A 253,161-nucleotide genomic window follows, 5' to 3' on the forward strand; every position below is an offset into this window, starting at 1 on the left:
CACATAAAGCTCAAAGTAACTGGGTCTGAGCTGTAACTGACCCAATTTGAGGAAGATGTTTGACAAGAGAGCTCTTGAGGTCCCTTTCAACCTGGATTATCCCATAACCCAATGGTCCCTTATGAATTCCTACAAAAAGACACTCAGTGCCCGTGCTGTAATTGTCATCAAGAACATCAGAGCACTTTTTTCTTCTTTTTTATCTCATTGTGAGATGGTCTTGCAGCATTTCTACTACAAAAGCTCACTGCCCCTGCCTGCCCTGGTGGGATGGCATCATACCCACATCCTATCACTGCCTTTCTCTGAACCTCTTTCCTGGCTTAGAGAGTCTCCTAAGATAGTCAGCAGCACAAGGGATCTTACTATATCTCCTCACTGGGGAGTTGAAAACGCTACTTTATGTTGTTTCAAATTTAAAAAAACCCCTAGTTTACTATTGTTTTCCTACTTTGTTTTGTAGAGGTATGTTTTAAGGAATTCATTCATTATGCACAAAATTGGCAATATTTAATATTTATGTCTCTGATAGAAGCAACTGATCTGAAGAGTAAAAAATTATTGGTTTCTATACAGAGTTTAATTCTCTCAGACTGCCCCCTATCACTGTGTGGTCATCGTCCTGAAGGGTGGTGAGGCAGTTTAACATTGCCATGGGGGCCAACAAATGAAAATAGCACCAACTTTGCTCAATAAAGCTCAAATGGGTTGCCATCCTTTCTGATGCTCTGTGTGGCTGGTGCTTGCTGGTCTGAGATCAGGTTTCCCAAGCTCTGCCTCCCTGATCATTGCAGGTTAATTGGAACCTGGAGCCTGGTGCTTCATCACACCCAAAGACACCACGACAGCCAGAGGAGTGTGTTTAATAAACTGCACTGGAAGTTTATACACATTTATTTCTATCAGCTGCTGCTTGCAGTAAAGAATAACACAATTTAATTCCATCTAACCTAGCTGGGGTGAGGATTTATCTGATGCCAGTGTTATAACCAATTAGCAAGGCTGAAAATTACTATTCCATTGATTACAGATTTGGATTTTTTTTTTCTCCTTAATCAAACATCAACCAGGTTCCATGTTGCCCTTGACTGGGCATGACATAAATCACTTGGTGCATGTAGCAGCTCACTTTGCTGCTGGCCTTTCTGGTTCACTGGGGAACATTTGAATGTGCAGATAGAGGAAGTCAGCTCAGAGGCTGTCTTCCACTACAAATCTCTTAAATTCAGAAAACCATGCTTGCATAAATGGGCAGTTAATAAATCCCAGCCCTTGACACTTATTGACTAAAGCTCCAGAATAGGTAGATCCAATGCTGGTGGCTTATTAAAATAATAAGGTGATAGGAAATCCCTGTCTCAGTGCTGAAGATTTGTGATCTGTCAGCTCTGAGATTTGGCAAGGAACTAACAACAGGTTAGGCTAATATTTCCCTTCAGAATGTATTTTATTTTAAGAGGAATACATGTGATCAAAATCAAGTACTATTTAAAAAATGTCCTGTGTACTGGGGGAATAGCTCTGTTCTTCAAAAACTATTCTATCAAAACTTTTTTTTTTTCCTTCTGGTTTTATTGGTAGGAATAAAATCATATTCCAGGTGCTGGTCAGGACTCAGGAAAACAGCTCACATTTCTGAACTATACCACCTATTCATAGGATGATGTTGGAAAATTAATTTTCCTTTCAAATCCTATCCAAATAAAACCAGGAATGTTGATCTTCATTGCTTATGAGCTGTTGAATGATAGAAAACACTGCAACAGTGATTGCTGTAAAACAGGGGAATGTGAAAACTGGACAGTTAAAACTCTTACCAGACATCTTGGATTTGAAGGACAGTATTTGGTTTTGCTTGCAGTTCTGCTAAGAGAAAAAATCCCCCCAAAAATGTGAACTAGGGTGCCTAGACCAGCACTTCACAGGCTGCTAGGATCTCCTGGCATCTCAGTTTTCATGTTTACAGTTCTGTGAGAGCAGCTAAAGCTCAGACTTAATACTCCTGCTATTTTATTTCTCTTTTTCCAAAGGAAGAGAGATAAAGTCCAGCTGCCCTTTGGAAAGACTTCTCTCAAAGAGGACAGGGATTTGCTTTACAGGGAGAGGAAGAGACAATCATGGCCATGCTGGGCATTGACTTGTTCTAGAATAGGAAGGATGCCTTCCTTTGTGTTAAAGAACATTAAAAAAAAATTATCTTGAAATGGAAGAAGAGATAAAATGAGTGACTACAGCAGGAGCCTTTCCAGCTTCAGAATCATCAGAAAAGTCCATCTGTCTCTGATTTTAAGAATTTTCTTGGGTTGGGTAGTGCAGCTCACTTGCAGACAGCAATACAGAAAGGAGGGACAGGAGTTCTTTTCCATTCCCCACATTTCTAAAGACACTATTTTGTTGTAACCACCCTTTCTGCAACTTTTCTTAACATCTTATCTCCCTGCCTCTTCATTTACAAAACATCAGTATAGGGGTTTTGACCTTTTCTATTTTTTTTGAAAAAGGATTATTTGCATTTTGTTCAAATAAGCATCTTTGTTTAAAAATAACTTTCACTAAAAAAAAGGAGAAAATAAGTAAATATGTTCTTAAGGTGCTTTTACAAGCCCAAATTAAAGTGAAAGATTTGATTTAGGGTCAAACAAAATTTCCTCATCTTTGAAATTTATAGAAAATGTATATATATAAATATACATATCTTTAATTAGACCTTTTTTTCGGTGGTATTTTTCTATGCCCCTGGTTGACTGGAGGGAATAATACTCTTCCTGTGAGGAATTACAGAGCTTGAAAATAGGGAATCACCTGGCATATGTCTCCTTTCCACTCACACAGATGGGACCTGCTGCTCACAAGTCCCTTTTGCCTTTCAGTCACATATTGCTATGAAAAAATGATCCATGTTTAAAGCATAATGCAGCTGATGGACATTTTATGAAAGGCTTTTTTTAAAGCTTTGACAAACTGCTTTTGAAGCCAGTTGACTGAAATGTCAGAAGTTCCCCTCATTAAAACTCCCACTTCAGCTACCTCCCTCATGTTTCAGAAAAGCTTTTTTCACCACTTCCACTCAGCTACCAAGAATCTGAAAAAGGTTATTTTCCCTCATGAAGATGTGGCTTGTGATTTACTCCACTGTGACAGAGAGTATTTCACATTTATGTTTATTTTTTTTCAAAGCAGTAATACTTATTTGCAAACCATGAGTCACTGTGTGCTGTTCTTTCTTTTTTTCATTTCACAGCTGAAAATTAATTCATGTAGTAAAAGTTTTGGTTTTTTTATCTCCAGCTGCATTTGTCCAACTTCAAGCCCATTCTACTCATGAATTGAAGACAAGGGCTGGTCAAATGTTTTGTCATCTGCTGGCTTTTTCTGCTGGAGATGGCTGCTGGGTGTTGAAGCCCATTGTGCCCATGGTAGATCTAATTCTGCTCTACTAGGGGTTGCAGGATGCTGCCAGCAGCTTCTGGGAAGATCCTCTACATGGTTAAAGCTAAGCTGGTTTTCACCAAAAACTCCTTCAAAAAGTTCCATTGCCACTGAGATTTAGGGATGATGCCTCCTAAATCTCTGCCCCTCTCTTACTCAGAAATCAGCAATTCCAGCAAGCCTTTGCTAATACAGAGTTGACACAGAAGGAAATTCCATAAACTTTTATAAAGTGTATATGGACTGCATGTGAGACAGCTGCTGTGCTACACCTTTGGAGTTGCTGTTCCCTTTGATCCTCCATCAAATTTGGGATAAAAATGTTCCATCACTGCTTTTTTCCCTTCTCATTCATCAGTTGACTTGTAAGTTCATTTTGAAATGCAAACTCATTGGTGGGGACTCAAATCTCAAAGTTATCAGGTCTTGTATTTTAATTAAGATTCCAGTCAATGACAGGTGAGCCAAAACAAAGCCATTTCCAGCTCCCATGGTGGAACACTGCAGGAATAACAGCTCTTTTTTTGGCATTATGCAAACGGGACTCTGCATATTCACAGGGTTAAAACATGCTGAGTAAGAAAGCCTTGCTGCTACCAGCTCACTCTCTCAAGCAGAATTTCCCTCTTAAGTCAGAACAAAAAATTATTGAAAATACTTCAGAAATAAAAATAATTACAATGTATTTCTTCAGTTGAGTGTTTTAAAAGAAATTTACTCTTCCTGTGTTAAAAGACACTGTTAACTCTTTATCATATAAAGTTTCTTCTTTTTTTTGCTATAGAGAAAAAATATTTATGAGGAGGCAAAGACAAAAGTCCCCTGTTTCTTTAGGATTTTGTTTCCCAAACCTTTCTAGAGCAAACTTGTTTAGTTTGTCCATTTATCAGCCTTTCAACACATCCTTTGTGTTCTAATTTTGCCATCTGTAGTTTAGGATTTTTACAGTTGTCAGTATTCCAAAGACTTCATTTTGCAATTAATTTGGAGAAGGCAAGCATGCTGCAATACATAAACTTTGGACTAGAACAGCTAACGAGGGAATAAATTATATTCAGGAATTTATTTCATAAGAAAAAATATCTTACAAGTTCTTTTGTTTTCTAAACACCATGTTAACAGGCAGTGTTTGGATTTAACTCTGCCAAGATAAAATCAGCACAGTGATTGAAGCTGTGAACCATTCTCTGAATGATCCTTTCCACTGTGTACATTCAAATTTTAGTGCTGCTATAGATTTTGAACGACATGCAAACAGTGAATCTAGTGCTGTATACCTGTGAGCCCCAGTGTACTCCTCACACAGGCTGTGCTGTAGGCATTTTATACCTTTACCTTTGGAAAATATACCTGGAACCCCTTGGGAATAATGAAGACACCATTTGGCTTTTCAAATCTTACACCACCTGTATGAGATGCCAACAAACGAAGATGCAGCTTGTCAAGCTGAGGATCAATGTACCACCATGCCAAAGCTTGGTGCATCTGATTATTTCCTTTTCTCCTGGTTCCTTGGATTAACTATCCAAGATAGGTGGTTTGGGTTCCTTTCCTACCCCAAATCCAGTAACAGAATTAGGGAGGGTTTGGAAACCTGCCCTGAGATCAGAGGAGGGACTTCTGTGCTGGCAGAGCCAATTTAGGCACATCCCTAATGTGGACCACAGACTTAATGTGATGGAAATTGGTCATTTGTTCTCACTGTCTGAATCTCATGTTTTGCAAACACTACACCTGTTTTTGCACGAGGGACACTGTTCCATGTAAGTTTGCCATGTGCTCCTGTTATTTTTCAATGTTTCTAGTACTTAGGGTTTTTTTACTCCAATTGCTAGTGATAAATAAAAGATTGCTTGCATGCAGGATATTTCACTCCCCCTTTTCAGTCTCAAATCTAGACACTGGCAAACATCCAGGAAGGAGAAATAAGGAACACCTATTCCCCAGCCATTTCACCTCACACTGACTTTGTCTGCTTCAAGAAAGAAACTAAGATGAAACCTCACTCCTGTTATTTGTGTGTTTAAAAAGGCAACAAGGTGCTATGGACTGTCCCGTCTAGAAGATAGGGGCTGATATCACCTGTGCTTCTAATTGGGAATTCTTGTCAAATATACTAGTTTGCTAAACTTATAAAACTGCATTCACCCTGTGGGGGAGGTGGGTTTTTGTGGATGTTTTTCCATATTTGACCCTGGAGCCTCCAATAAAGACCAGCTTTTATATTACCTCCTATTTTAATATTATCTCAAAAGTGTGGGTATTTATTTCTAGGGTCTTCAAGGCATCAGGGTTTTCTCCTGTATCTGGAATTCTGTTCACTCTGGTTGTAGTAACTAGAGCTGTGAATTTAAAAGCTCCAACTCTTTTAATGATCTAGCTAAGGCACACTGATATTGAACTATACATGCTGTGATTTTTTCCATATATGAAATGATTTTTGAAAGCTACTCTGGGGCTAAGAAGCGAAGATCTCAAAATAAAAAACATGTTGAAATTAACATTTCATCTTCAGCACTAAAATCAGGTAATTGGGTATTTTTCCTGTAACGCAGTTCTTTCATAGTATTTAGATGTGCCTAGAAATCTGGGACTGGTTTTTGGATGAAGGCAACTGTTGGCAGAGTGCTGATATTGAACCACTGTGGCCTGAGATGGAAAAAACTGCTTTGGTCATCTGTTCCTTCTCATTGCCATGCCAGGATTAGTCTTCATTATTGCACATTTGACTGATGTTTTGTTCTGTTTTTCTTCTTGCCAGATGAAGAGTTTTGAATTTTTTTCCTGGGAGATGATTATTCAGGCTAATAAAGCTACAAAATTAAATTAAAACTGAAGCTGTTCAGTTGTGAAACACTGTGTTTCCCACAGATGTTTATGTGCCTACTGGCTTAAGCTGGGAGTGCTTAGGTTTGCTTGTTTTCATTTTCCAAGTGCATTTAAGTTTTAAGGATAGCAAGTAACCAGATGTCCCTCAGTGTGGGTGCTGCAGATCCTGCCTCATCAATATGGGCATGGCTTTGTGAGCCAGGATGCCACAGGCTGGTGCTGATCTCACAGAATTGTATCTGCCTGGAAGAACAAACCAATGGTCCAGAGCCAGCTCACCAGGTCACCATTTCAGGCTCAGCCAGGAATTACCACCTGACAGCTTTTTGGCAAGCAGGCCCTCTGCAAAATGAGCTGATGAACTCAGACCACTCCAAAGAGGTGCTCCTATATTAGAAATTGTCCCCAGATAGCCTGAACCAGCATGAAAAACATACACCAACCTAACACAGTGCATCTGGCCAGGTATGCATGCCCAGAAAACCCAGATTCTTTACTGACAACTGCAGCCTAAAACATGCTGAAGTCCTCTTTCTTATAGACCAGCGAGCCTGGGGCAAGATAATATATGTGAAGACAGGACATCATCCAGCGTTAAGAGGATGAGCTTGGGAGATCTGACTCAATGCAGGAGGAGCCAGAAAGAACTGATATCACTGTCCAGCCCAGTTGTCTCAGAATCCCAGTTTCTCCTAGTAACTGGAATAGAGCAGCCAAGAGTAAATCCTGCAGATGGAGAGAAACCAAGCAAAAATGGTTTTACTGGAATTTTTCTGGTCTTTATTTCTGTCAGGGACTAAGGGACAGGTAAGAGCCTTCAGTTCTCCACTTCCATTTATGTCCATGTTACAGTCTTGGGAAGAACATTTCAGGTTTTCTCCAATTCCTTAGGGGATGCAGAGAACTGAGAAAAGCTGTGACACAGTAGGAAGGGAAAGCTCATGGTTGTCCCACTGAAGTCCTCTGCCACTGGCCTATGGGATCCCAAGGAACTCTTGTGTGGATGTCCCAGCTCTGTTTCAGCTCAGTGGCTGCATTAGATGCATAAATCCACAGCAGGAGTTTTGCAACCCCACTCACTGCTTCCTCTCAGGACAGAGATTAATCTGTGAGCGATTTGTGCACTAAAACTTTTAGCGACAAGAGTCTCACTCAGTTCTCTAGCTTTGGGCACAGCCCACACAGCTTTGAGACAACATCCCAGGAGAAAGTGGTCGCTGTGCCTGCTGCCAAGCCTGCAGCCTTTGGGGGAAATTAGGCAGGAGATTTAATTCAGTCACAGTTCCTAATAAAGCAGCCTCTTATCTTTGTCCTTTGATTAAAATGTAGAAGCATCTTCCAAGAAGGGTCTGTCCTGCTCTTCTACTAACAGATCCTGGCAGATGGGAGTTGGGCCACCCGTGCTAAGCTGAGGATGAACTTTCTAGCACCTACCTTGACAAAAAATAACATCAGATGCCATTTCTTGAAAGCCTTGATGGGGAAGATAAAATTCATGAAAGGAGGGTTATTTGAAGCAGTGTTATCTAAGCTAAAATAATCCAGCTATTTAATAGAAGGACCAAAGCATCAGAGCAAAGAAACTGGATGTTCTGTTACTGTGCCAAGCATGATCCAAAAATCCACAAAATGTCTCCAGGCTCACCAAACCAAGGGCACTCAGGGCTGAAGTAGAGCACTCAGCACATTGAAGGAGAAAGCTCTAAATGTGCTCTTTGTTTGGATGATAAACTCCAAAGAAGGTACAGAAGGGAGCATATTTTTTAAAATGCAGAATTCTGAAAAGGTGTGAATAGCTTCATCAACCAAACACATGAATATTAATATTCATATACTCATTTCTAAAGCAATTGCTGGTGAATCAAGTTGGTATTTTCAGAGCAGGATGTAAGGACATTTTGTTTAATCAAGTTTTTTAACTGCTTTACTAATTAGGTTCCACCAAAGCAAAGAAGCTCAAATAGTGGCATTGAGATCTGAGTCAGTTCTGAAAAGATCAAATCTGTGCTCAAGTTTTTTGTCTTTTACCTGATGATTGTGCTTTTTATGCTTGGCTGTTTTCTCCCTATAACTATTGAAAAGGAGTGAATAACTTCAGGGTATAGAGAATAAACTGCAGATCTTCGGATGAAACTTTCTAGGTTTGTTGATATGCCAAAAAATATGCCAAAATAAATATTAGTGCACTAGCTGCATTTTCAGTGCAAAAAAGATCAAGTGAATAATAAATCAAATAGCCCAGGTGCAAAGGAGAATAGTACATGAAGATGCTGCCTTTGGTATAAATATCACAGGTACATACAGGAAGGAATCTCCACGTCTGTTTCAAGTATATATATATGTATATATATATATATATATATCTAAAGCAAATTCCTGTGCCGATATTTATGCTTCACAGTATCATGACAGCAGGAACAATTCTGCTTTAAGCAAATTTCCATGCTTTTTTCCATCTTTTTAAAATCACTGAAGTGGAAGCTATTTAGCCATGTAAGCTTTAAAATAAAGTTTTCAAAACTGGAGATTTAAAGAAAGATTCATGTATTTTTGCAGAGGTATTTAAAGAGATTTGCAGTTGTAAAAGTACATGCTGAGTACATCTGGGAGGAATTTGCCCAAAGAAAGGTGTTGGAATCTCATATTTGGCTATTTACAAGAGGGAATTAAATGCCCAGAGGCAGATTCTGGACATGTGAACATCACATATGCCTCAAACCAAACGGAATTTGGGACTGTTTAGCCTTGACAATTACAACTGAGATGGGACCTTATCAGTATTTAAAAGTAACATAAAACACTTCTCAAAATATTAGCTTGACGCATTCAACTCCCCAAACTCTAAGCCTGTTCAATTTTAAGTTACTCAAAAATTCCAAGAAGAGGGAATTAGGAGAAGAAGAAAAAGACAGAAAATATATAGAAAAGAATCCACCAACTGCCACTCCTGGTTCCAGTGGTGTGCAGCTGCTAGAAATTCCAACAGGAGGTAGAGTCAAGACATGTTCCTGCTTTGTGTTTGGCCTTAAATACCCCTTGGTTGTCCTGGGCTCCTCCCCCAGGTGGGACTTGTGGTCATTTGTCCACTCAAGAGCTGGGTTAGGGGCTCCAGGGGACAGTGTGGGACATTGCCTTGGCCATTCCAGGGATTGGCAGCCCCTGGCCAGGGATGTGGGGTGTGCAGAGAAGGGCATCACCTTACCAAAGCCAAGGCCCAACCTGCCCCTTCCCTTCACCCAAAATGTTCCAAGCCAGCAGTGCTTCCAGTCTCTCACACTAGGTTATTTTGCTTTACTCTCTCTCCTGTAATAGATTTGTCTTTGATTCCTGACACAGGGACTAGGGAGCATTGCAAGGTGTAAATCACAGTAGAAACTCCACTGAGGATTTCTAAAAGGTCAAAGACTTTAAGCCTTACCTTAAAACATCATATTGGCTAAGGTTAAGCACAGCACATGGAGCCCTGTGACTCCTGTTCCCAGACATCTAACAATACCCAAGCCTTCTGTGAATTCTGAATGCCAGGACATGCACTAAGAATTGAAGTGTCTCATATAGATACCTAAAAATTCAGCAATGTGATAATCTAGTTCCCCTTTCTAAACCAGCCAATTTTTCCATAATCTTAGCCAGAGCAAGGAGCTATCAGTGGTTCCTTCAGTTAATAAAATAACAGTTGTGACTGGAAGAGGCCCCTAAGAAATGATTCTGTTCTTTTTCCAGACAGCAATCTGCAATTAAATTCAGGCTGTGATGGTGGGTAGAAAGCTGTATTCATTTAACCACTTTCGTTTGTAATAGGTAAAGGTAGAATAATTGCTTTTGATTACAGACTGTGTCTCAAGTGGTGGGATGTGTGTGCATTTGCCTCTCAAGAGGGTGGGAAGATCTTTCTTTCACCTGAATGATTTAATGATATCCAGGAAGAGGATATGAGCAAAGCCAGCTTTTGTTTCTCAGCTCAGGAGAGATTTGAGGGTGTGAGCTCCATGGTAAGGGGGAGATTGGATTTTCAGTAGCAGATAATAAGAGTCTTCAGGCCTTTATCTCTGACCTGTACAGTTTTGAGTTTCTCTTCCTCTTTTCTGCCTCATTGAGAGATCTGTATTCTGTAGCAGTCATGTAAAGAGCCTAAATTTCTTTTGGCCCTTGTCCATGCTTAAGCTATTGAAGAGGAGAAGAAAGAGGAGATTTGGATCTCAAAGGTTTGAGAACAACCAAGTTGAATGCATCAGGTGTAATCAAAAGGTTTAATCAAAAATTGTGAGGCTTCATTCTATTGAGTTCACTGGGCATGGGATCAGACATCTTCTGAAACAGTGAACTAGGACTCCCAGAATAAATTGTCCTACTATTCTTTCCAGAATTTATGCAGTATTTATTTATTCCAGTATTTTAAGAGCACAAAGGGAAGCTGACCCAGAAAGACTAGTAAAGAGAAGAATATAACTGCACAAGGAAAGATAAAACTGAAGTACATCCTCAGCTGAGTATGGTTTAAATAGATGAAATCCAAGATGTATTGGCAATCATTCAAAAGACAGTCTGCACACTGGGGGATGAGAAGGTAATTTGCAAACCATTGTTTGCAAATGCAAATGTAAGAAAAAGAAAGGTATGTAAGCGAAGCTTTGTGCTGCATTAGAAAATTTAAACAGGGCAAGTAATGTAAATTTGGCTTAAAAATTATGATACTGAGGTAATCCTTATATTTGAAAAGTGTGATACCCTTGGAAGAGGCTAGAATTTAAAGGTCTGTTATTTACTAATAGGAATGTAAGAGCTCTTGAATATTAAAGTGCTGAGAGAAGTTTGGGAATGAAACAGGTCTTACTTGTAGTAGAGGAGAAATATCTGTAAAAATAAATTATTATTATACTTTTTATATCTTGTGATATGATTCAGGAACTGGGAAAATTATTTCCCTAAAGGAAGTAGCATATAATTAGTAGGATGTAGTAGGAAGTTTAATTACATAGGGCTGCAGTGAGTTTCTTCCGTGGAAGGTGAAATTACTGGAGTGTTTTGTGAAAGGAGTGTAGAAACTTTTCTTAATTTCCTGAACTTCCTGAACTTTCTAACAAAAAGGGTTGGGAAATTATTAAAAAAAGTAGTCTTCTCAGGAATTCACATTGAAGTTTTAGGATCTGAAATAGAAGAGAAAGATGTTCAGAAAAAAGCAAGGGAGAGTTATTAAATAGGATTAAAGTTTATTTTTGAAACTGAGTTTATTAATGAAAGGTCACGGTATCAGTATGAATAATTCACTCCTCAGAGATCTGCCATTTCATCTGGCATGAAAAGCCCCATTGCACAGCCAAGCCTCTCCCAAGTGTGCTCAACATATGGGACAGCAGTTGAAAGTGTTCATAAAAATAATTCCACTGAAGAGATGTCCTTTGGTAGAGTGATCTACCATCACAGCTGTGATAGTGGGGTTTCATCACTCATCTTGCAGAGATCAAATACCCAGAACTTGTTAAGAAAAAGAATGTTCTTCCAGGCTCACATATCTCAGTGCAATTAACATCTGAGCTTCTATTTTAATTACAGAGGAATTTTACAGAGTGTGATATGGAGAGTTCCTAACCACATTCTGGAGTGCTGGAAAGTCAGGACTATATGACTAAAACAAAAGTACCACAAAAATTATTAAGGTTGCAGCCAAAGACAGCTGAAATGGAGGTGTGAGGACACCCTCGGGCCATCTCCCTCAGCTTTCCCTTTTACAATGAAGAGCGATTTTTCATCCTTGGGTTTTCAGAGAAGAAAGATCTCTGTCAGAGGCAGAAAAGAACTGAATGAAAACAATCGAAGCAGGGTGAACTGGAGCTCTGCAGGAGGACAGTTCAGCTGAAGGAATTTTCTATTGACAGAGATCCTTAGGCTCCCTGCCTTTGTGGCAAGGCGAGGGCACAGTGCAGTGCTTCCCTTCCTCCTGCTGCACTTCAACACCATGCTGCCAGCAGAAATCTGCCCTTCTTGACAGAAAATGTTTTGCTCTGGCTGGTTTTTGTGACTGGTAGCCTGCAAACACAGCGGATGCTCATGTTCACAGTGCTGTTATGAGCTTCCTGCTTCCAATCCATTAAGCATGGTCTGTAACAATGTGTGCACCACGGCTTCTTATACAAATATGTGTAATCCATCAAACAATTCAGAAAAGTAGAACTCTTCAAAGTTTGTAGAACTGACTTATAAATGGTGTTTGCTTTGTGGAATATGCACAGAAGGCAAGTTAACTAAGCAGTTGAAAGCACACCATAAATTACACATGGATCAAAGCACACGTGGATGTACAAAAGCAAACAAGGCCTCTCTTTACCCAAAACAGAGATGGGGATAATACCTGAAAGCAGTACAAAATCCAACAGTATGTCACAGGTTATGGAGTTGGATTTAAAGTTCTGGAATGTATGTTCTTTGGGGAAAAGGAGATTCCACAATTTTTCATTATCATTAATCACCCAAAAGCAAGTCTAAGAGAAAAACAGCAGCCAGTCGCTAATTGGACATCTACTTTGAAAAAACAGCATTCATGTTGGGTTTTTTTGCTGTAGTATTAATAAATATGAAATGTGTCAGACAGCAGGGGCTGGAGATGGAAGCTCTCTATTTACAGAGCAAATGCAGTGTGTCTATGCCAGGCTAGACAGTTGTTTAGCCTTCCTCCAGAATGGCCCTTGCCAAAGAAAAAGAAAGCAGTAATTTTGCAGACATCTCCTACACTGTGGTCTTAAAACCTTTTTCAGAAGAGCAGCCACAGTTGAGATAGCACATATGTGCCATGTGTGTACTACCACCTTTATCTGGAAAGGTAGAAGTAAACTGGCAGTAACACTCTAGACTGTGCTGTTTCCCAGCCCTGCTAATTCACAAGCACACTATTTTATAAAACACTGCTCTTTTTAAAGAAACTAGCTCTCCTGCCTCCCAGATGAATGATCTAATTCCATAGGTTTGTGGTCCCAAAGGTTTCAGACCAAGACATCTGAAATCTCAACACGTCTGGCAGATCAATGTCCACATCAAGAAGGCTTTACCCAGAGATGCTGTGAAGTCGATGTTGTTTCAAGGAGCAGTTTGTGGAGATCTCACTTATCACAGACAGCACTGCTGGGAACACTCACTGGAAGTCCAAATCCTCCATGGACAATTCCCAGCACTCTGCATTCACAAGCAACCACTTTAAACCTGTGGCTAGCACAGGTCTTTCCCATGAGAAATCCTTTTGTGTTTTATAAATAAAGATAAGGTTTGGATGTTATTAAAAACAGTGTCCCAAGACTTGGATGGTGCAGGCCTGGCCAATCAGGCCTAGGGGGAGGTTTTTGACTGACCAATCTGGGTAACTTTTGAAAACTCTATATATATGATGAAATCAAAACTATAAAAGCCTTTTCCTTCTTGCCACTGAGAACTGATTTCTTTACTCTGCTAGCTGCTCAACAGCGCCATCAACCCACCACATTCCTTGAGAATGGGACACCCCACCTCATCTCTTGCCTATCCTAGATTTTGGAACCCTATATCTCTCCATTCAACCAATCACATGTAAGTGCTGCTAGGAAAGACAAAAAGCCTTTCTTCTACTTCTCGTTCATACACACATATGCACAAAACTACACAACACAGATTTTAAAGTTTTGTTTTTTTTTTTAATACATAGCAAGAGTCTGGCAGTTCCTTGCCCACAGAGTTCATTGACTAAGGATCATAGCTGGGATCTGAGGGTGACACCTCTGATGTAGGGGTGAGAGATACACATCTCAGTAACATGTACTACAGCAGCAGAAGAATTATGCCTGCATTTGTGTACATAATGTATTTATATCTAAGCAAACTGGGAAATGTATCTGAAAATCAGGTTTCTTTTATTAGTTTGAGCCTGAATAATGTAAAAGAATCATTGGGTTAATTAATATGCCTCAAAATTCATTAGTGTCTTCTCCAATAAATTGTGAGGTATTCATGAATCTACATGCCAAAATTACCTTAGTACCTTATTGCAAGAAACTGCAATGAGAAAAAGTTAGAGAAACTAATGAGATCAAAACTTGAAATAAAAGCTTCATACCCAGGAGATAACGCTAATCAGAGCCTGATAATTATCAGTTTGATACTGCAAAGTCTTAATTGCACCCAAGTCCATGTCAGTTCCACAGGATCTGCTGAACATCTTGCAGAACTGAAATCCTCTTTAAAAGCATCAGAGACTGAATTTACCATCCTTGTTGCTGATTTCAGTGGCTCTGTTTGTGAAGTGAGGTAGTGGTGTGAATGAGCTATTTATGCTGCTTGTTTTAGATAAAGGAACATCTGAAAGAGACTTGGGCATAATTTTGCATTAAGGTTGTTTGAATGTTCCATGGAAACTGCTCTAAAGATCATCTCTAGTAGGCAATCTCATCTTTACAGAAACTGCTTAAAGGAATCTTTCTGCAATTCACATTGCAATTTGCTTTGATCTTTTCTTTTTCCCCTGGAGTAGATTGCTAAAGACAGTTATACCTGTTAAAATCGTATGCTAAGAAAAATGCAAATTGAATGAGGACTTACCTCTTTGAATGAAGAGCTGGTAGGACAACCCATTGGAACCACAAACTTCCTTATTTTCCCAGCTCTTCAAAATGGCTAAAAACATTTTCACTGAAAAATTACTGAGCTTGACCTTAAGATATATTAGATGAAAATAAGAAAATCTCTTACAAACCTTGTTCCACAATTTTTCAAGCAATGGGAGGCAGTTTTGCCACAAGTAGCATAAATATGATAGGGCAATTTGCTGGGCTTATACATAATATGAAGTTTGCTTTTAAAAGGTTGGCACGAATTATCTTTAGCTATTAACCTTGAAATAAAAAAAAAAGTAAATCCAGTATTGCATCACAAATTCAGATGCTGCAATACCTTTTTGCACCAATGACTCAGATCGTCACAGATGAGGACTGTTTGATCAGTTTAGTTTGACCTTTTCCTACTATCAGACATATTTCACCCTTCCACTCCTGTGCTGAGTTCAGCAAGTTACCTAACAAGTAACTTCCAGGAAGGTTCACATTCTTGATTTGAAGACTTCACAACAGGAACATTCAGCTGGCCTTGATGATCAAAGTTTGTTTTCACTATGGATTTCCTTGTCATCAGTACCCACCTATTAGGCTACCTGTGGGAAACCAACCTAATTATCGTGTGTAGATGACGGAAGCAGAAATGTTACCATCATCCCCTACTCCGTCTTGTTCAAAATGGGGCCTGAAACCAATATTCCTACTGTGTAGCAAAATGGATTAGCCAGAAGGCAATATCCAGGGAAGGTGATGTAATGATCCCTACTCAGGCTGTTGTTACAGGTTTATCCATCTAAAGAAGGCATAAAAATTGCTTCAATAGCATAATTTAGACCAAGCCTGCTATTTTCTAGCTTTGGCTGATGCTATGCAGACACAACAACCTTTTGTGGTAAATATCACTGCAAAATCCTCCCCAAGGTAGCACTGTGGTCACTTCAACAGACACCATGGAAAAACAACCCAAGGTGGAAGCAGAGAGTCCCAGAAAACATCTCTCCCAGTCAACACAAAATGAAAGCAAACCTCTCTCAGCTCCCTGAGATTCACTGGGCATCACTTTAAGTCCACTGATTTCAATTAGTACCCTGGAACTAATTTTTCCTCTGATCTTCAGCGTACCTCAGCTGCCTTCTGGGTTTATTGGCCCTTTCTCCTTTGACTGTAATTTTTTCTGGCTGTGGACCAGAGGGAACATTAAGCACCTGAATTTCCAAATTTAATTACAGTGTTTAAATAATGATACAGAGCATCGATTCCATTTACTCACAATGGCACAAAACAGCTTTAAGTATTTAACACCTGGGGCACTTCCTGTCTCACTGCTCTCTGTTTAATCACCTTCTGCCAATTAGAAAAATCCCTAAGAGGCTGGTCTGCTTTCTACCATTAGAGAAACTGAACACCTCAGGCACTACAGCAGCTTTTATTTAATGTTTTTTTCCTGGAGAGAATGATTTGCTTCAAATTAAGTGGATGGCATATTTGAATCTATATATTGCACACCTACAACTCACTCTGAATTGCTGGGGCTCTGGCAGTCTGACCTGAGTTTATAGGTGGTGCATTTACAAACTCTTTTTCTTGGTCTGGCTGCACAAGAGGACTCTGAGGTGGGGATACATGGGTCTTAGCAGAGAAAATAATATCCACAGGGCTCAGAGCATGTCTGACAGCACAGTCATACGTTTCATCACCCATGAGTGCCATTTCCCAAGCACATTGCACCCTCTCAGGCCCAGGGTGCTGCCTGCTAGTGTCTGCTGTGGGCAGCTGGTGAGGTGCTCTCAGTCCCCATGTCCTGTGGGGTCACTCATGTCCTGCATCCTGGGCAGCTGCTGGGGAACCTGAACTGGCCTGAGATGAGCTGAAAGCTGTCTATGTTCTGTTCTCTGAGTATTTCCACACAACTCCAGGAAAAAGCCATCCCAGAGCTGTACACAACTGCAATGCCTCAGCACAACTATTCCACAGAGCTTGAAGCTTTCTGGTTTAATGAGACCAGCAGGATGTTTGTTACTGTGCTCACGCTTTCCCCAAGGCTCAGGCGAGCTGAAAATCCTTGTCATGTTTCTTTACAATATCTGCAAATCCTTCCCTCCCTCTCTGCTCTGGTCCTCCACTCATTCTTCCTCCTCATCTCTCCCTGATGTTTATACACAGACACTTCCCAAGATCATGCATGTAGAGAGACTTTCTCTGCTGTGCTTTTCCCCTCACTGGCATCTTGCTTTCTGTGTTTGTTGCTGCTCATGCACCCAGGGAAGTGGAAGGACCCTGACTCAGGTCTGGTTGTGTGGGGAGCACAGGGGGAAGTTTGGCTTGACCTTTCTGTCCTAGACATCCATGGAAGAGGTCTCTTTGATATGACACAGCAAGGTTGTCCTTGTATTTTCTCCATGTGCCACTGCAGCCAGTGAGGAGCCGGGAGGAGAAGAAAGCATGGGAATTAAGGGGGAAAGGCAGATACAAATGTATTGACATTTATGGCTTTCCCATGTTGGAACTAAAATCACAGGGTTTCTTGTCCAAGTTTCCCATACTGATTTAACCAAACAATCCTATTTTTGTTCTCTGTGTCACATTCATTCAGCCACTCTCCTAAGGGAGGATAATTTTGCAGCTTCCTTGAATTGATTAACAGAAGCTTTACATTAATACCAGTGTCCTCTTGACAGCTCTTAATGCTGATTTGTTATGCTGCTGCAGCTGTGGTCCCAGCACTGTATCCAGTCTAGGAACATCCCACCCCTGGTGCCCTGGCTGGTCCCACCAGCCCAGCAGAAGACAGATCTCTTCCCGCACCCTTTCAGGTGTAATAATGTCCCAGCCAGGCTGACACTGCCCTGAGAGCCCAGCTCACAGCTCATTGCAACCTCCTGGGAGATGGTTTTCCTCCTGCTCACTATTCCATGCACCATCTGTGAGTTTTTGCTGCCACAGAGCCTCACAGTGGGTCTGATTTGCTCATCTGCACCCCAGGAACAGATTTACTCCCTGCAGACACCTCTTCTGTCTGTCTTTACTTTCTCCAAGATCCATTATTGCCTCATGTCGCTCAGGGAATGTGCAGACTGCTTAAAATCTCGTTTGGCTTTCCTTGCCACCATCTCCATGCTTCTGTTTAATCCTTTGGAACATCTGTGAATTTGCTTTTAGCCTTAATGGTTCCTAATGGTTTCTTGTGCCGAGTGAGTGCCCTGAGCTCCCTTGGACTCAGCAGCAGAAGCAGAGGGGGCTGAAGAATTACTTGGGTGTGCTCACGTTCCCTTGATTGGAAGTTTTGCTCCCCAAATGATTGCAAAGAAATTCCTATCGGGTCCAGCTTCTCGTTTTTCCACTGAAAATACCTTAACAGGCCCTCTCTGAAATAGGTTCAGTTTTACAAATCTGCTGTAGGTTATTCAACTGATCCTATCCTTTTTCCCGAGTTTCTCTGTTGTTCCTGGAATTACAGTGTTGTCCTTAAGATGACATGGATCTGCAATCTGCCTTTTTTTCTCTTTCTTTTTTCTCCCTTTTTTCTTCTTGCTTTGGCCATCTCATCTTCATCACAAGTCTGGAAGAAGCCGTGGAGCTTCCGTGCTAAAACCATGTTTAAATTCCTCATACCACATTATATCTTAGTCACCCAGAACACCTTCTTGCTGATTTTGTGTTTGCCTCCTCTGAAGCTAAATTCTCATCTTGCCTTCTACTAGCTTTTTCAGTTTTTTAGGTTTTTCAGTTTGCTGGTTTTCACACTGGAAAGATCTGGAGGCAGTAAAGTGGCTTATGAGGTGATTTTTTTCTATGTAATTACTGCATCTGCAATAAGATTTTTAGTTCCCAAATATAAATATTAGCAGAAAGGTGGTGAGGAGAGCCATAATCTGAGTTTGCTTTGTAGCCTTAATCAACTCCTTAGGCACCGTCTTATGAAGAATAACATTTATTTATTTTTTAATCTTTTCTAAATTTTTTATATTGATGCTGTCATTCTTTTTGTGCAAAAACCAGCAGAAAAAAAAAAAAGTGTAAAATGTTTCCATTTCAGTTGAGAGCCTTTTATACCCACTTTACCACTCAGATGTGAATGGCCATACCAGGAGCACCATCTGGAGAATTGTGGGCGAATGTCCACTCCTCCTGCTTCCCAGGGCAGCTCTCCAACCAGAATTGATGGAGGGCTGTCACAAGGAGCCTGAGGTGTGAACAAGCCCTTCATCTCAAAGGAGTCTTGAATCTTTAGATTAATGAAGGTGGAGAAAGAAACCTTTTCCCAAAAGGCTTTGGCACACTCCCATCATTTGTAAATGCAATTACTGTAAGGCTGTGCTTCACTCGGCATATTTGCATGAACAAGTGGTCTATATTTAGTTTAAAGAGAGGCTGTTTATTGAGTGGAATATGAGGCTCAAATTTTACAGATGAAGACTACAGACCATGTCTAGAAGTTATAATCGTCTTTTATCTCTGAGCACATTTGCCATCTCTGCCGTACATGGAGCACCTGAAGAAAGTCACAGGGCTCCAGTTCCATGGGGCAGTGAGTGAGCTACAGCTGCAAACTGCAATTTTTCACAAGATTGTTGCTGGAAAACTTCTCCAGAATATAAAATAGCATAAAACATCACATTCATCTATTAGCTTTGAAAAACAGAAGGCACAGACACAGCAAACAAAAACTGGAATATGTGCACACATTCAAGGCCTCCAGAGAAACAGGCATGGAGAACTACTGGGAATCAAATTAGGTTCAGGAAAGATCTGATAGAAATTTGTGCTCTTGGGAGGAGGGAAGGGACACTTATGTTGAAGAAACTTGCATTTTATTCAGAGAAAACTATATTTTTCTCCTACATCTCTCTTCTCCCAATGCCATGGGCATTCATTCCCCCTGCTCTGTGAGATTTTATGTTGAACAGGAATTGGCACAAGGCGTCAGTTCCCCAGTTTTTTCTCCTGCAGTGTTCGCCTTACATTGAAGGTCTGGTCTTGGTTGGAGCAGCAGTTTGTAACTTGGTCTCTGTATGGATTTTATCTGCTGGAGAAATTTTCTCTTTGGCTGGTTACAGCAAGGGCTTGCCACTAAAACAAAGCTGGGATTTTATCCTCTCATTTTTAGGATTTCTTTTTTTTACTGTACAAAAAGGACAAACTTAGTTGTTTCCAAGTGCATGGAGCTTTTTCTTATTGTCCATATTTCAAATCCATTTTGTGTAGGTTCCTACATTTCATATGAGGATAGATCCCCTGGGTTTTATAGTGTAAGTGATGGCACAACTAGCCAAAGTAGCAGTCACAGCAACATGGAAAGCCAGAAAACAAACAGGCTCCAGAGGCTGAATTCATAAAACAAAATGAGGCAATAAACAAAAAAAAAAAAATTCTCGGAAGTTGGTTATTTCATTTCTGATGGCATCAGCTCTCACACAGCCAAAATATATATAAAAATGCAATATTTTGCTACATAGGGTTTTTCAGACAATAAATGTAAGCACTGCTATTCTCTCTGGAATTTTTTGCTTTATTTGAGGGACCTGGGAAAAATGTGTCCTTTCTGGAAAGTATTTAAAACAGAAGCAATTTTCTTTTGTAGAGAAACTAGTAATAATCACTTTGTTTCTGACTTTCTCAGGGTGCTCTAGTGACTAGTGAATTTGGCTTTAACTCAGTAACAAAAAGAAATCCCTCATGTGGGCGGAGAAAAGACCTGAGGCTAGAGACGAAAGGTGTTCTACTGCATGGGTTTGACATGGACCACTGCAGTTTGTCCAAACACAGAGTTGAAAATTAGATGCCCATTTTCAACTGTTCATTTACTTAGATCACAATCTGTCGTTACAGGTGCAATGCTTTTCAAATTCTAAACTGCTCAAAACATTAGTTAAACAATAACCCAAATTTGGAATGTCTGTCAGACTGAAAAGATTGGAGACAGACATTTGCAATGAGCTCACAGTATTCTGTTGTGGTTTAGGCTTTCCTGGATGCCTACCTGGGTTTTCCACTCTGCAAGGTGCAATGTGCTCCTTCAGACAGGGGTAGCTTCCTTCTGCTGATGTTTTTTATTTTCATATAAAGTACTCATATAAAGTACAGATTGTCACACTCTAGAAGGTTGCATTCATGTATATATATGTATATATATATATATATATATGTGAAAAGAACATCTAAGGCATTCTCTGACTAATTGGAGAGAAAGGATTTGACTGCAAATGTTTTGTAAAGGACAACTTGCCAAGTGTTTATTTAATCTGTGTAAGTCGCTGTGTTAGACTGGAAAAGCTGTCATTTCTTCCAGGGGAAAACTTGTTTTGTTTGGCATTAAGAGGAAAAAAAATAAAATAAAAATGCCTCATAGGTCACTGAAGTTCATGATTGCTGAGCTGAGAGTTCAGATGTCATCTGTGATTGAAACACCTTTTCTCTTCATTCTGATTATGGGAAGTATCTTCTAATTACCTGGTTCCAGAGAAGTTATTATGATAAGAAGTACACTACTATCTAGTATGTCTTCATGCACCTCTTCTATAACCACAAGCCATCCAGACTTGCATTTCAGCAGATCAAGCCGCAGAAGGCAGCAGGGCTATCCTTCTCCCCAGACAACACTAAACAGCTAATTAGTGGGGTAAAATTTATGCATTCCACATTTAATCCATAAACAGATATGGTATATAAGCTAACATGGCATTCTAATCAGAGGAAGAGTGCAATGGAAGGTGTCTGCACTATTCCAGTCGTGTCTTTATCTTGCAGCCTCTCTGACACAATTAAAATTTGTTGGACTGTTTATAGGTAATGTTAGGTCTGGATGAACACAAGCCCATTAATTAGTTTTTCCCAACAGATAAGCTGTCCTCAGGGCTTTGTGCTGTGTTTACATCACAACGTTGTTTCCAGGATAAGCTGCAGGATGCTGACATTCAACCACTACCCTTATCCAAAACAATTATTTCACACACCAAACACTAACGAAGGGATCATGAAGTGTTTTCCCCCTTGGCTGTAACCAACAATATCAAGAGAGATCAAAGGAAAGCTTTTCCCCAGATGTCACACTCCATTTCCACTTCATTTCCCCTTGCTTGGTTTGAGTGATGCTCCAAGCTAAGGAAAAGAGCCTTATTTTTTTTTTCCTGAGCAGATTTTCTTTATTAAGTGTAAACAAGCAGAGATGTGTAGGCTGGGTAGCACAGGAAGACCACAAGCTAAATTCAAATTAAGGCTATCAGAACTGAGTAAACCCCAGAGTCCTGTGGGAGCAAGAAAAGCATCAACATCTCCAAGGCTGGCCACCCACACTGGTGGTCTGATTAAAGCCCAAAGAGATGGGCTATGTGTGACAACTCTATAAATAATACATTGAAAGTGTAAACAGCATATTGTGTGCTCTCTCCTGGTCAGGATTTGGAGCACAGCAGTGCTCAAGCCCAGTCCTAGTCCTGATGCTGCCCTGAAAGCAGGATGAGAGGGAGATGCCTTTCAGCAGAGCACAAAAGTGGAGGAGACTGTGCAGTCACCAAGTACTGACATTTCTCTCTGACCTGGGAATTTGAGGTATCCAAGTCCATGTGTGCTATTCCTTTGCACAGGACATCATGTAAAATATAATGACATTTGAGTTTTTGAGGGGACACATTCCTTCCTCCTTGATGTTCAGCTGCAATTCCTTTTTACCCTTATAATTCTCTCCCCATTCCACTGGCTGGGAGTCAGTCAGCCAGTGTCTGTGTGGTGTTACATCACATTTGGGGTCTTGGGCTCATTAGTGGCTGCTTTTTGGTTTTGCTGCTTGTCAAGGTTTTTTCTGCTCCTCACCCCACCAGCGGGGAGGCTGGGAGTGCACAAGAGCTGGGAGGGGACACAGCCAGGACAGCTGAACCCAAGTGACCCAAGGGATATTCTACACCACATGACACCATGATCAGTATATAAAGCTGGGGGAAGAGGGAGGAATGAGGGGATATTTCGAGTAATGATATTTGTCTCCCAAGTCAGTTATGTGTGATGGAGCCTGGATTTTCTGGAGATGACCAAACACCTGTCTACCCATGAGAAGGGGTGAATGAATTCCTTGTTTGGTTTGGCTTGCATGCACAAAGTTTCGTCTACTTATTAAACTGTCTCTATCTCAAATCTCAAGCCTCAACCTTCACTGTTACCCCTCTGATTCTCTCTCCCATCCCACCAGGAGGGAGTGAGTGAGTGGCTGTGTGGGGCTTTGTTGCCATCTGGGGTTGAACCACAACACTATTTTTGTCAAATAGCCTATTCCATGCTTACAGATTACAGCTGGAGGAAGCAGAGAGCCTCCTGCTAGCCCAGGGATTAGTGCACACCTCCAGGGACTGCAAATTCAGGTTCACAGTTCCCTCCAGCTGAGATGATTCTGCCCTGCTCCTCACAGCCCTGTCCTTATTCCACAGAGCACTCTTGCCACTCCTGCTTGGCTCCAGCTCAGGACACCAAGGCTGATGCTGCTCAGAGGAAGAACAGGCAGAGCTCAATCCATGTCCCATTGCATGAGACTCTTGTTGAGGCAACAGGGCAGGACACCAATAACTCTCAAGAAAAGTAATTCCTGCCTTATTGAAAGCACCAAGTGCAGCTGCAAGAGTAACCACTAAATAATGTAGAATCTAATATTAATATCAGTTAACTAGGAAAAAAACATTAATATGCAGGAATTCAATTTAACTGATGTGATACCTGGTGACTGAAGGACAAGAAAAGGGTAAATGTGCATTAGATCATAACAATTATGATCGTTTCCCCTAATAAAATGCATTACTGTCATCAGAACCACTTGATATATTTACAACCAAGTCTCCATTGTCTCTTTGCATCTGCTGTGACTTAATTATGATGGTAGCACCAGCCTGTTAATATTGTTTGGAGCTGGCTTAATTTGCCTTCCATAATTTAGGCAAATTACAGGACGTGAGAAGGGCTGAATGAGTGACCTTATTAGCAGAGAGACTTTCTCCAGGATGCAGGCTGGATGAAGGTTAAAGGAAAAAGATTACAGCAAAACCAAAAGAAAGCTAAATAGTTCAGGCTGAAACTTTCCCTTTCACATGACTGCTCTTACAACAAAAAGTCAATTTACGTGATCCCATGTTATAAGCAATATTTTTATAATTTTTTAATTATTATTTCTGGTTTTGGTCTTCAGGTCAGTACTTTGTTGACAGCATAATATGGGAACCTTGCTCAATGGTCATTATTTGTATTTATGGTATTGCAGATCATCCTTCCACAGAGGAAAATATCATGTTTCTGAAAATTACTATGTCCACATTATAGCTTTTCCCCCTCTCAAAAAAAAAAAAAAAAAGGAAAAAGGAAAAAAAAGAAATGGTTTTTGTGGAAGCTTTTAAGCTTTTTCTTGTGTCTCTCTCATGGGTGTAAATACAAAGTCATCTCATTAAAATGTATGAAATTACCCTGGCATAAAATTAATATAGGAGGAGATTTGGTCCCATGCTTTTTTGTATGGATTCTGAAGTATCAAAACAGCTTTTGCTACATCAGGAGCTGAATTCATGTAATTCAGGAGAGGATGGGGTCTAATGCACTCTGATTATCCCTGTATCAAATTTCACTGGCAGCACTAGTCTATACTATTGAATAAGTTATTATGCTTTGATTGATTTTTCTTTCTTCAGACATGAATTTTATATTTGAGGCAATTTCAGAAAGAAAACCGATGCCACAAAACAGGAACCCCAACTTTTCATCCCAAAAAGTTTTTTTTTATAATTCCCATGGAAGATAAATTGGTAGTAAAGTATTGTTCTATATTTGACACCTAAGAAAAATGTGGGGATTTTTCTCCTGCAGGATTGGATTTTTGTTCCAATTGCTTTGTTTGTTTTTCTGTGCCCTCCTCACAGCTGGGATGGGTTGTGGCTGCTCTCAGGAGAACTGACTCAAAACACATTGACTGTGACACTGATCTCCGTGAGCTTTGGATCAGGCCAAGCTGAAGTTTGATTGGCTTTTAAGACTGCTGGTTCCAGTTTTTCCAGATTTCAGCATGAGGTAGGTAAATGTGCTTAAACCCTCCTCTCTTGGATGTATATTTAATTTGAGGCAGGCAAGGGAATATGGGCATTGCAACTGACAACCAACACCAGAACCTTTTAAAACTGCATGTTTCAGTTTGCGTTTGATAGTTTCCCAATACTGTCCCAGAATTCCTCAGACTGTTCACAACTTTCTCTCTACCTCTGTCTTATCTCTGATTTTACTACATGTGAGCAATATTTAACCCTACCACTTGTATGGAAAATTGATTTATTAGCTTAGCAAAATGAAGGCTTGGAAGACAAAAGGCAGCTCATCCACAAGGAGGCAATTACTATGGAAGGAATGGAGATGGAGAGCAATATGGTCCTGAGAATTAATGAATCAAAGGAGGAAAAAAGATGGTCATGGCTACCCTGAACTTGGCAATCATGACAGTTATCAGTAGTGGGGGAAATAATAAATAAAGTTTCAAGTCTATCAAAACCACAGTGTTATGAAGAAGTTAATTATTACACATAAAGATGTAAATAGATGGATAGGGATAAACCATAATTGTCCCCATCATGCAACCAGCATAAAAATCCTTGACACTGTAGGAGTAGAATTGACTACATAGAATTATTTTGCTAATTCTGACCTTGTGTCATGGTACTTTTATCAATTTTTATATTGTGGAAATAAGAGAATAAGTTCCCTTTGGTTTTATTTTTCAAGTCTTTATTCTTTTTCAGAGAGCTATTTCACCATCAGACTTTAGTCTCTTTTGGGAGGGCTGCATATACTAATAATGGACACATGTAATTTACTTTATATCAGAGAGACAAAGATAGATATGCTGTGTTTATTCAGAAATAAGACCTTTTTTTAATGATTCATTGCCTGTCCTGAATAAATAATCTTGCATATATAATTTGTTTCAAGATGGATGAGCTGTTGCACCAATATTAAAGATAGTTAAGAATACCCTCCACAATATAAATCACCCAGTTGCTGTGAGGGATGTCACCTTGTATGACAAAATGAGAGCTTAGGAAATTAAAAAGGAGATTAATGTCATGTTCTGATGCTCTTGCATAGAAGTTATATATAGTTTGAATCTCTACTGCTTGATCTTTCCATAGCTGAGGTAAATTGGTTTATGGAACATCCAGATGCACACAAGGAATGATTAGAGGCAGTAAACATTTCAATTAATCTGTCTACTAAGTGTGTCCAGAATCAATGCCAGGATGTAGATTTTTAATGTTTTGAGCTTAATTCCTCACTAATGAGAGGTCATTTTTCACTTAATGGGGTTCTTCTGGGAGGCAAGTGTCTGCCATCTCATCTGATCCCAGCAAATGTCCTTCCTCTTTGAAGATAACCTGATCTAATTTGATTTAAATTCAAAATTATCTCCTAACAAGGATCACTGATAAGCACCGAAGCTCTCTGGAAAGGGAGACCCCAGTGAGGCAGAGAATCCATTCAGTGTGTGGCTGCACTGGATGCTGTGTGAGGATGTTCATCCTGCTCTGCTTTGAGCTGGCCAGAACCCTTGACTGGCTGAGGCACAAAGCAGGAGATCAGGCTAGCTTTGTGCTGATGGATTCACTCAGCTTTTGCTGTCCCCTGGGCTGGATCTGGAGGCTCAGAGCACGAGTTCATTGCTCTGGGGTAGTTACCACCATGTAAACGTGGTCACTTTCTGGGTCCATTGTAAAACTGTGGGGAAGGCATCTGTGGTTCCTTTTCTGAAGTCTTAAAGCCAAGGAGGGCTAAGAAACCTGACTGGTGTTGAAAGCTAAAAGTTAAAATGCTGTGTCTAAAGATATCGTCCTCTAAGCTTTGCCTTTGAAATTACAGTCTGCTTCTTAAATACATCTGAGCTGCTTTCCAGCACAACATACTGTATTATCTGCCAGATGCTGCCCCTGGGAGACAGAACAATCTCTAACATAAGGGAAAGAGTTCAATTTCCGTAACAGTTTTGAATTTCAGTCCTTAGATAGTTTTAAATTAAAATAAATTCATCAAATTCCCATAAAGAACATATTGAGTCAAAAGCTTGCAACTTGAATTTCTTCATGATGAACTGGGCTGGTCTGCTGAGTAAGTCCAATTGTACTGGGACATAGTTCAGCGTGGCAGCCAAAGCCTAGAAGGCTGCTTTAAATTAGGAATTATTTTAGAATTAGGAAACTGCAGGCTTATCAGATCTGCTAGAATCTGTAGTTTAAAAAAAATTGGATCATTACAATGTGTAGTGTGGTTAATGCTAATGAGCTGGTTGGTTTAATTACATAAGAAAAACAGCTCTAATCATTGTAGGGTAGGGGTTTTTGTTAGTTTGGGGGTTTTTGTTGGTTTGGTTGGTTGCTTTGGTTTTTTAATTTGCTTTTTAACTAATATCAGTGATGATACTAACATTCTCTGTGCTAAATGTCTTTTCACAGTACATTTACTAGTTATCACATCTGGTGATACAACCTTAGAAGCGTTAAGGAAAAAATTAAAACCACACTGAAAAGCTGTGACTGATGCTGATTTTCTGATACCTGTTCTCCCACCTCTCTTCCTTGTCAGATGGAAAATAATACACGAAGAATTTCCAAGCTCAGAAAAACAAGAAAATCCATAGAGATATGAAGTAACACCCTGATCTATTTTTAAATTGAAAGAGTATTAAATGTCATCTGGGAGGGTCAAGGAAATTTACAACAGTGAGCCTAAACTCTTCACTGTTCACCTTTTTTCCTGCATACCCTGCGTAGTGAAGGTCCTTCAGGTTATAACTTACTGCCATATGATTATTAGAGAAATAAATGAATAGAAATTATGAACATAAGTAAAAACTTTAATAATGGGCTACCTGATGCCCAGAAGACATCTTTGGCGGCCAGCTAGTATCTTTCTGATAAGGCTCATCAATAACTGCATCTTTACTAGACTCTGATAAAGGCTGTAAACCAAACTCAGGCCTGTGGATTATCAGATATTGATAAACTGGATCAGTCACACAGAGTCCCCTGCTCCACTTGATAAATCAGGCCCAGGTAAGAAAATACATGGCAGCACCTAGGATAAGCCATACTTTGGGAGGGGATTGGGAAAAGATAACTCACCATGAACCCTCCTGTGTCAAATTATCCAGTGAGCTCTTTGAAGATGACTAGTGAATGTGAGCAGGGAGGTGACCTCACAAGAAAACAGGTAACCAGCGCTTGATAGTTTCATGCAACACTGGAGTTCACTTCAGAAGTTAAACTATTTTACCTGATAGTTTAATTTTCCTTTAAAAAATGTATGACTCTATTAAATATAATCACATAGGCAATCCTCTAAAATATCTCAGTAAAACCTGCTCTGGTTTGCATTTAGTCCACCTGGTCTCTTCCTGTGAGTACAAGCTCTGTCTTGCAGTTCCTACCCCAAGACATGTGGGCCAATGCACGGCATTGAACCCACGGAGCCCTGGCTGGGGTCACAGTCAGTCTTGATACAGACAGTGATACCTGAGATTCCCAAAAAACCCCAAATTTGCAAAACTTGTGGCAAGCTCAGCCTCAGCCACTTCTATATCCACAGAATCACAAAATCACAGAATCACAGACTGGTTTGGGCTGGAAAAGACCTTAAAGATCATCATCCATGGGACACCTTGCACTAGACCAGTTTGTTCAAAACCCTGTCCAGCCTGGCCTTGAACACTTCCAGGGATGGAGCAGCCACAAATTCTCTGGGCAACCTGTTCCAGTGCATCACCACCCCTCACAGTAATTTCCTTCTAATATCAAATCTAAACCTACCCCCTTTCAGTCTGAACCTTTCCCCCTTATTCTGTCATTTTAGACTCTTGTAAAAAGTCCCTCTCCATCTTTCCTGTAGGCTCCTTGAGGCACTGGAGGGCTGCAATTAGTCCTTGGGGACTTCTCTTCTCCAGGCTGAACAACCCAAATTCTCTCAGCTTTTCCTCATAGGAGAGATTCTCCAATCTTCTAATAATCTTGGTGGACTCCTCTAGAGTTTCTCCAACAGGTTGAGGTCCTCCCTGTGCTGGGGACCCCAGAGCTGATGCAGCACTGCAGGTGGGGCCTCACCAGAGCACAGCAGAGCAAAGGGGCAGAAACCCCTCCTCACCTGCTGCCCACAGGGCTTTGGATGCAGCCCAGGACACCTTTGGCTTTTTGGGCTGCAAGTGCACATTGCTGGATCATGTTCAGTCTCTCATCCACTGTTATGGTCTCATCGCTAAATGTGGCATCATAAAACTGTTAAAATCTGCATATTTCACATACTAAAAAAATGAAGCATAAACAGTGTGTGCCAAGTAGAATACGAATGGTTGTATTTTTATGTATTTTGGCCTCATGTCCCATAAGGCTTTCTGTCAGAAGGACATTAGGTGAAGACTAAATGTCCCAAGAGCACAGAGTTAAGTGTTGACCCTATTCATATTTATTAGACCATATGCTTTGCTGCCAGAGGGAATGAACCTCTCATGCTCCAGAGCTGAGAGCAGCAGACCCATCTGTTAATGCAGCTCCACAACTACTGTTGTATAGACAGACAAACACAGTCTGGTTTTGATATGGACCCACTACTGAATGCCAGCAAAATCTCTAAGACCTTATCCATTTAACAACTGAACCACCAGTGAGAGTCTCATTGTATTCCAGATCATAGGCTTTGATTCAGAGTAGTTTTTATAGCTATATAAAATGTATTTAAAGCATTTCAACTCTTTAGTAGATGAAGGTACATAACAGAATGGATGCAATATTTTATGTAGCGTTTTGGTTTTAATACTTTGGACTGAAGAGTGAGGGTTAGGAACTGATCACCACAGGTACTATGTGTTTTGAAGAATGTTTTCTATACATCACATTTCCTGCAGGCAGGATAGATGTATGCATACTTTCACTGAAACAGAATGTGCAGTGATATATTTCTTCATTTCAGTCAAATTTAGATGTCTAGCCTGCCATTATAGATGATTAGATAGCTGTATTTACTGCTCTGAAATTATTCTTAATAACACCATTGCTCTTAACCTGCTTCTTAAGCTCCAGAAGGGAAATTGATATTGTGGGTAATTATTTTCAGCAGTTCTGAATACAATAAAACTGCCCACACTGGAATCACATGTATGTCTGTTCATAAAAACACACTCCCCACTCCCTCAGAACAACAGACATTTTCTAAAAGTGTAAATCCCTCCTGGTTTATCCATATATCATAGATAATATGTATAACTGCAATGGATAATATATGAATATAATACTTTTCTCAGCAATTGTTTCGCTCACTTCTCTTTAGAGTCCAACTCTTGCTAACACCAAAGGAAGGGACTCCTACTTCCCTCCATGGCCATTTAAAAGTAATACCCTCACACTATCTGTCACCTTCATTGCAATGTGGTTGATAAAGGAACAGACACTGAAGGTTTATTTCTGGCTTGGCATTTGACCATGGAACTCTGAAATTGCAGGGGGAACGTTTGAAGTTTACAGCAGAATAGGCTCCCTCTGCAAAGGGGCCCAGACTGCTCTATCCAGGGGGTTACTCCCAAAGAGGGATGAATCAGCAGAGTCAGACTTTATCACCTTATTCATTGTTTGGGTCTTGATTGGGAAATCTCCAGTTTAGATTGTCCTAAGCTTGTTGCAGGTGTCCCAGAGATGAGACTCAAAACCAGCTTGCGGAAGAGGACAGAGCATTTTTCTTTCCTTAACATCACACATGAGAGCCACCCACACTGACCACTCATTATCCTGTCAGAGAGATGCCTAAAGGGACATGGTAAAGCATAACCCACACTCTTCCATTTACTCTGCACTGTTCTCAGCCAAGAGGATGATGACAGGGAGTGCTAAAGTCCCCATTTGTTACTCTGAAAAGAAAAAACAGAAACTAGGAAGTACAGCCTGAAAAACAGAAGAAAATAAAATCACTAAAATAAACCCCAACAAAATAACTACAATAATATAATATTATTTTATCTGAATTTGACATTCTTCTGTTGAACAAGTAAATCTTATTAATGGATGGGTTAAAACAAAAAGGCGTCTTTGCCCTGAATTGACCCTTTCTGACATTAGTCCCTCACATTTGGCTCATTTGTTCAAGGTGGTTTGGGAGCTCTTGATATTTAAAGGTACTTCCTCTCCTAAGCCAGACTTCCCTGAAGGGCATTTTGTTCCCCTAATTATTTTACACAGAATGTAGACGACAGTCTTTCAGAGAGAAAGATGAGATAAATCCCATCTCTGGGGCCCTGACCCACTGCAAATGAATCAACAATGAATAAATCAATGCTATTAAAATAATTTGAATTTCCAGTCTTAACAACTCCTGAAGGTGATAGAGAAGAATTGCACAAACTTAGGCCATTTCTACTTGAAATTATGAAGTTGCATAAATGACATCTATCATGGCACCTGTTTTCATGGAGACATTTATTTCCTGCACTTTCTTAAGAAAAATATTTCAAGCTCCTACCACTCCTCAGTACTAAATCAAAGTTTGACAACAGATATATTGTTATTTTGCATGAGTAGGTGATGCATTAATTTATAAGTCTTTAGAATAATGCTGTTTAGCAGCTTGGTAAAAGATGAAAGAATATGACCCTTACTTAGTCCCAGTAAACAAACACCAGGTATACAATTTACACAAAGAAAGCACTATCTGGCACAATCCTTGTTGCTGGGAATAGGAGGAATTGCACGAGGTATCCCCATTATCCTATCAGCCTAATTTGGCTAAGCTCACTTTAATGAAGCGCGGAAATGCCGTTGCCTGTTCAGCCTCTCATCCCGGGAACATATTGTAATTAACTGCCTGAACAGCTGCACGGCGGCAGGAGAAGGCTCTAAATGATGTGACTCTGTTGATATTACCTGTGCTAAAATGATTTTGGAGATTGGTAGGGAAGAGCTGATTGCCTTTTACGGCAGTGTCTAAAGCCTAAATGAGTTCTGACACCTGAAGGAAGGAGAAATAACCTGCAGACTTCACATCAGCACTCTGTAAAGTACATTTGGAAGCTTGATCACCATGACCTCACCCTTGCAATTATTTCAGCCCCTCTAGTTATTGTCACATATTTGATCCTCAATTTTGGTTTAATTGATACTGTGAATGTTAACATAAACTTGATGATAAAGGAACAGCTATTCACTGTGGAAGCCAATTTCTTCATTATCACAAGGAACAAAGATACCACCAATGACCCTGCTCATGAGTAAACAGCAATAGTACATTGAAAATCTGCCAAAAATAGGTGCTTGAGGAAACTATTACAACACTTTATTAAATGGGAGAAAATGCTGTTAGTCTGGCAGACTGCTATAAGGCAAGGATGGGGCAAGCTCTGAATAATACATTTTAGGTATTAATAGCAATGGTTAAAATAATGTCTTTTCTAGGATGACGTAAAAGTACTGCAAAGCTGAGTGCTATCTTTGCTTCTAAAGAAACTGAGATTAAGAAAAATGGTGGCCATCGTGGTGAATTATCATGAAATGCAGCTGTGAGTCAAAAGGCTACTTAAAAACTTCTGCATCTTCTCCAAGCTGAACACCCTCAGCTGTCTCAGCCTGTTTCCAAAACTCTGTGTCAAGTTCAAGTCACTTATGCCACCAAAACAATCAGCAGCCTGGTCTAGTGGAAGGTGTTCCTGTCCATGGCAGGGGGTTGGACTTAAATGATCTTCAGGGTCCTTTCCAACCCAACCCATCCTATAATTTTTACCAGAGGCAGGTGCTTCACTTGCCCTTTTGGCTGCTAGAAGCAAGGAAAGTCAGCTAAGGGTGTCAAGGATGTTGATATTACCAACAATGTTGATATTACTTTGATTTATGCTTCCAAGTGCATAATCAAGGGAAGGCTGTGGGAGCTCTGAGACAGAGTATGGAAGAGAACTAGTTAAACATCTCATCCATCTTTAAGAACCTCTGCAAATGTCACCCTGCAGCTGTTTGGGGAGCTAATCCAATGCAGAGGCTGTCAATAGGACATGGAACTCTGAGTGATCCTGGAGCAGGAGCATGGAGGCTGCAGGTTTAGTAAGGCTTGTGATCTCATGAACATTTTTTGGCTTCTTTCTGTCTGTAAAAACGTGATATGTTTTCAACTCACATTTCTAGACAGACTTCATAACCTCATCTCAGTTCACTACAACTTCCCTCTGTAACCGCCTGTTGGCAAAAATCATGTGATGAGTCTTGTTTAAGAACATAAAGTTCCCTGTGAAGAAAACATTTCTCATGAGCTAGCTGCTTATTGTTCCATACAGAAGCTTCTGGGCCTTATTAGTGTTGTTATTTGTATTTCAGAGAGCACCACAGAGATTTGAGAAAAGTTGTTTTCTTGGCTGGAAGAAGGGGTTTCCCCATGAAGAGTTGCTTCAGGGACATTAAAATCACAAGTGAAAATGGCACAACACAAGGCACAGAATGGCATTCTGACATGATTATGGGGGAATATAAATTACAGCCACAGCAGTACTAAGTATTAAATATCAGCATAAATATTTGTCTATTCCATCTGTATATTCTAAAAGAGATTTAGACACAGAAGCTCCTAACATTACCAAAGCATTTGTTCTAATAGTATGGATTTTTCTATTTCTACGGTTATGAGCAGTATTAATTCTTCATTTGAAGTACATTTGTCTTCATCATTCACAGTATGCCTTTCATTTACACTCAAAACTCTGTCAGAAACATGCTGTATTCATTCCACTGATTCTGATCTGAACTACCCTCTTGGGTGAGAAATGCAAAATACATTTATTCTGCTTTAATTAGACCTCTAGCAAATCCTTGGCAAATGGCAATTTTGAGCAGAAGACAAGAGAGCTATTTCCTTTAGATTCTCCCTACCATGATAGCAGGATGACAGAAGGAGCTAGGAGTTAATAGGAAACATTAACCAAAATTTGCCCTTGCAGCAGCCAGCAGTTCAGCTGCCGTTTCATATTTCTTCCGTGACATCACACGCACTTCCAGAGTTTAACATTTGTCCCTGGCCTTCAGGGAGTGCACAGCTCAGTAATAAGATGAACTGCTTTTAAAAGATTGTTCTAATACCATCAGGGCTGACACAGCACTGATGTCAGTGGAGGTAAGGGAGAGTGCTGAACTCCTCACCTCTGTTTCTATCACAGGGAGGATGAAAAACGAACACCCTGATGCTGCCAGCATTGCAAGCTCTCTGCAGCTGCCACAACCAGCAGTCAGGATCAAGGGTGGGAGATGCCAGGGCCCCACAGTGCTCAGGTTTGAGTGCTGTCATGGGGCAATAGCAATGGGGTCTGTTGAGGTGGGGAGAAGAAATGGCACAGAAATTTCAGCCTTGCTTTTTGCCAGGAAACCTGGATCTGACCATCAGTTTAAAAATGGTCTCAAGGGGTACAGATACACTGAGACATTATTAAGCCGCACTGGATTGCCCCAGTGGTCTTTTATGTACTGGCTGGCCTTTGACAGGTCAAAGAAACACCCAATATCTCAGTCACAACATTCTTTGTCCTTAAAAAAGGACACTAGAGCATGGGAAAAACAGTGACTAAGGCATCAGTGAGATAAAACTTCCTTCCCAGACCTGCCCTCTGACTGCCCACTAGCTTGGGGTGAGTCCCTATGGTTTATCATCTTTCTCTTAGAAGCTTTGTCTATTCAGTGCAAATCTTTTAGGGCAGGAGCACCTTCTGAAATGGGTTTGTCTAACATCAAAGTTGACTGATGTCCCCAAGTTTAGCTGCAGTGTATAAATAGTAAGAAGGAGGCCAGCGGGCTGCAGAGAGCAAAAGCTTCGTGCTTTGCATTTTTTGACCTTTCCAAACTGTAAACTTACAAATACCAAAAGGAAAAGATCCAAATGTGCAAAGGAGGAGGAGGAGAAAGGGAGGGAACCGTGTACTAACGGCGTATGAAAAATCACTCAGCAATTCGTCATCTGCCTTCTTTGAGATAAAAAGCCAGTATAAAAAAATCGAGAGCAATTATGTCCCAGACTATGAAATATCTTAGGCTATGCCCAAGCCTTCATTTTTTCAGCTTATGAAATGTCTTGGGCTCTGCTCAAACCTTCACTTTTGAATCTATAATTTGTACTTCGTGTGTTTCATCTCTTTAGAGAATAATGGATTTTATCATCATTATCAGGTATTACTTTCATTGTGGTACTAATACTCTTGAAGGTTCAGGATATGGTTGAAAAGTGACCTGACTGTAGTTGTAGAATATACTGGGTTTTAAGGAGTTCTTTCATGTGCCTAATGAAGACATAATTGGGATAAGAGGGCCAAAAGCTGAAACTTAAAAAATCCACCCTGGAAAGTTTTGGTTTTTTTTTTTAACACAACAGCTGCAGAAATTTCTGCTGGAGCCAAGAGAAATAGTTGATAACTCTCTCTCTCTCTCTCTCTCTTTGGGCTTTTCAAATCAATCTGAGTGTGTTTCCCAACAGCCCAGTGGCATTGCACCATAGCAGGGTGGAATATTGCTATCTTGGCAAGCAACATGGAGAAGCATGGAAAAAAATGGATCCTGCCTTAATAAAAACACCAAACAGCTGCCTGTAGGGTATTAATTTAGTTGGACAGTAGCTCTGTCCCATCCTCCTCCTTCATTTAAACACTGTGAACATGACAAAGTTGAACTCTCTCCCTTGCACAACTCACAGGGTAAACGTGAGATGAGATACAACAGAGCAGGCAAGGAAACAAATTGCTGGTGAAAGTGATAAATCCAGCATTTTCAGGAGAGGAAAACACAAGCCCTGATCACAGCAAACAGGTGTTTGAGGGAGGGATTTCAAGGACAATCATAACAGTCATTTCAGAATTGTCTGGGGGATTTTCCTGACTAATGCGAGGGAAAGCACAGAGGAGTTCACTTGAAGGCACAAAGCAAGCAACTGAGATGATGCCAAGAACCAACTGAGGATAAGAAAGATGAGGAAGGCAAGAGGAAAAAAATGTAAGCTGTGAAAAATTTTCAACATGTTTCTCCTGGCTGTACTGTAAGTGAACAGCAAAAGCTGAAGGAAAGGTGGATGACGTGAGCAGCAGTGTTTTGAAAGGGCAGGAAAGGGGAAGGGAAGATACACTGTGATGAAGGGGCCAAATGATGGTGTCACCACACTAACGAAGCCAAGAGATGGGGCAGGCAAGAAGGCAGAATGAGGGCCAGATTCAGGGTCCTGATGAGATTACAAATGCCCAAAAGAGATACAGGAGACAGGCTGAGATGTTGGGTAGGAGATTGATTGTAGTGCAGTCTTTGTGTACTGCCCAGCACAGGATTTATTCTCAAAATGCCTGACAAAACAGGTTTGCTCTTTCTGATGTTTTTATAATATATTCCTCATAAGTCTTGCAGCCAGCCAGCTGATCCAGCACATCCATAGGTGGGCTGTGGGCTCATCACAGCAAGCAAATGCAACTCTATTGATTTAAAGATGTATGAGTCTCCTGCTAGCAAATCATTGTATTCAATGGTTTCTTCATTGCATTTAATCATGGGAGTAGGTGTTCCATTATATTCAAAAGATTTTTTTTTCTTTTTTAGGTGACTTATGAAATAGCACACAACAAACCCATGGAGAGAGGCATCTTTCAGCAGGTCTGCACGATGGAAACAGACTTTATTGACAAGAAAGGTCAGTCTGGCAGGTACTTTTCATGCACAAGCACACAGTGCACTTTCTAAATACTAAATTGTTGCTCTAGTGGTGCTCAAAACCAAACAAAACCTATCTTTTCTCTCTCATACAACAAGGTTTATTAGCCCAGTCAGACCCTCAGCTACTTTTGTCAGAGTAGAGTCGGGTTGTTGTTTTTCTGTTCTTCTGTTCTCACAAATCTTGAGCTCTGAGGTGTGCATCCAGAGGGATGGAGTGCTTGTCCTTGGAGCATGATAGCTGAGGACAGGAGTGACAGAGACTCGAAACCCCTCACATTAGAGAAGATTCAATTCCTGCTTTTTAAATACTGACTTCTTCCCTATCATAGGTTTGAACATCTATGATCTGCCAACCCTATGGATCTGTGTTCCTGCAAACATAGCACCACAAGCCAAATTCTCCAGGTTCTTGGGTGGAATTAGACTTTAGTGCCCAAATCTGAATGTGAAGAGATCTTGAGGGTATGAGCACCAGCCTGATCTAAATGGGTGACAGCAGAGATGTGCAATGTTTGTGTTTCTGTGGAACTCTGGGGCTGACCAAAGGCACACACAGACAATGGGCAATAAGGAGAGTATCAAGAGAATGGCTGCTTTGAAGCAGTGATCTGAGCTGTTGGCACCCAAATTTTGCAGAACATTAGTCTAAATTCAGTCTTAATTTAGGTGACTCCAATCCTGCCTTCACTGCAATTACATGAAACTGAATTTTGTCCTGCACTTATCTCTGCAGTAAGGTCTTCAGGGACACCTCAGTCTTAGGTTGGTATCAAAACACATTTATCATTCCTTTATATTTTCATTAGTTTTGTGACTGTGCCGTGCCTTTCTAACCTGATACACTGCTTCCATTAGTCCAGACACAGAAACAGCTGGTTGGACAGAAAGGCCCTTGCCTATTTTATTTATCTTTTTCAATACTCTTTTTTATAATTTCTAAATCATGTACTTAGAATAAGTTTGGAAGATAACAATTTGAATCAGTTCTTTCTTAGCCTATTGTTATTTTTAGTTAGGTCTCAGAGTAATCGTGACAAAACCCCTCAATCTTGATCAAATCTGTTTGCTCTTCTCCCTCTGTTTCTCCAAAACAGTAATTGAATTGTTGTATAAGTCTAGTGAAAATGGCATTTTCCATTTTCAAGCATCAAAGGTCTTCGCAAGTATTTATTGATTGCTGTCTCTTGTGAATCCTCTTTGAAGCAGGTATGGTCTGTTAGAGCTGTTTAACCAATGGATGAACAAGCTGTGGCACCCTTCACAGAGCTTGAATGACATACAAGCATAGATATTTTTATTAAATTCCTTCTTTCATGCCAAACTCTTATAGGAAACTTCATCTTTCCCCTGCAAGCCTGGATATAGACTCAACAGCTCAAGAGTTTTAGTTCAGCACACTGGAGCTGAGTGCAGAGCACTGGGCTCTTCCTCTGACCTGCCCACGCTGCTGTGGGATTGACAGAAGATGCTCCTGGGAAGATTTCCTGGAGGCTGCTGGCACTCAGCCTATGCCTGGGACAATCTCAGAACACGGCACAGCCTAGAGGATGTGCAAGAAAGCTTTCAGCCCAAGTAAGTGAGGGCAGACACATCCCATCACATTCCCATGCTGTGAGAGACCAAGGAGCTGAGGTCCCACTTTCCACTTGATCTCCCTCACTTCCTCCAATGGAAAAATTTCTATGTCATGTACTTGTTCAGGAGCTTTCAAAGGGCAAGGAAATAGTATGGCTTTTACACAACTGAAATATTTTTTTCCAGAATGGCTTGCAGTGCTTTCTTTTGAACCTTTTTGACATCAAACTGTATCACCCTACCAGGAATGCACCACAGAAGGGGACCTGCCAGTCTTCTCCACCAGGATTCACATTCCCTGGATGGAGACACACTATCATGGATGCATTCTGGAATCATTTATTCATGGGAAATAAATTAGGTTATTTTCATTTCTCCAGTAAAATAAATTTCTAGCTTGTCCTTTGCTCTGCCTGTTTCATTTTGTATTTCTTTTTCTCAGGCACAGAAAACCAGAATTTCCATTCTATTTCACATAAAGTCTCATGACAGTCTTGTATTTCCTTATCTTCAGTTGTCTCTCAGCTCTACTGATATCCAGTTTAGTTATCTTAAGTAAGAATTTTTTACATGTCAAGAGAAAAATGCACTGACTAATTTAGAAAATCTCTTATCAAAGAAGATTTCAGATTATTCTGAATTCTGTTTTTGACAAAGACTTGCTACATATTCATTCATTTCTCTGTATTTCTATATTTTCCTTAATAATTGCTTGCTAAAGTCTTAGCTATAACTGCCATCAACCTAATTGGGTTTTAATTATCCATGAGGGTTTTTACCTGCTTTGAAAAGCCTTCTCCAACAAATTCTTCTGGCAAGATCTCTGATGAGATCAAGAGATATAGATAAAGAAACTGTGCCAAGGAAAGATACTTTTCACAATACCACAGGTCATCTATTTTGCCTTAGTCCACTGAAATGTAAAGGGCTGATGAACAAGAGCTTGTGAAGCCAGAGACAGCTGTAAGGGTCTTGTCCTTAAAACCACCCTTTTTACAAGATTTGGGACTTCAGGGCAGGGTGATTTAAAAGCCTGCCATCCCCAAATGTCCCTGCCAGATTACTGATTAGGTGAGGTGTTGATTTTGTTATTGCCAGTAAATGCAAACCACTATCAATCTCAGTTTACATTAAAACATCAGGTTGCAAACTGTGCAGGCTGACAACTCAGATTCACAATCATCTCTGATTTAGCTGCAGCAGCTGAAGAGTTTATCGTCCAGGCAGGTAGCATCTTCAGCCAGCAAAGGTAAATCCAGTGTGAATCAGTCTGAATTGCCCTTGTTTCCTCAATTACCCAGCTATCAATGCACAAAGAATCATGAGAGACATGCTGCAGAGCTCTGCTTTTTGCTCCAGAGGTCTAAGACTTATCAGAAAAGACATGATTCAAAATACCATGGGTACATATCAGCTATTCCACTTGTCTCCTCAAGCAGTGACCATATATTATTATTAATATTAATATTGATAAGAATTTTATCAGAATGTTGTATTCCAAAGCCTAGGAAATAAATGCACCAGAAAATAGATCCCTACTTTTCTTATTGTGGGGGAAATGCTGACTCTTTGTTGCTGCAGTTCATGTCCTGGTTGGCAGCAACATCAGTGACAGGCAGGGAGAGGAGAGAGCTGCTGTTCTACAATTAGTGGGAGCCTTGTGGAATGAACCTCTCAGAGCAGAGAGCTTTGTGGCTGCCACTGAGTGATGGGATTAGCTCACATCTCAGCACAGATGTGATCTCGTCCTGCAGGAGGCTTTTGAAAATGGCTTGGGCTGAGAGGGAATAAGGGTCACTGCAGTAGCTGAGATTTGAAACAGCAGGTGCCATCAGGGAGGTGACAGGCAAAGAGGAAGGGACATGGTGAGACATGCTGGCTGCCTGCGTGGAAATAAATGTTCCTGGACCTTGAAGTCAGGTGGTACACATCACTGCATCCACACTGGTAAATCATGATAGCCCCCAGGACAAAGTGGCTGCACAAAAAACACTTCGGGGAATGATCCCTGGACTGTGCAACCTGTTGAGCTGCATCCAGGGACTGCTGGGGAGTTCAAATGCTGGAACAGGACAAATTCTTGACAGGGAACAGTCTAGGGATTTACTGTCACATGGAACTATGTTCCTGTGCCCAGAATCCTGTGCTATTTATCCACTAAGTTCCCTCACTTTCCTATTACCTTGGTCAGTTTAATAAATTTCTCCAGAGAAAAATGACAGGCAATTTTTCATCATTCATGTGTCATATGTGACTTTCACAAACAACCTTGTGGGCAGAGATTTTTAATTTCACCTGGTTAAAGAAGCCTTTAAATAGGAATCAGCAGGATCTCTGCCAGGCACTGTCCTTGTATACCCAAGACAAACACCTATGAAAGGTAATAGAAGTAGAATCATCTACATGGTTCCCCAGTGCATGTGAATTTTTTCAAAAGGCCAAAATTGGTACATTTACAGATGCAAAGAACATATGCATGCAGATATATGGCAATTTTTTTTTTTTGGCTGGCAGTGAAAGTAAACAATTTCATCTTTCAAGTGACAATTGAGTTCTTATTTGGCAGAGTTGATTAAATTTGTTTTGTGGATAGAAAAAAATTGTTCTGCAGTTCACTGATACAGAAACAATTAAAATAGATTGTTTTACCTGATGCAATTCCAGACATGAACTAATTATCCTTTTATGAAATCACATCTGTAAAAGGATAATTGATTTGAATGAGCACAATATTTCACAGAGACAGGAGTGAGTACAGAAGTTATTTACCTACACAGCAAATTCTTATAGTCTTTAAAAATTTAGTTCTTAAGTGTGGCTGTTTTAATATTTGCCTGTTTTTACTTCTTACAGAGGTTTTCATTAATGTATATCCTTCCCTCTTGGATATATATTTAAATATAAAAATATTTGGCTTCAGAAAAACAACAAATTAGCTTGGAGCACTGCAGAGGAGCCACAATTTACTTAACTGACACAATGGTTTCTCAGCCTTCTGTTAAATCTTGTCACTTCCACAGGCTATCTCAATGAGTTCATATAACATGATGAAGCTCTTTTTTTGTTGTTGTAATTTGGATATTAAGTAAAATAGTAGAAATTTCTCCTGTTTCTTTTGCTGAATGGATGTATTGCCTAGAGAAGAGGATTCTGTGCAGCAGCACATTTCCTGCTGGCCCTTGCAAATGCTGTGACCTGCAGAAATAGGATCTACATTGGCATCCAAAAGTCTGAGATACATTGGAAAAATGCCAGGGAAGGGCTGAAAGCCCAATAGAATAATTTAAAGGTGTGACACAGGAAGAACAGCTAAAGGGATTTATGGTGTACAGTGTAAAGGACAACTACCTTAGACAGAGTGAGGTAAACAATATTTAGAAAATGTGTGAAATAATGACAGGAAGAGTGAAAATTTAAGTATGCTATTTGGAAATGATCAGTGACATTTAATTGTCAGGTCCATTATCTGGTGGAATAATATATACAGGGCAATAATAACTTGGAAAAACTGAGAAGGAAGGCTGCTTTGTCCTTGCCCATCACAGGCAACTGAGAGTCACCCCTGCTGCCTCTGTGAGAAAAGCATAGGGCTTTCTACGACAGATAAGACCTTTTCAGAATATGCAATGAAATACAAATGTCACTGAATCTCGCAGCACCTCGGTGTCCTTATTCCTGGAGAACCCTCACCTGCAGAACTTTGAGACAGTGAGGTCCTACATTCAAGAACCCAAACTGGGCATGGTGAAGAAATCAACAGTAAAGTGGTTGGGCTGCTGTGGAAAAGGAATCTGGGGAAAACAAGCTGGCTCAAGCCATAATGTCAAAAGGAGGAAAATTTTTCTTAAAAAGTACTTCCTTTTGTCCATTTTTTCAATTCCAGAAGGGGTGAACCAGGTTAATGCAGGACAAATAAAGTGGGCATGAACACATTTAGATAGAAACCAGGAGAAACTTTCCAACTCTCTGGATCACAACCACTGAACATCAGTAACAAGAACAAAGTTTTGAGACAGATGCTGATCAGCAGTTCATGTGTATAAGAAACTGTTACCTATAACAGCAGCAAGCAGAGTCTGATAACACTTCTGGTCTAACATTCCTGGTAAAGAAAACTGAACAGCCTGATTACTTCTGGCTCAGGAAATGGTCCTTATTTGTGACTGGCTTGAAAAACACATGGAAATTTAGCATCTATTTAATTATTGGACTGAAGTAGAGATTTACCAAGCACTGCAGGCTAATGTATTTTGATTACAAGAACTAAATTTCTTGATGCAATATTGTGTTGTTAGTAGAAAAAAAATGCATCATAAAGCAAACAGAAAACACAGCACAAAATAAACTGCACTTAAGGTTAAAATAATTGCATAAGCACTGTAGTACTCATTTTATTTGTTCATAGCAGAGAGTTGGTGATAATTTCTCTTAAGTAACAGAAAACCAGGTTTTGTGTCATCCAAATATGTAAATTAAAAATGGGCAAAGTATATCATGTTCCATGTGTTTATCCTGGTTGAGAGTTGCATTGATTTTGTGTTACCCTCTGCTTTAAGTGCATGCTATTAAAGCTGTGTGCCATTTCCATACTGTCTAAAAGCTGTGTTTTAACACAGAGAAAGATGTCTTTTTAAAGATCCATGAATATTTACTGGACAAGGATTTTGGTGGGACTGGAATCATCATTACCTTCTATCAGAAGGTACCAAAACAGCACCGAAATGTGAAAAGTTTGGATGCAATTAAAGAGGAAGGTCATTGATTCCATTCTCAAAGCATGGATTCCAGTAACCTAAAGAGTTATTAATGGAGCCAGCATGACGATGATCAAAAGAGAAGCTTGCAAGAAATAAAGATTTTCAATACCGTGCTGTTTTCACGGCTGCAGGCTTAAAGCCAATAAAGTTATGAGTAACTGCAAAGCCAGGTTAAAGTAATAAATTTTTTATGGAGAATAAGGCTTCAGCTTTGGAAATATAACAAAAACTGGTTTGCATTTGGCATTACTTAACAAGCTGGAGCAGAGAACATGGTTCAGTTTAATTGTTGGAACTACTAAAATATTCTTTTGTGATGAAGTCATTTAACTAAGCAGCTGCATGCCGATAATCTTCAACATTCCATTTCCATGATTTATTTAAAAAAATTGATTTATAACTGCCCCACAGCACTGTGTTGTCTACTAGAAGCACTGGATTGAATATGTAAATTTTTGTAATGCTGACATTTTTCTTAAAAGAACCTGTAGAAGAAGTAGAGATGGAAAGAATTGGCAGAAACTTTGGGTTTGGACAGCAAATGGGGCAAAGGAAAGGAGAAAAATGAAAGAAGCAAATGAAAACTCAGTCAAGTAGCTCCAGTGCCAGCAGGAGCAACAGTGGAGCACTCCAGAGAATTCCTCAGCTGGGGAATCTCAGGGAAACACAGAGACATGGCAGAAGCCCACAGCACATGTCACAGCTGAGGGGAGCTGGGCAGGACAAGGGCCAAGCCCTGCCATGGATTAAAGAAACTCGGGGAACATACAAACAGTACAACTGACCAGGGGCAGCAGTTTTTGTGGGAGTTTGCATGGAATGGTGTGCAGGGAGAGAGTGTAACTCAGCCAGCTTGACCAGGAAGCAATATTATCAACTGTTGAGTTACCACAGCTCATGTAAAGAGCTTTAAATTAGGTTTGAAAGGGGAAATAGATAAAACCAGGCTCGTTAGAAGTAGGCCTGGGGGTGCCACACCAGTGTTTGAGAAGGTGCATTAGTGAAGTCCCTCAGGCTGCTCCAGGCTGTGCTGAGCACACTGGAGCAGATCTGAAACGTCCCCGTATGAATATGAGCAGCCCCTCAGCCATCTCTGTGGGGCAGGGGATGGAGATCCACATGGCAGCAAACATGTAAAGGCTGTTAATATGCTAGAAACCATGGAAGCACCTAAGAACAGTCCCATAGGAATCATGGCTTCCCCCCAGCAAAGGTGGCAGGAACAGGAGCCCAACTGAAGTGCATCTTCAGCAATGCATGTAGCATGGGCAAAGAACAGCTCCTCTTGGAAGCTGGAAGCAATTGTGCAGCTGGAAAACTACAATACAGCTGCAACCACAGAAATATGGTAGGAACAGTCACAGAGCTGGAATGTTGCAGTGGATGGGTGTAAGGTCTCTTCAGAAGGAATAGAAAAGGAATGAGAGACACTGGGAAAAAAACTCCCTGTGTGGGAGTGTTTTGACTACCTAGAGCTTGATGGTGATGAAAGGGTAGAGTGTTTATGGGTAAGAATCTGGGGGAAGTCCAAGAAGGCAGAAATCCTGGTGGGAGTCTTTTACAGACTGTCCAGCCAGGCCAAAGAGGTACATGAAACATTCTATAAGCATCTGAGAGAAATCTCACAATTGTTAACCAGCTCCTACACTTGTGTCCCAAAAAGGCCCTGTAGTGCTCCAGGCTGGGGGCAGAGTGGCTGTAAAGCTGCCCAGCAGGAAAGGCCCTGGAGATGCTGGCCGACAGCAGCCAAAAGCGAGCTGGCATGTGCCCAGGTAGACAAGAAGGCTGGTGGCCTCCTGGCCTTGTGTGTCAGCAATAGTGTGGTCAGCAGGACCATGGCAGTGATTGTCCCTCTGTGCTGGGCAGTGGGGAGGCCACACGTCAAATCCTGAATTCAGCTTTGGACCCCTCATGGCAAGAAAAATGGAGGTGCTGAAGCGAGTCCAGAGCAGGACAATGGAGCTGGGGAAGTGTGTGGAGCACAGGTCTGACAAGGAGAGACTGAGGGAGCTGAGGGTGTTTTACCTGGAGAAAAAGAGGGCCCATGGGGACTTCATTGCTCTCTGCAACTCCCTGAAAGGAGGGGGTAGTCATGTGGGTGTTGGTTTCCTTTCCCAACTAACAAGCGATGGCAAAAGAGGAAATGTCCTCAAGCTGCACTGGGGGAGGTTTAGACTGGATACTAGGAAAAGTCTCTTCATGCAAAGAGTCAACTTCCATCTTTGAGCACTGGAAAAGGCTGCCCAAGGAAGTGGTTGAGTCACCATCCCTGGAGGTATTTAAAGGACCCATGATGTGGTTCTTAGGAACGTGGTGAACTTAGCGGTGGACATGGTTTGCAGTTGGATTCAATGATCTTAATGATCCTTTCCAACCTAAATGATTTTGTGATTGTGTGTGTGGTGGAAGTCCTATGACTCCCAATATCTGTTCTCCAAAGAGCAGCTCCTGATAAAATTCAGCGCAATTTCAGATCTAGAATTTTCACTTACTCCACAGACACATTTCACCTTCAGTCTTGAAATAATGTCAGGGACATAGCCAGTAGTATCTCACAGAAGGTGAAACTGAAGGAGAGAACAGCAAAAGATGGTTTTCAGTTCCTCGGAGAAAATACACTTAAAGCAAAAGTGTAAACTATATCCATGCAAAAGTAGAAAGAGGTCTCCACACAGAAGAATAGTAAGAGGAAACCACATTTACATTGTCAGTACAACAAATATCATGGATATTGTTGATCAGCTTCTCAGTAGAGAGGGGACACTGCTGACAAATGAGAATGAGAAACTCAAAACAGGACTTGCTTTTTTTGCTGAAGAGAGGGAGCATTTTTCGCCAATGACAGTTAAAAGAAGACAATGGGTATATTCAGCTTGCTTTTGGCTGCACTGCTTGGTCAGAGCAAGAACTTGATAATCCTTGTGGGTCACTTGAAACTCAGGATATTCTGTGATCCTAGTGTTACTTGAGATGTTCACCAGCCTCCAGCTGCTGGTACAGAAAGATGCAGGACACTCCACTGACAATGGAGATGCTCAGATGTGCTCTGGCATCCCAAATGCCATTCTATGTTCAAAAAATTCATTTGAGCCTTTGATCTTCTCAGTACAGTTTGGCCTGTGAGGTTAGCCTTGTTGACTGTTGGTTAGAGACTGTGAGAATTTGTTAAGAGTGGATGAACTACCAACAGACTGTGAGGGTCAAAAACGTTCTCAGTCTGATAAGAGGAAATCATCAGACCAGCCATGAGTAAAAATCTGGAAAATAAGGAGTCAGATAAGAAAAAATACCACTGTGCCAAGAATTAAATCATGACAGAACCTACCAAATTTATGTCCAAAACTAGATAGAAGTTCACATGTAAGCAAAGAAGTTTTGGATTTCATACCAGTTTAATTAGCACAACTATATTATAAATACGAACAACTGCAGTCCAAACAAAATCATATGTAGCAGGTGCAGAAATAGTGGGACTCCTGCACTTTACCCTGTAGTGTTCATAGCTCAAGTCTTTTTTCAAGAGTTCTTTGCCAATTTGAGAAAAATGCATTGGGTGTGGTCTTGTGGTCTAATCCTTCTGCTCAGTGTTTAACAGTGAGATTTAATGAATTTTCAAGTGGTGTGAAGGCACTGCTGAGAGTCTTTGAGAGCTCTTATGATCCCATTATTGAGAGATGCCTCTAGCAGAATTAAGGTGCAAAGAAGCCCATATGTCAAAGTCAATAGTACAGTTTTTATTTAACAGTAAATGTTAGAGATGGTAGAGAAAGATTGAAAGAAATTGAAAAGGGGTGGAAGGAGAGAAAGAGAGTCATAAAGAGAGTAAGAAAGAAACAGATTAAGGTGAAGTGCTGATCAGGGAGGCGAAAAAGAAGGAATGGGTAGTGTTTCAGGAGCCGCGCTTGAGAGATACCAACAAGGAGCTGTACAAACCCGATTTAGTATTCGTGAAGGATGACCGTGCATTAGTTGTGGACGTGACAGTGCGATACGAATCAGCCGAAACATCACTGGAAGAGGCCGCCGCCAAGAAAATGAACAAGTACAAGCACCTGGAACACCGGAAATATGAGAACTTACTAACGTGAAGGACGTTATGTTTGCGGGCTTTCCCCTAGGAGCGCGGGGGAAATGGCTCCACGAGAAATTTGGAGTTTTGGGGGCTCTCGGCCTGTCCAAAACAAGGCAAGAGAAGGTTGCCCGGTCTCTGACCACCATTGCACTCACCTCCTCTGTGGACATTGTGCACATATTTGCCAGTAGGGCTAAGAATTCGGAGTAGTTATGACTTGTTTTTGAATTTGTTGCATGTTTTTGAACCTGTTACTTGTTCTTAACCTGTTGTAACTTTTTTCTTTTCTGTAACCAATTTACATTATTTCTCAATAAAGTTTCGGCGGGTGCTAGGGACGCAGGGCAGCCACAAGCCAGAAGGTCGCACATAGTAAGTAGGGACAGGACAAAAGTTTTTCATAACGCGTCAATTACCACCTAACTTGGACGAATCTACCGGATTTGGCCAAGGTAGGCGGGCCACCTCTACTTAACCCAGAAAAGGAGCATATAGAAATATATGTACTCAAAAAATAGACAGACATCACCACCCGTGGATCCAGCAGTATCCTGTTGGTCCTTCACCCTGGGTTTGTTGGCAGTGGGGAGGTCCTGTGGTTGTTCAAAAATTTTCAAAAATTATACATTTTAGCAAAAAAAAAAAGCTCATTGGCTACACAGTTCTATTGGTTAAATGATTCCCTCATCCTGATGTTAATTAGCCCCATGCTCAGTCTTTCTCTTCTCCTGAGTCAGTGAGTTTCTTTGACTTGGAGGCTTGTGAGCAGTCCCCTCCTGCTGGAATTACCTTTTACCTCCTCAGGGCTGATTTCAGCACAGTTGCTGAGCTCGCTTCCCCTGTGGATTCTTTGTGCCTCTTCTCAGTGCTCCTCCTAGGCCTGAGGTAACTCTGGGACAACAGCACCACCTTTATCTTTGTTCCCATCGGCTGTCTGAACTTACAGCCCAGGTTCCAGGACTCCATGGAGGCATCTTTGAGGGGACACACAGGAGACACACGTATTTGCGGGAAAACACACAGTTTTCCATAGTGAGAACCCTTGCCTGGATGCATTGCCCAGGATATGCCAGCCAGGCCTCACCAGGCCCAGAGCCAGCACCACCCTTCCCCTCCTTTCTGCAAATTCCTTCTGTGGCCTTAACAGTGCTTGAGACTGTGGGCAACTGTGGGGGTTTTTTTAAGTCCTTACAGGAAAAAAAGGTCAAATTTGCAGATGATCTTGACATCTGAAATATGCAGGGTGTAATTCAATACGAACGCAGGCGAGGCAGAAAGAATCGACTGAACAAACACACCATACGGACTGAGGCCCCAGGCAGCAGCTATTCAGAACAGGGATGAGGATATGGTGAGTCACAAGCTGGAGAAGAGTCAAAAACGTCCTGGTGTGTGAAAAAGCAAAAATGATCCCAGGCTTTGTGAAAAGCAGCACACAGTCTACAGAGGATGTGAGGCTGCAGACCCTGATGAAGATATTGATTAGTATTTGTAATCATATAAGGGTTTGCTGACAGGTAGTGAGAGCTGGGCTTGCAGAGGATGGGATCATAGATTAAATGTTTGCCTAAGATAATGCCAAAAAGGTCAGGAGGATGTTACAGGGCAAACAGTCCTGCAAAACCAGGGTGAGGGAGACAAATTTATTAAACACAGGGTTTGTAGCATCCTTTACCAGGAATGGAATGTGTAATTTTCTAGATTATACAAAATAACACAGGATTGTTTTGACTGGTGTATAATATCAGGCTATATGATAAAAGGCTTTTTCTGCACATGCAGAGAGGAGCCCAGGGGCACAAGGGCAGCAGGAGAGCCCCAGTACTGCAGTCAGAAAAACGAGCTGCACAACATTTGATGAACTGACCACAGCCTCCATTCCCTGTCCCCCTGTACCACTGCAGGGGAGGAGATAGAGAATTTGGGAGTGAAGTCAAAACTGTGAAGAAAGAAGAAGCTGGGGCAGGAGGTGGTTTAAAATGTAGCTTTTATTTCTCATTATCCTACTTTGACTTCATTGGTAAAAAATTAATTTTTCCAAGTCACACATGTTTTGCCCATGATGGTATTTGGAGAGTGTTCCTCACTCCCCGCCCTTATCTCAGCCCTGGAGCCTTTTGTTATATTTTCTCCCCCATCCAGCTGAGGGCAGTGTCAGAGAAGATTTGGTGGGTACCTGGAGCTCAGCCAGAGTTAACCCACCAGACCCATAGACCATTAATTTTTACACCAAACCAAGCCTGTGGCCATGCTGTGAAAAGTCAATGGACACACCACGCTGACAGCAGATGACAACAGCCACAAGAGGACATCTTTCCTCATGCAGCCCTTGTAGGACCTCAGCTGTTGACTGCTTTGGGTAATTTAGGAAATAAATAGGTCAAATGGAGGAAAGAAAAACAATGCTGGACTTTTAATTTCAGCATGAGCAGTTCTGGCAATAACACTGCCTGTGAGAATTGTCAGGCCCATATTGCTGAGAGATGTCTACAAGCAGGTTAGATCATCACCTGCCAGGATGGCTTAGCTAAAGCTGATCTTGTCTTTGGTGAGTCAAAACATGCTAAAAAGTTGATAAGATTCCCAGTCACTGACAGACTGCAGTGAAGACAGACACCAATTCCCTGCAACAGCTTTCACAGAGAATGATGATACAAAAACAGTCATGCAAAGAGCCAGGACAGACTCATCCTGATGGGAAACATTCCTAATTACATCTGGTTTCAGACCTACAGGAGGCAGGCTGCTTCCTTTGCCAAAAGCATTTGAGAGCTGCAGTAAATTAAAGCAGAAGTCTCCAAAGTTTAAACCCCACAGTCTAGAAAATCATATTTCATATACATCAAGCACTTTTCAAAATCAATGACAAGCATCTAAAGCAGGCAGGAGATCATGCTAAAACTCACTATCAACTGAAATGGATTTATTGGCTCAAAAGCACACTGATATGGAAATGATGTTTCATATCACATACTATATTCTATCAATTTCATTTCTGAAGAAATACATTATTTATCTCAAATTCCCAAATACAGTGGAACAAAATAGGTGATAATGGATGTTGGCCAGCAAAAATTGTATATAAGTAAATTTGCCTTTAAGTCCTTTTTACCTAGGACTGGAGAGGACTGTCAGAAGATGCAGTAAATTCTAGGACAGCAGATGATAAATCCAATAAAGAGTGCAAAATATTTATTGCAGAGTATTTTACACATTTAAAAAACAGAGACTACTTCTGTCTATTTTTTTAGTTCAGTACCAGCCTCACATGAAGATACAGACCCAGCTTGAGAAAGAGAAGCAGCAAACTAGCAGTAGTGAGGCAGACAACACATAGACTGTTCTAGACAGCCTGAGTTCGTGATTTCCTTACAAGGTGCTCAGGCTCCAACTTGTGCAAAAGGATGCTCTACTCTTTATGAAAACCAAAAGGTTGCAAAAGGTCAGACAGACCATTAAACATTGTCAAGGAGTGCCTGTAAAATTGTCTGAAGTATCCTGTCTGATACCAGACACTGGAAAGGTCTCTGTGGCAGGGACCAGGACACTGTTCTGCCCACTCCAAACAGCAAGGCCTCACATGGCTTGATCTCCCGTGGGACTTTTACAGAAAATGTCCCATCCAGGTGATGGGGAGGCAAGTTTGAGTCCTCTCACCCTGGGGAAGGAATGGACTGGAGCTCTCCCAGATTCTCGACATGCTGTGGAAGAGGTAATCAATGTCCAATGTTGACTTATCTCAATGCAGATGAGACAACATAGGTATTGTCTCTGCAAGACTAATTGCTCTGACAACACAGCTACCAACAAACATAATATGCAACACTTCACCAGCACTTTTATTTCTTTGTTTGCATCCAGGCTGCCCCCTTGTCAGCATGAGGAACATCCCTTATCTCCTACCAGAACAACTTCACCTCCCAGAGAGGAAACCTGCTTCAAGAGATGGTATTTTGTGGAGGCATCAGAGCTAGCTTTGTCCCCTGGCCATACAGATCTTAATAGATCTCAAACAAACTATTCTAAGAGAGGTTAATCACTGCAGATACAGAAAAAACTAATAGGATATAAACTATTTTAGCAATGCCTGGCAGCAACTTAGGATAAATCAAAGTTCCTCATCTCTGCTCACCTTCCCAGCAGAGATGAACAGTGGAAATACCAAACAAGACACATGAACATTAAAAAGTGAGATTTTTAAAGCATCACTACACTTTTAGTAATCCCAGGTGTTATTAATAGCATCACTATAGGCATTTATTTTCCCCACACTGAAAGTAGAAGTTTAATCCCCTATTGATTGAAGCTAAAGTGCAAGACATGCTGCCATTTACATGATTGATTCACGTACCTTGAGGGAATCAAGTCATCTGTAAACCAAATTTTTTCTTCCTCTACAGGTCCCTGTTAGATAAATGTCTCTGTAAGCAAAATATCTTTAAATTAAGGGCAAGAGGTGAAATACATTGCTAGCAAAAACAGGCAGGGCTTCAGTGAACACCAAGTGGAAAATTTGACCTGATAAACACATTTTCTTAAGTTGTAAGAAGGTAATTTGGACTCAAGAAAAATTACATTAACACCGAGAAATTACATGATTCCATACAGAAGGAACACTTTGCATAAAGTGATATTCACCTATGTGTATATATATATATATATACAAAGAATGTAATTTTTTTCCCCAAAACAACAGGTTATTGCAAAAGCCCAATCCAGTGTTTAATTCAAACAGCTGGGATGCTCTGGTTTTCAGAAGGTGACAAACATTTTCCCTACTAAAACTACTGTCTTCACTCAGGCATAAAATGAGAAGCTTGAATATCCTGGTCACTTCTTAAAAGCAAGACTGGAAACCTGTTCAGAAACCACAGATAAATCACCTAAGGAATAAAGCCAGGAGGAGGAGAAAGCCCTAGGGGCCTCTGGTGTGCTCATGATAGACATCTCCTTAAGTGCTCTCTTTGAAACCTTCATGTCAAAGTTTCTCCAGTCTCTTGACAGAGTTTTTACTACATTCAGCTCAGCAGGGAAAGTGTGATAACTCAGAAGGATGAAATTCAAAAGCATTTCTGGTTCATTTGAAATAGCAGCAGCCATGACTAGGTAATAGAAAACAAAGTTCTTTTCATTGCTGTGAATCTCAATGATGCCATCTCAGGCAGGAACCATAATGTTTGATTTTTCTTTCTCTTTTTTCATGCAGGGACTGAGTGCCTTGAAGGAGAAAATAAAACAATATCTCCTAGTATTCATAGACGTATATATTTATTTATATGCTCAAGAACAAAGCTAAGGAGTTGGGGATGTTATACAGGTGGGCTTTCAATCTGTAGCTCTCAAAGTCAAGAACAAAATAATTCAATAATGTAAAGTTTTGATGTGGTTTGTTTTTTTTATATTTATTTTCTCATTGAAGCGCAAATGGGTGACCACTGCCCACCCCAAGAGGGGATGGCAGCCTGTCCAGTCCCAAGGCTGGTCTGTGTCTGTCTTACCACCAATGTATCACCTCAAAGTGGTGAAGAATGGTGTCATGCTATAGAGACATCTTTTTGTAAGCTGCACATGCAAGTTGGTGTGAGGAAGAGATTCATCATTACAGAATTTGTGTGTGTCCTCCCCTCCTTTATTTATGTATTAGTGATGGCAGAGGTAAAGAGATTCCAGACTCCCCTGTGCACAGCATCTTCCCAACAGGGTAAGTTGCAAAGAAATTATTATTGGAAGACACCTGTATAAAACAAGGTGAACAAATCACATCTTCATCTTCCTTAAGAGAATGACTTTCACTTATTAGACCACTCTTGTTAAATTTAGCTACAGAGGAGGTGATTTCTCTTCCTAGTCACACCAATGTCTTGGCCCCTGGGCCAGGGGATAGAGGTGGGTGAAGCAGATTGTAGGAAACTACCTGTGTTTCCAAAGCCATGCTGGAATGAGCCTGTTTTTTAGTTTAATTCCCTTCTTCCTAAGAAAGCGTTCATTTTCATGCATTCCTGTACAGCCATGTCTCAGCTGGATATTACAGTGCCAACATTTTGAAAGGAAAATTGCTTTCTGTTTCTCACAGTATTTCATGCATAAAGCATCCCTTACAGTCCAAAAATGCAACTCAGGTCTTCTCTGCTTTTCCAGATCTGTGATCCTTATTGTCATGTCCAAGGGACCAAGAATTACACTGGCACAGGGCTGGACTGAGAAAACAAGGATGGCACTTCTGTCTACCTTCTGCATGCTGAGGAGGAACTTATTTAATTTTAAAATTATTTGGAAAAAAGCAATGCTTGTATCTGAAAATTTAGTGCAATGAAACTAAACTGAACAAATGAAAAAGTGTCAGGTTTTTCCTGGAGCTGGCTGCAGTGTATGTTCATTTCTGCTTGTTTGTCACTCAGAATAATGCAAAGGAGGGTTTATTATCCACTACCAAGAATGGTTTATCATGTCTATTTAAATGGCTGTAAAAGAGCTTTTGGAGAAGCGTGAAGCTCTATTTATGTTCTAGGCAGCATTGCAGTAGCAAAAGACACAGTTCTACTTCTTCTTGCAGGAGCTGAGGATTTTATTTTTCCTTTTAAAACACATCTGTACTTAACGTTGTCAGAAGGCACCAGACAATGCCATAACATCAATCCCATGTTTATCTGTCCATGAAACAGCCCCAGGCTTGGGGAGTGATCTTCCTTGTCTTGTGGTGGGAGGGCTGCAGGCACCATCTCCTCACAGAGTGCCCATGCTGGTGCAGGGCTGTGTGTGCCTCTCTCTGTGTGCCTCCCCCATGAGACACAGCCACTGCCAGCTGCTCTTTGGTCAGCACAGGTATTTACAGCAAATTTAACCTCACTCTGATTTACCACAGCCTTTCCTTAAACCCCTGTGAAGTTTATCCTGGCTGCTGCTAAGGGAGATTATCCAGAGCCCAGTAAAACAAGTCCTGAGAATGAGTGTCAAATATAAACTTAATAACAAAACATCCCACCCAGGGATCCTCTGTGAGCTCCAACAGTGCTGCTGATGCCATTTTCTGCTTTCCCCACTGTGTTATACCACAGATGTGCTCAGCTGCCCTTCTGCAGCTGTACAGCACAGGAGTGAGGAGGAGATGGAATGTGCAGGTTATTTTGTACACTGAGGGTTAGAGAGGACCAGGAACAAACAAATTCTTGACAGGAAACCAACACGAACTGGAAGACAGACACACAGAACATCTCCCTTGAGGCACCAAGCACAAAACATTCACACCCCAAAAGGGTCGTCACAGTGACCCATAAATGGCACTTTTGGGAAAGATGAATCAGAATTTCTATTTCCCCAGTGTTTCACTGGAAGCAGTTACAAACCATCTCCAGCATTACAAGTGCACCTCAGACACAAAGGAGGTGGAAAAGGGACTAATTTTAACCCATTAAGAGTTTTCAGGCTGCCAGACTCAAGTTGTGTGTCTTTGTGAGGGTGAAATAGAAGGAAGGCACCTAAGAGTACTTCAGAAAAATTAAAGGCTAGCACAAGCACATCACTAATTCAAAGAAATCCTGCAGCTGTGATTTACAAGAGCACTGGTACTAAGTAATAGCTTATAAATCCTTGATTCCCTGAAAAATACTAATGCCAATCATCTCAAACTTGTTACTTATTTCCAGCCTACACAGCTGCCTTTCAGTTTGAGCATTGGAGGAGAAACTTCTCTGGACAACAGACTGTGATTAAACTATAAAATCCAATTCATGACACAATCTTCTATACTTTTTGAAGAGAAAAATGTGAATTCCACTTAGAATTTAAGCACAGAGCAGACCCTATCTTGCCACTTTGCACAACATGACAAACTTTTGGGGGAGAAAAAAAAACTGAGAGAACTTACATTATTGGAAGGGGCTGGCAGGGTGGGGGAGAGAGAAATTTTGCTGATTGTGTTTAGGGTTTTATACAGAGGATTTTGTAAAGAGAGAAAGATGCAAAACATATTTTGGGGAGAACTGTGCAGAATCTGCTCAGAACCCAGGCTGTGTCACTCCAGCCCTGCTCACTTACTAACAAAAGTAGAAACAACCAGACCAGAATGCTCCATTTTCTGATTAAAAAAAGAAGAAGGAATCGTTATCACTGTATTTGCAGCACAGCAGGCTGACTTTTTGCTTTTCCTTTCCTCCTAACTTACTTGTACAAGTGCTCCATTAATAATTCATGCTGCTTCTAAACGGCAGGGCAGCCGCTGCTGCTTTGTCACATCTCACAATGGCTGAGTGACAACGTGGCTCTGACTCCAGGCCACTATCTTTGACTATCTGCCGGGAGAGACACATCACTGTCCTTCCTTTGTCATTCAGCCCCTGACACGGCTGTGACAAGTGCTGGCCCAGCCTGTCATTCCCTTCACCCTCTGATAACAGAAGCTGCCACTTTTCAGTGCGGGGTCTGCACTCCTGTGCCCCAAAGAAAGAGCTGTATGTTAATGTTGCTGCTGCTGGGCTAGTCTGCTGCTGCTGGTTGTTTTTCCTCTGGATACAAATTTGGATTGACCATGCTTCGAAAAGCACAGACTTTAAATGCTGCTCTGGGACTAGCTAAAGCCCACAGGATAATGGTGACCCAGGGTGGTGAGCAGCAGAAAAAAGGCTCCTTTTTTAGGAAAAGTCCTAGGTGAAAATGCCAGATTTTAGGGCAAACAAGAAGAGATCACACATGGAAAGAATTATATCTTTCCTATCTGTTTCAAGGAGCTTTTGGCCTGAGCTGGCAGGGCACAGTGCTGCCCTTGCAGAGCCCTCCCAAAATCTGTGCAGGATGGTGCAGGACAGTGCAGGCAGGACATACCACATTCCTTCCCGCAGAGCTGCAGCAACACAGGCTGCTTTGCAGATGTTCCTAAAGAAAACAACTCTGCTCCGTTTTTCAGATGCTTGGCAGTGGTTGGGGGTGTTTTTGATGGACACCAGAAAACATCTTGGGGCTCCCCCTGACACTGCCAGCAACAGAGCAGCACATGCTCGACGTGTTCAGCCAAAATCACTCAATTCACCTGATGTGCAGTATCGATCACAGAGCAGCCAAGCACCCGTGCAGGTAGCAGATTCCAGGAAAGGGCTGCAAGCCTTAAGGAGTTTCCTAATTTCCAGCACTTTGATCTTCCCGGATGCAGGGATGTAGGCAAGTGCAAAACAAGGATTAAGCCGTGGGCAGAGATGCCAACACCAGTCCTTTTTCTCTACCTTTGTGCCCTCGGAAGAAGCTGCAGCATCCTTGTGGGGCATTTCCAGCATTCAGCCAACACCCTCGGCTAAAGTTCACCACACACTGCTGTTATAAACACAGGGTAAAGATGTTACCCAGGCATCCTTTTCCCCATGGAGACACTGAGTGCTGCTTCCTTTATCCTTCCCTGCTGCAGCGCTGTTACCAATTACAGTCATTAAAGAAGAACAGCTGGCACTTGTTCCAGCAGAGAGCTCTCTCCAAAGCCCACAGAAGCTGATGAAAAAAAGATCTTTCTTTCACTGGATTTTGGATCAGAGAGACCTGACGGTTTAGAAAGCAGGGGGTTGTTTTGTTGGCTTTTTTTTCTCCCCATTCCTTTGTCACATCTCCAACTCATGTTTGTGACTAGGGAGCAGTTCTTTTTCCAATCTATATAGTCAGGGACAGGAGGTTGGGGCTGCATGACCCCCCCCTGTTTTTAGAGGGGATGTTAATTAAAAAAACTGCACAGCAGGGCTGAAACTACTGGAAACTAGAAAGGGAGAAAGAATGAGGCAGAAAAGCAAATAGTAGCAGACTTTCAGTGTCCTTTGCTCATGATGTTTTTTCCCATTTAAGTACTTTCACGGCTGTTCCATGCACTGCTCAAAGCACAATTTGTCTTGCACACAGATCTTACTGAAAGGTAATAAGCAAGTCCTAGCTAGAGAGTCAATTAACATGTAATCTTTGACATTTTGTATCAGCAGCAGCTGCCAAATGAGGTTTTTTCTTTATACAGAATGAAATCTATTCCTTGAGTGTTTGAAAATTTGATTTTATGTTACATTTTTCCATATTCATCTAGGATGCTCTCTTCCAGTCCCACCGTGGGGAAGTGCACTGAGTTTTGCCTCTGAAATTATCAACAAAACTCTCCTTGAACTCAAGGAGTAGCAAACTAATCCAACAACATCTGTGTTGGGGGATGAAAATTTCCTTTCCTTTCACCTTGTCCATTTGGGGCCAAATTTACACTTTCACACCTGTAAGGCTCTGACCAGGGAAGAGTTGATGTTTAGAAGACCACAGCAGCTCCTGACACTGCCTTCCATTAAGGAGTCCCTCTTCTGCTGATGAACAGCTCAGCTGCTCCTGAAACAAGTCCTGAACCCAACACACATATTGAGATCATAATCTCAATATGATCTGAGATTACCTGGGGTTATCAGAATGCACATCAGCAGAGGTTCAGCTGCTGTTGCTTCACAAGGCAAACAACACCAGAGGAGTGTGAAGGCTGGGCAGCTGAGGGTTATCCTCTCTCTCCTTCCCAAGTTGAGACACCAGGCCCTTTATTGCAGTGCATTAACCCCTTGAGCAGCTCTGGCAGAAAACATGACAGGTGAGGTGCTTTATTGGACAATGCAGATACCTCAGAATCAAACTTGCAGACTGGTTGGGCAGGGACTGTAATTTCTCAGATAACTGAAAGATTCTACCTGAGGTTTCAATTGGTACAGCTACAGAAGTATTTAATAATGGTAATTAAATTATTTTCACTGCTCTGTAATTTCATAATGTGTAATAAAATGGTGTCTGTTCATTTAAAATATGCTAGTAACTAAATATAGCAGCTGCAATAAGCTCTATCTTTCTCACCTGTCTGTATCACTGTTGAATCCCCACCAGTCACAACATGTCTGAGATTCCACATCAGCTCAAAAAACTGTAATTATCTGTCTTTGAAAGACTAACAAGTAAGCAGAATTATATAAAAGGATTAAGCACACATGTAAAAATAATGTGCTAAAATCTGTAGGTGGACTAAATCTCTGAATCAGCCAAGAAGGCTCAAATTTCCCTGTTCTATAGAGCTACGTATTTTCTACATCTTGTTTAGCTTTGTAGAATAATTGAAACAAACTGCCACCTGTGCCCAGCAGAAAGGCTACACAAATGTTGCCATGAGAGCTCCAGTTCTGGGCTGCTTGCTGGAAACAGTCACAGCTCTGCAAGTGGCCCTGTCCCTCTCAATGTCATGCAAACACAGGTAAGTTTCACATCAAGAGATGTCTTTGCTGTTTTCTCTGAACACTTGTGAGAACCAGGCAAGGTAATAGCAGCAGTCATGAAAGAATGATTGTCATAATTGTGTTGATGATGGTCACGGAAGAATGGCTTCGGCTCAATGAGCTCTGACGTGGAAACAAATTTTGCAAAAATAAAGGAAAGAATAAATAGAGGAATCTGAACCCCAAATCCACAAGGAAGTGATTTACTGCAGTGCTGTGTGGACTGTGTAATCCTGAAGCAGAGTGGAGTTCAAGATCTCTCTGTTAAGAGAGGTCTCTGCCACATGAACGTTTGGTGCATCACCAGCACGAAGCAGCTGTGCCCACCATCCCCACTGCCCTCCAGCAGAACAGCTCCACCTCAGCTTCACTCCTCGAGATGGTCAATTAAATCAAGCTGATGAAGCAGACAAACCCAGCCAAAGGACAAACGAGGCTGCACAGAATGTCCCACTGCCAAAGCAGAAATGTAACACAGAGCAGATGCAGAGGGGCTGCTGGGCTCCCAGAGAGGGGCACCAATGCCAGGAAATGCTACCAGGAATTAATGGCAATATGGTCTCTCTGCTGAACAGGAAAACCATACCATGAGATGCAGGATCCAAACACTGCGGCTGATAAAAGCAAAAATTTAAGAGAGAGAGACATTATTCAAAGAATGATCCAGCAGGTAAGAGTTTACCATGTTTTATGAATAATATCAATATGAGAATGTTCCCAATGAGAGAAGAAATTAATTGCAGTCAATGTTGCTGGAGTATGAGCAGAAAGGTCACCGAGGGTCTGGAGCAGGAACTGAACAGATTGAAGTTTGTATTACACAGTGTTAGATGGAAATGCAGAATAATTGCTTTTGCAAGCTTGCAAAGGATTAAACTGATTTAAATGGGATGAATCTAGCTGCAGCCCACTGCATCAGCTGTGTGACAGTAATTAATATGCAGATTAGAAAAAATGCCCAAAAACCAGACATTGACTCTGCACTAAGGCAACATCCTTCTTGCAAAACTTCAGTGACATCTCAGGCTTTAGCAAACAGTGGGAAGATGTCTTCTAATGCACAAAGATATAAATGTACAGATGAATTAATTTTCCAGGGTTTTTTTAATGCCAAACAACTTAATTTGGGATTATAAATTGAAGTTCTAGTTTCACACTACAAATTTTAAAAGTATTTAGGAAAACACTATTCAATTTACTTACAAACATATATAATGAGGTTCATAGAATCATAGATTGGTTTGGGTTTGAAAGAGACCTTAAAGATCATCCAGATCCAGCTCTCCTGCCATGGGCAGGAACAGCTTCCACTAGATCAGGTTGCTCAAAGCCCTGTCCAGCCTGGCCTTGAACACTTCCAGAGATGGAGCATCCACAGTTTCTCTGGGCAACCTGTGCCAGGGCCTCACCTCCCTCACAGAGAAGAATTTTTTCCTAATATCTAATCTAAACCTCCCGTCTTTCAGCTCAAGGTCCTTTTCCCTTGTCCTATCATCCCATGCTCTTGTAAAAAGTCCCTCTCCAGCTTTCTTGTAGAACCTTTAGAAACTTGAATATGCTGAAAGGTTTCTACAGAGCCTTCTCTTTTACAGGCTGAACAATCCCAATTCTCTGAGCCTGACCTTATAGGAAAGGTGCTCCAGGCCACTGATCATCTTCGGGGACTTGGTCCAAAAGGTCCATGAATGACAAAGGATGGCAAGAATAACTCAGAAGATTTGTGACTCCGTTTGCAGACAACCTTATCATAGGCAGCCTCACAAGTTTTGTGTAGCCAAATGTAAGAGAGAGTTACAGGCAGGGAGAAATGCTTTATTAGCAGCTGTGCATTTCTGCTTGGATGAGCTACGTGTTCCTGGTGAAAGTTTTTAATTGGTGAAAGTTTTAAGTACCTGGATGTGCCTCTTTCTCTGGACTGACTTCTTCAGTGCTCCCCTCCTGCCTGCAGCACCACAACCTGAGGGCTCTTGGCTCAGACACCACAGCACAATGGGACTTTCACTGGGACTTTCATGGGTCATTACCTGCCTGGAGAGCTGTTGCAATGCTCTGGTTTATGGAAATAAGCCTCGACCTTTGGATGCTGAGAGACAGCAGTGCAGCTGTTCAGCAGGTCCTAAGCAACTCTTCTGCATCTGTTTTTACAGCAGCTTCCTCTCCTGTTGCAGATATTGCAGGAGTTTCCAAGGCCCCTGCATGTCAGGAGTGCAGTGATCTCCACCCAGCTCCCACCTCCATCCACAGGCAGCTGGATGCTCATTTAGTGACAATGAACTCCCAGCCACTGGCAGTGGAGAATTAGTTCTGTTGTTTGTCTGCTGATGCTTTATAATCTCCACATATGCACAGCTAATTTTGTTTTTAACCATCCTTGCTGTTCCTCTCAATCTCTAAAACCTCCAGAGAAGTGGTATAATCCCATTGGTTCCCATTTTCATGACACATGCTCCCAAGAACATTCAATTACTGCATGCATAATTGCCAGCTCACATAGGCTCAATTATTAGTTTCTAAATCAGGTATTTAACTAACCCTTCTAAATCACTAGGAGGATGATTTAAACACAAATTCATATACCCTTGTGGTGTCAGGCTCAGTGAAATTGTTTGCGTTTGCAGTAAATCATGCAGTATCCAAGTCTCAGTGCCTTTTGTTTTACAGGCAGGATCTAGAACAAGCAAAATCCTTTAATACACAGAATCTTGTTACATTTCTGAGGGTTAGGCAAACTGCCTTGAACAGCAGCAGAAAAATGGACCAACCAAAGCATTCGGCATAACAAAGGAGCACCAAGGGATCCGAAAGCAGAGCAGAGAGGGAAGGCATTCTTCTGAGTATAGAGCATGAGGGAATAAGCATGAATGTCCAATTCAGATGGATCTGGGCTCCACTGGGAAATATGCAATTAAATGACAATCTGGCTTCATGCTGAGCTGTGACGTGGGACATCCTGACATCCAGCCTAGAAACCTCACTGGTGCCTTGCAGCACTCAGTGCCCTCAAGTCTTTGTGAACCAACTTAAGCATAAAGTACAGGCTAACAGCTGGAGAACTAGGCTATGAAAAGAGAGAAGAAAGTCAAAACCACAGTTTGTAGCCTAAGACAAAACACTTTCTCTGCTTTTAGGTGTGGGCAGGAGGAAAGAAGTCCCAGTGGCTGCCCTATAGAAAATTATAAATACAGAATTTTGCTGACAAACACATTAATATTGTTAATTCAAGACAGACAGACTTCTGGTTTGCAAAACTGCCAAAACAGACTGTTCAAGAATATCCCTTCCGTGTGGTTTTGTAAGCTGTGTTTTTGCTTGCCCTGGTGTCACACTGCTCCCTTGGCATCTGCCATTAGTTACATGACAAGATACTCTGATTTTAGATATTTACAGTTCAAATCTGGTCCTGTGCAGATTCCCATGCTGAAAATACCAAGCCAAACCATAACTGCTTGAAAAACAGCACAACTGAAATCATACGGCCATCACTCAGCCAGCGCCTGTTCTTTTGTGTTTCCTCTCACCTGCCAGGGAAATACCAGTTTCTAGAATTTCTGAAACTCCCTTTTGTTTTTCAGGAGGAGAGACAACATGAGGCTACCCCTCTTCTCTTGGCCGTGCCACAGATTTACAACTTCTCCATCTACATGCACAAAAAAGCCCTGTATTTAAGGAACTCACATCAATCCCACCTGCTTGGAGGTGAGAGCAAGACTTTTGAGGCAGGGATTTTTATTGAGATTTTACAGCACTTACTGCAACCACTGACTAAATCCTGAATTCTATTACAAACTAACAGTAAAATAAAAACAGCCTATATTAACTCCAGAATATGAAATAGTAAAATATTTCCTTTATTATTAATTATTGTCAAAACTTCTGTTACACTTGGCTTTCTTCTGTAACAGTTTTTAAAGTGATGGTTAAAAAAACAAAACAAAACAAACAAAACAAGAAAAAAACAAAACAAACCAATGGAAAACCACACAAACCCCCAAAATACTAATAAACTTTACTCATAGTGCATCCTCCATTCTCCTTAGTATAAAATACCATGGAATGGATTCCATGCTGAGTGCCTGTTCTAAATAAAACTAAATAAATATTAGGTTCACTCAAAAGTAATAGCAACTTTACACGAAAGTCTAAGGTTTAGCTGCTTCCCTTGTCTTCCTCACTTCAGATGAGGCTGTGGAGAGGCTCTGTGGTTAAAAGCATCAAATAAAAAGCTGGAAGTTCTGGTGTAGCTTCAGGTAAAATAAGACAAAATAATATAAGGCTAGTCACAAAAAAGTATAACACAATCACTGTGGCAGTCCCTTTATTTTCTGCTAAATTGTACAGAAATTTAAATTTTCTGTCAGCTTGTTAGATTTTTTTTTTTTTTTTGGTCATTTTGACCAAGGAAAATTAAAGCATGAGAGTGGCTAAAGTACACCATCTACAGCTTTGTTCATGTTTTCAGTTTGAACACACCTTAAGAGACAGAGAGACAGAGAACTACAGAGGGCCACATTTTGAATGCAGATGCATTATGTTAGCAAAGACCTTTTGCCAGAAAAAAAAAATCTATTCAGGTAAGTGGGGAAAGAATTTATTCTAAATAAATATATTTAAGTAATACAAAATTAAAATATAGACTCAGGGTAGTCCCAGCATTCACCATACCAGTGTAAGGAGCTGTAACCTGTCACTATTGTGTTCTTTTCCAAAGCCATAAATTCCATATTGATTGATGTCAATGAAGTCCTCAAAATGCTCATGACTCTCCTTGAGTTTGTCCAAGAGCTCTGTGAGGACTCAGGTGAAACTCCCCAAGGTGCTTCTAGGGAAGTATAAAGGATTAAGTTAATGTTCCAGTTTCCTTGGGGTGTATGATGAAGTTCCTACATGACCTCTAGTTCTGGTTTGACCCTGGCTGGATATCAGGTGCCCCCCAAAGCTGCTCTGTCACTCCTCCTCAGCTGGACAGGGGAGGGAAAAATGTAACAAAAGGGTCATGAGTTGAAATAAGGACAGGGAGAGATCACTCACCAATTACTGTCACAAGTAAAACAGAGCAAATTCGGGGAAATTAACTGAATTTATTACTAAGGGTAGTGAGAAGTTAAACAAAATGCCTTCGCCCTCCTTGCTGGGTTCTACCTCCTCCCCCTCAGGGTGCAGGCAGCGGGGCTGAGGTCAGCTCATCACTCCTTGTTTTGTCTCTGCTGCTGCTTCCTTCTCCAGCCCAGCTCCAGCATGGGCTTCCTCCCCCAGGAAACTCTCCCACGGATTTCTACAGCCTGAGTGCTACCAAGTGCTACAGCTCTTCACCAGCTGCTCCAGCCTGGGCTCCTCTCTCCACAGGGACACAGGTGCTGCCAGAACCCTGCTCCAGCCTGGCCTTCCCATGGGGTCACAGTCTCCTTCATTCCCCTGCCCTGGATGGGGTCCTGCAGGTGGATCTCTGCTCCCCCATGGAGCTCCAAGGGCTGCAGGACACAGCTGCCTCACCATGGGCTGCACCAGGGGAATCTCAGCTCTGGAATACCTCCTGAACCCTCCTGCTGCACTGACCTTGGTGCCTGCAGAGGTTGCTCTTACATATTCTCACTCTTTCTGCCTTGCAATTAATTCTGCACAATAACATTTTTTCCCCTCCTAAATATGTTATCCCAGAGGAGTTCCCACCATCACTGATGGTCCTAGCCTTGGCCAGTGGTGGTCTGTCTTGGAGCCAGCAAACACTGACTCTGTCAGATATGGGGAGAAGTTATTGGCAGCTTCTCACAGAAACCAAACTGCAGCCCTCCTGCTACCAAAACCTGGCCCTGCCAACCCGACCCAACCCACCTGTTCTGCTGGCAAAGCTATTGAGCCAACACTGGCAAGTGAAGAGAGCAGCTCCTGGTGAACACTTCTAGGTTCAAAACTAGCACTTCAGTAAACAGTTTTTGTAGCTTCAAGTGTTCTGACCTCACAAAACAGCACAAATATGACATAGGAACTTTTAAGTGCTCCAGTTGGCGGTAAAAAGCTCTGCTGTGGCACCATCCAGGAGTTCAGGTCAACACCCAATGCATGGGAATCACCTGAACAGAAATGGAAAACATCTCTCCCTGAGAGGGACTGCACTCTAAATAGACAAGGCTTCATGTGCAATTCATTTAAGATTTGAAAATGCAACCTGAATAGCTAAACCCAAACCCTAAATAGCATGTCACTCTCTAGACAAACTCTGTGGAAAGTGAAGGGTGTTTTTTTCTGCTGGATAAACTGATTGGACTTTGCCCAAGGGGTAAGAGTTGGCACACAACAACCACATAGAGATTTTCTGATGTGGACCTTTTTTATCATATCTAGGATTTAAACTCTCTCACTCATTCAGTCACCATTAAATGAGTATTTGACTAATACTATCTAAACATAGACTTGAACAAGCTATCCATCCCCAAAAGATTCTGTACTCCGTTTTTAATACCTGAGGCCCACTCAGCTCTCAGCTCCCAGAAAGTATTTTCACTAATGGCAGTACCAAGATAAATGCTATAGAGACTAATCAAAAAGGGAAACCTTACAAAGTGTAAAAACATTGACTGTCTCTGTAATCCACCCTGATATTTTGTCCCTTATTTCACTGCTAGCCCATAAAGACTATTACCAATGCGGAGCTCCTGTCGTCTCATTCTCATATATCTTTATGTGTTCCTGTAAAATACACCTACAGTGTATTTCACTTGGGTGCAAAACACAAAATGATCTCCTATTTTCTAGAAAATAACATTCCTTGAACTGAAGAAAAAGACCAAAGCTTGCTCTATAAATTCCCATTGTTTGTTTTTGTTCCAAAACAGTGAAGACTTTTGATCCCTTTTAATTTACCTAGGCTGATAGTTATTTCCACTTTTCAGGAAAATTTGCAACATACCAAAAACCAGGAAGAGCTCTGTGCAACATATTGACTGTGATTTCTCTCTTCATGCACTTTTAGCAAACAAGCCTGTAAAAAATACTTTTATAGTGAATAAAAAGATCATTTATAGTGTTGTCATTTATTTTGTTTTTCTTCTTTACTGGCAGCCACTACTCACTTCAAGCCTCACACTGAACTTTTTATGAAGAATAAGTGACATAAAAATAAAAAAATGTAAGTAATGATTTTGCTCATGTTTAACATCCCATCAGTGCCCATCCCATCAATTCCTTCAGAGTGAGCTCTAACAAGCATCCTTGTGAAGTGTGGTTCTGAATATAAAAAAGGTCTTTTGTCACTTTGTTCCCTTTCGTTGTCACTAAATGCCCAGAAATCTGAGGTGTAAGAGAAACCTTTGAGGGCAGCTGCCCTGTTCTTCCCATCAAGCTCATCCCTAATGTCTGACTGTATTTTACTCAATGAAGTAATAGAGCAACTCAAGAGGAGTTTCTGATACTTTAGGTATTACCTTCCAAGCAAAACAGATCTCCCCAACAGGATGTTAATTCTGTTATTTGGCCTAACATTTCTTTTCTTTGATGACAATTTCATCATTCCATGGTTTTGTTTCACACCAAGCTCTGCTCCTTCCCCTTTGGTGAAATCTGGTTGATCAGGGTACATAGGGGAACTTCAGAGAATCCCAGAGTGGGTCAGGTTAGAAGAGACCACATTGGGCCACCTGGTCCAACCTCCCTGCTCCAGCAGGTCATCCCAGAGCACAGGATTGACATCAGACAGTGCCCAGGCTTGGCATCAATCACAAACAGAGCATTTGTGTCCATTAGTATTTATCATGAGAGAAACACATGATGGCTTCCTTTCTCTGCTTCAACCATTTTGAAGGTTGAAGGGATGGGGAACACAATGGACTTGACAGAATATTTCATTAGGGAGATACGAAAGATCTGTAATTTGCACTGTCCTTTGAAATGTGTAGAACTGTTTTTAATCACTTTAAGCACAATACAGGCAAGTTGAGAACAGGAACACATGAAAGATCACCTTAATCAATTACCTGGTGGAACTGTAGCAGGGATGGATATGATGCTGCATATTTATGTCCTAATGACAAGTTTGATACTCTCAGGATGAGCCAAAATACATCTCCGTGACTGAGTGAACATGAAAGTCTTCCCAGATTAAAAGTTGCCCTCATTTCAGGGAAGAAAAAAAGACAAATGGAGTAGTGCTGCTATTGATGGAAATGATGTCTGCTATGATGGGAAAGCTGGAAATGCAAACTGAGATGCTGTCAAGCCACGTGCAGAGCCACTCAGTAACCTCACTGTCATTGTATTACAAAAGGGAGAACATCTGCAGTTCAGCACGTTGTGAGCAAAGACTGCAGGATTAGCATTACCTAAACAAGCCACATTTTTGTTAATGATGCCACCTGCAAATGAGCTCATGTCACTTCCCGTTCAAACTCTCAGATACAGCTCAAACATACCTACAAAAAGCAAAAATTATAATCTGGTGCAAAAAAACCCAACCCTAAATCACAAACCCAAATATAATGATCCATAAACTATGACTTTGTGCACACCATCTGTTTCGCTCACTCAGCTCTGCTCTGTGAGTGCTAATAGCAGTCATCCCTATTAACAAATCGAAATAATTATGAAATGAAAATCAGTTTTATTTTTAATTCAATACTAGTAGCACAGTCCTCAGCTGCATCTCACTGCTCTTTCATAAATACAATTCTACTTGTAAGCGAGACAAGACAGGCTTTGCAGTCTTTCAGGGCAGAAGATGGGTTGATAATTCTACCTTCATAAAAGATCAGGTGGGACTTAGAAAAAAAGTCCCGAGTGGTCACTCTCAAACATCCAGTATGTTTTTATCCCAGGAGTTTGATCTTCACAAGGGGCAGAAAGGTACAACTTTCTCACTGGGTCAATTTTCACATTTCAATTGGTATTTCACAGAAGCTTCTGTGATCAGACTCCTCCCGAGGTAGGAGTGAAGAGTTCAAGCCAAAAATCAAGTCCTGATCATGCAAGTTGAACACAGCTCCAAAAGATTCCCACACATGCCAGATTTTCTGCTCACTTGGATCTTAAATCATTTGAACAATTGAATATCTTGCAATATGATTTCTGCTAGTTTCTTCCTTCCTCTACTAGCAGTGCTTACAGTACTGCTCATTCTTGAGATGCAGGGGGTTTTCTTATGTGTTCTGGGCTTGGCCTGATTTTTTTTTTTAAAGTTTGTAAAGCACATGTCCATGTTGTGAGCAAATTTATTGTAATGTGAAACCATTTTCCTTTTCCTTTATTAATATTGAAAGGATGCATATTCAGTGCAACAGTGCTAAGATGCTGTGTGGACTAAGAAATTTATAACTTTAAAGAATTAAAAATATTAAAATGTTTTGAAAATCTGACTTGCATCAATGTCATTTCTGTAATCTTGCTGGAAAACATGCCATTAAAAGCAACACAAATTTGTGCTGTTTAGGTCATGGCAGAGCTGGGAAAGACAGACCTGAATTGAAAAGTATTTTTAAAATAAAAATAAAAAAAGGGGAGCAGAAAATCCACATAAGTGTTTATGCTTTGTTATAGGAAAATGTGATATAACTCACCAATTATAAATTGGGCCTTAAATTACACAGGTACTTACAGCTGGGATATACTGGAATTAAAACAAACAAAACCCCAAAATTCTTTGTCCAAATACAGCTACACCAGTTTCATACAGAAGTACTCAGTCTATCTGAAACAATGTACTTAAGAATCCTTGAGTGATGCACTGAAAAATACCTTTCTGTCCCCTTTTCAGAGAGATTTTACATTAAGTTCATCACTGTTACCACATGTGATCATGATGCTCTTCCAAATGGCTTTAATAACAAATGGGCTATTTCAATAGATTGTTTTTGAAACTGCTTTCTTCTCTTCTAGGCAACAGAAAGCATTGTTCTTGTAAATCAACACTGAATTTCAACCAGTAATTAATCTGAATAGGAAACGGTGGTTTTGTAATCATACTGATACATTGGATGCACCAGTTTCTATCATGTTACAAATGTTATCAAACATTTCTTGGCTCATTGTAGTCAAGTTTACTGAAGACACAAGGAATCAACCCTGACCCTTGTGACAAGCTCCTGTCAGTGACACAAAATGGAAATAAGGTGCACTGTCAAGGTGAGACCAGAGGAAACAAAGCTGCCGCCAAAGTAAAACAATTCTCAGTTCTTTTCCATTAACAAATTTAAATTCCCTATCACCACAGTTAAGGAAGAAACTACCACTAAAGGTTTGCACTCTGATTTTGTCCAGCATCAAGAGAGCCCAGCAGACTCAGAAGAGGCAGACAACCAACACAGCACATTACATCCACTTAGCCAAAATCTTTTTTCCACTTTTTTACCCACAACACCCATAAGGAAGTTCAATCACATAGAAAGGTCTGCCTAGACTTCATGGTGGTACTTTCTAGATTAGAGGCTGCTAACTGGAGGAATAATTTGTCAGTGAGTGCACATCAGCATTTTTTACTTAGCTGTGAAAGGGAAGCCAACACTTAAGAAATTAGAGCACTAGAAGAAAACTACACTTTTGTTGTTTATTAATAACTTTTATAGCTCAAATTTAAAAATATTAAACCAGAAACAATTCAAGGTTCATGAAGAAAAATCTGGAACTATATACATGCATAATTAAGAATATCTTGATTCTTGTCAATATTTACTTAAGCTTTTTGTACAAGTTTTTTCACACAGTCATATTTACAAGCACGTCTGTTTAAAACATATGAACATACATCTCTTATAGCATTTACAAATCTTTTGAACATATTTTTTTTCTTAAAAACAAAAGAATATTTCCTTGATTTGACAGTTTTGGTTTCACCTTACAATATCAGACAGGAATTTATTCAGAAGGATGGAAACAGTTATCATTATTCAAATAGCTAAATAACAGTCATCCTACTGATACCCAGAATTATCATATATGGCTTTAAATACCTCCCAAACTCAAAGGATCATCTCACAAATATAAACTACAGTCCATCTGTGGTATGTTTCTAATTAAAGTCTCAAGCCTTTGTTTGGGTTAGATCCACAACTCGGCAGACACTGTCTGAGCAGCTACTCAGAGCTAAGAGGCCCTTTTAATTATGTAAAAAACAAATTTGCTTCCAGTCAAGTCAAGAATACAAGAAGTATGTATAAAATGGGATGTATGGACTTTTCCAGACATTCTAGCTATCTTTATACATGTTTTTTTATCTTGGGATACCACAGTTTTGAGCAGACAATGTTTGTGTGGATTTACAGGAATCAGGTGAGAGATCTTCTAAGAAGGGGAAGAATACTTTTTCCTCAAAAGCATTTTTTAGAAAAAAAAAAAGTCTGAGAAGGTTTTGCACATCATATTAATTACTAACACAATCCAACAAGCTAGATCACTTCACAAATTAACAGAAAATCCATCAGCTTGCTTGCTATGGTTGGGACAAAAAAGCCCCAAACCTCTGGCTTTGGCAAATCAAGAAGTCATCTTCTTTGAACATTGTCCTCTAGAGCTCCTGCACTGTTTCTTCCACAGTTTGCTCCTCCACAGGCTGCACAGCTTCCTGAACATAAACAATGAATTCTGAAGCCTCTCCACCCTGGGTATAGACAGTCACTGTCTCGATCCCCTCCACCTCATCTGAGGACACCACCAGGTGATGCTGCTCCGACAGCTCCACGGAGGCTTGCTGCAGAGTCTCCTGGATCATCAGGGTGTGATTGGCTGATTGCTCCTCTTCTTTCACCTGAGGAGACATTGAAGAGCTTACAGAAATTTCACCTTCCCAATAAGTGTTGTGAGTAACAAGTAACCTGGTATTGTGATGATTATTGGAAATACAGCACACAGATCAGCAATCGCACAGTTCTGAAAGAAAATGTCAGTTTTACAGAAAGGGTGAGCACTTCTGATTAGTGAGTGTGTAGCTAGGCAGAATTCTGAAAGCTCCAACACAGCATCTCAGTTGTGTGCACAGAGAGCTGCAAAGTTCCAGGAACATTGGTCTTTGGAGACAGCTTTAATCTCTCAGCAGTCACCCATTCAAAACTGCTCTTATTCAAATAAATCTGAACTCAAACAATTCCTCTAGTAGCACTGAGATGAGAACTCATCCAAAACCATGTGAAAAAGCATCTGTACCCACTTCTATCTTTTTTTCCCTAGTCAATGACTGCTCATTGAAGTGCAAATTTCATTGTAAACCTTGGGAGTTTTTATTAGAAAAATGTGAAATATAAATACAACTGAAATAGATTTCTAAGGCCTACTGTTTGTGAGGCAGAAGTGTTTACATTATTGAAAGGAGAGTGACAGAAACAAGTGAAAATAAAAGAATTTTTACTGAATATTTTGCTTCTTGTCAAAATGTTAAAAAGCAACACAATCTGGTGTTGAATTCCAAATTCATACAGGTGCCTGTCAACTATTGAAATACAGTATGTACTAGAATACAAAACCAAATCTTAATTCTCTACCAGATCCATATAAAAATCCTACGCAGAGTACTCCAGGCAAGTATAAATAAATCAGAAAATTATAAGTCATGAGGAAGAAATGCATTCTCTCAAGTGTTAGTGATAAAATAATCTACATTTGAGGGAGAATGGAACAGCAATTTTTCCGTATGCAAAACATATGCAAAAGCTTTTGTTAGTGGAAGGTGTCTCTACCCACAGCAGGAAGGTTGGAATGAGATCTTTAATCTTTAAGGTCCTTTCCAATCCAAACCTTCTACAAATCTGTGATTCAGTTTGCTGGAAATCAGTGTGGTATTGCAGCACTGAACTCTTCAGTGATCTTAAAAAGAATAGGTCAGACATGGTAGATTCTACAAAGCGTGGAATCTAAATCATAAAATTTAGAAAGGGCTAGGTTTTTTTTTTTTTTATTAGAAGCTGACTCAAAAGTAAACAGCAGTGGCACAATCAAATTCAAGTAAATATAATTAAGATCATTAATGTTGTTTAAGAGGGGAGAAGGAACAGAAGGGAAGGACTACAAGTGAAGAGTCCAAAGATGTTTGGTTCCTTAGAGACCAGCAAGGAAAAAAAGAAGCCCTATATGTTTGTTTTCCTGGTGCTCTTTTCTCATTGCCTGTTTTTCCATTAAGAAACCATTCCCTTTGTTATACAGTGACTTTGCTTTTGACTTTTCTATTTCATGTTTAAAATATCTGTCAGAAGAAGATTTCAGAGACATGCTAGCCCTTTAGGACTTTGAACTTTCACTAAATTAATTAGGCTATAGGAAGCTTTTTCTTGAACCATAACAAGTATGTCCAGGTGTTAAATTATACAGAGGGCTCCAAGTCAGTATGGCTGTAATATATTGATAAAAGACTTGTGGATTTTATTTAGTGAAAGATTTAACATCTAAAGGGAATCTGGCCATTGTCATTGATCTTAATGCCACAGCACAGCTGTACCTACCGATGCTCACTCTGGCTTTGTTGCACAGGATTCAGGTTATGGGGATAAAAATACAGGAATGGAATAAAGTCCTTTTCCCATTGTTTATTTTACCAAACATATCTGAATGTTTTATTTGAAATATAATTTAAACAGCTCCTGCTGAAGTTCAAGCTCAACACTCTCCACAGGTATGCTGGATGTGTTTCTTGAAACAGTAAAATTTGCAACCACCCTCAGGAAAACCAATTTATGTTGTGTCAAAATACAGATATCATAGAAGAGTCATTCATAGTCTTATGGAACAGTTTGGATTGACAGGGAGCTTGGAGATGATCTAGTTCCAACCCCTCTGCTCTGGGCAGGGACACTTTCCACTAGACCCACCCAGCCTGGCCTTGAACACCCCCAGGTTGGGGCATCCACAGCTTCTCTGTTCCATTGTCTCACCACTCTCTGAGTAAAGGATTTCTGCTTACATCTCTCCTCTTTGAGTTTACAAACAATCCCCCTTGTCCTTTCACCACATCAAAAATCACTCTCCCTCTTTTTATAAGCCCCCTTCACCAACATACCCCACAATAGTGGAAGCTTGAGCCTCTCTTCAAAAAGAAAGGAGCTAAATCGTGAAAAAAAACATAGCACTGTAAATTTGAGTCTCCTGCTGCTCCTAATGCACACTTTTTATTTTTTAATTATTATAAAAACCCCTATATCCTGCTGAGAGAAACAGAGCTTTAGTGAATTCATACACCAAACTCCATTTTCCTAACTGTCCTCTCCTCTTTCCTGAGGGCACCTGCTCCACTGTCAGCTCCTGTGTGAAATTTAAGGACATACACAAGATCTACTAATGAATATTGCAACAGGCCATGAAAAGTCTAATCACCATTGAATTCAGATAGGAAGCTGCAGATAAAAATGTTAGATAATTAGAATCTCACAGTTTGTTATGAATCAGCTCACAATTACAGCCCTTTATGCTAGAGATGCTCAAACAAATATAGAAATAGGGGTGTCTAAAATGTGGCCCTATAATTATGCAATATCCACTAATCTCTCTTGTTTTAGTGCACTACACATCACCCTCTGACAACATGCCTCAGGCCAGAAAAATTGCACTACATTTGCTAAGAGCTGCAAGAATGCACAACACAGTATGAGATGGATCTCACTGTTATCACTCTGTAACAAAACCATAAATAATTTTAAATATAGTTTTCTGAATGTACCTAAATAATGAAGAAAGGAAAATAAATAAGGCACAGTTGACATGAAAATGAAATGAAAGCAGAATCTCATTCAATTCAACAGCAGCAATCTAATACTTATTCAGTTTTATATGCTTTTGAAATGAAAATGGCCAATAAAGAAAGTTAATTTAACCTCCCTACCTGACTTTATCAATGTGGGTTTATTACCTTTGTCATGCAGAGTAAAGAAAACGAATGCCTTTATTTTAGGTGGTTTTAGCTGTTTTATCTTTTTTGGACAGCTATCTGTAATCCTTTTAGTTTGACAAATCACCACATTATTTGGGATATTTACATTTCAAATCAGTTCAATGTTTACATGCTTCTGCTTGGTTCCTATTAGATTGTTCCACAGGGAATAATCTCAAAATGTTAATTTACATCCCTCAAATTGATGAAACAGTGGGACAGCTGCCATCTGAATGAACGAAGTCACTACACCCAATTCTCTTTATTGGCTTCTAAAATCTTTTGAAGGGCAGCATCCAAGACCTCTTTTCTCTTTGAGAGTCAGCTGAAAAGCATCTGTCTGCTTATCCTTCGTTAGAGAAGGACAGCAAGGAGCTGAAGCCACACACAGCTGGCACATTAAATCAGTACCTGCATAAATATTCTTTATTAACTAAATCTGTCTCTCCCAAAAGCCAATGGGACTTTCACTACCAGGTTTTCATAAGTAGCTCAACATCTCTAAATTCCAAATGTTCTTAATTCACATATCTGAGGACCATCCAAATTCAGAGAAATATTCATTAAAAATGGGTCTCTCTTAGAGGAATCTCTTCCCCTCAAAACAAGAAAATCTTTCTAAATTTGAAATAAATGAATTCAAGCCATTAAGGAAAATATACTTCTTCCCCTTCCTTAAAAGAAGTGAAAAAATATTTGCAGTAAGATACTAAAGCCTTTTCCTTACTCTAGAGCTCATCCTGTGAAATACTGTAATATCTTCAATTTTGTTTGAAGTCAGCAGGAACTGCAGGTCCATTGTGCTTAAAACAGTTTAGCTGGGCCTGTCCCCAAAGCTTCAGTGAAATCTCTCCCTTGATTTCAGATTTAATGCTGCCTTTCAGTTTACTATGAAGCAGAAAAGTTAATCACAGAGATCTTTCAGATTTTCAAAACCTTACACTAGGGGTGCAGATGCTCCTATTTATATCATAAAACATCAGTAAGAAAATATACAAAATATCTGCAGAAAGGATTAAAATGAAAGCATTTTAGATCACAGAGAGCACCTGGACATGTGATGTGTCAGCTTACACTGGTGCCTGCCAGTTTTGCTCAGTATCATTTGAATAATTTCAAGTCTTTCTCAGTTCTAGTTTACATACACTTACATTGTGTGAAAAAGACTCACAGAAAACACTGTAATTTGATCATTTGAATCTCTATAATGAGCTACAAAACAAAGACAATTTGGTGCACAATGGTTTTGGAATAATAAGAGGATTGAGTATGAAAGACTTGCTTTGCATAAAATAAAAAATGCAAGGAGACGAACAAATCTTCATACTGGTAATATAGATTTTAAAAAAGTTTTAGCAATTGGCTAGTTGAATACATCCTGAAAGAGGGACTATGACTGAACATGGCACTCATCTGGCAAAATGCTGGATCACCCCACTTCCTTCTCAGGCAGAATGGCAACACTGCCATTGTTTTAGGAACTCTAAAAGGACAGTGATCTTGGCAGCAGATTTTATCTGTGCCTTACAGAGATGAGAACTCCACAAAGGCTGAGGAAACAGGGCCATCTACCCCAGTTAAAACCTTCCATTGCTATTACTGTCACAGGAAGCATCAAATTGCTCCATGTTCTAAAGCAACTACAGAATTGACACTCAACAAATATGTAACTCCACATACTGGCAAACTTTCTAGATTAACAGCAGCACACATCATCATGTCAGGACCAATCCAAGCCTCACTGAAATACAAGGTGTGTTGCTGAAGTACAATGTTCAGTAGTCTCTGATGTGACAGCCATGCTAATATTAGGTATTTACTTTTGAAGATGTGTTATGCTAGAAAATTCTTTTCTGTGATCTTCTTTGAGCTGATGTATAATCTTTGCTCTGCCTTCCTACTGCTGTCACTTTGAAGAAAGTGACTTACCATGGTAGGATTTTACTGGAGCCTGAAGAGATGACAGAATAAAAGGATGAAAGGAACTAAAATAAAGAGTAACACATGGAAATCCAGTGTTTTCTGGTTATCTTCTGATAAAGATCTGTTTAGTTATTGTAATAGCTGATAGACTTACTCTCCAGAACACATTATGTCTAGGTTGAAAATAGGTTGCTATGCTTTTCAGGAATAAATGTAACCCTTCACTTTGGTCTACAGAAGTAAGAAAAACATCAGCCCTGTCTCATCTTTCTGAGTGGAAAGAAAAGAGAGAGAATTCAGCAGCCAACTACTGCTCTTCACTGTTAATATTAACGCAGTGTTTTGGATCAGGACCCAGATTGTATCAGCTATGCTACATGAAAAGAGCAGTTCATGCCCCAAAGGCACTATAATTTCAGTATAATTTCAGTATAATTTAGCATAATTTCAGTATAAAACAAGAGACAGTAAGCAGACAGAAAAAGGGAGGTGAGGGAGTACAACATAAATGAGACAGTGGTAGTTCTGTGTGACAGGCATTAGTATCAATGTACCTACAGCCCATCCACAGATAATTACTGTCATCATATTTTTGACAAGTAATTGAGAGAAGACAATGAGGTACAAATTGCTCCTCATTAAAAATCCACATAACTGAGAGCAATATGGAAGAAGGCATTAGAAACTTGCTTGAAAAAAGTAATGAGCAATTAAATCTTCGTGGACTGAGCATAGGTAGGAGCCAAAATCTTTACAGCTAATGAGAAATGGGACTCTAAGTCAGAAAGGAGTAAAAACCTAGGACAGGAAAACAAGATTTTGTTTGATGTGGCAAAAAAAGGAACATCAAGTAAACAGGATAAGAGAGGGTGATGTCAAGAAGAGGAGAGAAGCAATCTTTCAAGTTTTTTTTAAATAATACAAAAGGGGTAAACCATAAACTGTGAATGTCAGAAAAAAGTCTAACAGAGTTAACTGTAGCATAAAATAATGATGGCTTGGACAAGCACTGTAGCTAAGTGGCTGAAATGAGAATCCATACAGGAGTGATCACTCAGAACAAATTGGCACCATTTAGCTCTTCACCTGCAGGTGAGGCCCAAAAATGCTCCCGAGGAGGACATCAGCTCTCTGGCTTGAACAATAGGAAATGACATCCCACAGAATTGAGAAATAAAGTGGACTACTGATGAAGAACTGTGCAGAAATGCTGATATAATCACCTTAGTGATTAATAATAATGACTAGTGATGAATACAAACTTCTCAGCCATAGAATGAGCTCGAAGGGATAGTTCTAGACCACACAAACCCAATGCAGTATCACAGGCCTAAAAATAAATTACCAGCAAATTTGTCCTTCACTATCTATATGAAAAAAATCCCTGAAAAACAGATAACATGCAATCAAATTTAACTGGTTACTATACCAATGTAAAACTTTGGTTTGGAATCCAAAATTCTACTGCACTGGTTCAGTAATTTGATGCAAAAATAAAACCTCATTTGGACAAAAAAAATACATCAAAGAGATCTGATATAAGTAATAAACTGCTTTTATAACAAATAAATTAATTAAACAAGAAAGTATCTTGCTACCATCACACATTCCTGCTAACAACCACTGGAAATGGAAGAGCAAAAACTCAAAGGGAAACAGACCAAGAAAGGGAAATACCTCTGATGTTCTGGTCAATGCAGTGAGGGATTCAGGAACTAAGCTTTCAAGGATGTTCTTATATTGATAAACCAAGCAAATGCACTTTGAATATTGTTTCCCCAAAGACTAACTTACAGACTACACACTGAAAGAGTTTCCTCTGCAAAAAAATAAGGTGTCAGGGGTGCTCATTTCTGAGGGTGATGTTTCCTCTCAAGAAACTCAGTATTTAAATCAAACAAAGGTTTACCTTGGAACAAACTTTTTAAGGAATATCCTTATTTGATGTACACTCTAACTGAAAGAAACAGCTGTACATCAAGGCAGTTTGCAGTGCAACTCTCTTTCTCACTCTTCTAGTTAAGATACAGATATATTGTGTGAAAAACAAGTCTTGAACACAGAGCTGCAGAGACTGTAAATCAAGGGTGTGTGTGATACTGGCCTGACTGCTCGTCCTCCAATCCTGCCTTATGTTTGGCATGTGAGCCAGGAAAATAGTCCACCCCTATAAATAATGGATTGAACAGCTTCTTCTAGCAAAATAAACAAAAAACCAAATGAATCAATCTCCACCCTAAGGCACAAGGGCAAAAGTACATCTCTAACAGGACTCAGAGAGTGGAACGTGCAGAAGGGAAAGTGTCTTGTTTTACCCTTCCAGTCCCTCTACCTTCCTGTATGCTGTTCCCACAAAAGTGCTTTCTCCCTAATCTCTTGCCTTTATTTACCATCCGCTATTAAGAGTATTTCCTGCCTTTTCTAAACATTTATAAGCCTTTTTCCTAGTTATTCTTCAAACTCAGCACTCTTTTCTCTCTCCTTTTCCCCTCCTTGTTACTTCTTTGGTCTTTAGGCAGAGCAGAACAACTCAAACAAATCTTTGAGAAAGAGACTGGACCCTAGTAACTGAACAAATCTGGACTTCTCCTGCCATGCTGTAATCAAAGCTTCAAAGTGGATTTTTGCCAGTCTCAGATCATACTGGTAAAACTTCACATTTTCTCAGGCATTTGGTGTATATTACATTCCATAGCAGCTGCATATTTTCAGAACTGGATTTTTCCCAAATTAGAAAAAAATCTAACTTTGGTAACAGATTAGTATACTGACTCACAGGCAAGATTAAGATATAATCATTTCAGGCTCTAGACACAACCTTGGAAAGGTCTCATACACATTACACTAACAGAGCCAGCAATTCCTATTAACCAAGCATAATCCAAGCTGTAGTGTAATATTTACAGCAAAAAAATATCCTTTTAAAACATTTTATAATTTAGAATGTAGAAGAAATTTCTTGTTGTAAACAGAGAAATATGATGGGAACTTGCAAGGGCTAGCTAAAAATGAGTTATGAAAGTAAGAACTGATATAAAAAATGGATAATGTATATCCTCAGAGAAAAAGAAAACAAAACAAACAGCATAAAAATCAGGACAACTACAATAAATGTTGTTAAGAAAAAAAAAATGGACCCAAGATGCTAAGCAAGGACGCGGTGAGGCTATTAAAGAACAGGAGTGGAAATTCAGTGACAGATGATGTCGATGTATTGCTGACACCCTGAATGAATTCTTTGTCTCACAATCCACAAGAGAAGCTGAAGGTCACAGAAGAAAGTGTGGAATGCATTTTCCAGCAGGAAAGTGAAATATGAACATGTCTAAAGGTCACTCCAAGGTTAACAATTAAGAACTTACCATAATTAAAACCTGACAACCTGACAAAGTCCTAGGTACAAATGAGGGATATCCCACAGAAAGCAATTCAGTACTGAAGACAGAACACCAACCATTTCTAACAGGGGAGGATTAAAGTCATGTTAATAACATTTAAAGGCTTCTTTTCCTCAGATTAAAGATGGGTGTGCCTGTAATTCTGGAGCGATTTTCTGGTGGGAAGACAAGCTGGAAAGTAACTACAGCTGTATAACGGACTAGACTATGGCAAAACACTGATTTCTACAGAAAATTAAAAGAAAAAACAAAAACAAAAGAAAAATTAAAATAAAAATTTAAGAAGGTAAAAATTCTTTTATATTAGAAGACTCTAAAGGGAGGGGGAAAGTGGCATAAAAAAGAAAAGTAACAAAGATTCTGTACTCTGAAAACTCAGTATTTCATTTTATATAGCAGCTTGTAAGAGTTTGATATCAGACCAGTGAGAGTCACTGATGTATACAAGGAAAAAGAAGTGATCAAGGCTTAGCAGTTTGCAAACTCAAAAGGCTAGAATTATGGATTTAAAAGTGAGGAAGAAAATTAACTTAGAATATAAATATTTACTCAGAAAAAGCTACCAGTAAATTCAGATTGTCCACCAAGGAAGTTAATAGATTTTATGATGACTCAGACATTGATCAGATTTAACACCGGCATATTTAAAATTTAACATTCAAATACCTAAACATTGTTTCTCCTTGGCAGCTCTACTTCAGCAGCCACTTTCTCCTATACTTTTAGTACAACAGCCTCAAAAGATGCATTTCTTTAAGGAAGACCTAATTTCAGTAATATTGACAAACACCAATTGCTAATATTACATTCAAGCCCTAAACAGGTCATATGTATAGCACAGTATGCACATTGGCAATGGCTACGCCATAAAAGTTGTTTTGAAACTTGCACATAATTGGACCACACTGTCTCTTCTCTTTAATGACTGAATTTAGTTTCCAAATTTGGATATGTTATTCTACAAGAAACACTAAACTATTACATGGTTTCTAGTCAAAATACCTGTTAGGTGTTGAAAAGGAACATCTGAAAAAGCTCTGTCTTGAAATTCTGCCTTGTCTTTGTGACATTTGGGCAGCAAGCTTAGGAATTATCCAAGCACTTCACAGACCATGAACTTCACACTTTTGTGGAGCTTTCATGAACTCAATGTTCAAACCACTACAAAAAAATGCTTAACTCAAAAGTTTTGGCACTCAGAATAATCACAATTTCGGCTCCTTTAAATAAAAAAAGTTACTTAAACTCCTTTGGAAGTTAAAATTTCTCATGTACTTTCCTTCCCTCACCTGTCAACCACACTGCCTGCAGAGACCCCAGTGAATCAATAGGAAAAGGGATAAGCAAAGAGCTGTGATGAAACAGAAGGAACAAGCAGAGACTGGAGAACACTGTGAGCAGAATGAAAAATGGCAGCAACAAAGTTAGCAGACACCTGTGAGGAGGAAATACAGAGCAAAAGTCTTGATGTTTAAACCAATAAGCACCTCAAATTGAAAATTATTTCCTTTCACTTGCTGCATCAAGGACCACCTGAATCTTTTAGGTGACAAGGGCACTAAGTGTCTGTACAAAATATAAGTTATTTTATAAAGCCTGAAAACACCTGCTAGAAAAATGTGTCTTTTCACACACATACATATGTGTCTTTATTCACTCATATTTCATATAAATACAAAAATACATGCATTTCTACATGTATAAAGATATATGTGTATATATGTATAAATATGAACATGTGTGGGCATGTAAACACACATACACACAACACCTAGTAAAAAATTCATTTAGGAAAAATTCTGTATGTGTCTTGAACGATCATTTAAAATTTGTCCCTTGCAAAGTAACCCCATGTCACAATAAATACATGAAAATTAAATACAGCTGATTTAGAGAAGAAAAGAGCTCTTACCTGCTTCACCACTGTCACTGTGCCAGGTGCCATGGTAACGACAGAAGCGACTGCAGTGGCATCGTGGGATTCTGAGCCCAACTCAATGATCTGCTGCAGGATGTTTACAGCTGTTGGATCCAGTCTTTCACCTTATCAGAGAGACAGCAGCCATAAGATCATCACAGTAAAACAGTTCTAAGGCTATGTGAACCTCAGTAGTACAGCCCTGACTCACAGTGCTGTTGGTACATTTCAAAAAGCTCAATAATATGACACTTTATAAGACATCTATGGCAGGGAAATATTCACATATTTGCCCAGGGAATGCAGGAATCACCAAGTGAAGCCATACTGATAATTTCTATGCTTGTTTGAAACAAATCTAAAAGAATACATTGAATAAAGGAACAACAGCCACAACTCAGAGCAGTAACTGCAAATTAGGAAGCTGCAAGACTTTACAAATCCAAATGCAGATTTACCAGACATTCAGCTTAAACAGAACCTACCTGTATACCTATAAGCATAACAACCATTTGGTATTTTAGAAACCTGTATTTACCATTTGTCTGGTCCTCTGTAATACCCCTCAACCTAAAAGAAGTAGTTTTATCACTAATGTGCTGAAGGGAAAAGTTAATTGCTTGGGAAAGCTCATGCTTTATCATTTTATAAACACTGGATCAGAACATGTTTGTCCTTTTGAAAAAATTTCTGATGTGTGTAGCCCTGCCAAAGGAAAGGGATGTTTACAAAAAACAAACAAAAAAGTTTATTGTTTACTTTCATTTCTCACAAAGTGTGAAAGACTTGAGTGCAGAGAAATTATTTTTGTTTTGCAGGAATACAAATTCCCAACAATGGCCCACCATCCCCACATGCTTAGTGTCAGCATGAGAGAGCTGTCAGACAGCAAAAGAAACTGTCAGTGTCATGTAAAACTGCCTTGTATTTGCATTAATCACTGTTAGAGATTGAAAAAAGACAGCAAATAAAATAAATCTGATTTCTTAACTTAAATTCTTTCAAACTGAGGTTGATACGGTGATAGTAGTCTAGGTCAGATAATCTAATTTCAAAAGAAAGTAGTTATACTTTATTTACATAAGTGTGTCTGAGTGCTGAAAAATTTTTGCTTGCTTTGGGGTTTTTTTACTATAATTCTGCCTTTAGACAAGACACTACTGTTTTCAAACTAAGAGGGGATATGCTGGAAGAGTATCTGAAGAGGGATGCTCTAAAAAGAAAATTACCCAACTCAGGAAAGTATAGCCTCATGCTTAGAATAAAAACTGCTACGTACAGTACATTCCATGACAATGTTTATTTTAATTTAGATATATGGAAGTTTAAGAAAAGTTCTCCAGAAGTTTTCATTTATTCAGAATTTCCACTCATTAAAATAATATACAGAAATTGGCAGTAATTGTAACATGCTTGGAAAAATGCATAAAAAGTGGGAGTTTTTGGCATGTATCTGTATTGAGAACTATAAAGATCACAATGGCAAACAATTGTAAAATGCTGTCTTCTGATAACCAGGGCATTTATTTATATGCATAAAACAACCCCACATGAACACCTACTCTAGTCTCTGGTGTTTTAACAGTCTCAGAAATCTGGGCAATTTTTCTTTCCTTCCAGTTTTTATTACTTCCCACTTAGCAATCATTATCTAATCCTACTCTTTTCCTCCTCAGTCTGATACAGAATAGCTCACTTGCTTTTGTGCACCATCGAAATTGAGATTGTTAGTGCTGTCTTGGGAATGTGGTAAATGAGCTATTCCACCATGTCACTCCTGCAGTATTGCTGACAAAAGCCAGAGAGGGAGAAAAATAATAGCCAGAGAATTGCCATTAGATACACACCATCTACTCTGCCAAGATAGCTAATTTCACAGTATATTTAATAATATAGGCAGGAAATTCCACACAGCTAATAATAAAGTGCAAAACAGGCAGTGATAAGTATTAATGACTTTAGGATATAGAAATTCATAATGAATTATAATTTCTCATTTATGCTCAAAGAAAATATAACCCCCCAGATGTAAGTTCTGGATGACTAATTTCATAATTTTTAATATGAGATCACAGGAGATCATATATTGCCCAGTATACTTAAAAAAATTAGATATTTATGAAAAAAAGGTGCATTTGTGTTCCAACTTAGAGGAAGGTAACTTACTATTCTCAGAAGTGTATCTAAGGTTCTGTAATGCAGCTACAGCAGCCTGAGTGCCTTGAACATCTTCTGCAGCCTCTGTGATATGGAGATACTGAGTGGATGCTTCTTCAGAAACTTCAGCAGTTAACTTGGAAACAAAACCCATCCAAAGCATGAATAATCTCATTTCAGTGATTTAAACAACAATAAGGAATGAGTTTGGACAACAAATATTGTAACAAGAGCTCTACTGGGTGAAACAGAACTCAGGAAGAAGATTACATGGAGTTGGGATATCATCAGTTTCCCTTTAGATTCTACTTCAAAAGTTGTTTTAAGGATGCTAAGTTATCCTTACCGTATTTTTGTTGCACAGTTATTTTAGAACTAACAACAGACTTTTACTGCACCAGGGTTTAGCAAAGACCCTTTGAGCAAAATGAATTTATAATGCTGACCAGCTAAAACACCTCAGAAGTTTGAAAATGGTATTTTATTTCAGAAAAATAAAACCATAGCTTATGGAAAGGCTAAAGACAAGCTTTCAATATATGTATTCCTGCTCTGATGGGACTCTTTCTTTACAGCCAGTTCAGCAACAGAAACATTCCTGCATCCAGGATGTTCTCTTATTTTTTCAGCTTCGGGCATCTACTGGGAAAGCACACAATCAGTTGGAACGTGGAGACAAGACTTTGAAGGGCTACAGTTTAAAGTGCTTGTCCTGTCTTCTTTGAACAGCTGTCCAAATAGAAGCTACTCCAGTATTTTTCAAGGACTCATCCTTCTGTGTGTGGATACTCAATAACTGTTAGACAAGACCTGCAGGTCACCTCTTCCAAATCAGACACCGGATTTGTGATGGGGGCCTGGCTGAAATTTAGCAAAGAGGTTTCAAACTGTGGGGTCAGCCAACTGCATTTGAGTCCTGGCTTTTTCCTCTCACTGGACTTCTAAATTACCCTGCCTGGGCAGTGGAAGACACTCAGCTGGCCAACCACAATTTTGTAATGAAAGTGTCTAATCTGTGGTTTTCCCAAAGATTCTGCATCTGCAGGATTGAAGCTGAAAACAGAGAAAGTATCATAGAAGACTTTCTCTTCATAACATTACCATTTTTTAAGCTGATCAATTAACAAATTCAGTTTTCTAGATGCTAGCCCTCTCTGGACCAAGACATCAGCTTTTTTCATTAATTCAATAAAAGTTTGCAGCTTTGCTCATCTTACAGTTAACACCAGTGAATATTCAGCATATTACAAAATGCAGTAATTTTTTCAATTTCTTTTTTTTTTTGCTAAAGCTTTCACGCTTTCTTGTGCAAATAGAAGACCAGAAGCCTAAAAAGCAAAAATAAGCATTTACAAGGTTGTTAACCCTACCATATATTAAAATTTAACAGACATAGCAACATATGCATTCAAATGAAGTTAAGATCCCATGACCTTCGATTTTATATAAAGTCAGAACCCCGTTTTTGTATACTTCTTATTTTTATCCTTACTTTTCTCCCCAGAATTTTAAAAAATCTTAGGGTCAAAGTCATGGTAACTTTGCTTTACCTCCCATTTGGTCTCTCCATCATTTTCCACTAACTTCATTCCATGCTTGTTTTTAAGATGTCTGTTGAACTCCCATTTTGTACCATACACAAAGCTACAAACAGGACACTTAATGCCACCTACAAGGAAACAAAAATAAACTTGAGTTATTTTCATATAAATCCTTTTTCAAGGCAGTAATGGCCTGTTTAATTTGACCACATCTCAATTAAGCCATGTAAATATAAAATGTTTTCCTTTAGCAGTTTGTCCAACATGAAATATGTTTATATTTAACATACACATCAGTGGCATACTTTAATAATTTTTTAACTATATCTTCTCTAAGACAGCTGTTCTAGTTTTCACACAAAGTTCAAACAAATCTTGAGGTTTCTTTTGTACATAAGCAAAGTAAAGAGTTAACAACATAATATCCTCTTCACCCAAATATCTTGGTTTTGACAGTTTTATGTTGACATGTAAACTGTAAAGTTTTCAGTCTACAAAATTATGCATAACATGAAGTTAGCACAGTGTTTCCTGTGTGAGTGTGCAGAATTACAGGTAAAGAACTGAGCATGACGAAATCAGGAGAATCCAATTTTCTACACTAAATTAAACAGCTTTTACTTCTTTTTCTTATGGAAGTTATTTGGTCAAATGTCAGATCTCAGCTGCTTGTAATTATGCAAAGAAGTATTTCTCTTTTTTCCCCCTCTATTGACAAAAGAGAACAAGAATAACCTGCATGTGATAAATTGTAGATTAGATGACCAGAACTCTCTCTAATGAACAAGTCTAATGGCTGGGGAAGTGTCTCATGCCACTGCAGGAACTGTGCTGCCACATGGCTGACTCCACATTATCGTGGCAAATGATGATTCTTACTCATGTTTAAATGCTTCAAACAGACTCACAGAAGCTGGTAATGAGCCAAGACCTGGTTGCATAGTCTTTTATGAACAAGGTGATTAGAAAAAAATCCCATTTTACATAATGGAAACCTATCAGATAGTATCCTACCAGGTGAAAAGAAATAAGCTTTTTATTTTGATAAAACAGAATGTAACTACACCCAGTCTCTTGGGTATTTCACTGACACCTTTTGTTACTATACTAACCCCACTCTTCGCTAAGTCTTTACCAAACTTCTTGCTAGAGCAGATGCTCAATATTCCATCTCTAAACAAAACAAATAGTTTCACTATAAAGGGAAAGTCAAAATGTTCAAATTAGAACAATGATATTATCAGTTACAGAAAATGAAATTACACATTAATTTCACACCCATCTGTAGTATTAGGAAAAACCCATTGCTGTAAAACAGTGAACACTTTTCTGCATCACTTTGAAACTATTATAAGAACACACCAGGTAAATTAAATCTGTACTTCTGTCATTATGACTTTAATTAAATAACAACAGAAGCACAGAATTAAACTGGTAACATATAACTCCGTATCAGTGACTTGATATGAAAGCTCAGAAAAATTAATTTCTAGATAATTCTTTAAAATAATGGGTAACACAGAAACTCAAGGAATTACACTCCTCTACTACTTTCAATAACAAAACTGATGTTTGTAACAAAAATACTTCAAGCAGCTCTTATGTAGCTCCACAACTTTCCTCCACTGACATGTGGAGGGATGTGCTCTCCAGGTTATTTATTGGCCTAAAGTCTCCATAAGACAACTATTATTTTTGTCCAAAGAAAGCACGTGATGACAGCTGTATAACACTGAGACCACAACTGGATCCTCACCTATGTCCTGCACAAGTCACTGCACAAATACAAATGAAAATTTGTCTCTCAGGCACATAAACAAAATGTTTATGGATGGGAAGGAGTATTAGTGAGGAGAAAAAAAAATTAGGAAAAATTTTTTGTGACTTGCCCATCAAAAAGCAAATAAAATTAAAAAATAAGCTATCAAATGAGCGCGTAAGGCAGGGCTTTGCAGAAAAACTAACGGGTAATGCATAATACTCTTGCCCCCTTTGCAGAAGATATCAAATTCTAAAGCTATTTCTTTTCCTTTATTACTTTATAATACTAAAATAAATGTCAGACCATAGACTTCTACTTAAACAAAGAAACCCACACACATGCGGCAAAATCCCAAGCATTTCTCTAATCCCGGGCGATTCCAATTTCTAACACAAGCCAAAAAATTAAATACTGCTGTCTATCCTTGGCAATGCAGTTGCTCAAATGAACACAGTCCCTCTTCTATTAATCATTCATTTATTTATAAACTCATTCTAGGAATCTTGAGTACAGTCCAGCAGTCTACATTCTTATAAATATTTCCAATTAAGATTATTTGCAGTGCCTGCAATGCAGTCAAAAACCAACTGAGAATAGAGATGAGCAAGTGTGAGGAAATCCACTCTGGGCTCAGTAGGTAACTCAGAACAAGCAGAATACAATACAAATAGATATAGACAGCTTTTATTAGATATTAATCTTCGTTGCTTTCCCCTCTCAATTTCTTTCCAAACCTTTTTTGCTTGCTGGTACTCTCTCCTTTTCCTTTTCATCTATAGTCCTTTCATTTCAAAGGATTTATTTAATATCATGTCTGAAAGGTCTTCTTCCCTTATATGAATACATGAATAGTTTTCCAAAATTGCTTTTCAGATCTATGAATACAGTAAATTGAAACTAAATAGAAGCTAGTCAGACAGCAAGGTGCAACTTCTGGCCCAAGCAACTCAGAAACACACAGAATTATCAAAAGGTTTGGGTTGGAAGGGACCTTAAAGACCATCTTGTTCCAACCCCCCTGCCAGCTGGTAGGGACACCTTCCACTAGAACAGGTTGCTCAGGGCCACATCCAACCTGGCCTTGAATGCACCCAGGGATGAAGCAGCCACAATTTCTCTGGGTAACTCATTCCAGCACCTCACAGTGAAGAATTTCTTCACAGCACCTAATGCCTTGTATGACACCCAGGTATCATAAATGACAAATATTACTTACTTGTCATACTGCATAATGTGCATTGTTAGTGCTGTGTGAACCAAATACAGAAGAAGATCTGCTGATTTCCAAATCAGGAAAACTTTTATTAACTTCAACAGGATTCATGTTTATCACCTCCAAATGCAAATGTCTCCCACAAGGAACAATTTTTTGCCCAGTGAGATATCAAAACACTGAGAAAAACTGATGTTCCTCTAGCATGATAAGAAATCTCTGGTCTTATTTGGAGCCCAGGTGCAAAAATCTATCTGATGCATCACGGAGCAGGAAATTGAGTTGGCAAAGGAAGCTGCATGTGGGAAAATTACACCTATTAATATGGCTTTCCTCACTGCAGAGCCCTGAGAAGAGATACTGACTTCATAGCTCCTACATGGATTTGATGCCCCATTAGTGCTCTAAAATGCCTGACTTTGCCACAGGTGAATGTAGAAAACAGGCACAGCACTACTGGAAACACAGGAAATATAAATGCCGTGTAGGGAAGGAAAGAGAAAGGATGCAAAGTCAGAGATGGAAAGAACAGAATAAGCTCTTTCAGCTGGAAGAGACCTGCAAGGACCATCTAGTCCAACTGCCTGACCACTTGAGGGATGAGCAGAAGTTAAAGCTGTTGTTAAGGGCATTGCCCAAATGCCTGTTAAACACTGATGGCCTTGGGGCATTGATCACCTCTGTGGGAAGCCTGTTCCAGTGTTAGATCAACTTCTCTGTTGATGAATGCTTCCCAATGCCCAGCCTAAACCTTCCAGGAAAGGTTCTGAACCATTCCAATGTGTCCTGTCACTGGATCCAGGGAGAAGAGCTCAATACCTCCCCCTCCGCCTCCTCAGGAAGCTTTTAGGGAGCAATGAGGTCACCCCTCCTCTTCTCCAAACCAGAGAAGTCCAAAGCTCTCAGGTGCTCCTCACAGGACAGGACTTCCAGCCCTGTTACCAGCTTTATTTCCCTCTGGATAGTTATGAACCTTCACATCCTCACCTGGTGGGTCCCAGCCCTGCACTCAGGGCTCCAAGGCTGAGCACAGCAGGATAATCCTTGTTTTTACTTGTGTTTAATGCACCCCAGGATAGGATTTGCCCTCTGGGCTGCCAGGGCTCACTGCTGGCTCCTGGTGAGCTGATCCCTGTCTGCAGGGCTGATCTCCAGCCACTCCTCTCCCCATTTATACCTGTGCTAGGCATTACTCCATCCTAGGGGCAGAATCTGACACCTGAACTTGTTCAATTTCATCCTGTTAATCACTGTCCAGTGTTCCAATGTGGTGGAAAAAGGGTAACCACCACAGAAAAAGTCAAAGGCCCTTCTCTCTCATCTCCCTTTAATGTCTCCATTTTAAGGCTACTCTTGCATCTCAACAACTTAACAATAATTTTGCTTCAGCGGAAAAGAATTATTTTCAGAAGTGCATTTATCTGGCTCCCAGAGGGGAAGGAAAGCCTAATCAGCATATGATTAATTTTATTTGTTCAAAACATTGCAAGTATGATCCTTAATTTATACTAAGAGAATTCATTCTCTGATATCTATTCCTAAGAGTAGCTACAGACAAATAACTCCTTGCAGTGCTCAGATATTTGGAAAGTTAAACAAAGCTCCCCATAGTGCACAGTTCTTCCTTCATCTGGGTAACTACAAAATAGAGGCTCTGAGCACTGACCAAGTAAAACAACTGCAGGTTCCCCACTGACTTGCACTGTCTGTGGAAATAATTGTAAAATTATACTTCATATACATACCTGAAATGCACAGATAGTTACTTTTTAAATTATTTGGTTCGTTTTGACACAAGGAAACAAATGTTATATAAAAATAACACAGGCTCAGATTACCTACTGCACTTACACATTTTCCCCTTATAGAGCAAGTTTAAAGGGAGGGTCTCAGATTGAGTTATCTTTCTCTGGGTCATGATTTCAGTATCTTAGCATAGATTAATGCCTTCAATAGATAAATCATATGTGTTAGATGAATAATTTCAAAATAGCATTTGGAAACAATGTAACCTTGGAAGATGTACATTTAATTCATTATCCAATTCAACAGCATTATTTTGGTCTGTATTCCTCTTCAACAAAATCAGAAACTGAAGATTCCCAAAGATATTATGAAACTGTTGGGAGTTTCTATTAAAAAACAGGGAAAACATTTTCTAAAATTATGAGTAGCAAAGAAGGAAACTTAATTTTACCACGAATTAAAATATTTGCATTACAATTTAATATTTAATCTGGCTTTCTCCTCTTCTTGCTCAATATTCCTCACACCAGGCACTAGAACTGAAGGAGCTTTACACCAAAAAATGCACCTGACTGCATAATCAGTTGTTTTGCTTTGGTTCATCTCCCCAGTATGTAACAGCAAAACTACTTATGGGAGTCAGACAAGTCTCAAATCAGACTGTTAAGATTTCTGTTATACTACTAATAAATTCTTGGCTTACTTACACAGACAAGGCTTGCTTCCTTTGCCCACAAACAAGATTCTGAGCATAACAATTCATAACCTGTTTTAACTGTACTCTCTTTTTACCTTAGATTTTTCTAGGGGGGGAATAATTTGCTGCCATTTACTCTTCAGTCTCTTTCCTTATGTTTGCTCAACCTTACCTTGAGTTCAACCTTGAAGAATTGTCACAGAAATTTATCAGAAGAATGGTAGAAATTTATCATTCATTTCAACAGACAGTGATACTTTACTTACAAAAAGAGACAAACAAGTATAAATGATAAATGTATGCAACAACCAACAGCACAGGCAAGGTCAAACAAAACTTTGGTTCACACACCCTTAAAAACCAAGAACAGAGAACACTGAATGAAGGGTAAAAGGTCGCCATTTCAGAATTACTAAAAAAAAATAAGTATTTATCATATAACACCCAATAAACTGAGGAACACATATTGCACGAAAGTTTATCTTCGCACCAAGTTTGCTTCAGCAAAAAAACCCCCAAAATACCAAATCTTATATGGTGGAGATGTACCTTGTTGGATAAGGGCTTCAGCTGCAGGCTCCCCAGACCCTACATTCACATATTCTTCATTAGGATGTTTCCTGTTGTAATGCCTCTTCAGGGAACCAGATATATTGCAGGAATAGTGGCAGTGTGCACAGCGGAAGGGCTAGGAGCAAAAAGGAAAATGTTGGACTGTGTTTCCTCACCTTTTCAGGATACAGATCTAAGCTGCAATGCTTTGATCCCAAGAAATAATGTTCATTTCTGCCTCAGGCTTCTTTCAAGGACACCCTCCAAAATTCAACATAAATGGAAGTTGTAACTTGACATTTTCTAAATTTGGTACTTTTTATTATGTGCAAGACAACAAGTATTCTCAATATTATAAGATTATTAACCAGTTTTTGTAATTCAGTAAATTGTGTGTTTTCATAACTGATGGTAACAGGTCTGACCAGTTGGAGATTTTCTATTATGAAATGACTCAGCTGCTGTGAGCTTTGGTCTGAAAAAGGGGAACAAGACAACTAAAATAACTGAAGGTACAACATAATTGTACAGCCAATCTAATTTAAGATTTCCCTTTCTGTACCTTTTTCCTTTCCTTTCACCTTTCCCTGGCATTTGCATTCCCTCTGACCATTTGGTGAGCTAATTTTGGCATCTAAATTAATTAATTTTTTAAGAACACATGTCTGTCTTCAACTGACAGGAAGAAAAAATCCTAAAGAAAAAAAAAATTAGGAAAACAAACATTTGAGCCAAAAGTTAACCTTTGAGAGTAACTTTCAGACTGAGATATATCACAGTTATAGGAAGGTTGACACAACTATTACATTCTGGAAAAGTATGCAGACATTGACCAAAGTCCTCAGGGAAAAGTCAAGTACCTCACAAGGGGATGCAAAATGTTTCATGCACAGCAGCCTCACCCAAAGCTGCTCAGCAGAAAATGGTTGGTACAGAAATGTTCATCTAGAGCTGAATTTAAGGCAGAGAAATGTCTGCAGTCAGGGTACTTTGATTAGAACACCCTTCTAAGCTCATGATCTTCCTTCAGGCTTCAAACAGCAAAAATAAGGAAGAAAAGTGATGTTCAGACTCCCTTAACCTCACACATCAGAGGGTACTGTAACACTCAGTTTCTCAGAGATGGGTACTCTCTTTTTCTATTGCTGAAACTGTTATTTTTAAAGTAAAATAATCCAGACAGACTGCTGTGTTCTTGTACCACTCTCTTGTGCAAGTTATCTATGTTACCTGCGATGGGTAGCAGGAGTGCAAATTCATGGAGCTGGGAAATAGGATGGATTAAAGGATCATTAGGTCACGTAAGCAGTGACATTTCTCTGAGTCTGATAAGCATGCAAACAACTGTCCTAGAAGGAGGCAAACAGCTTTCGAATTCCTTTAAACAAATCCTCCTTGTTGACTTAATCCAGTGTTCAGTTCTCTTGACAATGTCTTGAGCTGCCACACTTATGTACAGACAGATCCTGAGGTCAGAACCAGCTACATTTCAAGAACTACACTGTGAGGATATCCAACACTTCAGCCATCAAAGAGGAAAATTATGTATTTTCATTTACAAAAAATCCTTTAAAAATGTAGGTCTGAAGCAAAACCACATGCTTATGAAAGAAAAATTATTTGTTCAAAATGTACATCTCTTTAGATGACTTGTTTCATTCTCTTAAATATCTTGTCTTCCAAAACTAAAACCATCATTGAAAAAACTGCTTTCCTCTCTGCTTTATGGTACATTTTAAAAATGCCTGCAGTGTACTCTTTATAGAAGTAAAATGATCTGTTAGATAATGAAAGATGTTGCTTATGAAAATAGTATGATGTTTTCAATAGGAAATATGCTCATTGTCAAGATAAAGCCTCACATTAAGATGAACATTTTCATAAATACAAAATACTGTCTTTTCTGGGAAAGAAACTTGTATAATTCCTATTTACTGAATATAACATTTCACAATACATTAAGACCTATCACGCTGAGAACCAATGTGAAATTTAGAAATAAAACCATACTACCATTTATTAAAATAAACTGTATCTCTAATCTGAATACTTCATAGAAACATTAACAATTTTCAAAACTCTTTCCAATGCATGTTTCAGATAAATGCAGTGTTTTAAAATTAATTCTCTTCAATTTTCATCAAGTATATGAACTCATCTATAGTACAACAGACTGGCAAACTTTAGGGAAAATTAAGGTGGGCAATGAACAGTGATGTATGGGATTTGCTTTCATAGCTCCCTAGCGCATTTTAAGGTACATATTAGATTCACTCTCTCAAGGACTGACAATCAAACCAAATAAATTTGTTTCATATTGCAACATACAGGTAATTTTGTCAAGTAAAGATACTTATTACAGATAGGGTTATTTTGTTCATGACCAATCTTGAAAGTCTGAACATTAAGTCAAAATTTCTGAAATATTAAAATGTTAATATACTGTTAATTGTCACCAAAAAGGAAAATGTACCAGTTTAAATATTGTTGTCTAAAGTTCTGTGTATTTCTTAATATCTTTAAGCATGATTTAAATAAGCATGATTTATATTTTTTCTTACCTTGAAAGAGACATGTTGTTCCATATGACGTAGGAGCTGTGGTTTTTGGGCAGCTGTATAGTCACACACTGTGCATTTAAACTGCTTTCCTGAAATGGGAATAGGAAATGGAATATTTCTTTTCTATTTAAGTTCAGAAAACTACCCATTCTATTTCCTATAAAGGTAAATTCCCAAATGGTAAGAATGAACAATATAAGAAGTCTGGTGCTTGCTCTGCAAAATTTTGGTTAAATAGAGCTAAAAGCAGAGTAAGGGAGGGAAAAAGGCTTGAGTGTAATCTTTAAATTATAAGCATTAAATACTCTAGATTCTCCTGGGACAGTCACTTGGGAAAGAAGAATTGTTATAGTGCACCCCAAATGGAAGAAGGAAAACCATTATTTACAACTGCAGGACAGCTACTTTGCTATTTGTAAAGCACACTTAGAAATCCTTAGAACACTGATGTTTGATCATGTTCACATGGTTTTACTCATTTCTGTCCCAAGCACTGAATTGCTGTGATTCAAACACATTTTCCCTTCAAAGCAGTCTCTCTCACTAATCTATTTTTCCCCTTATGATTTAAATGAACGCAATTTTCTTCCTTTTATTCTCTGGGTTTCATACTCCCTTTCTCCTTATTTTGCCTGTAAGATTCTATCAGTCCTGCTACCTCCATCCAAATTACAAGGTATATTAAATACATAGAGACTTAATTCCTGAATTCAATGTGCATGGCTGGCAAATCGTATTTGACTGATGTGGAATAAGGATATGCTAAAAACTACTCGGAAAGCAAAAGAACCAAAAGGTAAAATGGAAGTAAAATAGAAAATATTCCATATTATCACAAAGAGATGGGGTTTCTTTAGATTCTGGATCCTGATGAAAAAAGTTACAAGCATTTTAAATTAACTGTGAAAGTTTCTATTAAACATGGCTAGGAAGAACCTTCTGGGATCTAAATAAAATAATAAAAACCAGGCTTTCTGGTTTATTTCTAATCACAAACAGTACTGACCATGGACTACAGAATTGCTTTCTATCATGTCACTCTTGAGAAGTCTGTCTTCTGGAGAAGAATAAAACAGACAGAAAACTACTTTATATTCCACTGCTTAAATTGACCTTGCAGGGCTCTGATATTTGAACAAAAATTGCTTGGATTCATAAGTCAGGAAGACAAGACTCATGAACAGTGAAACAGCTTTCAAATTCACTTATTTGTGAAATAACTGAAGAACACTAGATGTGTGCTGGTAAGAACTTTTGTAGTGCTGTCATTACAGGAAGGGACACTGGGCGCAGAGAAAATGTCACTCAGGAGGCTGAAAGTCCCCTGAGAAACCACATACCACATTCCTGGTGACAAATGTCCTCTTTTTTTCTTTTTTTTTTTTTTTAACAAGTGATTGAAATGCATGAGAAGTTTATTGGGGTGGACTTAGTGAGGAAAATTATTTAAGACTCCACAGACAGCGAGATCCTGTTTCGACTGGAGCCAATGGCACAACTCATCCTCCAAAGGTAAGGGGAATTTCCTGGAACAGTTCTGAAAGTGTGAAAAGCAAGGTAAAAGAGTCTTGCATTTATTTGTACCAGTCAAAAATGGAGGTTCATCAAAAAGGAACAGAGAGTCATGGAATGGTTTAGGTTGCAAAGGACCTTAAAGATCCTTTGTTCCAAACCCCTTGTGATGGGCTGGGACACTTTCCACTAGAAGTCACTGCAGTTATTCCAGAAGATGATGAGTGTGAAGCCAGATAAAGAAGGCTCCTAGTAATAACAATGCCTCTAGAGCCAACATTTCATCCTGACCTAGCAGAATTTTATAAGAGAACATAGCTCCTCCATGGATTTAAACGTTTAAAGCTGTTTTCACACTTTTAAGCCCAATCCAGACATGGCTAGATCCTGGCTCAACCATAGTGCTATTCTTAACAATGTCAAATTTCAAAGCAGACTCAGATAAATTGCAATAATTTATTACACATACATAGATTTTGTTCAAGAAATATAACAAACTCACAAGTGGAAACAAATTCAACTTTCATTGCTGAATTACACTATTTGATCATGCCAGATGGTGAAAACAAAACAGAAAGGTTTTGAAATGAAACCCCCATGTAGTGATTTTATTTACAGGACCATAGAAAGAGACCTTTTTGTTTTTCTTTACAGACTGATTGTGCTTGAAATTTCCTTTTCATTCAAATATAACAATCTGCCTCCTTCTCCCAGCCAGGCAACAGCTAAGGATTGCATTTGGTAAGTAAAATCTTGATTCTTGCATATGAAGTTTAGATGTATGTGCCACACCTACTTGTTATTGACTCAGTTATTTTAAAATACTGGAAAGTACTTTCTGAATAACAAGTGATTTACTAACTCATAGTAATTCTGCAATAACTTTGGTAATAAAACAGTAACTATGATCTTCCCGTAACATATATCATATTGATGTAGAAGGGATCATCTCTTTCACTTGAACACACATACACAAGCATTAATAATTATCTCTGACACAGAAACTTCAAATATATTTTAAAAATGCAAGAGCACAGTGTGCTTTCTGTGAAGATGCAATTAAAAAAAAAGAATGCTAAAGAATTGTCAATAAAAAGAAGAATGAGGTTTCACATGGTTGCATGAGTGACAAAGACCAATCTACTAAGTCATCATGAAAGTTTGTCCAACTTATCCTGCTAAATAATTTACTTCAAATTGATAATCACAGAATAATAAAGTATTGTGCTCTAAATTTTGATATAAAATAAGATACTTTTCTGGATGGGCATCTTGCTTTTTTCAGTTATCATCCCAGAAATGTTAAAACTGCAAAGCAAATGATGTCCTGCATGTGAGATTGTAGAGAGTAAGTGCCCAGGTTTGTCACTGGCTGATCAGACACCAGGACATGGCCTTGTGTCTATTGGGCTGCTGGATTTGGCATCGGGATCCTAACAATATTCTCAGAGAATAAAGCAGTAAGGGACTTAACCACAGAACTACTGGTATTCTCAAATTTCTATTGAGATCCACGATTTTCTGTAAGAACATGAAAATTTTAGAAAAATCTAGTATTTCAGAGACAACTGTCTTCCAAGAAAATCAATTTTACCAAGCTTTGAATTACTTACCAAATGGTGTCTCCTGGGAATAAACAAAATCTGTGAATCACACTTACGTGTTCAACTGAAAAACATTTGTTAAGAAGACCTATAGCACAGCCAGTATTTATTGTCCTAAAATAGATTTAATAAACATGCTCTTACCATCAGCAGTATGAAGGAGTTTATGGCTCTTCAAAGTGCCTTTTGATTTGAACTTTTTCCCACACATGTCACACAGGTGTGTTTTCTCTGTGCTGTGACGATTCATGTGGGCTTTCAAGTTGCTCTTGCTGCGAGTGGCATACTCACAGAGGGAGCATTTGAAGGGTTTGACACCTAAAAATGAAAAAAACATAACATGAAACTACCAGGTTGTGCCTTTCCATGGTGGACATTTGCTTGAAAGAAATTTCAGACCACATGAGCACCATGGACAAAGAGCAGCACTTCAAATTTTGGATCTTTACGACTCACAAATTTCATCTCTAGCTTCTGTTTAAATGATGCCAAGCTTGTGAAAGCAACTTGACTTGCTAAGAGAAAGGAGGAACTCTCTTAGAATTGAACATTGCCCTACTGAAGCCAGGTACTGAATTTAGCCAGGCAAATACTGATATTTGGGCCTTGCTATGCCTATCCTTCATTTAGAAGTCAAATCCAGACTGCCTACAGCGATGCCTAGATGGTGTACCTATTTGTCTCTAAAAGTTTTCACATAACTACCATTCTCTGCTCACTACAACCAACAATGAAGCAACCTGTGGTAAGGAGGGCTGCTTCACTAGGTAGTTAACATGAAAGCACAAGTTTAATGTGCAAAGCTGGGTTTTATTGTTAATTAGTGTCAGATTTGCTAATGGCTCAGGCAGGTTCAACAACTTAAAACTTCACTTCCCTCAAACTGTCCAAAGCACGTAGAGAGATACCCAGTGTATCATGCAACAGAAGGTCTGTAAGAACAAAGAAACTACTTAAAAGAAAAGCTGAATAAATCTGAACTGGCAGAGCAGTTCAACAGTTTCATGAGGGTCTGCATATTTTAGATTGGTACTTGTGACCTTAAAACTAGATTTACAAGCATGAGGACTTACAGCCTGCTTTAAGCAGAGCTGATTGCACACTTTGATTTGGGAATAAATTTCTGCTCACCTCTTTCTCCTGCTAGTGAGATGACATGGGTTCCCAGCTTTCTTGTCAGAATAAAAGAACTCTGCCCATGGAATACACAAGGAATTGCTCTAACCTACATTCTGCCTTACCTAAACTCCTTAGTGGAGTGAAGGCCACTGGAGATGAGCCCTGGTGTGGTACACAGGCAGGAAAGCTCACAGTTAAAGCATTCAAGCAAATATGCTTAACTACCTATATGGGAACACTTCGGAGCCAAGATACCAGTTTGAGAGCACCAAATCCATAATCCCCTTTATGCAGAGGGATGGCTAAAGAACCCAAAAGCATAGGCCAATCTGTTCCATAGATTATTAACATGACTAAAAACCATGTAAGTGGTATTCAACCTATTCTAAAAATACACAGACTGGGTACACACAAGATTTTACTGCCTAAATTTTTTAAATTCAAGGCATTTTTAACCCATGCGCTGCCATACTACTGAATTTCTCCCCTAAAAAAGTCATAAATAGGATGAGCATATCTTATGGGATTTTGATCACTGCCTGTGTTTGTGGCAGATAGCTGCCATACTCTCTGCGTGATTTAATTAAAATACTCACAGATTTTATACATAAACATCAAAGCAACTGGATTTCAATTGGTTTACTAACAGATTTCCAGACCAAGGATTTTTGGACAAATGTGAAATGAGCAGCAGAAACTCATAAGAAGATACAGAAGATTATTTGCTTTAAAATACTGAGCATGTATTTAATTCACTCCTCCTTACCCACACAGAATACTTTATAGATGTTTAGGAATGAGTCTTGGAAAAAAATTGCATCAGAATCTTATTAATTTTATAAAACATTTAAGCTATCTATTCATGTTCTGAGCATGCAGTTCCCTATGTGATCCAGAATCCATTAAACTAATTAATTAACCTCCAATGTAGCTTAAAGTTTTTCATTTGGGTACAGCAATAAACTTGAATCTGTTTTTTTAACTCAGCAGAGCTTCAGTGGAATATGAGACTCATTTTATGCCCAAAAGCTTAAAACCAGAGTTTTACCTTCATGAGCCCAAATATGACGTTGAAGGTCTGATCCATTCTTCATAAAATAAAAGTCACAGTGGGGACATTTCACAGCTCGTTTTCCAATAAGTCCTTTCAGCTGAACTCTTCTGCCAAGAATCTCAGAAATAGTAGCCATTGAAACCTCTGAGAGAAATGCAAAAGGTAGTAAGAACCAGAAGAACATGAGGGAATTCATTCTGTAAGTAATATTGAAAAACTAGATCCTCATTCAGTCCACCTTTTTAAAAGCTCTATTTCCCTTACTGACACTCAAAACTGACTTGAGCAAAGAGCACAAGGACCTTTTCTTCCTTTAGGCCTTCTAGGATGCTCTGTCCTTTCTCTCCTGATCTGTGAACTCACTGTCCTCACTGCCTGTTTATAAAAAAAAAAAAAAAAGACAAAAAATTAGATATAAGAAAAAATTTGGTTGTGCTACTGGCATAAAAGATCATTTTCTGAATATGAACCTTCCCCACAAGTTCATCTGGCACTTTTTTCTTCAATAATTTTGAAAGCTTTATTCAAGATTTCACCCCAGATTTACATATATCAAGGATCCAAATATAATTCACTTCAGCCACAGCTATAATGGTCAGAATGCTGATAATCAGGCACTTTAAAGGAAAAACCAAACTCATGGAATAAATGTGACTGGAAGGGACCTGAAAGGTCACCTACTCCAAGCAGGGTCAACTCTACAGTTTCAGCTTCTAAGTTACATCAAATTGCTTGGGGTCATATTCAGTCCTGTTCTGAACATATCCAAGGATGCAGATTCTACAGCCTCTCTTGGCCCATTCCAGTGTTTAACCCCCTTTACAGACAAAACTGTTTTCCTAATTCTGATCAGAATCTCCTTGTTGCAACTCACATCTCTTCACTGTACAACTCCAAGAAAAATCTGCCTCTGTCTTCTTTTTAATTAGATTGCTGAAGACAGCAATTAAGATTCCTCTCCTGGCCTTTTCCTATTCAAGCTAGACACACTCAATTCTGTGTATTTCCATCATATGAGATAATGTTTTGGTTGTCACAGTGAAAAAGTTCAAAATAATGAAGTTTAATTTAAAGTGGCCCAGACGCATAATGAAAACATTGCCAGATGCTTTTAAAAATACATCAAATTGCTCAATGCACATCAGATGAATGAAATGCTATCTCCTGACTTAATGAAAGTACAACACTCATGCAATCTAAACCTTAAGACATGAAAGCTAGTGACATACTATGGCCCAAGTCTTATAAATTTGAAAGTTACATTTTTACCAAAATCACCTTGTCTCCTGATGATCGATCCCAGAATGGAATCAAAAGTCCTGCCTGAACTCATAATGCACAGGGAAAACAACCTCAAAAGGGAACTATAAAAGCCTATGAACTGAGCAGAAATAAGTTCTGAAGTACCCAAAAGAGAAAAATACAGCCACAAGTCTGAGCCCTCATCTGCCTTTCATGGCTTAGATCCTTCATTCATGACTGCAGGCTAGGATGTCTGCTCAGTGGGGAGCTATGGAAGCTCCTGCCTCTCTTGTCTCAGAACTATTAAGAAATATCATATTAAATCAGACAGTGGATGAAAGGTAGATAATTCAGAGAGCTGGGACCAGAACCCAGGACTCCTCCTTCACTGCTGAGTACAAAAATCATTGGGCAATAAAGCCAAGCTCTCTTATCTCTTTGGTTTGAAATACTGCTCTGCCAAAGTCTGCGGAGATTTTTGTCTCACTGCCTTCATGGGACCAAAATTCAACTCCTCTGCAAATATAGAAGAGGAAGGAGTACTTTTCATCTACTTGATGAAACAGAAGAGACAAGGGAGGGGGGCATGCAGAATGATACTAAGAAAGGAAGGAGAGAGGGAGTTCTAGAAATAGCATTTTAATGATAAATATGATAATGATAAATATGAAAGTGTTTCAGTTTAAATTAATTTTTGATATGTCGTTTTAAAATTCAATTCCTGTTAACAGTACCCATTTTTCCTTTCATCTTTATTCATTTTCATTTACATTTTTTGAAAACAACTGCACTCATGCCACTGCAGTCATTTAATAGCTTATACTATCAGACCCCTCATATTTATTTGGCTTGTAATTAAGTATGGTGTACAAATAAAGGATTTCTTCCTTATTACAAGGAGAAAATTCACAGAAGAAAAAGGATGTGAATTAATTCTCCTCCATATATTAAAACAGAGTTGTTGCATAACTATTGCATAGGCATATCTTAGATGTAGTATTTCTTTAGCACCATAGAGATTTATCTAATAAATCTGCTATTTTGCCTTTAAGCTCTATTTCCCTGTGATACATGAATGGAAAATGAAGACACAAAATAATAGGCAGTGCAGATTTTCTTTTTAAACCTTACCTCTATAACACAGCGTTTAGAAGACCCACTTGAATAAAATAAAATTACACCATACTTTTTGTAGAGGGATTCAGATACCAAATGAATTGTTCAGAAGTATTTAAATTCATGAGTTTAGTACTTCAGGCCTCCTGAGTTAACTGGTATTTCTGCACCTCAGATGCAGCACACACTGATAATTTAGCATTCAGTGGACCAGGGCAGGCTAACGGCAACATGTGAGGGCACAGTACATAACAACCTGCCAGTTCACAGATCCCCTTGTTTAGGGAGGTCTCCTACACTCCCTGGCTGAGGCAGCACGAAGGCTTTGAGGGCACAGTTCTTGAGATTCAATTTCTATGCTTACAGGTGCTATACCTCCTGACTACAGCATAGCTCAGAAGCTTTTCTCATCTCAATTTCCTGCATCAGACATGTCCTCTGACGTAAGACAAGCCCTCCAACCACACTGCTCTGGAGTGGTCTGCAAATAAAGAGGTTTAGTAACTAAAGAGCTGAAGTGGGAGTTAAGTATGAAATTAAAGTGAAGGAGGTTGTTTAAAACACGGGTCTAGCACTATCTAGTGGCAGCAGAAAGACAAACTATTGCTTTACCTATTATGCTGTACTTCTGACAAGAAAGACAGAAAAGTTACATCATTTTAATAAGACTTTTTTTCTTCCCCAAATTCAGTCTGAGCATGGCCAGTGTTTTCTTTCTTTGTATCTAATTATGTCAGGTGATAAGTAGCACTGTGGATGAGTTAATGAAAGTGTCACATCTCCCTCCTCTGAGGAGAGGCAAATTAGGGACATATCAGTGTGGCTCTGCTGAGCTCCAATCAGCCAGGTTTAAATCAGTCCCCACACCAGCATTTTGGCATTGAATTCCCAAGATCTGAGAAAAGATTGTTTACTCAGGCACAGCACACTGACTCACCACATTCATGTTATCTCGTACTTGCACTGGTAAATCAGGGCACCAGAATGCAAAGTATAAACAGAATTTGGAGCAGTTAGCTGGGTCATGCCAGGCTTGCCAGCTCCGGGTTACTACTGGCCACACTACTTCTCAGCAGGAATCCTGCTGCAGACTCCTGCTAGCCCTGGGGCTACAGCCCAGCCCAGGGGACCTGAGCACACACAGGGCCAGCTCTGCATTCACATCAGTCACCTACAGACAGATAATGAGTGCTAAATGCATTCCTGTCAGCTCATGTGTAAAGCCAGTGGGAATTTTACACCTCCTGGGTTGCTATAGGATATTTATATGCCTGATTCCAAACTTTCCAATGCTTAATTTGAATTCACCTTTTGCCAGATGAAGACAGATTTCTTAGCACAATTACCTGACATACTCCACAACACACACGCTCTAACAGTAATATTTTTCACTCTAAATCCTAACATCTGCAAAACCAAGGCAATTCTTACTCTAAACCAGTTGAATTAGAAATAGACTTTTCTCTTTCTTAGGAATATAATCACATTATACTGCTCATTCTAAGCCCTTATCCATTTATTGCAATAGACTGAGACATTTTCCTTTATTTTTTTCTTACCAGGGTGATTTGTCTTGATGTGAGATTTTATAAGTCGATCTTCAGAAAATGACTTCTCACACACAGGACAGGAATAACTCTTTTTATCCTTAAGTGAGAAAGAAAGAGATTGCATTATCAGTCTACTGGTATAATCACTATAGTCATTATTCAGTAATACATGGTTCTCAACAAAGTTATAATTCAAGGTTCGGTTTTTAAGGAAAAAATGAAGGTATTTATAGTGAAATAAGTGAAGGAGAAATATTAAAAGACTCGAAGCACATCATTAATCCTCATGAACACAAGGCTCCAAGTTACAGCAGATGAGAATATGCACAATAAATGCAAGCATTATCTTCTGACTGGCTCTGTAGAAAATCAGGAGTTGAAAGATCAAGTCACATAACACAAGAAAATGTATTTGATGTGAGCAGTAATATTTAGGGTTATTTTTTTTTTTTCTCACAAGTCCACTCTTCTGAAACCTAAGGATCAGATCTTACCCTTCTGAAGACATCTACCACTCTGTGGATTTATAAAATGGCCTGAAATTGAGCAGCAGAGTTAACAATGACAGATGCCATTACTTATTCAGGGTCTACATTTCTAACTACTTTATAAATATTCAGCATTTTCTGTATTACTGATAAAGCCTTATTCTACTATTTTGATTTAAAGACTTAGAGACTACTGTGAATTTTGTCAGTGTCACTGATGTTAAAATAGCTTTAACACTATTAATCAAGTTCAACTAGAGAGTTCTTATACAATTTCTTCTTATATGCAATTTTAGCCTAATTGTAATTTTCATGTTTTTACAAATGCATCTTACTCCATGTAAAAATGTAGGACTTTTCTCCGTTAATTGGTACATTATCCAATTCAAATTAAATCTTGCCAGTTATGATATCAGTTGGAGAGGTTGTTCTCTCCAGAAGCACCTGCTGGCACAAAAGACTGGATGCTCAATGAAATGAGTGTGTCAGGGTCACCTCTGCACTGAGTGGATTAATTTATGAGTGGATCATCAAAACCACAGATGGAGGAAGTCTAGTTAGCCCTGACAGCTGGGCAGCTGCCCAGGTAACACATTACCTGGTTGGAGAGGTGCAGCTACCCAACTACAGAGAACTCTGAAAAGGTGAGCTGAAGCTCCAGAACAGATACTTCACTACTTATTTCAGGAAGACAGAAATACTTCTTGAAGAGTGTGGATGGAAAATTATTGAGCAAAAAGAGACAGAACCCAGTTATGAATGAGAAATTTGGAGATAACAGGAGAATGAGGGTCCTGGACTCTACCAGTTTCTGACCATAGACCAAAGAGCACCTTTGAATAGCGAGGCAGATTGTACAAGGAGGTCATTACTGTCCAGATGCCACAGTTGTAGAGCTGTAAATGGATATCTCTCTTGAAAGGAAAGCAAAAATTGATGGCTTTTCATGGCAGACAGGTTTTGAAACATGATGCAGCATTTGCAGTCAGTATCAAGTACCTCTGAGAAACAAACCCCTATGTTGATGTAGCTAGAAGTTAAAACCAGAAGCAGCCCTAGAACTTTTGGGCTGAATACTAATAAATACTCCCACAACAGTAGGATGTGGAGCTCTCACTGCCATTAATATGGGAGTAGCACAAGCAGAATTCTGCCTGAGCTGACAGTCATTTGCTCCTGTGAGAAAACCTGCACCAGGGACTGGGGCTGTCACTATTTTCAGCCTTAAGAATCTCAAGAAAAGAGTAACATCAGAGAATACTAGCTGGGTTTTGGAAAAGATTCAAGGAGCCTACCGAGCTGGCAAAACTTTGAAAATGAGCTGTTAATTTGTGGAATTACGGTCTCTCATATGATATAACCTAAATCTGCTACTGATGATTTTGGATTGCTACCTGAACACATCACTCCAATGAAGACTGTGATCATAACAGAACTCCATAGCAATGTCTGCACCTCTTCAAAGATGGAGTTGCATGATCACATCCATAATTTGGCACACATAAGAAAAACATTAGCACAGTATCATTTATGGGCTCCTCAGGTGGCAGCTGAAATTTGTTGACAGATCTCAGTCTGCTCGTCAAACTTGATACAGGTCTGATTTCAAAATATAAATACATTAAAAAAATAGTATACTTTTAATGTACAATTGGGTGTTGCTGGTCTTTGATACTCACTGTATTAAGTATGTCTCAGTGTGACCAGAACACTGAGACAAATGTTAAATAAGGAAAAAAAAAATCCAGCACTCCATTGCACACACACGCACACACTACTTTAACTGAAGTGCTGTTAACTGTAACAGCTTTACATTCTTGACAATACTTGACAATATTCCTGAGGAAGGCAAGGCTATAAGCATATGTCTTAGAGGAAAAATCAAAACAATCAGTAATGCACCAAGAGCTACAGAGGAACACGAATGGATGGGTACTGAGAACACATCTTTCCATAAGATGACAGCAACAAAACTTTTCAATAATGAAATACTCCAAACAGCTTTTTTCAAGCAGTTAGAAAGTTATCTGCACCAAGTTCTGTAGAAGTGATCTTCAAAGGCTTTATCTTTTGTAGCGTAACAAACAGTGTGCCTATGAGCACTGAGTCCCTTCAAAGTGTGTCTGCCAAGCTCCAGTTTCTCACAAAGAGCACCCAGATGAAGCCAAACTTTTCCCTGCTGTTCATCCAGGCCAGTGCCACAGAGGACTGGAGCTTATGCTGTTAGCTTGGAATGTTTAAGTGTTCTTCTGTCACTGCCCTGAGAGCTTGTGTGAGTCCTTCAGTGTAATCCCATCACTCTCAAAACAGCCTTTAAAAATCCCCTGGTGCAAAGGAAGTATTTCAGAGCGCCCAGACCACAACACAGAGCCCCAGAGAAGGTCTTCTGCACCACAGCTCCAGCTCTTCAGGTGCCCTGGCCATGGCTGATGACTGAAGCACTTTGAAGGCTGAGGTTAAAGTAATACCTTAATCATGTTCTCAACAGGAAATTTTTCCTCTGGTAACAATGAAAGTTATTTATCCTATGCCTTTTTGGAATACCTACCTTTTAAATGCCTTTGAAGGGTTTTTTTTAAGGACAAAAACAGAAGCATGCAGAGAGCTGGATCTAGCTTTGTTAGAGACCAGCTGCATAGTCCAATCAGCTATTTAAATTTCAAAGTCAATCACTTCCTGATATTTACTCAACACATCTATTAACCAGTTTGAGAAAATATAAGAAACTTAAAATAATTCCTAAATAAAGGTAGGTTTTTGACTGAAAGTGTTGTTTACATTCTGTAAAACAGGAATTTAATTAGGTACATAAGTATTCTCAAACCTAGTGAAAATAAGTTAGTCTAATGCTATCACGAATATTCTTGTCTATGCTGTTTTGTTATAAAATGAGGCCACTTACATAATAATAATGCATTTCTCTTTATATAAATGAATTAAAATTGTGCTAAGAAAGCATCAGCTATATTGCATTACCCATTTACAGTGCTCTGAAGAGAATTTTATTTCTCTGAGGCATGTGTTTCAAGATGATTCAAGGAGTAGGTGTACAAGTATACAGTCACAAAAAGAAAAATTAAAAACCTCTACGAAATATTGGCATTTCCAGAGCATTTCCAGGAAATGTTCTCACAACTCAATTAACACAACATTTGATTGCATGGTTTTGTAGAGGAAGAGAGGACCAAAACCTCCTTCTACATCTACTCAGATGAACAGAAGTTTCATTTCTAACACTTATGGGATCAGAATTAGGCCCCCAACTTACACTTCTGAGGAGTGAAGACCTCCAGAAATCTTCACCACAGTTACTATGATGTTCAAATTAGAATTTTCCCAAAGAATCTTGAATTAAACTGATGTCCCATTAAAATGCAGCTCAGCTAAAAGGGTGTGATGCACCTAGGAGACAGCTTTGAACACGAGTAAAGGAGACTACAGAGAAATGTGCAAATGCTTGGACAGACTTTTCTGAAATCTGGCAAGCAGCAGAACTCTCAACTCACAAAATGACAAGCACTGCATACAGTACCTAAGCTTTTTTAATGAAATAACCACTAATAAAAACAAATGCCATGCTGACATTCATCATGGGAGTGAGGACTAAGAGCAAAAGCTGTTTTCCAACTGAGTGCCCGATCATTAGCTCAGAGATGTTTTTGTTAATTCCCTCCCTTTGCAGTACCTTGCATTCTCGACTGCACAGCAGCATTGCTCTGGAGGCAAAGGTAACACAGCCAGAGCAGTGACCATCTGAACATTTACTCTCCTCAGGAAGGGCAAATAAGCAATCAGAGCTGGAGCATCTCACTTCCCACTGACAGCTATGCTATTACACAAAAGGTCAACAGCATAATGGAATTTCTAAGCATCCTTCCAAAGACAAGAATAATTTACATCCTCAAATGTGCATGAAAGCAGATGTAGGCACCTAATAACAAGTCATGGTTCTGGGTCTGAACTACAGTTTTATAGAGGTGCTAATGTTGCACTATCAATTATATACACAGACTTAAAATATTTTCAGAGACAAACCTCTGTGATGTTCATCTACTCAGCATAGTGAGTATGGCAAAACTCACTCGAGGTTGTAAATAAACTCTGGCAGCTACATCAGCATTGCTTAGTTCCACACCCTGTCCCTAATGTTACCACAAGCTCATTCAAAATGTAAATTATTCTAAAGCAACTGGAAACTGCCCAGCCCTTTCCTAGGTACCATGACATTGAAGTGATTGGTCATGTCATAGTTTGAACTTTTGAAGAGCTCAATAAATGCCAATAAATGTCAAAGACCATCATAAAAGCCCTGGGAGCAAAAGATGAGTACTGAAAATCAGAGAATATATACAAAGTTTTGGTTTTGAATTAAGCCAAGCCTCAATTCCCAGGCTTTAAAAAGAAAAAATCTTCCTGTAGTAACAGTGTGTAGCAAATACAGAAGGCAAGAGGAAGCACATACACACTCCCCATCATCATTTGCCAGGGAATAAACAATCCCAAACTCAATGCAAGGCTTTGGTGATGCACAGAGTAAGATGGGTGGCTATTATAGTGAGTAACAAGGGTGAAGGGAAAGCTGCTTTTCAATAGCCATAAATTATCTTCTTCACCAAATACTGCAGGGATCCAGCTGAAATGCAGCCAGCAAGGAGGTGATGAAGGATACGCATCCCTACAAGGAACTGAACTAAGATTTCAATATCTTCTGTCTCCAGGGAAGTTTTAATTTTAATATTTCTTAAGAATTGATTTTGCAAACTAAAATTATAGTAGATTTCCACACTTAACTGTGCATAAATTTATATTTGATGACGTGCTCCTTCTCAGTGAGATATGCCAAGTAAATACACCAAGCAGTGGGCACAAAGGCCAATATGAGAACTGCCAAATTCAGCTACTAAGCAAATTCTAATATATGAATTTTTCAACCAATTTAAATAAATATTTGACAGTAAGCATCAGTAAGCATGCTTCTCAAAGATTCTGCTGTCACACTGGTTTTAATTATGAAATGCATTTTCTCTCGTCTATTTAGTATTATGAAAATGATTCTCCTGGTGGCAGCTGTTGGACATTCATCACACTTGAAAAACAGGTACTTACAGAAGGATATAGGAGAGCTAATTGTAGGCTCTTTTTTCTTAAGTGTTCTTAAGCACCATTTAAACAGATTTTTGCTATCAGATGGGCATTATAAGCATCATGAACTCAAAGATATCCAAAAAGAATGTCTATTACGTGACTTTTCTGCACCTTTCAAAACAAATTCAGATTCTATTTAAAATTGTTACAGAAAGGTAGGACACAAGGGGGAAAATGTTTGTGTCATCTCTTCTGTTTGGTTTTTAAAGCTCTCCAGAAGTAACTGCTTAAGAGGAATAGGAGGTGAAGTGTTGTTCTGTTCCAAATACCTTTAAATTAACTTAAGCTGCTGAAAATACTGACCAAGAGACTAGCAAAACCTGGTTGTAACACATGATACTCTGAGATGGATGGCTTTCTGAAGAAGACAGGAGCCTTTAAATGTGATCTCTTTGTCTTTGTAAACATAACAGAACATGGTAGATGCTCGACTGCAACTAGTTGGAGATAGTATGAAAAAAAAAATCCTTTTCAACAACTTAAATATCTTTGGTCTGTGGTAATTCAGAGGAAGATATTTTCATTTTCCAAAGTCATCTATTTATGAAGGCAGGGAATTCAGCTTCACAGCATGAGGGAAAGCAACAACATTACCAACTTTATTTTACTTTATCAAAACCCAAAGGATCTGACTATAGTGGGAAAACCAGAGAGAAAAAAGATATAGATATAGATATACTCTTCTGGAAACAGCTGAGAGGGACCAAGTATCTAGTTGCTGTTAAGTCAAAGCATTCCCAGCAGTGTGCAGAGAGCACACAGGTAAGAACCCTTAGCTATGTCTTCAAATATGACCACACCATTCCAAACACTCTGAAGAAGATACTCAATTCAGACAAACACACCATTTGGTTTGTTACTCACCAGATCTGTGTGAACCTTAAGGTGTGCCTGGAGCTTGTATTTATCTGGAGTGGAGTAGTCACACTGTTCTGTGGGACATTTCAGCAAAATATTACTGTGTTTCTGAATGACATGACGCTTAAGGCAGTTCTTGGTGATGGAGGAATAATTGCACTGGGAGCAGTAATATAAATGTTCTCGAGTGTGAGTACGGACATGCATGTCATAGTGCACCTGGTACCAAAACAACTTCCCTGAAAACAAAATGAGACATGAGGAGAGAAATTCCTAAACAATTGTTGGTGAAAATTCAAAAGAAAAAAACCCATTTTCTTTCAGGGCAAAACACAGTTTGAATCCTGCCCCTTTTGTCTTTAATGAAAACTTGTCTAAAGAACCTTGGCTCCTGAAAATGTATTTACAAAAACCACTTTTGCCTAAGAAGATTCTGTTATATGTCCTGAAACAGCCTGACAAGGGCAACTTTAATACATATCAAGGATCTTTTTCCTAAAGAAAAAGTCCTTTACATCTCTTCTCCTATGCAAAGAATCTGAGTGCAACTGTACACCAAAAGAGACTGTCAAAATATTTTTCGTTACTTTCTTTCATGTTACTCCTTCTTAAAAGCCTTTCTGGCATAAAGGCATCAAAAAGTGAAGAGCAATTCACCCAAAGTACAATGTTATGGCATCTCAAAAACTTGTTTTTTCAGACTTTGATTCTTCTCCCTTTTTAAGAATGAAAACTCCAATATAAATCCCAAATTGCTTCCTTTCCAGTTGCATAAAAACAAACATTTTCAGTTAGAATAAATGGGAATGGTGTGTTATTCCCACTTCCATATATAAAAAAAAAACCCACAACAATTACAATCAGAATAGTCTTGATCTGATACTATGTAATTAAAATTTTCATCTCGAAGAACCTGGTTCAAAACAAGACACAAAATTACACCAGTATATATGTACATATTGTATAGAACGTGTTTTACCATACACACTCCTACACTATATGAAAAAAACCTCTGAATTTTATACTAAGCTGATAATGAAGCTTAAGTATTAAAGCATGGACTGAACTAATGCTGATCACATGCCTAAATCTGCTGTGCTTGGCGCCAGTGGAAGTTATGACTTGAGGAGAGGCATGTGGACAGAAATAATCTAATCCTATCACATTTCACATCAACAGAAAATTGAGCCTTGCAAAGCATTGCTTTGCTATATCCCACAAGTGGGTTTTTTGAGGAGATTTGACTCATTTCAGACTATTTGTACAGCAAAAAGCAAATCTCACTGCACCCATACTGAACTACAAAATTGATGCTGCTGCAAAGATACGCAAATAAACACTGTAAACCAGAGGAACGGAAAAAAGATGGCTGACTGCATAATATTTAAAAACAACCCCAAACATAATTCTGCTGCTCCTTACCGCAGTATTCACATTCCAAGTCTCCATAAACCTTCCTTATCCTGTCACGCAGCTCTGTGTTCATTTGTCTCTTCTGCAAGCTGTCCAAGATCTGCATGAAGGCAACAGATCCAGTTCCCCCATTGGATGTAGGTGTGTTAGAAGATGCTGCCTGTGGGCTTGGGGCTGCAGCAGCTTCTGCTGCTGGCAAAGGGTCTGTTGGTTCTGCTGGATTTTGAATGGGTGGATTGCTTGTTTCTGATTCACTAGGAGGAACAGACTGGATTCTCTCTTCAGGGACTGGAAGATTCTCAGTCACTCCATTGCTCTGACTTAGATTTAAACTTTTGTCTTCAGACAGTAAAAGATGAATTTCCTCACCCTGCTCATTTACAGAACTGCACTGATTGACTTCCTCTTCATTTGGAGGAGAAACTTTCAACTCCTCAGGACCAGCAGTACCATTTTTCAGCAGGAAGCAATCTGATGCTACACAGGGCTGAATGTCTGGGACTGCTACATCTGTGGTCTGACACAGTGTCTCTGTTACATTCTTCACCAGAGGATTTTCAAATTCTAAGGAAAGGACTGCATCGATTTTCACATCACCATTGTGTTGACCATTATGGTTTACATCTGCAGCTGCTGATTCACCTTCAGAAGCAGCTGGCTGCGGGGTGTTATCAGCATCAGTACTTGTGACAGTTGATTCACTTGCAGTTTGTGTCTGCTGTTCACAAAGGGCTTCTGGCTGGATGTCACCTCCTGGCTCAAGCAGGCAGAAGCTTTGGTTGATAGAACTGTTAAAAACAGAATCCTCCTGCAGATCTGCGTGCACATCTTTGATGTGAGCGCGGAGCCTCACAGAACTGACAAACTTCTTCAGGCACACAGAGCACACGTACACAAAAGGGTGCTTTCGAACGTGAAGCTCCAGGGCTTGGTATTTAGTGGCTCCATGACCACAGAGCTCACAAGCAAAGGGTCTTTCGTCACCATGAACAAGCATGTGACGATCCCGGTCCAGTTCATTTTTGAACTTGCGCTCACAAATGTGGCAATCATAGAGAAGTTGTCTTTTGCCCTCTCGTGTCATCAAGCGAAGCTCATCAAAAACATCTTTCACCTTTTTATCTTGAAGGTCGTGAGTTTCCTTCATATGCTTGATCAAATTTTTAACATCTGAGTATTTCTTCTTGCAGAAACTACAGTGCTGCTTAATTTTCTTATGAACCCTTTCGATATGGACCTTGAGATGGCCTTTGCTGAGACAAGTGAAGGTACAATAATCACAGCTGAACTTCTCCCCGGTGTGTTTCCGCAGGTGAACATTCAGGTTGGCTTTGATTGCACTGGCATAACTGCAGTAAGAACACTTGTAAGGTTTCTCATTTGTATGAATCCTCAGATGGGCTTGGAGGGAGTGTTTAAATTTGAACACCTTGTTACAGTATTCACATGTAAAAATCTTCAGTTGAGTTGGACCCAACCTAAAAAAAACCCAAAACAAACAAACCAGTTATATTTACAGTATTGAAACTTGGTGACATAATGTGTCAAAATTTCCCTAGATATTCATAATGGACAGAAATGCTTAGTATTTAAAAAAATGTATTCTCCAAAGGCATTTTAAATTATACAACTTACTCACAGTTTATCTTCAGCTGTTCCTTCATTTAAAGGGCTCAGAAAAATACCCCAGGTTTCATAAAAACGGACAGGGAAGCATTTCATTCATATTCTGCATGAACACATATAAGTACTTCAAAATTACCTGCTTGTTTTCATTGCCTGTTCATATGGGGTTTGCTGAATGGCATATTCTTGATATCCTTTTCGTTGTGATGGGTCTTGGACTTGTGCTGTCTCTGGAGCTGTGGGTTCACTTTCATGAGGAGAAGCCTCAAGAGGAACAATTTTTCTGGCTCCTAAAGTAGAATGAAAAAAATGCTCATTAAAAATCTCACAACAACATACATTGTAATATACAAGTGTAAACAGAACAACAAACTCTGTAATCATTTGTTTGACTATTTTAGTTTCCATTGTTAATGACAGGATACACTTCCAGAAGACATCAATACTTACACCACACTTCTGCTTAAATAACACGCCAGGACTGATGGTTTGGAGGGATATTCATGGTGCTTGATGCCTGCTACTAGGAGATCCTACATCCAAACATTTCCACCTTTAAAAGAATGTAACTGTTCTAAATAAAATTTGATTTTTTCTATTTCTGTTTCATACCACATCCTTTGAAAAATTATGCCAAGCTGTTTAATTAATTCCACAAGAAAGGCCTGGGAAAAAAGACAGTTTTGTTTTAAAGACAATTTAGTCTATATTTAAAAGTCTGCACATCTTTTCCTCAAACTCCTCATATTTTGGGCAACATTGCCACCCCTCAGAATAAAAGAACATGTTTGGAACAGCCTCCCCAGGGCAGTGGTCACAGGACCAAGCCTGACAGAGCTCAAAAAGCATTTGGACAATGCTTTCAGGCACAGGGTGGGATGCCTGGGGCTGTCCTGTGCTGGGCCAGGAGCTGGACTTGATCTTTGTGGATCCCTTCCAGCTCAGGATATTCTATGAGTCTGTGTTCCATGAGCACTTTTCAAACTCCACTGGGAGCAGAAGGGGCTCTACTGAATGCATTAAGACCAGATTTCTAAAGACATTATTTATAAAATATAGGCAGTATTAACATTAAATCTCTGAAACTACAGTGGGGGTTACCCCACAAGAGGTGTGAAAGACTTAGGGACATTACATGGAGGAGAGCAGGGCTTTAGACAGCAAGGAGAAAGATGGAGATTCTGTGGGTCTTTCGAAGTGATTTGAAGTGGGAAATGGAGATATTTTGAGAAGAGGCCATTTGGGAGTGTGTAAGGCTATTGAAGCTTTTCCTATCAGATTGGACATCAGCCAACTCTGTAACTAAACCAACTGCAACAGCTCTGTTGCTCACTAAACCACTTGCATGAAAAAATAGCTTTTTTGGACTACTGGTTTTTAATAATGCTTTCAGTTCTGTACTAAAGAGAGATTCTGCAGGCTCATCAAAACGGATCTTCCAAGTTTTCACCCTAAATGTTACCAGAACATTCTATTCTACCATCATTTCTGTTCTTCCTCCCTTTCCCACAAATGACAGGTTGTTCACAGGACTGCATCTCCCAAACTGAACTGTGAGATGGGACCTTGTCATTACAACCCAGGAGCCATAGTTCAATCTGTGGGTTCAGTATAAAGGTGATACAATAGACATTAGACACCAGACAAGTGTTCCAATACTTCAGTACTTAAAATAGAAGAAAATTCTATATTTAGAATGACTTGGTTAAAAGAAAATAGGTCTTAAACTGCTTTATATGCATGGTTGCCTCTTCTAGGCCTCCCATTTCCTGACTGTGAGACAAAGATCCTCATTAAATGCTCCACACTAACTCTCCTCTGTGCCCTTCTGCACTTCAGGATGTTTGAGCATTTCCTGAAAGGACTGCTGAACTGTTTAATAGACTTTCATACTACCACTATAAAAATTTAATCACCTAAATTGGGTGAACTAAATATATACTCACTAGATAAATACTAACTCACCAGTATTTTGCATACTTTGAGTGGGCAGAATGTTTCAAGGTTATCCTCATGTTACTGCCTCTAAATTACCTACGCAGTTCACACAGAGACAAATGCCTTGAAAAACCTAAAGAGGGAGATCCAGATTTTCACACATGCTGATGAAGTACCAGCTCATAAAAGGCAATCATGTCCCCTTGTGGGAGGTTATACTTCCTACCCTTAGAAGTTAGGGAAGCATTAGGAAACATTAGATCTCCATCCACTTGGGATGCTGCCTGTGGGCTACCAGGGACCAGCAGCCACAGCAGTCACCCCTAGATCACAAACTAATGACTACAGCACATGCCCAGAAAGTGAGAAAATTGTTTTCTAGGCTCTACCCAACCTAGTCCACATATCTAAAATCCCAAAAGAATGCCCTCAATATTCACACTAGGGAAATGTGTAAGAACAAGGCAAAGAGAGAGAAGATCTTATTTTTCATTAAAAACATCATTTGCCAGTAAGGAAGATAAAGGTTTCCTAACTGTTTTCCTAGACAGTAATTTCAAGAAGTCAGACCATATAAATACCAGGGAAAAAAGAAAAAAGACGTTCACTGTACTGATCATTTCTTCCAGAAAAATCCTTCCTCCAGCAATATCATATCTCTCTTTTAAATGCAGAATCGACTTTAGTTTACTAGACTTTATTTATGCCTTTTGCTTTCCTCTTTTCAGTCAATATCAGCTAAGTAAATCTGCCTTCAGAAGAATAAGATTTGAGTTCCTCATGACATTCTGACAGCAGCTTCTACAGATAAGCATTACCCAGTGAGCCTCATCTCTGGCTCAAACTCAGGGATGGCCTCTGATTTCTCACAGTCTGTGCCTTAGAAAAGCAGTTTGTGCCTCACTATAGAGCTCTCCAATACTTATAGACATCTAAAAGGCAATCGAATTATTAGAAATGGATCAGAAATAAACCAGGAAAGAACATCAACCAAATTCCTACTAATTCAACTAAATTCCGTGAACTTCCTAAAGCTTCAAGTAGAGATCACAAAAAAGAATAAAGAAGAAACAGGAAACAGTAACAAAGACAAAATCAGAAATATTTTGTTTGGGAAAGGTATACAGAGTTTGGTGACCTTCATCTTGTAAAAGAAATAACTGGAAATGAAATATCAAAAAACCCTCTAGCAATATCAAAAAAGCTAGCAATAATGTGAAAACAAAAGTGAGAATCATCATTACCTCACAATCCACAAAGAACAGTTCAATAAGAAGTCAGCAAACTTAAAATAAAGGAATATGCCACTTTCACCCCACATGTAATTAAATTATGGAACAATTACTGCACCACATCCCAGAGACTGAAAATATAAAGGCCTTCAAGATGGGATTTAGACAAATTAGTTGATACTTATTTAATATGATCATCCAGATGCAATCACCAGCTCAACAGCTGACAGAATCTGGGAGACTTTACACAGTAAGTGTCTTATTTCTTTCCTATAGAGATGCTGCAAGCTGCCTTTAGACCAACTTTTCTTGTTTTAAAAAAGGACTGTAGCTGAAGTCCAGGTTTTAAAAACAAATCTTCATAATGTAGGTACTCTGGTCTGTAAAGGAAAAATAATGTGCTAAGGGTATGAAGTGAATATTTGTTTCTTACAATCTCTTTTTGAAGGCCCATATTTTTCCAGCTTCTATAATACCCTGTGGAATGTGCTCCAAATGTGTATAATCATTGTCAGACAGCTCTGAAAGGCAAATCATCAGAAGCCAACCCTACCCATAATCCCCAAAGTTCTCCACGCAAATCTACCCCTAGCTCTCAAAAAAAAGCAAAAAGCAAAAGGACATTTAATATTTGTATAGTTTAGGTCACCATGAGGTTGGACACGTTTTAATTCAGACAAAGAAACAGAAACACACACCTGTGTATAGGGTGATGAAGATTCTTACCCCTTTTAACAGAGCTGGAATGACATTGGCTGACCTAAATCAATCTGTAAACCCATAATAACATAAACAGCTGCTCACATTCACAGGGGAAAGGTTTAATTAGTCTAACCTTGCTTAACTGAACATTTGCTTTAAAGTCAGCATAAGGGCAGCATCTTTTCTCTAGCCCTCCTTTCAACTAAACGTTGAAAGGATTGTACCAGCATTGTACCAGCACAGGAGCTCATGAAGATGAAGGGGATTTGAGAGGAGATCTGCCTAAAATCTACACCATGTCTCTCCTTCTGCAAATATATTAGGAGTTTTCTAGCATGTTTTACTACAAAAGGCACAATGATGCACAGGACAGGAACCTGGGGTCAGAGAGCAACACTTGCCAGTGACAGCAGTTTGTATTTACTGACCAAGATACTTTGAAAAGGGGTAGTCCCAACCCTCCTCCTTTCCCCAAGGGGCTCATTTTGTCTGATCTTAAATCCATTCAGATGTGTCATAAACCCACAATCTCCATTCCAAGAACAGAAATTGTCTTAAACAGAAAAGATTGGTACCAGTTAAAGAGAAAAGGCTGTCACCAGTCAAACAAAGCCCATAAATGGTAAGCAAAATGGCATTCTTCCACTGCTTCCCCACTGCCCAAAAATCCTGGTGGGAGAAGGAACTAAGTGCTCATAGATTACAGATAGAATCTTCTCACACAGTAGCAAGAGAACTCAGCTGGGCTTTTATGGACAGTGGCTCCTCAGTGGAAATCAGGGACAGAAAAACCTTCACAGTGCTGTATTAAGGATTTGTAGTTGGAAAAAATCCAACTCCTTTAAAAAAGAAAAAGTAATTATCTTCAAGAAATTGAATACTTCACACTATTTTTGTATTTCTTGGGGAAAAAAAAAACCCAACAAAAAATTCTACCTAACTCTCCTAGTAACAAGCTGAGTCTTTAAAATATTACAGAATTTACTTAAACAAATAATTTAAATGTTCAAATCTCTCCTGAATCAAACTAATCAAGCATGAACAATAAATTGGTTTTAGAAACCTTGGTAAAGAATTTAAGCAATGGACATAAAATACGTTAAAAATCCCAGATGGAATATTTTGCTGAATTTACTCACTTATTCTTAAAAACAGACTATGAAAAAAGGTGTCTGCCATCCAAAATACACTATTTTCAGAAGTGCATATAATTGCAGTTACTGACTCTCTTAACTGTGATGCTTACAAAAAACTGTCCTCTGTTTGATCTGATACCTTGGTGTGCTCATGAACTTCTCTTCATGGTCTCCACGTCCCTCCAGTTATAGAACCACAGAACGGTTTGGGTTGGAAGAGACCTTAAAGGTTGTCTAATTCCACCCTACCTGCTGTGAGCAGAGACACCTTCCACCAGAGCAGATTGCTCAGAGCCCCATCCAACCTGGCCTTCAACACTTCCAGGGATGGAGCATCCACAGCTTCTCTGAGCAAACTCTTCCACACCTCACCACTCTCTTAGTGAAGAAATTCTTCCTACACCCTAATCTCAACCTACCCTTTTTCAGTTTGAAGCTATCTGTCCTCCTATCACTCCATGTCCAGGTGCAGAACCCTGCACTTGGCCTTGCACTGCAAGAGCTTTGCACAGACTCACCTCTCAAGTCTACCAAGGGACTTCAATGCCCGCACAGAAAAAAAATCTACAATTTTTATTCAGATTGTGTTTACTCTATGGGTTAATGACAGCTTTCAGATGTCTAAAGCTGTAAATCTATTACCTTTCATATGCCTCCCAGGAAAACACTACAGAAGAAGAACACTGGGGAAAATCAATGTTGCCCAAATGTCCTTTCTGGAAAGTAAAAAACAAACTGATCCTGTTTGTTCAAAGGGATTTTGAAGATATCAGTCTCGTCATAATCTACTGAACACATTATATAAAGCAGTGTCTCAAAACTGATTAGTGCATAGTAAAACTACAGCAAAGTGTTAATGAAATACTTCTAAAATCTTTTATTTAAGAAGGGAAAAGAATAGTCTAGGTAGTTCCTTAATACTGGGAATAAAATACAGCTAATTCCTAAGGCCTTCTCTGTTTTTCTAATTGTCATCTCAAATCTTCTAACAGAATTTTACTGTAGTGGACACAAAAAGGGGTATTTCCATGCACCTTTAAAACTAGGTAACAGGTGGATACAGACTGTTAATGCTTGCAGAACCATGACTAAGTTTAGATAGTGCCTAAGCACATTTAAACTTTATTTTCAACTTAACTTTACAGATGGTCTAGCACACAGAAAGGGGGAAAAAAAAAGTGAGAACTGTTTTATCTATTTATATTCTTCAACATCAGTCTACAGCAGTAACTCATCTCTTCAGCACATGATAAATCTCCAGAAAAATGACTATGAAAAAGACTGTGAAAGATCTTTATTAAAAACTCCAGACATTAAAGTACTACTGAAAAGAGGATCTGCCTAAGAATTGGTAGTGACATTAAGTTATAGTTAGATCACGGAAATTAATGGGAAAAAATAGAAGGAAAATCAATGAAAAATAAATTAAACCATAATTGCATTAAATGAAGTAGTTTTCTTTTGAATCTTCAGAGTTAACCACTTACATCCTATCCTCTAGAATTTCCAAATTCTGAAAAGTTGGATGACAACTCATAAGTTTCTGAACAGCACTGACTTTTTACTACACATAATTTAGCTGGGAACTTGGATGAAATAAAGATTATGAATTGTCAGTCAAATAGATGAGAGGACCTTCAAAAACTGCTGCAGGTTCATACTTAACCATAAATCCTTTTAGTTCATTAAAGCCTTCTGAATGTTTGATGTACTATGCCCAAGCAGCTCCAAAGTTTAAGCTGTTTTACTACTTTGAGCACCTCTAACCCAAGACATGAGTTCATCCACCTTCCTCGACCATCACAATTAGAAATGCATTTCAGCAAAGTCCAAGCATATCACAGATCTCAATATCAAAAGATATTAACCACACAGAAAATCCAGCTAGCTTCCAACCCACAGCAACAAAATGAAGACCTTAAAGCTGTTTTGTTAGTTATAAGCAAAATGAATACTCAGAAATGTTAGCAATAATGAAAAGGAGAACAACAAAACTACAAAGCTGAAAATAATGCACAAAACTATTAAAAAGGGATTGACAGTCAGTCAGAATGGTCAATGGTTTATAACCACTTAATGGTTTATATAAACAGGCAAATGCAAATGTAGTTTTAAATAAATTGTTTGAAGCCTCTAATCATGGTGTAGAACTTGATTTTCAAATACAGATACACTTTTCTGTTCTCTGGTCAGCGTTTTATCATTTTCTTCTTTAAAACTATTCACCGACTAAACATAACTGATGTTAAAGCAGTAATTCATGTTAACTACAGCCTGGCCCAGCATTTCATGTACCTATGAACAATGTGGCTTAAGTTCTAAAATTAGGTAGCTGCCAGATGCAGAGGCTCTCTATCAAGATAGTCAAATAATGCTAAATATTTTTTACACAATAAATATCTTGAGCAATTTGGTCTTAGACCAACGAATATTTTACACAGTGTCAGCATAATTAAAAAAAAATATATAATTGGTGATTTTGATTACCTGGAATAGTTTCATGGGCTGTCAAAACCACACTTATAATAGGATTTTTAGCTCCTGAAACCTGTTCAGTCTCCTTAGTTGATGCTGTTTTCTCTGTTTTCTGAACTCTGGGCCTCTTTGGAGTTCTCTCTCGCTCATCTTCCTTCCTGTCAAGGTCAACGTCAGAATCATTACCTAAAGAGCAAACATCAAAAAGAAGTCAACTATGTACAAAAGCAATGCAGGTAACACGGTCACTAACACTACAAGAACAAATGGGGAGAAAATTAATGCTATTGTAGAAAGAAAGACATGTTACTAAAACAAGACATGCTGCATGATCCCCAAAGGGGAACTTTGCCCCTTCTATTTAATAAAACTAGTATGATACTTATACACACAAAATAAGAGAGAAAAAAAAAGTAATTTAAGAATGAACTCTCAGAAATGTGTTTCTCAATTCTTTCACATCATTGTGTATTTCTGGGAAAATTCTACAAACTTCGTCAAAGTTCTCATGATTTTGCAATTAATGAAGAATTTATTTCTTTTTCTCTTTTCCACATTTAATTGTTCTGACAATCTTAGGATTATTTCTTTTGGTCCTGGTTTCATTATCAATCTTATTTAATGGAAAGTCTTTCAACAGTCTCTTTGGATTAGGCCTTTTTCCTCCCCTGTTATTGTAAATCAACACCCAGAAACATAATTTTCTTTTTAAGGTTGATTCAAGAAGAATTAGGGTTCAAAACAATTCTTTGGTTCAACCTAACTCCCAACATGTAACTCCTCATTTTGAAGGCCTGAACTTCCAAATCATTCCCTATTCCTTCTTTATGCTTTGTCTTCAGCCTCTTAAATTGAGCAAGTTTTGAACCTGTCAACTAGAAAGCCACACAACAGTTGTGTATACAGAAGACTCTTCTGAAATAAAAATGAATAGCCAGTAATCAGCTGAGTTATTGCTGAAGGTATTTCTTTCTTAAAGCAAGTGAAGAATTCCTTACTGAAATTCTAAAAAATAAAATTTAAATTAAAAACAACCTCAAATGTCCTTATGCATAAATAATTAGCAGCATAGATAAAAATAGAGAACTCTTAAGTTTATACAAATAAAATTTCTTATATCAGACCAAGTGGTAGAAAATGCAGACAAGAGAAAAAGTCAGCAAATAAAGGCATTATGCATAGGTTCCAGAGGTAATGAACAAGGAAAGAAGAAACTAAGGGAAGAAAATTATAAATAAACCCAGTGAATTTTTCTCCCCCCCCAATCTGCATCTGTTGACTCCATCTCCAGAGTAAGCAATTCCATGTATATTCAAAATGCACTGTAGCTGCTCTACTGAGAAAGGGAAACAGAATATAAATAAAAAACAGTAAGAGCAAAGCTGTAGTGTGTCCAGACTTGTTTCTGACATGCAAACAGCAGAAGCAGTGCAAAGATATACAACATGGAAATGGCTGTTTTAATTCCAGTAATATTTTGTTAATACTCAGCTGTGATTGAAACAAAGTCTGTCTCTGTGGTCTTAGTGTAATGGAAGAAAGGTTTAAAGTGTGCTGGCTGTTCCTTATGAAAATGAAGGACACAAGAAGCTAAAGCAGCACAGGTAGAGCTGATAATGTAATTGATAAATCAATAAACTGCAAGCTCTTTACTAGACACAGAACCAGAAGGAAACAAGGAGTGCAGGAACAAGTTTAGCTTTCTCACGCATACTGAGAAAGAAATCTGTACACTGATAACTGGTAATAATTTAATGCTAATCTGGAAACCTGAAATTCATATTTATAATCTCCAGAATGAGGAACAACCGCAAAGGAAACTGAATTCAAACACAGTTAGCCAACCATGTTTCCATGTAGTCATGTTAGCAATGGTTCTGCCCAGCTTCCAGCTCCTCTGCCTGGAGAGTCCCCAGCTTTTCAGCACTTGCTAGTGATTTCTTCAATTTCATTACATAAAATCCTTGATCTATACCTCTTCTCCACTACCTTTTTATCTGTAGAATTCTATGATTTTGAAAAATATTGCTGTTTTATAGGTATAAAGAGTTTCATAATGTCCCCATTTAACTCCTTAATATAGTTCTAAATTATTCATTTATACTGAAAGCCTGTAATTCTTACACTGATATTTTTCCTACAATACTTGAAAGGGATATTTGAACATAAAGAAAAATCTCCTTTGAACAGGACCTGCTTGTGCAGTGGTTTCTCTTGGTGTGCTGAGCAGAGTGGGAGGAAACAGCTGTACTCTATCATCTTGCAGGTCTTTTCCAGCCTTAGCAATTCCATGAAACACATATTTTCACATTTTCATTAAACAGCCTCTGTTAGTTTATCATCAAGAAAAAAATTAATAATCTCAAATTTCTCAGAACGACCAGGCTACCAACACAAGAAAGTCTTCTCATAAAGAATGAGAATACACAGAAATCACAGAATAAGCTGAGTTGACCCACAAGGATCATGGAGTTCAGCTCCTGGCCCAGCACAGGAGCATTCCCAAGAGTCACACCATGTGCCCCAGAATATAATCTTCTTATCAAATTGTGTTTCCCTGAGGGTATTTCATATACTGGGTTAATTACTCTGCTTTTGTTCAGTGCACAGTAAGCTAGCAATAGCATTAGAAAAAAAGCCCCAGAAGATTTTATATACCTATGGACAAAACATGTCTTAGCTAAAAGAAATGCAGAACCATAGATTGGGAAGGAAAGTTCTGATGAGAAGAACAGAATTTTCTCCACTTTCCTTGGGACCATATAGCTCCTTGTAGTTACATGAACAGAATCCAAGCACCTTACTCCTAAATCCACCTTTCTAACCATTAAAAAGATTCTAACCATTAATCAGTTTAATGAGGACAAAAAGTGGCTGAAGAAAAGTAACAAAACTATTTATTACCTTGTCATGTTAACATGCAACTCTATTAAGTTTTGAGTATTAAAATTCTAACAAAAGGATGAACCACAGATTTGAGTTTGTGATCCATGTTAGTGAATAACTATGACCACAGTAACAATCCAGTAACATCAGTTTTCTTTCCAAATGTGCCTCTGTCAGGCAGATCAGTTTGCCAGTTCTTTCAGTCCAAACAAGGGTAAAAGCTGTGAAGAGATGTGCTACAATAAATATTTCTGACTGTCTCCCTGCTTTCAAAACAGAACACCAAAAGTACTATTTAAAAAGACTTAAAAACAACACTCAGAATTGCAACATAAAAATATTTCTTCACTAAAATGTTGCTGTTTCAGATGCATAGAAACCATGTGCATGTAGGCTAAGCACTAAAAATTAAGATTATGGCCAAGCAAAACTATTTTCATACAAAATCCAAAGCTGGTAAGTACTTCAAACAGAGAACTGAATCTCAACTTCCATCTTCTCAGTATGAGCTGAGAACACCCAGCCCCTGACAGGAGGACCACATCCACTGTGAGCAAAGGGGTGAGGAATCTATTGAATGCCATGCAATCTCAGTTAACACAAAAAAAAGCCCACAGGAGCAAGAAAAATCCACTGATTTGCTGATCATACATCTACTAGTGCTGAGTATCTGTAAGAACATTCGCACCCTCCTGTGATACCTGATCAAAAAAAAAAAATCATCTCTCTACAGTGATCTAGTCCTGATGCTTAAACATTAAAATTTATTCACTAATCTGATGTCTGTTGATGGCAGTAGCCCCATTCTACCCCTGTCTGAGAGGAAAAAACACCTTCCAGAAACAATTTGTTGATGAGGAGCTGGAGTGCAGACACTGCCAACACTTTTCGCTACAACCAGAACTATTTTGTAGTCTCTGTGTAACCTGAGACTTAAAAATCCTTCAATCACCAAACCAACAAACACCTTAACTCTCAATGACAGCTGCTTTGCTCCTGAACTCTACTCAAAAAAAGCCTGAAGTGGAACGTGTGCTTCAGGAAAGGATTGAAATAAAGGCATGTTTTTATGAAAAAGAGCTTCAGCTTTGATCATAGGGCTCAAACAGCTTTTCTACAGTATGGGGCCATCTCATCAGTATTTAGTTGCCTTCCTGCAAAAAAAATCCTTCAGTGTTAGCATCATGGATTAGAGTGCCAAAATAAGGGTTTTGTCCATCACAACAAGGGCAATTTTGCTATATAATACTACCATGAGTGTATAAAAGAACACCCACAGGTGATTTTAAGATGATTTACAAGAAAATGGAATATATGCCACTTGAATAGCTAAGCTGAGTTTCTCCAGGCAGTAAAGGCCTTTGCTGGCTCCTGAACAGGTTTGTTTAGACAAACTGTCTTACTCTGCACCTCCCTTGCTAAGCAGCCAGCTCAGCACTCTGTCAGCTGGGACCTGATCCAACAGATGAAGTGACCTCCCCTCCCCGCACAAGGAATTTCAAACGCCGGTTTGTGTTTGTGTGAGAAACACAACGCTGAGCTGTGCCTGCTAACATGTTAGAGAAATGGTCACGTCTGTTGATCAGCAAAGTTACTGCCAGCTCTGAATTCATCAGTGCTTCCAGAGTCCCATCAAACTCGATCCTTCATCTGTCCCATGATCCTGCTGGAGTCATTAATTGAAGGGGCTGCGCTCGACATTTGTAATTGGATGTACGACATTTCACGTCCTTAATTGGCATGTTTTTAAACTACTCTTCACTCAAATCACTATTTTTTAACCTCTAAAAAGTGATATTTCATAGCAGCAAGAGAGCAGCTTGAGGAAAAAAAAAAAGGGAACTGGCCATTTAAAGTTAACACAGGCAATTTTTTCTCCTGCAGAGAACGACATCCTACTTGCAGGAAGAATTAATTTAAATTAGAATCCAGATGACGGCAAAAGCATTCAGCTTTAAACTAAGGCCAAGAGTGACATCCTTAATAATTATGTAGTCTCCCACTTCAAAGATTGAATGGTTCACTCCAGAGTAGACACTGTAATCTGTCTTCCACCCAAATCCCATTCCCTGGCCATTAAATGTCCTCTCTTGTCTCTTGCCAGCCAGATCCAAATGATTAGCCAGAGCTGTTAACTTGGTTTAACCAAAAAAGAACAGAAAAGCAACAGAAAGGTGTACACACAGCTTGATTTACGTAACGGCAGCTGGCTTAGGCAAATAAGCCCTCTATGAAAAAATGTATTTACAAAGAATGTGCATGGGGAAACTGGAAGTACAGTGGACAGTTTTTTACTCCTATTGGAGAAAAAAGCTGTATTGGCTTTGTGTGGCCATGTTTTGGTAGCAAGGGGGCTACAGTTTGGCTTCTCTGATGAAGGTTTGGGTTTATTCCTCATTATCCTGCTCTGATTTGGTAATCAATCCCCAGGTTGTGTCTGCTTAGCCTGTGATGGTAACTGGTGAGTGATCTCTCCTCACAAGCCTTTTGTTACATTTTCTCTTCCCAGCTGAGGAGCTGCTTTCTGGGCACCCTGGAGTCCAGGCAGGGTCAACTCACCAGATTTGAAAAAAAGCCACTTTTTTTTTTTTTTTTTTTCTGTTTTAGTAAATAGGTCCACAAGGTGAAGGCAATCATTATGCATCAAAGGATCAAATTAGATACACAGAGGATGTCAGTAACCAGTAGGACCTGGTGACTCCAGAAAGAGCGGGAGAACTATCAAGGAGTCATGGATCTCAGAGATCAATGTAGATCACTAATTACAGAAGCAAAGAACAGCAGAGGCCTGTTCCATCTACCAGTTATTTCTCTGACCAATACATGTGCATTGGCAATGGAGTTTTCTAGTGATTTATTCATTTTAAATTTCTGTTATGTTAAGTATCTCAACCTTTTTTTTTTGTCAACCTATAAAAGACAGCAAAACACTTTATTACTTGGAACCTCTATGAATATTTGAGCTCCAGTTCAAAACACATATTATGTTTCTCTCAATAGAGAATATCACACAGCATATATATCTATCTCTCTCTCTCTATATATATATTTTCAATATTTACATGTTTAGCATATTTTAGCAATAGCCAAAACATTATCTTGGTCACACTTATAAAACACTTGAGCTTCTGTGAAGAAAGTTAACTCCAATGCAACCAGACACAGTGCAAAGTGAAAACATCTGATTATTAACCAGAAGTCCAGAGTGTTAAGCTTTGTAAGAAATAAAAAACATGAGAAAGTAGTAAAAAACCCCCCATAAAATAACTGAAGTATAGAAAAATCTCAGAAGCATTAGGAAAACAGATAAAAGTAGTTGCAAGTTGGAAAGACATGGATAAAAAGAAAAAACCCAACCTGTATGTAGGAGGTAAAATGTCAAAGACTAAGTGAGAAGAACATGCAGCCAAAGCTCCTTGTGAATTTTAGCCATCTATTTTGAACTGTGTATGAAATGCAGGAGCAGATATTATATTTCTGGAAGATTCAAAGACCTTCAATAAAATCTTCCACGAAGCTCTAAGAAAACTGGAAACAGCAGAATCAAGAAAAAAAATTACTCATAAAATTATGGATTCTAAATTGAATCCTATAATACAAGGAAGATCTAGCTGTATTTCTAAATACTTCCCTAAAAAAATAAGTTTAATAGCAAGCAAGAGTCAGGAAAATTAAATGTAATACAGAGGAAACATTAAGAAAAGAGCAGAACAGCAAGAAAACACCTCATGCCATGGTATGAACCAGGAGGGCTCTGCAGAGGATCTGGACAGGCTGGATCAATGGACTGAGGCCAATTGTGTGAGGTTCAATAAGGCAAAGTGCCAGATCCTGCCTTTGGGTCACAACTGCTCCATGCTGTGCTCCAGGCTGGGGAAAGAGGGACTGGAAAACTGCCTGGCAAAAAAAGAGTTGGGGGTGAGGATCAGCAGTGGCTGAAGAGGAGCCAGCGTGTGCCCAGGTGGGCAAGAAGGCAAATGGCATCTTGGCCTGTATCAAAATTAACGTAGCCAGCAGGACCAGGGCAGGGATTATGTCCCTGAACGGGGCACTGGTGAGGCTGCACCCCAAATCCTGTGCTCAGTTTTGGGCCCTGCAGTACCAGAAAGACATTGAGGTGCTGGGGCAAGCCCAGAGAAGGGCAACAGAGCTGGGGAAGGGTCTGGAGCACAAGTGTGATGAGGAGCAGCTGAGGGAGCTGGGGGTGTTTAACCTGGAGGGTCAGGAGGGACCTTACCACTCTCTACAATTCCTTGAAAGGAGGCTGTAGCCAGGTGGGAGTTGGCCTCTTCCAAGTAACAGAATGAGAGGAAATGGCTTCGAGTTGTGCCAGGGAGGTTCATATTGGACATTAGGAAGAATTTCTTCATTGAAAAGGTGGTCAGTCATCAGAAGAGGTTGTGCAGGAAGTGCTGGACTCAGTATCCCGGAAAGTGTCCACAAAGACTGTGGATGTGACACTTTGGAACATGGTTTAGTGGAGAACATGGAAGTGCTGTGTTGACAGTTGGACTTGATCTTGGATGTCTTTTCCAAACTTAAGAGATTCTGTGATTATGCAAAAGGTTATAGGGAATATTACAGACTATTACAGAGAACCCTAGGCAGAGAACATACTGTTCTTGTCCACTCACAAAGTTTTGAGATACTGACTGGATTCACACTTTCTTAGAGGATCATAATAATGCACATGCTGCTTACATCTACATACTCAGAAACTGAAAAGTTGTCTCAAAGCAGTTCATATGGTAAAGCCAGAAGTGAAAAGTTTTCCTGTAATGTGACACTAATCAGTAGACGGCTGAAGACTGAATTTCCCAGATGTATTCCAAGGAAGAATTATGTCTTCAGGATAAAACCAGCCCCCAATACCTTCACAGTTTGCAGTCGTTAGAAAGCTTCCAAAAATGGGAACCCCTTGTTCTGTGTTGCTTATCATTGATTTTGCTTGATTGTTTTGCTTTTAGCAGAGAATAAACAAAAAAAAAAGTTTCATCTGCTGAAAACTATTTTCTAAATAGTTTTAGAAATATTTTTTTTTGTAACTGTTTTAAAACCAGTTTTTTTCTTTAGTCCAAAACTGAGGCTATTTTCTTGACAAAGAAGGAAAAGGATAAGCAGTTTAGTTTGGAAAACTAGCCCGTGTGTTTTGCAGAGAAACAAATAAAGATGAGATTTAGGAGCTCTAATGAGCTAAAAGGTCAAGAACAGGTAATCTGAATTTATGTTTTGACCTGAGAGTTTCTTTTATAAGGTCATTAGAAAAGGCAATATTGCTAAAATAATGCAAATGTTAACTCTGGACCTAGCACATACAAACAGCAAAGGACAGGGACACTTGGGATGTCAGAGGGGAGACAGCTGGAAGAACTGTCACTATGTGTAGCTGCAAAATAGTACCACTGATGACATTAAAATATAACCAGCAAGAGTTTCTCTGCTCTATCAACATATCTTAAGCTTGTTTTAATTAAGCTTTGCCACAGAAGTTAAACTCTACATATCAATGAAAGTAAAATAGCCATACTAACTGTGTATAATCATGACAGTCTGGACACAAAAGGGTAACAGAAAACTAGGAAAAAACTCAATGGCAAATTTTGTCTAGAAGCAGAGACAAATCAACAATATCATACTGAGCAACTGTAGCAAAAGCAAAACCTGCGTAAAGTTAATATAATTTGGACTAAGCCATTGCTCTGTATGGATGTGATGTTCACCTTAGAGTAAAGTTAAACAGGCAACCAGATGAGATGATAATTATTCATCCCTTCAACTATTCTATTCTGAATGAATATTCACTGTTGTCTTTTTAAACAGCTTGGGGTTCAATGCCCCAGGCCTGTCAGTGTTTAAGAAATATTTGGATAATGCCCTTAACAACAGCTTTAACTGCTGGTCAGCCCTGAATTGGTCAGGCAGTTGGACAAGACGTTCATTGTGGGTTCCTTCCAACTGAAAAGAACTCCATTCTGCTCTGCTCTATACTAAAAATTTGAGAGGCTGAATATATCCAAATATATCAATCTAAAAGCTAAATTAAAACACTGGACTCCCCTGTGCCAAAGACAATCATTCACATAAAGCTTTGTTAAAAAGAAGAGGCGAGTTTGACGTTATTTTTTATACAGTAAAAGAAGCCATGCAGAAAGGCAGACTCTAAATCTGTCAAAAGAAGAGAACAGAATTCGGGTTTCCCAAGTCACAGGACAGAAACACCTGTACAGAACCATCCTTCCTCACCTATGTGTGATACTTACCTGCATGGCCTATACCATTCCTCACTGGAAAACCATAATTGACTTTGTGAGAAACAGAAGAGTTGCTAGTGCAAAACAGACATTCTGGGGAGTTGTAAGACAATCACTAGTAAAATAAACATTTTGACCACTTTGAAAAAGGTTGAAGTACCTTGTCTGACTAAGTTCAGTTTTGCCTCAACATGCTTTTTGTGTTACAAGAAACAGACAACTCCATTCAAAACCAGCACTGGGGATCCAAGTCAGGTCTCAGGGTGGGAACACACTGTCCCACAACCTGCTTCAGATATTTTTGCTGGATGTTTTCTTACCTCCATCTCCTTCTTCTTCTCCTTCATTTAGGACAATAATGCAGATGTGTTTGGTCAGCTGCCGTGTGTTGGAGAATTTGCGATTGCATTTCCTGCATTCCAAGCTGCCTGGTGAGACTTCCGATGGTTCTGAGCCTTCTTCTGTCCCAGCTGGAGTTTCTTTGTTTGGAATGGAGTTATTTTCTGACACATCTTCATCCACACAAAACTTCTTCGTGGACCCTTTTGGTCTGCCTCTTTTCCTCTTTGCTACAAGAAGCTCTGAAAAAGAAAGTTAAAAGTAAACTGTAATTAAATTCCACAGCTAATTAGCTAATATCCCTCTGATCTTTGAAAACAGGTGAATTAAATGAAGTTTGAGAGACTTTATCCCAAAAACTTAAAAAAAGGTTAGCTTCACACACACTTATTTCAAGCAGTGGTATTTGCTGGCATTTCTGGTAGCTGCAGAGCAATAAGATTTATATTACTGAGATCAGCAGATGTCAAAGTGCCACAGTTTTGCATAAATTACACTGCAAGCACACTTCTAGGCTGTTGTATAACTACCACCACATGTATTCTACAAAATTGCTCTACTGTGTTTCAGTGCTCTACAGAAAGCCTTTTAATTTAAATAATTTTCAAAGAAATTATTCAAGTATTGAGAAGTAATCAGAGAAAAACAATTTATACTTTAGAACCAAAAGCTCATTGTCCTTTTAATATAGTGAACAATTACTCCCTAATATTTTCTGTAGTTCTTTATTGCCAGGACTTTCTAGCTAAAAGGTGGCATAAAAAATTGCTGGTAACAAATAAATTCCAGAAGTCATGCAAAAAATTTTTCCTTTATTAAAATCAGAAGTCATCCACAACTCCTGATAAATACAAAATAATTTTACATTTCCACATTTCTGTAGAGAAAATATTGATGAAATCCATGAGATGCAGTGCACAGAAATGCATGACAACAAACTTCAGATTTCTCTCATCACTGTTGTAGAATTACACACACTGACAAATTGAGACTGACAACAGAGAAGTCTGAAAAAATCAAAAAAAACCAGAGAATATAAAGAAAAACCCAAACCACAAAAATTTTTCAATCACAGGTGCCAAAAGACTTTATTGAATTAGTTGATTTAGAGCATATGGAAAAATAAATTACTTAAGGAATCTTAGAGGAAGATAACACAGGAGACCTGGAGAAAAGAGCAGAATGTTATTCATAACCTATTCAGCATTTCCCTTACACATACCAGGCAAACAAAACCCCACATTCAGAGACCACAGCTTTGAGTTAGCCATGTAATTACTAACAAGTGAAAAAGAAAGTATTCTGTCTTCTTACAGGAGTGACTGCATACCTGTCTGCTTAAATAAATGTAATAAAACCACCAAAAAAGCTTACTATGAATAGGAAAAAGCAACTATTTCCCATAACTTTTTGCAATCCTCTACCAGAGTCCTGAATTTTTGTGCTACTCTAGCAAAAGTAGTTTTGTCAGCCAAAAAGGGGGATTTCAGTGCCCTCAAAACTTCTCTGTGCTACCATTCATGTTATTTTGACATCCATCAATCACAGCAACCACTACTTGATGCCTTGAGTTGAAAAAATTAGCACACAATTAAAACAAGCCCAGCAAGAACAATTATCTTCACATCAACCCATCAAAACGCCAGAGTTTGCTAAATTGTCCAACATGAGGAATACAGATGTGGATGCTGGTCAGGTTACTATAAAATAAGTAAATCTCAGGATTGGAAGAGTGAATGCAACCACCATATTCTCTGCATATTATATTCTTTTCATTCCTTTACAATTGAATCATCAGACTACCCAACAAAAAGAAATGAAGAAAAACCAGGTCAAAGAGATGCTTCTTCCTGACTGTTTTAGTGCAAACTTAATGAAACTCAGAGCAGCATTTTCACATTAAAGAGAAATTGAAACAAAATCTTGCATGCAAGTGGAAATATGAAAACTGCTCCTTCAGAAGGCTGGTGATAGAACCTCTGCCATGGTTTACAAAATTGCAGTTCTTCTCCCTGTGCCTAGCAATGGTAATACAAAGAACATGCGAATCTTAGAACTGTTTGTAAATGTGTCTACAGATAGGAGAATTCACAGCAGTTTTCAAACATTTAAAAAGGTTTGGTGGCAAGATGCAAGCAGCAACAAACACAGGAACAGGAGGGCTCATATGGGCAACTGGTACATCACCAGAACTTCTGAGGCTTATCACAGTCATTTCTTTTCCTTGCTCCTTGGCTTCTTTCTTCCAGGACAGAACTTATCTCAAGCTACTTTGAGTTAGCAATGCCAGAATTAAATTTTTAATGATGCCCATAACCATAAATTCCAGCTGTTTCTCTACCCAGCTCGCCCCCAGTGAGTTCTTCACACTGCACTATTCTAATTCCAGCTCAAAAAACCACCTAAGATCAATTACACACAGTAATTTAACAGTAGAACATTGTCATACATCTGCCAGTACATAACAAAGTTAATCAAACACTGCTTGTTAGTAAAAATAATCTGTTTAACTGTTAAAAATGAAGTAGTATATTAAATAAATAATAAGAACCCCATCACTTATTTCAAGGATGCTTACTCATAAATAGAAATTTTAAATTGATCATTAAAAAGATTTTGAATTAAGATTCTGTTCCCTGAAGAACAACTTAGTTGTTTCTGGGGATTTTACACTCATTAGAGACTAACTGAAAGCAATCTTTTTGCTGACTGCTATTGGATGAGCAATGGCAATATCCAGGGAAGACATTCTGTGCTATGCTGTATAATTATGTACTGAAAGACATAAAAAAGACACTTCAAAAAGACAATAATGAAATAAACGATATGTCTATTTTTATACTGCTCCTTCATAGGAATTGTTCACATAAGCATCTCCAAATCAATCTATTTAATACAAAAAGTTTGTCAGAAGTCACAAAACGCTTGTGCAAGTGTTCACTTAAACATCCTGACCAAATTTTAACAGGTTGATGCATTATGCAAGATGAATTCTTCCTCAAATATCACTATAAAAAGCTTACATTTCATCCATTACAACAGCACATGGCCATATTCAGAATCTTCTGCACAAGGTGTCATACAAATACATACAAATAAATCTCATCCCCAGCCTTATCTTGTTACTGTTCTGTGTTTGTATCACAGCACCTGCAACACCTCCTGTCCCTCAAGGCTCTGGCTGCATCCCTTGTTCAGGCAAGGATAAGACTGATGCACATGTCCATGTGGTTTGTGGTTTGACCTTAATGAGCTGTACTCCTTGGAGGAAATTATGATACTCAAGACTGTAACTTTCTTGAACATTTCATAATTGACAGAGCTATGTATCCCATAAACTAGATATAGCCCAAAAAAACCAACAATCCATGAGGGAATAATGGATTAGTATGGAATAGATGAAGCCAAGGCAATTGATGCTGTCCCTCAAATCTTCACCAATCTGACTAAGCAGAAGCGAAAAAAAAGCTGAGTTTTGACAAGCACTTTGAAGGAAATGGAAACCACTGTGAACAGTTATGAAAGGAAGCCCTGGACTAAACTGGAGTGTGAATAACTACAGTTACCAGGTAAATCCCTGTCCTTTCCCAAAGAAAGATGTCACACTCCACTGCCGGACAAAATGTGACCTGTGCACAGATGTGTAACAGCAACATCTCCCTGGTACTCTTGGTCCCACTTAAGAATAAAATTTTAACATTATTGTACCAAAATGTTTAGAACAAATCAACTCTAAATAAAAGTATTCACCATGGCTCAACAATAGGGAAGTAGCATGGCTAAACAAAATTCAGCAGAGAGCACTGTCAATAAAATAACATTAGAGTAATAAACACATATTATATGCCTAGCACTTTACTTGTCCCCAGTACTTATAAAATCATTAATTTATTACTCAGGCAGAACAAAGAGCTCCATTAGCAACTCAGCATTCATTCATCTATACCAACTATGGAGTAGCTACAGCATTTACCAATACTTGGAAGAGGAATTACACTTTCAAAGGACAAAAAGATGTTTATCTATTAGTCACCAAGTACTAAAAGCTGTTGTTTCTAAGACTGTCATTCACCAGTTACTTCTCCTTTCAGTGACAATACTGAATTACTACAAAGACTGGTTCACTGTCAAATAATTGTATATTATAAACTTCTTAAGTTTTATCTGCTGCAGATTTCATAGCAGGAGGGAAAAATTGATGCTTTGAAAGAACTCTTCCCAACTCCTATGTATGACTGTAGAATACCCCATTTTTTTTTTAACAGAACACAGAAAATAATAGAATAGTACTTCAGAACCATCTTCTTTAATCAATCTCTCTGATGGGAAAGGAGAAGTGCTAAAATATGCCTAGAATATCACTTGAAAACTATGCAGAAGTAATTTACCTGATATTCTTACTGACAGCAGATGGCAAAGAGTTGAACTACATAACCTGAAAAAGGTGGCACCATATAAGCATATCAGATGAATAAAAGTATTCACCAAGAATAATGAGAAAGGTAAATTATGAATATATAACTTAAGAATGTTGTGCTTTACATAAGATTTGCAGTTATTTTCTTAAAAGCTATTTATGTCTAATTTCTGTTGCTTCAGATCATAATGGTAATTACAAACTAGCCTCATAAATAAGAATATGTTACAAGGTACCAGTCTCGCTGCGCTCAGAAACATATGCAGTGAAGGGATAACAAGAAACAAAGATTTGATAAAGGAAAATGCATTCTGCACGACCAAGGAATTAATTCTGTGCAATTAAAATAAAATTAGAATGGTTATTTTGAAACCTGATTTGAAATTTATTCATCATCTTCTGATACATTGGTAATTTTGGGCATTGTGTGAAATAAATCTGGTGCAATTTTTCCTCACCACCTGAGGAGACAACAACTGTAGTGAAACACTATATGACCTGTATCAAAAATATCTCCTTGTATCGATGAAATTAAGATAACTACTAAATTACTGCTGGTGAATAAGTGAACAAACATCCTATGCGTATGTTAACGCCAAAATAATTCCTTAAAGAATGATACTAGAGTGGGTTTGATCCACAAGCACATAGTTTTTAAAATCCTGAAGTCATAATGATTGAAAAATCTTACTATTTGTGTTAAATAAGAGGTTTGCCAACCATATAGATGCATTACTCAGCATGGGCATGAAAGAAGATATAAAGTATGAATTATTTTGAACCCATTGTTGATATTCCAAAGAATGGCAATTATAATCAGTTAAAAATGGAATGGAATGAAAGTAACTTCTTGCACTGCAGAGTAAAATTTGTATGTGTAACTAATTCAACCTCTGATTGCTTTATTTACCAGTGTCAATAACAAAACACAGTTACAAATTATGAATTGTGCCACTTCATTTCTGGAATAGAACTATTAACATTACTTGAATCACAGCAAACAAGTTAAACAACTCAAAAAGGACACCTAAGCCTCAAGACACTCTCACCCACAGTGTCCTGATTGCTTTCCATTGCTGTTAGACAATCTTCCCACTGCTATTTCACAGCTCAAATTAAAGCTGTAGGAAGCAGACTTTTCTATAGTTGACATTTAAAATTAATGAACCAATGTCATCATTCCCTAAAACATGTTGAGTTTATCCATCTGTGTTGTATGATCTGTTCTGCACTGAATGAAATTCAGGGTGGCAGTTGTACAGTGATTATTATCATCAATATAAAAATATATAAAAATAAATCTATAAAAACAAACTATGTAAACCATTACGTACACAATGCAGAGACATCACACCCCAGGTTTTATTAAAAAAATAAGTAACACAGAACATTACATTCCTGTCAATTTATGAATGTACCTTCTCCATCTTTGCTTGTGTTTGTGGGTACTGTTAGAGGCTGGAGAGGAATAATGATGTCATCCACACTGGTCCCTTCTTCTGTGTGTTTCTCGGAGACATGAGACAGCAGTTCGGACTTATTTGGTGAAAATAAGTTACAAAGCTTACACATGAAGATGGAATTGATCCCTGAAAAATAAGTTCAAAAACAAGGAATTAATATCTTCAAATGCAAGCTATTTATGTTACCATGAGTTACTGGGATTTTGGTTCAGCCCACATAGTATCTCTAAGTTTACTTAATACATGTAAAAGACAATGAGGTGAAATGAAGAATGTTTCATCACTAAATGAACAAATTTTTAATACATCCCAAAATGAATTAATTTAGGCAATGGCTAAACTCCTAGCTAGATCCTCACAGGGCAAAAAATTTCTTCTGTCTGGAATCTTAGAAATTAATGACACAAAAGAAAGCACAACAGATTAAGACCTTTTTCCCCTTCCAGCCTTGAACAATATAATAATTTTAAATATTTTCAAACACATGGTAAAATTATGTGTAAGACATGATACCCTCATTAAGGTTTGTCCTATATCACATTGGTATAAATATAAATATTTTATCCTTTGTAAAGCAGTTTAAAATACAATTGGCCTCCAAATGCTAATTTATGTTCATGGACCCCACTGTTCTTTTTTATGCACTTGACCTTTCTGCTTACCTCACCTAAACAAGTCTAATTCTCTAATTACTTTAAGTGTAAAAGGAGTAAGAATTAAATACCATGAAAGATAAAGGAAAACTTTTACTTTGCTATAGTAACTTTTGCTAAAAAATAAATATATTTCTATGAAAAAAGTATGTTTCAATGTGTCATTTTTGCCTTACAACACCACTATGAGCATACACTGTGAGCTGCAAGGGTTAAGTGTGTGTTTTCAGGGGTCATTATCCTTGGGCTTGGCTCTGCCATTTAAAAAAAAAGAGATGGGAAAGAGATCAAATCATCTGCATCTGCTGATGACCACAAAGTGGTTTTTCATCTGACAGCACAGCTACACAAGCTCATCTCTGCTCCTTCTGGCCATTCACTTCACCTTTTTTCTTCTTTTATCCCAAAATGAAAAAGTATGACCACATTGAAAAAAGTACCAGGCCTCATCTTGACCCCTCTACATGGAGGAAAACAAGCAGCAATAAGGAGGAAAACAAAAGAAAAAATTTTGCTCTTAAAACAAACCACGTCTTACCAGCCTCAGAGGCAACAAGTTCCATGGAAAGTTCCTGTTGGTTTAAACCAACCAAACAAACAAAAGCCAAAACAAACTAAAAACATTCAAAGCAGCAGCAGCAAATGAAGAACATAGTTAAAACTCCCCTGGTCAATGCTTTAAACAGAAATTTGACACAACTTTTTAAGCAAAACTTTGTGGGGTTTTTTTAATTCAGGGATACTTGAAGTGTGATGTGAAAGCAAAGCCTCAAGAAAGTAAATAACAATAAAGAAGGATTAATATAATCTCAGATAAAAGAAGCTCAAAAATTTTGCCCAGAGAAATTCAGAGGACTTTGTTTTCTAACACTGCAGGCTTTTGGCTTAATGGTTTGATTTTTCAAGAGTCTCTACTCCCTTCAGGGTCCAATGAAACCTAAGAACAAACAGGAACCAATTTTAACAGCACACTTGTTCTCCAGCTGCATATATAAAGTTTTGGCCCAGAGACTGGTAAAATTAGGGACATACAGCCACCTGAAACCTAACTGGAACAAGCAGCACTTCTGAGGTACCAGTCAAACCAGAGATCACTAGATAAGTACAGAAATAAATGGATGGTGTGAACTTTGGGATGAATCTGGGGGTAAGAGAACAATGAAGATGTATTTCGGGACTGATTTTCAAAACAAACCTAAGCACCACCCTATTCAACATTATTCCACTTCCTTATGATATACTAACAATACAGTTCAATCCACAAAAAAAATCCTTCTTTAAGGTGTCCTCAAAGTTAAGAGCAGCAGAGGTGTCTCCTTTACAGGTATTTGCACTTGAAATATAACAAAAGCACAGCTCCAAACAGGCAGACTATACCTTCATCTCTTTGAAAATATCTCTGAAAAAACAACTCCCATACTGCTCCTGTTGCTTGAAATTTCTTCTGTATTGCACACAAGCAACGATGTAAATGTATGGTACAATCAGCATGCTCTTAGGAGCTCAGTTGGGTTCCTTCTCAGGCATTCTGCTGTCTTGGGCACACAGATATTTCTGTTTTGATTGCAGTATGTTGAAATGTTCCTTTGAACTAGCTCTGCTCTAGTTAGCATTTTTTTTTTTAAGGGAATGAAGCCTGTTTTTGACCTAGCAGATGACAACTGCTCTCTTTAAGTGCAAATGCACAATAAAACCTATGAACATTTACCTCAACACTTAACTAACTGAAATTCCATTATTCAGCTGACATTTCTGTTTTGAGTTCTCATTTGTCTCTATTTCTACTTCCTGACCTGCTGGCTGTTTTCCCTAGAAGTTCAGGCTCAGTGTTCTGTCTCCTTCAACAGCTGCAATCCAATCGCTACTCACACACCACTTTATCTCTCTCCTCCCAGTGAGGACTTGGGGAGGGGCAGAAGAGCAAAAAGAATCCCCAGAAGCCTCCGTGGGTGTTTAAAGTGTCTGATTACCAACACCACCCCAACCCTGAAGTGAACAGAGCAGGTGGCAGAGGACACTGAGTGTCACTGAAGCTGCAAGAAGCACCAGAACACACAGAAGTTCCACAAGTTTCACTCAGAGGTGAGACGGAAACCAAACAGAGTAAAGAAATTATTTGAGGAAGAATAACTGGAAAAGGAGGTCAGAAAGGAGAAGATCAAGTCTGCTGATCACCAGACAAAACAAGTATGGAATAAGCAAACAATAATTGATTACCTGGCTGCTAATTAGGCAGTGTAGCAATAAAGCAATGAATTATAGTCAATTAAGTGTAAAAATCAAATAAGGAGTAAGTTAATTAACTATGCAGGGAATCAATGACTAATTACTGAATAATTAATTATGTAGGAAATCAACAGAGCAATTAATTAGGCGGCAATTAAATATGCAGAGAAAGAAAGGAACAGTAATCAAGTATGCAGGGACACAAACATCAGGAAATTCAGCCAAAACCAATCTGGGACGTTCTGTTCACTAAACATGCTTTGAGGTAATTCATCATCTTCAGGTTGCCCCTATAAACTGTGCTAAATATACACTGAAATTAATAATACCAATAATTTTCTTCTTAATTGACTATGTGGAAAATTAAGCTATAATGCAAGTGAAGCCTTTTTTTTTTTTTTAATTCTTCCAAAACCCTCAGCATATTTGCTTAATTAGTAGGATTTTTTTTTCTTCACACTAAGCATAACTACTGCAAAGGAAGTTTAACAAATGGATTACTAAAAACAAACAGCAAGTTGCAGACTAGGAAGCAGATTCCCTGATTCTCAATCCCCTTCACAAAGCATACCAATATCTGTCCAGTTCTGCTTTAAAGCTGGAGTAGCAAAGAGGGAAGGGGGAAGAAAAAAGTACTTATTTTGGAAAGATCACTGAAATTAACAGCGCTTAAGGGAATCAAAGAATATATTATTGTCCTATATAATTTTAACCACTGTATGACAAAACCTAGTCCAGAGTCAATTTTAACTAACTAAAAAGTTTCATTTTGCATAAAGGGAATGCTTCACCTCTGGGACATTTGTTTGTTGGTTTCACATTTTTTGGTAGGTTTGGGGGTTTTTTGTTGCTGTTGTTATTTTACTTGAAATATACTTTCTACACACCTCATAACATCTCAATCATTATTTTAATAAAGATGCTGCCATAAAATAGTTTTATTTCTCTTCATTTCCTAAAGAAAAAGTATAGATAAATCAATATTGGTTTCCAGCTATTTTCTCTATTTGATACATCAATAAATTAACATCCAATATTACAGCACATCTCCGAATCAAAAGCATTATCCTCAGTAAACAAAAAAGAAGTCTATAAAATCTATAAAACAAATCATTTGCTACCATGAGAACAGCAGCACCACAAGAATCCCATAATCAAAACTAACAAATTTACTATACAAGAAGCTGCAGGTGCAGAATCAAAAGCTATTTTAGGGCTTCCTTCATCTGAATCTGGGCTATTCTAAACAGTAAGCAACTATTTCTTAATTCATCAGTGTTGAAAAACCTGAGACAAAACCAGCAGTGCAGAAAACACTGGATCAAAGAAAAGGAACCCCTGACCATGACAGTTCTCACTCTTAGCTGCTAACTAAAATCAGGGCAATTTAACTATCATTAATTAAGTACTACAAACTTCATTTTAACAGTAAAGAAGAATGCTACAGCAATGTTGGTACAGGATGTGTTCCTGCAAAAACTAAAAGATAATGCTAAAATCAATACCACTTAATATGGTTTTATGAAAAACCCAGTCATACACATTCCCTTTTTTTTTAGCCAGACACTAAGTGGAGTTTACTCAACAAACTGCATCTGTAGAGGCTCTCAGACATGGCAAAGAGGTACATGGCATACAAGACTAAATTACACTGCTGTTTGTTTATGTCTATGACTAAGAAATAATATATTTTAGAATTTCCACCATTCTGTGAGGGTGGTGAGGCACTAGAAAAGGTTGCTCAGAGAAGCTGTGGCTGCTCCATCCCTGGAAGTGTTCAGGGCCAGGTTGGATGTGGCCCTGAGCAACCTGGTCTAGTGGAAGGTGTCCCTGCCAGGGCAGGGAGGTTGAAACTGGATAATCTTGAAGGTCTCTTCCAACCCAAACTATTCTGTGATTCTACGATGTATCCAATACAAATATAATAAAACAGAAAAAGAAAAAAACAAACAAACAAAATAACTAGTTAAGGTGCCTGGGATATTCATTCATGACAGTGCCATTGTGAGCAGAACTAAGTTGGCAGCTCTGTATATATCTAAGAAAAAAACACAAGTTGAGAAATAAAACCAGAGGAGCATCAGGCTTTACTCAAGCAAAAATTTAAGGGGGTATGAAAATGGTTTTAAATTAAAGACTGAAGGACAGGTGGCAAGAGCAGAAGACCGCAAAGATGAAGGTGATTAACCTTACAGCAGTAAAAATCACAAAGACTACTTTCAAATGAAGGATGACATAGAAATTAGTCAAGAAAGAACAGAACAATTTTTAGGGTTTTTTTTGTAGTTGCTTTTAAAAAAAAAAACCCACACACTACTAGAATAATGCAAGAAGCCTAGTAAAGTGGCAAAATTGGAATGCCTGGCTGTAGACAAGGATTATTGACATTCATATATTCAAATAAGCTTCTGATAAACATTGTTGTTATGCCAGTGGGTTATTACCACTACCAAAATACTGAGGGCAAAGTAGGATGAATTATTTTAAAGAAATAAGGCCTGTTAGAAACAGCTTAGGGTCAAATCTGATTAACAGGCTATTTTAACAAGTAACAGAATTCCTGAGGAATTCCAATACAGTGCACAGAAAAGCAGTGTAAGGACTACACATGAGCAACAACCTGAGCACAGGGGATGAATGACTGCAGCACACTGGAGGGAATAAAAGAGGTTACAAAGACAGAAACAATACATTGCAGGCTTTAATTAGCCTTATGCAGAGTGGTTAAATGTCAGGTCAGGACAGGATGCCAAGATTAAACGTCTAGACACCACTAATGACTGTTTCACCCAGCAAGAAGTCAGGGAAACCACATGAGGAGAAACAGTTCTTGACTTTATCAGAAGTAAAACACACCCTTTTCAAAGTGACTTTACTTGAGAGTTACTCTGTAACCACGATTAAAGTGCTACTCAAAAACCCTCTTTTAAGAGTGATAAAGAGCTAAATGTTTATTTAACTTCAACAATGCAAACTATATAAAGATAAAAAGCATCTTTAACAAAACAAACCACAGAAAGGACTAAGAAAGTTCCAATACAAGTTAAATCCTTGAAAGGAGCATGAAGGCTATTTGAAAGCATCATATTTGATGCTAATCATCAAAGAAGGCTTTAGAAACAGCAAGGAAAAAAAATGTAGCACAGCTAAATAGCAGTGAAATGAACTTGCAGTAGGAGAAAACACCTTCATAAGAAGTTTTGTAAAATGAGGAAAGCAAAAGAAGATTTTTAAATCGTGCCAAATTTAATGTAAAAACATGCTGGGAAAGGTCAATAAGGGTGATTTTATCAACTTGTAAAATAAGAAGCAGAATGCAGCAACATTTTTAAAACATCTCAACAGCAATAGGCCTGCCCAAGAGACTGTGCAATGAAAAGTAATCCTGAGGAAAAAGACCCTTCAACGAAGGTGAGCCCGTAGCAAAACAAGCGTTTCAATTTGCTGTCATTTTATAATGGTTTGGAGAGGTTTCCTGTGAAAAGATCTCTCAATTATAGCAAACACTTTACAAACACCCTCAAAACAAGGCCAGGAACTGCATTCCTCAGAAACAAAACCTTACAATTAAAACAGACAGACCTATAAAACAGATGGTCCTATAATACAAAGACTTACTAACAAATAGAAAAGATTCATACTGGGGTTACATCTTTGGATATTGTTCCTCTACTGAAATAATAATAGTAATCATCATCATCCTTAAAAGATATAGAAATTAGGAAGATCAACAACACAGCACAGTGAGCAGTTTAATATATTAGAATTTTTTATTTTTTGCCTGGGAAGGATGCAACTGAGAGAAAAGGAAAAGTGTAAAATGAAGAACTACAAAACCATGTGTCATGAAGGACATTGAAGCCTCTGAAACTACTGCCTGTCTTTGCAGCTGATCTCTCCCTGCTGTTACAGCTCTAAGATAGCACATCCATTTGGTTTTCAGAATTCTTAGAAACTGACCAAGAAGCACCAAGTTGAGACTGGCTGGGGCTCAGCAAAGCCTGTAAGAAGGTCTAAGTTCAAATTCTGGACAAGTATCACTGTGCGCTTCTCCTGTTCTTACACTTCTGTATTTAAACGTCCATCGTGAGATGCTGTTAGGCACATAAAATGTCAGGAGTGAAACAAAATTAAGATCCAAATCATTCAATACTTTCTGACATTATATTTTGTACACTGCAATAAGAACACTACATAACACAGACTTTAAGGTAACTCAGTTGTTCCAGCATTCAAACAGCACCCTTTTGACATCTGAGGTCCCAGAGCTGGACACAGGGTCCAGCTGGGGTCTCTCCAAAGCAGAGCAGAGCAGAGGGGCTCTGAGAATCCTCTCCCTCAAGCTGCTCTGAATTCAGCCCAGTATACATTTGGTCTCTGGGCTGCCAGAGCACACTGCTGGGTCATGTCCAGCTTCTCATCCACCACCACCCCACGTCCTTCTCCTCAGGGCTGTTCTTGATCATTCCCTGCCCAGCCTGGTTTGTGCTTGGGATTGCCCCAAGCCAGGTGTACGGCTTTGCACTTGGCCTTGCTGAGCTCCACAAGGTTCACCCAGGCCCACCTCTCACACTCTCACCTAAACCACATTGTATTTAACCACTCTGACACTATATTTGTGAAAAGAAACTTGCATTTGAAACCACTGGAGTTTAACTCATGATGGTAAACGAGAGCACACGTATTCTTCTGTTTGACATATACCATCTCTACAAATTCTCCTGGAAAAAGTTTAGTTCCTTAAAAGAAGACAACTGTCTCCACACATTGATGTTGGCTAAAATATATAAAATTCAGGACTTGGATATAACATGGATTTAATAGGATATTCAAATAACTAAGAAATTAAATTATTTTCAGTTTAAAAAAATTTGTTTATCAAGCATAAAAACAAGGTAGCTTTTCCATCATAAGGAAAAAAAAAAGGCAGAGTAGATATGTTTATAGCAAGACATTTTTATTTTCATGTTCTAAGATCTCCCTCATGTGGCTAAACACAACACTGCTGAAGGTTCCACTGAAATACACTAACACACAAAATCAAAATGTGTAAGCTACACTACCAGACACCAAAACGACTCAGAACCCTTCAAAGAATAAGCACAAACAACGTGATCAGCCATCAACTTCAGGATGCAATGTATGAAACACTCTGAACAGGATTTTTGGAAGCACCCATAATGGAAAAGCACCTAAGGTCAGATACAGCTCAGCAGCAGCAATATCAATAATACTGAACACTCATGACAGTTCTGGGCTCAACTACACTCAGAATACTTTTTATTTAACTAAATGTGCTTGAATAAATATGAATTTATTAGTTGCACTAGTAGTAAGACAATTATTTCTCACTGAAAGTTGGATCCCAGAATACAGAGCAGTCCTGGAATGCCTTTACAATAGTTCATAAGTAACGCAGCACCTGTTAGCTATTCTGCTACTCAGTTTTTCTCCTGACAGTGCAATTATCATGGGCATAAAATCTTGTTTCACAGAATCACAGAATAGACAGGTTTGGAAGGGACCTCTGGAGATCATCTAGTTCAACCCTCCTGCCAAAGCTGGATCACCTAGTGCAGGTGACACAGGAATGCACACAGGTAAGGTTTGAATGTCTCCAGAAAAGGAGATTCCCCATGCAGCCTGTTCCAGTGCCATCAGCAACATAAAGAGGTTCTTCTTCAAGCTGCAGTTGAACTTTCTCATTTTTAGCTTATGGCTATTACCTCTTAAGGGTGGTTTAAGTTGTAAACTACCCATCGAAACTTCACAGGACAGGAAGAACTATCTTGGGATTCTTAAAATTAAAAAGTCAACTCAGGGGATGACAAACAGAAGCCAAATTTGAGTATAGAGGGTAATTAACAGGCAGTAAATTATTACGACATCACTTCACAAACTTGCACTGCAACAGCATGTAGGGATTATGAAAGGCAGAAAGCACATACACAGCATTCCTAAGGCTGCCACCTCTGTGTAACTTTGCTCACTGCTGGAATGAAAGCCAGGCCAACACAAGGCACGTGAAAGTCTGAGATGATAGTGCAGTGGGAACATCCTTAGCTTGCTGTCTGCCCTCTGCAGCTGAACTCTGGGGCCCTTGAGCTGTTTGCACTATTTACAGCGACTGGCAGAGGAGCCAATGAGTGCTTCAAACCCAGATGTGCATAGAATCACGGAATGATAGAATGGAAAGGTTGGAAGAGACCTCAAAGATCCCCCAGCCCGAACCCCTGACCTGGGTAGAGACACCTCCCACTACACCTGGTGGCTCAAGGTCTTATCCAACCTGGCCTGGAACACTGCCAGGGCTGGGGCAGCAAAAACCTTCCTGGTCAACCTGTTCTAGTGTCGCGCCACTCTCACAGTAAAGAATTTCTTCTTAATATGCAGCCTAAATTTCCCCTCTTTCTCTTTGCACCCATTACTCCCTATCACTACAACTCCTGACGAAGAATGCCTCTCCGGCTTCCCTTCACACCGTTCCCACGCTGTCAGGCTGCTGTGGGCTCTCCCCGCATCAACTCCGCACCAGCAGCAGCTCCAGCTGCTCTTCCCGGCTGTTCCCACTCGCTGCTGAGCGGCAGCCTCGGGACGGGCAGCCGGGGCACAGCACAACTCCCCGCCTCGGGCTGCCCGAGTCCTCCGGCGGCTTCCCGGAGCCCCTCCGGCCCCACAGCCCCCAGGCCGCCCGGGAGCGTAAGGCGATGCATTCCGGAGCGGAGGAGAGCGGCAGCCACTGTGGGAACTACTTGTCGTGCGGAAGGAGCGTCACCGAGCCCCTCCGGAACTACTTCCCAGCCGCCGCGCGGGATCAGTGCGCGCTCCCCCGCCCGCCCGGCCGGCCCCGCTCACCTGCAGCCGCCGCCTCCATCGCCGCGGGGGCTCCGCGGGACTGCGCGCCCGGAGCAGAGCGCAGCCCGCTTGGGAGAGACAGTGAGGGAAAAGAGGGGAAAAAAAAAATAAACAACACGGAAATAGGGTCCCCGTGCGGCGCTTTATGGCGAATCTGCCGTGGCCGACACGGCAGTGGCGGCTCGGCTCGGCGGGGAGGGGCGGGGCGGCGCCTGCGCAGTGCGGCCGCGCGGGGCCGCGTCCCCTGAGGCGCCGCCCGCGGCTGAGGGAGCGGCGGGAGGGGAGTGAGGGACTTGGGGACACCAGCGACGGGAGACACCCGGAGTGGCCGCGACACCCCATCGTGATCGCCCCGTGCCCCTTTGAGCACCCGCCGCCCGCCTCAGGATCCCGGGTGGTCGGGGCTGCACAGATGAGGCTGACACAGCCCTGTAATGCCAAAGGCGCTTTAATTCACCAGCTGTGAATTTTAACGTGTTTTAATGAACCTGGTACTTCAGCGCATACGAGGTGGTCACGGAATGGACCGGGCTGGAAGGGACCTTAAAGATCATCTCGTTCCAACTCCTCTGCCATGGCAGGGAGACTTTCTAGTAGACCATGTTGTTCCAAGCCTCATCCAGCCTGGCTTTGAACATTTCCAGGAATGAGACATCCACAGCTTCCCTGGGCAATTTGTTGCAGAGTCTTGCCACCCTCACAGCAAAGGACTTCTTCCTAATCTAAACCTACTCTCTGAGACAAGAGCTATGATCATGGGGACCCAGGGCATATGTCCCTGGTCCTCTCTGTCACCACAGGTAATTCTGGCAGGACTATCTGAACCAGCACCCTTAATGCTTATGGGCATGGAAGAAAGCAAGTACAAGGAAGCAGGGCCGTTTGTGTATAAAAGTCACCTCTCCTCATTGGTGTCACGCTGCTACCAGCCTTACGCTGAGCTTTGCTCTATCAGTCACCACAGGTACAGGAGGGCTTGGCCAGGGCCAGGCTGGGCTTCAGCCCCCTGCAGACAGACTGGGCAGTTGTACGTGACCAGTGTTCACTCCATCAGTGCTCCTCTTACTCTCAATGACTTAGATGAGACAACTCTTACAAAGAGATGTTCTTTTGAATTTATGTCCGAGACCCAAATAGAAGGCAGAAGGGAAAGACTGGACTTTCCAGAAGCTGTGGTTGCTCCTCTGCAAAATTGTCTTCTATCACCAGATGCAAATAACAGAGCAATACTATAGTGGAGTCATGAGTGGGTGTTCTGACCTCATGAAAAGCAACATTGGGAACCTGTTTTAGGCTGCTGCCTTGACCTGCCCTCTTCACCTTCTAGACTCTTAGTGCTGCTTTCTGCCCCTCTTCCCACCCACAGTCACTGCTGCACATATCCTCCGGAGAACATTTCGTACTTCTAGGAGCAATAAAGATGAAGGCACATTTATGCTCAGGCACACACACTGCCCATGAAAGGAAGGGACTGTGTGCTCTTTTGGATATGAATAATATTCATCCTTACCTTGGCATTGAAAGAACATTCTCTGGTCTTTGAGTCACTGTGCCTCACTATAGCAAGTGGGGTGGATTTTCCTGCCAAGAAAAGCACTTGTCTTCACACAGATTGGGCATCAACATGCCACATGATTTACTTTCTACATACAGAGATTGCATACAGTTCTGCTTTACACAATCACAAGCCTGTTTAAAAGACTACATTAATAAAGGCTTGTTCTTTACCTAAGACAACAAATCAGAGCTGGAATCACTGAACTATGCTGCCTGGCCCAGTCAAAATACCTGGGAGGTCTGTCTGTTGGATGTCAGAAAAGAAAGAGAAAAGCTATCACTATTGGGGTGCCAGGCCAGGTCACAGAGCCACATGCAGCAAAGTTTTTCCAACTCTAAATCAGCAATTTCACAGCTTCAATGAAAATATCCTCAAGTTCTTCCAGGAATTTCACCACATGTCATCATTAAAAGACAACTCATCACCAGCGGAGTTGAGTTGCCCTACACACAACACAGACCAAGGCACTGGGATCATCAGCATCAATTTTGAGGCTCTCTCAACACACAGCAGTGACTCCTGGGGTTCTACTGTGCAGGGCCTGGGCTTTAGTGATCCTTGTGGGTCCCTTCCAGCTCAGGACATTCTGTGATTCTATGAACAATTCTCATCTCAAGGGAGAGCCTGATCCCAGTCTGTTCATCTCATTATTTCACAGTTTCCTTATTGACAAAATTCAAGGCCCAAGCTACCCGTGCTTTCCCATTTCCTCCTGCACACCTCCTTGTCTGACCTCTTTTGTTGTCCTGGCCTGAGTTTTCATTCACAGGAATATCTTCCCTGTTTTTCTCAAGTATTCCTTGCAGATGCTTTGCACTTTCTCTCTCACCCCAGACATCTCTCTTGCCACTTGCACATAAGCTCCTGATTCCAAGAGTGCTCATCAAGTGCAGCTCCCAGTTCGCTCTCATCAGCCCACTGAATAGCTCCATCTCATAGCCTCCATGCCTGGCTGGTATCAGCTGATAATAATAACAATGACAATAATAATAATAATAATTGTTATTGTTATTATTATTATTAAAATAAATAACTATACCAAGTGCTATAGAATGCAAAGTTCAAAAATAGATCAAGTTCAGTACTACACAGGGCTTCTGGAGCTGGAATCCATGAAGGCAGTGTGGATGCCTTTATTGAGGGCACAGCAGATGCTGCCTACTCCTTTCCCCAGTTACACGGGTTGATTTTATTCACAAATAGGAGAAGCACTTCACTGAAGATGTGTATTCCCTAGTGTGAAACAAGAGTGCACCTTGCTTGACTGTTCCATAAGAGCAGCCCCATGGAAATAACATTGATGAAATCAGTCAAAAGTTAGAATTAGTACTGCTTTGTACAGCTTTAATTTCCATTTGGTTCTGCATAAGCTATTTCTGGGAATCTTTTACATCCCACAGTCATACACTGCATTTGTTCAGAATCTCTGACTCATTCCGCGTTGCTGACGTACCTGACCTAGATATGAATGAGGGCTACACAACACAGGGGCTCATCTGTAACACAAGACTGCCTCATTTGTTACAGAAGCTGGAAAATGTTGGGAAGTAAACATGAGGTTTTATGAAGGGAAATTAGGAACAAACTCTAAGAGTTCATTTAGGATATAAAACAAGCGTTCATTAATTGCGTCTTCCTCCTTTTCTGCTTGTGCACCATGACATTTGCAATGTGCTTTAAGAGCATTATGTATTTCTGTAGTTGAAAATTTTAGCATCTGTGCTTAAATGTGATAATTACTTTTAAAACCCTTTATCATAGATGTCTTACATCGAACATATCCAGTTAGGGAAACTTTACCCTAAACTTCAGTGCTTCACTTTCCCCTTTTTTCCCTATGAGCACTTAGAGATAATAAAGTCATTTCTGTTGAAATAGCAAATCAATAAATGTCCCATAAGCACCCAAAATAAAATTAAGCAAACCACAGGGAGGAGGCAAAGCTCTGTAGAGGGAAGACACAATAATTGGCTCAATGAGGCAGTTGTCCTGTGAGAGAAAACAGTAAATTATGTGATTGTGACCTAAGGATCTGCAACAAAAAAATACCAGCAGAGGATAAAAACAGACGTATGCTGACAGCCTTGATTTAGACACCTAATGACCTTTCAGTGCTTGAATTTCCAACCTGACTGATTTTTTTTTGATACCAATATTTTAAGAAAAAAATCCCTGAACAAGTAGAGTACATAAAGCATTCTAGCAGGAGAGCAGAACTCATAGATATAATAAGCTAAATATTGCAAGAAGTATTGTAAAATAAAAAATCTTCAACTTTGAGTGCACTTGCTGTAGAGTGGAAAAAAACCCAAAACATCTGTCTGGGTTTTTATTAATTATATGGTACACTTAATAAATTGGTGTCATCACAAATTTACTACTGAAGATACCTTCGATGCCCTTGTCCACATCAGCAGGATACATGATGTAGCGGTGGCCATGGCACACCTGTGTGCCCCAGGACCGTGGGTGGGAGGTGAGGCCAAATCATGGGAATGAGATGCTCCTTAAGTGAGGGTGACAAAGAATTGCACGCCCAGGCTCCCTCGCTCTCCAAGTCATGAATATGGACCAAGCCTGCCTGCTATTCACCGCTCATCTCTCCCTCCCCCTCTTCCATATATGGTTTGCTTCTAGAATGTTCCCCTGTGTTAGAGCCTGTGTTTATTGTGGATTGGTTCTCTATATATGGTTGTACCCCCTATCTGTTAAGCCCTTGGTTGAGGCTGATGTCGCTCAAAAATCCCCTTTTCCCTGTTGGTCTCCCAGAATCTCTCCTCCCCTAGTCCCTCCCCCTATAAAACCCACTGCACGAGTGCGCTCGGGGCCACTCCGTTGCTGCCTCCAAACCTACCCTATCCTCCCATCGCTCCTCTCTTTCCTCCAATAAACTCCTTTGGAGCACCAGCTGAGTGGACTGCATGTCTTGACTTCCTGTCACGACCACTGGACCGCCTTCAGGCTCCGTTGGAGCTCTGACCGCCTTCCGACACAGTCCCACCCTTCCCCGAACTCTGGGTGGTGTGGCACCCTCGGAACCACCACAACATACTGAATGGAATTGGGCCCAGGGGACACCACTGGTGACCACACACCAACTCGATGTGTCACCATTCACTGCAACTCTCTGGGCCCAGCCATCAGTTCAGTTCTTAATTGAGCCCAGCCATTCCATTCAGTTCTTAACCCAGCAAAGAGTGCACCTGCCCAAGCTCTGGGCTGATGGCTTTTCCAGGACTCTGCTGTGGGAGATGGAGTCAAAGGCTTTGCTCAAGTCCAGGGAGACTCCATCCACAGCTTTTCCCTCAGCCCTGAGGCAGGTCACCTGCTCATCGAATGACATCAGGTTGCTCAGCCAGGACTTGCCTTTCCTAAACCCTCACTGGCTGGGCCTGATCCCTCCATAATCCTGTATAAACCATGTGATCTCACTCATGATGATCTGCTCCAGAACCCTGCCAGGCCCCGAGGCCAGGCTGACAGGCCTGCAGTTCTCCCCATCCTCCCTCCGGCCCTTCTTGGGCATGAGTGTCACATTGGCACCTCCAGTCAACTGGGACCTCCCCAACTGGCCAGGCCTGACAATAAAGGATGGAGAGAGGCTTAGTAAGCTCTTCTGCCAGATCCCTGAGCACCCCTGGGGGACTCCCGGCCAGCCCCATAGACTTGTCAATGTCTAAGTGGCTCTGCAGGTCACTAACAACTTCCTCTGGGAATTCAGGGGGCCTGGTCTGCTCCCTGTCCCTGCCTGCCAGCTCAGGGGGCTGCTTGTCCTCTGCAAAACTGATCTGACTGTTGAAGGTTGAGGCAAAGAAGACATTAGGTACCTCAGCATTAGGTACCTTTTCCTTGTCCTTCGTGATCATATTCTGGCCGCACATTCAATAAAGAATGGAGATTTTCCTTGGTCCTCCTTTGTTGCTAATCTTTTTAAACAAACACTTTTTATTGCCTTTAGAGTAGTGGCCTGATTAAGTGCTAATGGAGCTTTGGCCTTCCTGATTGTCTTTCTACATGAGGAGGGGGCCAAGGGGTAGGACACATGGTGGGCTGGGTGGGAAAAGTACTTTGGCTTGGCACAAGGTTTTTTTGGGGATGTTTAGGGGAGGAACACATAAGGTGGAAAAAGGGAAAGCTGCAGGTTACTGGGAGAGGAACAAGCGTAGTCAAAGTAGAGGGCCAAAGGCCTAAGAAAGACCTTTGTGAACAGGGGCATCTCAATGGAAACCACCAGGCCTCCATGACAAGGGGTGGCTCTGCCCACAAGGCCTTTGTGACCTATGGTGGCATCGTGCCTAGAGACCATTTTGACACGGGTGTGTGTGGTGGCCTGGAGGGCTCTTGTAGGGCCAAACTCCTGGAGTGGTCACTCCCAGGAGAGCACCTATTTGAGGAGGCAACAGCTTCTCAGGAGGCAGCAGCTCCCTCGGGAGGCAGCAGCTCTCCTGGGTGCCCATGGCCAGGTGTTTGTCGGAGCACCACCAAGATGATAAAGAGGTAGGAGGAGAATGCTCACCACCAGTCCCTTGAGGGGCAGCCGCTGCTGTACAAGAGGTGACAGGTGAGGGACAGGGATGGAGGAAGAGGCTGCACTGGGACCTGGGAGAGGCCTGGGGACAGAAACAGCCAGCCAGACCAGGCATCAGGCTTTGCTCTGGGGAGGAGCTGGTGATGGGATGGCCCAGGAACAGCAATGCCCCAGAGGCAGCAAGAGCAGCTGGGAACCCAGACCAGCCTGGCTGCTGTGGCCAGCATCTGCCCTGGGGCAAGGGCTGGGCTTGCCAGCACACAGTGGGGACAGTGTGCCTGAACAGCCACCTCTATCCTGTGCCTCCTCCTGCTCCCCACAGGTGCCCCAGAAGCAGCCAAAGGCAGCACTGCAGGTCACCTGGATGACCATCACACCTCTCCACGGGGACAGACTGGTCCCCAGACTAGTCTGTAACCTCATGGACACCCACAAGATTTGGAGGACACGAGGACAACCTGGAGGGTGGGTACAGTAATGTGGCACAGTAATGTGGCCAAAATGATTGTTCGTGTCAGACTTGCCACCTCTCCACGGCCCTCCACTGACAGTGGTACATGTACACCAGCTCAGCCCTCAACGGCCAAGAGCAGCCTCAGCAAGGGTCAAGCCAAACACTCTGCCAGCAGCAACCTCTGGGTTTTCTCCCACTGTCAGAGCATGGTCTGCGGGCCCCACGGTCAGCAGCCACCGAGAGCTTGTGTCACCTGCTCTATGGGGCACTATGGCTGCTGACAGGGCCTGGGAGACACCTTTCCTGGACAGCACAGCTGAAGAGCTCTGGCGAGGGTCAGCGGCAAGGCAGGGCCATCGTCTGCCACCCCTGCGACCTGCAGCTGGCATGCTGCTCCTCACAAGGACACAGCCTGCTTGGAAGCACCTGGGGCACATCGAGACAGAGAAGCTCACTGAGGTGCAGGAAGGGCATGGTGGCCAAACATTCAGGGACCTGTTTAGAGGCCTTGCCCCGTGCCTGTGTAAAGACACATCCACCAAGTCCACCTGCACCCTGGAGTAGTCAAGTGTCTGCCAGGATGCAGAGCCCCAGGTGATGCCCAGCACTCCTGGCTTGACCCCAGGCTACACAGGAGAGACAGGAAACTCCTCTGAGCTCCTGTCTCCTGCCCGGTTGGCAGAGCTGCTCCGTGGCTCTGACAGCTCATGGCCCTAGGACACTTTTCCAAAGGAGCCAGAGGAGGAGTGGGAGGAAGAGCTCCCAGACACAGAGGCTGCAGGAGAGGGGAACAGCCACCCACAGAGCGTGTCACTTGTCCCATTGAAAGAGACAATGACAGAGGCAGCAGCTTCTGCCCTGGACAGCAATCCCTGTGACGAAGGGCACAACGAGCCTCTCCCCATGGCACTGCTCGAAGACCCAAAGATGTTAGTTTGTGTCTTTCCTACTGAATTAGGTTTAGGATTAGAATTAGGATTAGAATTCCTGACTGAATTAGGATTAGAATTAGGATTAGAATTCCTAACTGAATTAGGATTAGAATTAGGACCGCCATTTTAATATGCCTGGTGTCAGTTACTTACCAAAGTGTGACTGATATAATGGAAACCATTGAAATGTATATGCTATGTCAGTTACCCACTCTGGCCTTGGTAGTTTTCTTTTGGAACGTATTACACCCAGTTTGTTAGGGGAAAAGCAGGGGATGATAATTCCCAGACCTTCATCTCCTCCTTCCCCTTTGAATCTGGCACATCACTTTTTCAAAATGTTCAGTTTCCCCTGGATGTTAAAGATACCACCTTCTTGTTATGTTATCTGGGAGGGTTCCTCTACATAGTCTCCAACTTGTCAAAACTAAGGGCTGAGATTTCCAGAGGGGTTGCCCAGACACCTGCCCAAGTTGTGGAAAATTCTAAGTGGTGTGGGGTATGGGAGGACATAGGCCAGACCCTGAAGCAATTTTCAGACCCAGTAGCTTGGAACTTCCCTGTAGACCAAATTCAGAATCCAGCTGAGGTGGGGAAGTATTTGAAGGAAAATTGCCAAAACATCACTAATGAAAAGGAAAAGCTCATTGCAATGTGCTGGGTCCTGGCTAACGCATACCTCACGCTGCTAGATACTGTAGGGCAGAAGATACAGCCAGAGGGTCAAGAGAATAAGTCATCAGACACACCAATCACTCCAGCTGGAGCTAAAACAGGTGGGGAGCCTAAACTGATGACGAACACCCCTGTCCAGAAAAGGAAGCATAAGACCAATCCATTTGGTCAGTGGATGGTGATGGGCAGCCAGGACCTTCACAGCCAGCACAGGAATCTGAGCCAGAAATTATTACTGAGTCTTGTCCATAGAAAGCCTCTATACCCTGCAGAAAGATTTCACCCGACGACCAGATGTATCTATATTAAGTTGGAATATTAAGTTGGATGGTCCGAATCAGGGACGTGGCAGGCGATGGTACAATTCTGGATGGCACTGAAACGAGGCATTTAGGATCCCTGTCCCTTGATTTAAGTATTGATCAAGGGATGACAAGGGGGCCTGAAGCTCTCAGCCTGCGGACATGGCTCTTAAGAAGTGTAAAGGAACGATACCTGTGCCGAGAAGATCTCCAGCTGCAGCTAAGTCCCTGGAAGACCATGGAACAAGGGATTCAGTGCCTAAGAGAATTGACACTGATAGAGATCATTTTCTCAGAAGACCAAACAATTAGGAGCCCTGACATGGTAAAATGTACTCCAGTGATGTGGCTGAAACTGGCACAACATGCACCACCAGAGTTCTCCTCTGCTTTAGCAATGATGATGTGAAATTAGGGGGAAGAGACAGTGAGTACCATGGTGAGGAGGCTCTGGGCGTATGCAGACACTGTGCACGGCCCAACACACGCAAGGATCTCAGCTGTGGAAAAGAGTCAGCATACAGAAGATGGAAGATAGGATGGAGAAGACACATCAGAAACTCAGGAAGGAGCTGAAAGAAGGCCTCCTCCAAGTTACATCCGTACAGACCAGAGGCCCTGTTACCAGAAGCAGGGATAGAGGGTACACCCCAAGAGCTGAACTATGGTTTTTCCTGTGTGACCATGGGGAAGACCTGAGTAGGTGGGATGGAAAACCAGCTTTTGTCCTCACAGCATGGGTGTGTGAATTGAAGGATGGTAAGGCTCAGAGAGGGAGTTCCACCAGAAGGGAAGTAGCTCGAATTGCAAATGACAACCAGAATTAGAAGAGCCCTGCCTCTAGCCAGGTAGAGGCCAGGGAAAATCGCATCTTTTGGACAGTGTGAGTTCAATGGCCTGGCACAACAGAGCCACAAAAATGCAGAGCCTTGGTTGACACCAGCGTGCAGTGCACCTTGATCCCATCAAGACACATGGGGGCAGAACCAGTTTCTATTTCTGGAGTAACAGGGGGATCGCAGTAGTTGACCCTTCTGGAAGCCGAGATGAGCCTAACTGGAAAAGAGTGGAAGAAACATCTTATTGTGACTGGCCCAGAGGCCCCGTGTGTTCTGGGCATAGACTTCCTCCGGAGCAGGTATTTCAAAGACCCAAAGGGATTCAGGTGGGCCTTTGGAATAGCTGCTGTGAAGGCAGAGGGCATTAGACAATTGAACACCTTGCCTGGACTGTCTGAGAATCCGTCTGCAGTTAAGCTTCTGAAAGGAGAAGAGCAGCGAGTGCCAATTGCCACCTCGACAGTGCACCGCCGGCTGTACCAGACAAATAGAGATGCTGTGATTCCCATCCACAAACTGATCTGTGAGCTGGAGAGTCAAGGGGCGGTGAGCAAGACCCACTCACCCTTCAACAGCCCCATTTGGCCTGTGCACAAGTCTGAAGGGGAGTGGAGATTGACTGTGTACTATTGTGGCTTGAATGAAGTGACTCCATCGCTAAGCGCTGCCGTGCTGGACATGTTGGAGTTTCAGCACGAGCTGGAGTCCAAAGCAGCGAAAATGGTACACCACGATTTACATAGTGAATGCCTTTTTCTCCATTCCTCTTGCAGCAGAGTGCAGGCCTCAGTTTGCCTTCACCTGGAGGGGCGTGCAGTATGCCTGGAACCAACTGCCCCAGGGGTGGAAGCACAGTCCCACCATTTGTCATGGACTGATCCAGGCTGCACTGGAAAAGGGTGAGTCTGCAGAACGTCTCCAGTATGTCATCATTGTGTGGGGAAATGCAGCATTGGACTGTTTGTATACAGTTGTGTATATATATATGTTTGTTGAATGTTGCTACCATGGACTGTATATAACTGTATATATATGTATAAATGTTTGTGTTTAGAGTAGAAATGTATTAATTTGGACATTAAGCTGATGGTAAGGAATAAGGGGTGCAATGTCCTGAGGTGACATTATGAAACCACTTTATTCCTTACCTGCCTGTTTAATGCCCACAGCTGCTGTACCTTTAAGATAGACCGGGGGGGAGGGCAGAGCCGGCGGGGGGGGGGGTGGTTAACAGCTAACCCAACGGTCAGTTCCACTAGCCGCACCTGGGGTCAGTTCAGCGGCCAACCCAACGGTCAGTTCAACTAGCCGCACCTGGGGTCAGTTCAGCGGCCAACCCACGGACCCAGGGGCAGGGCTGGAGCCAGTCCGGTTAACCGAACCGACACGTGCAAGGCAGCTATAAAAGCGGCTCGGCCCAACGCCCAAAGGGGTTAACGGCTCTGAACCGGGACTTCTTGAGGGGACGGTTCTCCAACCTGCACTAGCTTTGAAAAAGGTTTTGTTTGTTTTTCCTTCCCCCTGGCCTCCCCACCTTCTTTCCCTTCTCTCCAGCGCGGGGTGGCCGTGGCGGGGTGGCGCCCGGCCGGTCCGAGCTGCGAGGAGCCTCACGCCCATGAGTGAAGGAGCAGAGTCACCAGAATCCACGAGCTCTGCCGGCTGTGCCATCGGCTCCTTGCAGGCCCCCTGTTGTAAAAAATAAAAAGAAGGCATGCGGGTAGGCTGGGGACGAGCGGCAGAAGGACGCACAGCAGGCAGTCTGCGGTTCTCCAGTGGTTTATTATGCGGCACAGTAGGGAAGGTCCGGGGAAGGAGAGGCAGGGCGGAGAAGCAGGGACGGGCGCGGGGTCTGGAGCTCCGGAGGCTGCAAGCTGTCGGCGGCAGTTGGTGTCGGGCAGCAAGGTGTCCCGGTGAGCAGGACAAAATGGCCGCTGAGCACACCGTGGAATAGGGTCTTAAGGGGAAGGAGAGAGGGAGTGGTTTGGCATGCAGGCCAACCGGGAAAGCCATAGGGAAGAGGGACAGGGGTAACAACCAATCATTACAGGGGAGGGGAGGATACATAATCCAAACCAACCAATGGGGTACAACTTAGGAGGGGAACAAAGGAGAACAGTCTGGAAACTAAGCCATATATGGGAAAGGGGCAGGGGAGGCGTCTGGGCCAATGATCTTCTTAGCTGGTGCATACATTGCCGCAGGGGCTCATGGGCTGATCTCACTGTCACCATGAGTGAGACAGCACAGGCTGTCCCTGCCCCCACGGCCGGCCCTCTAGCTGGCAACTTGGAGGTAAAAACCTCACATCTCCCCCTTTTTTACCAACTAAATGAGGGAAAGGAGAACAGTTTGAACATTTTACTCTGAAATCTATGGATGTTAAATGTAAATGCCGAATCATTAACGACTTGCACAAAATGTGCTTGGAGCAATTTACGCGATTTTAGAGTAAAAGTTCGATTTAAAGCAAATAAGGAAACACAAGTATAAATAACTTTATTGGATGGGGAAACCATTGGAGAGCTCTTTATGGGGGAAGGGGTACGTGCAAAATCTTTATTTTTCAGCTCGATGGTTTGGAGCTGCCGGCAGAGATTTTTCGTAATTTCAGCTCTGGTGTCTCTGCTTGCCGGTGGCTTTTCTTGATGTTTTCTGGTAGTGCCTCCAATAGCAGCACGCGAATGAAAAGTATGGTTTTGACCTGTGGAGACACTACTTGAGACACCGTTAGAGCAGATGGCGGTTGGCAGTGCTGTAGATGTTCACGGGTGCCCGAAGCGGCATGGGGGAGGGAGACATAACCGGCGGGAAGGAGAGCGCAAAAGGCGGGAAGGGAAAGCGGGAGGCGGGAAACGCGAAGGTTTGTGGGAAGAAGAAGCAGCTTCAGGGGACTCGAGCACGCCATTTTAGATGTTAGAAAAGAGCCCCCCACCGCTATTTTGGGGACTCACGGATTTCTTGGGGTTAAGGTCAGGGAAGAGAAAAGGGAAGGGGGTTTGCCGTTGGCCGAAACCGGACATCAAGGCAACGGTCAAGGGCTAAATTGGTCAAAAACCATTGACCGAAGCCGGACATCAAAATTCCAGACAAGGGCGAAAGGGTAAGGGAAAAGGGGGCAGCCGTTAGCTGAAACCGGAGATTAGGTCTCAGTTAAGAGCTTGGAAAGAATTTTGTGGCTGTTGACGAAGGCACAAGGCTTCCATCAAGGGCACTTTTGCGACCGTTGGCTGAGACACGAGGTCTCAGTCAAGGGCAATGGGGTGAGATTTAAGCGGGTTAGGGAAAGAGGGGTGAGGGAAAAGATTCGTTGCCGTCGGTTCTGACCATCCAAGGGCAACAAATTAGGTTTAAGGGTTATAGGGTAGCAGTTTAGGGAAGATTTTCTCTAAACAGCGGGAAGGTCTGAGGGATACGCTAAAGCAGATTTCTGATAAGGGGTTCGAGAAACCGCGTCGGCGTCTTCTCCCAGACAACCTAAGCGGAGCACCAAGACAGGCTCCCAGATAAAGGGTTCTAGGAGCACTGCATCGATGCATCATCTCAGGCTATAAGGGAACTGCCATCTGCATCAGCTGAGTTGCTCGCCTAAAACTCAGCCGAGGGGGACAGGCAGCAAGGGGGAACAAAAGGGGTCAGTGAGTGCTGCCCAATTGCATTCACTAAGTACCTTTTGTTAGAAAGGGGAAGGGTAAAGGGGAAAGGAAGGTGGGAGAATGGAACATTCACCCCTATTAAATTTTGGGATAGGTTAACTAAATAATGGGGTTAACGGAAAAGCGCGTCCTTTTGTTAGGCATGGCGCAGATGTTACGTGCCAGCCCATTTCTGCCACTCGCGAGGGGTTAGGGTTAGTAGGAAAAGGGAAAAGGAAATTTTTGCCTCACCAATGCAGTGTTCTCCGCTGCCGCTGTGAGCTGGGGAACTAGGTTGCATCGGTCCGGCGCTTGATATTGGGCAGGTCCGGACTTCATGAGCTAGCTCACCGCTCACCGGGAACACTGCACTTCGCTTGCGTCCGGTTGGCTCAGTCCCTCTGGTTAGCTCAGTCGGCCCAGGGATCTTCACTCTTCTCTTCGAAAGAGAAAGTGGGCTCGGAGGGTCACGTCGGTTCGCCACTTGTTGTAAAAAATAAAAAGAAGGCATGCGGGTAGGCTGGGGACGAGCGGAAGAAGGACGCACAGCAGGCAGTCTGCGGTTCTCCAGTGGTTTATTATGCGGCGCAGTAGGGAAGGTCCGGGGAAGGAGAGGCAGGGCGGAGAAGCAGGGACGGGCGCGGGGTCTGGAGCTCCGGAGGCTGCAAGCTGTCAGCGGCAGTTGATGTCGGGCAGCAAGGTGTCCCGGTGAGCAGGACAAAATGGCCGCTGAGCACACAGTGGAATAGGGTCTTAAGGGGAAGGAGAGAGGGAGTGGTTTGGCACGCAGGCCAACCGGGAAAGCCATAGGGAAGAGGGACAGGGGTAACAACCAATCATTACAGGGGAGGGGAGGATACATAATCCAAACCAACCAATGGGGTACAACTTAGGAGGGGAACAAAGGAGAACAGTCTGGAAACTAAGCCATATATGGGAAAGGGGCAGGGGAGGCGTCTGGGCCAATGATCTTCTTAGCTGGTGCATACATTGCCGCAGGGGCTCATGGGCTGATCTCACTGTCACCATGAGTGAGACAGCACAGGCTGTCCCTGCCCCCACGGCCGGCCCTCTAGCTGGCAACTTGGAGGCGCCGCTCATTCAGTTTCCCTGGCCAGCAGGGGAAGGAAATGGGAGGGAGGTAGGGTCACGAAGGGAAGAGGGGTTAGGGACCTGGGCGCGGGCAGGGGCAGGAGAGCGGGAGAATTTAGGGATTTCCTCCGCGGGTGTGGGGCAGTCCACGGCATAGTGCCCCCTTTTGCCGCAGTGATTGCAGGTCGCATACGGGCTGCGGAGGGCCAGCGCTTGAGAGGTGTTAACGTTAAGTGCTTTCACGGCGGCCAGCCGCCGGCAAGCGCTAACCATTTGGGCGATGGTCGGCCTGGGATCGTGGGGGAGGGATAAAATAATTTCTTTGCAGATGGTGTTTGCACGCGTGATGGCCCCGTCCACCAACAGCTGGTCCCGGATTGCATGATTGGGCACTTGATGATCAATGGCTTGCTTCAATCGATCGACGAATGTTGGGAACGCCTCATCCGGGCCCTGGAAAATCTCTAAATAAGGGACAGTGGGGGCATCCCCTGGAGGGATACCAAGAAGGACCCTTTCAGCAGCACTGGCCAAGGACACGAGAATATCCATTGGAATCTCGCTAGCCTGCTTTTGGGGTTTGAAGTATTCCCCCTCGCCCAACAATAAATCAAAGGATGGGCCGTTCGGCGTGCCATACCCAGGAAGCAGTCGCTCTAATCCCCGAATTTGTTTTTTCCATTCTTCCTCCCATTCCTGGTATTCCACGGGAGAAAGAAGGCAGGACATGACCAATTTAATATCTGAGGGGATTAGAGGGACGCCCGTTAGCGTGGCGTGAAGGACTGCTTTGAAGTAGTTAGAATCCCTGCCAAACTCTTTTTGCGTTTTGGCAAGGTCCTTAAGCACGGCGCGATCGAAGGGCTCATACTTTGGGCGACCGCTTGTCCACAAAAACTGAACCGGGGCTGCGAAAGGTGCCTGGAGGTCTCCCGGTTCCGATTCAAGAGGCTGCCCGTTCGGGACCGAGCCGGCGGACACACCCAAGATGGCCTCCTTCCGGTCAGGGACCGGTGGAGGACCATCCAAGATGGCGTCCTTCCGGCAAGGACCGGAAGAGGAGCCGTGGGAACCCGGAAGACCCGCCTCCAGGGAGGGGTTTGGAAGGGGAGGAGCACAGGGAGGGGTAACCGACAAAGGTTCCGGGGAGGAGTCTAGGAATAGGTGGGGTTTAGGTGTGGGAAAGGAAGTGGGAGGTGGTTGGGAAAAGGGGTTGGTCGCGGGGGTGGAGAAAACCGAGGAGGGGGTGTGCCCGCACGGAGATGGGAGAACCGCCCAGGGGGAGGGATCAGGGTAGGATGGCAGGAAAACTGAGGGAGAAGAAGCGGGAAAGGGAGGAATGGGGGATGGGGAAGCCACGCGGTCGGCGCCATCTTGGCACCGATCGCCGCCCTTTTGTGGCTCCCCGGGGAGGTTGAACGTAACATGGCGGGGTGCGCGGGGAACTACAGGGAAAGATTCAACCAGGAAAGCGGGGTTAGGGAAAGCATAACAGGGGGTGCTCGAGAGGGGCGCGCGCTCTTCACCCTCTCGAGCGGGGCTAGAAATGACCGGGGGAGCGCTGGGAACTTGGCGAGAATCCCGAGCCCGCGGGCTTTCTGGGCTGCCACGGTCATCTCGCGCAGGGTGGGGGCTAGGGTTAGTAGGGGACCGGAGAGAGGGGTTGGGGGAAACCGCGACGCTTTTGGAGAAGGAGGGACGGAGGGCTAAAAAGATCTGATGGAGCAAACCGAAAAATTGTGAGACCCTCGGGTCATTCCAATTGAACCCGGGTTGGAACATGAGGGCTCTCACCCGACGCCAAAAAGGATAGGAGGTTGCGTCAGTGGGGGAAATATCGGGGATTTTGGTAAAAATGAACTTAACAAAACGTTTCAGAAGCGGGCGGGAAAAAGGAAATTGGGCACTACGAAGGAGGGTCTTAACGCTAACATAAAAGTCCCGCTGGGGTTTAGTTAGTCTCATGCCCATTATGTCCCTTTAAACAAGGGGGTGAAAGAAACTAACTGCTACCCAACCACCACGAAGGAAAAAATTAATAAAAGAAGGTGAGCCCAGGGACCCCTTCCCCAGCCCAACTCACCCGAACACAAAGCGCGATGGTTGGTTTCCGAGGCACCGGTGGGGCGAGGCGACGGATTCAGTGAGGAGCACGCTCTCGAAATCGAGAGGTGCTACGACTCACGCGGAGGCGACGTCCAGATGATCTCCACTCCTCTCCGCAAAAGGGCGATGTGGGTTTGGAGGGTCACGTTGGGCGCCACTTAATATATTATGGTCAGTCCGCTTCCCGCGCCTGGTCCCTTATGGGCTTCTCGGGGCTCCGGCATGGTCAGGGAGGGACCTTGCAGGCTCCCCGGGCAGGCAGTCCTGGTCCTCCAGGCGGCGGCCGGCGGGCAGTGGGGCTTGCCTCAGGGTCGCCCAATCGGGAGAGGAGACCCCGGCGCAAAGGCCAGTGCCTACCACGCGAGCTTGGCGAATTGGGCCGGATGCCCTCGGAACGAAAGCAGTCCCAGACAGGTGAAGGCGAGCAAGGCACCAGTTTATTAATGAGAAGGCAGGCGGGGGAGGTGTGTCACTCGAGCCCTCCAGGCAACTCAGCAGGGAGTCCCGGTGCGAGGCACGAGAGGGGGTTCCCTAGCAACGGGGTTGCTGTGCTGAGCAGCCCCGAGCACAGGCGGGACACAACCTTTTAAGGGGGGCCACGGGGTTTCCCGGGGCGGAGATCAGGGGCGGGACCAACCGGGGAAGGGAATACATCATAGGGAGCAAATCAGGTATAACTGGGCGGGGAGTACAAAGAACCAATGGGCGCGGGGCAGCAAAAAACATTCTGGGGGTAGGCGGCAACAGGGGAGGAGTAGGGGAGGGGACAGCAAACTTAGAACCAATAAACTTAACACAAACTTTTGGAGGGAGGGAGAGCACAGCCTACAGCCCGGCCTCCTCCGAGTCCCATGAGATGTTATCAGGAGAGGCATCCGCTTGTACGGGATGGAGCTCTATGTTTTGGGACTCGGGATCAGCAGCCTCGGGCTGCTGTACTAGTACACCCCCCTTTTCCCTTTTTGTTCTCTTTGTTTTTCCCAGTTTCATTTTGTGTTAATAAATAGTTCAGTTTTTCCTGTGTTAATAAATAGTTCTGTTTTTTTTTCTCCACTTTCATTTGCTGTTGTTAATTTGTTTCATTGGCGGAGGGAAGAGGGGAAGCCCTTTTCCCTTGGGAGGAGGGTTTCCTTCTGAACACTTTTATCTCCCAAACCGACACAGAAGCACCTGGGGCACACCGAGACAGAGAAGCTCACTGAGGTGCAGGAAGGGCATGGTGGCCAAACATCCACAGACCTGCTTAGAGGCCTTGCCCCGTGCCTGTGTGAAGACACATCCATCAAGTGCACCTGCACGCAGGAGCAGTCAAGTGTCTGCAAGGAGGTGGATGCAGAGCCCCAGATGATGCCCAGCACTCCCAGCTTGACCCAAGGCTACACAGAGAGATGGAAAACTCCCCCGAGCTCCTGTCTTCTGCCCGGTAGGCAGAGCTGCTCCGTGGCTCTGACAGCTCATGGCCCTAGGACACTTTCCCAAAGGAGCCAGAGGAGGAGTGGGAGGAGGAAGAGCTCCCAGACACAGAGGCTGCAGGAGAGGGGGACAGCCACCCACAGAGTAACGCAGAGGGGGAGGAGGGGTGGAACTAGGCCTCTGCGTTTACCGAAAGTGTCTCTATGGCTTTTCGAGAGATCACTCCAGCCAGCACTGCCTGGTGCTGTACAGAAAAGCCCTTCTCACACCCGTGCCGGTGTAAGGCACATATTCTTACTCACCCACGGAGTTGGATAACTCGTGCGTTACTAGAGACAAAGAATTCAGAGCGCTCAGTCAGCCGGAGGTTCCAGAGGTTTATTCTGAAGGGTTCCGAGGCCAAAAAGAGAACGAGACACCCCAGCCGTCTACATTTAAAGGGGCGGCTGGAGGGTCAGGGGAGAGGAGGCGGGGAGAACACCACAACCAATGAGAGGAGGAAGGCATGGGATCAAGGGTTAGGTTACAGCTGGGGGGATTTACATAATTTGGGGAGGAACCATCGTGTTCTCCAGGGGGGAGAACTAAGAAGGCTTCCACCAGTGGGGTTCTGCTATGTTGGAACCCCTCAGCTCCTCAGCAGTTCCTGAGGTGGTATCTTCTACCCCAACAACAGAGCGTGTCACTTGTCCTGTTGAAAGAGACAAACAGGCAGCAGCTTCTGCCCTGGACAGCGATCCCTGTGACGAAGGGCACAACGAGCCTCTCCCCATGGCTCTGCCCAAAGACACAACGATGTCTCCTTGTAGGTTTGTGCCTTGCCTGCCGATCCTGCAGAGGAAGAGAACACAGCATGCATGGAGCCTGGCCATGCCCAGGCCGCCCGTCCCCAGGCAAAGCCCTGCGGCGCTGGGACACCAGCAGAGCCTTGCCCGCTGCCTGCCCAGCCCCAGCCATGCAGTGTTCCTTCCTCCCCCGCTGGCATGGCCACTGTCCCGCAGCTCCCGGCCCCACGGCCATGGCACTCCATCGTCAGGACAGCCCGGCGGGCTCTGCACTGGATTTTCTCTCCTTTAGCTGCCTCAGGGGGCAGCGGGAGGAGTGACCCCGGCTGACAGCACAAGGCGGATCCTGAGACAGCAGCTCAACCTCAGGCTGTGCAGCGCCCAGAGTTAATGGCATGGGGAGGCACATAGTGGATGCAGCGATGGATGGATGGATGGATGGTGCCAAGGCAGCCAATTGCCAAAGGTAGGTCCTGCTGCTGGCCCCATTCTGGCATACCCAAGCAAACTGGAGGGTAGCCTGGTTGGAGAGAGCTGGCTGAGGAAGGATTACTGCCTTGCCTTGTAGAATTAGTCTCAAGAAGCAGTCTCAAGCTGCTTCAAGGGAAATTTAGGTTAGATATTAGGAAAAGGTTTTTTACTGAAAGAGTAATAAAGTTTTGGAATTGTCTGCCTGGGGAGGTGGTGGAGTCACCATCCTTGGATATGTTTAAAAAAAGACTGGATGTGGCACTCAGTGCCATAGTTTAGTTGAGGTGGTGTTAAGGCATGGGTTGGACTCGGTGATCTTGTAGGTCTCTTCCAACCCTGTGATTCTGTGAATCCCACAGAAGCTGACTTTAGGCCCAGGCTGGATTGAGGTGGTGCATTCCTGCTCTGCACCCTGGCCACATTAGTAGCTGAGAAATGCTCCTTGGGCCTCAGCATTGTGGGCAAAGGAAGGCCTGTCCACCCTCCTTTCACGTGCCATTTTAGGAAAATTACTCCCTGGCTCCCCAGAACATGGACTAGAGAAAGGTGGTAACCCTGGAAGAACAACCCAGGGCCTCCACCTCCACAAGAACCACTGGGACCCCTCACCATTGAGAAGAGCAGGAAGCAAGGATGCTGCTGGAGCCAAGCATGGTATCTGTCTTCTGCTTGATCTCTCCACTCCCCCCCCTTCCCCCCATTCTTCCTCTCTCTCCTTCTCATCCTTCTCTCCTCTGTTCCTTTCTATCTCTCTACCTTGCATTTATTGTTAAATTAAATCCCTGTTGTTGACTTTGGCACATGGTCTCGTTGGCACCTTAATTCACGTAGAGCCATCTCTCCCAAATTGCATCTTATCAGGGACACAGCTATGCACACAACACTCAAGTTGTGGCCTCCCCCGTGCCCAGCACAGAGGGACAATCACTGCCCTGGTCCTGCTGCTCACACTATTGCTGACACAGAAGGTCAGGTTGCCAGCAGCGTCCTTGCCCACCTGGGCACACTTTGGCTCACGCTCGGCTGCTGTTGGCCAGCACCCCCAGGGCCTTTCCTGCTGGGCAGCTTTCCAGCCACTCTGCCCCCAGCCTGGAGCACTGCAGGCCTTGCTCTTTTTGAACCTCATCCTGCTGGCATTGCACCATCCATCCAGCCTGTCCACGTCCCTCCACAGAGCCTTCCTTCCCTCCAGCAAGTTGACACTCCCACCCAATTTGGTGTCATCACAAATTTAGTACTGAGGGTACCTCAATGCCCTTGTCCACATCAGCAGGACAGCTACTGAACAGGACTGGGGCCCAGGGGACATCGCTAGTGACCGGGTGCCCACTCAGTGTGTCACCATTTACTGCAACTCTCTGGGCTTGGCCATCCTGACAGTTCTTAACCCAGCAAAGAGTGCACCTGCGCAAACCCTGGGCTGATGGCTTTTCCAAGGCTCTGCTGTGGGATGCAGAGTGAAAGGCTTTGCTCAAGTCCAAGTAGACACATCCACAGCTTTTCCCTCACCCACTACATTGTCGCCTGTAGTGACAATGTAGGTCATGGAAGGCATTAAGGCTGCTCAAGCAGGACCTGTCTTTCATGACCCTGTGCTGGCTGGGACTGATCTCTTGGCTGTTCTGTACATGGTGACACTCACGATGATTTGCACCATGAGTTCCCTTGGCACTGGGGTCAGGCTGTAGTTCCCCACATCCTCCTTCTAGCCATTCACATAGGTGGATGTTGCATTTGCGAAGCTCCAGTCAACTGGGACCTCCCCAGTCAGCCAGGTCTGCTGATAAATGATGGAGAGGGGCAGGGTGAGCTCTTCCTCCATTCCATCACTACCCTGGGGTGGATCCCATCCGGCCCCATGGATGTGTTTCATTATTTTTAAAAGAAAAGGGACCATTGTTTAGTGAGAGCAAAGACTAAACTTTGCAAAGTAATTAAGCAGTTCTTCCTGGGTTTTGTAAACTGTTTTTCCACTGAGGGAAAACTTGAGCCATATTTACAGCTGTGGAGGTAATCAACATTATCCATTTAATATAGATTCTGGGGGAGGACACAGAAGGGAGCATTCTCAAAACCTACACAGGTTTAAGAGAATTTTTTAAAGTTAATTGGCACATATATTTTTATTGCATTTTTATTTTCTCATTGATTTCAAAGAGAAAACAATTTGATCTTATGCTCTGCACTTTTGGAAGTTCTACTTGAAAATGCAAAGATGAATGCTCAGAATTTATAGGGGGTTGGTTGGCTTAAGCTTTATGCTTAAGAAAGAAAAGTCGCCATTGCTTTATTTTAAGTGCTCCATTATTTTTTTTTCCACGGTATCTGTTTGCAGTAACTGTATCTGCTTGTTATTTTTATCTGCCATGTTTAATGTTGAGTTCTTGTTTAGGACTGCATAATTGCTGTTTTCTTGTTACAGAACATTAACTTTATGCTTCCAGTAACAACTTTATAATGAAAATGCTAATAAAAGTGGGGCAGTGCAAACTACATGGTTACAAATCTCTCCAGAGCTTAGCATGAGGCTTATCATAATTCTTGACATCTCAGGATTGTATAGTCTACCGATAGTGATTACACTGCACAGTTAATTTAAAAATTATCTCCTGCAGGCCTGAGAGAAAGGCAACAATTATAAATAACTTCAGAAAAATATATACATACTGAAAACACTTCTAATAAACAGATTCTGGTTTTCTCAGTGTAGCAACATAGTCACTGCAGGACTCAGAAATACCCTGTATTAATCACATTTCTGCTTGCAGGTTTTTACTGTTTAATCCTATTACAACTGTACAGCATGTTTTTCATTTGGTAGGTGATGTCAGACTAGCTGGAGACAGCAGCACAGCTGGAACACTGTGCAGGTTTAAATGGTGGTTTTCCTTGTTCTTTTAAGTGCTTTTGGACTGAGGGTTATTTTCTTACACAGGGACCCATAAGACAAGAAATATATCAGAGAAATGAAAGTTAAAAAATTCTATTATGCCCTGTTTCTTCAGTGTAATACAAAATGAAGACTGTGCAGCTGGACTAAGACAGAAATGCATGTGAGAAAGCAAACTTTGCCTGAAGCTTTTCCAAATGTAGCACCATCAAAATATAAGATTATTTATGGTTATGTAGAAAAAGTGCAGCACAGTATCCACACAGCACCCTGATTTCATTCTCTTCACCTTTACTGTAATTCAAGGAAAGAGGGAAAATATATATACACACACCAGATAAAAAAGCTAAATTCATAGTACAAGTAGCATACTCTCCACACCACTAAGCAGTACTGAAAAAGGCACAAAGAGAAGTGTAGAAGATAGACATCTTTGTTATCGTATTCCTGCTGGGAAAGTTGCCACTGCTCTCATGGAACAGGGAGCTATTTATAGGATAGTGGAACAGAGAGGAAAAACAGCACCAATCATGCTGGGTTTGATTTATTAACTAAAGTAGGAATTTGACAACCATGATATGCCCAAACTACACAAATCTGACAGTTCCTACATCATTTGTATGATGTTAATTTGATTAGACATTGCATCATATGTCTGACTTCAGCAGATTGCTGTACAATTCTCAATCTTCATCAATTTTCTGCAAGATTAACATGTCATTAAATACTTCATACCGTAAGTTCTCTCCCAGGAAAATGATAATGACCACCACTACCTACTGACATTGTCTACCTGGACTTTTGGAAAGCATTTGAGACTGTCCCACGCAATATCCTTGTTTCCAAATTGGAGAGACATGGAGTGGATGGATGGATGGATGGATGGATGGATGGATGGATGGATGGACGGACGGACTGGCTGGATGGTGCACTGAAGGATTTGTGGTCAACAGCTAAATGTCCATGTGGAAACCAGTGATGAGTTGGGTCCCTCAGGGAGCAGTACTGGGGCCAATGCTGTTTAACAGCTTGGTCAGTGACATGGACAGTGGGATCGAGGCACCCTCAGCAAATTCACTGACCACACCAAGCTGTGTGGTACAGTCACAGGCTGGAGAGAAGGGGTGGATCCAGAGGCACCTGGACAGGCTGGAGAAATGGGGCCAGTCGAACCTCATGAAATTCAACAAAGCAAAGTGCAAGGTCCTGCACCTGGGTCATGGCAACCCCAGACACACCGACAGGTTGGGTGGAGAAGTGACACAGAGCAGCCTTGGGAGAAGGAGTTGGGGGTGAGGGTTGATGGAAAACTCACTATGAGCTGGCAGTGAGCACTTGCAGCTCAGAAAGCCAAACAAATGCTGGGCTGCAGCAAAAGCACCGTGGGCAGCAGGTCAAGGAGGTGATTCTCCCCCTCTGCTCTGCTCTTGTGAGATCCCACCTGGAGAACTGTGTCCAGTTCTGGTGTCTCCAACACAAGAAAGACATGGAACTGTTGGTGCAAGTCCAGAGAAAGCCACAAAGTTGAGGGCTGAAGCACCTCCTCCATGAAGACAGGCTGAGAAGATTGGGGCTGTTCAGCCTGGAGAAGAGGAGGTTCCATAGAGAACTCAGAGCAACCTTCCAGTATCTGAAGGAGCCTACAGGGAAGCCAGAGAGGCACTCTTAATCAATAACTCTCGTGATAGGACAGGGAGTAATGGGTACAAACTGAAAGAGGGGAAATTTAGGTTAGATATTAGGAAGAAATTTTTTACTCTGAGGATGGTGAGACTCTGCACCAGTCTGCCCAGAGAAGTTGTGGATGTCCCAACCCTGGCAGTGTTCAAAGCCAGGCTGGATAAAGCCTAGTGGAAGGTGTCCCTGCCCATGTCAGGGAGCTGGAACTAGATGATCTTTAAAGTCTCTTCCATCCCAAACCCTTCTGGGATTCCATGATTAGGCCTACCTATGGCTTCCAGAGGGCCTCAGAAGCATCCAGAATTCTCCAGTGACTATAGAAGGAGATTGATGGGACCACTGTGACCGTATAAACAAGACTTTAAAGGAGCACATACGTACATATGGAAATAAAAGCTGAGGGATCTAAGCTGTATAATGTCAATACCCTTGATTTGCTCATTTGTCTTTGCATCCAGCATTGCAACTACCACAATTATCACAGCCCGATACTTCCCTCTTCGACATAGTAAATAGTGATGATAGAAGGAGACTCCATTAAAAAGAAAAGCTGTAAATAAGTAATTTTTCAGAGTAATATTGTTTGACTGGTAGAAAGTCCAATCACTACCTATTCATTCTTTACTCCTTACAAAGAGGAAAGCACACACACTGCAGTTTGTGGGTATTTTAACCAATCCCTCCTTCCCCCTGTTTCTTACAGAGGAATTGTGAAAGTAGTATAGAGATTATACCACAAAATGTTTTCAGGAAAATTTACAGTTTTACAATTTTTCTAAAAATCACTGCTCATCTTTTGAATACTCCAGCATCTGAAATGTGATGACAACACTGAATTGTATAGTCTACAGGCAGCCTGTGTAAGAGAAGGTGACTTCAGTTCTCTAAACGCCATTTACTAGGGCTGACAGAGGCTCCAGTTAAACTCCTTAATTGGCATAAGCTGTTTGAATTTCTTTTTTTATTACTCCTCCAGTGTAAGCTCAGATCTTCAGGTTTCACTGGGCAGTGTCTCAAACCCAAGCAACTCTGTGCTCTGTCTGGCATTGTTCTCTTGGCCATGCTGCAAGGTTTTTGCTCATCCAAGAACAATTTATTTATTCCTTTTCCCTTCCTCCTTGATAAAAATATGTTGAGTGTGCTTAATCTGTAACTTCGGTGCTCTAATGAGATAATTGCTCAAATTGGAGGGTTAAAGCAACTAAATTTTGTAGCTTGCACACCTAAATATTTTCTCTATTTTTGGAGCATTCTTCAGGTCATTTTCTGTGTTCTTTTAACAATGAGAGAAAAATTAAGCATTAAATGTTTAGCTAGACTTCTTTCTGCCTCACTTATCTTTCTCTGAAAGAACAGCACAGTTGCATAACACGTGAAGTGCAGTCCCTAAAAACCATCTGCTCAGTCTCCTTTCATTAGCACATCATGGCAAGTGTTTGGTTATTTTTGTAGCACAGACACCACTACTTAAATATCCAATAAAACTGTATGAGTTCTGGTTTTATGTTCATACAGGGAAACTCTGCTAAGAAATTACTCATCCCTGTCATACCTCAGCTGTCAATTTTGCAAAACTCATTTATGATGAAACCCACGTATGTATTGTGGACACTTCATGTGCTTTATGACTGTTTACATTTGCTCATATTTATTATCTCCTGATATATTCTGAACCATAACTGAAGCCTGATTATAATCTCATTCATATTAATGAAAGCCAGAAGAAAACACCTTAGAAATCAGTGAAGTCACTCAGATGTTATAGAATTTAATGGAGTCAGAATCTGGCCTTAAGTCACAACAATTTTAGATAGATTACATGTTCCCACATCAGCAGCACTTCTTTGCCATAATAACAACCATCAAATCTAATTAACAGATGTGAGCTGTCACTGAGATCAAGGCCTTGAAGTCATTAATTTAGTGACCTCACCCATTTTTTTAGCAGAAATGCTGCAGCTCAGACAAAAATTCAGGGAAGTTTGGTACTCTTAAGATTTCCCAGTATCCCATCTGGACACACTGAAGGACATCCATACAAGGAGCAGCAGAATCTTCACATCCCTTGTGGTTCAATGCATGCAAGCCATGTCTGCAAGAGCTCCTGAACCAGAGCTGCCAGGGAAAGGTCAGAGCCTGGCACAGCACAAACCTCCACATGGTCACTGACACACAGCAACACATATGGATGTTTAATTAAAACGCCATCGACATCAAAAAGGATGTTTTAACAAGGAAATGCAGCCTTATTTTGCATCCCACAATATGAACTACTGCCTCATCAGCTGAAGCATTAGTAAGCAAACATTCCTATCAGCATTGTCCTGTGAAAAACTTCACTAGATCTTGATTGTTCTTATCACTACTGTATATACACACATAGTTTTTATGGTGCAATACCTTAAATCTGCACTTTAAGCAGTCTAAAGAAATAGAAAAAACAGTTTTAAGATGAACATCTGTATGGAAATTATTTCTGATTGTTCAACAAGCAATTGATTTTTCTAGTATAAAAAAAAGATGAAAAACTGTATCAAAACCTTTTCTCTTACCATGAAACGCCATTCAAGATTATTTAAATATTTATTTTCTGCTACTAAGCATGTGAAATGGCTAAAGTTTCCATTTCCTGAATTAGGTGATTAAAAACAGGAAAAATTCTATATAGCAAAACCTCAAAGTTCAGAAAGGTGCAAAAAATACACGAATCTGGGAAACTTATGCTTCAAAAACCTACAAAACACCTATCAATTTAATTGACCAAGAAGCATCATAGCATAAAGAGCATAGATAGAAGAGATTCCTCACAACTAATTAACTTAATTTTCACTGTGTTTTCTAATGTGAGGAAGCCTGAGCTAAACACAGACATAAATATATTTACTAGTGGGAGTTGTAACATCACTGTTCAAATTCCTGCAGAACAGAAAGAACCAACACATGCACACTAGTGCCTCTGACCTGAAAACTCTACTAAATTATCTTTCTTCTCCTTTGCCTCTTGAAGATTCCATCTTCTGATAAGATCCAGTTTGCCTCTTGTTTTCCTGCCTCTATCCCATAACCCCAGCTTTTTTCTAAGACCAATTTAAGCAGGAAAGTGTCGGGGGTATTTCTTTGTTTAATAACAGAAGCCAGATTTCATTAACATCTCTCTGAAGGTACAAAGTTTGTGTCTCCAGCTGACAGAGCCAGACCAATGTCAACCCTTTGGCATGGGATGCATCCAAGAAGTGCCTCTGCCTGGAGAACCAGAGTAGCTGTGACAGTGGAATTTCTGGGTGTGTTATGACTCCATTACATGCAGGAAACAGCCTACAGGAACTATGGCAAACAGTTAATAGGATGAACAAGACTTCATTTGTCGTGGGACATCACAGGCAGTTAAAAAGCTTCTGTGGACTGTCAACACTGAACTGGAAACCAGGTTCGAGAGATTTGCTAGCTTATAAATTCCTTTGACTAAGCATGAAAGATCTCAAAAAAAAGCTTGTTAACAGATTACATTTTCCACTAGATGGTAGTTAGTCAATTCAACTAATTTAATAATATGTGGGGAAATGTGTTTATTTAAAAGATGCATTAAACGTTGCACTTAATGTATATGCTTCCAGCATGTTTTCCATAGCTTTAAGTAAACAGAGCTCAGTTCACAAAGCATCTTTCATCTCTGCCGCTTCCCTTCTTCCTGTCAGGCAAAGATAAGGCTTGTGTGAAGCTTGGAAAAATAATTTTTCACTTTATTAAAACGGCAGATTTTTCAGATAAAGCCGTATTGTTTACAGGAAATGATTTCCCTGCTGAGACAGTGATGTTATCAGACAACAAACAATTCTGACTGACACAAACTGCATTTCCTTCGTTCTGCTTCCAGGGCCCACGTACTGTTCCATGGATCAGGCTTTCCTTGGCTGCAAAGATGGACAAGTGAGGGATCTGCTGCTGTTCTTTAACAGAGAAAATCCAAATGCCAGAGGTAAGACCCTCATTACTCATATTCACCTACTATAAAATCACGTTTTGAGTTCAAGTTTTAAGCAGTTTTGACTTTGTCTGTACTCACCCCAGACACAGAACCTCTATAAAACATGAATTAAGCTGGTCAGAACTGATGTAGCTGGTTAAAGGAAGTGAGCTGGATTTTGGAACAGTCTTAGTGAACACAAAAGACAAGTGAAGCAGGTCGAAGTGTACTTCTACTGAAATATTTTGATTTTTAGCACAAGACAAACCCAGGAAGAATCAAAACACGAGTAAATGTGTGTCTTCAAAACTGCTGTGAAAAAATCCACACTAACTGTGACTCTGTGTTTTTCAAGAGAAATTTAACTCTTGACTAATGTTAAGTGACTTACCATTGATATCATACTATAAAAAACTTCCAGACAATCTTATAAATCATTCACACTCTATCCTTGCCCAAGATATTTATCCCATTTTGTTTTAGGCCACCACTGGCGCCATGGGATTATCACTGTTGATCTAAAAAGCACCAACAAAATGGAAGAAAGAAGTGAACTAAGCTATTTAAAACTGAGTTTCAAGTTCTGCAGGGTTATTTCATGCTTGGAATCCTCAAACACATATTCTAGAAGTTTAGTTTTAGTTTAGCACAAACCAGAATGCCAAATATTACCTCAACGAGGAGGAACAGTACCAAAATCAGTGTGTCTGATTCTCAAATGAAGATTTTCACAGAAAGGAAAACAAGTTAGCACTTTCACAATACCCAGGCAGCCAAGCACATGAAGGGTTCACACAGGCACAGTACTCATTCTCCCATCAAGTCCTCACTTAAGAAAACCCAAAACCTCAAAAAGTTTTCTTATCTTTGGAAATTTCATCTCATGATACTGGTCCTGACACTCTTCAGTGAGTGTGTTTTCTCCCTTAGGAGGAGCCAAAATATTTGAAATTATTTGACAGAGTATCATTATTATCTATTCTACTGCCTATTTAACCAAGGAGTAGCTAAACAAAACACTGAAACCTGGAACCACTAAGAATTCAAAGTCTTGCAAACCCCAGCTATTCAAATACATTAATTAAAGCTTCAACAGACTCATTGGTTTTACTATTTTTACATTTTACTCCTAGTCAGTTTTCAAGTGCTTATCAAAAGCAATCACAACTCTTCTTTCTGTAATAAAACCGAACCAAGTCTCTAGTTTGATCATACTTGAGTTTCTGCAATATGAATTCTAGATTTCAAATGCATTTAAAAAAAACCCAAACAAAACTGCTGAAACACCAAATATACCTCCACATCTGATCTGCTCAGATTGTTTACTCACTGCCTGTGCTACCAACAAAATTAGCTCCACATTGAGGCCCTGGCTGAAAAGATGAATCTTGGACTTTTCTGCTGGCAGTAAATGTTGATTTCAGGATTCCTTCTTGCTATCATTTTTTTTTTTTTTTTGTCACTGTACTTCTTGTGGCTCCATCAGCTTATGGTGCCTACAATACACCAGGGCCTTGAGGGCAATGATCCAGTCTGAGGAAGAACAGCAAGAGCATTTCTCTGCTCTCCCCGTGACACAAAAGAGCTGTGTTAGTTACACTGTGTGTTCCTTCCCACGAGCAAGGGCACAAATCACAGTGTACACAGCCAAAAGTGCACATCAGCATTCACCACCACATAACTAGTGACAGCAAAGCTGCGAGATGTTACAGCCTCACAGGGAAATCCTTCTGGCTTGGCACTTTGCTCATGCTTCAGCACAGCTGTCAAAACCTGGCATTCCCAGAGCACAGCAAAACCACGGCAGGATGGATGAAGCAAAGACAGGAGAACTGGAGAGAAGTTCTCAGGCAGAGTCAGGGATGCCACAAGACACCTGATTCTGGGAAATGGAATAGAATAGACAGACATGCAGCTGACTTCTGGGGATAAGCTTTCAATGTTTTTAATTACATCATCTCTCCTGAGGAGGAGAACTCACATCCCTCATACTTCCCTAGTTCATCCCAACTGGAGAAGTGTGTTTTGTACTAGTTAAACAGATGCACTGAATAAAAATCTGTGAGAAGTTTTGTACATGCAGACACAGCAAACACCTGGTTGCACTTCAGTGTTCACACACACATGGATTATCTTCAGTTTGATGTGTTCTCTTCCATGCAATAGCCTCCAGTGCCACATATTGCATACAAACTGCCCTCAAGGACTTCTACATATTGAAAAGACCTCCTCAGTTTGTAGCAAAAACAAAAGCATGACAAAAAGCTTAACTATAGCAAAAAGGGGCTCATGTGTGTGAATTTAAATGAGGAAAAATCCTCTTGCTAATTTTTTTAATGTATATGGCATCATATGTAAAAAATATTACATTTTAGAGTCTGAGCCTTTCAAATATTAACAAGGATACCAGATTGCAAAACTGATCCTCAAGAAGGCAGGTTATGCTTCACAAAGATGATGAATTCCACGTCCCCAGTTCTTCCATCTGAATAAAAATATTTAGGTTTTTGGTACTTAATATTGTCCAAATGCTGAAGCCACACTTCATTTAACAACACATCCATTATCAGTACAAATGTGATTCCAAGAGGTAACACATGAGAGAAGAGCTGCTAGCAAAGCAAGAGATGCTTGTCTCCTTCTTCTTCCTATCCAGATTTCCCCATCAAAGATACTTCTCATTTTGTGATATATAAAGGGCAACAGAAATGGTTAGAGCTTATTAGTTTTACTACTTTAATGATCTCTGGGTTTGGGAATTGTTTTTACCATACCCTGTAAATCTGTTCTTCCTTTGACAATGATCAAGTAGATAACAAGCAATAAATCACTGCTGCAACTGAGAACTGAACCTTCAATTTGAGGTTTTAGATTATTTCTCTGTCATCAGGGTATCAGAAGTTACTTTTCAAGCAGAGATATATTGTCACAGTTTATTTGCAATTAGAAAGATATAGATCACATCAGTTAAAGCCTGCTTCACAATGAACATGTATGTCTTTATATAGCCAGAATCATAATCTGAGTATTAAGAGACTTCTAGAAATTCATACTGCTGCCATAAAAATTAGTGCTTACAATACTTATTTGAATATTACTGAAAAATAGTATTCCCTGCTTGCCAATATGTCACTTGGTCATTGAGGAAAGCTGCCTTTCCAAGTCAGTTGAAGTAAACATCCATTCCTCAGCCCCACCACTTGTTACAGCTGAGTGTAGGATGTTTACAAGAACTAAAAATTAGCTTAACTATATAAATACAGCAGTGCCTTTCACGATACCCAAAAATAAATCTGCACAGATATACGTCAATGTGTTTGCGCAACTCACAACGTACATGCAATTCTTATTAATCTTGACTAAAATTATGAAGTCAAAATATGTATTTTAACATTTAATCTTCTCAATCTGAGAATACAGTGATATGCATGCACAGTCCCTGATGCTGTAGAGGTCCAAAAGCAAAAATAAGATGTTTTTCTCTCACAGCTTGTGTAGATGAGCATTCTGTTACACTTAGCTGCCAAGGCCCCTGATGCTCAGTACAGGCACCATCTAGAAATCTCAAACATTTTCAAAACTGAAACTCCACACTAAAATATACATGGGAGATTAATGGGGTACTACATGGGGTAGTACAAACTGGGAGTCCTCAAAGATGTCTATCTCAAATTCTACGCAAAAACAAACTTTTGTTTATATTTTGTTTCCTTAGAGTGCTAAATTTTGCAGCATGTGTTGCAACATCTGTATGTCTTATTTGTATATTCTTAAAATAATTCCCATTTCTCCATCAGAACTTTTTCAAAGCACTTCTACTATTTAAATTATTTCCATTCTTATTTCTCCTTCAGTTTTAGCTACTCAGAAATACAAGCCATTGTAATAGCACAAGAGCAGAACACTGTAACTTCAGCTTCAATATGTTATCTTGTATTTTACAGGTGTGTTTAATTTGATGTCAATTCTTGAACAAACAAGACCTCAACAGTGCAGGAAAACTTTGATGAACCCAATCAGTCAAGAGGCCAAGCCTCAGCCTTCTCCAGGCTCTTCTCTGAACAGGTGTTTGCAGCTTTACTGGTTAAAAGCAATCACAGATGCAGATTATTTCATGCACAGAGGAGGGGGGAAGCCCTCCAAATGTTTTAACAGTTGTTCTTTGTATGATGCAAAACATGAGCTCAAGCATTTCTGCTGAACACAGCTGTGAGTTCTGAGCAAGGGAAGACAGTGCTTCACCAGGCCACTCCAAAGTCACCAAGGGCTTTGAGGTGTTGCTCTGAAGTGGTCATAAAAGCACTCAGAGGAACACCACAGGCAACCCCCAGACGCTCCACTTGCTCAGCAAGAGACAACCTTTGTGTCAATCACAAGCTTCTGTCCCCAAAGGCAGCTGCACCTTGCACCTGCACATACAGCTCATGACAGTCACCCAAAAGGAGTACCTGTGTGGCCACTGTGTCACTCTGGATCCCCAGCCTCACTTTCATTCAGGTATTTCCCTCTGCTGAAAAACACCAGGAGCTGATCTATGTCACAAGCAATGAATGGTCTATGGCTTCTCATGAACAAGAGGAGGTGATTTGCTTGTTGGTCACCAGGCTGATGTGTCAAATCTGCCTCTCCTGTTCCCAAACTTCACTGCTCTGTTTGTGATCCTGTCCTGCCTCATTCTGCAACAGTTGCTTCAACTCCTCATTCCCACCAGCAGAATTGCGCAGCTGCCATGCCAAATCCCCATCACCCCTTCCCAGATATCCCAGTACCACAAGCTCACCTGGGTTCAGGCAGAAATATGCACCTGAACATCACTAAGATGCCCACCTTCTTCAGCTGCAAACAACAGCCACGTTTGAGACATGTTAAGATGTTCAGGACTTTGTATTTCATGAACAGAAATAGCCAATCCTTGCATTTCAAACACTGGGCAAAAAAAACTCAAACAAAAATAGAGTGTAGGTTTTTGAATTTATTTCCTGCAGTTACAAGCCACAAGTATTTTCATGTGCTGACATGTGACAGCTGTATTTGACTACATGGATTAGACATCAATATAAATACAATATAAAGGCATGCACAAATACAATTCCACAAAACTGGACTGACAAACTGCATGCAAAGCTTATAAAAAAAATACAGCACTTATCTGGCATGTGGAATAGCTAAGACTGTGCTAACCAAAATGTCCACTAGATTAATGATAATCTAGTTTACTTTGAACAAAGAAGTTTGTTAACAGAAAACACTTCCTTTCTTTTAAGTCTGCATACTATCTGTAACTAGGAAATGCTGAATATTTGCAGCAAAGAAAGGTTAGAAAACAACTACCGGCATCTTTTTTTTTTAAAGAATCAAGCTCTGTAGTTTCTGCATCAAAGTCCTTTTTAAAAATATACCAACATGATTTATCAAAACAAATGACAGTTATTTTTAAAAAAGCAATTTCAACTGAGGTTATGTTAGGTGTGCAATTTGCTTCATAAATCTCTGTAGAGGTGCTAGCAATGAATTAGATCAATAAATAAGTTCAGACATTCTATCACCACACATGTTCTTATGTCACCAGACAACACAGGGTAAGAAACAAAATGGTTACAGCAATGGGACCATCACAGAATAATGGCTGTCCTAGGTTCACCTTTGGTCATTCACTGACAGCTTAAAATCATTACCTTTCCAATTCTTATTAGTCCAGCTTTCCCAGGACTAAGAAATCCTCCTAGTTTTAATTCTGATAAGGAAAAAATATTTAACTTTTTAGAAGTACCTATATTTTGGACATAATTGTCCTTTGCAGAACCACTGCAGTGAAGCTGAACAAGTAATACCTAGGTTTGGTATACTACCACTTAAATTCTTTCATTTAAGTGTTAGAGAATAAAAATGTAACATTTTGGGAGGGGAAAAAATAGAAAGCTATATTATTGCAAGAATATTTGTTGTATTAGCAGCAGTTACTCACATAGGCCATCATCCCTTTAAAAATAGAAGACTAAAGTGAAACAAAGGAGGAAAGAAATCCCACACAAGATCCAGGCAACAGCATGTGCAGATTCCACTGGAGAGAAGTGGAAAGCACTAAAGCTTTTGTGGAGATACTGTTCCTGATGATATGACTGTTATATGTTGTCCAGGAACTGAATCTGTGAAGACTTCTTTCTGAAGAAATACTTTCAAAAGCTGTTATTTCCATGAAAAGCAAACCCTTGCAGTGCCGAGGTGGGGGCAGTACAAATCACACCACAGACAATGGCACACACTGCACTGGGAGAACAGCAACCACGCACACTGGGCTGTATGTTTTTAACCTTTATTTTCGCCTTGGGTTATGTCCAGCTTACAAACAATTAGGAGCACAACCCACTCACAAGGAGACTCAGAACACAGAATTCCAGAAAAAACAATAAAAAGCAAGGCACAGCAGGTAAGATGCCTGCTAAGTATTTGACAGCATTGATAATTTGTCCTCAGTGCTAAGTAACAGAAGCTGCTAAAACAGACAGTTCATAAAGCAATGGGTAATTGCAGAAGTTCACCACCACCTTTCATTCTAGGGAAGCCTAATCCTGTAGTTTGTACCACAAAGCAGCAAAGAGCTTGGCTGTGAGGGACACATGCACCAGCTTTGGATCTCCATTTCAGATTAGATTTCAGGAAATCACACCTACCAGGCCAGGTTAATTCATGGGAAGGCAATTCATCTCTGTCTGTAGAAACAGTATTTGACAAATATAAATGCAGATATGGATTCATGACAGCTTTTCCTTCTGCTGTTGTCCAAGCATAGCCAGGTGCAGCAAACATCTGACTGAAAGCTGGAGCTGGTACAGCTTCCAGTCGGGGATGTTTACAGCAACAGACTACGATACATCACTGCGAGGCCTTGGTGCAGAGCAAGTCACCTCTAGGAAAGAGGAAATAAAAAAGAAAGGATTTAAGATAAGCTTCTGTAGCATTCCAGCCCATTACTGTGCAGCTAATATTGAAGAAAACATATTTTTACATTCAGTAGCAAAAGTACAGTTTTAGATTCACAACTCACATTAATATTTCTAAATTCAACAACTAGATTACAAATTATGAATTTTAATATACATTTTAAGACCTCTTCAGGTTCAAATAGATTCATTATTTATATATTACTTTATATTTATTTATATATTATATTTATAAATACATATTTCATTTATACATTTAAAATGGACATAAATAAGACAGTTATTATTTTTAAGATACATTGACTTTACTTCCCTATAGGCTCATTCCTGGATCTCTCAAAAACAGATTTCGACTTTGAACTTGCCTATGAATTTTGCAAATGGCTATCCTCTCAAATATTTATGTTTTAAAGTACAGCTCTATGTAATATTAAAGACAGAAGCAAAAACAAACCATGTTCATAATGAAGAAAATATCAGAAACAAACTTGAAAGAACTCTGAAAATATTTACTCTCAGTGTCAGAACCCTGCCTGACTCAGCTTAAAGCTCTATTACATCTAACTGATTAAAAGAATCTCTACCCAATCCCACTTACCTTTGGGTAAGCATTAAAGGAAAAGGATGGGGTGAGAGGGAAGACACTGCCACCTCAAGATGGAACCATTTCATTTTCCAACAAGTTACTATCAAAACTCCCACAAGACTTGCATTCAGTTCTGCAGCAATGAATATTTCCTCTAAGTTAAAAGAACCTTTGAATACTAAAATTTAGTTTTTACATTGTAAAATACTCAAAAGAGGAAATAGTGTATATTACACCAAAGTAATTTACTAAGAGCATTTCACTGAGTCAGTTGTTGCATTTTCTCCTAATGCTCCAATTTCACACCATGGAATTGGGAGCATTCAGCCATTCTGGCTTGATCATATTCACATACACTGAGAAGCCTTAATTCTATAATTTACAGCAGAATGCCTTCCTTCTACTGACAGAGCTGCAAGCAGGCTGATATATTCCCCATTAAGCAGTCCTTATCACTTTCAAATGAAAATAATTTTTCAAGTCAGAAGTTTTTCAGTGCCAGATTATACATAGACTTCAGCAATTTAAGGTTGCTTGTTCTCTGTTTAGACTTTCACAGCAACTCATAAAACCAGAAATTATGACAAGGAGTTTAAAACTGAAGAAAAACTGAAGAAAATTCAAGATTTCTCAAGTTACAGAAACCCAATCACATCCAGTTTTCAAAGAAAGGTTTCCCCCTGCAACATGAAAAGTTGTTACTAGTAAGTGAATTTCATTATTACAACAGCATGCCAAGATTAACGAGGAAGCTGCATGCAGTCACTATGGATACCACGCTGACCTTCATTATTTTTGAGAATAAATAACTAAAAAGCCAGTGGTCATTTGCAACAAAGGCCTCTTCAGGCTGTTCCAAAACTGAAAATTCCTATTTTACATTGGAAAGAAATAGGCTATTTCATGCAGAGGTAGGCACATGGTATTTGACTAATTAGGCTGTTGAGCATTAAGTTGCAATGAGCCATTTCTTAGACTGCTTTCCTTTAACACTTCTTAAGGAATAATGAAGGTTACTACAATGTCACCTGCCCAAATAGAACAAACTTTCCACAACCTTGTTTTGTTTTAACATGTACATCATCACAGAATTGCCAATCTACATGACAATGAAATCTCTTGCTGCTTTATTGAATTCACTATCAACTATAAATACTTACATAACATCTTACAAAATAATTATATTTGTATAAAAGGAGTTGAAATTTTCATTTCCAAATGTGGTGTTAAAAAATGCAGAGGCATTACAGGTCACAGTACAACTACATGCCTGAAAGACAATAATTTCTAGAAAAGTTCATTCAAAACTGAAGCCATATATTCATCATTAAGTATTTGCAGCTATTTTCCCAACCACTCACTTTCTTCTTTTCAAACAAAAAAATAGAGAGCATACTCCAGTTTTCCTTAATGGCACAGCCCTCTTGTTTTTGTAAAGCCTAACACCTCTGAAAACAGCAAGGATTTATTCTAATGTCACCACAATCTGAAGAACATTGGCTGCTGGCTTTTGTTAATGCCTTAAACTGGTTTTTTTGAGAACAGTAATAAAAGATACCATTCTTTGAAGCGTGAAGTCCCCTCCTAACTCCCCATGTAGACAGTACATGGAATAAGGCAAATCTTTAATACTACATTAAGTCCTTGTGACACCTAAAATTTACCTTTCTGTCATTAATAGCAATGTAAAATCACCTGCCTAGGAACTGTTCTTCAGCTGTCAATACTCCAGAATAACAAATAAAAAAAAAATAAAAATCCATATTTAACTACCAGATAATGTGTGGATGCTGGCTGTTGACTTCCATTGTGAAGTTCTTCCTACTGTATCTAGATTTGTGGGCAGTTCAAGAATCCCCATAATACTTAGGATTTAATGCTTAATTCTCAATTCTCTGCTGGTCAATATGCATGACATTAAAAAAACCTCATGGCAACAGATTTAGAAGAGATGCCATTACAATACCTTTTGTCTTCATTCAGCATTCCCAAATCAAAGCCATGCAGATCACCAAGACTTACTGCCATTTTCCCAAGCCTCCATCATTAATTTACCAGTCACACTGAATTTCTACTGCACCATGAGCACCTTGAGCAAAATGTCCAGTAAGACAAGGAGGAGAAAAGAAAAGAAGAGGTGAGGAGCCAAAGAGCTTCTTCCTTCCCTTTCCCCACATCTTAAGATTTCCTCACTCTACAACCAGCATCACCACTGAAACTGATTGTATTTGGGGCCTCAGTTGTCTCAAAAAAATAGTTAAATATAAATGGAGCCCAAGGAGGCTGTCTCTGTGCATGCTCTTGTGTGTGTTTTGGAGCCAAGGTCTTGTCAGTCAGTCCATCTGTCAGTCAAAGCAATTTAGTCTCACATGCCTGATGCAAGCACAGTGATAAGAAATGACAGAGGCAGACAGATGCTCACTGTTGCTATGAGGTTTTCTTTACAGTCATGCATAATGACCAGAAGAGAATTGAGAATTAAACATTAAAACCTAACTACTAAAGGGATCCTTGAACTGCACACACATTTAAATACAGTAGGAAGAACTTCACAATGGAAATCAAGAGCTTTTACTGTGAACTGCAGTGAACTTCTGACACCCACAGAGAGTTTACTGCAGCACTTCAAGCTAACAATACTCATCATGAAGAATTCTGGTGAAGTAGGAAGTGTACGCAAGTAGTTTTAAGACTGCATTTCCTGTGTTTTTTTCAGAAAAACACACATTCAGCTTCTTTTGATCACTAATACTTACAAAATACAACTAGCAAATTCAGCACAAGAGGGAGAAAGACTTTTTAAACTGGGACATGAATTCTAACACAATAAAAGAGATTGAATCTAACATTACCAATTGTAAAGAAAGAAGGAAAAAAGTGTCTTTGTATTTTAAAAATGTCTGGAAAAGCATGAAAGTAGAACATTACAAGCACATCTCAGATGGAATTTCAGTGAGGGCTGGATGCATATACCATGTGTAATTATTTCAGTAAAACCAAAACTAGAAGTCTGTGTTGTAAAGTAATTATTTTTATCTGACCAAAGGAATTCTAAGGAGGACAAACTAGTGCAAAAAGGATAATGTTGCAAGCCAAAATAAAGTTCAGATCCTCATTCAAGATTGCCTCACATCTTAGTCTGAGCAAAGTTAGAAAAAGTCATAAATTCAGTGTGCTCTGCCTAAGAATGATGGCAGCAGTTAGACACTCCCTTCTTCCCCACCAGAGTCTCATATTCCTCTGGCTGAGCAACACAGCTCAGCCTAAAGAAACCATATGTTTATTTATGGAACACCGTCTTGGCTCTCCATTGGGTGGAGTACCATACCCAAGATGTTATTCAGGCAAATTAAGTCTTTATTTCAGGGAAGTTCTGCAGTAACTGGTAATCTCCACAGTCACCACAGGAGGTAGGAAGCAGCAAATTCAAGGTCATTTTGCTTTAAAAATGAGCTATAAGATTTTTTTTAAACTCATCCACCGTACTAAAAGGTTATTGTAATGAATTACCTTCATGAAGTCCCAACCAGTAGGTTAACCTGCAATCAAGAACAGAAAAAAGAAGAAAGAGCATTATCACCCTTACTTGTATTTCTCTTCCTCAGCACACAGACATTCAGCAGTTTACATTGCTATATGACATACAGCAAATTGCACTGTGATTTTCACTTTCTAGATTTTAAACATTTCTAGCAGAATAGCTACATCCCAGTGCCCATGAGAAACCCGAACAACTAGAACTACAAAATTAGGAGAAATATGAATACAGTGAATGTATTATACCAGGTTTCACACAAAGATTTGATCCTTTCCCTCATGTTTCCATTAAAGTATTCCTTCCTCAGTGTCAGCAAGAAATTTTGATTATACAGCCTCATAGGTTTAACATTATAATTCATTATTGCTGTCCATGGCAAAGTTCTGATTTCAAAGTTTCAGCTATTTACGTCTTTTTGTCCCTCTTACAGGAAAGGAATTTTTGCCTCATTCCTGGTAAAGAACTACAGCGAAACTAGATTGCTCAATGTGGGACAGATTCTTGTAGACACTTAATAATAAACTACTCAAACAAATCACTAAGTATTTCCAGCTACCTCTACATGACATATCTCCATGTTACCCTAAAGATTCTTCCAACTCCTAATTTGGGCCCATAGTCTGTCTTTTCTTACTCCAAAGTAACCAATCTCTCTGATCCAAGATAACAAAGCTGCCTGTAGAAAATGGGCTCTTTCTTTTCAAAGGCATCTTTAAAGTATAAGATTCAGAAGATCCTCCGATCTGAAAACATACAAAGAAAGTTCATACCACTGATCTGATTACTCTAAGAGAGTGTAAGACAGAAGCACAAAGGCAAAAAAAAAAACCTTAACACTTGACAAGAAACAGAAACGAAGAATACACTTAACAGATGTTCATTGCAGTGCCCTCAGAAAATAATCTAAATACTGGTAAAGACTGAATTATTTGTAACAAGTTCACTACTGAAGTCCTCTACACCTGCTGACTCAAATATGGCTGAGCATGAACAGAAAAAGCTCCCTAAAAAGATTGAGACAAAAAAAAAATCCATATAAATATGTCATTTGTTAAGTAGGTTGTTGGTTGTTTGGGGGTTCGAGTGGATATCAATTGAGTCTGCTGCCACAGACTCCAATCAATGACACATTTAGCACACTCCTTCACTAAATGACTTTTCACTCACATTTGCAATTATAATCCTCTGGTGATATCAGCTGCCAACAATAGTTCTCTGTAACACTGTGAGGGAGCAAGCAGAGAATTGCAAGCAGACATTCAAAGTCCCTTTGCTTACCTTGCTGAACATTTGGATAGTCTGCTAACAGCAGGGTCCAACAACTAAGTCTGCAGCAATTACTAAATTGCTGCAGAAGCTCATAAGGGCCAGGGCACCAAGAAGTCCACAGGGAATGTTCCCATTTTAAGGATAATCCTCTGTGAATGTATTCCAATCCTTCCAAATGAGTATAGTTGCAAATATGACAAGTCCTGGCACCATCACACTGAATTTTGAAAGCAGAGTCTGGAGGCTGCTGCTGCAGCCTGTAGTTTCTGCTGAAAGTACAGTGCCACAACCACCTATTTTCCCTGCTGTATAAAGTAGGCTCAACTGCTCCACTTCAATTAAATCCTGAAGGATAGCAGACTGAGAAGCAACGTATACACTGGTACCAATCCTAACCTTGCTCCCAGAGCACATACACTTTTAAAATTGCATCGAAGAAAATATGTTCAACCCAGCAAGCATGCAAGTCACAAACATCAGATAAGTGCACAGCACTTGAGTTTACAAAGCATCTTTGTCCTTATGCACAAGTTTTTTTTTAAAAAAGTCAATTACTTGTTTTGCAATACCCAGGAGATCCATTCTTTTAAGCACACTCGTAAGCCTGCTTCCACAGAGGAAACAGTGCAAGCCAGAACAGCACAGTCATGGCATCCACTTCAGGATCAACAATCTCAAAAACAAAACCAAAACCATACAGCATGAAATAATACAAAACTCCTTTCAACTACTTTCAGACTGATTATCTCTATTTAAAATGCAGATTTCACCAAGTCCTTCTCAGAAAATAATTTTCAGGATTTACTGACAGTAATTGGAACCAGACACAGTGTGCTGGCCAAGCAGCTCATTTTGAAAACATTAACTCCGTATTATAGAATCAATCTTACATCAGATCTGACAAATAGACTTGGAAAATTACTGCTTTCAGAGCCTCTCAAACACCATCTCCCCCAGAATCAAGCCACCTCCTTCAATAATTTATAACAAGCAAGAATTAAAATAGACTTTCCTAGTCTGCAAATATGCCAGGAGTATAACTGATAAATTTTAATCGTGTTTCCATACCGGGAGCAACATAAGAGTTAAAATTTAGTTACTGGACTACAATATGAGGCATACGACTTTTTTGAGAAGACAGAAGTAACTTTTAGAAAAAAAAATTCCTTCTAAATCATGAAAGTTATTTTTTATTTTCATACTGACTATTAAAAATTTTGCTTACCAATTACTAAATTAGTTAGGGTTTTTTCCTGTATTCCACACAGAATTACCCCAAGAATCATCAACTCATAGAACATGAGAGTTGGAAGGGCCCCATCAGGATCATGGAGTCCAACTCCTAGCCCTGCACAGGACAGCCCATGAATCAATCACACCAGGTGCCTGTGAGTGTTGTCACCTACTAAAGTGTCATGGAATTCACAGGAGATTCCCACCACACTTGTGCCTAAGAACTCAAAAGCAGAGAGTCCCATCAGCTTCTGGAAGGAACATGGAACAAATCTGGATGACATTAATGTTGATCATCTCAATGAGTTAACAAATATTTATCAAAGGCAGAGCGTACCCAACTGCTGGGGGGCTTTGATGAAAGCTGAATGGCCCAGAGAAGATTCTATGAGTTTAGGACAGCTTTCAGGACAAGTCTCCCACTGCAGTATCACCTAGGAGCTGAGGAGCTCTGAGCTCCATCAACACAAGGGAAGCTGACCTGAAAACTTGGCCAGATCCCTGCAGCTTGGCCAGGGAGCACTCCAGAGGCCATCCCAGGGCTCCAAACACTCACCAGCACCCAGGAGGACGGGGAAGAGTGCACCCTCAGCAAACTGGCAGATCGGAAAGTGCACGGGGGCAGGGAAGATAGGCTCCCACAGGGAATGGCAGCACTTCCACAAACATAAACAGACCTGGATAAACCTGAGGTTGGGAACAAAACAAACCTCATCAGGCCCAGGGCAGGAAAGCACAAAGCTGTGCCCTCAAGGCAGAAGAGCCCTGTGCCCCAGCACAGGTTGGGGAGGGCTGGCACAGCACCAGCCCTCCAGGAAAGGACACTGGAGGGAACAGGAGCCAGAGGAAAGGGGGTGATCCCTGCCCAGCTGGATGCTGGCAAGGCCACTGTGAACACAGCTGGTGCCCAGGTGGGACCCCACCTCAGCAGGAGCCTGAGGAACCAAGGAGGGTCCAGCCCTGGGCTACCCAGGTGGTCAGCAGCCTCGGGGGCATCATCCACAGGAAGAGGCTGAGGAAGAGCTCCATGCCTGTTTTCTCTGGCATGGAGCAGGCTGGGACCATCTAAGAGCTGTCTACAGCTACATCAGGATGGGAGCTGTAAGGACAGTGCAGACAAACACTCTCAGCCCTGGCAGACAGGATAAGGAAGAGCAATGGCCACAAAAGAAAAGCATGGAAAATTCAGGCTGGACACAATGACAAATCTTTTTCACTTGGAGGGTGGTGAAGCCCAGATACAGCTTTCACAGAGAGGCCATGGATTTGCTGTTCTTGGGGGTTTTCATGGCTGCATGAGTCAAAGCCACAGCTTAGCCCATCAAGTACTAGTTCTATCCCTGCCTTGAATGAGTCTTTGGACCACAGACCTCCAGAAGTTTCTTCTGACCATTACACCTGCAACTCCATAATCTCATTAATTCTTGTGATGGGCTTCTAGCAACTATAGCCTTGTTTATGTAATTGTCCTCAGACATAATGAAGTCAATATTAGAGAACTATCCATAGATAACATCAGTACAGTCTTTTCTATAAATAACCAGGTGTTATCAATAGATTCCACTGCCAGCAGGTCCAACAGTTCTGAAATTACAAATATTTGATGTTAAAACTATTTTTATCAACTGACACCAAATATTTTAAAAAGTAAATTACAGAGAAAACAGCAGTTGCACACCTAAGCCTACTGTATTTAAATATGCTGCCAAACCTTATCCCAGGGTCACCTCAGTAGATGACTCAATGTTCTTCCAGAAAAAAAAACTCTTGAAGATTGTAATTTTATGCCAGTATATTAAAGAACAAGCAATATGAAAGATATATTTACTTAGCTTGCATGCAGAGACTCCCTCAAATTTGGTAAAGGCAGCAGAATGTTTTCCGCAATAGGCAATTTTGAACATGAAAACTTTAAAATGTCACTCTGAAGTGATGCTTTACATTTAAGGACTGGCTGCTGATTCTCAGTCTCTATTTTTTGCCAGCAAGTCTCATTTTGGTTTCCTCCCAGTACTGAATATGGCTTTTCGCATCATCATAACCTAAACAGTGAAGATGGACAGTAAGACCCAAACTGTTCTTCTGTCATACTACAAGTGCAGGGCTTCAGTAATAATCAAAATTAAACCATTTACAGTAAACAGTTTAGAAGTAACGTAGGAGTAGGACTGGCTCCTACAACTCACTCCCAGGACAATGCAGATTAAGCACTGCAATTCAATGCAACAGTCAAAATAACTTGGTGAAGGGGAAACCTAGATCATTATCTGACGTTAAAATCCTGGGGTTTGGGTACTTCTGGTCCAGCAAACCTGGAATTCCCATACTGTCACCAAGTTTCAAACTAACAATGAGAGCTACTCATTTTTATCAAGACTAGTAGCTAAAATGAACTCTCTTCCTTGCGTTGACTGATGCTTTTCACACCTTTTGGTTAACTAACTAAAGTATTCATCTAAAAAAAACAAACCTCAACCCTCTGCCCACATTAGTGGGTAGTGTACAGCAATGGGAGGAGATCTGCAAAACCAAACAGTTTGAGCTGAAGACAATATTTAAATTACACATATTCCAGGAGATCTCACTTCAGAATAAGCTCTAATCCTACCTAAGGTCTAAATATCCTTAAACCAAACACAGCAGTGAAGTCTAGAATCTCATGCTTCAATTCTGTTTCTTCCAAAACACGATTTGCATGTTAGCAGGATCAGCAGCAAAGAATGCCAGTAGTCAGCCTACAGTGACAGCATTCTGGGGATAACAACACAGTTATTCTCAAGTTAATCTTGAAGCAATTTTTATTATCTCTGCAAAACACAGAGTAACACATGAACATAACAACTACTTGCAGCTGAATTCTTCGTCACACCTCAAACAGAAAACAACTGCGCAACAAGAACATCATTTAATGCAACTTAGTATTGCTTTATAATTATCTTAATGAGGGAGGCTGTTGCACAATGACTGTTCCAAAAACATGGAAAGAATACTCACACCACAGAGTCTGACTACTGGTGTACTTTCAGGATCATTTCAACTGAACGTGGTAAAAAGCACTGTGGCAGTAGTTGCGTTCTCTGTCTTCCAGCTGAGGGATTCCTACTTCCTCTTCTGCTACAGGAATTTTTGGACTTCATGATACCACTTACTTAGACAACCACTATATTAGCTGCAAAGTAATCCTGGAAAAAAAAGAAACAGAGAAAAAAGATGAGTTTTCTGCCACAGTAGGCAGATGATCTCAATCACTGGAGAGCAGTTTGATCCTTAGTAATGACAGGAAGGTACCACATAAGCCAGGACTGCCTGTTTTGGTGGCAATATAGTGCTAAACCAAGACAGGTGAATTGTTTAACCACAACAGAACCTTCCTTTCCCCCTGCCCCCTAAAAAGACAAATACTTAAGACCTTTGCTATCAACATTTTGAATGGGGAACAGTAATGTGAGTAAAATGTAGTTCTCAGAGTAAACAACAAAAAATGGATTTGGCAAAGCCACACTTCCTGAAGGGCAATATTAATTTGGAACCATTTAGATGCAGCTTCAATACTTCCCTGCCTTGCAAGAGGAACCTGACACTTGGGGAAAAAAAAAAAAAAAAATCAGCAGAGGAACATCGAGTTGCTTTTCACTCTCTGCATCAAAGTTCACCTCCACTGCAAGTCTGAACACTGTTCTTCAGCCTCTTTTGTTAACACTGCACATTAACGTGGAGCTCTTCCCACAGGCTTCGGTGCCAAACACAGTCAGGAGACTCCACCTCCACAGCAATCACTTTTCCTAAACGCTGGAAGGAGTTCCAAGTCTGTTTTGTGTTCCCAATGCTCCACTTGCCAGTACTTGGTACAGTGCAAGTTAGTCCCGAAAGCACCCAGCCCTCGGGGAGGCCAAGGCAGACCAAAATAACACAAGAATACACAAAAAGCTTTCTGAGTAGTCAGAAGCATTTAAAGCAACTCAGGCAAAATATTCCCTGAAGAACGTGCTGGTATAACACATTTCTGAATACTAATATTCCCAAAAAATATCTGTGAAAACCTCTACTCGAGGATGTGGTTCCATCCTCCTTCAGTGACTGGAAATGACACACATGCTACTGACATGAGCAACAGTTATTCATTAGGTCAAGGGTACAGCTCTGCAGAATTTGCATGAGTGATGCAAGCCAAGCCCATGAGTAGTTTTGCTCCCACACAAAAATGTCATTGAATCTCGAGTTTCTACACTAAAGATTTTATAAGAGCCCAAAATATAAGCTCGTTAAAGCCAGGCATCAACCAAAACAAATGAGCAAACAAAAAAATTAAAGCTGCCCACCTCATTTTACCACATTTGCATATGAAAAATGTGTTTACAAAAATAGAAAAATAAGCAAACATATGGCTCTTCACAGGAATCCTGCCATACTCAGTTCATGAACCAGATGATGTTCCCAGAAAGAGGTTTGAATTCCAAGGATGCTACAGTCCTTAAGACTTACTTCAGCTGTCGAAAGAGCTGAAAAGTTCACTCAACTTTCCACAACAGTTTCCATTTGCTTCAATTCCTTTTTTAAAAGCCAAACAAACTAGGACAGGTAACTGAATAAAACTCCCAAGGTGTTTGGACACTGACCAAACCCTTTTAATCAGTCATTTTCCACAGCCTCTTCCACGGTGTTTACCTGCAGGTGCAGGACAATTACTGAAAGCAATTTTCAGAGACACCTACTGCTTCTACTCTTTATCTGAGTGACTAACTGCAAATTTTCAGGCAGGATGGGGCTTTGAGCAAGCTGGTCTAGTGGAAGGTGTCCCTGCCCAGGGCAGGGGGGGTTGAACATGATGATCTTTAAGGTCCAGTCTAACTCAAACCATTCCATGATTCTGTAGCTGTAGTATCTCAAGCAGAGATCAGTGGAGACCATATTAGCTAAACAAAAACATCCAAGAAACTCCTCTGAAGAATTAATTCTACTAAAAAAAAAAAAAACCCAAACTATTTCATGTGCAGTTTCTAATCTTCTTTCAATGTGAAGAATTCAAATGTAACTCCTGCTAGAGTAAAAAGCATCAGCAATAGCATTTCTAGAACAAATATGTTCTGAGATAATTGCTAAAAGTTAACCTGTACAATGGGACAAACAAAGTCACGCTTAAGGAAATGCCGCAAACACAGACTTCCAATCATTTGGATACAATAAACTCAAGCACCAAAACTCACCACCCCTGCACAAAGCCACAGCCAGCTGTCTTAGGCTCCACTTAAATGCAAGAAACAGAGTATCAGTGTTGGCAATATTTGTCAAGCTCTGTACGCAAATGAAACCTAATATTTAATCTTGCAAATGCCAGCTTAACTACAATACTACTTAAAAGCAGAACACCTCAAACTAACTATATTTTAGAACTTAAACCAGTAGCTTAAAAGACAGGAAACATCACAGAGTTATCAATAGCCTGTTCACCACAGAGCTTCAGTCTGCAGTGATCTGCAAGTCCTACCTGTGCAAAGATTAACCAGACAGCTAAAAGAACTTTATTCTACAGAGGGGGAAGAAATGACTGAAGCAAAGAGCCACACAGTTCACGTTAATAGCAGGTTACAAACTGTCTAAACTCTTTAAGAAATAGATTTGTAGCATACCAGTAAACTGACAGAAAACTAGTAGCCACCTTCTCATTTAAAGCAGTCAAGTAAGGAAAACATTCCCTTTTCTCCCCACCAAAAAAAAAAAATTAATGGTTAACAGTCTTTGAAAATTGCAGCAGAGGATTGGTTTTACTGGGATGTCTGGTACTCTCAGGAGAAATTTAAAAGTAGTAGAACTTACTACAGCAATTCAAGCTGTGTAACTAAAAGTCTTGTTACTTAATTTCTATATAAGCAAGAAGTCAGATATCATTAACTACAGTGTTAAGTTCCTTGGTTTTGAAGTTTGTGTTGTGTAAGAAAGAGCAACAAATATACCAAACTTCTCCCCGATCTTGCACTCTGCAACTTCACATTAACATACAGAATCATAGTTTCCATCAGTTTGTTAGAAACAAGGAATGTTTAAGTACACAGACTCATTACACTTTGATGAGATTTTACTGCTTCTAGTTAATATTTGGCATAACCTGACTTTTAACTGAACCATCAGCTTAGCAGATCCTGATCTAACTAGTGTGTTTATCAAGACAAGTCATTCAGTCACCATATTCAAAGTGAAAAACTCATCATAAAATTTTAATTAGGTTTCTGAACTCAGAGCAGTCATGCAAGCTGAAATCAAATGAAGAATGCAAGACCAAACAATCATGCCTAATCACATAATATCTGAGGATATCAGCTACTACATTTATTTTGTAATTAGCAATATTAAAAGCATTTGATCAGATATGGCAATTCTTTTTTCGAGTAATTGAAAAAAAAATTCAAAGAAAGGAAGAGTCAAAATAGACAGATGTGTAGTTTAAGAAAATATCACAGATTTCCACGTTAAAGAATCTGTCTTGTATCACAGCGGAGTCAAGTTTGAACACTGCAAGTTCTGTTCAGCTAGAGATATGCACACAAATCTTCATAAAGCCCTAGAAGTCACCTTAACCTTCCTTAGCATTTCCTTGAAATACTCCCTTGATATAATCAGAACAGATGAGGGGCAGGTTGCAGAAAAACTGGCTTCCCTGATACAAGAATATTCCCAATGTTCCAGTGACCTGAAAATACCTGATCCTGTCAGCAGACAGCTTAGTTATCCCACTGCAAAGGGCTGTGTGAAATTTGTCCTTGACCTACAGGGAGATCCAACGGTTATGCTCACAGAAAAAGCACCAAGAAAAACATTCCTGAACACAGCCTTTGTTGTGCTGGGATAAAGTATACACCTGTCAAACAAATATTAAAAATTAGTTAGCTGTAGTATTTCTTATCTTAACCTAATTTGATAGGAAAAAATGTGTTTACTTATCCTTCTAGAAGTGGGTGCAATACTGATTGCTCTTAAGTTAAAGTTTTACTAGTTAAGTTTACTGAACAAAAATTTAAGATAAGCAAAACTCCAAAAGAAGCAGACTGAGGAGAAGATGAGAAAGAATATTTATTTACAAGCATGATCTGTATATAATCAGATCATTTAGTTAAAGTTTATCATCAGGGCTAAAAATACATTTCACATGAGGTCTCTATAAAATGCTCAAGATACTCTCAGAAAACATTGAGTTAACAAAACAAACTACACTAATCATATAAGCATGTTGCAAAAACGTTCATTAAAATACTGATGCATATCAAATATGGACCAGTCAGCCAGCAGAATGAATATGGATAGAATGAAAAAGCAACACTCTTTCAACACAAGGGTGCCCATCTCCACCCAAAGCCTCAGTGAGGATGAGGTAAAAGAAAGGAAGATGTGATGGGAAATTCACAGCAATTTTAACTTTAAACGCTTTAACACTAATGAGACACTATTGCTATGAGTACTGACTCTCCAGGCCCAACAGCAGAGACCTGCTTTAGAAACTCTAGGCAAGAACAGCCAGACATGTCACCATGTGTTAAACCAGAACACAACTTTCTGCCTGTTTTGATTTTACCCTTTTGTTTCCCGTTTCCATCGTACTAAATAAGTCTGCCTTCTAGTTTTACTATTCTGTTTGCCTGGTACTGAAGGTATTGGGAAAGGAAACAGTTTGGTAAAGGTTAAAAAGCTGCTCAGTGCCAGCAGGCCCAAGCAGTTCCTACCCTGGGAGAGATGTTTTGGAAGCTCACACACTGAGGAGTATTTTCTGCCAAGCTGCAGAGGGTCAGCAGGACATCTTCTGTTGCCAAATAGTGCTTTCCAGAAGGTGCAAATCTCAGCCTTTTCCGGGAGTTATCAACACTACACAACACAGTTCCCCACTCACCCAAACCTGCGAACTCATGCTGTGATTTCTGCACATAAAAAGTGCACATAAAAGTCAGAGCACATCCACTCCAAGCAGTTTGGATAATGCACAGACACCAGCTCAGTCTTCAGAACACTGGGAAACACTTTGAACATCTGCAGAATGACAGCCCTGCGTTTGGCTGAGCCCTGCTGTATCTGCAGAGAGAACAATGAAGTGCATGAATAAAGCCCTCTGAGGCTCAGCTGGCAGTTTGATTTATTATACTCACGTTAAGCCTCCAACGTTCATTCTCTGCATAGCTGGGATACAGCAAAAGATTTGGTTTGGAGTAACTTATTTTATTTCTATATTCTTTACATAAAATGCCCGTGTTCTTACAGATTTCACTAATACCACTTTGATATCTAACATGTTGATTCAGTGGGAAACATCAGAATTAAAAAGCCTTTTAGCTTCCTCATTCCCACAGGATTCATCATGCCCTCAGACATGAAACAATCTTATCTAGGGCACTTCTTGTGAATATTTTAATCTTTTTTCCTTTATCTTTCTAACCTTCACTTCTGCAGAAATATAGACCAAATTTGCTCTTCCTTCTTATGCTGTTAAACTCTTTACTCCTGTTGTTCAGACTGAGGCATGCTAAGTGTACAAAGGAGCATACTTATATCAATAAAAGATACCTTTAGGCATACAAAATTATCCATAGTAAATAAATTATAAACTGCAAGGTGTGTTGTGCTCCTTCCACTCAAATGCCACCTCAGACAAAGCAATGCCTCTTTTCTGGGAAGTAGAGCATTCTCCAGTTAGACCAGTTCACTGCTGTTTTAATCTATGGAACTCACTAAAAAAGAAAAAAACCAGGAAGATTTTGAAACAAATATAAACAGGACCAAGTTACTACTGATCAAGTGGATCTCAACACACACTCTTCAATGTGTATGCCTTACTATTGTTATAAATTGATATTATAAGCTTTTTCAAGTAAGAAGTGGTAGGGTGTGAGGATTTTCCTTTTCCATTTCTGGACTTATTTTTTCTATAATCCTTAGCATTGCACTAGGTGTTACAGGGTCAACCATTCACCAGAGCAGCCATTCCTTTGATCCTTCCATTCCACACTCCAACACTGCATCCAACCAACAATCTGGAAAAGACCACTGAGCCAGGCAATGAACAATTAGGCCAGACAGGTACATGAAGAGTTTTCAAATAAATTCTATAAAGTTATGTAAACAATCTGTCATTAGTAAGTCTTACTAACTTCTAGGTCTTTTCAAAAAAAGAAATAAATCTATCATCACACAGGTTTAGGCACTAAGACTTTGGTAGTATTCCATCTCATTCAGGCCAAAGATAGATCTGAATAAACTTGCAGATGAACTCTATAATAAACTGAACAGATTTTTCTAATGTTTTCCAGTCACGATAGTTTTGAAAGCATTGACCTTTCCCTCATCCCAGGAGTTCCCCTGACAATGGTGGGCATGCCTTCACCCTTATATATGCTTCTAGCTTGAAGATTTTTACCTCTCTGGAGTATGGAACAACAGAAAAAAATCCCCAGCACATTCACCAAACCCAAAACGCAGCAGCATGCAACCAGCATAGTCATAGTCTATTCAGCTTGTTCTCAATCTGATTATTCACGTGTTTTGTACTGACTGCCATCTGCCCACTCCTCCTCCTGTCTGTCTCTAACACAGACTTTGTGTCATCTCATAAGCCTTTTTTTTTTTTCAGCACTTTTCTGCACACTTTCTTCAGGTCACTGATACAGAGAGGGAACAAACTTCATTGTAAGATTGTTTCCTGGGGCTCCCCAAGCATTACATTTCAGATCAACTCCAATATAGAAAAGATTTTGCCATGTAACACTCATGAAAGCTTATGCTTTAAAAAATATATCTATAAAATATGTATGCAAATAAATTATACATATTAAATATCTATAGAAATGTATTTACATAGAAATTTAAGACAAGAAATACATTCAAGAAAAAGTCAGAGACTACTCACACTCTTTTTCCCCCATTTAAACTGCAATTTGAGCACTAATCACCAGGAGATACATACCAGAGTAAACACACAGGTATTTTTATTTTAGGCAAACAATTCACTGCTACATAGGACTTGACAGTTGTCTCTATTAACTCCATGGCTGTTGCAGCCAAATCTTATCATGCATTGAAAAGGATGCTGGGATTAATTATGTAGCTCCAATCTGGCCCTTTTATTAGTATCAGGAATGTTCATTCCCCAAGTTGTACATGACAGTCACTTAAAACTCCATCTGGCTTTTTTGATTTACACCAGGAACTTCCGTGCTAAGAGTTCATGAATGTATTAACAGCACTGAACGTTTTTTTTTCTCTCTCTTAAAGAAAAAAAAAGTTTGCAACAAGCAGCTTAAGTATGAACAAACCTGGAAATGCCCATCAGCACTTGGAAATTTAGGAAGTAAGAAAGAAAGATTCCGTGCTTCTTTACACAAGGTTTGTTTGAAAAATTTGGAGAAAAATAAATGCCAAAGGGCCTTTGCTTTACTCTGTCTGCTGCTGACCTTTAGACCTGACACCCACTGCATCCTGTGGGAAACTTTTTCCAAGAGCCAGCTTTCTTATAAATATTTTAGCAGATTTAAGCATCCAGACCGCATTTTATTTGCTCAGATCTACTAAAAAAGCTACTGGTTCCTGACAACATATATGTGGACTTTTATATACACCTAAGTATTCTGTAATGCAATAAAATATAATTAACAGTCTTGAATGTGCAACATGATGGTCCCTTTGAAGTTTGGGTTTCTTGGGGGGGAGTTTGCTTAGGTTTTTTTTTTTAAACGATGTTTACTCTCACAGCTGCTACAAGTCTCTAAAATGCACACCCCTTTACTGCTGTCTGTTCTCTTGTACATGGTTTCAAAACAGATTTGCATATCCTCCATAAATAACAAAAGCACTAGGAGAAGTCCATGCATCCCTAACTTTGGCCAATGAAAATAATAGTGATAATTCAATTTCTTTCTCAAAATAAAAATTCAACTTTCTTAGATGTTTTGCCAATAAACACCCTTAAACTTTACAAGAACAGCTCACTTAAAAGAATCTGTTTAGCTCTTGAGTGTCTAAGGACTGCACCTGTTCCTTTTCAGATAAGCAGCCCCCTTGTCAAGTCTTGCATTCCTCATTTCTCCCCTTCAACGAGAAACTGTTTTGTGCAGTATGAAACAGATCACTTGTTCTGTGGCTTGTGGGAAGTCACAGGAAAGATTTTGGTTACTTCCACAGGGAACATCAACATTCCTCTCCAGGTGCACTTCTCCTCCAGGTCAACCCTTCTTCCCTCTGTACGTGGTTCCCCCGCAGAGCTATAAATCTCACAGTCCCGTCCATGGCTGTGCCAGATCAGCACCCATAAGGAAACTTTCCAGCTGTTCTGAACAAGCCATGGAGTCACACAAGGACAACCACGTTCGCCAGGACAGGTTATCAGGGATTTGGCTCCCTCACACTGCCACAGCACTAACAAAAGAGACTGAAGTATGAAACATTAGACACTGTTCAAAGAAGGTGCTCCATTTACTTAGAATTAGATTATGCACATTGCGTTACTGCAGGATTTATGCCAGCAAATTTCAGCTAGATTTAGCAAGCAAGAAAAACAGAAGGAATGTTTGGGTTTGAGAGCCTACAATGGAGGGTTTGTTCCAATTTCACCCATCAAGTGGCAGTACTTTCATATGCATGAATAAATGCTACCTGCAAGGACAAGTTTGAAGGATCAGTATCTGAAGACACAATTCCTCCCAAAGACCTTGTAATGAGAAGTGTGCAGTGACAGTGTAATAAAAGCCTTTATTTTCCAGTCTTAATATTATCAAGGCTTCTGTTGAAACTTTAGTCCTTTGGGTTTTATGGCTGTTTTATCACCAGCCATCAAAACTGCATTAGTGACCCATCTACATATGATACAGATCAAGGCTTCAGTCCAGTAAACCTCTGCCACAGCCACATGACTTCACGGAGGTTACAGCTCCCATTACCAACAGGAGCAGGGGACAAGCTGTGTCTCACTCCAAGTTATTCCTCAGATGTCTCCTAGGACACTGCTATGCTCCTGGCTCGTAGGGAACTTGCATGCAGACATTTGAGACAAGCAGCAGCTCTCAAACCCTCCCGTAAGATAACGCCAGTGAATTATCATGCATGAGAACAGCAGGACAGGATGTACAGTGTGAGCTTACATAAGACACAAGGCACTGCTGGGAACCAGCACAAGTGAACAGCATAAATGGCTCAGGAAAATGCTGATGTCACTCGTGTACATTTGGGTTGCGCCGGCCAAGTTTCTCTGAACCCAACACTGGCCTTTCTGGCTGTTTGTAAAAGCTCGCAGTCTGCTCTGCTATAGCCACATCTTGAAAAGGAACTTGTTTGCAAAAACATGTGTTTCTTCCTAACGACAGCATTCTTTAAGATGAGCAAGAATCTAAAGAAAAACAGAAAATGTAATGGAGAACTGGAAAAAGCATGTAACTGTGTACACAAACACTTGCTCCTAATACTTACTGAGAAAATAGTTCAAGCACAACTTACCCGTTTTAAAATATGACCTCTGCAAACCTACCAAGGTCAATGAGACTTACAGTAGTTACTCAGTGAGCCCCGCTTGCATAAATTAAAGATGCCTAAGGGTAGCTATGAAACCAGGTATTTGATTTTTCCAGGGCACCTACATATTATGAATTAACAATGAATTGCTATTTTACCAGAGCAGCTTTCAGGTTCATTTAAAAAAAAAAAAATACAAAACCCAAACCAAACCCAACTGTGTCGTGCTTACCTCCTCCTCAACACAAAAGCTTTCCTATTTAATGTTAATCTGATTATGGAAGTTTCATATTAAATCGAGTAAGTAAGCGAGAAACTATAGATCAAATTACTTTCAAAAAATCCCCAAGATATGAGGCAAACAGTGTTTCTTCCTGGTGCATCCTTTTAAAATATGTTAAAAAAATATATTTATTTTTTTATAAAGAGACAAAAAGGTGAGTAATCTAGCTGCACAAGTTAGTATAAAGCTGAACTGTAAAGAGGGAAAACTTATTTCACTCAGGTCAGGATTTGGAGCAGAACTCCCAGCTCTGTGCTTGGCTGCTTCCATCTGTTATTGCAGTGGCTGCACTTCAGAGCAGTGTGTGAACCACGACAGTCAACTCCTTCAGCTTCAGGACTTCTGTATTTAAGTATTTCATAAGCAAAAACCTAAAGTATTCTGATTTTCCACAGACAGCTTCCTATAAGGTGAGGGGAAAAATACTGTTCCTAAAACTAAGTTTGCCTTTCATTACAGGTGTAAGGAACTTATTGTCACTCCCTTTAGTATTTTCTTGCAAAAACACCATGTAGTTCAGAGATGCCAACTATCAGAGATAATCTGCCACATTAGAAATTCACGAGGTTTCCTTAGCAGTGGAAGAGGACACCACATCAGCTTTGTTCTAGGCAACCAGAAGGAAAAAAAAAAAAATCTTTAAACTACTTGCTGTGAGGAATGGCAGCTCTTTGAAAGCATATTAGTGCACACACTGCATCAAAGTATGAAGCGCAAATGACCACAGTGCAAATCATGCAATACCACAGGTTATTAAATGTCTTTTTAAGCAAGCTCCTATTTCCATCAAAGTGTGGCTACTACAGTTCACATCCTGGCTAGAGCCTCTCTGCTTCTATAGTAGAAATACCATCACTATCTACCCATTATTACTACAGCAGATAAGCATTTCACAGTCATTAGTGTGTTTATCCACAGGACATTTTTGGAAAGCACCACCATTCCCGATTCATAAGCAAACAGAGGACTGACTGGTGCAGAAACACTGATCCAAGGTCACAGAGTAAGTCTGTGGTAAAGTAAGAAACTTCACCTGGTTTTGCCTTCCTGCAACTAATACTTTCTATTAATGAGTCATTGCTGCTCCTCTGAATTATTCTTTCAGCAGAAGAGACAACAGACTGCCTGTGGCATTCAAACTCTACATGCTAATAGCAGCTCTGCTCCAGGGTTTGCTAAAAAGAAAAAAAAAAGAAAAAAAAAATCACACCCAAAGGCCTTGTTCTGTGCTGTCACAGAATCTTGCTTGTGCACTGGGCTGCTGTGGGGGAAAAAAAAAAGGAATATACAAATATATATTATTGGGTAGCCTATCTCATTTGCGACCCTGCTCTTTCCCTAGAGAAACAAAACCCAGTCCTTGAATAGTTTTACTCCTAACACCACAGACCACCGGGCAAGGGCAAAGTGCAGCGAGGAAGGGACAGTCAGCTGGGAGACAAGTTATGCAAAGCTGGGGGCCGGGGAGGGGGGACAGAGCTCCCTAAGGCCCACAGAGAAGAAAAAAACAAAAAAAAGCCCAACTTGTGTTGGCGGGTCAGGGGGTCAGAGCGCCGGGGGCACAGCCCGGGGGCTCCGCGGGGAAGGACAGACCCGGCCGGGGGCACCGGGAGGGTGCGGAGCTCCCATCCCGCCCGCTCAGCGCAGGGAGCCCCCGCCCAGCTCCCTCAGAGCCGGGGGCGGCCGGCCGCGACCCCTCACGCGGGGTGCTCCACGGGCGCCTCCCGACCCGGCTCCGGCCCCCTCCCCGCCGCCCGTCCCCCGCCCCGAGACCGGCCCCGGAGCGCCGCTCCTCCCGTACCTGTGCGGGGAGGCGGCGGGGACCGAGGAGCAGCCTCGCTCGGCCGGCGGGTCCCCCCGGAGCGGCCGTGCCCGGCCGTGTCCCCAGCTCCCCGCCGCGGCCGCGCTCGCTGCCCTCGCCTCCAGTTTGACCTTTCCGTGTCTCCGCCGCCCGTCCCCGGCACCCTCTGACGTCACCGCCATGGCAACCAAGCCCCGCCCCATCCCGGCCCCGCCCTCCGACCCCGCGTGCGCGCACGCGCGGCCAGGGGGAGGGCGCGGAGCCACGTACGCCTCGCGCCCAATGAGCGCGCGCCGGGGGCGGCCTGGCCCCGCCCCTTCGGAGTCACCCACAGGGCACCGATAATAAAGATGTCAAATGGTAGTAAATGTAATTTATTTATCTTGTATATAATGTATGTGTGCGTATATGTGTTTGTGAACATCCACATATATATATACACGAGTGTGTGTATGTACCCGTTCCTCTTTTCCCCCCGCAGCAGCCCAGTGCTGAACAGGATTCTGTGACAGTACAGAGAGAGGCCCTTGGGGGTGATTATTTATTTTTTTTAGCAAACCCTGGGGCAGAGCTGCTGCCGGGTTATGGGTTTGAATGCCAGGAGCAGTCTGCTGTCTCTGTGTGTGCCCTGGGAGTGCGATATGTGCAGTCAGTCCTTCATGAGGTGAGCCCTTCCCTCTTCACAGGCAGAGAGGCCATGCTGAGGTCCTGGTGCTGCAAGTCGAACATGAGTGCCCTGGCAGCCAGGAGGGACAGCCCTGTCCTGGGGCACCGGGGACAGCATCGCCAGCTGGGCAGGGGAGGGGACTGTCCTGCTCTGCTCTGCACTGCCCCTCATGTCGATCCCGGGGGCAGGTGTGGGTGACACAATGTAAAGACAAGAAGCCATTAGAAAGCGTCCAAAGAAGAGCCATGAGGGTGGTGAAGGGAAGGGAAGGGAAGCCATACAAGATGTGGCTGAGGTTATTTGCTGTGTTCAGCCTCGTGGAAACCTCATTGTGGCCTGCAGCTTTCTCGCAAGGAGCAACACTGATCTCTCCTCTCTGGTGACAAGTGATGGAACCCAAAGGGATGACCTGAAGTTGTGTCAGTGAAGGTTTAGATTGGATATTAGATAAAGGTTCTTCACCCAGAGGATGGTTAGGCACCAGAACAGGCTTCCCAGGGAATGGTCACAGCCCCAAACTGAAAGAGCTCAAGGAGGGCTTAGACAATGCTCTCAGGCACATGGTGTGGTTCTTGGGGATTGTGCTGTGCAGGGCCAGGAGTTGGGCTCAGTGATCCTTGGTGGGCCCTTCCAGCTCGGGATGTTCTCTTTGATTCTATCTGTTCTGTGAATTTAAATGCTGCCTTTTCTATGTGCACATTTACACGAGCCCAGCTTGTGCTGTCACACTTTGCCTGCTCCTTTCCATCCATAGTGTTCTTCCATATCCCATGGCACTTAAGTATTCCCTGAGGATTGAGCTGCTTCTCCAGTCCCAGAACTTACAGCATGTTCCCATTGTTTAGAGAGCATATGGGTAATTGCTTTTTCTTTTCCCAAAATACTTGGCATAGATATCATATATGTAATATGTATAGCATATGGGGGGCTGCATATTTCAATGCCTCAGTGCACAATATGTGCATGAATGTTTTATGTGTAAATGCTTCCCTTCAAATACTTGTCAGCTGTGAGCACATGCAGCTTGCAACGTGTGTAAGGTCAGTGTGTTTGACTCTGGGTTTCTACCTTTTTTCATGAAAGGTGTGTGCATTATCAGCATGTTACATATTGCAGGCTTTAAGTCAAGATAAGTATGCAGACATGATATTTAAATACTCTATCAATTAGCAATTACACCGTCTTTCATCTGCCTGACATGCAGAACACGCTGCATACTTTATGTGTGCCACTTGCTGTCATTTTTGGAGCTATGACAAATTTCAAACGATTTTAATCGGAATATTCATTCAGAAATACAATCCAATATTCATCAAAAATACAGGCTGAGATGTGTTCAACAAACCTTTCCTGAAGGTGGATAAAAGGACATGCATACAGTTTTCCTGCCTTTGAAATGCACAATACCTTTCTTTCAGAGTATTAGCAAACCAGTTTAAATACTATCACGGCAAGACCAGGATCTGCAGTGTGAATTCATGCATGGGCTGGGTCTTGCTCATTTGAAGGCAGAGATTTAATAAGAAAATAATTTTAAAGAGACTCATTTAGCTACCGCTGAACTTGTGACATGGCTTATTTCTTACCAGCCCAGGTAGATTTAGTGTTGTATCACTGACTGATAATGTCATGGTTGTGGGTTTGATACCCCTACATAGGACATTCACTTAAGAGCTGGGCTCAATGATCCTTGTGGGTCCCTTCCAACTCAGAATATTCTGTAATTCTGTGAAAACACTGTAACTGGATGCTATTCAGAGCAGGAGTGTTTGGGTGGAAGGTGACTCTTGCATGTTGACCTGCTTGGTGCGGGTGACTCCAGCCTGTCCCAGGAGGCCGTGTGAGGATCTACTGGCTTTGCACAGCAGTTCTGGTAGGTGCCAGTTCTGCTGGAAGTTGCTTTTTCATGGGTTCCTTTAATTCCAGCCTTCAAGCCATGAACCTGACTGTGGCCAGCTTGCAGGGCTGGGAAGGAGATGAGTTTGGCCAGTCAGCAGCAGCCAGGAGTGACCTTATTCTAAAGTACCAGACAACCATCTGGGCTGGATGTGACCGTCAACCAGGACAAACTGCATATCAAGACACCGGGACTTGGACCTTCATATTTGTAATGCTGAAAAAGTGCAGTGTCCATGTTACCAACCCCCACGAAAACCCTATTGAGTCAAATCCGGAGGAAGACTTTGAAAAGCAAACTCTTAGGAAGGGCATAAATAAATGGGCCAGCAGGGATATATCAGTATGACCTCAGTGTGTTCACAGGGAAGTTGTTTCCTTTCTGCACATCTCCTGTTGGTCCCCACTTTAGTGAGGAGAGCCCTTTCTTTTCTCCCAGGGGGTCAAGCAGTGTAATCAGTGTTCATGGGGGACATAAATATAGTCCTCAGAATAAGTAAATTCAAACAAAATATATTTCTTTGGCATTTTCATCCATGAAATCTTGAAAAAGCCAAGATAAGCCCATAATGACTAATTGGACGTGACGAAAGGACATGGCACAATAATGTAGGTGAGGGAGGAGATGGAGAAATCAGTCCTGAGGAAAGATCTGGCACCCACAAGGCAGGAGAGAGCCAGAGCTCATCGGTTCAAATATAATCTTCCAGAAAGGGAGGCGGCAAAAAAAACAAGCCACCAACGTCTCTCCTTCTTGCACAGACAATACCACACTCCTGCACCTGATTTCCATGAGAAAGGGCACTTCTGGCATTGACATTCTGCTGCATCGAGTCCCTGCCACAGACCTCCTCTTCTATGTGAGGCTGAAAGAGGAGGAATAAACTCTGCTTTCCGAAAAGGCTGGAGCTGCCAAAGAGGCCCATGGAAAGCCAACTGTGCAATGAGGGAAAACAGGGAGGGAGGATCCCAGCCCATAGACACAGTGACACGGCTGTCGAAAATAAGTGGGAGAAGGGCTAAGAGGCATTTTGGTGCATTTATACAGATGCCGAGTGAGCTCTGGTTTAAAGCAAAGTTGTTGACTAGGACCCTGATGTGGGGTTGATTTTGAATGCTGAAGCATTGCACTCAAGTCGTCCCTTCATATGCATAACATGCATAACATCCATAAGTGCTGCTGATTTCAAGCCCTGGCTCACATGGAGGTTTTATGAGCACTTCTCATTTGTAGATCTCGGAGTGCTTTACAAAGACAGAGCTATAAATAAGATGGATGGGAAAGTGAGGAATTGAGAGGGGCTTTTAAAGGACAATTGATTGTTTCTTTAAGGGTTTCTGTGTATAAGAACTAGATAAGAACTGTCATTTTACTGAATATAAAATATTTTGCAGTGGCACACACTGTCAAATTACTTGTGCATAGATATTTATGTTATTAAGGCAAAGTTTTGTCATGCTGTGTCCAAATTGTCTCTATCTAAGCTTTTGGAAAGTGCAAAAAGAAAAGCACTTAATGTTAGATTTTAACATAGCGTATGGATGTTTTAGGCACTTTTAAATCGAACAGATCAAAGCCTTTTATTCCTAAATGCCAGAAATTCAGTTATATTTGTGTAACTATGTAATTTGACCTGTCTGTTTTACATATTCCCAAAGGTTTATTATAGGCAGCTTTCAAATTAAGTGGGCTGGAACATTTGATGCTCTCTTCCCTGTTTTCAAAGCCTGTGCAGAGCCCATACTGTGTGAGTGACACTGCTGTTGAAGGGGTAGCATTCTGGTTTTATCACAAGGTACACAGAGAGGGAAAGGAGAGCACCCTGGTCCTGCTTCTGGCTCTATGCACCAAGACAGCCATTTAATTTCCACCTTCTTCATCTTTCCCCTCCACGGAGCTGGGTGCAATAGTTCCTTATTCTCCAAAGTGGCACAAAGCTTAATTAACCTCGAGAAAAGGAGCAGGTAAATTGCAAACAACAGGGAGAGAGTGGGGAAAACCCCACCACTTTAAGCATCTCTGTGTTCCTACTCACCTGTGTGGGACCATTTTACCACTGATGTTCCACTGCACCACAAACTTGGCAATTTTGGGAAAGCTTTAAATACTTTCAGTGTATTTGAAATAACATTGTTATATAACCAGGAGGCAGCCACAAACTGATGGCTCAGCAATATTTTATGCAGCAATCCTTTCACCCAAGAGTGACCTTGAACTGAATAATCAAAGCCATATTCTACTCACAATTGCACCTGTGCTGCCACTATTTACATTGCAATAGCACCTGAAGGCCCCATTGTATAAGGTACAGCAAACCTGTCACTGTTTGGAAGAGACTGTAAGTGGGAGGGGAAGCAGTAAGAGAAACAAAATATTTGTCTCAAGGTCATGTATCAGGAAAATAGCTCTTGCAGGAGAAAAACTCAGGTGTCCCAAGTACTATGCCCCATGAACAAGATATTTATTTCTGGGAATAGAAATATAAAATGCTGGAAGATCACAATGTCTGCAGCAGGATTTGTTCTTTGTTTATTCTACTTGCTGGCTGTAGAAGTGCTTGCTTGATAATTTTGGGGTTTGGCTTTTTTTCTTAGACACTTTTATGTTTAGGCAAATATTAAATTGCAATTTAATTGTCAATGCCCTTATGGGAAGTGTGATATTATCTAAAGTACATGATGATTTTTCTAATAACAGACCCAAAAGATCAACACTTCTATTTCAGATTTTTTTTTGTTGTTGGAAAAGTTAATTGTTCCTGTAGTGATGCTGCTTTTCTACTGCTCTTTTTTAGGGCATGAAACAATGAATCTTCAAGTCATAGCACCCCACTTTCTGCCCAGTGTGTTTCTCTGTCCCTATCAGCTCTGCTTTGGTTTGATCTAACCAGATGGTATCTCATAAGATGCTAGACATGAATATTTCATATGGTTTAGAAACTGTTTTTCCTCACTCTTCAGTGGTAAAATGTGTTGATTTAAGACTTTTCACAACTTGAGATACTTTCTGGCCTGGCGCCACAACTCAGGCCAAAGACAGCTGAGCATTGTTGTCATCTCACAATGTGGGAAGCAGAGGATGTTTTGGACTGCTGGAAAAATGGATCTGAAATTTTCCATTAAAAGGAAAAAAAAAAAGCATTGTTCACACAGCAGTCTTCCAGTCAAGTTTTACTTAACTTACATTTTTTGGACATAAGTGGAAAGTCAGAGGCATTACATCAATGCAATTTTTGCAGCAGCCAAGTTAATTTCAAATCTCTGAGCCAGCAAACACTTTGTTTTCATTCAAAGTTGGTTTTATTTCAGTTTAGGCCATTTCTAACACTGCTTTGTTATTTACAGTATCAAAGTCTTCAGCCCGTGTATCCTATGATATAATTCAAGTAACAGTCACCTCCTTTTCCCTCAGACTTTGCTTTTGCTACTCTTTGGAGACATGAGTGATTCCTTTTGATTTAGGTCTGTGTTGGTTTTATTGGATAATCGATATCGAGTTGCAAGTGCTGCACTGAAGCTCTGGAGCTTGCAAAACCAGTTTTTTTGGTTTCTTCATCCACACATGAAAATTTTTATTTTAGTTTCTCAGCAGTGATTCCAGCTCCAGATTAAGACATACACAGATTGATTCAGTTGTCCACACAAAAATCTTCTCTGCCATTTGAGATGTCCTAGACAACTACAGCTCCTGCTTGAGAAGGTCACAAGTCCACTGTAGATCCTCTGTCATTTCTAACAGTCACATAAATACATCTGAGATACCCTGGGGCATCTCCAGTGACTCTTGGCACTTGCATTTTGATTGGTGAAATGTAACTGTCTGTGTGCAGGCATCTCCCTCTGAGCTGGGTGTCTATGTTCCCACCAGAGTCAACAGAGACCCAGCCAGCAGAGCCTAGACAGCGTACAGCTGACCAGACCTTAAGGGTCCACTCTGGGGTGTGGAATCATCATGCTTTTCTGCTGGACATTCAGTTGACACGTTTTCCTGAGCTGGGCATTTTGCTCTTTTGTTTGTGTGCTGCCATCCAATGTAAACAGTCTCTGCATGCCAGGCAGAGTCACACTTAGCAGGAGCCAAGTAGCAAGGGACTGAGGATCCAGAACTTTATTTTCAGCTAGAAGGCCGACACCTAAAACAGGCAGGCAAATTCCCAAGTCAAAAATCCTCCTTAACCCAGCTGTGGTGCTTCTCTATCCCCCAACACAAGCCTTGCAATATGTCTTGGAGTCATGGGTGGTCCATTCATAGAAATGAGCAGTTGCAGTCCTGCAAGCCACACTTTATGTCAATATACATCTGCTCTGGTTTAATTTATGTTCTGCATCATATGATACTCCTGTTAGGCACACACTCCACATGGAATCTGTTTGGTTTATATCCCCACGTATTTTGTTGGAAGTAAGAAATATCAACCCTTCTTCAGGAAGATGTGGGAGACAAGCAGTGGCAATGGTGGAAGAAAAGCTGGGAATTGACATCAGAGATCCACGATCGAGGATGATACAGAAGATCAAGCAGATGTAGCACAGGGCAGAAGAAAAGTAAAAAGGAAGAATCAGATGGGTTGGAGAACATGAAGATAAAGGAGAGGAGGGAATAGCATGCTGCTTGAGAGGCAGTGTCAAACAATGCTGGAAAGAAGAGAAGATAAAGCACAGAAGAAGGCGTTGGTTCTTTGGCTGGACTACAGTATCTCCCCAGGACACCAGCAGAACAAAGTGTTGAGATTAACAAGAAATCTGTGAAAGCAAAGAAAAACATTTAGGCTGTGTTTACCAAGGCAATTTAAAGAGCAGTGTAATTCTGCCCTGATGGCAGAACAGCATGGGGGTCACAACATCTCTGCCCTCTGACACACCAATCCTGCAGGGCCAGAGGCAGAACAACTCCTGAGACACTGAATCCCACTGTCTGCTATTACAAACAGCCGCTTGAGCTGGTTCAAACCTGTCAGGTTTTGTCACAAAAGTGGTTTGGAGGCTCCCCACCCTCAACACTCTGCAGCTATTAGAATTCCTGTTTGGTTGGTTACAAATCTGCGCTAATTTTTTTTCTGAGACAATTTATACCACCTGTTTCTGCCCCAGAATTGGCTTTTCACTTAAATAGTTTTCCCCAGTGTTTCCCTTCTTGCTGTATTTATAGAAAGCAGTCATGTTTCTCTTGCAGCCACTCTTCTGCCAGACTAAACAAGACTTCTTATGAAACAGGACATTATAAAATAGGCCCTCCATTCCCATGGTCCTTCAAAAAGCCCTTCCTTTTACTGAGTCCACACTGAATTTGTCTTTTCTGGACTCAGTCAGTCAGATGTGGGGGCACAGTTTTTCAGAGAGGCTGGAGTGACAGCAGTGTCTGCTTGTGACCACAGCTTACTCCATAGGTTTCTGAGTCTTGCTTTCAGCCTTGCCTGACACTCCACACATGCAGGATCCATAGCATCTCTCAGTCATGGTCCCTACAGGCCATTTCTGCCCCTCCCAATGGAGTACTTGAGGGGACATTGGTTTCTAGACTCAGCCATTTCCCCCAGCAGAGGCAGGACCCTGCAGATCCTCTGGCTGGTGGTAACTTGCCTCCAGGGAGCTGTGATTCCCCTTTCTCCTATTTCCCAGTAGTGTGGAAACCCTTTGCACAAGATGAGTTGGATCCACACCTGCATGTGGGATGGCAGCTCTCATCTTGAGCTTAATTTTGGATCCTCTGCCTGTGTCCAAGCCCAAATCCTTGTACTACATGAGGGAGAGGTTCTGCCACACAGCACTTCTGCAGCTCTGTGAGGAATCCCTGTTCCACCAGCCCTCCAACAATTGCAGGAACACAACAATAGTTGCCCAGCTTTTCCTGCAAGGAGCATTGCCTGCTATGCTTCTCTTGAAAAGACAGCACAACACATATTTTTTTCCTAAAAATCAGAACAAAGCAAAATAAGTGTTGAAAATAGAGAAAGTGTTACCTCCCAAGGTCATCTGTCTTTATGATCTCACCAACTTTCTTTATACCACCTTTATCTTTATTGCAGTTTTTCCTCATGAGTACTTAACCTTCAAACTCCTTATTCCAAGCATGGGAATTCTTTTGCAGTGACTGCAAATATTCTTCCTGCATTTTATTACTTTCCTTATTTTTCAAAACTAGTCTGACACATCTTTGTTTTACAGCTGTTATAATCACAGTCATTGAAGTGCTGGTCAGAAGGGACTTCTGGAGGTCTGTAGTCCAGCCACTCATTCAAGGCAGGGATAGAACTAGCACTTGATGGGCTAAGTTGTGGCTTTGACTCATGGAGCCATGAAAACCCCCAAGAACAGCAAATCCATGGCCTCTCTGTGAAAGCTGTATCTGGGCTTCACCACCCTCCAAGTGAAAAAGATTTGTCATTGTGTCCAGCCTGAATTTTCCATGCTTTTCTTTTGTGGCCATTGCTCTTCCTTATCCTGTCTGCCAGGGCTGAGAGTGTTTGTCTGCACTGTCCTTACAGCTCCCATCCTGGTGTAGCTGTAGACAGCTCTCAGATGGTCCCAGCCTGCTCCATGCCAGAGAAAACAGGCTCCAAGGGACGCATTGGGTGGGAATGGGGGTTATGGTCACGGAATCATGGAATGACTCAAGTTGAAAAGGACCCATAAGGATCTTGGAGTCTAACTAACTCCCTGCTTCTTTCAGGACATCCTACCATGGAACTTCATAAGTAAGATTATCATCTGGACACCCCTGCTTGGCCAAGGGGCTCTGATGTGCCCTGTGGTGGGGCCATTGGGGCCAACTGGGATCAGCAGTGTCCAGCATGGAGAGCCCTGGCCTCTCCACCCTGCAGTCCCAGGGCCTGGCCCTGGACATGGCCAAATCCTCCCAAAGCACCAGGCTGACCAGTCCAGCTCCCCTTGGAGTTTCTCTGTGGCTCACCACTGAGGCCACTGGGGCAAGATCTGCCCTTGAGAAGTTTTCATGAACTCTCAAAAGTGGAGTACATAAGGAGGAAAACTTCCTTACACAAACTTTAATACTGAAGTCTCTCACCCAGAACATCCAATTTTCTGTATTTTAGAAATTGATTGTTCTAATTTGTCTTCTAATAAAAACAAACCCTTCATCATCAACTCTCTTTTTGTGGTCTGGTGTGCTCAGTCTGAGGATCATCCACAAGCAGGTCAATATTACAGCTTTGGCTCTGCTCTGGTGCCATCACAGGGTGTCAAACCTGTCATCACATCTGATCCTTGTCACACCTTGGCTGTCCTACCAGAAAGACTTTGCTGGAGATGATTATAGTCTCCACTCACTTCTGAGTCCCCTCCACAGTACAGGGTAATCTATCTCACTGAAAACTGTGGAAAAAAAGTTCTTTCTTACTTCAGACTGTAATTAGATTATCTTTAGTTATTACTCCACTCTCTCTGCTGAATAGATATGCTTTTACCCTCTTCTCTTTTTAATTATACTGCTAGAAATCTTTTACTGTGATATATCTTTTGTCTTGCTGTGTTAACTATTCTCTCTAATGTTTCCCTAGATCAGAACAACATCTGTGTACACCACAGAGGCCACGGTTCCCATCAGGTTTTGATGAATGGACTTCTACCAACCTTCAGCGTTCCTCGCAGAACGCCATGCACTGCTATTACCTAAAAATTAATTGGAAACATTATTGGAAACCTTGCTTAATGTAGCTCCAGAGACTGGCCGGGAATTAATGACTATGGCTAGCTCTACTCATCCAAATTTTTTTTCTGAAAAACTTCAAGTGCTAAGGACAAACTGGATGGAGAGCAGGGGGAGTGATTCAGCCCCAGCAACTGAGCTGCAGTCCTGAAGGTTGATGTGTGATACTCTCTTTTACTGTGTCAGACACCTGCTGATGGGGATATTTTAAATAGACAAAAGTTTTTGGTATCAGCCATTTTACCAAAGTCCCTTTATCTTGTAGGAAATGGATCAAATTCCTTCATTTACCTACTTGGTTAATTATTTCAGATATCTGAAAATATTTTGAAAACTGGGGTTTTTTTTCTACACTGATCAGTGAGAAAAAAATTTCAAAAATAAACAAAATTGGAAAAATCTACAAAATAAGCAGCAGTGGGGCTATTATCTTGCTCTGAGCTGACTGGCATAGCTGGCTATAGCCATATTTTTTAATTTCTACCATTCAAAACAGGACGAACTCATGCAGACTGCACCAGCTTTTGCAGGGTGTGCAGGAATTCTTTGGGAAGTCACTGACTGGCTGAAATAACAACATCTTTACTCACAATATAAGATAGGGAGAATTTAGTCCCAGGGCCCAGGAACTTTCCCTGCATTTTTCCATCTGTTTGTGTGGGTGTAACCTGCATGACAGCTCTGGTAACTTATATTAAAATAAATTATGCATTTAAAAACAGGGGAAGGGAGGATCCACAGCTGTAAATCAAACATTGCAGTTCTGATACTTGTAAAGATACTGAAATGAATTATTTGTTCCATCCCTATGAGAAGCTCCTAACATGGAGTTGTTAAGAACAAAGCATATCCCATGAATCTAGTGTAGTTCATTATCCCAGTGGGTAAAAGCAAAGTAGTTTTGCCTTGGCTGTAATAAAAGTCTTGCCACAGCCTTGTGGAAATGTCCTCTCTGACAGGCAAAGAGAACTGGTCTAGGTGAGCACTGCTTAACCCAGGTGATACCCCACATCAGCAGATGTTAGGTCCCCAAAGCCACTTTCTAGGGTGGGACATGAGGAACTGAATGAAGGAAGGCAGAGCTAAAATGTCTGATAAGGAGGAATATCCTCCTTCAGAGGAAATTGCTGCAAGGCAGAGAGTGCAACTGCCTGAAAAAAACATGCTTAAGGAGAAATTATAAATTACTCATTTTATACCAGCAAGGTCATTTGGGGCTGACAGGTCTTACCCAGCTCCAGAATGGTTGGACATTCTTGTTGCCAAGTTTCCTGGTGATATAGAGCTTACTTGGATACAATTTCTGTAAGATAATGTTCTGGGAAAAGATGCAAGTGTTTAGAAGAATGTTAGAATTCAAGTAATCATGATAACTTTGAGAAATAGCCCAGAACTAATAAAGCAAAATTCAGTAAAAGCAACTGCAAAATGTTTTGCCTTTGAAAGAAAAACAAAATCAATACAAATCCAAAATGGTCAATATTAGTCTATGCCCCAGTATAATAAAAAGAAGAACACAGGGTTGTATTAGACCAGAGGCTGAATATAAGCCAGCAGATAAGATGCTGTTGAACCATTCTGGTGTATGCAACCTGTAAGAGATAAAGGCCATTAATCCACTCTATTTAGCAGGGGCAAGACCTTTCCTGGGCTATGTTTTCCATTTTGGGCACCCATAGTTTAGGAGGTGGGGGGTGTGTATGTGCACAAAGACATCTGTGTGCACAGGGGAGAGCTTGGCTAGAGCCACAGCAGAGCTCAGAGATTTGGACAGCATGACCCATCAAGAAAGGGTGACCAAAGAGGGGTGGTTGGTTTAATAAAAACAGCATTAAGTGTTGGTGAGGAAACAGGCTTCCAATGGGGAGCAGTGCTGCAAAGGGGATAATCATTGTTCGTTCCCAAGAGCAGGACCAAAGAGGCATTTGTTGCACACTAGGAGCCACACTAGGAGCAACCTTGCTTTGATATTAGGAAACAATTAGCAATTAGGAGGGTGGGGATGTGTTACTGGGAAGGCTGTAGAAGCCCAGGATGAGGGCAGCTTGTGACTTTGGAGGGTATGGGTACCTTTCACTCACCTTTGAGTGAGGCTATGGTGTGGTTTGAGTTCCCCTCTTGCACTGTGGTTCCTGAGAAAGGAGCCTGCCCATTTCCCTGCTTTCTTTTCCCTCCAGAGCAGGGCAGGAGATGTTTCCAGCAGCAACAAACAGGAGGTGGCTCTGCTTTTTCTGTTGGCAGTTTTCTGTTGCTATCCCTTAGGATATTCTTAAACTTCCCATTGGATTCACACTGATAATGTTTGTAAAGCAAGAATTGAAGAATTGCCCCTTTTTTTCACTTAGTACTATTAGAAATTACTTTTTTTTTTGAGTGAATATTCAGTCATTTCCAAGAGTTGGGATAAATTGTGACTTCATTGTTCAGGTTGCACTATGTTGCCCTTTACAATCACACACCAGCATCACAATAATGACATTACCCTCCTTGCTGGTGCCCAGTGTAACACTATATCTTTGTCTTTCAAAGCCTTTCTGATTTTCCTTATCACCACATTCACTCTCTGGAAGCTGGCCAGATCCACGTCCTCTGGCCAAGGGGATTAGATGGGTGAGAGAACAGAAAAACAGTGTTCTCTCTGTTGTCCTGCCCTCTCAGGTAGGAGCTGCCAGGTCAGCAGCAGTGTCTCTGAGGAAGGCTCACAATCACAAAGCAACTTGCCAAGCCAGAGACGGTGCTGGAGAAACAGGACAAGGCCTGAAGGACAGATGCAGCTCACACCATTTCCCCATACTAAAGAAAAGTCAGTAAAAGGTGAATGTGTGGCCTCTCTCTCACTAACTCTAGAACTCGTCTAGTAGATACATTGTATTTTCAGGGTTTGCCTATTTCTGTGTTATATTTTTGAACCCCTTTCATCAATGAGTGTGAAGAACATATGAGAATCATAGAAAAACTTGGGTTGGGAGTGACCTTTAAGATAACCTAATTCCAAGCCCCCACCTTGGGCAGGGTCACCTTTCTCTGTCCCATGTTGCTCAAAGCCTCATCCCAACCTGCCTTGAACACTTCCAGGGATGGAGCATCAACAGCTTCTCTGGGCAACCTCTTTCAGTGCCTCATCACCCTCATAGAAAACAATTTTCTTCTGACATCTAATGTAAATCTCTCCTCTTTTAGTTTAAAACCATCCCCCACTTCATCTTATCACTATCTGCCCATGTAAAATGTCGCATAACAACAAGAGAGCAATCACAACAATATACAAAAGGAAGGGCAGCAGTTTCTTCCTTCAGAACATTCTTTCTTAAGATCTCTCAGCTCCTCCACCCTCCTATTTTGATTAGCTGTTCTCCCCCACCCCTGAAACTGCATTAATTTGCTGGCACACGTTGGGCATGGTTAGTGTTGAAACTATAGTTTTAAAGCCAAGAAAAATCCTACCAACTCATGCTCAGGAAGTCAGGTGTTGTCAAAACAAACATTGCTATTTTCTGAACTGCCTCAATTTGCATCTTCCTATGTTTGTTTCCTCCTTGCTGTGCAGAAGAGTAAACCTGAGGCTGTGTTCAGCAGGCACACCACCTTTCCAACATGAGCTTTGTTTAACCCTGAAAAGAAGGGAATGTGACCTTTTCTAGTCATTTTTGGCATCTTGCAGTTGGCTTTAAGCTTTGCATTGATTGTCCCAATCCCAATCTGTCCAGTCACAGTGTGCTGTGCACTCTGGGTGTGAGTGTGAGTGGTGTGTGTGCCAGTGCTGCTCCAGGAGTGCTGAGACAGACACAAGCAGGCACACATGCACCACACTGGCAGATTGCAGAGATATATTTTCATTTTGCCAAGGAATGAAAAGCCAGTCACTATCAGCTCAACCAGTACAAAACTCTTGCTCATTGCAATGCACCCAAGATTTGTCTCATCTAAAAACCTCATGGCGATTATTTCACCTGTGTTTTCCTTCCCATATGGATGTGGACCAGCTGGATTTCATTGCATTGTACTCTTCTTTTGCAGCCAAGCTGCTTTGTACACTTTATCTTCTTAACGACTGGAGCTCATCAGGAACAGAGGGGGAAGAATTTGCACTCCTTGAGGCAATTATCCAAAACCTCTGTAAGATATCTTAAGCTTTGTGCAGTTCAGAAGCTAAGGGTGAGTCTCTGTGCATATTCCAAATCGGGAAATTTTCAACTCTAATGATTTTTCAAAATTATTTTTAAAAGTCAGTGTATCTATGTCTGAGCAAAAAAAGCTCATAAACATTCTGGGAATGCCTGCAAAGGATCAGACGGTACAGAAAGGGATACTGAAGCTTGGAGGAGCCAGGGATGCTCATGCCAAGAATGCTCACAGAAGCAATGTATGGAGGATTCAGAAGCTGGTGCTGATGAGTTTGACCACCTGGCACACAGGTTTGGATGAGGTGCCCAGCTTGCTGACAGGTGGTTTTCTTCCTGAGCATTAGCTCTGTCATCACAAACCCATTAATCAGTTTTAAATAAATGTCACTGTAAATACAGAACCTGGCCTGACTCCGACAAAGTGCTAAGTACCTCCATCCCTTTTTCCATGAAGCCAGAGTTGCAGGTGGTCTGTCCTTTCAAGAATTTGCTGCTGCTCTGTGAAGAAGTCAAAAGAAACTGTAAAAGGCTGTAAAAAGCCCATGCATTCCCTAAAGAGTATCTGACCTCATGAAAGAAAAGGTATGGTTTCTCTTCTCTTTTTTATCAGTGTTGTAAAAGTGGTATTTAAATAGTATTTTCTCCCTCACAATTCAGGGGAAATATCAAAAGTAAAATGGTGCATGTAAAAGAACCTCCATTTTCTTGTAACCTCTGCCTCTCTGAAAAATCCCCAAACAAACTAACCAGATGAAAAACACAAACTAAGAAAACCAGGGCTGGTGGCTCATTGAATTAAAAGTAAAAAAATCAGACAGACCAAGAAATTTCTTGTTATTTTCAGTGCTGCTCCATATGTCATTTTTGTGGAGCACTATGTTCTTGTGATGCCCTGCTGATGTGGTAACAGGAATGATCTATAAGTATTGCCATTACAAACCTCATGTTTATAACCTGGATGTGCACATTTGCTATTACTTGGTATCTGTTGTAAAAAAATTCAATTTTCTTTTTAATGACTTGATAATTTTTCAAGTAGAAAAATATGAAAGGTTCCAAAAAGCAAAAAAGAGAGGCAGCTTTACAAAAGAGAGAAGTATCAACAAATGATAGGTTTATTAATTATTTTTAGTAGTAATAGCTGTAAGTTGTGTTTGTAGTGCAGTGATGCCTGTGTACTCTGCAGAATTATGCTGTACAAACACTTGATTTTTTTAATGGATTGAGTGGTGGCAGAAAGCATTGGACTGAAAGTGTTATGAATTCTTTTTCTTTTTTTTTTGTCTTTGATAGTGCCCTAGTATCTGTCTGAGATGTGGCTTTTATTGTGATAGATGCTGTGCATGTACTCAATTATCTCCGTGGTGAGAAGCACTTTAATGCACGCTCACTTTTAAGAGGGAGCTGAAACACTCTCCATGGAAAAGAGCATATCTGCAGAGCAGAGAACAAGCCTCATCACCTACAGCACATAAAGCACATATTTCTTGCAAAGCCACACTGTAGAGGTGCAGCAGAGGTATCTCAGCAGGCTCTGAATGTGCTGCTCTGTTTACCTGGCACTGGAGAGCCAAGCTGTTGGTTCAGATGCTGGAATTAGCACAGCTGTGTTGGTACAAAGCCCTTTCCACAGTAATCCATAGGTATTCCCTGGAACCACCTTGCTTGATTGAACCCCCAGACTGGTGAGACCACAGAGCTGCCAGGTCCCAAATCAGTGATGCCCTGAATGTGTTTTTCTTTTGTCTCTGTCTCGCACAGGAAGGATGTACTTCTCTCCCTACACCTACCCGAGAGGAGGTCGTGGAGAGATGGAGTGTTGGTCTCTTCTCCCAGGTGACAAGTGACAGGGCTAGAGGGAGTGGCCAGGGTGGTGTGAGGACTTATAGAATGCAGTCACATGTCTCAAAATACTGTTCCCACGAGATGAAGCACCACAACAGGAACTTGAGGTAAGCACAGACAGCACAGAAGGAAGGAGTTAATTCCAGGCCTAACGGAGGTGGAGGTTTGGTTGGCATCCAGACAAGAATTCCCACCATGGCAAACTGTGGGAAAGGAAGCATGTTCTAATGGCACATGCCATCTCAAGTTATGGGAATAGCATCTATACCCTGTGAATACCCAGGACTTGGACTGTATAAAAGTGGTACCTCCAGAAGGATGACTCTGGGATCTCTACCACGGAAGACCAGGGTGAAGAAGGACCAATGGAACACTGCAGGAATCCACATGGAAGTGATGTCTTTTGCCCTCCCTTTCCTATTATTTCTATCTCTCTACTTAAAATTTACTGTTAAATAAAATCTGTACTATTGACTCGGCGCATGGTCTCATTTGCACCTTAATTCAGTCAGAGACATCTTTTATAATTGAATCATAACAGGTGGTTTAGATTAGATATTAGGAACAATTTCTTCACTGAAAGGGTGGTTCAGTCACTGAAGCAGGCTACAGAAGGAAGTGGTGGAATCACCATCCCTGGAAATGTTTGAAAGGCATGTGGATGTGGCACTAGGGGATGTGATTTAGGGTAAAGGGTTGGACTCAATCTTAGAGGTCTTTTCCAACCTTAATGATTCTATGAATTCCTACATAGTGTGGATGGGTTTGTCTGCTACACCTGTGCAAAGCCCTCATTGACTTTACCATCTCTGAACCACCTAATGAAGGAGCAGGTGCCCTACTGATCACCCAGAAAAGACAGAAGGAAAAGGTAAAGAGCACTTTGCTCTCCATTTTGTGGAGACCGTCATTTGGGTATTGGTACCCCACTGAATGACATGCCCAGGATCAGAGGGTTAAGTGGCACAGACACAGCTGGATCCCAGCATCATACACACAGCCATGTTTCTGACACAGTTAGTAGCTGAGCCCACACTCCTTCATTTGTAACCCAGTGTCTTGCACAGGATTTAATTTGCCCAGAATCCCCCTTGGACGGGTGGCTTAATGCAGCGTAATTGCTTTTTTCTGCCCTCAACTAGGCTTGTCAGCAGCGTCAGCCTAGGTTGTGGTTGAAGATAAAAGCAAACAAAAGAGTTGAGGCACTTCTAATTTTAGTAGTATACATTTTAACCCCTTCTCACTATCTAGTCTTGAGCACCCTGCTCTCAAATTTGCTTTAGTTTTTACTTCAGTTTTCTTTGATTAACCATTATGTTTCAGACCACATTTAATAAGACACATACTAACTCTTTGGTTGGGTGCAGCATGCTCAGACAAAGCATATTGCACTCCTTTTTCATGGCAAGTCACACAGACTGCTCATGAAGATTCACATTTAAGCCTTCCTGTCTCATGATACATTGTGCTGCCTCCAAAGACTAAGTGAGCAGTAACTTTCATTTAAAAAAAATCATAAATATATTTTACAGCTTGGACTTAGTGCAAATGCACAACTGACTCATTGGCTCGATAGATGTAATTGCTCTCAAGGAGCCTTTATGGTCTATTGTTTCAATTATAAGTGAATTACATAGTCCCGAAGTACTTACTCACTCTGCTTTCAAGGAGAGTGAAAAGACCAAGTCAAAGCAGGAAATTAGACAAAAAGGACATAATTTTATTGAAACTTTTCACCTTCTGAGTGAGAAAGGCAAACATATCAAGCATAGTCCAAGCCATTCCTGAATGACATATTTTATCTGTCTGAAATCATTACAAGCCCTAAATTGTATAAATTCAGATGCTGAGAGAGGACGGCAAAAATCGAAGGTAATATACGCTTGGAAAAGGCAAAGTTCATGAGCAATGAGACAAGGAGTAGAATGAAACAGTCTTCCTTCCAGTGATAAGTGATCAGGTAAAGAGAAAAAGAACAAAAAAGGAAGGATTGGAATTAGGTCTCTGAAAAGCTGAACTGTACTTTGAAGGACATCCTGCCCTTTTTCCAGAGTAGAAAACACTTCTGGGATCTGCAACTTCCAGTATCACATGCTTGCATTGGAAATCACAACATTCTGCAAGAAACTATGGAAAATGCTAAAATCAGGCAGGAGAAGCATGGAACTGGTAACACTTTGTAAAATAAGACCTTCAGGTAACAGTCCTCACAAAACAAAGGGCAACTTTGTTATGGCAATAATGCTTTAGTGACAACTTGGAATAAATTTATCGTAAATAAGGGAATGGAAATAGCCTGCAGTAACAGAACAATGCATGAGCAGTAACCAAAGATATCCTGCATATTTCCTCTATGAAGACTCTGAGAAGGGATGGCATTATAGTAGTTCCACAATATTTCTACACATAAAAAATATTGGTGTTTTATCCTATATTTCATCAAGAGCATTTATAAGTGGGAATGTGAATGCTTAGGTGAATCCCTTGGGATTTTGGATTAAAAGATCTTCTCATTTCATTTTCTAGGAGAGTGTCTTGTGCAAGACCCTCTGAGGAACATTAGATTCAGAAGGGATTAAGAAGATAATGGCAGCGAAACCAACGTTCAAATATGGCAGAGCTGTGTGCACTGCCAACATCCCACAGCCACTAAGCAGAAAAAAATATCAGGGTGATCTGTGGTGCTCATGAAAGGGCATCCATAACTCCTGGGAAGGGGAAGGAAATGTTTGTTTTCTTGTCATTTGATTGAGATTTGTGTCTGGGTGCTTGAGATGTGGACGTGATTCTTGAGGGAATTGTTGGTGGGGGTTTTCTTTGCCAAGAAGAAGGATTGAGAATGCTCATGGAGAAACATGATAGGGAAGCAAGTGGAGAAAACCCTGGGTCCAGAGATGGATTCAAGACTGTACAGACATCTCAGAGTTTATAGATTCCTTCTGAACAGGAGAGTCAGGAGTGCAGAGCTGCTGTGGAGGACCAACTACACAAGCTTGAAGTTCAGTCAGACACACCTAAGCAAGAAAACATGGATAGACAAATGGGCTTGGTCCCTGACGTGTTGGAAAGAAGAAAAATTGAATGGCAGGGAAGCACACTGTTCCCTGCCAAAAAAAAAATAATATCATCTTTAATCAGATGCTGAGACCTAGAGTGGGAAGGAAGGAAGGAAGGAAGGAAGGAAGGAAGGAAGGAAGGAAGGAAGGAAGGAAGGAAGGAAGGAAGGAAGGAAGGAAGGAAGGAAGGAAATGAGATGATCAGGGAGCCATAAAAAGTTATAATTGCTCACAGCTGGTCAACAGAATGCTTAGCACAGGACAAGGCTTGCTGGGAAGCATCTTGATGGAGGTGGGCACCACACTCGTGGACTTTCCTGGTTTTGAGGTCCCTTTGTCACCCAGAACATGCAGGGAAGATATTCTCTGGCAACACATACCAAATTGGGTTTGAGGGAAAAGAGATGAAAGAGGAATGTATCCCTTTGTAAGGATGCTCTGCTAAGCCATTCTGGGTCTGGGGACGTTTTTGGCAGTATGGTAGTGCCACTGCAGCCCCCTGAAGTTTGTTAAATTCAAGCAGCAAGGTCTACCCTCCAAGTTTAGTCATCTTTGGCACTTGGTTGTAACTGAGCAGGATCATGGGAACCACCCTATGCATTTCTCCAGCTGCTTGGTCACTGCCTGGGACTTTCTCATGCATAATGGCCAGCTGAGACTGTCTGCTAGCACCATACCACAGCCTAGAGGTGATCCTGCCAGAGTTACAGTGCAGTGTAGACTTCAGGCTACATCTTGTGAAACCAACACTGCATGCAATCATCAGCACCTAGAGCCCAGAGTGGTGCTGAGCTTGGCCTTTGGCTCTGTCTGTCGCTCCATGAATCCTTAAAACTCCGGGGGCTTTGTTAGTGAGGTGCACCTTTGTTTTGGGTGGTCAAAATGCCAGCATATTACATTTATTTATCTCTGGGGATGTACAAGCTTACAAGCACTAAATACAGCTTAGAGTTTGAGTCTCTTTATTTTTTTCTTATAGCTGTATTAGTAATTATTTTTTAATCCCATTCTTTGCTACCCATGGGACAAGCAATGGTGGAAACTTGATTTATTTAAGCCACACACAGTGCTAAAATTCAGATTCAGAGACTTTTAGTGTGCAGGACTTTGCCACATTGGCTATACCTTGTTTAACAAACTGACTCAGTGTGCAAGGTCACTTCTTATCTGTACAATCTTCAGGTAGAATTAATTTAGGGAATTATCTATGACAGGTGGATTGTTTCTTCTAGTCAATAGAGAGAAATCTGTGTTGCTGAGGACCCCTGCTTGCTACACTACCAACACAGGCTCTTTGACCTGACTCTGCTGCAAGTGGCATCCCTCAAAGCTTTTGTCTGTTGTTTTTCATTTGCCACCTCTGTGTCAGGTGTTTTTAATCTTCTTTGAGCACTGCACGGTCTTTTGTCCTTTCCAAAGTTTTCACTGACCATAGGAGTTCCCATCCCCTCCCTCCAGCTGGCATATCCATACTCCAGATCTGGCCTCTGTGCAGGTTTTGTGACAAGCTGTGTTGCCTGTGAAGGGATGGGGTCATTACTTCATCCCAGGAGGAAGAACAATGCCACAATAGAATTATAACAATAACATAATTTAGGGCATGGATTAATCTAAATGAAATTATTATTCTAAATAAAGTTTTGAGTAACAGTCTAAAAGAATTTTACATAAAATGACACGAGTGTGACAATGTGCTTTGTAGCCAGCATAGCTGAAAGCAGTTTTTCAGAATGATTTTGGATAAAGAAAAGGGATTGCTAACATGCAAGAGTCCAACAGCCCTGTTTGGACTCTTCTCTCACAGCGCAGCCAGGCAATGATTAAGGGGAATTAGAGAGCCCTTCCATGGCCTGTGTCTCAGGGCATCCTTTAACACACCCCATCTTCCTAATGGGGTGACAAATGGGCACACTACATCCTCCCAGCCTGCCACCCCTTCTGCCCTGAACAGCCGAAAATGCTGATACAAGGTCCCTCCCCAGCCCTGACATAACCCTAACCCCAGCCCAAGCCCTCAACAGCCCACTCCTTTCCTCTAGCCCAAGATTGTTTTGGGGGTGGTAGTGATGGTGGTGTATTTTTTGTCAGACATCAACTATTTCCTACAATAAATAGGTGCACATGAGCCAATGTCAATAGATTTCAGGTGATTGCTTGGATAGATGCAAATTGTATGTGAAAATAAAAGCAGATACAAGCAGTATGCAAGGGAATAATGAGACAAAGAATAATTCTTTGCCATTATAGAATTATAACAATAACATAATTTAGAGCATGGATTAATCTAAATGAAATTATTATTCTAAATAAAGTTTTGAGTAACAGTCTTAAAGAATTTTACATAAAATGACATGAGTGTGACAATGTGCTTTGTAGCCAGCATAGCTGAAAGCAGTTTTTCAGAATGATTTTGGTTAAAGAAAAGGGATTTGAATAAAGAATTCGATTCTGTCTGACCCTAGAATAATTTCCCATTTTCACATCTCCCAGACTTTTTGATAAAATAGATTAAATTTCCCAGATCTCTAAGTGGTGGTTTATTCTTTGATAAGCCACTGGGTTGTGCTATTACTCTACATTTTAAGGTTTTATTGCTCATAGACCAGCTTCCAACACATTGTTCAGAAGAATGACTACTGTGTGTGGCAGATTTAAATTGTTCACTAACTGACGAATCTGGTCAATAATTAATGCCACAATAGCAAATAATGAGCTGAATTTTAGCTCAGTCACAATTTTGGTTTCCTTTGTGTACCTGTAAATGCGTACAATAAACCAATTACTCTTGGATCAAAATAGTTTCCAGGCCCATTAAAAGTATCTAGTGATGCAGATTAGTTGTAATTGAATGCTGCAGTCCAGCTACCAGCTTCTTTGCAAGCAGATGCTCTGTACTATATTGGCAAATGGAAAATTTAATCCAAATTAAGAAAAAAAAAAAGAAAGGGAAGTCTTAGCTTCAGTCCAGATATTTGTTTATTTTTTCACAGTGCTGTCTCTTGCAGTTGATCTCAACCAGCCATCATCCAGGTTCATCTCTGTATTGCACAGCTTGGTTTTTAAAGGTGTTGCTCCAGAACAGTAAGCAGCAGTCAATATACTGAAATATTAATAATCTTATAGCCAGAGCAAAGATATCAAGCAGGTGTAAGTATCCCACTTCTCTTTGGCAGCCTGCTTGGTCCTTTTGATGTTCAAGGTTGCACAGTGTATTGCTTTTTTTTTTGTTTTGTTTATTTGTTTTGGTTTTTTAAAAAAAGTTTTGGTGATCAAGCTGCAGCTCAAGGTTCTGAAAATTCCCTGTGTGTTCTCACTGGGCTGTAACCTTTGTCAGCCACTCAGCCCTAGATTCTGTTCCAGAATAAATTCCTGGAAATTCTGTCTGTGGTTTACATGAAAGCATTCTTTATTTGCCATTATACTTTCTTCTCTTTCTCAGGTTGTCCACAATTTTAAAATACATATGAAATCTTCTTATTAGACCCTTGTAATGCATCAAATCTCCTTGACTGTGGCAGCATTAAATCAGGAAACAAACTTCACATTCCTGAAATACAGCTTTGAGGACCAGAATGCCTGTGCTGTTATTCTGTGTGTTTTATATCGTGGCAAGGCTGCTAATCATGGACTGAGATCCCATCATGCACAATCTGTAAAACACAAAACCAGACAGCAGTGGCCAAAACCTGCCAATATCAAAGTACCTTACCCAGGGAATTTCTGTTGTTGTTAGTACATCTTCTATAGGGTCTTCAGGACAAGGAATTTAAGGAATGACCCATCCTATGTAGTATATCTGTCTATTCCCTCCATGACATTCAGATAATGTTTGAAAACTTGTTTTTTGCACTGATCAAGCTGCAGAAGTTATGTAGCCGCCTGAGGTTCCAAGACTGTTAAATCTAATATCTCTTGGGAACATTACATTTGCTGTAATATCTTGCAAATGGTTTTAATTTTAATGCACATCTTGATCTATAATTAGTTAACAAGTCTCTCTTGAGCCAGCTGTGACAATGGTTACTAATTTTTAGCAGCATATTTATAGAACTGGTCACTAAGATATATGTAGTCCCTCATCCTTTTACTGCAGTCCTGGAGCATGTAATTATTTCACTGGATCTAGGGACATAGCTGAAAATAACTCTCTAAATACATTATTAATAACACAGTCACCATTAAAATAAATTTTAAAAATAACTCATTTACCTTTCTTCCATTAGGAACTTTTATTCAGTTTATATTACACAAGCTCTGCAGAGTGGAATGTGATATTTGGAGCTTTCTTTATAGTTGTTTCCATATTTGGGTTCTCCAGGAATATTACATTCAGGCTGTAAACATACTTTTCAGAGGCAAACAAATGACTGCTCTCACTATGCTTTTGACTTTTTCCTGATTCCCTTGATTTCCCCAATCTTCCCTGACATTGCTAAAGATTTTTAGGTCTGATTTTGATCCTTGGTGCCAAACGTGGCCTGATAAAATAATGATTTGGTGTCTTTTAGACACACATGTTTTGACACATCTTTGTAGTTCTGGAGGAGAGAAGCTGCCTCTGGGAGCAGGTGCAAGGCAGTTTGTGAAACATCCCTCCCTGCAGGGCCAGCTCCTGCCCTCTGAAGGAGGCTTTAGCATCCTTCATTCACAAACATTTGCCTTCACACTCTTAACAGGATTTTTAGAGGGTCAGCCACACTCGCCAAGGGTGTTGTCCCAAGGGATGTGGCTCTTGGAAGTACATCACCCTGAGCTGCCGACGGGAAAGCAGCTTATTATCAAACTGCCTCCCTCTTCCAGAAAAGTAAAAAGTCTGATTTCTTGCTTTTAATCCTTTTTTTCACCCTTTCCTGAAAATAAATTACATATTTCAGTTGCCACAGGGTCTTCCATCAAGGACTGATCCTGCCACCAAAAGGACACTAGCTACTTCTAGCCTTTGTTCCCCTTCCTTTCTGTCCCAGGACAGACCCAGATGTGGCCTTGCCCTCCAGAAGGCACCTGCTCCCTCCTTGATACCACGTGGCAAAATCCCAAATATCTCAGGTAATTGAGATTCCAGGTGATATGTTTATTTCGTAGGAATTAATCTCCTGGTCAATGGTGTAGCAGAAGGTGATGAAATAAACTTCTCTTGGATGATGATTTCATGGATGAACTGAAAGATGTTGCAGTGAGAGGCAAGAAAAGAGTTTCTAGGCACTTTTTTCTGCAGCACAGTCAGAGGTTTGCTACTTAGCCTGCAACTTCTATCCCTGGTGAGTGCTTTCCAATACCCTTGCCCAAGTGGAAACTTCTCCTCTCCTCACCTATCCACCTCCTCATAAAACACTAATTCTAACTTGGAAACAAGCTTGAGTAACTCTCATAAACAGAGCCTGTGACAGTGTATTTTGTGAAGAATACACAGTGTGAGTCAGACAAAGCTGGGAAAACAGGGGGTTTGCAGGAGGACCAAGTACAGGCATAGATGTTGGATGCTTGAAAGAGGATGTCACTGTCAGAGATTCTCCGCTTTAGAGTGCAGTTATCATCTGGAAAGTGTAAAAGTGACATCCTGGTATGCCACATTTATTCCTCCTCCGCAATTTCTATTCCAAATTCACTCAGTCTTCAAGTCAATACCATGTTTTTTGCTCTGACTGCCAGCACAGCTAGCTCAGCCTGTTACCTGAGAATCAAGCTGTGCTCTTTCTGCTTATTAAAACATTGCCAACTGCAAAGCTTCTGGAATCAGACATTAGCTGGCAATGCAGTGGGAGAGGCAGGACATCTGAGCACAACATGGTTTGCACATCCAGCTATAGGAATGAGAGAGGGATAAAAATGCAATTGGTCCTTAAACTCGGCACACGTGCCTCAGGAGTCCCTCAGAAAACACCTACTAACAGCACCTAAGTGCCATTTTTATGCAATTACTTGTCTGACTGTCATTACATTTCATGATGGAGCAGCTAAACAGGGAGCCAAATAGCCCCTTACTCAAGTGCCAGCTGTGCTAGATTTCCAAAGGATTCATTAGAGAGAAAAAAGGTGAAAAAACCATGCAGCCAGGATTTATTTACTATTGACTTGTCATCTCTAAACTGCCACACCTCCTGCAGCATGTAAACCTGGCCAAGGTGTGCTTACTCCTTTTGATATATGGTTTAGTTGCTGAGAGATTTAAACAGTATCTTAACAAAGGAATTAAGATTTCTGTGTAAAAGGAGGAAGTGAGAAATGACAAGTGAACAAAAACCTTAAATAGTTCAGAACTCATGCTGGATTCAGAAGAGCATCATGAAGTCCACATGCTTGTTTGGAGCTCAGCTGACATCCACGAAGTCTGAGTGTCTGCAAAGCAGGCAGGAGCTCTCAGGAGGGCTCTCCAGCACCAGTGCTGCTCATCCCATCTGGAAACTCTGCAGGCTGGAGTTGTCAGTGCTTTGCACCCTGTGTAACCACTTATCTCTGCAAGGACTGAGAGCAGAGAAGGTGCAAAATGCTGGAGGATTACAACATGTCAGCACCTTCTTTTGCACACAGGCACAGAAATGGGTAATGAACTGTTGAGAGCTGCTCAGCCTGGTTCTCATCCCAGAAGCTTTATGGATGTCTAGAAAACACCTGCTTTCCCCAGGGGCAATATGGCTACTGAAGGCAGCAGATGAGCTGCCTGAAACAACTTTCTTGGGTTAAGTTCAAAATACATTGGACTAGTAAATCTTTTGGGATCCTAATTTCTCCCAGCTGAAGACTGCCCAGCTAACAGGTCCACTGCCCGGAAAATTGTAGTCTGATGATCTGATAAGTGTAAATTACGATCTCCTGGACAACCTGTGCCAGTTCTCAGTCTCAGTAAGAAGTGTTTCCTGAAGTTCAGAGGCAAATTGATGCATTTTAGTTTGTGCCCAGTGCCTTTGGTCCTGTCAATTAAAGAGACTGTATGTAGCAGTCTGCAGTGAACCAAGCAGAAGGGAACTATTCCTGAATTTCATTCTACTGTCCAACTAAAGTGTGTAGCACAGGACAGTCTCTGGCAAAATTCTTTGGTTTGTTTCAGGGAAAGGAAGATGTGAGTCTTGCAGCTCATGCTGATCCGTGCCCAGCACCATCAGCCACTTGTGGATGCATCGTTTGGCACTGGACATGTCTTTAATTTGAAAAGTGTGAAATGTTGCCTTCAGTCAACTTGACAAGCATTTTTCAAGAATTTAGTCTTCAAACCCACAAATCTCAGCAGCAAGTACCACACAATCCTTTACACTTGGGCAGTGAGTAGGACTTGCTGCTTTTAATTATTTTTTAAACATTTTCCGAGGTCCTGTTCTTTAAATAACTGCTACAACTACCTAATTTTCCACCACAATATTGCCAGAGGTTGTTTATCTATTTTAATTAATTTATTTATGTATTTTTATTATTTAATTGTTTCTTCTTGGCGGAATGGTGGGAGTTAATAGCCATGTCACAGTGATACAGTGCTAATTCCAGGCACCAGCCCTGGTGATGTGTCACAGCAGGCAGAATATTGGCAGTGCCCATCTCCTGGGGTGTCTTGGTGATGTGTGTGGCACAGTTTGGGTATGAAAAGGGCTGCTCCAGACCAGATTGGCAGATGAGAGGCCAGGTGACCAAGGGCTGTGGGGGTGGCAGGGGTGGCAGGCGTGGGATGGTGTCACGGTCCACTCATGAGCAGACGCGTGATGGTTCATACCAGCTACGATCTCAGAGTGCAAAAAGGAAAAGAAAACACAAAATGCAACAAGTCAAGGGAGTTAAATTTCAATCGAAGGGGGAACTTTATTAATTTGGCCTGTAAAGCGGCCTGCGATAGAGAGAGAAAGAGAGAAAATTGGGAAAAGATGGGGAGAAAAGGGCAGGAAAGGGGCTATAGCTACCACCACGGGTCCACAGACGTCCGGCGTCCCTGGAGTCCCGTCCAGTTGGCATTCCTTGGCCTCTGCAAAGATCGATGTGATCTTTCGGTGGGGAAGATCTTCAGAGTTCAGCCACTCCAAAACTGTCTTTTATGCTAGTCCATACACCTGGTCCCTCCTTGCCAGCCGCCTTTGCCCCCCCTTAATTCTCGTGGAGATTTGCCAATCTCCACTTGGCAGGGTCAAGGGAGGAGTGTCTGAGGCATGGTCGGCAGGTTTTTCACAATGGGTGTCAGGGCAACGGGTGCAAAGCCTTCGTCACATACCCACATTGGCAGGCACAAGGCCTTTGTTCTGTATCAACTCAGGCAGGTGCAAAGTCTTCGTTCTGTACCACCTTAGGCAGGTACAAAGCATTCGCTCCGTACCAGCTTTGGGTAGGCACAAAGCATTCGTTCTGTACTACCTTAGGCGGGCACGAAGCATTCGCTCCGCACCAGCCTTAGGCAAGTACACAGCATTCTCTGCATAAGTACTGCACCTGTAATTTCTGATGAGAAATGTTGAGACAGAACTCGATTCTTGGATCGACCCTTACAGATGGCAAGGGTTGCTCCTCCTCTGTTGCTTCTCCTGTCCATTACAGCCAGACAGCTGGACAGGGCCAGACCATGGAATGCTGCCCTTCTCTTCCTTCTCCAGCACCCAGACAGAGATCTGTCAGAGCTACAGGACAGAGATCCTCAGCCTAAAACCCCTTTTGGTCTTACAGGTTGCTGGGAGCCTCCTTCAGCCATGGCAAAACCACACATCCTTTTTATCCAGGTAGCCAAGGGCTGGGCCACACAGGAGTTCTTGTCACCAGCCTTGATGCCCAAGTCACAGCAGGGAAGACACTGCTGGTGGCCTTCATTGCAGTGGGGTTGGTGACATGGTTGGACTTGGACATTTCCTGTCCATCAGAGAGGTGTAGGTCGGACAGCCTTGCAGAGTCCCAGTCATGGAGGGAGGGGCTGCTGGGGGTGGGGCTGCTCCATTTGGTGTTCCTGTCTTTGACAGCTAAATCCCTGGACAGGGACATGACTGGGGCATGGCAGACACCCAGCCTCTCCTTCCTCTACCACTCAGAGAGTATGAAACTTTTTATGAGGAACTTTCTACAAGAACATTGAGCTAAAGATAAGGAAACACACTTATCCCTCGTCTGTACCCCACTGTGGTCCTACAGGCAGTTGGAAGCTCCCCATGGCCGTGGAGAAAGGAACTCTGCACCATCCACCATTTCTGTGTGAGACTTACCTAAAAATAAATATTGAGGCTGATGAGCTCATTGGCTGGTTCTTCTGGTTTGTGCTGTCATTTTAGGGAAATATTTTGGGACCTTTCCTTTTGCACAAGTGAACCTCAACATCTCAGGAAAAGAGCCCCCACTGACAGGCTTTTCCAGACAGACCACCTCTCTGACAGCAAGGACTCACATTTTTGTAGCTCTTGGCATATGTCCTGTTTCAATTTTTGGAAACACTCTCCAAACTTTCACACTTGTTCCAATTCTGCTTTCAGGTAGCATCTTTTGTTACCTCACAGCAAAACTGCTTTTCCTCACATAAGGCCAGAGTCCCTGCCCTGCCTTCTCACTAAATAAAAAGCATGACACGAAAAGGAATGGCAAAAGAGCATCACAGAAGCCCATCGCTCCATCTCCCCCATCTCATTCCCCTTCAGCTGCAGAAGGACAAGAGAACACGTTGTTCCACACTAGAAATGCTGGGAAAAAAGGCAGGCTGGTTTCCCTCTGATGAAAACAGCCACCTTGAAATCCCAAATAGCCAGTGGGGATGAGATATGCTTTTGAGGACACTCTGGCAGCTCAGCATGGAGGCTTTGAGTGTGCTGTTTCATCCCAGGCACTCGGGGCATGCAGTACACTTCTGTTTGCACAAACGTCTCACTACTTTAGTTTTCTCAAAAATTCATTAAAAATGCAGAGAAAAAGCAACACAGCAGTGAAGCCCTTTGGGAGAGCAGCCCCTTGGGTTTGCACTGTGGGGTTAGACCCAGGTGTGAGGCAGTTTGGATCAGGAGGGCCATCAGTGAGCAGCTAGGCTGTGGCACTCAGCAGTTTTGGTCTGTTTTGGGCACAGCAGCCACCTGACTGTGCCAACATGCTTGCTTATCTCGTGGTCTGCTGCATCCCTGGCCAGAAAGCCCCTAGGCCCATCCTATTCCTATAAACTTTGGGAAGTCTGCCTGGAGACAGAAAATGAGCAGGCTGTTTTGTTCTTGCATGAATGCAGACCAAAAATTACTTTCTTGCATGACCAAGCTCTGGAGTGGAACTGGAGCAACATATCCAGGGGACAACTGTTCCCTGCTACCAGCTCACAGGGTTTCCAAAGGCAACAGATTCCCACTTTCCAACACACTGGGCTGGACAGGGAATCTCAATGCACAAGAGGTCAAGAAGTATTTGTTTGCTAAATGAGTCAGGAAAGGAGAAAATGAATGGGAAAATAATTACAGGGCTCAGTAACGCATTGAATAGGTCAGGAGCAAAGGATGCAGAAGCAAATACAAGCAAACAGAAGGACAAGGCTTGAGATATGGATATCCTGCTGTGGATCACAGCAGAATCAGCCTTCTGGGGATGACTGTAAGTGGTGTGTGGAAATTTAAGTACTGCCTGTACTTGCTGGGCTCTTCACAGGATGGAATGCCACACAAGGAGGGCTATGAGCAGCCCTTTCCAGAACTCAGCCTTTCTGCTGAAGGCTTCACAAAAAAGACTCAAACAAAAGAACAGGCAGAGTAACACAGCACAAAATGGTGACACTGTCCTGACTGCTGTTATACTCCCTTGCCATGAGGTGATAGAGCATGGTATTAACGCCAAATGTGCATATCAGGATCCTCTCCCCCCAAAGCCATGTCTCTGTGCATCCAACCCACATCCAAGCACTGCCCCTGTGAAGCAAAGTCACTAAAAGGCAGCAGGCCTTGCTGGATTTGCCAATTAAGGAGAGCCTGGAGAGTAAGGCCCTCCTTAGTCTTCAGAAAATGGTAAATTATGCAAAGTTTGGTTATGCTGATGTTGAGGACCTTGGAGGATCCTTCCCCCCCCCGACACTGTTGGTGTTTGCAAAGTGAGATAGAAAGAGATGGAGAAGTACATATGCTGATTTAAATGGTGTTGCTCTGGTTCAGTTGAGGGTCTGGCCTAACCCTTGCAATGAACAGAGTTACTTGAAAATCAGATTCTTTCCTTTGTGGTCTTTTTTTTATTCCCTGTTTCAGGCACTCCATATATAAAGGTAACTGTCTTCCTGTGAAAGAAAGTGAAAAGATTAATTTGTTAAGTCAAATATTCATGACTTCCAGAGAAGGGAGAGGGAGTCACCTGAAGATCATTTATTATGGGTAAGTAGCTGAGGTTCCTCTGGAGAAAGGCATAACTGCAAATCTGTGACACAGAGGATTTTTGACAAGGAATGAGTCATCTCCTGTCCTCCCTGTCACACACCTGGAATTAAGATCACGGACAGGTAACAACCCTGTCACACAAAGACTCATTTTCCATTGATTTCAGTGTCTGCTGTTACAAATCTTGGGGTCAGATTATCCAGAGAAAATCCCAGAGCATCCCTATAATGGCTGTGATAAGGCATTGTGATAAGGCATTGTGATAAGGCATTGTGATAAGGAAGATGATTAAACGACCTCATGTCCTTTTGGGGAAACCCAAGCAACTTCGCAAAGTCAAAAGGACTTTGCTGATCAACTCTGGCCCAACAGCCACCTTTAGAGTGCTGTACAGGGGGATTTTCCATTTGGCTTAAACTGGAAAAGTAAACTAATTACGGGAATGAATGTTTCCGGCTGAGACAATATCCCCTGTTGGAATGCCTGTGGCCAGTGAACTATTAAGTACAGCATATCTTTAGCATCCCTGGGGACAATAACTTACCTTGGGTGGCAGCTAATCATTGCTACCTCATCTCTGCCCGCTCAGGCCCTCTGAGTGCAGTTCCTCCCACTCATAATCAGGCTGTTCATGCTCAGTCATGCATGCAGCCTTCTCCAAACAGACACAGTGCAGCTAATCACCACCTCTGCTCTGGCTTAAGCTGCTGTGTGGAGTATGATTCAATACCCAAATGGATCTCTCTCAGGCAGCACAAGGAGCCTGTCTTGCATTGCCTCTCATTTAAGGTGGCATTCCTTGCTCTGATCATGCAGCTGGGGCTGAGTGATGCTGTCACTGTGTGTGTGCTCGCTGTGGCGTGGGCTGGCAGCTCTACAGCTGCACAGGGCCAGCCTGAGAGCTGCAAAAATGCCATGCACAAAGGGTGTAGGGTTTTGTAGGCACTGAAGTGTCTTGTGGAAGCAGGTGGTGCCTGTAGAAATGGATGGTTTTCAAAGATTCGCCTTGAATTCTGATTTTCACGGGTGGCACTTTGGGATGGTCTGGCAGGTTGGCTCTTGGCTCAGAGCTGGTCCTGCCAAGCCAGCGCTGATGCCATGCAAAGTCACCTGCATGCCTCTACATCCCAGATCTCCCAGCTTCAGCCCGCTGCATGGTGCACCTGTACTGGTGCTTGAAACAGGTGTGATACTTGCAGGGCAAAGAAGACCAGGCATTTTCCAACAGCATTTTACCAATATTGTTTGTGCCTTCTGGCTCAGGAGGGAGGAATGATGCAAATATTGTCACCAGAGCTTTACATAAAACTTCCTTCTTCTTTCACGTATTCAGGCACTTCTCTTCTTCCCTCTCCACAGCCCTTAGCCCAAACCCTGTTTTTATTCTGAGGGCTAGGAGGCATTTTCTTAAATTTTAATCTTCTATTTTAGGCTGGAGTAAAGCTTTTGTGCAGGACTGGCCATCCTGTCTTTGATGAGCAACTGAAGCTCAGCACCAAATCTTGTTGGTGACAGAGATAGTAATGTCCTGGAGGGTCCAGTGAAATATTTTGATTTTTTCCAAGGTTTTTCTTAGGGGCTTCTATTTCAGTGGTCTTCATTTTCCTTGGGCATGTCTATACAGGGAAAATCAGGAAAGTTGATTTAAATTAACTAAAGGCAGGAGTTTAAAGTGAATTAAGTAAATTGCATTAAATCTTCCGTTTCACAAGTAAAGTGGCCTTAATATGACTTAGCCTTGGAAGAGAAGTAAACCAAATCAAATCAAAGCCACTTTAATTCTGACAGTTTCCACAAAGGGCTTTAATTAATGCAGTTTAACTAATCCACTTAAAAATTCAGATCAACTTTTCTGAGCAGATTCGTGTAAACAAGCTCTTACAACTGCTCTGCCTGAAATGATTTAGCTTGGTTGGATAATTTTCCCTCAGAAAGAAAATCCACGCAAGACTGACTCTGGTGGAAGTCCCACTACGGGGTCTTGCACTTGGGTAACTATCAACTGGAAAAGTTGGATGAATATAAATCCAGGGTAGCTTAGCTCTTTGAAATGCTGACTAGGTCCAGGCTACTGTGCTTCCATACCATTATACACACACTGAAATGAGGTTTCCTCATCAGTTTAGGAAAGAGAAGATGACAGCACACAGCCCCATGTCCCTTCCTCGGTTAGCATGGGGGTTGCCTGCATTGATATAATTTTCATTTTTCTCCAACAAGTCCTTACACTGCAGTCAGGCAGGCTGCAACCCAGCTGGGATTTCTTTTTGGTGGATTGAGACCTACATTAGCACAAAATTCATTTCCTTTCATGGGCCTTAGAATGGTAGAAATTAGGGCATGTGGTGATTTTGGCTTTTTTTTTTTTTTTCTTTATTTTTACTTTTTTTTAAGCACACCTTTTATTTGGCCAGGTTCATTCTGGCTGGGTCACAGCAAGAGGCTTGACTTACAAACAACAAAAATCACAGATAGCACTGGCCAAGGGGAAAAAAAGAAAAAGGCTGTTTCAGCCAAAACAGACATTTAGTCAATTTGAAGTATATCTCATCAGTGTGCACATCAATCTGCCCCATTAAATACTGCGTCCTTTAATTCCCTCCTTTAATTCCTTCTGCCTTTATGAACAATTCCCTTTGTAGCTGAAATGCCCGATGAAGGTAGTGCAGCCTCTTTTTCAGCAGGAATATGGATGTTTGACTTTCTCAATTAGCTGAAAGTCCTTCAGCAGGGGGTTCCCTGAGGCACATAGCATTCCTTGGCTGGTGACCCTCATTCCCTGCACTGCTTTACCCTGGCAGGAACAGCAAAGCACAGACTTTCCACCAGGGTTTCTTCACTTTTCCCAAAACTTGCCAGTCTGACAGCTTGAAACATCATCTGCTTTTTTTGAGGGGGAATAATCTGGATATTCCAAAGTGCTGTTCTCACTGCACAGAGCCCCAGAGCAGTCTGTGCTGTGCTCCCCCTTCTCTCACGACTCTCCTGGATCGTGTTTGATGGTCCCTGCATGCTGACAAGCTGCAATGCCTTGGTCTGGACCAGGGCAGACACCTTGACTGCAGTTAGCAAAGCTCTCACTTTTAATCATATTTATTAGGCTGCATGTTTGTGAAAGACTTCCTCCAAAATAACTCAGGCAACTGCAATGATCCAGCAGCACCGTACACAAAATATTCACTGTGAAAAAAGTGTCAGCATCACCTTCACTGGATCAAAAGTCATGTCAGAGAAGATATCAAAGCATGAAAATCTGCTTGCATAAAAAAGCCAAAAGCCTGAAGCCATCCCAAGTACCTTCAAACGATCCGGGAGTCACACACAGAGCTGCTGCGCAGTGCTGATGGATCAAGGGGTAACATGATTTCCAGGCAAACTCCTTCAGCTGCTGCCATCTTCTCCAGGAGTTGTTTTCAAACTGTGCAAACTTTAACTTTTTTTTTGGGAAAAAGCCATTGCACAGTGCTGGAAATCGTACTTGATTCAAAGTTGCAGTGCCTGTCAGATATACATTCCTTTATGGCAGCAAATCAGGAGTTATCCATCCCATCCGAGTCAGGGATAAAATCTATGAGGGAACTTTATTCTGCACAGGGTTTGCAGGTGGGGGAGCAGCTGGCTCTGGGGGTGGCTAATGGGGACTCAGGCCTCCAGTTCAACACTGCAGCTCAGGTGCCACCTGGGCAGGAGGAACTGCAAGTCACTCAGTCTGATGGAAGCTCTCATTTATTCACAGAAACACCTGCCACACACCAAACCCTGAAAAAGGATGATTTTTTTCATTTTTCCCCCTAAAGAATTTGCAGTCTAACAGACAAGTGGCACTTCAGGTATCTTTAAAACAACTTTCCTGTGGAACCAATTTGATTCACTTTATGTGACACAGCACTGAAGACTGGTGAGTCCAGCAGCAAGAGAGCTTCTCTCACCCTTCCTCCTGGAGGCTCTGCCCTCATGGACTAGACCTAGAGGGCTGTGGATGAAGTGGGAACCAGTTTGCTACACAGTCCTGCACTTAATGACCAGCTTGGGAAAAAAGCCAATATAACTGAATTCTGCTGTTTGCATTTTTGCAGTTGAATATTTGCATTCTGTCATTTTTCTTCCTTGGATATTAATTCAGAAGGATAATTTGTAGGAAAACCCAGAGGGTCCTGATCACACAGTCACTCCAGATGTTTTGTGCATAGAGCACAGTTCCTGTGCAGAAGTCTTCCAGCAGCTGGAGAAAATGCATCTTCTGCTGCTCCACAATAAGGAAAACATCCTGTGTCTCCTCCTTGCACTATTTATCTGTCCCCAGTAGGACTGTGAAGCAGCAGCTCTGTGCAAACACAAAGACTGAGAGAGGGGAGACAACTAACTCGTGCCACTTCTGAGGGAGACAGCTGTCACCAGTTCTGCCCATCTGTTATTCCCACTAAATCTTCTTCACCCACCAAAGCACTTGAGTGTGTTTCACTCCAAGAAAACCCCAGTGTTTTCAGTTCTGGAGATTAAGAATGAAAAAACTAAATCTAGTATGTCTACAAATTTGATTCTTCAGTGCTGTTGGAAGGCAGAAAAGGTATTCATCACTGATATTGCATATGATTAGTGTTGCTGCATAATTTCTCAGGGATGTAGGTGCCTCCATCACTGTGCCATGCACTATTTCAGTCCTTTCCTATTGTCCTCTGCACCTCCACAAACCTCAACAGCTGCTTCTCTCCCTGTTGCAAAGGACAGATGAAGTAGCTTATGTACTCCTGAAACGGGGATTCAGTGTGGCTTTTTCACTGTTTATTTTGTAGCCTGAAGGGCTCTGTCTTTTGCACTTGCTGTTGGCTTTCCTGCCTTACTGTGCCTTTGGTATCTCTCTGATACCTTTTGTATCTCTCCAAGTTTATCTGCCTGTGCTGAGAGCTCCATTCTCTGTTGTGTTAGTTTATTTTCCTCTGTATAAACACTCATTATAGTCTAATTTCCTCTTATTACTTTAAATTACTCATCTCTCTCTATACCATGTTTTCAACACATTTTATCTGCAGTATCAATCTACTACTATTCCTGTTATACCTGAGACCCTCTGAAAATTTCTTCAAATTTGTAAACTGGGGTTTTGCTTAGCTCTGCCACAATTTGGAAGTTTTGTTTGTTTGTTTGTTTGTTTGTTTTAAAAAGAAACAAAGCTGATAGTCATAATGGTATATGTGATAAATCTCATATAAAAGAATGTGGATTTTTGCATGTGTCAATAACAGGAACTGATAATCCCACTGCTGATATCCTGTCTCCTGTCCAGCATTGCTAATCAACAGGCAAAGCCAAACTGCTGAGGAGAATTACACTGTTGGAAAGCTTAATTTTGAGTTTCAGATCCTGAAGTCTAAATTCTATTTTATGTTATTTATGAGATCTTATTACATGGCTTGCAAATATACAGATTATGGCCATCATTAATAAAACCAGATCTTCATTTAATCCATGAGTAGTTAGCTGAGTGGTTATACCTGGATTTTGGGGCATTTAATACTTATTATTTTTCCATTTGAATAATGATGCTCCAACAGTCCAATCTCAGACTAAGAACAGCATAAAATAACTCTGCCATGAATAAAGCAAATATAAGCAGTTTCCAAACAGCTTTGAATTTGGGATTACTCACTGAAAAGTTTTAATAAGTGTGACAATGTTCAGAAATTTTTATGTCTGAACATATGTACTTTCACAAGTCATGCATGCACATTTAACTTGTTATTGTCTTTTAAAAGAACTTGATGAAAACATTTTCAGTGAGTAATCCTCCTAAAAAAAACCTCCTTATGGACATCCATGGAGAGAAAAAAAAATAATTAATTGAGTAAAAATTTGGGAAGATGGGGGAAAGTCAAGTTTGCGCGGTCAGAAATTGTGTTGTCTGGTTCCAGGGCATAGGTATTGTGGGGAAAAACCTTGACAGCATCTTTGTATTAATCTGATTAGGCAGTATATTTTTGGGTCAACCTAAAATAAGATGTTATCTTTTTTCTGTGTTTTCAAAAGCTCTAATTTAGATTTGAATGAGTGTTTTGTTCAACCTGAAACAGATAATTTTGCTTGGAGGCCTTTTTTAAAAAAAGAAAAAAAGGAAACCTAGAGCTATTAAAAGCAAGGAAGTAGAAACAGCCCAAACTTGAGATGATCTGAGACAGCTGCCTTCAGATCTCTACTTGATCAGAGAAATTTAAAACCAGCTCCAAGTGTGGATTATGGAGGAAATAATGCAAGTCAGTTCACTTTGGTGAGTGGCTTCCTCATTTGGTAAAATTCTCCTCCTGGCTGTCTTCCAATGGATTCTGAGGCCAGGAGCTGAGATGCAGAGAGCTGCACTCAAGAAGAGGCTGCAGCCCTGTGTGAGGGAGTCCTCAGGGAGCAGGAAAATGGGGATACAGAGCTCTGTTCCAGCTGAGGTCCAGAGGTCAGCCAGGGAGAGGGGAGAGCATCAGTGATCCCACAGCAACTTCCACTGACTTTTCATGGTCCATTGTGGGGAAAGTCAAAATGCTTGGAAAAATATGAAATAAAATATCACTGCTCCAGGTGAAACTAGCTCAGCTTTTGGCTTGGTCTGACTCACTGTATTCAACTCAAATTTCTAAATGCTTTTGCATCAAATTGAATCTGTCTCTGAAAATGCATGTCCACCTTCAAACTTATCTTTTCTGCTCCCAGTCTCTCTCCCTCCATTCTGAGGTCGTGTTTGGCTGTTTCCATGCTCTGTTCTTGCACTTTCCTGTTGGTACTTTTTCAGCAACCTCAAAAGAAAAAGGAGATAGGGATGGAGCCATGTGGAGACACCCACTCTAATCCATGGCCAAAGCAGTGTGTAGCCCAGCCAAATGGCTGAGTTACCATTTCCTTGTGAGCCTCAATCAGACCCCATCCTCCCCTACAGGGTGGGATAATATGAACAAAAGGCTTGGATGCTGCTCAAGCAAGTAGGAGAGGATATTTCCTTCCAATTCTCCAAGCCGTGGGGCAGCTGGGAGCCAGGAACTTGAGCCTTGAGCTCCAACACAAAGCACCCCAGGCACACTGGAGCTCCACAGCACAACACCTGGGGGTGGCAGCTGTTCCATGGGTGGGACATCAGTACCAACCCCCTGGAAGGATAGTGCTTCTTCCTTTGGCTCTACTCAAATATTATCACAATGTCCCTTGGCTTTAGTCACTCTAAAGGGAGAGCCCTTGATCCTCCTGGTGGCTGATTTGCCCCTTCCCACATCTGTTTGATGAGTGATAGGAGGGGATCACTCTGCACCTCAAGTTGAGTCTCTGCAGACCAGTGGAGCAGGTGTGAAATCCTTCGAGGACCTTTTTTTTCCCCCTTCAGTTCACTCAGATCTGGATAACTCTGAATAATGAATGCAGCATTTACAATCTGGTGGAATTAAGCAGCATTCAGCTTAATTAGGGGGTTGATTATTCAGGGAAGAAATCAATGTGTCAATCAGTTATGTGGTTCAAAGTGTGGTGTGGGAGAAGGTGGGCAAACACCTATCTGCAGGCAGCAAGGCAAGTATCCATGTGCCTCTTTGGGCAGCCTGAAATGACCACAGGCAGGCAGAGCTTTCCCCTGTACTTGCACAGACCTCTGAAGTGGCTTTTTACAGCACTGTTTGTCAGCATTCAGGAACTCCCTGCTTAGTCCCTAGTTAAGTTTTACTATTCATATTACAATTTCACTTAAGCATCCTACATTGGCTGAGCTGGAAGTCACCTGGGCCATAAAGATGATCCCAGAGTAAACTTAGTAAAGTAAACTGAAAAGGTTAGGCTGAGTTTATATCTTTCTTGTGTGCATTAAGGAAACGAGGCTGTGGTATTTACTGTCTTCCAGCTGAGCAGTTGTGACCTTGGAGGCATTTCAGGTTGACAGGAACAGGAAAATTCCATTTCCTGCATGAGTCCAAACGGCAAGCAAAGCCCCAAAAGCTTATTGCCAAACATATATATATTTTTTCTGTATTTATGGATGCCTGGGTCTCATTTCCTGGTGATTGAGTGTGTCATAAAGCCTTAGGTAAGTTCTTTCTCTTTCATGCAACTTACTTCCCCAAAAGGTGCTGATAATGGTGGAATTTGTAAAATGATTAAGCAGCTACAGACAAATGGAAATATTAAGTACAGAAATCTCAGGTGTAAGCTTTTGGGGAGTCAGAGACTCAGCCTCTCTGTGTAAAACATCAGTATGATGAGACCCTGAGGCAGGACTAGATACTGGGGTATTTGAAATGAAGGTGCATCTTCCCAGAGTTCACCTCTCCTTTTTCCTTTCAGGATTTTACTGTTTTTCTCAACACTGTAACTTCTTTTTTTTTTTCCTCCTCAAGCTCTTGTGCCTTTTGATTTTCCTTAATGGTTTTGTATGAGCTTTCAGCTTTCTGCCAATCTGTTGTTTTTAGCCTCAGAGGTCAGTTTTTAGTCCCTGGCACATGCTTAAATTTTTGAAGATTTAAAGCTTATGAGAGCAGCCCCAATGCCACTGGTAGAAATACTAAAGTTCCCAAGTAAGGCATAAATTTAAGAGCCTTGTTGAATAGATTTAAATCTGGTATAATGCTACAGAAGTAGGACAAGTTGTCTGGATTTATACAGAGTGTTTGGAAGCTGAATCAGGACTTAGTCTTAATTTATTTCATTAGAAGCACCTCTAACATCTTAATAGATAGGTGCTCTGTTGTATAAATGCAGTTAACAAGGATTACTTGAAATTACCTATATACTGTATTTTTGAAGGTAATCTGCCAGATATTGCAGTTGTAGTAGGAATTGCAGTGTGTGTCCCCATGGTACATTACATGCAGCACTTCCCAGTGGCAGTAAATGTTCTGGCTTAATCAAAAAGATCACATTTCTTTCTATCACTACCTGCCCAGAGAAGCTAGAATAACTTTTGGCCAAGGAATACATTAGTTTAAATCTTAGATTTCAAAATGAAATTACACGAAGTCTTGCAGATATGATTCATATGTCCCCCATTACTTTCAATCTCTTCCTTTTTCAACTTCTAACTTGAATTTGTGTGAGAGCTGCAGTGCTGTCGGTAGTGCTAGCACAGGTCAGAGGCTCAGCAGGGGCAGGCATGGCATCCAGGCATCCCTCTTCCCAGCCCATCCCTCTTCCCAGCCCATCCCTCTTCCCAACCCACCCCTCTTCCCAGCCCATCCCTCTTCCCATCAGAGATCGTTTAGCTCAACCATTCCTGTGAGTTGTCTGCTCAGCCAGAGCCACTCTTGCACTTCCTGCAAATCATCCTCAAGCAGCTTCATCTTCAGATTTAAACTGCAATGCTCTGCTCTTTGCAAGGCTCATGGAGAGATTTCTGTGGGTATTTCAGGCTCTCCCCAACCTAGTGGCTGCATGAGGATCTTTTGTCTGTTTTGCCTCTCCCTGCTGTGTGAGTGTCCCAGTTTGGAGAAGTGGGATACCACTGGTACTCACCCACTGCATGTTCCTGTCATGAAGATTTATGAAGTGATATTTTCAAGGAGTAAAGCATTATTTAAGCCAGGTGCTGTGATCTATTGATAACAAATGGGATAAACATTGGGTAGTAAAATATTTAAAGCACAGTCTTTGGAATTGTGACATTTGTGGCCTTTTCCAGCTCTGCTAATGGCTTCCTGCCTGTCCCTGGACAAGACACATCCCTGTCCCTGCCACTCCTCTACCCCCAGATTTTATATAATGCATGTATTTATCTGTGAACTCTCGTGGTGGACAGTGCTCTGAGAGGTGCTGGCAGAAAGGCAGGTACAGCAATACAGTTCTGAGTGCTCAGGAGACCCTCAGGATCCTCTTTGGGTGGAAGATTTTATCCCAGTCTGAATCTAGGGACAGAAAGTTGCTCTTCCCCCGGCCACCTTCAGTTTTATTTCAACTTTAAACTTTCCTGTTATTATCTGTTCCCAATATTACACCCATTGTGGAGCTTAGGTGCCAGGGGGGTTTAGTCTGTCACTGTGTCACAGCTCTAGGAAATATCTGACTAAAGGCAGTGGGAGTTGGATAAGTGCTATGGCCTGAGATAGAGATGATGGCTGGGAATAGGTAATTTATGCATCCCTTCTGCTTTTAAACTCTGATTTGATGATTAGAAAACAAACACACATTCCTGTAGCTTTGTCAATAAAACTTTCCACTTTTTAAGAGAAATCTGATGTTCACTTTTCTTGCTGTTTGATGCATTTCACCTTATTTCAGGGTTTTTACTTATATGTATGTATGTATGTATGCATGAGGCAAGGTTCCTGCCCCTTTGGTATCATAGCAAAATATTCCTAGAACAAAATTGCTGCAAATGTACCCCAGAATGGTTTATCCAACAGAGTGGTGTGCATGGATCCAGTCAAACTGGGCAGTAGCCCAAACTTCAGCTGGGAGAGTTCACCAGCTGACTCTCCTGGTTTATAAGATTCCTGGTCACAGATCTTGAGACCTTGAGTGGAACCTCCTATTTGTCCATGTAAAATGTACTTTTTCCTGTTATTTACTCATGGAAGTATTTCCCTTGTCCTGAAAGTACATCTTAGTCTGGTGTGCACTTTTTTGGCTGTAATCCAGTGGAATACTCAGCACAGACATCTTGTATAAATCATATCCAATGTACTCCCATGTACTCTTTGAAGGGCCACAACACAGAGTACACTTTGTCCCTGGATTCTGGGTACCAGCTTCTGACTCAACTGCAATGTGCATATTTCATGATGGAGGACCTTTTCGCTGTAGTACTTAATGTTCGGTGAGAGTTTAATCAAGAAACATGAGTAATTGGCATTAACATTCACTTCTGAGCAGGAGAACAGCTTTGATAGCATCTATACTCATTAGACATTTCGTTCCAAACACTGTTCATTACAGTCAGTGCTCTTTGTATTGGCTTCTACTTTGTAAATAGAGCACAGATTCTGCTGGGCACAGAAGCAGGCCTTGAACAAACACTCTGTTGTTACACAGAAGGAAGAAGTTTTCACTGTCAAAAAGAAACAAATGGAGCACTACAGTTACTTTAAGAAAATTTCTAAGCAGTGTGCAACACAACAGAAAGACCTGCAATGGCAGGACACAAGATTAATTTACTGGCTGCCTAACTGGAATGAGTAGAATTGATTTTGCTCACATTCTGAAATGAATCCTGGAAAAGTTCAAGCTTTGACTTGGGAGGCCTGATGGAAGTGTGTCGGGCTGCACTTATGGATGCAGAACCATGATGTGCAGTGCACGGGCATGAGCCAGGCCAGTGGTGAGATGGGAGAGAGCCAAACAGGTCTCCATGCTTTGATCTTCTGGCTGCTTATGTAAAAGTCCTGAACAGCAAATGGATGCTGATCCCCAAAATGTCTATACCAGCATGTCTGTACCACACACACTGTCCTCATACCACTGCAATTGGTATAGGTGAGAGACACCTAAGCACCTTACAGTCTCTGTTTACTTTTTAATGAATCTTAGCTACAAAAGTAGTAAATGAGCATTCATGAATAAGCATTTCCGCTGTCCACTGTGGAAACAAAGGATACAGAGTGTGATGGTTAACAGTGCTGCGAGGTGGAGCTTTGGTGTGAAATATTCTATACCATACACGACCATGCTGGGGGATGTGGTTTCAGCAGGAAAGACCTGGGATTGGAAGTGGGAAGAGGACCATCCTGCCTGGCTCTCTGGGGAACTCAGAGCAGCTGAGTTTAGTTTCCCTGTTGGTTGTGAAAACCAGCACAACAGAGTAATGCTGATTTGCTGATTTTCAGGTAGCTTATAAAATAACAATATTGTGTTACTGTGGTATCTAAAATGGCCCTAAGGCAGGAGTTAGGAAATGTGTTCTGTGTCAACTCATCCCTACAGTCCCTGATTAAATTTGCACCCAAATCAAGTAGTACAAAGTCTCAAATTGTTTAATGAGTTGACTTGACAAATAGATAAATTTTTTAGCAGTTACCCTGAAAATGTGAGGCAGCAGGAGCCCTGAATTTCGTATCTGTCAGTAGAAACAGTCTGGGGATCTTATTCTACTGTTTTATGATACTTAACACCTTTATAGCTTTAAAGCACTTCTGAGGGAACGTGCCACCTATTATTTCAAGTAATGCTAACTAAGCTCATGTTGAGTGAAGTACAAAAACATCAATTTCTTTGTGACAGTGTTTGAGAATAATGTGCCAATGCAAGGACTCTTGGATCCCAGTTGCCTGCTGTGGCCATCTGACCTGAATTTTTACTCACTGCTGCATCCTACAGGGTGATCTGCAGTAGCCAAATAATTTCAAATAGCTTTAGGCCCATGGCTTCCTGGGTTTGGTATAGCCAAGAACCAGAAAATATTAGCAACCAGTGCTCGTTTAAGTAACCTCCATTTGAGAATTACCACCCTAGGTATTATCTAACTCTAATATCATATAGGGCTATTCTGGTTAGGTTCTTCATCTGGCACATAGCACTGCAACCCATGAAATGTGGCTTTGCTTGGTTTTGGCCAAAATCTTCTCACCCTGAGCTAAACATTAAATTTGTCAGGATGAAGAATATAATAGATGAGTGCTCTGGGACAGTTTCCCAGTCACCTTTCCCTAGATAGAATGTTTTTGTTCTTATCAGCCTTACATTCTTCATGGTTGTATCCTAGGAAAAAGGCTTAGGAAAATCCATCTTTCTCTTGGCTGGGCTCAAGGCTGATCTGGGAGTCTGGCTCAGCATGACAAAGCCCTTCCCCCTGCTACCGACAGGTGAACATGCTGCCAAATCTCACCTCTGACTCTTATTTTCTGCCCTCAGGTCATGCCATCTCATGCCACCTCAGCTGCCACAAGGCATTTGTGGGATAACACTTGCAATACAGACCTTCTTCATGATGTTTTCCTGTTGCCTGGTAGTAGCACTGAAGGAATTGCAGCCCACTGGACAGACACTTCCAGATGGTGGTGGCCACAATCTCCTTTCCTTTGACATGTTCCAAACATCCCTTTTCTTCTTAAAAAGTAGTAAGATCTTAGCACTGTCACTACTGTTGCTGTCACTTTCTAGTAGCAGCAACAAAACATGGATTGTTTCAGTCACTCAGCTTCCATTTTTCATCTCCTCTTTCCTTCCTTTCTCTGCTATTCCTGTGCTTTGTTTTCTGCTTTCTTAGAGATTCAGCGGGAAACTATGCTGGAGTAACAACTGCCCCTCAGAAATACTCCAAGACTGTAGCTCTGTTTCTTGCAGGACATGGAGGGAGAAGTCTGTCAAGGGGGTGGAAAGTGAGGAAGTCCAAGCAAAAGCAGGAGGGTGATACAACCCTGATGGATTGGAAGAAAGAATGAGCTCAAGGAAAGAGTGTGAAGGCAGAACAAGGGGAAATGATAAGAGATAAGAGCATGAATATGGGCAGGAAGAAGCAACACAAGGTCTTCAAGACAGAATTAGAGATATGATGAGAAGAGTTAAGGACTGTCAGTAAATAGATACACAATCTGAATGGTAATGGATCAGGAGCTTTAGCTGCAGCACCGTGAATGTTAAGGAGAGGAGGAAAAGAGGCAGCAAAGAGTTTGCAGCAATCCAGTTAGCCAGAAGGGACCTTGACTCAGCTGTTCAGGCCTCAGAATCTCACTGGAACAAGGTGGGATGATCATGAGAACAGGCTTTCTTGGGGAATTCATGAGCTTTTCTAGATGGAAATAGCATAGAGAAACCTTTGCACAGCAGATTTATGTCACCGCTGGCTTTGCTTCTAGCTGGAAATTCAAGGCAAAGTGAAAATAAGTATTTATTTTCCTCCAGCAATCCTCAATCATTGAAATATTGAGTGAGTCTGTGAGTTTGGTTTAATCAATACTGCTCTGGTCAAACTTGTCACTTATAGACAAAAATGCAAGTATGCCAAAGAGAAAACAAGACTAGAAAAAATAACACTATTGACAATGACCTTTGAGCAAAAGTGGATTTTGTTTGTTACACTCATATATCTGAAACCTCCTGGATCCAAGTGCACAGCAGCAGAGTACACAGTAAGGAGTTTGAATAAATGACTTGGTTTGTCAGAAGTTCAGAGCACTGACTTCCCATGAAAGCAGTGGAAACATCAAGTACCAAGTTTCTTCCAAAACAAATTAATTAGTTGTGACACTTTTTTTGGTCCTATGTTGTTGACATGTCTTCTGTGACATTGTGGACTTTCTGGCTTGGTTTCCTAGTAGAGAAACAGTCAGTGACCACAAGTCTGGTGTGTTCCAAGTGTTTTGTCACGGGATCTTGGAACAAAATGGCCCAAAACCATGCATAATTTTCTTCTTTTTTTATGCTGAGTGGAATAAACTTAAGAAAAAAGAAATCCTCTGTTTATTCATGGAGCTTATTCTAAACAGAAAAAGCACCGAAGGATATCTAGTGTAGCTGAAACTAATTAAAATGCAGTGTATCTTTCCGAGACTAAACAGTGGCTCATATTAAAAAGAGATAGTCTTAAACATTTTGTGAAACCCTACTGTCTGCTGATACTTTCTCTGAGTGACATGGTAATACTGAACTCTGAGCATGTGACTCTGACAAAGTCAGCATAGGCTTTCTTTTTGTTTGTTTTTTTAATGTTGAATAGCTCCATTTTGGCTAAAAGAACCAAATCTGAGAGATGGAGAAATACTGTTTACCAGCACGATAACCTTGTGTGGCAGCAGACTCATGATAAATACGCTATAGATCTGGAAGTTCAGGCTGATACATAGTCTGGACCAAAGGGTTCTCTCGCAGTGTGATGATCTATTGTATTGCCCAGCCAACTGGAGTGGCATTAAAATGAATTATACCAAGCTCCTGGTTTGGAAATTGTCTAGTCCATTATGTTTTAAGTACAAATTTCTTAAAGGGCAGGAGGAACCTTGGAGAGAGCGAATGAATTGGAAACAAATTGTAACCATGACATTCTGCCCTCTTTTCTCTCCTCTCCTTGCCATTTTCGGCAATTAGGGCATTACTTCCTCTTTTCTGTCAAGAACTGGTAGGGTTTGAAAAGGGCTTTTCAGTCATTTGCCTTGTTGTGATTTTCAGAAAAGGAATAAAAGAATTGTTTATCCTTCCCTGCCTGCACACCTATGTCTGTGCTTCCTTTGTCCCGAAACATATCCTTTTCTTGTTTTCTGAAGAGGTTTCATAAAGTCAGCATAAGAGATGTGCCAATGGGTTGCCTTAGTAGTAAAATCCTTAGTATTTTACTACTCTTTCATGATGCCACAAACCGTGATGTGCTGTATTGTTCAAGCAGGCTCTATGTTCACAAATATCTGTTTATTCATAATAATCACATTTCTGCATGTTCTTGTTCTTCCAGCTGACTCGTGTGCACAAAAGTCTCCAAGTTGTTGAATTAATTCTCAGGTTACTAAGCAAAGTAATTTTGTTTTCTCTTCTTTTCTTTCAATCTATGCTAATTTTAAATATCCTGCTGATTAGCTTGTACACTGTCAATTATATAGCTGCCACAGCTTCTGTACTTCTGCTGTAACTAGAAAAGTTTTCAGTACCACTATAAACATTCAAGGTGTATTCTCTGGTAATAGCTCATGCTTGCATGATTTCAGATAGATTGTCTTTCAGAAAGACAGACTGATTTTGGCTTATCCAAGATATCCAGCAGGAAAATGCAATTTTGATCCATTGCAGCCTATCTAACCCTGCAAACCCTGATTGTTCTGACACAGAGAACACCTACAGGTCTGAGTGCCACTGTGTGAGTTCAGCAATTCACAGCATTGTGTGGCTGCCATCAGCCTCTTCATCTTCCCCTCACCTTTATTTGGGAACTGAGCTCTTACAAGCACTCACTTTGCATTTTACTCTCTGGCCTTCAGTAAAGTGGGCAATTCAGTGTGATACCCAGATAGATCATGTGCTAGTCAAGGGTGAGTCACCCTCAATCTTGGATGTGCAAAATTGCTTATTGAGTCTAAAGGTGGGGGAGTCTTGCATTTGTTTCATCAGAATTCATATACAGTTCGCTTTGGATGTGCTAACCAGATATCCAAGAAAGATGCTCAGGCCACCATGGCTATGATTTTGCATGAAGTCCTTAAAACTGCATTCCTAAATTTGGATTGTGATGCCTTAGTCACCTGGATCATAGCTTGCTTCTTATTTTGACAGATGCCAAAAATACTGGCACAAGTACCCTTTTCTAATAGCTCATGTTGCAGTCTGCATCACTGGTTCTAGTCTCACATGGTTTCTGTAAACTTTTCAGTGTGCAATCCCTATGAAGAGATAATCAATTTGTGTAATTTAATAATTACAAATAAAACCATACTTCAGGTTTTTCCAGTGTCATGAGCAGCTGCTGATGGATCTACAAGCAGAGAGTATCTGTCTATGCCTTCCCAAGGCTCTCTTGGACCCACTCAGTGATGTTAAGCACTTTAACAGCAGGGACTTTTTGGGAACAGTCCAGCTTGCTCTGGTATTAGGAACCATTTAGCAAATGGTGATAACTAATTTAATTAGGATCAGATGCTGATGCCATTTGTGAAGATGATGCCGTATGGACACAACCCACTGTTCTTTGGCTCTGAAGCATCCTTCTCTGATTTTTGGACTGCCATGAGATACAAGCACTAACATACTGACAGCAATGCACAATAAATGGTAGGAGTATTCGGGTATTTGTCATTCAACCAAGGTATTTTATCTACTCAGTTGTCAGATGCCATCAAGACCAGCAGTTTTATATTTCTTGAAAGAATTCATTCCTCAAATGACTGTCTCAAAGTAATCAATGTCCTGAAATTCTTGTCACTTACTGTGCAATTTACACTTTAGGTCTAATTTACACACTTTGAGTGCTCAGAAGATTGGTCTGCACTGATAGTATGTCTACTTCTTGTCAGTCAATAGAGGCATTCTGACTAATTGCTGATGCTTTTCTGCTGTTGTGGATTATGCCTACATGTTCTATGGAGCATGACTTCCATCTTCTGTCAGCTCAGAAAAAATATCCTCACTCAATAAATTGCTTTACAGGTCAAACCCTGTTTGTATTTCTGACATCCTACAATTTGCACAGTTTTTAGCTTAGCTGTGGAGCTCCCTGCCAGGGGATAACAAAGATAGTTAAAGTTTCCATGGTTTTTAGAAGTCATTATACAAGTTCATGGGATCTATTGTATTACCTTCTCTCCATCTAACAATCGTGCAGATAGCAGAGGCCTGACACAGGTTTTCATACTTATTTTTGTCAGTATGAAAAAATACTCCTGGCTGGAGACACTTTTGGATCCCAGACTAGATCCAAAGTATGCATATGACCATACTGCTATCACACCCACGCATCATGGCTTGTGTTGAAGCACCATTTGAATCAGTATCTGTTAAGTTTGCTGCCATTGACTCACATTTGACCACAATCAAACATGATCATTTGATGTGGTGATGTATAGAGAGAAGAAACAGAAATGCTGTTGACACCTCTAGGTAGACTCCTGATGTCACCTATTGGCAATGACAACAGGACCAAGCTTAACAATAACCCTACTATTTTTCTTACATGGTTTTTTTTTCCTCTGGTCAGGTTTATTCTTAGTGACCTGGCTGTTTATCCCCTTATATTTTGCTTGCAGACATAGCACCTGGCGGTTACATTTATCACACAGCTGGATGATGATTTCTTGTTTGACAGCTGAGGAGCCTTCAATATTTGCAGATATTATTGTCAGTGCTGGTGCTGATAAGAGGCCTTTTACAGATGACTGACAGCTTGCACATCTAGGCACATCTTTATCTGTGATATTAGGTATTTAGCAGGATTTGTGGATTTATAGAATCTGACAGGGATAGCAATGTAAAGATTTCTGCTGGGATCCTGTTATGTATGAATATCTATGAAGAATACTCCATTTTCTATTGTCTACATGGTTACTACACATAACTCCAGAGTGAGAAAAGGGGCAGAGTTCTAAATTTTGCCTCACGGCTGCATCTCTGCTTTAAAATTTTTTTGTTGATATACTGTAAATTTGAAATACCATGAAATCTAGTTGTCTCTATTTGCAGTGGAGGAAGAACTAAGAGAATCTATGCATAAGACTGAAACAGATCTGACTCCCTGCAAATGGATTTTTGACCAAGAATTCTTTCTTATTTTATTAACCAACTGAGAGTATATCTATTGTGTGACTGAGTCAATGCCCTGTTATTTCAAATTTGTAAATGCCCCACTCTGGTCCTCTAAGGAGTTCTCCAGCACAGCTGTGAGACCATTTCACAACCTATACTTCCATGGCACATTTTTCCTATGTTTTCCTCATCCAAAAGCAACAGAAAGAGAAAAAATGCCTTTAATCTGCTGGTTTCTCAAACATCCCCCCCACAGTTCTGTGAGCAAAAAAGGAGACATCCTTCTAGAGGTGCAGGAGTTGAAACCATTCATAATGCTCCTCAGGATAGTTGCTTTTTTGATTGTTATGTACACACACATACACAGAGCAGTCATAGTCTCCAAGTCTTGGGCAGAGACTCCTCATTATTTTGTTGCTGAGGTCCTTTAGAAGAGGGGACAGGTTTCTGCAATGTGTCACTGCTGAAGGACTGATGGAAGTTGGTGGCCTGTGGCTCTAGCTCTGAGATTTTGCTAGATAAGTTTTACTCTCTAAACAGGAACTTTCTTTCTCTCCACATTTAAATGTTTAGTTGAGAAAGGTGTACTATTATAAAATTGGTACACTAAAAGCATGATCAAGATCCAAGAAACAGAGCAGCTTAGATAACAGGCATCAACTAGCAGAAATCCATCTTTGTTTACAGAACATGTGAATACTGAGAGCATAACAGGAGAAACTGAGGCAATAAACTATTAGATAAGAGTTGGAATCTACAAAACATATTTCATAAAATCCCACATCCCCATTTCTAGTGTCATTCTCCTTTTTCCAGTTAGAGTTTCCAGGCTTACCAATTTTCAGAACATGTGTTTTAATAACAAAACCCATCATTGTTGGTGTTTTGGTGGTTTTTTTTTGTTTTTTTTTTTTTTTTAATAAGCGACATTCAAGTGTTTTTTAATAATAAAACCAGTGCTTAGCCTCAGTTAGAGAGCAAAGCTCTCACTGTGTGGCAAGTTGCTCAAATCTACAGGAAAATGAACTTATGCCCTAAGCAGCAGGGGACAACAGGCATGTGCTAGAGAACTGGGAATGTTTGGTTGCAGGGCAGGAGTAAATGATGCAAAGATGGCCATGAGATGCTTTAATTTTTAAAATAAATCTGTGTTTAAGTCTTTTCAGGTGTACAGCACTACGCCAGTAAAGTGAAACAGAAAACTGCAGTGCTTAGCTCAGGAAGATGAGAGATGTACAAACCAAATCCCTAATGTCCACAGCAAGCAAGAAATGGCAATAAATTTCCAGCTACAAGTCTAGGATGCTGCTGTCAAAAGCAGTGATGACATTTGATGCAGCAAATGAGACTGGAAGGAAAATTCAGAGTCAACATTTGCCCTGAGGCTTCTGACAAGTAGATGTAAACTGATGGTCATCAGGATCCTTTGCCAGTGGAAGAACATGTCTTAGGACATGTTGAAATTGAGTTATCATTGGCTAAATTGAATTGGAAGAAATTTATGTGTGTGTGTGTGCAGTCCTTTGAACTGAAAGAGCAGAGACCCTGTAAGCTGAGAGGAATGAAAATCTGTTGTGTGTTTCTGGGCAGGCAGTGCCTGGTATTTGGGAACTGGGACCTGTAATTTTCCCTACAAGCTGAAGGGCTTAGTGTTAAAAAGCAAAACACGATCTCGTGAACATGGAGAGACACGAGTAAGCAAGAAATTTTCTGTGTGCTGTGAATAGAAGCCTTAGGAAGGAGCTGCCTCCACTTGCCCAAGTATTTGCTCCTGTTCCAAAACAGAGTTCCTGTAAGAGTTGTGAATTAAAATAACAGGCAGCTGTGGCACTTCTCTTACAGAGCAGCCACTCAAAGTTCTCCAGACTCCAAACTGTCCAAACAATTTCATTTCTAGTCCTAAAATGCATATTTAATCTTTTTTGTTATAAAGCTTTCAAATCTTGTTTCGGAGCATTGTTAAACTGGGATTTATTGGTGATACAGCATCAGGAAGCTTGCAAAATCCTTTTTTTTTTTCTGAGCAATTGTTTAAGGGTAAAAGCCTGCAAAGGCAAGTATCATTAGTTTTGTGTCACTGTCTGTACATGAACCAGGAATTTAAAATCAGATTTTGATCCTGTATATATATATATATATATATATATATATATATATATATATGTATGTACATGCATAGATTTATAGATTTATAGATTTATAGATTTAAATTTTATATTTATACCATGTGAAGACCTCTTCCTCTACCTGATGAAGGTTGTATTTACAAAAACAGATTTAGAATTGAATGAAAAAAATATGACCTCTATTTTTCTCTTTACTTAGAGGAATACAACTGATTTCAGTAGAAATTGCCTCTGATTAAAGCTAGTGAGTGTACCAGAACAGCCTTTATATATTGGGGTATAGAATAGCAAGCTGAAATCACCAAAACAAGTTTACTGTTCAAGCTAGGATTTGAAAGTCCTGAAAATCCTATTTATGTAATTTTTATTTCCCTTTAACCCCTTGGCAATAGCTGGTAGGATTCCTGCCATAAGCACTAATGAATTTTGCATTGAATTCTGACTCTTGGCATTTAGGGCTTAATAAAATCTTCTTTTCCTCTATCTGGAAGATTCCTTTTCTGCTAATTGGTGTCAACATCAATCAAGATCAGAAGTGCAACAACACTAGTTTAAAGGCCTTTTGCTCATCTGCTCTATACCCCAAGTAATATGGAGCTGTAGTCAGCTTACACATAAAAGTGGCAGTAAATGTACTTTCACTGTAAAGTGCACAAAATTCTTGGAAGCTTTGAAAAATGGTCCTCTTCCTGTAAATTAAAAGCTGCTTTCAGAGGCCTGTCAGTTACACAAGTATCATTTTGAGTGAGTGGGGCTATGCTAAATACTTTGTGTAGCCTTAGAAAAGCTTCCTCTACACCTCCAAACCTCTGGACGACACTGTGGAGTTTTTCATTAGAGGAAGCTCTGGAGAATGAGGGTTGGGTCACAGCTCCATGAATTTGCATGCAATTTTTCTACACACAGAATCAAAGACACACAGAAAAAAGTGCAATTATTTTCCTCAAAGCAAGGAAAAATTACATGCAGCATATTTCCTGTCTTTCCCCTGGCTGAGCTGGGGAAAAGTACTTTCATTCACAGAAGCAGTATGAGACTGAGGCCAGTGCTGACAGAGGACTGGGGACAACAAACAGCAATTTCCAGTCCTCCCATGATACCTTGTGGCTCACACTGCTGCACAGCTTGTTGAGCTGGAGCGTTAGGGTAGCTTCATCTTGCTGCCCAGTGAAGCCTAAAATGAAGAGTGGGGAACTTCATGGTACTTGCCTTGCTAGGTGGTACAGTGCCCATAAAGGAAGAGTATGCAAGGAAAGGACAAACATGTACATAGAATCGTAGCATCATTTAAGATGGAAAAGATCCTTAAGGTCATTGAGTCCAACTGTTAACTCAGCACTGCCAAATCCAACACTAAATTATGTCCCCAAGTGCCACATCTATACATATTTTAAAATATCTCTGGGGATGGTGACTCCAGCACTTCCCCCAGTAGCCTATTCAAGTGCTTGACAAACTATGGTGAAGAAATATTTCCCAATATCCAATCTACACCACCCATGGCACAACTTGAGGCCATTTCCTTCTGTCTTATCACCTGTTACTTGGTACATAAAGAGGCTGATCCTGCCTGGCCACATCCTCTCCTCAGGTAGTTGTAGAGAGTGATAAGATCTCCCCAGAGCATCCTTTTCTCCACTGCCCCTCATAAGTGTTGTGCTCCAGACCCTTCACCAGCTTCTTTGCCCTTCTCTGGACCTCCTCCAGCACCTCAATGTCCTTCCTGAGCTGAGGGGACTAAAAGTGGACACAGCACTTGAGGTGTGGCCTCCCCAGTGCCCAGCACAGAGGGACAATCACTGCCCTGGTCCTGTTGGCCACACTATTGCTGCCCATGATGCCATTTGGCTTTTTGACTCTCTTTCACCTGGGCACACTTTGGCTCACGCTCGGCTGCTGTTGGCCAGCACCCCCAGGGCCTTTCCTGCTGGACAGATTTGCAGCCACTCTGCCCCCAGCCTGGAGCACTGCAGGCCTTGCTGGGACATGAGGGCAGGACCCAGGCCTTGGCTTTATTGAACCTCATACAATTGTGAGGACAATGTGTGTCCACAGACCCAGCCTGTCCAGATCCCTCTGCAGAGCCTCCTAGACTCTAGCAGATTGACATTCCCACCCAACTTGCTGTTTGCAAATTTACGGAGAGTACACTCTCTCCCCTCACTCAGATCATCAATAAAGATATTGAACAGGACTGGGCCCAATACTGATCCCTGGGGACACCACCAACGACCAATTGGATGCAGCACCACCACTCTCTGGGCCCAGGCATCCAGACAGCTCTTGACTCAGCTAAGAGTGCACCTATCCAAGCTGTGGGTTTCTGACTTTTCCAGGAGAATGCCCGGGAATGCCATTTTGACACTACTTCATCACAGAGTGCAGTACAAGGCTGCTCTTGGTCAATAGAGCAATGGCAAATCTCTTGGTGTCCCGCAGGCCATTGTGCATTTTGAGTAATAGCTGCCTGGGGAGCAGGTTAATGCCAGGCACAGGCTCTGCTTGCTGTAACTCACGTGAATAGCTGTGAACAGAAAGGGTGAACGTTGCGATGACAGCACATCAATAAGCAAAGCCACTTTCTCCACCTTTTGACATGAATTACCTGTCTTGGATACTGCACTATAATCAGCACTTGCATCACCAGGAGGAAAATAAAGGCCAATATGACCTTCTGGAGCAACAGGACCTGTTTTCCTGGACTGATGAGAGAGTCATTAGTCTGAAAAGTTACTTGGACTGTCAGTAACCTTCTCACTGTGCGATGCAGTGCCTTGGCTGAGCCACACCTCCGTGTTTAATTTATCCCCTTTGCACAGTTCTTTAGGGACTGATAGAGTAAATGTTTCTGCAGGCATGATGGCTGGGCAGCCTGCAGCACTACAAGGACAGCACACGGACTTTGTGCAGAATCCAACATGAGCTCTTTGGGGTGAATCAATGGGGTACAGAGGGGGAGAATTGGGAGGAGTAGTTTTTCTGGGATTTTCAGCAACCCTCCTCACCTACCCGGCTGTGTGTGCCCCCTGGTACTGGGGAAGGAAGCAGCTACAAAAGCAGTGGGACTGACTGTGCATTAGAGGGGCTCTCCTATCAACAGCAAAACAGACTGTTTTGTCTCCATTCACCTTCTAGGCAGATCAGGGCAGTCCTTAATGCTGGTCTTAGCTA

General features: G+C 41.1%; 1 protein-coding gene, 3 long non-coding RNA genes and 1 pseudogene across 4 annotated transcripts; 3 read left to right on the top strand and 2 right to left on the bottom strand.

The window, feature by feature from the left end:
- The first annotated feature begins 35,614 nt into the window (after positions 1-35,614).
- Positions 35,615-42,324, top strand: LOC146442453 (uncharacterized). Its single transcript, XR_014849608.1, has 3 exons — positions 35,615-35,818; positions 36,410-36,500; positions 41,982-42,324. It is a non-coding gene; the product is annotated as an uncharacterized LOC146442453 (long non-coding RNA).
- Positions 42,325-47,657: 5,333 nt separating this feature from the next.
- On the top strand, positions 47,658-53,251 carry LOC146442454 (uncharacterized). The gene is made up of 5 exons (XR_014850272.1): positions 47,658-48,278; positions 51,729-52,033; positions 52,134-52,244; positions 52,347-52,628; positions 53,066-53,251. It is a non-coding gene; the product is annotated as an uncharacterized LOC146442454 (long non-coding RNA).
- A 15,447-nt stretch (positions 53,252-68,698) lies between these two features.
- ZFAT (zinc finger and AT-hook domain containing) lies at positions 68,699-143,977 on the bottom strand. The gene is made up of 16 exons (XM_085053630.1): positions 143,778-143,977; positions 133,999-134,169; positions 128,145-128,405; positions 118,700-118,873; positions 111,341-111,494; positions 109,588-111,056; positions 108,172-108,404; positions 101,684-101,771; positions 97,761-97,910; positions 95,738-95,911; positions 92,478-92,566; positions 89,914-90,052; positions 83,956-84,074; positions 82,415-82,541; positions 80,243-80,373; positions 68,699-69,904 (listed from the first exon to the last, which is right to left on the bottom strand). The coding sequence occupies exons 1-16, from the start codon at positions 143,794-143,796 to the stop codon at positions 69,665-69,667; spliced, it is 3,738 nt and encodes a 1,245-aa protein (XP_084909756.1). The 5' UTR covers positions 143,797-143,977; the 3' UTR covers positions 68,699-69,664.
- A 5,598-nt stretch (positions 143,978-149,575) lies between these two features.
- LOC146442456 (uncharacterized) lies at positions 149,576-153,053 on the top strand (annotated as a pseudogene).
- Positions 153,054-177,397: 24,344 nt separating this feature from the next.
- LOC146442457 (uncharacterized) lies at positions 177,398-199,391 on the bottom strand. The gene is made up of 4 exons (XR_014850273.1): positions 199,227-199,391; positions 187,660-187,847; positions 182,136-182,164; positions 177,398-178,005 (listed from the first exon to the last, which is right to left on the bottom strand). It is a non-coding gene; the product is annotated as an uncharacterized LOC146442457 (long non-coding RNA).
- Positions 199,392-253,161: the final 53,770 nt, after the last annotated feature.

This window comes from Lichenostomus cassidix, chromosome 2 (genome assembly GCF_008360975.1).
Source record: "Lichenostomus cassidix isolate B80296 chromosome 2, HeHo_3.0, whole genome shotgun sequence".
NCBI classification, from domain to species: domain Eukaryota; kingdom Metazoa; phylum Chordata; class Aves; order Passeriformes; family Meliphagidae; genus Lichenostomus; species Lichenostomus cassidix.

What these genes read in the sequence shown, in the direction of transcription:
- ZFAT (XM_085053630.1), bottom strand. An exon ending in CAGGCAATGAAAACAAGCAG is followed by an intron (nt 111,057 to 111,340) that starts GTAATTTTGAAG and finishes GGTTTTTTTTAG; the next exon opens with GTTGGGTCCAACTCAACTGA. An exon ending in ACTCCTTCATACTGCTGATG is followed by an intron (nt 92,567 to 95,737) that starts GTAAGAGCATGT and finishes TTCCCATTTCAG; the next exon opens with GAAAGCAGTTTAAATGCACA.